The 288,358-nt window shown below is 38.0% G+C and overlaps 1 long non-coding RNA gene across 1 annotated transcript; it reads right to left on the reverse strand.

Annotated features, from left to right (window-relative positions):
* Window positions 1-63,872: 63,872 nt before the first annotated feature.
* LOC115837555 lies at window positions 63,873-185,132 on the reverse strand. The gene is made up of 5 exons (XR_004032566.1): window positions 184,984-185,132; window positions 155,253-155,372; window positions 152,022-152,069; window positions 66,016-66,104; window positions 63,873-64,090 (listed from the first exon to the last, which is right to left on the reverse strand). It is a non-coding gene; the product is annotated as an uncharacterized LOC115837555 (long non-coding RNA).
* Window positions 185,133-288,358: the final 103,226 nt, after the last annotated feature.

Raw genomic sequence — 288,358 nt, forward strand, 5'->3', positions numbered from 1 at the left:
GAAATGGAGATTCAGATACTTATTCCGATGCCTTTCCATGGCCCTCAAATTCAGATTCCTAGAAACAAATTTTTACTTACAGCCATATGTGCTTGTATTTCAAGGATTTATTAGGTCTGATCAGCTGCTATTAATGCCAAAATGCTGCTTGAGCTTGGTTGTTTTATAGTCTCTCTCTATAGCTTTGTAAGGTTAGGAAAAAAATCCCTGAAATATCATTGTGGGGCCATATTTATGAATCGTCACAGGTGTTTCTGGACCACTGTGAGCACTCAGATTTATTTTTATGGTCATGCTCACTTTCATGTAACTTTGGGTCTTTCATTTGGTCAATTAATGACTGTAGTAAAATAATGTGGAAAATCACATAACACCAATATTCCAATAAAATAATGTGTTATTGTTTAACGTAATGGTAACGTTGCTTTAGAAAATATCTAGCAAATGTATTGAACACACATATCCACACCTTCTTCCCAAGAAGGGATTTTGTTGTTCATTGTCATGTTAATGAAACAGTTAAGTTAAAACAGGGGGTCAGATTTATGTTTTCTTTCCTATATATAAAAATAGTCATGTAATTTGCCCCTCTGTCATCAAAAGTAAATGTGTCAAGGGAATCAATGGTAAACATTTTCCAGTGTTATCTTCAGCTTCGTTCTTGCTTGCTGTCTGAAAGGAGCTGTTGCTGGGGGAGGTGCATATCTTCAAGAATGTTCCTACTTTTGACACTTTGGGTAACTTCAAGAACAGGGGCTTTGAAAATCTAAATTACTCATCTCTATTCTGTATGATTATTGCTGTCCCTCAGTTGGATGAAATTAAACTTGCCACTTGCATCATCACACAGAACCAAATTAAAGAACATGTTTTTTAATAATGTTATTTCATTTAATTAAAGAGTAAATAGAATTCTGCTTTGCTTCAATTGTTTGATATAAAATATACAACATTGAATAAAAGGGAAAGCATTAAGTTTCTGTGAGAAATTCAGTAAATAAAATTAAAATTGGAAAGAGGCACTACCCTTAGATGCTATTTATGCAACTATTCTTTTCATTTTATTTACCAAAAAGGCTCACCAAAACCTAAACTTTTCCCACTCCTACTGCCTTGCTAAATTTTGGCCTTGTGTTATGTTTTCATGGTGGTGGGGAATCTTCTTTTGAAATATTTTTGTTTTTGGAGAGAAGGATGAATAATTTCTAACACAGAGAGAACAATCAGGCAGCCTGGGGCAGATCTTCCTCTTGGTTCTCACCCTTTTTTCATGGTACCCATTTTTTAAATGTGTGAATTTCACTTGAAAATTGGGATTAGTGGGTTGTCTTGAAAAGAAATAAAATCTGGTCACACTGAACCCACGTTTCTGCATGATCAACCTCAGCAGAAGCTGGGACGTGTGAACTCCAACTGCCTAAGTCCCCACCAGGCTCTATTGTCTCTCCATGCCTGCCAGACTGCTTTACGCAGTTAAGATGCTGGAATGACTCCTAAAGGCATGTATGTATACATTCGTAAATAAAAAAATACTAATTTTTAAACAGCAGAAGAATGCTTAAAAGGGAGGGAGAGGCAGCCTCCAAGTCTACCTCTGATGACTTTAAAAATGTTCCTAGAATAGGTGTGATGTCGGGCAATTTTCTCATTTGTAAAAGCAGATATAATCTTTGTAATTCCTCTCTTTTGTAGTTTTATGACAATCACTAAGATGCTGCATATAAAACATTTATCATAACGACTGGTACTCATAGGTGTGCAATAAATGTTAGCTACAAGTGTTCTATGACAGCAAAATAGATGTAGTTTTAAAAATTGACTTTGAGTTTCTATGAGTAGCAGATGCCCTGCTTCAGGATCTTTGATTTTCAGTCGCACCGTTCCTATTGAATACACTGGGATAATTGCCAGTGGACATGCTGCCTCTGTCATTCTGGGTGAGATCACTTGGTCTTGGGCTTTGCGCAGGGTAATGAGTGTATTAGGAAAAACTGAAGCAAACATGTGGGTGGATATTTCTTGTCAGAGCTTTGATTTGGATTCCTTGCAAAACCACAGAAATATTCATTATATTTTCCTTTCTCAAATGCAAAGAATAGCAGAGTTTCAAAAACAGGAGAGTGAGGCACTACCCTAAAGGAAGTTGTTTTAACACATTTAAAGCAATCTCTAGGAATCAAGGCATCATAGATATTTTCCTCATTATTTCTCCTGCCCATTATTTGGCACCTTTATTTGTTTTGATCCCTTCCTACAGACTTGCCAATATCAATTTGCTGCAAATGTGATTTTTGGACCAGCAAAGGGTCTGCAGCTCATGCAGAGCATAGTAGATCATTAAATAGATTTCTGATTTACTGCCCTTAATATCTTCTTCAGGAACAGCAATAGAAGCTTGTGGTTGGGGGCGGAGGATCTCTGATTACAATCATGGGTAGAGAAATGGTTTCTTCTGATATTTTTCTTTCAGACAGACTAAGCAAAACTGCCATCCAGTTTAACAGTACCCTTCTTAACTCACTGCAGGTTGCCATGGAAACAGGAATCTCACCTCAACATGAAAGGCATTCAGGAAATCTGTTAGGTTTTAACATTAGCATGATCTAAGCATCCTTGCTCACCACTAACAAGTCTAGCATCTCTTTTAGAATATCATTAATACTCATTAAACTTCTCTGCACATGGTTTTGGAGGTCTTCATATCATATTTGATGTTTTTTTAAATTTTTTTGTGAGTGACCATCTTAACAGAGAATATGCATTTTGAGAACTATACTTAGCTCATCTAGCACATGAAATAAGACTCACTTTTACTTACACTGTTATTTTCACATGATCTAGATTTAGATTTTAATAGAGAATAGCATGATTCCAATGGCAATTAAGAAAATGTGCTAATACTTGGGAAATTTATTTATAAGAAAGAAGAACCAAGTGGGAATTTTTGTTCTGTAAACAAAGTTTAATATTAAATGCCCCTATAGTTACTTGTTTGTGCAGGGTAACTTTTAGGTTAGCTCTCATATATGAGTTTAGTTTTGCCAAGTAACTTAATTTTAGCATTTGTTTTCTAAGACAGTCTACTTAGGAATCTTAAAAGACTTAAAAATCTTTTAAGATTATGTTTCTGGCAAAATCAGTTTGATTTTTTGTTTTGTTGAACTATAAAATGTGATTCAAGAGCCACTAATTTGCTTAAAGCAACTACAGTAATGGCTAAATCACCATTTTCTTCTATTTTACAAAAGAAGGAAAATGTAGGTGTACTTTTAGGGAAGACAATGGGAGAAGATCTATAAATTATGACTCAAAATCTTCCTTTTTTAAAAATGTGAAATGAAAGAAGTCACTTGTTCTGTAGTTCATCTTCTCCAGTTGACCGTGACTTCCCAAATTGGTATATTTCTTCCCCTTATTGAGAGACTTTTAGTGGCTCTCAATGCTTATCCCTGACATAGAGCAAGTGGCAAGTTGTGATGAAAACAGACTTTGGAATGAGAAAGCCCATGTTTAATTCTCAACTCCATTGCTTGCCAATTGGGTGAAATTTCACCAGATACCTTAAGCCCCCTGCACCTCTTTTCATCATACAGTTGTCATAAGATTCAAGTTAGACAATGCATGTGCTGCACTTAGACTTCTGCTATAAGACACACGTACTGGCACATACTACATCCTCAGTGAACTCAATTACAAGTAGTATTATTATATTAATTGTATAGCTTGATAATTTGACAGCACTGGTAAGTCAATATTCCTCTTTTCACTAAAATCAAGTCTTGTAGCACAACAGCCAACCAGGTATAAATTAGGCTGCTTGTAGCTCTCCTTCTTCTTGAGCTTGTTGTTTATCTTTGGAAAAAGTGGATTAGTAATAAAATGTCCAAAACCCAGAGAACAGATGAGAGAATAAAATATTAAGAACAAGCACAAACTGGAAACTTGGTTTTTAGGTGGGACATTGAAAAAAACCAACCAACCAATCACTTCTAGTTGAGAAGAGTCAGAGTATGTCTATAAGCAGCTCGTTCATTGGCTTGTGTAGTTTTGGGACCATAATCAATTAGTGTATAATAAATTATTTATCATGAGCAGATCCAGAGTCCTATAGGATTATTCTAATTTGGTGTTTAATTTCTTTTATGTTGAGGTTTAAAGATAAAATGAAGTACATCCCTTTCCAACCCACCTCGAATCGAAAGGGAATAAAGAAAGTAGTAATCAGATGGAGACAAAAAGTCAGTTTAATTAATGACTTAAATAATTAGCTCTTAAGAATGTTGTTTGGGGTAACAGTGAGATTTTAAAAACTGTACCCCATTATTAGGCAAATATAAACACCCAGTCCTGGGCAGCACTGGAAGAGAGCAGCCTTCTCTCCTCAGGGGAAGAGATTACCGGTATAAAACTCACAGCAGGAATGAGAAGAACAGAAAGCATGCTCACAGCAGGCAGGCGGCTTCCAACGACAAAGAAAGGAGAGAGCAACTGAGATGTCTAAGGCCAACACCTGCTCTGGCCAACAGCAGACAGGAGCATGTATTCTTTGGAGACAAGCAAATACAAAACTAAAGAAGCTATAAGAGAAGGGTCAAGCCATGCATTCTCAGCTTATTTCCCTAAGTACCAATCAGATAAAGAGGTAGTAAGTGAGGCCAGGAAGTCTTACTCCAATGGATGGTAGTCTACCTTAGTGCGAAATAAGTGTGCTGGTTTGCTAGGGTTATCATGACAAAATACCCGACTGGGTGGCGTAAACAAAAGTAATATATTTTGTCACAGTTCTGGAAGCTAGAAGTACAAGATCAAGGTATTGGCAGGTTTTGTTTCTTCTGTGGCTTCTCTCTTTGGCTTGCGGATGGCCACCTTGTCCTTTGTCCTAATGTAGTCCTGGTGTTTCTTCTGTGTGTTTGCACACCCCCAGTCACTCTCTCTCTCTCTCTCTCTTTCTGTGCATGTTCAAATTTTCTCTAATAAGGACACCATTCACATTGCATTAGGGCCCACTCTAATGGCCTCACTTTAATCGCCTCTTAAAGGCCCTATCTTTAAATACAGTCGCATTTTAAGATACCAGAGGTTAGGGCTTCACTATATAATTTTTGAGGGGATACAGTTTAGCTCATAACAATATGTTCACCTTAACAGCACAGTAATACCTATAGATTTTTCATTGCAATTAATACTTCGCTAACTTATTTATTTTCATTTATTCATTTTTTCATTTTAAAAAATCTTGCCTCTTAGCTTTTTCAGGAGTTAAGCTGCCTTCACAAGGAGGATCAGACCTGCAGCTTACAGCTTATAGACTCAATGATGTATGCAAGCAAAATGGGGAATTGCCAAGTCTACCTTAAAATGGCCATTTGCCATACAGTTACTTGACAGACCCATTAAATTCCAGTAAATTCAAAATGTTCCAATGTGGCTAATCATTCCAGAAATGCCAGTAAAAATGAAATGTGATGTTCCCCACCCTGTGTCCAAGTGTTCTCATTGTGCAATTTCCACCTATGAGTGAGAACATGCGGTGTTTGGTTTTCTATCCTTGTGATAGTTTGCCCAGAATGATGGATTCCAGCTTCATTCATGTTAAAAAAAATTATTTTTTGAAATTATAAGAATTATATTTTATCAAAGATTTGTTTTGTTTTGGATCTATGTGATGTGGGGTTCTAAAGTCCCATAAAATTTTTCTTCTGGAGAACAGCTTGTTTTAATAAAGCTGAACACTGTTAGAGAGTAAGAATAAAGCCTGTTACGTTTGGCACAAATAACTATGAATGAAAAGAAATTAAGTGAAGCTATGAAGAAAAATCATTTGTTCTTTCACAGCATCTTTGTATGGAGACATCAAGAACTTTATAAGTGCTCGTTTAGTTATGTGACGCACTGCACCTTGAAAATTCCCTCTTGTCTTAGTGCATTTTGTGCTACTATATCAGAATAGACAGACCGGATAATTTACAAAGAAGAGAGATTTCTTACAGTTCTGGAGCTGGAAGGCCAAGGTGGAGGGACCCACAACTGGCAAAAGTTTTTTATGCTGTGTCATCCCATAGCGGAAGGCAGAAGTACAAGAGAGCTCAAGAGAGCAAGGGGTGGGGGGTTTATCTTGCTTTTACAACAAACCCACTCCAGTGATAATCACATAAATCCATTCATGAGGGCAGATTCCTCATGAATCTAATCAACTTTGAAAGGCCCCGCCCTCAAAACTGTTGCGTTGGGGATTAAGCTTCCAATTGATGAACTTTGGAGGACATATTCAAACCATAGTGCCCAGTATTCAAATCTAAAATCTTCGGATCTTGCAACCAGACTGTGGAACAGAGAGAATGAAATAGAAGCTTTTTCATGGATATTTAGATCCATGTGCAGGCATCTATGTTCTGCTCACCCTTTGAATATGCTACATAAATTGGGAAGAATTAGGACCAGGTCTTCCCCAGACTTCTGGATCATACTTCAATGCATAGTTAGATAACAGGGAAAACTGAATTAAGAAAAAAAATTCAGCCCCTGTGGTTTCGTGTTAAAATTACTGATAGGCCTGGGGCGGTGGCTCACGCCTGTAATCTCAGCACTTTGGGAGGCCGAGGCGGGTGGAACACCTGAGGTCAGGAGTTCGAGACCAGCCTGGCTAACACGATGATGCCCTATCTCTACTAATAACACAAAAAATTATCCAGGTGTGGTAGTGGGTGTGTGTAATCCCAGCTACTCGGTAGGCCGAGGCAGGAGAATTGCTTGAACCAAGGAGGTGGAGGTTGCAGTGAGCCGAGGTTGTGCCATTGCAATCCAGCCTGGACAACAAGAGTGCAACTCTGTCCCCCCCCAAAAAAAAAAAAACTACTGATATTAATATCAAGAACTGAGATTAATTGAATCCTAATTTTATAACAGCACTGCTAAAACATTTGAAATTTCATTATTTTAAGCTGCTCTTGCACATAACTACCATGGCACTCTGCAAAGGGCTGACAAAAAACTAAAACATGGAATGAAACATGGTGTCTGGCCCCGTGGTGCTTATAGTCACTGGAAAAGTAGACATTAACAACTATATACCAGCTATAGTACTTGCTCATGAAGTCAAAGTTAGTTATTGAAGAGAAGCACAGCAAGCAAAGGCTCACTATGTCTGGATAATCAAGGAAAGCTTCACAGAGGAGAAGATAGTTAGCCTGGATGGTGAAGGATGAGAATTTTATAGCAAAATATTTTCTAAAAGATTGAGGCAGAACATAAGAGAAGGACTGCTGAGCAGAAATATATATGATGAAATATAATGAGTGGAATGTTGGAGGTGAAAAAACAGGGTTTTTTTGTTTTGTTTTGTTTTTTGAGACGGAGTCTCGATCTGTCGCCCAGGCTGGAGTGCAGTGGCGCCACCTCGGCTCACTGCAAGCTCCACCCCCTGGGTTCATGCCATTTTCCTGCCTCAGCCTCCCGAGTAACTGGGACTACAGGCGCCCGCCACCACGCCCGGCTAATTTTTTGTATTTTTAGTAGAGACGGGGTTTCACCATGTTAGCCAGGATGGCCTCCATCTCCTGACCTCGTGATCTGCCCGCCTCGGCCTCCCAAAGTGCTGGGATTACAGGCGTGAGCCACTGCGCCCGGCAGGAAAAAACAGTTTGATGTTAGATGATGGAGGGCTTTGATAAAGTTTTTGAAAAATGGGAGAAATAACATGAATTTTGCAACTGGAAGACGTCTGCAAGCATGGGGAGAGTGGCATGTGGATAGGAAAGCAAGTGGTGAACTTTTCCTGTGAAAGCATCTACTCGCCAATCAGAGATCTTTCAAGGGCAGCCCAAACATTATGATCTTTCCTAAGCTAATTTATTTTTATGTACCCAAGAGCTTTGAACATGTGGTCACTTGAATGAAACATCCTCACACATTCCCTCTCCCTTTGAACAGCATAATGTAATCATAACAGGAAAAATTCTAATTTGTTTCACCAACAAAAAAATCTAAATTCTTCCTAGCATGTCCTGTTAATGTTTATACGCACTTACCTTAAGTTTGTGCTATCTGTTAACTTTAGCATCTTGTCTTCTGTCGTCTCGCCAGACTGTGAACAAGATGCCTTCTTGCCTCTACTTTATAAAATCTTCTCTCTTCTACCTTTGTTTGAATACTATTATTGACATCTCTTGTTTCATCATGCTGGTCGTTACATCTTTGACCCATATGCCATTAAAAGTGCAGCTAAGAGTTGGCTCAAAGCCGTTCTCAGATGTTTGAGAGAACTCAACAACGATCTCAGTCAGGTCAAGCTGCATCACGGAGGCTTTTCCTCCACTTACTGGCTAATGAACCTGAGTAGGGATTTTAGCTTCATCCTAGGAATTCTTTCTTTTGAACAAATTCATGACGTTTGTTGATTACTGTTGCTGAGGTAAATTAAAGTACCTGACTTTTCAATTTTTAATTTCAACTTTAATTTTAGATACAAGTGGTATATGTGCAGGTTTGCCACATGGGTGTATCGCACCAAGGTAGTGAGCACAGTACCCAACAGGTAGTCTTTCAACCCATGTCATCCCTGCCTCCCACCTCTAGTAGTCTGTAGTGTCTGTTGTTCCCGTTAATTTCCATGTGTGCTCAATGTTTAGCTCTCACTTATGAGTGAGAACAGGCGGTATTTGGTTTTCTGTTCCTTTTTTAATTCACTTAGGATATGGCCTGCAGCTCCATCTATGTTGCTGCAAAGGACATGATTTCATTCTTTTCTTATGCTTGTGTAGTACTCTATAATATAACTAATATGTGCCACATTTGCTTTATCCAGTTCCCCATTGATGGGTACCTAGTCTTTGCTATTGTGAATAGTGTGACAAGAAACTTAGGGGCAGGCAGCTTTTTGGTGTAATGATCTATTTTCCTCTGGGTATATACCCAGTAATGAGATTGCTGCGTTCAGTTATTTGAGAAATCTCCAAATTGCTTTCCACGGTGACTGAACTAATTTACATTCCCACTAACAATGTATAAGTATTCTCTTTTCCTCACCAGCATCTGTTGTTTTCTACTTTTTAATAATAACCATTCTGACTGGTATGAGATGGTATCTCATTGTGGTTGATTTGCATTTCTCTGCTGATTAGTGATAATAAGCATTAGACCCTTACCTCTCACCATTTACAAAAATTAACTCAAGATGAATTAAAGATTTAAACGTAAGACCTCTAACTATACAAATCCTAAAAGAAAACCTAGAAAACACCCTCCTCTACACTGGCCTTGGCAAAGAATCTTTGGCTAAGTCCTCAAAAGCAACTGCAACAAAAACAAAAATTGACAAGTGGGGCCAACTAAAGATGTTCTGTACAGCAAAAGAAATTATCAACACAATAAACAGATAGCCTACAGAAAAGCCGAAAATATTTACAAACTATGCATCTGACAAATGTCTAATATCCAGAATCTATAAGGAACTTAAATCAACAAGCAAAAAATAAATAATCTTGCCTGTGCGCGTTGGCTCACACTTATAATCTCAGTACTTTGGGAGGCCGAGGCAGGCGGATCAAGATGTCAGGAGATTGAGACCATCCTGGCCAACATAGAGAAACCCCGTCTCTACTAAAAATATAAAAATTAGCTGGGCCTGGTGGCACATGCCTGTAATCCCAGCTACTCAGGAGGGTGAGGCAGGAGAATAGATTGAACTAGGGAGTCAGAGGTTGCAGTGAGCCGAGATTGCACTACTGCACTCCAGCCTGGTGACAGAGCGAGACTCCATGTCAAAATAATAATAATAATAATAATAATACACCTGTAATCCCAGCACTTTGGGAGGCTAAGGCAGGCAGATCACGAGGTCAGGAGATCAAGACCATCCTGGCTAATACGGTGAAACCCCGTTTCTACTAAAAATACAAAAAATTAGCCGGGCGTGATGGCGGGGGCCTGTAGTCCCAGCTACTCGGGAGGCTGAGGTAGGAGAATGGCGTGATCCCGGGAGGCAGAGCTTGCAGTGAGCCAAGATCACACCACTGCACTCCAGCCTGGGCGACAGAGTGAGACTCTGTCTCAAAAAATAATAATAATAATAATAAAACAATTTAAAAATGGGCAAAGGACATGAACCAACGCTTTTCAAAAGACATTCAAACAGCTTACACACATGAGAAAACATTGTGTTTTTTACATGTATTGACAAATCATAATTTTTTATTGGTCTTTACCCAATGATGACATTAAAATGTATGGAATTCTTAGTGTATTGCCTCTGGTATACCAAAATACGTAACTGACATCCCCACTTAAATGTCTCACTGGTATCTGAAACTTAACATGTCCCAACACAACTTCTCTTGTTGCTTCCAACCGCTGTCTTCTCCATTTCATTAAATGGAACCACTGTTCACCTACTTTACCAAAACGTACACTTAGGAATCATTCCATGCTCCTTTTTTCCTCATACTTTAAATGCAACCTGTCACCAAGTCAAGTCAGTTTTATTCTTAAAATATATTTTAAATTTAACCTCTCGCTACCACCTTCATTGCTACTTGCCAAGTAAAAACAGCCTGGATTGCTTTGGAATCCTTCCAGTTAATGTCTCTGCTTTTAATCTTGTTCCCTCCATTTATTCTCAATACAGAAGCAAAGGAATTCAGCTTTTAAACATGTAAATCAGATCATATTCTGATTGCTCAAAATCTCCCGATGCTCCAATACCTTCCTGTTGCAGTCAGAAAAATATATCAGCTTCATTCCATGGTGCACATCTAGGGCCCATCGCCCTCTCCCACGAATCTGGGCAAACTAATTAGGAAGCTCAGCTGCTCTCTCCTTTGATGCAGGTAAAAGATTCAAATCAGGATCTTTGCCCCAGCCCCAAGCCTAACCACAATTTAAAGCTCCAAGCCAGTCTCCTTTTCTTGTTCTGTGAAGCCATCTGTGGGCCAGCTTGGGAAGTCTACCTTGCTCTCTCAAAAAAACCTTATTATATAAGTAATTCATATTCTCTTGGGGTGTGTGTGTGTGTGTGTGTGTTCACCATAGGTCTTGACATCCAAAGCAAATTGGGGTGTAGATTCATCCTGCTTTTGTACAATGACTATCTAACAATGAAGAAATAAATAAGTGATTCTTTCTGTGTGCTTTGTCTTCTAAAACTATTCCAAAATAAACTGTTCCCTAATCCATTATTTTTTAACATGTTCTTTGTATGTTTGTTCTCTTGTGTGCCCTATGAAGGTTCTGTTAGTATCTGTACATCTATCTATGTATGTATGTATCTATCATCTATCTATCTATCTATCTATCTATCTATCTATCTATCTATCTTGTCTCTTTCCTCATCAACTTGCAGTTATCATACTTGCCTTATTTACTTTTGGTGCTGTGTATAACTTTCACTCCAATTTCTTCATAATTAAAATTAATGGGAGGACCCCCATAATTTCTGCTTAAATGTTTAGAGTTTGGGGCTTATTACTTCTTCTGCGAGTTTTTTGTTACATCATTTATCACCAAGTATTACCACTCCTGGATATTTTGAGTGGAGAGAGAACCTTCTTTCCTATTTATCAACCTGCTTGCTATTAAGAACAGTTTATCTGTTCTAATGGGAATTTGATCTCCTTGTATTTATCTCTGTCAAATTTTCCAGCTTTTGAAATAAATTTCAACTACTATCATACCATGGTCAGAAAACACAATGTTTCTTGCTTTATTGCAGTGTCTGTTTACACCAACTCTATCAATTTCCTTGGGGACTACTTCACGTTTTTGACAACACCGACCAACATACGAGCATAGACATTCAAATCCGGATTCTGTAATCCCATTCACGTACAAATCAGACCTAAATGCGTAGTTCCTCTGATCACTTGTTTATTTCTAAACCTAAAGCCCAGAAGTAGGTAGATTTACTCCATGTTTCATGCTCTAAATTGTACACAGAGCAAGTACTATGCTCGCTAGGCAGTCTTCTGTCTCTTGCATTTCTGGTCCAAGCCTAGTGTTCATTCTCTTCTTATAATAGCTGTGGCTTTTCTCCTGATATTTTATGTCTTTCTAAAAGGAACATATGAAAAAACTACTTCTCTCTTTGGTTTGGTGATTAGTGCTTTTCCGTCATTTCAGGACCCACTTGCTATCACAGGCCTTCCCTTTTCCTGTGGTTAATAATCTATAAGAGTATTTCTAACAATCTAGAATATTATGACTAGATGAAATAGTCTGTTTGTCGGGAGCATCGTTCTCATTAGGTCATGTGCACTCAACGCAAGTAACTCCCTTACATTCCGTGGTTAACTCACTTACGTTCTCTGAGTAATACTTCAGAGCTCTTCACAAGAAAGAATGCCTGGTGGCCATTCTAGTACACTGAAATGATCCCAAGAGATGACATATATCATTAACAAGAACCCTAAACATAATCTCTTATGAAAACTGTTTTTCCTCTATTTTGTTGTAGTTAGAGACTGATCAGAGGGGGGCCTGCTGGGCTGATCAGGCAAAGCTTTATCCTGAGGCTGGGTCATGAACGAAGTCCTCTGCTTCATCAGTCTAGAAACTCACTCTGATTGATGCTCTCTGAAGTGAGGAAGCAAAGACTTCTACTCACAAGAGACTAAGAGAAACATGTTTTTCTATTAATAAATAAAATGAGATAAAACTCACCAAAGGAGCAGAATATTTGATTTACACATTCTGTTCTTCTGAGAACAGCCATATGAGAAACTACGGGGTCATTATGTGAACTTGATATGACTGCAAGGGGTATTGTTAAGGCCAGTATAATAGACCTTTAATACTGTGATAAACACCTCCACTGTTGGAGTTTCAGGCCTTCCCTTGGATGGTTTTCTTGTGTTCTGGTGGAAAGCAGACCACTTTCTCTCTGTTAACATATTCTTTCATGAGACAATAGCTTAAAAATAATAGCTACCTTCTGTTAAGTTTCTACAATGTTATTAATGTCTTAATATAGTAACAGTTAACACTTTTAAATGCCTATGTTACAGGCATAAGGAACTCACTTATCTTCACAAACGACCTTATGAAGTAGGTACTTATTACAATCTCCATTTTTAAAGATACACTGAGAAATGAGTACCCGTCACAGAAGAATGTATACAATGTGAATAATGATAACATGAACACCTAAGTATTCACTATCCCTCTTAAGAAATAAAACACACATCACCTTCCTCTCCTGTCCCATCTTACTGAATCATTATTTTGAATGTGTTAATAACTTCTTTCTTCCCTAAGGTTTTTTTTTTTTTTACTTTATCCTGAATATCAATACAGGATTTCATGTTTTCTATGAATTGCTGATATCTTCTCCCATTTGATGGCTTTTTTCTGTTCACTGTATCCTTTGTAATTAATTTTAATGCAGTAAAATTTATCAATTTTTCTCTTTGTGATTTATAGCCTATGTTTCTTGTTGAAAAAAATCCTACTCATTTTTGAGTTTATAATGATGATATTCCATATTGCTTTCAAAAGGCTTTATAGTTTTGATTTTCACCCCCTGGAAATGATTTTTATGAATGATGTGACATATAGGAAATCATTTACATTTTACAGATGAAAAAAATGACACAAGGTGATTAATTGCCTCGCTCAAGTTTCACAGATGGTAAATCATAGAGCTAGAAATTGAACCCAGGCAGTCTGGCTCTGGATGCTGCCTCCTCAGGTGTAACTACAGCAACTAAACAGATGCAGTAATGGATGTTCAGGGAAGTGAAGTGATTTGTCTAAGGTAACACAATCAGTAAGCGCTACCTACAGAGAATATGCAAAATTCAACATGCTTTATACCAGAGTTCATACATTTTCCTTACTGTGGCCTGCCTTCCTAGGACCACATCCTGGCCTTAGGATTCTGTTTCTACAAATTCTCCTTTCTCCTTGCTTTGGGGAACCATTTTATTCTTTAGTTACTTTTGCAGAGAGCTGGTTTTAGCCATATTCTTTCTATGTAACTGGTTTAACCCACAAAGTAAAAATTTCTCTCTTAATTCTGAATTCATCTGATGTCGTGTTTCTCTGAATTTATCACAGTCTTATTTCTTAGTCTGAATTTATATGTAATTTTTACCTCTTAGAGTCCCATCTGCTGACCTTCCAATATTGTGCATTCAAATGCTATTTATAGCAGATCATCTTACTCTCAGCTTCTTCTTACCTCTTTTTCAATGATTGCAATTAACACTTCAAGGATTCCTTTGATCTCGCTCCTTTCCTTCTCCTTGGGCTCATCTTTTACTGCTTCTTCCATTTAATTCACACTCAGCTAGTTCTATACAAGTCAAAGATAATAGCTGACTCTTCCCTGCCATGCCTTGCCAGGACAGACATAAAGGTAAACTTTTTGATAAAAGTTGGCCACTGTTTCTTACTCTTAAAGATGAATTGTAAATGCTCAGTTTTGTGGTTAGTTTGGCTTTCAATAAAGCAAACCAGTCATTTCTGGAGTTTTTGAAGGTCTCTGATTCAGCCTAAATTAGCTCTAAGTACAATTGCCATGCATACAAATCACTCTTTTGGTTTTGCTAATACATCTCTCCCTGCTCAAAATGCCATTTGTCCTATGGTCACCTACTGAAATTCTGCTTATCATTTAAAGTCCAAGTCAGATATCATCTCCCTGTGGGTACTTTTCTGATCAGCCAAGGCAGAATCCAGTGCATAACCAAAGCATTTTACATCACTCTTAGCTTAATATATTCCGTTTTGGAATACTTTAGTATTATACACATGGAGTCTCCCAATATATTGCAAGTTCCTTGAGGAAAACAACCTAGAACTTATTTTAGGTAACTATAACTACAATAATCTTTCTTGTTGGGATTATAGTTTTCTAATGAGGATTTTATAGGCCTATTGTAATATCTTTGAAGGTATGTATTAAGCTTAAATGAATGACATGATTAGGTGAGCTGAATAATACTTTCTTCCTTCGTGAAATTATTTAGAATTTATACTTGGAACTGTATCTTGCAGTAAAGATAATAGCATGAATATTATGCAGGTTCTGTCTCATAGACTGCTGAGGTAGACAGATGAGAAAACAAAAGACAGGCCACGTGGTGTCATGGAAATGCCCATGCTTGAGTGCCAGCACAGCTGCTTGCTGACCAGCTTTGGCATGTGCTAGCGGTAGAGGCTTGGATATGCCTTCTAATCTAATGGTGCCAAGGGAATAAATTTTCACCTTTTGGGAACACTTTTAGATGTAGAGATAATGCACAATTATCAATAGATGAAAACCATTATTATTATTATTATTATAGCATAATATAACATATTAGCTAATGTGAAAGCAGCCAAGATTGTTTTAAACCAATTCAGATTGGAGGATTAATTTAGATGACTAAGTTAATAGAGCGGTATGTCCACCAAAACCAGACTTGTCCTTGGGACACTGTCTGCTTGCAGAGAGAACTACTGTCAAGAGCCCTTCAAATTTCATATGCAAGAGAATAAGGAAGTAGGTAGAAGTTATTTAATGATTGCTATCTGTCGCATTCTTATTAGTAGCCCTGTAAAGGCCATTATAAGGTTTTAATAAGTTCTTCACTGGCACAATAGCTATGTGAATAAATGGGCATTATAATCCCCTTATTACAGACGTAGAAACTGAGAATTCAGAGAAGTTCAGTGTCTTACAGCCACACAACATCTCTGATATTGTAGTCTAAAAAGGCTAATTATACTTCAAGAAAAGCATGTGTGTGTGTTTAGCCATTTTACCAGGGAGCATGTTATTAAATAATGACTTTGAACATCTTCCCTTATTAACTCCATTTCAGGTGTGTTTTGGGAACAGTGTCATCTTTTTGTTGCACGAAATGACACATAATGTACTACCCAGGATAACAACTGAAACCTAAAGGGTTCTTTAAAAAATTCCAATCTGATTTTTTACAATGTAGTGGGCCTGTGACTACTGGCAAATGGAGGTAATCTCTGCCTTTCTAGATAAGCAGGTAGCTGATGTACCTCTTACATAGTGGAACAGAAGACTATTATTTCTAGATGAAATAGTCTGTCTGTTGGGAGCACCATTCTCATTATGTAATCTAGGCTGAGTTGATGCAGAGGGTATAATTAAGCATCTCTACAAATTTTGTCTGTGCCTCCTGTGGTAAAGCAAAGGCTAGTCTTATTGCTTTCTTTTCTTTGAATTACTGGAATATTTTTGGCTGTACTTTGTATTTCGTATATACTGTGATGTAGTCAGGCTTTCAATATTCTAGTCTTTTAATTGAAGAAATAGCCAAAATTTTTATGAATATTACTGTATATTTAACACTGAATTATGTTCTTCTCCTTTACTAAAAATTTGTGAAAATGAAGATTCTTACCTGTATTAGTAATATTATAGTATAAATATATATTTATGTTATATATATTTGTGTACTATATGTCTTAAATATGTATATGTACTTACATATGTATAAATACATACATATGTAGCCTCTTAAAGTAGTCTTTTCAACAAAATAATCAACAAGATAATAAATAATGAGTAGAATTCAAAGTATTTTTGAACACAGTTATAAATATGTTCAAGTCTTCAAATTTGAGGAACACTCTGCTAGTATTTTTAGTACTAAACGTGAAAATGACATATAAAAGCGAATATATGTGTCCATGGAAAAAAACAGATGACTATTCTGAGGTGATACCTCTCATAACTGGAGCGGCCTCACTATATGGCATACTTAAGCCTTGGCAACAAGGACAACGAGTTGAGGAAAGAAATTAGAATTAAAGGAGACAGGACCTGGCTCTGTGACACTGAGTCTAGTCAACATGCAAGCCCCAGCATGGTTTGGGCAGATGTCAGCACCTTTGCTTGGGGAACATGGAGACAAGAAGAATGTCAAATCTGGCCTGTGTGGCAGTGTGAAGGGCTGTTAACTAATATAATCTAGTTGGTGGTGGTGGTGGTCTAAGGACAACGTCATGTATCTTACAGCCTTGGGTAGAAAATCAAGGAGACATCAAAGAGAGGAAAATAATGGCGTGGTAAGAGCTGCACAGGTTTCATGGCCATGTTGGTTTCAGGAAAGATCATTGTCTCATCAGGCAAATGGAGCAGGCCTGCCTTGTCCTCTGGAAGTAAGTGTCAACATGCTATAGGAGTCAGGGAGCAGAGAAAACTGTGACTTGGAATCTACTTGATCTTAACCAAATGCTTATCTATTGGCACACAAGACACTGGGCCTATTTATTACACAATCCAAAGCCTGTCCCATGATAAACACAGGGCTTCTTACACAGCCTCTGACTTTGCCATAATTGGCTCAGAGAAAGGGGCAGGTGAAGAGGGGTTCGGAAAGTCACAGTCAGTTAGAAATTAAGTTCACCTAAAACTGCAGCCTGTTACTGATCTACCAGATAATATCAGAGAATAGAAAGGAGAAATGGGATAATGAACAGCCATTGCTCCACTTGCAGCTGATACAATAATTTGTTAGAGATTTCCCAATCTGAAAAACAAAATCTCCCCGTCTAAATGTCCAGCTCGGGCTTCCTGGGGATCAATAAATACTTGAAAAAAAGATTACCAAATGAAGGTGGAAACAAGCTACCTTAGATTAAAGAACAAAGACAAAAGCAACCTTCATTTTTGTAATTTTTTTCCCGCAACTAAATATTCCCAAATGCTTTACAAAGCTTTTAATTGCATGCTAGCAGCAGAGGAAATGCTGGTACTGCTATGTGCCAGCTTTAGCCTACACAGTGCAGGGAACGTCAAATGAACTCACTAGCTATAAGGGATTTGCAGAAAGCTCATTTGATCTCTTCTCTTGGAAAGCACACCTTCTCATTTCCAAGCACCCACACGTTTAATGGGGAACAAAGTGGCCTATCCACACTGCTTCGATCAAGTAGTCATGAAGACAGGAAAGTAGTCAAGATGGGGTGATAAAAGTGGGTGACACTTGCAACCTCAGATTCCAGTTAGAACCTTGTGATGCAAATATAGGCAGGGCTAGAAAACAGCTAGAGTCATTTGCATCCACAGAAAAAGACCTGAGCACCAAGTAGGGTATGAGAGTAGAGGGCAGGGAAGCTTTGGAGAACGTCAGCTGGAAAGAGACAGAATTGGCAAGACCTAGGGGATATAAAATGGTCCAGAAACATTTTAGGTTTCTCTTGTTAAAGGTTGGCCTACATTTCAGCACACCCACTCTCTTTAGATCTATAGGTAACAAAGAGCTCCCACAAACCCTTTCTCATCTGGCCCTTAGTGCAGGGACAGCATGACTAACCAGACCCTGAAATAATTCAGCTGTGAACTTAGATGAGTCAAGGCCTGGAAGCCTGAAACCCTAAGGCTCATTGGGAGAATTGCTTATATTTTAGTATAATAGGATTTTGAATAACTGTATGGACACAGCAAGAGATGAGACTCTATATTATGCAAGAACCTTGGGAGGGAGGGCCTGGTATAGCTTTGAAATGAGTTCAGACTTTATTTCATATAAAACGGACATCCACTGAAAGATTTTAGGCAGTAACAAGATAATTATTAATTCACCTTTTCAGTAAACATGGACTGAGTGCCTGCTTCTCGCCAAGCATTAGGGATGAATAATAAACAGCGCTGTATCCCAAGGAGAGTACAGTTTGGAGGGTGAGCCCCTTGTGTAAACTAAAAACTGCAGCTAAGTCCTATTTATTGGTAGTGCTATAGTAACATCCTATTTTATGCTTATTTAAGGATAATAAAGAAGGATGAGCGGTTGGTCAATTTAACCTAAGTATTGGAGGTAAGGGATTTGGAAATAAAAGCTAAAAGTGGCTGATGAGATAACTTTTGAAAGATCAGTAAGATCTCATTAGGTGAAGAACCAGAGAAAGGGCATTCTGAGTACAGGCAGACACATGATCAGGGCATGGAGATTTCAATCAATCTGACTTGTTTGGGAAAGTGTCTGAGCGTATCTGGAATGCAGGGGTGAGTAGGTGGGGTTTACAGCAGCCAGAGATACAAATCATCACCTTTGAGCCCACACTAAGGGGTCCTGACTCTGGCAGCAGTGTGGAAAACAGGTGAAGTTTGGGGTCAATAAACAAGTTAAGAGATCATCACGATTGCCCATTCAAAAAGGTCATGACACAAAACAAAACAACAGCAATGGGGATGAGAGCAGTTGTCAGGTGTCAAGCAGTTAAGGCTGCAGACATGATGTGGAGATGAGGAAGGAGAAATTTTCCAAGTTGACACTGCGGCTTCTGGCCTGGGTCATTCTGGCTGAGGAAGGTGTCTATTTCTTTAATCTTTGCCTCCAGGAGCAGGTAATAGCATTTCTGCACTCAACCACAGACTATTCCATCATTACTAGTGAAAAATGGAAATAAACACTTTGAAGTATTTGTTGTTTTATAAAGTACTTTTCCAGATGCATCTCACTTATCTTCATCATATCCAATAATTTAACATAGGTTTTGGCAATCAGCAACCACTTGTTGAATGAATGAATAAATGAATGAATGAAAAAAGTGTACAATGATATTGGATAGAGATTGAATATTGTGCCTGAATTTAAATCTTAAGCATTCTGAATCTTTCTGAATCTTGAGTATTGATAATCCTAAGTATAGTGCCTGTATTTTGGATTGAATTCTGATTCAAAGCCTAGTATTTATTGCAATGAACCATAATGGTAGCTTTCTAGACAGAAGGAAAAATGAAGATATGAAACCATAGCAATAGGTGTAAGATTGAACCCCTTACTACTTTCCACTCTTGGCCTCTAGTTATAAAATGGTAATAATCTCTCTCTTAAGAGACTATTTTATGTTTAAATTAAATGAGATGATGAAATCTCCCAACACATGGGAGGTCTTGGACACAAGTTAAAGGAATCTGCTTTGATCATATGTTGCCCTACTTTACAGCAATTCTTTTCCTTTTTCATTCTTGCCAGTTTGTGAGATGCTGGCTACAGAATATGGTCTTCAAATTATTTCTAAAGATGATACAGAAAGGCTCTCAAGAAGATTCTACGTCTTTGTACTTCCCTTAGCAATTTCCACACATTAACAGGTCACATAAACAAGTTTCAGACTCAATTTTGTAACACAGACAATCATTCACTAGCAGGCAGCTACACTTATGGCCATGTAGGATGAATGTATGGCCGTGTAAGCTGGAGGAAATTCCTGGTCTCTGTCATTTAGGTGCTCTGACAGCGCTTGAATGAAAGATTCACTCCAGAGAGTTATGAAAAATCTTAGTGCTAGGATTTGAACTTTGTTGCTGTTGATTTGTGGGAAAAAGGAAGTCATTCCAAATATGATCCAACAATGGGCTAGCTATCAATTCTAACTGTTAGTCACTATTTGGCATGATACACCGATTGATCGCTACAGACATTTTACAAGTGTATGTAACTATGCTTAACACACTATTATAATCAACATGGCATATCTTCAGTGAAATCACAGACAGTACAAAAGTGAAAGACCAGTGAGATGGGTAGAAAAGGCCCTTTAGGACCAGGACATGTGGGTTCCAAGAAAAGCCCTGCCAAAAATGAGCACAATAACAGGATAAGTCTCTTGACTCTTCTGAGCTTCAATAAATTTTACAGTACATCACAGGGAATTGTAAGGTTTAATATAATGATCTAGGTAAGATTGCTTTGTAAACTCTAGAATGCCATGTAAGTAATAAATTCAAGGGACTATATTTCTTGTTACAGTGATCTTCATCATCGTCATTGTCCTTACTTCAAACAGTCTCAAATTGAGTTTCAAGTTCCGGGTACTGATTGAAAGAAGAGCGCAAGGTAACCATCAGTGGAGATTCTCTTAAGAAGCAAAGTTCAATAAGAATATAAGAAACATATGCAATTTTTAGTTTTCTAGCAGCCACATTTAGAAATGTAAACAAAATGCAAAAAAGAGTTGATGAAATTAATTTTAATATTTTAACCTAATATATTCAAATTAATATCATTTTAACATGCAAAAAAGAGTTGGTGAAATTAATTTTAATAATATATTTTTAACCGAATATATTCAAACTAATATCATTTTAACATGTAATCATTATAAAATTGATTTTACATTATAAAATGTTTAATTACTGTAATTTTTACATTCTTTTTTCATGTTTTCTTTAGATTATAGCATAACTAGGATGCTAAATTTTCATCAGAAATAATTGATCTGCATTTAGTTTTTATAATATGTAGAGAAAAAGTTGATGCCTGTATCTATGATGTTTCAAATACACTTAAAATTTCTCCATAACTGAATGCAGGGCCAGTTTTTAAATTTAAATTAATTAAAGTTAAAAATTTGGTTTCTCAGTTGCACTAGCAGCATTTCGAGGGCTCTGTAGGTACATGCGGTAGTGGTAACAGATTGGGTAGCACAAGCTCTAGAGTGCAATGTTTGCCGGGATTAGGGGTGGTAGAGACAGAATAGTTCAGCAGGTGCTAGGACCCAGCAGGGACATGAGGATATAGGAGCACAAAAAAAAAAAAAAATGTGTAGGAAGAAGAGTAATCATACTAATGTTTTTTCACATTTCACTTTAAGAAGTATTTATATCATATTTAAAATATGCCAGGTACTGGGGATTCAGTGATAATTATCCTTACCCTTGAGCAACTTAGTGGTCAACAGTGGAGTTAGATTAATAAATGTTTATAGCAAGTTACAGTTTAACTATAGTTATGTGGGTGCTATTTCATCTTTTCACCACACTGTAAACTCAGTAGGAATCATCAGAGTGTTTTAGATGAGGGTAGCTGAGCTCAGAAATGCTATTTTACAATGTTGAGATGAAACGCCGGGTTCAAGGATACTACGCCGCACTCAATAGGATCATGACAGAGAGAGGAGAATGTTTGCAGACTGTGCGCTTGGTAGGTGGTCATGTCTTTTTCAAAGTGATTGACATTCCTGTCCTTTGGTATATATATCTACATTAATGGATTCTGGCCACAGGGAAGAGTGAAAACACTCTAGAGTTTAGGCCACATCTTACCCTTCAGTAATTAGTCTTAAGATCCATCAGTAAAACACAGCTACTCCTTTTTAATTCAGAAACAGGCCCCGGGGTTGAAGATATTTGTCTTTTTCTCTTTCTCTCTGTCATAACTACTAGAAACATCTTTTTTCGAGGCAAGAGGGAAAGCCTCACCTATTTTAGAAGAGAAATCAATTTCAAAACTTAGAATCCTCTTGAGCAAGGTAAAAATCCTTCAGACTCTGGCAGAGAATTCTCTCATGAAGATCCACATCCTCTAAGGAGTGTCCCACATAATGAGCCTTCTCAATTCCATTAACTGCAGCAACTTATTTTCCTCAAGAACTTGAAGCCAACCTGCTCTATGCTCCCCCTATCAAGTACATCCATTTGATATCTCTAGGCACGTCTGTTCCACTGCTCCAATTGTCTTAAGTGTCTGATAGAGAGGCAGGTGTGAGTGTCAGGATCCTCTTTCTTTGGTAGGGAAAGTTTCTTCCTGTAGGAGCCACAAGCATCTCCTTCTGATAGCCTGGCTTCGTTCTGCTTCACTGGCTTTGATTCTGAACCCCTACACATAAAGCCAAATTATTATTTCCCTTGACCTGCTGAAGTACCAATGAGTAAACAAATTGCAGACCATTTTTCTAGTTTACTATCTTTCTTGGATTGATTGTGCTCATCCATGTTGCTGTGCTGAAAGTTGCAGTTAAAATATCATATAGTGGAATGTTTTCTACCCATTGAGAAAGTATCAAGAATGTCACTTCTGGAAAATAACTGTCTTTGAGAAAAAAAATTAGATATATAACTTAAAAATGAAGTTAAATGAAAAGGGGTGGTTTAATTTAAACTCAATAATGTGCTTTAAAAAAGAAATGTGTTTTTTATTCCGAATTTCATCACCATGGATTGTATCACATTTTTTTTTTTTGTGCTGTGTGAGAAAAAAGAATAGACTCAGCAAGGGAAGGAGAATAGAAAAAGAAGGAATAAAGGGAAAGCAAATGCCAGACGCAGTGGCTCATGCCTGTAATCCCAGCACTTTGGGAGGCCGAGGCAGGCAGATCACTTGAGGTCAGGAGCTTGAGACCAGCCTGGCCAACATGGCAAAACCGTCTCTACTAAAAATACAAAATCTCGCCGGGCGTGGTGGCATGTGCCTGTAATCACAGCTACTCAGGAGGCTGAGACAGTAGAATTGCTTGAACCGGGGGGGTGGAGGTTGCAGTGAGCCAAGATCATGCCACTGCACAGAGCCAGACTCTGTCTCAAAAAAAAAGGAAAAGGAAAGACAGCATTTGTTCCTCTATGTCTTAATCATATCTTTATCATAGAAAGGTCTTCATTACTTAGTCATGTTTTATTCCGGTACTGCATACTACCTTTTGCTATCAGTCCTGCATCTTTTTCTTAAACTTTCATAACATAAAAGTGGGCTGTTAACACCCCCCACATAAAGACTTCACCCTAAATTCTTTTGCTGAGTCAGGCTGGATGGACAGTCCACCTAAGTTTCTCCAAAGCCTCTTTTTGAATCTGATGCTCAGCACAATGTTTATGGTTTCAACCTAAGGTTCACTCTGGGTTTATGACTAAAATAGTCTTCTGACTACAATGCCTCAGATTTTCTTCATATATTTTCTCTTCTTTGAATAGCTCTGCACCTGCTTACCTCCAGGGCCTGTTCTGTGCAACCTGCTTTGGGAGACTTCTATGAGTCAGGAGAGACTCCCTCTCTATGTCTCCAACAAAAGGACAGAGAATGCTCTGAGATACTAGTATTTCCAATGCGTGATGAATAAGTGAAGGATAGATGGATGGATGAATGGATGGATGGATGGATGAATAGATGGATGAGTCAATGATAGGATCCACGTGACACAGGAAAGGATGAAACAAAAGAAAAGGTGAGACTATATACGCAATAAGCTGTTACTCAGAATTCTATTAACTGACACTTAACCAGCTCTGCAGCACAATGATAACTGATAAGACTAAAAGGGTCCCTGAGCCTCCAAAAAAGTTAAAGTACCTTCTGAATTCTCAAAGGAAAAATAAAGTGCATTCCTTGTCATTCAGTATTCAGAATATTAGGTTGAACTCAAATGCTCTGAATTGGCAACACATGCAAATATTGGCGTACGTAACATCAATGTGATATTTTAAATAATAAAAATTTAAAAGGAAAGGAAATTCAAAAATTAATTAGCCCAACAGCCTTATTATATGAATTGCCTATATTCCTTTGTCTGTTTACTCTCTGGTCACTCATAAACTTGCTTCTAGCAGGTTTGTTCCCACTAGTCCCTCAAGCCGCACTTGTCAGGGTCATCAATAAGCTGCACACTACCAGATTCTGGGGTAATCACAGTCCTAATCTTATCCAGCCTACAGCAGCGTTTGAAACAACTGATAACGTTTTCGTTGAACCTACTTTTTCACTTGCTTTCCAAGACAATATTTTCTCTTGGTTTTGCTGGTAATTGATGTTTCTCTTTCTCAGCATCTTCTGATGGCTTCTCCCGGCCTCTAACCCTGTGCTCCTGCCCTGCATCTTCTGTGCCTCTACTCATTCCCTTGGAGATGCCTTCCACTCCTATGGTTGCAAATCCATTCATATTTAGATGACTCCTGGATTTTAATCTCCAACTTATTTATCTTGCTACTGACTCAAGATCTCCACTTATAGGCTTAGTATCTCTGTCTATAATCTACGTGTAACTGTATCCGTATCAGTATCTATATTTTATCTATACATTTTAACATCTAACTCGGATCCTTTGCTTCTTGTCTACCCATGCTAAGTCCACTCTTCTTACAGTTTTCCTCATCTCAGTACATGAAATTGATTTCATGAATGGAACAAATGATTGTTCTATTTCTCACACATCTCATATCCAATTCTTAAGCAAAAATTTCATGCTATGAAATAGACCTTCAAAATAAATCTAGAACTATTTTTCCCTGCTTTCCCTGCTACCACGTGCCTAACTGACCTCTTTGCATTTACAGTTGCCCACCACCCCCCGCAAGAGTATCCACTCCACAGAAGAGTCAGAGTTTTAAAAAGTGGTCAGACCATGCCACAAATCTACTCAAAATTCCCCAATTAAATTCCCCTCCCAGTAAAAAGCAAATACCTCACCATGAGCTTCGTGCCTTGCATGGCGTGGTTTCTGCCAGCTCTCTGACCTTGTCTTTTACCACCTGACCCTTGTTCACTATGCTACGATCCCAGGCAGCCTTGCTGTTTTGGTGGCTATATTAAGTGTGGGTTTGCCTCAGGCTCTTTGACCTCACTGTTCCCTCTGCCTAGAATGCTGTATCCCTAAAAAAGTGCATGTGCTCATTCCTTTATTTCCTTTAGGTCTCTGCTCAAATATCACCTCAGCAGAAATGCCTCTACTGACCATCTTATTTAAAATTTTACCTACATGCTTCTTTAACCTCTTTAATCCTGTTTCATTTTTTGTAACTCTTAGAACTTGGACATATTTATTTACATGTATCTATTGATTTGTGTGTCTGTCTTTTGTCTCTCCAAATATAATTTGAATTCCAGGAGAAAGAGACTCTGCCTGTTTTGTTCATCACTGCCCTTAGCACCTAGAACAGTACCAGCACCTAGTAGGAACTCAATAAATAAATAGTTTAAAATATGTGAATAAAGTGGAGACTCAGACAGTGGCCTGGAGTAGCCTGAAGAGTCAGTCAAAGAGATGGAATTCTGCCTCTCATTTTGGTGGTATCCCGCTTGACCACTAATAGGCCGATTTCTAAGCAGGTGGGATTACAGGAGGAGTATTGTGCATGTTCATATACAGAGCATAGAATATCAACAGTTCATTCAATTATTATTTGCTGATTATTCACTTTGTGGGAGGCACTGAGGCACAGAATGAATAATGCAGAACACTTGTTCTCAGACTATGAAAAATTATCAGGAAATTGTGCTGTTGGAGCCTAGGCAAAGAATTCTTTCCTAGGTCCATGGTGTTTGTGTAATTAAAGATGACAGTGCTTGCGTAAGTCCTGCAGGATTGGGTGGCCAGGCAGAAGTAAGGGCATCCTAAACAGTAAGACAACATGTGCCAAACTCTAGAGTCACAGGAGAGGCCAGCATGCTTAGGAAATTGCAAGAAATACGGATGACAAAAAGCATGAAAAGAGAGGAGGGTGGCCGAAGACATAACCAGGAGCCACAGGGTGGAGCGCTTGGAGCTGCTTCTACAGCATGTGGATTCTAGTCCTGAAGACTGTTGGGAGACTCTGAGCGAGAGGTTTCAAACAAGAGAAGAGAAAGAGGATTTCCATCTGAGAAAGATGATTCTATTGGCCATTACTGAGAAACACTGCTTGGAAAGACACAAGGAAGCCAGTTAGGAGGCAATTGTCATAATACAGGCAACAAGGTAATTGGGGGTCTGATTTGAGGTGATGATAGTGAAATGTATTCTGTTATGCAAATCCTGTTGGAATTACAGCATCATAGTAAACATAAACATGTTGCCTCTGTGTCCCTTGGAGGAAACAAGAAGAGCAAATATGTGCCATCCTTCAAAGTCAGCATCTAGGCTTTCTCTCATTCAGAAAACAGAGGCATATACATGAATATATATATATATATATATATATATGAAAAAAGATTAAAATCTCAAAAATCAGCCCTGACAACAGGGGTTGGTATCAGTGACAAAAGTTAGAAAAGATAAGAAGAGGAGCTTGTAATGGTATCGCTAAGATCAGCATCTAGGTTTTTTGAAAAGGCAGAGATGAACGGAGACAATTCAGACAGGAGCTGGCAAGATTAGGGAGGGCTGGGGTGTGGGAAAGAGGTGAGACCTTTCCAGGAAAACTGGAAGCATGACACTGAAAATGATACCTTTCCTGGGGCTGGAAGCAGGCCAAGACCCAGTGAGAATGTTCTCACTCTTTGCTCCCTCTGGCTTCTGAAGCCTGCTATCATTTTATAAAGAAGGATGATTGTGAACAAACACTTACAAGGGAGAGGGAGAGAGAAGAATTGGCAAAATAATTTTCTGACTACAGAGGCTGTTTCCACAATGTGAGACCCATTGGCAAGGGGCTATTTTCTTCATAATAAAGACCAGATTTTTGAGGCATTAGTTCTAAAGCCTAAGGATACATGGGAGAGCACAGACAGAAATTTGGAGAATGTCATTGAAATTAGAAGATAAAGAATTTGAAGTTTCAATGTTCTAAATCACTCATCCTCCCTATTTCTTTTTTCCCATTTGTAAAGTACAATAGGTGGTGGTGATAAGCCCTGCCTTGTCAGTCATCAGTGTGGGAAAATTGAAAAAGAGGTCGGCCCCACAGGGTGGCTCACAACTATAATCGCAGTGCTTTGGGAAGCCAAGGCTGGAGGATAGCTTGAGGCCAGAAGTTTGAGACCAGCCGGGGCAACATAGACACTATCTCTACAACGTTTTTGTTTTTTAATTAGCCAGGTGTGGTGGCCCGCACTTGTAGTCCCAGCTATTCAGGACTACAAGTGCGGGCCACCACACCTGGCTAATTAAAAAACAAAAATTATTAAATATTATTAAATTACTAAATAATCTCTTCTTGAGATTTTCCTAAATGATGAAGTATTCAGTGTGTTGAAATGTAAAGGCTAACCTTGAAAGATATGTTTGCATTTTTCTTTTGTTGCTCATGAAATGCTAAAGCCATTCTTAATTGTAAATGTTTAAACACACATACATGCAATGAGGATCTGGCTTCCAGGATACGTTATTGTTCTATCTTTTCTTGTCCTTATTTTCTCAGCTACTTTTAGGCCATTTGTTCAAAGTGTTACTGCTCAGTACGTGCCATCTACATGGTACTTTGTAGCTTCCATGATGACAGACACACAAGATGAACAATGAACAATTGTAAAGAAAATGTGCATGAGCCTTAAATGTTATCATTCTCACAGTCTCCACCTATAGGATCTTCAATATCGACTGTGACAAATGCACACCAGTGATTGTTTAGCCAGGACTTAGATGCTTAAAAACAGACTGATGTCACACCTCAGCGTCTAGGAGCCTGACCCTAGTTTAGTGCTTTTAAATTCAAGAGTTTTTCTACCTTTGCATGCACCAAACACTTTCTGCTCCTGCTTCCTTGACAAATGTGCTATTTCAGAAAGACGTAAAATCCTGGGAAATGGAATTGGCTGGATGTGGGCCCCTAAAGGCAGAGGCAAACACCAAAGCTAGGTTGTCAGAGAGAATCCCTCATCCTCCAGTCAGGCCATTGGCGATCCAGGTCCAGCTTACACTAGCCAGAACCCTGGAATACCGATAAGAGAAAAGGAGAAGACTGTGTTCCGGCCATTGGGAAGGACAGTGCAGAGTCCTGACGGGAGTCAAAGTAGGCTTGTTTGGCCGGGCGCGGTGGCTCACGCCTGTAATCCCAGCACTTTGGGAGGCCGAGGCGGGCAGATCACGAGGTCAGGAGATCGAGACCATCCTGGCTAACACTGTGAAACCCCGTCTCTACTAAAAATACAAAAAATTAGCCGGGCGTGGTGGCGGGCGCCTGTAGTCCCAGCTACTCGGGAGGCTGAGGCAGGAGAATGACGTGAACCCGGGAGGCAGAGCTTGCAGTGAGCAGAGATTGCGCCACTGGACTCCAGCCTGGGCGACAGAGTGAGACTCCGTCTCAAAAAAAAAAAAAAAAAAAGTAGGCTTGTTTTGGGAAATTAAATTAAAGTAATATGTTTGGGGCTTAGACTTGGAGAAAGGGCGTGAGGAGCTAGCGGAGAGAGGTAGGACAAAAATGTAAAGTAGGCGTGAGACTGTGAAAGGCTTCCAGTCAATTTTAAAGGTAGTAGAGGATGGTCTTAATTATTCGTCGAGGGTGAGCAATGCTTTGACCTTAATGCGTAGAGCGGCTTTGGCCTTACAACACATTTGTTCACGTCTTAAACAGCAACTTTCTCTAGGATTTGTTGTTGGCGTTCTCCTCTAACTTAATGGTTAGGGACACTTGCAAAGAAGAAGTACTGTAGATTAAAGGTTAGCAATCTACTTTCTGCAGTTATATGGCCTGAATCCGTATGTCTGTTAGATGTGCAACTGGGAGCAGATATTTAATTTCTTAAGACTCAGCATCTTCATCTGTAAAACTGAAGAAAATAATAGTGCTTATTTTGTATAGTCATGGTGGGGATTAAAAGAGTGTTTAGCCCAGGGCCTGGAATGTGTCTGGAAAAGCAAACACATTTCCTTTTATCATTATGGTTGTTATATTTATAAGGGACTTTCATAGTTTCTCCCGTATGTAATGCAAACTTATTAAACATCTACAATGGGCAAGCACTACAAAAAGAAGAGAGTCCCCAGCTATAGAGATTGAAGAACATCTATGTAGCACAAGTCTTTGGTTTGGCCAGAGCTCAGTGCCCTGTGGACACAGCACTCCAGCCACAGATCTCAGCAGGCATCTGAAATTCTCATTTTCTTTCCACAATCAGTTGACAGGACCTACCTGAGAAGAAAAATTAAGCTGTGGTTCATGGTGACATGACAGTCTAAGGTGGAGGCTGTGTTTAAGTGGGGTCAGATGGTCTTTAGCTCAGTTCCCATCGAGATCATCTTTAGATTATGGCACTGTGCTTCTCCTACACAGTGATCTGAGATTCATCACAAACCTTCATTGTGCCTGTTGAAAGTGTGTGTTCAGAGTCAAAAATTTTCCCGGTAGCCAAAATATTAATAATTTTTTGATGGACCCAAATATGCCATGTAGCAATATTTTTTAAAGTCAGGTTTAACATATCAGAGGCACATTTGAGAGATTTTCTATTTTTATACTTAGCTGTCAAGTTGATATAGTTAACATTTACTTTATGCCAGCTTCTATATTAAATGCTTCCCATGCATTACCTCATTTTATCTTCACAGCAATTTTTTTGTTCTTCCCATTTTATTGATGTTACAACTGAGGTTTCATGGCCTGTAAGAGGTAGACTTTAGATTATAACAAAGATCTGGTCTATACAAAACTTAAAATTAGTAACTGCTACGCTAGAATACTTACTGTGAAAATAATGAATTGTTTCCTTTTAGGATTATAATTCAGATTCTTAAGATCCCCTTTGGCATTCCTCTCTTTGGAGTCAAACACATGTGAAAAATATATTATACTTTATGTGCACATATAAATCTGCATTCGCTGTCTTTTATGAATGGAAACAGCACCACTGAAGACAATCCAGAATACAGGTAGGGTTTTAAAGACCCGTATGTGATAAGCAACCTATGCACATAGAAGTGCTCATTTATACTAATTACTAGTAGTGTCTAGTGTTTATATGTAACCAATTCACATACCAATTCATTCCATGTGCTCCTTAAAAACCTTATTCATTTTATGGGTCTCAAGGATTCCTTACAAATTCACATATAGTTCTGAGGGTGTACAATAGTATCGACAACAGCAACAATAATAATAGAGTACTACTAACATTGCCACTAATACCATTTATTGAAGTAAGATATGCTCAGGCAGTACCTAAGCACTTCATATGTGTTGGAATGTAGTAAAAATTATCCCCATTTTACAGGTAAGAAAACTAAGATTCAAAGAGGTTAAGCAATATATACTAGGCCATATAGAGTAAAAGATGAAGTCAGAGTTCAAATACAAAGAAAACTCAGTCCAAAACCTCTGCATATTATTTGTACTATACTCACTCAGAAATATTTTGTTGTTGTTCAATACCACTTCTCATTGCTACTTAATCATATCTACTTCACTCTTCAACATTCTGGAAATAATTGGAAGTATTACTCTCTCCAGCCTCCCCTCCTCCGTTAGCCTCCCCTCCTCTACTGAGGGTTGGCATCACCTAGGGGCTTTTTGTGGCTAGAGATACAGAAGACTTTGGGTGAGGGGTATCAATGGGGGTATGCTTTCTGAAATCACATTTTAAACCACAGCAAGTCCCAAACTGAACACAAACGTTCATTAACCAAACAGCCAGGCTCAAAATGTGGTGAGTGTTAAAAAAGCTGAGAGGGCCAGAAAAAGGTTTGATAACTATTATATTGTATATATGTATTGTATATAGCTCTGTTATTTAATCTATGAACTTGCAGACAATATGCATGTGTGTGTGTGCTTCAATTCATAATCTAGGAGTAGTTGTTAACTTAGGAATTCATCGGTGTCTTCAGAGGCAGATATGAGTCAGCCATATTTATCACCAATCAATACAAAAGGCTTTGCTAATTAACTTAAATATTAAAATAGGTTCCCAATGATGATAAATGAGTAGTATTCAAGATCCGTGCATTGCTCAAGATATTTGAAGGCATCCCTCTTCCTAGCATGAAGGAAATGTCCAGTGAGAGAATCTGCCCATCACTCCCCAGGACAGTACTGAGGGCTGGATTCTGAAATGGATTTGCATCCAGCTATGACATCTGAGTATTCTCTTTGCCTAATGATGCCTGTAAGCCTAGCTGTATCCTGTTTCTATATTGTTGCATGTTCTGTAGTAAACCTCTTTGGTATGTTATGTTCATAGCACCTAAAGGACAGAGAATTGGTACATCTCTGAATGTATGAAATAGGCTACTGAGCTGTTATTGTGGAACTGCATTTAAAATAAATATCATTTCGTTTTTTCTCTCTTGGGTTTTTTTAATACTTTAAGTTCTGGAATACATGTGCAGAACATGCATGTTTGTTACATAGGTATACATGTGCCATGGTGGTTTGCTGCACCCATCAACCTGTCATCTACATTAGGTATTTCTCCTAATGCTATCCCTCCCCTACCCCACCTCCCAACAGGCCCCAGTGTGTGATGTTCCCCTCTCTGTGTCCATGTGTTCTCATTGTTCAACTCCAAGGATCTAGAACCAGGAATATCATTTGACCCAGCAATCCCATTATTAGGTATATACCCAAAGGATTATAAATCATTCCACTATAAAGACACATGCACACATATGTTTGTTACAGCACTATTCACAATAGCAAAGACTTGGAACCAACCCAAATGCCCATCAATGATAAACTGGATAAAGAAAATGTGGCACATATACACCATGGAATACTATGCAGCCATAAAAAGGATGAGTTCATGTCCTTGTAGGGACATGGATAAAGCTGGAAACCATCATTCTCAGCAAACTAACACAGGAAGAGATAACCAAATACCGCATGTTCTCACTCTAAAATACATATCATTTCTAAGAAATATCTCTAAGTGTGGCTGAATTTGCTGACACTTGCTTTTATGATAATCTGATATCCTATCCAAGTACTGATATTGAAAGAAAGTAGCTAACTCTCATTTCCATCTAATTTTAGGTGCTACCAAAATCTACTACAAATAACCTAATAATTGTACACAGACATCTTGACATAGGCCAGTTCTCAACAACACTAAAATTTTGAGCGTGGAGTATGAGAGCTGTGGAAAGGACAGCAGAAAAGAAGCATTGAAAATAAATAAAAACTGGTCAGGGGAAATTTGACAGAACAGGTATTGAAGTCTGTTTCTTGCATTTATAAATTGAGTTCACTTTGGCATAAGATACCAGCAGACATCTAAGATGCAAGAGCTGGAGTGGAAGTTGACACCTTCCTTATACCCAATACCTCTTTATTAATGATTTTGTCTTCTGAAAATAATTATAAGAAAAATGAACAATCAGGGGCCATTCTACCTATTGTAAGCCAAATACTTGGATATGTCAAAGAATCCAACTGTTTATCTCCATCTTGTCCTACCGTGCAAGTGACCAACATTTTGCTTTACTATCTCCCCAGCTCAGCCTCACTTCATCTCAATAAGTAAGTATTGAGTGCCTAGTTGTGTTACATACATAACAGGTTTTCCTGAAGAAAGTCCTCAATAAAATTGATGTGACTGTACAAATTGTTCAGGCCAAATGATCATCTAAAACAAGTTCCATGTGGAAGTTGGTTCTATATTCAATCTTCCTGTTGCTTTTCCAGTTTCCTAAATAATAGGCAACGTTTTGGGTTCACGCATCTATTTCTCTTTCCATTATTGCCGCCAAAGTTTACAAAATTTCTAGGGAAAATCAAAATCTGTGTGTCAACTCTCACTAATTAATGTAGGGTAATACATGATCGCAGCTTTCTTTAAGAGTGATAGAAATGCATCATCGCAGAGCAGCATAGTCTATCTTTTTCAGGACTTTTTCTTCCTTCCTTCCTTTCTTTCTTTCTTTCTTTTTCTTTCATAAAGCAAAACTAAAGCTAGTGAACAACCAAACAGAAAACAAAAATGAACACACACACACAAACACACACAGCAAACCAAAGAATCTCCTTCTTAATGGACTCTCTAGGATGCTAGAGTCCTTTTTATCAGTTGAGAGAGAGTCAGAAACTGGTCAGCTTCCTAGCCCTTTAATTCACTCTTCAGTAGGCATGAGTCAGACTGAATAAAACACTCTTCTTCTCCAGTATGTCTAGAAAAGAAGCAGTAGAGCACATAAAAGCATTGACATGTTCTAAAGAGAGGTGGCTTTTGGCTATGATTCTACCCTGTTTGGACCTACGCTTACCTCGCATTCAGCCCAGAAAGGTCAATATTTGGAAGAGAACAAGATTATTTATGAAACTGCAGGAACACACATTTCATTTGGATGTGCTAACTGTGCCTTCTGCACTTTTTTTTGCAGTATCTCCATAGGAAGCCAATATAAATGCTACCTATTATTTTTGTGAATTGAGCTCTTAATTTGCATCTGTTTTCTATTGGATAACTCCAGGAAATTGAGATCACAAAGTTTAAAAAGGAGAATACCTGTTTAATGTTCCATGGCCGTCAGATTTTGTGCTTGATGCTTGCTCACAGCAAAAGCCTCCCAGGCAAGAGGCAGAATGAGCAATTTAACCAATCACTGACTGCTTGAGTCCATTGTGGGAATGGAAAATAAGGCCATTGCATTAATGGGGGGAAATAAAGTCTCATCTTGAGCACTGCATTGTTAAAAGAGAGACTTATTTTAATGTCTGTCATATAAAATGGATATTTTAAAGCAATATATAAAAATTCAGAAAAAAAGTCTATTTCAAAGTTATAAACATACAGAAATCCAGCATTAAGGGATCTAAAATAGCATATCCATATTTTTCTTTGTTGGGTCTAATAAAGACTAATCACGAATTTTAAAATGCAATGCTTTGTGAAAATTTTATAGATATTTATTGGAAGTTGACTCTTTTAGTCTCAGAAACTAGACCTTACTAAATGTCTCCTAAGTGTCAGGGACTTTGTGTACTTTTTCTGTTTTAATATTTACAACAAATTACCTTGTAAGGTAGCTGCTACATTTTCTTTTCTTTCTGATGAAGGTTTGATACTACATTTGTCTGTTGATATATCAGTTAGCTGTCCCCTTTGAGTAACAACCAACCACAAATCTCAGTGATATGCAACAAAAAGTTGACAGCTTATGCACATGGAATTAGCTCTCCTGTTCTTAGCTGGGCTTTCTCACAGGTCTGGAGGTTTCCTGGTTGTCAGCTGGGATGACTGGAGCAATTTGACTCTGTTCTACTCATCTCTCAAACTGTCACGGGTTGCTCCAGACACATTATTCTCATGTAATAGCAAAGCTGTAAGAGAGTAGAAATGCGCAGTTGCTTTCGCAAGTCTCTGTTACCTCATTTCTATCAACACCTCATTGGACACAGCAATGCATATAGAAAATACACTCTGCCTCTGACAAAAAGGAGCTTCAAGGTTCCACAACAAAGGGTGAAGAATTGGGCCCAATAAAGCAACCCATGTACCACAGATGACAATCTTGTCTATTTATTTCACCAAATTATTGTCCAATTTCTGTTAATTAAACTTTCAACCTACCAGCAATACTTGCTACCTTTCTATACAATGTAGAAAACTAGAAACCAAACCAGGCACTCAACAGCCTTTACATAGATCAGGTAAGTGTTCCAAAACCCTCTAAACTCATTTATTATTTTTATTCATAATGAAGATAGTGGTCATAATAGTCATCATTACTGACATTTATTATATGTCAGACACTGACTAAACACTTAGAAATCTTATAGTGGTTCTACTGAGTGGGTATTATCCCAGTTTTATAAATGAGGAAACAAACCAAGGCACAGAGTGATAAGGAAAATGAGATGCAGAGAGATTAAGAGATCAGTTCGAATTTGTCTTGCTGGTAAGTATTGAACCTTGAATTTAATTCAAGCTACTGTTGATCAGAAGCTTTATTGACAACAGAAAGTCAATTCAATCAAGTATTGACACCTTGATCCATCAGATGATAACACCTGGGCTCTCAACTGTCAGTCATTCCATAAGTCTAAACCATCCAAACTGTAATAGAGAGAATTTCATGTCATTCCTCCAAGAGGAAATTACCATTGCTTCATCTTGTCTCTTGACTATCAGAAAAATACTACATTACCCTAGTGACATTCAAATTCCAACGTACTCTCGGTACAGTATTATTCTCCACTCTTTCCCAACATATTTGTTCTAATGGTGCCAAGTTCTCTGCCATGTCTTCAAGAGGCTTGCTCCTTCCTACTTCCCTATCTCAATTTAGGTCCTCTCCAACAGTGCCCCTCTTCACCCATCTGCCTTCTAGACGTTTGAACCAAAATGTCCACCCCAGTTAATTATACTTTCAGTTTGTAAAAGCATTTAAGAGCTTACAAAGTGCCTTTGCATTTCTACATACATTAGTCAATTCTGACAACAACTGTAACGACAAATAAAAATTAAAAATCACAGGATTAATACTCCCTATTGCAAACAAAGGAAGAGACCTCCCCCCTTCTTTTGCTTGGAGCATTTACTTTAGAATACTTAAAATTATAAGTACCTTTCTCCTCTCTTTAAAATGTACATAAATTATTTTGAAAACTAGGCTTTTGTCAACTTAATGACAGAGGAATGTCTTTCTCAAACACCTGAAAACTATCTCTTTGAAATGTAACCATCGAGAGAAATAGAACTCCCATCTCCCAGTTTCCATGACAGAGTAACAGCCTAAATTCCCTGAGCACCTTGCTCCAAGTTGCAGAACTAGATCCTCTCAGAAAGTTACGGGAAGTTTGTTTTTGCTGTGGCCAAAGCCAATTACCTAACTCAGATGGTCACCTCAATTATTAGGTAAAGTTAGGATGAACTATGTGTGACAAATGGTACTGTCAAATCCTCTTATTTGAGAACCAGTTCTTTATCATGTGAACATGTATATAATAGGTTGCATCTGCTTGGCTATATAAAATGGTGAGTGCTCTTCTTGTCTTTGCAGCCTCTCAGTGGATTTCATATGATGAATAATCACATTCTGGATTAATGTTTAATTAATAATAAAACTATTTTCTTTCTGTACTACCTTCGTACAGAGGATCTTTGGGTTGAGGGAAGATTTTGTTTTTTATTATTTCTCCAATATACTTTGCAAGGTAAATATTATACTCATTTTTACAGCCTAGGAAACCAAGGCTTAAAGAGATGAACTGATTTGCACATTTAGACAGCTAGTAAGTTGTAAAACTTGTGGGTCTACATGTGCATGAAATCTGGGATCATATGTCTTGCTGATAATTGTATTCCCAATGCCCCACACAAAATATGGCACGTAGTAAAGGAACAGTTAGTATTTTGGGATGAATAAATAAAACCCTGAACCAAACTCCTTCCAATATTATATTTGCTACTAACTTTGTAGCAACTCTACATTGCTACAAATTAAGCAATGGTGAGATGCCCACAACAGCTTGGAACTTAGGGGAAAAGATTATCATCTGACAGTGAATTTGTGAGAGTAAAATAAATTTGACCTTTAAATAACATGAGAGTCAAGGGGGCTGACACCCTATGCAGTTGAAAAGTCATGTATAACTTTTGACTCTTCAAAAATGTTAGCTGCTAATAGCCTGTTGATCAGAAGATTTATTGACAACAGAAAGTCAATCAACACATATTTTGTATGTTATATGTATTATATATTGTATTTTTATAATAAAGTAAGCTACAGTAAAAAAAAAATTATTAAGAAAATCATAAGAAAAAGAAAAAAAAATTCTAGAGACAGGTTTTTCACTCTGGTGCCCAGGCTATAGTGCAGTGGTGTAATCACAGTTCACCGCAACCCCAAATTCTTGGGCTCAAGGGATCCTTCTGCCTCAGCCTCCTAAGCAGCTGGGACACAGACACACATCACCATTTCCAGCTAATTTTTAAAGGATTTTTTTTTTGAGATGTGGTCTCACCATGTTGTCCAGGCTGCTCTTGAACCCCTAGCCTCAAGAGATCCTCCTGACTCAGCCTCCTTAATAGCTGGGATTACAGGTGTGAGTCACTGTGCCCAGCAAAAATATATTTAAGTGAATCATCCTAAAGGTCTTCGTCCTCATCATTTTCATGTTAAGTGGGCTGAGGAAGAGAAAAAAGAGGAGTTGGTTTTGGTGTCTCAGGAGTGGCAGAGGCAGGAGAAAATCTGTGTATAAGTGAACCTGCACTATTTGCACCTGTGTTGTTCAAGGGCTAACTTGTATAATGTAATGGATCAGAGTGGAGATATTCAGTAACTCTGAGACAGAATACTTTATCACCTAGGATTAGATTATAAGTTGATTAAAAATATAAAAAGACATAAAGAAATAGTGCAGTGATGTTTGGGGAATGAGTGTGATCAGCCATGGGATCACTGAAAAAGAAAACCGAAGCAATTTCTGGCAGGAGCCATTCCACTGTTAGGTGCATTTGTAAAGGCAACTTTAACCAACAGTGTCACTGGTAAGACCACACCTAAAGTGAGATGGGAGCATCAGGTCTTGTTTTGATCCAGTTAAAGTGTAGAGTTATTAACTCAAAAAAAAAAAAAAAAAAAAGACTTATCAATGGACTTTCAGCATCTGTTGCTTAACTTTATAGTAAGTCAGTTGGTAGCTTATGGTTCATTTTTGCTTTCTAATAAAAGAATATTTTCTATTCTAGTCATGTAGACATGGCAGTTTTCTGTCTGTCTCAGTGTCATAGAAACTTCAGTTGGGACAAGTTAGTCAGACTCTTAGGACTTCATTTTCTCTGGGCACTGGCACGAGCAAGTCTCTGTGTCTTCAAAAAAGAGGATCAAATTAGATTGGCCTCCTCTTACTCCATCGGGTTTCAATGCATTTTATCTGTGATACACATGATAGAACAATTTCATGGACCTGAAATACTGTCCCCAGGAAGTATGCATGTGCTATAACGTTTTCCCTTGTTGCCCACTCAAGAAAGTGTATAAAAAGCAATACGACATAAGGCAGATGCCTTGCAAAACATTTCCACACTTTGCTAACAGGCAGGCTGTGTAACAAAAGATGGGAGGAGTTTAGGTCACCATATACATGTAGAAAATCCTGATAGAATAAAATGGTGGTTTGCTGTAGTTCGTTCATACCAGCTCAAAAGAGCTAATTCTGTTTGTCTTTTTCCATCTCTGCATTCAGTGATATTACGTAGGTAGTTTGAAATAGGCCAGGGTGAGAGTACTGTCATCACAGATTTTAGTATATCCATACATATCCATGATATCTTTAAAATATTTGGCTATGAAATACTTTTGGCAGTGATGCAATGTTAAGATAAAATTGAAATCCCTGTCAGTTACAAAAAAAGAATGAATTAAAATATTATTTTATCAACTATTTCATGTTCCAGTCACATGTGACACACCACACTACTGGTCATTCCTTTACTTGCAGATTAACTGATTCAATACATGTTCAAAAGCCTACTATGACCAGGCTCTGCTATATTAAGACACTATAGTTTAATATTGTCCCCTGATATCACTCCCAGATGTAAGCATTGTCGGAGTTTTACTCTTTTCAGTCTCCAAATACTCATCCATGTGTCCTCGAAAGCAGTTCCTCTCTGGTTATTAGCAGATAGTGAGATTTTCCAATTCCCTGTGTAGTACCTAATGTTGCTTCATACAGTATCCTATGTGCCATGCTAAGTTTCTTATACAATCCTCATTCTTCAAAGATACTACAGTATTTTATTATCCCAACTATTACAGGTGAGGAAATTTAGGCACACAGAATTTAAATAATCTGTCCTAGATCACATACTAGCAAATGCTAGTCAAAATTCAAACCTAAATAAACCTAAATAAGAAATTCACATGCATATTTAACACTATTCTTTGCTACCTCCCAACAAGACTTTTAAGGCTATGGCGTGACACTTCATGTGCTCAGAAGAGAGTAACACACTGAATAAGTTCATTCATTTGTTCATTAAGCATTTGCCTAGTTCTTACCATGAGCTATGGTAATCGTGTTTCTCAAAACGTATCCTATATACATTCAGATATGCTCAGAAACACTCCAGGCAGTTCCCTGCAGAGTCTCAGAAGAAATATGGCTCATCTTCCAAGAAATTCAAGAGGAAGGGGGTATTATTCTCATGATAAATTAAATATATATTAGAAATAGAATGTAAAATTTATATGAGTTTAAGAATGCTGGAGAGTTCTCAGAGATTTTATGCTTTGGGACAGCTACCTTGGCCTTGCAGTTCATTCCCGAGCTAGGAATACTCTATGGCTGAAAGAGTTCAAAATCTTAGTTATTACATAAGAAGGCAGGCTCCAGAGTGAGAGGACTTGGGTTTACTTGACTGGCCTCTTTTTGTTGTTGTCTCTCATGCACTGTGCTGAAGCACTCTTCACCCTGGCTGGAAGTCTCTTTCCCTACATCTTCTATGCCTAATTTGTCTTAGCAGATTCATTTCCACTTAGCTTCAACTCAACTCTCACTTTGTTCAATATTCCTTGACTCTCCTATCTAAAGCCACACTCTATACCCATATTTACTATATTTATGATTATATTTAATTTGTTTTTCATAGATATATCAGTAGAGGAAGTTATCTTCTTTATTGTTGCTGCTTGTTTTCAGATATTGCCTTTATCACAAACATTTAAGTATTCCAAGATCCAGAAACTTACCTGCTTATTTACATCTTGCTTCCCAATCTCTATCATAATACCTAACAAAAAGGGGTATTCAATAATCTTGTTAAATGAGTGAATAAATGATGGACATGTAAATCATTTGCAACTTAATTAAACCCCCCTCCTTCAGTGTCTATATCTGTTAAAAGAGGAAAGTATAGCATTTTTTCAGTGTCAGCACGAAAATTTACAAAACATATATAGAGAGTACTTAAAAGCATGCCCAACATATAGTAAACACTTAATAAATGTCAGTTGTTATGATTATAACAGAACTACACATAAAATCTATGTATAAGAGCAACAGAAAAGTGCTTTTCTATACTTCTATATTTCACAGAGACTGTATTGAAGAGGCATGCTAAATTAAAAATATATAGATTCTTTAAACCCACCTCTTAAAACCACAGCCAATCATCTGGTAGATTTATGTTGGGCTTATCACTGTAGACATAAGCTGTATTATTCTCCAAGAGCAGTGAAAACCATAAAATCCTTCCCTCATAAGAAGGCTATAAAATGGAATCAATGAAATGTAAGGCAATGGCCATAATGATTAATAGCAAGGGCATGAGCAGAAAGCTGCTTCTTCTGGTTAATAAGTTATAAATGCTTATAAGTTGTGGATGTGTTTATTTATGTTTTTATGTGTTTGATGCTGACCACTTACATATAAAATATGACGATATGATGTTTGCCCTTCTTAATTTGAAATCATAAAACCTTGAATTGAGGCTGCTTCATTGCTATAGAAACTAGTCTGTGTTCAATATCAAAACTTCCATTTTTAGACTCTCTTAGATGTTAACGAATAGACATTTTACCCTAAAATCCTATTTTTCATAGTAATCCAAAAACTGAGGTTTATTTAACTGTTGTAATTTTAAAACTACAAGATTAAGTTTTGATTCATTTTCACAGGTTGATAATCCCACTCACTTTCAAGATCATATCATGCATTTAAAAATATTGTTTGATGGTTGTAATGGATTCTGTTATGGATGCTGGGGAAATGGTAATGTATATAGCATACCCAGTCCTGTTAATGATGTTTACATTCTAGTGTTGGGGAGAGAAATAAAAATGAAGCAGATGTGGTAGATTGCATTGTTTTTCCCTATTCTTCAACCTACCTTTTCTACAGAACCTTTAACAAATGTCTTTGCACTTCTTTCCTTTAGAGACAGAGGACAAATCCTTGCCCCAAGCTTGAATTTGATAACAGTTTCCTATACTCTTGTTTTTTTTTTTTTTTTGAGACAAGGTCTCACATTGTCACCTAGGCTGGAGTGCAGTGGCACAATCTTGGCTCACTGCAACCTCCCGATTCAAGCAATTCTCCTGCCTCAGCCTGCCAAGTAGCTGGGATTACAGGCACACGCCACCAAGCCTGGCAAATTTTTGTATTTTTAGTAGAGGCTGGGTTTCACCATGTTGGCCAGGTTGGTCACGAACTCCTGACCTCAAGTGATCTGCCCACTTCGGCCTCCCAAAATGCTGGGATTATGGGATTGAGCCACCGCTCCCAGCCCTACGAGCCATTTTTGAAGTTTTGGCATCTGAACTAGGGTCCAGCTGGACTGACCACCATGCTGTCAAGGACTCTAATTTGTAAGGATGAGTTAAAGGAGATCACTTCCTAACATAGCCCACCAGTCATTGTAGCTAGTACTGATTAGGTCTGTGTACTTCCCTTTTATTCAGTAGTAACAATGTATTGCCCATCATTATTCCAGCTCATTTCCCAATGACCTGCACCTGATATTCCTGTTGCTTTATTATTTCTTCTCTTCTTCACCTTACTTTGTTCACTCTTACTTCTACTTCACCATCTTTGTGCTCTGGAAACTACTCATTTTGTTGTGAATAAACTTTCCTTAATTTACAAATATTTTCCACATCATAAAAGCAATATAGGCATACCTCATTTTATTGTGCTTTGTTTTATTGCAATTTGCAGGTATCATTTATTTACAAATTGATGGTTTGTGACAACCTTGCATCAAGCAAGTCTATTGGTGCCATTTCTCCCACAGCATATGCTCACTTTGTGTCTCTGTGTTACATTTTAGTAATTCTCACAATTTTTCAAACTTTTTCATTATTATTATCTGTTATGATGACCTGTGATCAGCAATCTTTGATGTTACTATTGTAATTGTTATAGGGTACCATAAACTTCACCCATATAAGGAAGTCAACTTAATCTGTAAATGTCGTGTGTTCTGACTGCTCTACTGACTAGATGTCCCCACCTTGTCTCTCCTTCTCATAGGGACTTTCTATTCCATGAGACACAACAATATTGAAATTTGGCCAATTAAAATTGCCGCTCCATTGAATACATGAATGATAAGAAAGTAAAATAGCCTTTTGGCTGATGAGGATAAATTTTTAGTGGTCTGGATAGAAGATCAAACTAGCTACAACATTCCCTTAAGCCAAAGCATAATTCAGAGCAAGTCTCTACCTCTTCAAATCTATAAAGCCTGAGAGAGACAAGAAAGTTGCAGAAGAAAAGTTGGAATCTAGCAGAGATTGATTCATGTGTTTAAAGGAGAAAAGCCATCTCCATAACATAAAAGTGCAAGGTGAAGTAGCAAGTGCTAATGGAGAAGCTGTAGCAAGTTGTCCAGATGAGCTAACTGACATCATTGATGAAGGTGGCTACAATAAACAGATTTTCAATGTAGATGAAAAAGCCTTCTATTGGAAGAAGATGGCATTTATGACTTTCATAGCTAGAGAGGAGAAGTCAATGACTGGCTTCAAAGCTTCAAAGGACAAGTTAACTTTCTCATTAGGGACTAATGCAGCTGGTGACTTTATGGGGAAGCCAATGCTGATTTGCCACTTCAAAAACCCTAAGACTGTTGAGAATTATGCTGCATTTACTCTGCTGGTGCTTTATCAATGGAACAACAAAGCCTGGATGACAGCACATCTGTTGGCAGTATAGTTTACTAAATATTTCAAGCCCACTGTTGAGACCTACTGCTCAGAATATAAAAGATTCCTTTCAAAATAGTATTACTCATTGACAATGCACTGAGGCACCCAAGTGCCTGATGGATATGTATAAGGAAATTAATGCTATTTTCATGCCTGCTAACACAAAATCCTTTCTGTAGCCCATAAAATCAAGGAGTACTTTTGATCAAGTTTTATTATTTAAAAAAACAATTTTAAAGCTATAACTGCCATAGATAATGATTCCTCTGATGGATCTGGGCAAAGTAATCTGAAAACCCACTGGAAAGGGTTCACCATTCTAGATACCATTAGGAATATTTATGGTTCATGGCATGGGAGGAGATAAAAAATATCAACATCAATAAGAGTTTTGAATAAGTTGATTCCAATCATCATGAATAATTTTGAGGGGTTTGAGACTTTGGTGGAAGAAGTTCCTGCAGATGTAGTAGAAATACCAAGGAAACGATCATTAGATGTGGAGCCTGAAGAAGTGACTGAATTGCTGTCATCTCATGATAAAACTTGAATGCATGAGAAATTACTTCTAATGGATGAACAAGTGGGTCTTTTAGATGGAATATACTCCTATTGAAGATGTCATAATCTTTGCTGAAACAACAATAAAAGATTTAGAATATTAATAAATTTAGTTAATAGAGCAGTAGCAGGGTTTATGAGGATTGACTCCAATCTTAAAAGAAGTTCTAATGTTAAAAAACAAAAAGCTATCAAACAGCATTGCATGCTCTTGAGAAATGTTTCATGACAGGAAGATTTGATTGATGCAGCAAACTTTATTACTATGTTATTTCTAAAAGTTTCCACAACAATCCAAATCTTCAGCAACCACCACCCTGGTCAGTCAGCAGCTATCAGCATCAAGGCAAGACCCTCAGCAAAAAGATGATGACTTACTGAAGGCTCAGATAATTGTTACTTTTTTTTTTTTAAGCAATAATGTATTTTCAGTTAAGGTATATATTGTTTTTAAAGACCCACTGCTATTGCACACTTAATAGACTACAGTATAGTGTAAATATAGCTTTTGCATGTACTGGGAAGCCAAAAAATCTGTGTGACTCACTTTATTACAATATTCATTTTATTGCAGTGGTCTGGAAATAAACCCACTATCTCCAAGGTATGCCTGTTCATGTTCAATATAAGACATTTTTAAAAATTCAGAAAACATGCCGAATAGATTTTCCAACTGGGCAAGATCTCAAATTTGGTCTCTTGTTATTCACTTTGATTATACTTGCAAACCAGCTAATTTTTTCCTGAGCTCATATCTTTCTCCTCAGTCCTTCCTGAATGAAATCATAAGTAACCAGAGCACATTCCTAGCATTTTGTTTTCCATGCTAGCCCTCCAGAGATAAAAATTCAACAGATATAGAGCCTGACTTTGAGTTATCACAGGCGATGGCTTCACTAAATATTTTGTCTCTGACTTATATCACTACCTTTCAGATTCCAAAATCAATTTCATTGCCACCTGCCCCATGACTGCAAAGCCACTGACAAACATGTTGGGTCTTTCTATGCCAGCACCAATTTCCAGAAAGCAATTTATATGTTAGTTAAGGCAATTAACATTAGCTTCTGCAACAGATTAGCCTTGAAATTTCAGTGGTTTATCACACTGAAAGTTTAGTTCTCAATCATATCATTACAAAATCATTGCAAAAGAGGCTGAATATTTTCTGTGGTTTTAGAAAGGCCTGGTCTGTATGCAGCTGATATCAATTGTATCTGCATCTCATCAGGCTGAACCCAATCACAAGTTCCTCGGACATAATTTCAATGAGGGTGAGAAACGTAGAGGAGCATGGATGTATTTGAGATTGCAATGGTCTTCACCACATCCTGGCTTTATCCTTTTCTTCTTTTCCGTCCCTCCCTCCCTCCCTTCCTTCCTCCCTTCCTCCCTCCCTCCCTTCCTCTTTTCCTTCCTTTCTTCCTTCCTTCCTCCTTGTTTTTATTGGTGTGTGTGTATCTATAAACATACACATATATACAATATGTGTAATATATATTGTGTACATATATATGTAATAAATAACTCCAGTATGTTATATGTATTATATAAATGTAATTATATGAATATAATTCCCTAATATATTTAAAACTATATCTGACCCTCAGTCGCCAATTGACCAGAAGTCTAGTAATCCCCATTCCAAATTGCTCAAGTATTCTAGCATTAAATGATACCAACACTTAGAAAGGATAGATACTCAAAGTGATGGATACCCCAAATACCATGATTGACTTGATAATTTCACATGCCACGTATTAACAAACACTCACATGTACCCCATAAATATGTAAAATAGTATGTATCAATAAAGTAAAACATAGTAAATCTAAAAAAAAAAGAGAATTCTAGCATGAGACTCAAACAAAACAAAAACACCAGATTGAAGATCCAGAATCACCAATCTTTCCTTGAAACAAGATTATTACAAATGTAAACTAATGTCAAGTTATGAAAATCTGAAAGGCTGAACAGATTCATCTCTATACTTCAAGTGGAGTAGACCTTCAGAAAAAAATAACTGATGGAAGAGAACTCTAAATTCAGAATACGTTAAGATGACAGCCTACGTTTTAAGGAGATCATCGATGAAAGAGAAGTCAGTTATCACAAAATTCTAAGTGGCTGAAATCATAAACATAAAATAGTTCAGATGACTAACAGAAGGCACTGATATTAAAGTAGGATGTGTATGGTGTGACATTGGGATTTTTTCCTCCCATCTCTGGTCTACATTCTTGACCTCTGTAAATGAGCAAATTATGTAAGATTCAGGAAGACAGATAAAATTTTTGTTATGTACAAACGCCAAATGATTGTGGACACGATTGCCCTGAGTACTCTGTGAAAGATTCTGAGGATCCCTAGGAGCTTAGTAGAAAAGAATAAGGACATGGAATTAGAATCTGGGCTGTATTGGAGATGTGGTGGGGAAAGGAGTAGAGTGGAGGCTCCCTGCATTTTTTAAGCTCTTTCAGCCTGTATTATTCTGTAATTCCACACTTGGGCATTTTGTTCTCATGAGATTGCTAGTGTCTGGGGTCCTTTTTTATATTCTGGAAGTTCAGAGATGTATTATAACCCCTATAAGCCCGAGCATTGGCCCTGAAACTCTACACCATGGCCTGATCCAACCCTAAGCTGGAGCCCACTTCAGCCTGCCACTTAGATCCCACCTCTCAAATCTTGGAGTTCTCTGAGCTTCATTTTTAATTCTTACTTTGATTATCTCTTCCCTTTCTTTGCCCTTCTTTCCTTGCTGACTACCTGCCTTTCTTCCTTTACTAATCAACTGTTTTCCAGTTCTTGCATCTGCCAGGCCCTGTGTAAAATGTTGAACGTAAAATCATAACCAATGTCTCCCTCCTCAGTGGTCTTAAAATTTAGTGGAGACTGTGTTCTGGCTTTGCCCTAGCTGTCTTTGGACCTTAAACAGGTCAATACTATGATCTTAGCTATACTTTCTTTATTCTTTCATATATTCATTCAACAAATATTGTCTTAGCTTGGTCCCCCTAGAAAATAGGACTGAGGCAAAAGCTATGAGTTAACACATTACTGGGGTATGAAATCACATAAAAACTGAAGTGAGGGAGAAGGGAAGTGAGACAGAGGAGAAGGGAATAAAAAAGTGTGCATTACTGAACTGACCACAGCTTTCCACTGAAGGCAGATGAATGCTCACTCATGGAGAGCATCTTCAGAGTGACTGTGAAGTATCACATCTTTGAACAGTTTGTCCAGGGGAGAAAAGAAACAAATGTATCCACTGGATGTCTCCTACCTTGTTCAAAGTCCATCCCAAGTGACATTGATGATTTTTTCATACTTCTAGGTCCTTTTAAGGTTGCTAAGGGGCAATTCAAGGGCTCTGTGGATCTGGTGCAACCATGTACAGTTGCAGTAGACAGTCTTCCAGATCGTTGGGTGCTCTTTCAAACCAGCAGGCAGCTTCCCCAGTGGGTCGGCTGATGACCAAGCAAACTGTGCGAGCCACTGGGAGTGCTGCTTTGAGAGGAAAGCAGGCTACAGCCTTGAGAGAAGGAGAATTAAACAAAGCAAGGAGGTTCTAAAGTGGCCCATAATCGGAATCTGATTTAACTACCAAGGTAATATTGCTTCAGAGGTAAACTTTCTCTGTGCTTGTGGAGTTCACAGTTCAGTAATAAAAATGAAAAAATAAACTCGTGAATTAAAATGCTAGTCTGGAGGCATAAAGTTCTATGTCTTGATGAGACTTGGGAAGACATAAAGCAGGAGACATTTGGGGTATGTTTGGTAGAGTTAACAGGCATTTTTATTTGTAAAAAGATAAACTATAATTGAATCAACATCATTCAAAACGTTTTTCACTAAATTAGGGTCTCATGGTGTGGCAGACATTGCTGATGGGTTCATTAGTTTGTACTTCAAAATCCCTAACATAGTCCTATAGGACAAAGGATGAAAAGGTAAAATGTATACTTCCCAGGATCCCTCTAGGAAGTGATCTAAGTTTTGCCATACCTATGCACCTGTGAGAAAAGTGGACATGATCAGTGTGGGGAAACCATGTCTTCCAGAAATATGATAGTGGAGGTTCTACACTCCACCTCCTAGAAACACAGATTCAGAGTGCCAGGTAGTAGTGGTAGCAGTGTGGCCAACAGTAGCATTTAGTGGTATATTTGGTATCTCCTGGATGCATTATTCTAGGCTCTGTACTATACGCTCTTGGCTTCTGGCCTTCCTGGAAATTTTGTAACCCATCTAACAAATATCTTCCCATTTATTCTATATAAGTGAATTCTGTGGACTGTAACCCAGAATGCTTCTGAAGAATGCCTAAGACATGCTAAAAGTCATTTTGTGATATTATATGATCATATACATCTAGAGAGTTAGAGTTAAAAATATCTTTCTGGAAGTATCTCTTAGAGCTGATAAAGTGGTGGTTTTTAAGCTGAATCATTTTTCCAGGTACCACCCACTTTTGAGACTTTGATTAGAATTAAACATATAGAAATATTTAAGATAGTTTCAAGTAGCCGTTGCTTTAAGCAATAAATATTTCCAGCCAGGTTAATAAGAAGAAGCAACGATATAATTTATTTTTCAACAGCTTCATCATAAAGGGTCAGCAATTAGTATTGACTGTTAGTGTAGGTTCAAGATCTTGCAAATTTTTAATAACTTTTAAAATTTTATTGGCATTTACTGATTGTTTATATAACCATTATTTCATAAGATGTAAATTCATGGCATATGATTTTTTCTTAATCTTTTCAAAATCCATAAAATGTCAATCTGGAATAATTATAGGTAGCGCAAATAACGAATCACTTTAAGTGACAGAAGGTTTATAGCTTCTGGAATTGAGTCGTGTCATAAGATTACCCTGCTGAAGTGTTTTCTGCTCCCAGAGAATCTGCTTTGAGCCTGAAGCTGATCTTCCCTTCCTGTCTGAGAGGGAGGCAATGGAAGAGCTAACCAGTCTAATTATTTGCAAACATAATTGTCCATAATTTGAAGAAAGCAAATATCATACTCTCTGAAGCTTATAGGAAAGAGAGGAAAGGTTCTTATTAACCAGTAGAACTGAAGGAGGTGAGCTTCCTTTGTCACTTCTCTTTCAAGAAAGCTTCAAACACTTCACACCGAGGGAAAACAAAGGTGTTACACTGGTAGAAAAATAATTGCAGCATGATGCTAGGAACTACTGTGAGTGGTGACCAGCTAAGAGAATTGGTCAAGCTCAGGAAGTTTAACAAGGCATACATGTTTGGATCAGCTTATAAACTAGCTGCATTACAATCCAAGTCACTATTGAGGTCCACCAGGCTGTATGCTCTCAGTGTCTGTGAACTATCTCTGGAATCTCATAATAAATACTCCTGCTTTGCTTAAAGTAGTTCAAGTGGGTTTATTTCACTTGAAACCAAAGAGTGCTAACTAATAAAAGACTAGAGTAACCAATTCAGATATAACCTTTGAAGAAAGACATATTCTCTTTTTTAAGCATTAAGTTTCCAGCTTTGAGAGAGAGAAGAAATGGTGAAAGGGTACATTTGCCCTAAGATAAAAAATTCAGCTTCTCCAGAAAATCTGTTTGATTATCTTAGGGCTACATTGCCAATGGGTGCTCTGAGCAGTTAGAGACAAAAGTCTTTTAAGTAGCACAGGGTTCATCTCCACAGTGGTCAATTAGACTACGGAAAATAACATCTCAGAATTAATTAAACTTACGCTAAATACCTTACGTGCATTTCTGCAAAATGCAGAAAAGAAGAATTCAGCAATTTGTCTCTAACAGCCAGTTGCTATTAATTAATTAATTCAGTTTAATTATTTTAAGTGTGACTGTGTACGCAGACTGCTGTGTGATCTGGTTAAGGAACCAAAACCAGACAGGTAACTTACTTTGGGAAATTTATAATTTTTGAGTCTGAATTTCTATCCTAAAATAAATCGATGCATACTTTCTTACTTCATTCCCTCACCTTCCTTGAATAAATCATGTTTTGGAGTCATAACCCTTGAATTCGGGCAATACTACCCAGGCAAGTAAAAAGCACGTGTGTGGTTCAGTGATCCAGGGAAAGCCAATTTCTTTTCTAAATTTGTTTTAAGAGACATCTTAAAACAAAAGCAAAGAAATACACGACTGTAAAGGAACCAGAAACAGACTCTTGAAGCTATTTTTATCTCTAAGAGCTATGACTTCATAACTCAAGAGATAAATGTAAAAAAACAGGAAAGAAAACCTTCATGTGAATGAAGAAGAAAGGTGTCTACTGAAAATTAATATTTATAAAATATTTTTTCTATTGCTGCCTCTAAAATTTTGTCTGCACTAAAAATCTGTTTTGAATGAGAAATTCAAATTGGTAGGTTTTCTTTATATATACTAGTGCTTTTTTTGTTTTGTTTTGTTTTCTCTTTTGAATCTTTGCAAATGGGTCTAATCCAGTTCACTTCTCTAATAGGTAGATTAAATGATAATGAAATGATAGGTGCTCCAGCACTGTAACTAGTGGGTAGTTTTTATAAGTAGAGCTTTGGGGTTGGCCTGATTTCACTTCCAAAAGCTGTGCAATATTTGGCAACTAACTGGTTTCTTATTGATAGTGTAAGAATACTATTAATAATTCATGTAAAAATGCAGAGTTTTAACCATTTTTAATTATGTTAGTTCATTTACTCACTTAGCAAGTATTTTCTGATTGAGCCCTGTGTGCCAGGTAGTATTTTAGGCTTTAAGGATGCTTCAGTGAGCAAGACAAGATCTGTTCCCTCAGAAAGCTTACTTAATATTGAGAGAGACAAATGTTAAATAGGAATAAATAAAGATATGCTGTAATAAAGGAAGTGACCTTTTACATCAAGAAAGACATTCATTTAAGTAGAGCTCCTTACCTAAATGCCATATAATATTAACAGGATATGCTGACCAGGAGGAATTACCAGGCTTAGATGACAGAATAGAAGGATCCTGATAGTCTTAACTCATGATCTTGCCCTATTAACCAACTAGATGCAGAAAAACAAACAAACAAACAAAAACAACCTTGAAGAGAACAGTGGAAGTCAAACTACTTGATGTTTCAAATGTTGTCGATTTTGAAACCTTTGTCAAAACAAGCACTCTGAGCAACAGATATTTTGGACCTATAAAGGGGAAATTGTTAATTTTTGATGTGGTAAATTTTTTGAAGTAGGTTGAGAAAAAAATACAATTCACCAATATTTCTAAAACTGAGCACTCTTTTTTCCTCTAAGGAAATTATCAAAATAGTATTGACTATAGCAATGAAAATTATTATGAATATTTATAATAATACAAGTAATTGTAATAAAAATAGCTAACATTTATTGAAATGTTACTTTGTGTCACATTGTTGCTAAGCATAATCTCAATGAATTCTTAAAACACTATGAGTTATTCATCATTACTATCTTCAATTTAAAGATGGGCAAATCAAGACTTACAGAAGTTCAATATCCTCCCCAGGACACATAGCTGGTAGAGGTGAATGTCAAATGCTGTTCAGTTTGTTTTAGAACTCTAAGGTGCTTTGCCAAAGCCTTCTGATCTTACTGGAGGTTGTTCTTCATTACTTATTCTAGAAAATATCATTTATTTAGAATCTCAGTGTATTAAGTACCTTAAATATAGTGTCTTTCTTAATTATGTAAAAAATATGGTGATATATATTAGTCAAGCTATTGGTAGATAACAAGACATTCCAAAAGTCAGTGGCAAACAACAATAATAACTTATTTTCTTGCCCATAGGTTTGCCAGTCAGGTTGGGAGTCAGCTGATATACTTTGGATTCAGTTCGGGTTGGCTCCAAGGCATGAGTCATCTAGATATGCTTTATATGGCTTTCCTTTTCTTTGTACAATTTGACTACCTTGAGTATGTGTTTCTCACGATCATGACAGAAACACAGGAGAGCTAGCCTTTGTTCTCATCAGGCCTAATAAAATTCCTTTGGCCTAAGTAAGTTACATGGCCAAGTCCAATATCACTGGAGTGAGGAAATGTATCTGCCCTTAGTGAGAGCAATTGTAAAGGCAAAGGACATGGATACAAGAGAGGTAAAGATTTGGTGACAATGATGCAATCTATCACAGCTAGCTATAGTATTACAGATGAGGAATTAGAGACTGATGTGGCTTATGAAACTTGATTTTAGTCAGTTTGCTCTTAACTGAAGCAGCAAGCTTTTTCTGCCTATTCTCAAAGAAGAAGAGCTTTCCAATATTTTAAAAGATGTTAAGAAACAGAAGGAACTTGAAAGAGCTTATGGTATATGCCTCTCAATTTTATCCGTGTCCTTTGCAATAGCTAATCTTGCTCCTATCCACAGTACATGGTCAAAAAATGTATGATGATCATGAAATAGCCATCAAGGGCTCCAATTAAACCAGAAGCAAATGCACAGAAATGATAGTGTTGAACGGGACGTTCTTGTGGGCTTCTGTTATATACTAATGGAGTTTATATTAAAGGAATTTTAATAAGTAACGCAGAAGTAGAGTTGGCCTTTGAGCAAAAAAATCCATAGTTTTAAGGGATTTAAGGATAGATGATTAAAATGAAATGCTAGCATTCCTTAAGTAGAATTGCTATAATAAGCAACTTAAAGCAAACCTGTTATTCTTCTTTGTTTTTACTAAGAAAATACGAAACAAAAAAACCAAAGACAAGATAAATCATGATTATAGACTTGAGATTCTTAAATGAGGGCAAACCTGGCTCTTGATTTCTCACTCTTCTAGAGATGTAAATCTGAGGCTTATTCCAGACGGTGTTAGCTTGATGTGCTCTCAATTCAGTAAGTTTCATTACAATCAATGCCAAGAAAACCAATGTCGCAGGGCAGATACAATTATTCCACAACTAACAGAGATCTTTTGGGTTCATTGCACTTCAAACACATAGAAATTAGTGACAATATACAGGGATGTTAACTCTTTAAAAGTGGGTGAGAAGCCAGAAGAGATGCCATCTGAAGAACGAGTCAATAACCACAACAATAAAAGTTAACGTTTGTCAAGTGCTTACTATGAGACAGTTAATACTGCACTATTTGAATCTGCATGATTACATTTATTTCTAGTAATAACTGTTTATTCTTTCATACATTAAATAAATACATGGCGATCATCTATTCTTTCCCAGAATCTGTGCTAATTGCCGACAATACAATGGTGAACAAATGCAAGCATAATCCTTGTCCTTATAGAGTTTATGGTCTAACCAAATAATCACAGAAATAATTATCAGACTGTAACTGTATTAAGTGCCATACAAATGAAGTTAATGGGTAATGATACCTGGCTGAAGAGGTCAGGAAATGCTTCCCTGAGAATGTAATTGGAATTGAGACCTGAAGTACATGGATAATTTAATTATGGGGAAGAAGAACATTTGGTCAGGGGAAAGCTACATGTGTGCAAAGACTCAACAGAGAAGCTGAGGAGCTGTGACCTCCAGAGTGGAGTTTGAAGAAAGGCAGAGAAGGATGAGGCTGGAGAAGAGATGGGGGTCAGACCATGCAAGTCCTCGTTGGTAGATTAAAAGGTTTTTGTCTTTATTCTAAAAATAATGAGAAGCCACTGAAGAGCTAGAGAAGAAAGAGTCAGTGCAAGTGATATTATCATATTTTCAAACTGTGTAGCTGCTAGGTAAAGATGGGATTGGGTAGAAAATGGGAAGGCTGAATGCAGATAAAAAAAAAAAGACTACTTCAGTAACTACTGTAGTTATCTAAGCAATAAATGAGTAAAGCTTGGACTATTGGGACGGCGGCAGAGGAAAAGATAAACACCATAATTCAAAATTCTAAGATGAATTTAAAACATGTTTAACATCTATGAAATCAGGATGCTTCTTAAGTCTGTGCTGTATTTAGCCTTTCAATCGTCACTGCCTATGCGAGTGCATGAAAATTTGCAAAATGCAAAAGATAATAGAAGAACACTCTTAGAAAAGGTACATAGCCAAAATTCTTGATGGTACAGATGACACTATTTTGTAAAAAGCCTTGGTCATTTAGGACCCTTGAGTCAAGCAGTGTATCAATTGGTGGCATTTCTTCTTTCTTAGAGGGACTGAAAATAATGGGGCATGTTACACTTGATTGGATTTCAGATTCGATGAAATGTGACAAAGATATTGGGAAGTTAAATTGTCAAAGAATATAGTTAGGTATTGACTATGGAAAATAAAAGAGAATGATGACTTTTAAGTTCCTGGCTTGTTCAAATGGTTGAATGTGGAAAAAATGGTTGAATGGGAATGTAAATCATAAAAAAAAAAAGAGAGAGAGAAATATATAGGAGAGTGTAAGGATTAAAAACATGAGCTTAATGTTAGCTATTTTGAACTTGAGAAAACTTTGAGACATAAAAGAGAATACTCTATGAAATAATCGAATATAATCACCTAGAATTCAGATAAGAAATATAAAATTATGAATCAAGAGAAAAATACCATACCAATATTGTTCCAATATTGGTAAACAAATCGAGATAAGAGTAATTAAGAAAATTGTCAAAGATCATACAACTTATAGGGGGCAAGAGATAAATACCATACCAATGGTAAACAAACCAAGATAAGAGTAATTAAGAAAATTGTCAAAGATCATACAATTTATAGGGGGCAGAGATTGGATAGGTCTGATTGCAGTGCCTGATGCACCAAGACACACACAAAATAAAACTCGGAGAAGGACATCATCAAACAGTTAACCACTGATTAAGAAATGTATGGAACTGGGCTGGGCGTGGTGGCTCACGCCCACAATCCTAGCACTTTGGGAGGCCGAGGCAGGCAGATCACGAGGTCAGGGGTTCAAGACCAGCCTGACCAAGATAGTGAAACCCCATCTCTACTAAAAATACAAAATTAGCTGGGCATGGTGGCAGGCACCGCTAGTCCCAGCTACTCGGGAGACTGAGGCAGGAGAATTGCTTGAACCTGGGAGGCAGAGGTTGCATTTGAGCATCTTATGACAGGTACAGAGTAGATCGTGGCTTGCTAACCCTGTAAAAATGATTGGAAAATATAATCAGGGTGTATAGATCTGACAATCCTCAAGTAAAATTGTCCTTGTTCATCAGTTTAATTATGAAGGATCGCGCCACTGCACTCCAGCCTGAGCAATAGAGCAAGACTCCGCCTCAAAAAAAAAGTATGAAACTCTATTGTACCTTATTCAATCTCACAAGTAATTACACAAATGTAAACTAAGATAAGAATGAGATCCTATGTTGTCTGTCACATTATTACCAATAAAACAGGAACAAGAGCAATAAAAACAACAGCAACAAAACCCAATGAGATTACTCATAGTTGCTGGGTGTGATTAGATTCTTCCATTGTCATGTCAGATATCATGGATAATTTGGGAGAAGCAAATGAACAACATATATCTAAACAATTTAAAGTGCCTATATTTTATCTCGAGATTTCTCTTAAGGATTCAGTCAAAGAAAACAATCTGAATGACATAAAGAATTTTACACATACGTGGCCGGGCGCAGTGGCTCACGCCTGTAATCCCAGCACTTTGAAAGCCCGAGGCGGGCAGATCACGAGGTCAGGAGACCACCCTGGCTAGAATGGCGTGAACCCAGGAGGCGGAGCTTGCAGTGAGCGGAGTTTGCGCCCCTGAACTCCAGCCTGGGCCACAGAGCATGACAATTGTACAATTGTTAAAATAATGTCTTTAAAATATTATAAATGTGGAAATACATTAAAAATTAACACAGAAAAAGTAATTATAGTATATATTAAATAGTAGGGTTACAAAGAAGGCTTAGACAACATAAACATGAAATAAAGAAAATTTCATAAATTATCAGAACCTGTCAATATTGAATATAAATTTCTTTATGATGTCAAAGAAAATTAACATTTAAGAACAATAGAAATAAAAGAAATATGTGTGACAGAAAGGAACATATGGAACAAGTATATGTAAATGATTATTCATTGTAAATAGACAGGTGGTAATTTGCCATTTCCGAGCCTCAAATTCCATTGTACATTTTTTCTTTTTTCTGCTTTTTCATCTTTTCCTTTTTTCTTCTTTTCTTTTTCTTATTTTTTTCTTCTTTTCTTTTCAAAGGGGCGTAGGCAGTAATGAGAGGACACTTACTTTGTTTTACTGTAGTTTTTGTTTTTGTTTTTTGTAACTACTACTCTTGGCTCATGTTCATGATCCTAGGACCAATTTCTAATTCAGACATCCTCAACTGCCTCTCATGTCAAGAGCCAATTGAGATGATATCAATCAATGCCCAGCATAAGCACTGTCAACCCAGCAAGCTTCAGCCTGTCTGAACAGATGGGGCTTGAATCTCTGGACTCATTATTTACCTTCCAAGCCCTTCCTCTTCTCTGGCAAAACACTGGGATACTGCTATAGTGAAGCCAAATGGCCTGCATTTTTGTTCACAGATTGTACATTGTTCTTTTCTTTGGCACCATGGCTTTAGCCACTTATCATCTTTATGGAACTGATTCAAAAAGATTTGTATGACTAATCCACATTTCTAAATAATCTGTTATGCTCTAATCCTTGGCAATTCTGAATTTATCCAGAATTCACGAGGAAGATGAATGTCATTGGCTTGAAAGCCATGAGAAGTGAATGCTGACTGTATTCTGCCTGTCTGAAATAAATCAGAATACATACTAATCTCTGTTTTTCCATGACTATCTCTGGTTAAAAAGAGAAAGGATAGTTGAATTAAACTATCGAGCATCTTATGACATGTACAGAGTAGATCGTGGCTTGCTAACACCACAAAAATGATTGGAAAATATAATTAGCGTGTATAGATCTGACAATCATCAAGTAAAATTGTTCTTGTTAGTTATGAAATGACCACTTCTTAAGAATTTTATTTCCCTCACTTCTGAAGTCAGTGCAGTGCTGTTCTCCCTGAAATAAAAATAGAATAACTGAGCTCTGAATACTACTAATAGAGGCATACCAAGAAGAAAAATAACGGACTCGAAAGAGGCCGATTGTTTTTCATAAAAGTGTTTTTCATCGTTTACCTGACATATCTGGAAGACAGCATGCTAAAAATCGGGAATGTCATACCAAGGAATCTTATGTATTACAAGTCACAAACCATTGACAGACAGACTGAATTCAACTTGCAGGTGGCTTTTGCATATCATAAGGTTCATTTTCATTGTTTTTTTTTTTAAGTTATCATAATAAAAACTTAGAAAATTTCAAATAAAATTTAAACCATTCTGTCATGGAAACCACATTTAACCCACACTAAGATTTGTCTACTATAAAGCCTCTAAGATCCTATAATATGTATAAATTAATAAAAATCTTTTTTCACATATCACTTTTTAGATTTAAAAATTATTTTCCACTATTTTTCCATTATATTGTCATTTTTCCTCTTAAGTATACATCCCTCCAAATTATTTTTGTTTATTGTGTATGTCTAATTCCTTAAGATAAATACCAAGTTCTTTTATTTTACATCTTGTTTGGAAATCAAAGGCACTCAAGGCTATCCATTTTCTCAAGTATATTTCTTATATGTTTTGATATGAGATATTCTCCTTTTCTTTCTCGCTCATAATTCTTAATATCAGTTTTGATTTTTCTTTTTAATCTAAGTTATTTATTAGCATCTTTCAAACTGCTAGGATTTTTTAACACCCTTAAATTATTTATTTCTAATTTGATTGGTTCAAAATCAGGAAATACGCCCTGAAAAAAAAAGTCAAAATATTTTTAAAACTATAGTTTTTTAATGAAGACAAACATCAAATAAAATTCTGAATATTCTTTGTTCGATGGCTATAATATAATATATTATACTATATATTCCTTAAATCAAACTTATTGATTTCACCATGAAAGCCTTCTGTTATAAACACCAAAAGCAATGGCAACAAAAGCCAAAATTGACAAATGGGATCTAATTAAACTAAAGAGCTTCTGCACAGCAAAAGAAACTACCATCAGAGTGAACAGGCAACCTACAGAATGGGAGAACATTTTTGCAACCTACTCATCTGACAAAGGGCTAATATCCAGAATCCACAATGAACTCAAACAAATTTACAAGAAAAAAACAAACAACCCCATCAAAAAGTGGGCGAAGGACACGAACAGACACTTCTCCAAAGAAGACATCTATGCAGCCAAAAAACACATGAAAAAATGCTCATCATCACTGGCCATCAGAGAAATGCAAATCAAACCACAATGAGATACCATCTCACACCAGTTAGAATGGCCATCATTAAAAAGTCAGGAAACAACAGGTGCTGGAGAGGATGTGGAGAAACAGGAACACTTTTACATTGTTGGTGGGACTGTAAACTAGTTCAACCATTGTGGAAGTCAGTGTGGCAATTCCTCAGGGATCTAGAACTAGAAATACCATTTGACCCAGCCATCCCATTACTGGGTATATACCCAAAGGACTATAAATCATGCTGCTATAAAGACACATGCACACGTATGTTTATTGTGGCACTGTTCACAACAGCAAAGACTTGGAACCAACCCAAATGTCCAACAACGATAGACTGGATTAAGAAAATGTGGCACATATACACCATGGAATACTATGCAGCCATAAAAAATGATGAGTTCATGTCCTTTGTAGGGACATGGGTGAAACTGGAAAACATCATTCTCAGTAAACTATCGCAAGGACAAAAAACCAAACACCGCATGTTCTCACTCATAGGTGGGAATTGAACAATGAGAACTCATGGACACAGGAAGGGGAACATCACACTTCAGGGACTGTTGTGGGGTGGGGGGAGGGGGGAGGGACAGCATTAGGAGATACACCTAATGCTAAATGACGAGTTAATGGGTGCAGGAAATCAACACGGCACATGGATACATATGTAACAAACCTGCACATTGTGCACATGTACCCTAAAACCCAAAGTATAATAATAAAAAATTAAAAAAAAGTCTTCTGTTATAAATTCACAATTTTTAAAAATTTTACATTTTTAACAGTGTTTCCTTAGGTAGTAGGTACCATATTGTTTGAAATACATGGTTTATGGCTTTTAAGCCATCATATTGAATTTTGCTTCTTATCATTACACAATAATCTATCTTAGCCATTTTTGTCCTTGCAACATTAAATGCCACCATTTCTGGCATTATTATTTCCATTATGGTTATCTATTTATAGCAATTCCTTAGTATCTCTATGCCTAGCTATACTAGTTAGGACACAGTTTGGGCTCCTCTAAAAATAGAGAGTTATTTTCTTTTTTTTTTTTTTTTTTTTTTTTTTTTGAGACGGAGTCTCGCTCTGTCGCCCAGTCTGGAGTGCAGTGGTGCAATCTCGGCTCACTGCAAGCTCTGCCTCCCGGGTTCACGCCATTCTCCTGCCTCAGCCTCTCTGAGTAGCTGGGACTACAGGTGCCCGCCACCACGCCCGGCTAATTTTTTGTATTTTTAGTAGAGACGGGGTTTCACCGTGGTCTCGATCTCCTGACCTCTTGATCTGCCCGCCTCGGCTTCCCAAAGTGCTGGGATTACAAGCGTGAGCCACCGCGCCCAGCCTAAAAATAGTTATTTTCATCTCACAAATATGAAGGTGAGTGGCCTGCAGTTTAGTTGATAGCTCAGTGTTAAAGCCCGGGGCATCTGTCTTCTCAATTCAGAGTCCATCTTGCATTCAGAAACAGTTCATCTTCTTCTATCACATCCACATTTCAGCTCACAGGATGGGAAAAAAAACAAATGGGTAGATAGGACCCTCACTTTCAGGGGAATGACTTGCAAGGTGAAAACACCACTGTCTTTTTTATCCATTAGCCAATAGTTTATATTTTAACATTTCCTTATTTTTGTTGATTTAGCTAAGCAATTTAATTATTTTACACCATGGAATACTATGCAGCCATAAAAATGGATGAGTTCATGTCTTTTGTAGGGACATGGATGAAGCCGCAAACCATCATTCTGAGCAAACTATCACAAGGACAGAAAACCAAACACCGCATGTTCTCACTCATAGGTGGGAATTGAACAATGAGAACACTTGGACACAGGAAGGGGAACATCACACTCCAGGGACTGTTGTGGGGTGGGGGGAGGGGGGAGGGACAGCATTAGGAGATATACCCAATGCTAAATGACAAGTTAATGGGTGCAGCATAACAACATGGCACATGGATACATATGTAACAAACCTGCACATTGTGCACATGTACCCTAGAACCTGAAGTATAATTTTAAAAAATTACTTTCTCCCTGGATAATTTACAAGTTATGCTACATATTTCTACTCCTTTTTAAGGTACATAACCTCTAAAATATAAGCTTAAAAAATTTGCTTAATTCCTACACAAAGATGCTCTTTTGTAATAAAAAAATATGTTTCTGCCCAAAGAGAGACCTGGCCTTTGCACCCAGTTTCTTTGGGGTAACCTGAAAACCCTTGTAATTTCTCAATAATAGAAATGACTTTGTTATTCAGTGTGCTCTTTTGACTACATTTAATCATTTATGCTAATGAGATGACTTCTGTCAGGCCCCTTAGACAGTGTATGCAAATAAGATGGCTCAGGATAGGGGCTGGCCACACTAGAAAGAGCAACCATGTGATGAGAGGTCTGGCACTTGGAGCCACATAACATCAGCCCATTCCCCTCCAGGGAAGGGTGGTAGTAGTGGAGACTCAGTCCAACCACATGAACAGCAACACACTCAGCCTACCTCGCTGATCAAGCCTCAGGCTTGAAACTCTGGACACCAAAGGTGCGGTGAGCTGCTTGGGTTGCCAGTACCCTCTGTGTGTATTTCCATACATCAACTCTGGCAGGATAACACATCCCTGAGAACATGGACTCTTTGTGTTCAGAACACTTGCAGTCTTCATTTCTGCCCTATGTGTCCTTTCCTATGGCTGGTTCTGATTTGTATCCTTTTGCTATAATAAAACTGCAGTCAAGTACAGTGCTTTCCTGAGTTTCATGAGTTTTTCTAGCAAATCATCAAACATGAAGAAGTCCATGGAGACCCTCAAATTTGTAGCAAATTGGTCTGAAGTGAGGATGGCTCTCAGGACACCTGAATTTGTGGCTGGTGTCAGAAGTCTGGGCAGATTGAGAAGATGTATAGGACTGTGCCTTAACTGTGAATTTGCCTAATTCTCTGTAATCTATTTCACTGCTTCTCCTCCACTCTCCTTAATAAACTAAGACCATAAGAACACTTTCACTACTCTCTCTCTTATACTATCTCTCCCTCCAAATGAAGTGATTAAAATGGTTTGCACCCCCTCTTTTTCCTACTCTTACCTCAATTCTTTCTGACAACGTTTATTACTCTTATTTCTGAATTATTATTAGAATTTATCTGGAATGTGTTTCCTGTATTTCAGGAACCTTTATTTAATATTACGTTGTTATTTCCAAATGATCCGTCACTACTCATTTTCATTTAACTCTAAGCTTTATGCTCATCATTTGTTTCCTTCCCAATTCATTTTTATTTTCTGTCTTGAGTTCTTGTTTCTCCTAGTATTTGTTTAATAATTCAAGTTTTTCAACATTTTTCTCAAATGTGGTATAAGTGTAGAGGTCATTCATTCCCATTTTCCTAGGAAGTACTATTGCTTTGGTGTGGATTATTGATAATGGCATCTTTCACATTCAGTTAGAATGATAAATTATATGCCAGTCCAATTTTCCTAGAAAGTCCTAGTTTATGCTTGTTGCTGTGGTACAATCATTAAGAGTGCCATCTTTCACTATCAGTTGGAATGATAAATTATATATTATTGCCCTATGTAAGGGGACACACATTTTAAATTCTCAATTATCTCTGTATGTATGTATGTATGTATGTATCTATGTATGTATGTATCTATCTATCTATCTATCTATCATCTACCTATCTATCCATCTAATATCTGTCTATCTTGCTCTTACATGTTAATACATTGACCAGGTATAGGTTTCTGCGGTTTTAACTCTTACATATTACTCATTTTATTTAATTCCACCATTTTATAGTTTATTTTACTTTTTTAAGTACTTTGATTTTTCTTTTTGAGCCTTTAAGAGCTGCTTCCCTTTATCTTTAAATTTAGAAATTTTTATGCCTAAGTCCATGGTCTTTTTTATCACTCATCCCAGGAAATCAGTACCTCTTTTAAATTTATAAAATTAAATCTTCTGTTATCCCAGGGATATTTTTGTTGAATGAATGTTAAATCAGCGTAACCCCGACATCTGTTCCTCTTTCTTATTCTGGAAATTCTATTATTGGCATGTTATATCCCGGATCTATCTTTAGAGCCTTTTATCTTTTTCATCAGTATCTCCATTTAACAATGTTTGCTCTAAGTTGTCTTTTGATCTTCTAGGATGCGAATTCAGTTCTCAACCAAGGCCATACTTTCTTTGGTTTACTTATCAAATTGTTTAGTTTGGAATCATGTTTTTTTTATTTTTTTTAGTTTAAAAAAGTTATTCCTATGAGTCTTCATTTGAATCTTATTAAGTGTTCATAATATTTTTCTATTCAAGTTGACATTTTTTTCCTCCAACAGCTATTTTTTTCTCTCTGCAGCTGTGAGAACTCCTTTAATATGCTATGACTTTTTTTTTTTTTTGACTGAGCACAGGGGACTTTACTGATGGTACACGAGAAGGTGGGGCTCCCTCAGCCCCTCCCTTTCCAGGAGGTCTGAATGGAAGCTGTGAGGAAGGGAGATTCTCGGTGTGGTGGGGGACTGAGTGTGACAGGGACTCCCCAGCAGTGAGCCTTTTTCCTCCCGTGCTCTTGCTGGGGCTGGTGGTCTGGGGGTCTTACTCCTTGGAGGCCATGTGGGCCATGAGGTCCACCACCCCATTGCTATGACTTTTCTTTATCACCTTTCTAAAGCCAACTTCTGGTCTTTGAAATTTCCCAACTAGTAATAGACTCACAAATAATGGGAGGCCAAACATGTTCTACCCCTGTGAGTGCACAGCACACAGCAGAGGTCCTAGATGATGGAGCTCTGAATAAGTCAAGAAAGGGAATTCTTGCACATCCTCCTAAACTGTAAGTTTAATAAGCCTCTTATCTCTACCTCCAAAGTCCAATCTCACTGTGCTCCAGATTATTGATACTGTGGAAAGGATGACTGGAAATTGAGAGAAGGAAGCAGGCTTACAGTGCAAAGAAGGGCTCTGGTCCACTTACTGCTCCAGTTGCATGACAGGAAAAAGCAGAAAAGAGAACCCATCATGACCATGCCCACTACCAAATGTGGCTTGTCATCATGCTGTATCTGACCAATCAGATAAATGACACTCTTCCCTCAAGAATAATGAGAAAGGAGGCAGGACAATGAAGCCATCCCTGGGACTGGGAGAATAGAGTAAGCTTTCTTTCCCTCTAAAGACCCATCCCAGGTGCTAGAGGTGATGAAAGACATGAAGAGAAATAAAATATAACATTTGTCATCAGAGAGCTCAATGACTAGTAGATAAATCAGGAAGGTAATCCAGACAAATAGAAACATAATGGAAGTTTGTCCAAAATGATATGTGACCCAGAAAAGAGTATCATAAAATCTACTGGATAGGCTTTATAATTATCTCCCTGAGCAGGTAATGTTAAAATAGACATTCAAGGTCATCTTGAAAGATTAGGAGTTTACCAGTTGCAAAAAAGTTTACCTTATGCATAGAAGCAAGCTGTGCTAAAGAATCAAGACATAAAATAGCATAAGAACTCCTTATGTAACTAGAGTTCCAGATCCGAGTTTTACAGCATTGAGAGATTAGGCTGAATAAGCAATAAGAATCAGAAAATGAAAGTCCTAAGAAGTCTTCTATATCATGCTAAGGAGGTCTAGTTTTGTCCTACAGGTGATAAGGCAAGTTCACCACTTTTAATTTATCTTGGCCTGTCTTCCCCAATAGGTTTTAAGAGAGGATAATAATATTAGGAAGTCAGAAAGTCTTGAAAAAGGAAAAATAAGAAAAGTTTATTAGACTCTATTATAAAATGCCAAAAATATGATAGTACCACCTACTTACCGCCTACTCCATCCATACAGCTCCTGGGACTTACTGACACAGTAATTAGCAATCAAGGTTATTAGGCCAAATCAAAGTTTCTAAATTCCTATTACAGACCTGATTTCAAACACACAAAGCAGCATAAAAATAAAAAAAAAAGATTCGGGCTGCACAATTGGATAATTATTTCCTGTTATTAACAAAAACTCAGTATCAAAATAATAGTGCCAGTTTGGAAGGCACAACAAGAAAGATAAAAAATGGTGGTAATTGGAGCATCAAACCATTTAAGGTGAAAAACCACAGGAAAATTACTTTGTGTCTTTAATTTCAATAACAGTGCAACGTGATTTTTTTACTCAAAATTGCATATACAATAACAGTTAAAGAATTCTTTTCCTTTGAGATGATGCCTATGATAACTATAGGCATTCTCAAAGGCATGGTAACAATGACTTTCAAGTCTGTGAGGTTCAGAATGAATTTATCCAGTTTTCTTGAAACAATAATAAAAAGTATTGAAGACTGTGGGGCATGTACCCTATGAGGAGGAAAAATTCAATCTATTAGCATTTGATTTGAGTGTTATTTTCTATGGCTATGTTTTGTTTTCTTATTTCCACCATATGTTTATTATATTATAAATAAATAGTCTTTAGTAAAATTTAATTAGCTGGTATTTGTAAAGCTGTCTAAAGATGGGCTTTGTATAATTGCTAAGCACTTGTTTTATTACCAAGTTTCAATATTTTCTTTGTGTTGGCTGCATAAAAGTAACATTAATTTTTAAAACTGCAGTAGGAATCTCTCATTCTCCATAGCTGTATAGAAAAAAATAAGGGTGCTGCAGAGGTTTCCGAAGCAACACTCTTAAGGAATTAATTTCTAGCTTACACAATTATGTTCAGAATTCAGATACTTATCCAGAGCATCTTAAAGGTCCTGCAAAAACCATGCTCTACTCACTGAGTCAGTGTCATCAATATTAGCACACAGGTAAACTCAGGTTTCAGAGAACAGCATTCAGGAAGAAATGCTGCACAGTGTTGAGAAGATACACAGCGTGATTGAGTACTAGGATAATCTGGTCATAGATAAAAGTAGCCACCAGAAAAATCTATGGGGGCTAGTGTTTGCTAAGCTGCATAACTTAGCTGTCAGTTTATAAATAAAACACACCATATATTGTTCCTCAATTCTGCTCCTCACACAGACGTTTATTAGATTCCTATTTATTAGCAATGCTGGCACGGAATGGATTCGTACCACCTGTTGTCTACATTGGAAAAAATTCCACATCTATGTCCTTTGGGTGTTCCAACCACTTAAGCTCATTTTGAAGAAGATACAGCAAAATTCCTGAGACAAGGACTCCATCTGGCATTATGCAATCCAGAAATCCTCCCCAAATTAATAAGTAGACATGGAACCAGCTGGGGTATCAAGATCACAGATCCCATCCCAGAGGAGTCCACAGAACAAGCAAGCTAGTAGTCAAATTGCATGTCCTGAATATCTTCACTTTTATAAGTGAGATCCCTTTTAAAAATAAATTGTGATATTTAATAAGATTAATTTTATTAATTAAACCTTATTTTTTGCACCTACTGTTCATTTAGTAAAGTATCAGTTATTGATTATGTAATAATAGCAGGAATGGCAGAAGCCAGGCCCTTTATCACATTGCTAGCAGACTACCCTTAGACCCTAAAGTCCTGACAGTATCACCTAATCACATCTAGAGCTAGAATTTAAATAACCATCACACACCTACTATCACAATAACAGTACTGTAGTGTTTTAAAGCAAATTTTAGGCATTATAACAGGTGTGCTGGGAAGCATATAGGATTTTGAAAAAAGGTCCCCTTAGCAAATAGTTGCTAAAGGTATTTGATGTTTCAAAAGTTATTTAACTTTTGTAGTCTCAATATATTCATCCATAAAGAAACGAAAGTAGTAATACATATGGCATAAGATTGTAATGAGAATTAATTGAATTTTTGAAAAGTGCTTTATAAATGGTAAAGCCTTACTTTAGGTTTTATAAAGGTTAAATGATCCTTAAAGGCAGCTGGAAGTACAATTGTAGGCAGAGATGAGGGATTTTCTTAGTCTTATTTTATGCCAGGTATTTCGCTAGTTGCTTCATTGAGAAGATAAAAATATATAATCCCTATAATCTTTCATGTCAAAATAGAAAACCTCTAAGTTCCATATTCCTTAATTCAGTCCTATCTAATAAAAATTATGCTTATACCAGAGATCTTAATAAGAGATCTCATTAGCAAATGTTAATGAAAAATTGGTGGAATACTGTGGACTCAGATACATTGCAGGAAGCAAAATTCTGGACTGCTCACTGATAAAGACAAAATTTAGGAATGTTTAGAAGGCATTTGACCTAGAGTTATTATGAAAATACACTCTGTTTCTTGTTAGATTAAGATTTGTATCAGATTTATACCTGTTCTGTAGCTCATCATAAAATGTCTTGGCTGTTTTTGAAGAATTTCCTTGAAGGCATGTAGACTTCAAAAGCTGAAAAATCTCCTCCTATGGAAATTAACTATTGATTATAAGATTAAACATTGTTTTTTCATGGAAAAAGTCTATTATAATTAACAATTGTTTTCTGCCCTCCCTGGGGGAGGATTATAATTTATAACCTTCTGATGACAGAATAGACCAATGAAATGAGAATTAAAATGACAAATTCCAGTTCAAACAGAAGCTTTTTGAGCAAGTATGCAGTTTCCCTTTGTTATGAATTTGTCAATGTTTTATATATGAATGTTTCACCAGCCTGAGGCCCAGAGAAAAGACAATACAGAGAAGAGCCATAAGTACCCTATGATGTTCCCACAGCGTCAGTGAGAAAAATCCCTGCTTTTGTAGACCACTGAGATTTTAGAGTCATTTGTCACTGTGGCCTATCCTGACCTGTCCTTACCCACAATCTATAATTTCATTTGTATATAAAAGGTTTAAAATTCCATTGTCACTTTGTTAATCAGAAAGTATTATATTCTGTATCTGGCTTTCTTCCTTTAGGCCACAGAGTGACTAAAACATTACACTGGAAAAATAATATGAAGATTTATTTTCTTCAACAGCAGGTCTACCTGGATCCAATTTAATTTGGTAGATTTCTTGTACCCTATGTGAAAATGGAGAAGAAATATCCCTGGCAGTAGGAAAGTACTAATACTTCCCTGGAAAATCCCAGGCATGCAGTAGTCACTCTATATATTTGTGAAGTAAGTGGATAAAATGTGATACCAATGAATTCAAGTAACGGTGACATGAAAACTGTTTTTTTTTCCCTACAATATTAGGCAGCTCTTGTAAAGTTATTGTGTAAGAAACAACTCCCAAAGTTTAATGATTTAAAAAATAATAATGAATTTTCTTATGCATATGTCTGTGGATCAGAGTCTAACAGGGCTCTACTTCAAACTATAGGTCCAGTTTTGGTCTTCTCTGCATACTTCTCATTCTGAAACAGAGACTATTCAGAGCATTCTCTCCTAATATCAAACAAGGGAAGCATAAGAGGGTAAACCAAATCATACAACTGTAGCTTCTGGCTGCAAACCAGTGCACATTCCATCACCCAAAGCAAGGCACATCGCCCAGCTCAAAGTCAATAAGGAGACATATTCTCTATCTACTCTACTGCAAGGCACATGGCAAAGTGTATGGACCTAAAGTTCTGTTACAAGGAAAGTATAAAGAGTTAGGACAAAAATACTATCTAACATATTTATCCCAAATGACATATTTTTTTCATGGAAATTTAAAAGCAACAACAAACAGCAGAAATCTCCTCTACAGTATTAGTTATCTCTGTTGAGAATTCTATAATCCATCCAATTGACTGGTATCATGACAAGCTAAGCCAGAAACCTTGAGACTAGTCCACTAAGAGTTGCCTAAATTCAATAGTTGTAATAGGTTGAAATTTTGAAATTGACTAATACTGACATAGGAGTTTCTGTTGGGAATAAATAATCTTCTTAAAATACTTAATTCAAAACTCAAGAAATATTTGGGAACTTTTAAAATACATTTTGAACAAGACTTTGAAATCATACATATGTATTATAACTATAATTTATATATTAGTGAATATGTATGACTTAATGGTTAATTCTATGTGTCAACTTTGCTAAGCCATGGAACACAGATATCCAATCAAATGCCAGTCTGGACGTTCTTATGGAGGTACTTTTTAGGTAAGATTATCACTTAAGTCAATAGCCTTTGAGTAAAGCAGATTACTTTCCATAATGTAGATGGACCTTATCCAATCTGTTGCAGGCCTCAAGAGAAAAAGACTGAGATCCTCAGAGGAAGAGGGAATTCTGCCTCCAAAGTGTCTTTGAACTCTAGCTGCAACATTGTATCTTTCCTGGGTCTCAGCCTGCGAGCCTGCCCTGCAGATTTTATACTTACCAGGCCCCCACAATCACATGAACCAATTCCTTAAAATGAGGAATTCCTAAAGTAAGGCTTTCTCTTTGTATATTCACATATCTTATTGGTTCTATTCCTCTGGAGAACCCTTAATAACCCAATGGCCAACATTATTTATGAATGACAGAAAAATTATGAAATAGAAGTTAACTACAAATGTAATAAAGTTATAGAATGGTTAATGCTTATAAAAGATTTTTCATTTTAAACATAAAGAAGTAAATTATCCACTTTTAATTAATTGACAATCATAAAAATTAGATGAAAAATGCAGATACAGCATAATCATAAATTCTTCATAAAATTCTTTGAATTATAGAAGAATATTTTTAAATAGATTAAATACAGAATATCAATGGAATAAAATGAAAAATCTTCTGTTCTTTTAACAGAAAATCTGAGGACCACCCGAAAAGTGAATAAAAATATAATAGACTGTGACTAGAAACCAAATAATGTCACAAATATGAGGAAAATTGGAATCTAAGTTCAAATAATTATAAATGATTCTCAAGACTCAGAGTCAGGTTGCTCAAAAAGCCAGAGAGGATCCTAGAGAAATCACCTGAAAACAACTACATGCTTTTTAAAACTTAACATGTCTTCTTTCTTCCTAGTGTGGGCATGGGGCTCATAAAGAAGAGCAGAGCAAAGCTTCAGTCAACTTCAGATTGCGACGAGTTACGGTGAAGGTGCAGGGCGGGCATAGGGTTGGAAAGCAAAGAAAGGTGGCCCTGACAGAAAGAAAATAATCTAAAGTGCTTCAGAGCCAAGGCAAACCTCCTTATTCTTGCAATTGGTAGAAGTGTGGGGTAAGGTTCTCAGTCTTTCCATGACCATTTTCCCCAACACACCTTCAAGTGAAGCTTGCCTGTTGCACTTCCCATGAAAATAGAAATGTCGCAGCCAGCCCAAGCAGTTAGAAGAGAGGAATGTTGGTGATAGACAGACTTACATCTCTGGAAATAAAATGCCTTTCATTGCCTTTACTAATCTCCCTAGTCCTTCATTCCTAAATCAGATTGGCAGACAAGTGCCACTAGACTTTTAAAGAAAAGCAATAGGCTAGGTGCAGTGGCTGGTACCTGTAATCCCAGAACTTTGGGAGGCTGAGGCGGGCGGATCACCTGAGGTCAAGAGTTCGAGATCAACCTGGCCAACATGGCAAAACTCTATCTCTACTAAAAATACAAAAATTAGCTGAGCATGGTGGTGCATGCCGGTAGTCTCAGCTACTTGGGAGGCTGAGGCAGGAGAATCGCTTGAATCCAGGAGGCGGAGGTTGCAGTGAGCCGAGATCACGCCTCTGCACTCCAGCCTGGGTGACAGAGTGAGACTCCATCTCAAACAAACAAACAAAAAGAATAAAAAGAAAAGAAATAAACTAAAATAGAGTGACCAAGATAAATAAGAAGAGTTGATTTTGGAAAAAAATAAAATTCAAGAAAAAACAGAAATTTTCATAATAATTTAATTAACAGCTTCAGAGGAAAACTAAATATGATTAACAATTTTCATTGCAATTGCAATGATAAGTATAAAGTGTCTGTGCTATAGAATAAATGGCTAAAATAAAAACAGCAACTAAAATTAGAAATAAAAATTAGAAGAAAGATTAAATAGAAAAAGGAAATGGCTAAATAACAAATTAATGATCTGAAAAATAAATCCTATTAAGTCGCAATTAATAAAGAGCAACATGACAACAAAATTTAAAGTGTAAATACATGAAGCTTCACAGAGAGCAATCCAAGATACCCATTTTCCATCTAAAGGGAGTTCCAAATGAAAGAAGTCAGATAATCAAAGAAAGGAAATAATAGAAAACCCTTCCACTGAGCTAAAAACAACATCAAATCTTATGTTTAAATTGTCACTGGGTGCCAAATAACATGAATCTTAAAAAAAAATAGACATATTCTGATTTACCTAAGAACTCAAGGAATAAAGAAAAAAAATTCTAAAATCTACCCTTAAAATAATCAAATTACAAAAACTTTTAAAGAGATTTGTGTTAGATTTCTCAGGGGTGCCTATATTCTAGAATGGATGGAGTAATATCTTCAATCTTTTGAAAAAAAAAAAAACATAGAAAATACTTTTGAAACAAGCATTCTATACTTAGCCAACATTTTGGTCAATAGATGAGCAAATTATTACCTATTAAGACATAATTGAAGAATTTCTGTGGCAAAGTGAAATATAATCAAGAAAAATAATATGTGAAATTTAAGAGAGGATGCAAAGTGAAAACTCCAATAAAAACAGTGAAGTTTTAATAAATGTTGATGTGCAGTATCAATGATAACACATGAATCTGAAGTCCAAGACGATTATTACATAGAAAATTGTGCAGAGGCAGATGGAAGAGAAATTTCCCATTAAGTATAACTGCAAAGACTCAGATTGGATTTTGATCAGATAGAGAATACAAATATTAATAAACCCTAAACACTGTTGAATAAAAGATTAAGCTTCAAAATCAAAAGTAATTATTAGAAACCTAGAAATATAATGTATAATTTTAAAAAGTTGGCTCAACAACACTTCAAAAACCTGAATTAAATAATAACCATAAAAATATGAAAAGATATCCTAGGATCTGCCTACACAAATGTTAGGCTCAGAAATTTTATGAGCAATTTGTAGCAAACTTTTAGGATCAGATAATGTTTGTATTATAATTTTTAAGTCCCTGCCCCCAATTTCTTTGTGGTATTTATTTAACAACTTCTATGACAGTAAGAAATGAAACTATAAAGACCTAAGAGTAAATTAATGCAAAATAAAGGGATTTCCAAGAGATTAAATGGTAGAACTCTCGAAATTGAGATCAGTGCAATATGCACATAAGGGAAAGGTAGAAGTTACAAATGATTCCCAGTTCTAATGATAATTGTTGGATGCCATTTACTTAGAAAACACAGGAAAGGAGTGTTTTGGGTAGATAAAGGGGAGATGTTAAATTCTAGTTAAATATGATAAATACTAGAATCAAGGAATATGACACTTGAAGGCTCTGATCATTAACACCAAATCTCATATTACCAAGGCTATTGCTAAGTTACTCCATCTGTAACGCACAGCCCTCCTGAGTAAGAAGTCAGTTAATGTGCCAGCAACAACTTTCATATTTATTTTCACTCCTGTGCCTAGCACAGAAGGAGCTATGGTTCAACAGAGACACACTGATGTGTTACTGACTAACCTTAGATTTTACAACTCACTGTCAGAGTCATTTAATACTTGAATATTTTGTATGTACACAGCCTAACTGGTCATGTCTGTTCTTAGAAAAGTATTTACTTTTGCATACATACATTTTTGCAGACAGATATATGCTACAAATAAATATATTTCAATACTCCACAACTGTTATAATCAAAAGAGAGACAAAATGCCAATATGTCCCAACATCAACTTTTCAGAGTACATAAAAGGTTGGAAAGTTTCTCAAGTAATATCGCAAAACAAGCATGAGTATTAACAACAAAAATGGACAAGAAATAATGTATTCTGATCAAGAAGGACTTCTTTCCAAGGAATACAAAGAGAGTTCTAAATTAAGAAAATTATAATATGTATCACTGCATTCATGAATTAAAAAAACTAACAGATGAAAAAAACATTTGATGTAATATTTGTTTAAAAAATATATTAGCAAATAGCAAAAGAAGAAAACTATTTATTTGATAATATCTGTATATCAGAATCTCCCAGCAAAACTTAAGGGTAAATAGTTTTTAAAATTACATTGAACTCAGGAACAAATTATAGATGTTAACTGTCTTAGTTCAGGCTACTATAACAAGAATACAAAAGACTGGGTGGTTTAAACAAGAAATATTTCTTTTCTCACAATTCTGGAGGCTTGGATATGCAAGATCAGAGTGCTAGCATGATCAGATTTTTGTGACGGCCCACTTCCTGGTTTCTCCAAATGGTGAAAAAGAAACAAGCTCTCCTGTGTCTCTTCTTGTAAGGACACTAATCTCATTCATGAGAGCTTCAATCTCATGACCTAATTACCCCACAAAGGCCCCACTTCCAAATGTCATTTCATGAGGAATCAGGCTTCAACTTAGGAATTTTTGGGGGAACACAAACATTTAGTTTTCTAGCACCAATTGTCACTGTCATTTATCATTATCTTTCTGGATATCCTAGACAATGAAGTAAGTCAGAAAAAATAAATAAAAAGCACATATATTTGAGAAAGCTAAATAAACTTTAAGGATTTACAAATGAGATGTGTCTCTAAAAAAAAGAATCTGGGAGAATTGACTTGAAAATTTCTTAAAATTAATAACTGGCTTTTATTATCATTGCTGGATATAAAAGATCCATACAAAAAAATCAATACAACAGATCAATACAAGAAACCCCCACTACTTTATACAACAGAAATAAACAATAAGAAAAAGTAAAGGGAAAATATCACTTGAATTAGCAACAAAAATTTAAAATGTCTAGTAATGTACCTAGCATACTTAGTACACCAAAGGACATAAAAGAAGACTAAAGTAAATAGACATACAAAATTCACGAATGGAAAAAGTAAATATTATGCCACATCTATAAATGTTCCTGTGTTAAAAAACAAATTCACTGTTGTCCCAAATATGATGCTAACCAAATTCTTAGTCACCTATGACAAGCTAATTCTACAATTTATTAAAAAAGAAAGAAAGGAAAGGGAAAAAGAAAGAAAAGAAACATAAATAGAGATAGTAAATACATTTTTTGGAAAAGAGAAAAAATGAGACTTTTTGTTTTTGTTTTTGTTTTTTGAGATGGAGTCTTGCTCTCTTGCCCAGGCTGGAGTGAAGTGGCCCGATCTCGGCTCACTGCAAGCTCCGCCTCCCGGGTTCACGCCATTCTCCTGCCTCAGCCTCCCAAGTAGCTGGGAGTACAGGTGCCCGCCACCACGCCCGGCTAATTTTTTACATTTTTAGTAGAGACGGGGTTTCACCTGTGTTAGCCAGTATGGTCTCGATCTCCTGACCTCGTGATCCATGCCTTGGCCTCCCAAAGTGCTGGGATTACAGGCGTGAGCCACCTCACTGGGCCAAAAATGAAACTTTTTAAATTCTGTACCTAACCTTTCATGTAACAAGCAGATCCATATTTATGTGTACCTGGAGTTATCTAAGCTATAATGTTTGAGAGCACAGTTCCCACACAAAACCATCCTCACTTGTGATGTCAATTAGAAGTTTACAAATGTTTCCACAACCACCCTTAAGTTCAATAATTAGCTTAATGGACTCATAGAATTTATTGAAAGTAATTGTACACACAATACAATTTATTAGAGAAAAAGGATAGAGATTACAGTCAGCTAAGGGGAAGAGACACATAGGCTAGAATCCAAGAAGGATCCAAAAAGGGAGCTTTCAATTGTCTTCTTTCTGTGGTGTCATGGATGGCATTGCCTCCTCCTGGTCACCTTATATGACAATATGCACAGAGTATTGTCAACCAAGGAACCTCACCCAAGTCTGGGTGTCAAGAGTTTTTATTGGAGCTCAGTCACATACTACCTGCATGACTCACCTTAAATCTCAAGCCCTTCCTGGAAATTTGGCTAATACCTTTGGTCATCAGTTCCTCTGGAGTTTGGAATTTATATGTCACAGCCGAAAGTCCCCATCGTAAATCACATTGTTAGACTGTCCAGTGGCCAAAGCCCCCAAAGGCAAATAAAGACACTCCTATTAGGCATGACGTTCTAGGGCCTAGAGATCTCTTACCAGAAGCCAAGCGTGAAGTTCAGACTCCTCCTTGGTAAGGATAATTTTTCACTACACAATATAAAAATGTAGTGTGTAACAGTTTATCCAAATAAAGAATGATGTACTAATGTTCATATAAAAGCATAGACAAAATTTCTGGGAAAACATACACCAAACAGTAAACTGTAATATAATCAAAGCTATGAAGATGCAGAGGAATATCAGGGGCAAGGAATGCAAGGAGACACTCATTTTCTGCTCTTTGTATTTTTAAAGTATTTGGATATTTTTTAACAGTAAGAATCAGAGAAAATGGCAGAATGGGAAGCACCAGGGTTCTCTCTCCCCACCTAGACAACAATTGCACTGGTAAAATCTTTCAGCTGTAACAATTTGGGAACTCTGGAGAGCACTGAAGGTTTGCAACTTCCAGGGGAAGGACTGGATAGTAAATTGGGGTTAATTGTGGTCATGGTCATTTTTAGCTCTTAACATAGTAGTAGCTATACATCCCCCTCTTGAATATATTAAGAGCCTAATATATTTTAAATATGGCAATTATTAGTATAAAAGCTAGTATTATTGTAACAACAGTTTGCAAATGCACATTTTGCTTTCTACATAATTTAAAAGACTAATGCATTTTGAAAAATTATAAGTTTATGTTTTTGAACACACAATGTATAAGGATGTAATTTTGTGACATCAAAAACTGAAAGGAGTGGGGAGAAAGATGTAGAGGAGCAATTTTTATATGGTATTGTAGTTAAGCTGGTATAAATCCAAATTAGAATGTTATAACTTTAGGATGTTAAATGTAATCCCCATGGTAACCACAAAGAAAATAGCTATAGAATATACACAAATGGAAATGAGAAAGGAGTTTAAATATTTCACTACAAAAAAAATCAACTAAGCACAAAAGAAGACAGTAATACAAGAAATAAAGGGCAAAACAGCCATAAGGCATATAGAAAACAAATAGCAAAATGACAGAAGTAGATTCCTCCTTATCAGTCAGCCTTAAAAAGGAAGGAACTTCTGACATATGCTACATGGATGAACCCTGAGGTTATTATGCTGAGTAAAATAAGCCAGTCAAAAAAAAGGGGTAAATGCTATATGATTTCACTTATATGAGGTCCTTAGAGTAGTCAAAATCGTAGAGACGGAAAGTATAATGCTGGTTGCCAGGGCCTAGGGGAGGGAGGAATGGGGAGTTAGTCTTTAATGGGTGTAGAGTTTCATTATTGCAAGATCTGGAAATGGAAGATGGTGATAGGTGCACAATATGACATACTTAATGCCACTGAAATGCAAACTTAAAGCTGCTTAAAATGGTAAGTTCTATTTAATGTCTATTTTATTGCAATAAAAAATTGGAAAAAATATTAGTTAATATTTATCTTATGCAATTTGTCTTCGTCCATTTGGGCTGCTATAACAAGATACCCTAGACTGGGTAGTATATAAACAACAGAAATTCACTGTTGACAGTTCTAGAGGCTGGGAAGTTCAAGGTCAAGCTCCAGCAGAGTTGATGTCTTGTGAAGGCTTGTTCTCTGCATCACAGATGCTTTCTTGCTGTGTCCTCATATGACAGAAAGGCATCAGGGGGCTCTGTTGAGCCTTTTTTAAAGGGCACTAATTGCTTTCCTGAGGGCTCCACTGTCATTCCTTAGTCATTTTCCAAAAACTCCATCTCATTACCGTGATTTGAGGGGTTAGATTTCAACATATAAATTTTCGGGAGGCACATATGTTCAAACTATAGCATGATTTAAATAACAATTTACTGAAATCGGTTTCTCCCCACTTCCACTAAAAAATGTGAACAATTATCTAAACAATGTTAGGTTTAAAGGGAGACAAATTATTACATTGCTGGAAGTACTCTTGGAGCTCAGAAACCAGTACCTAAAAATATGATATTTTGACATACTGGACTAAAGAAGCCTCGAAGTCCCTCTGACACTCCCCTCTGCCTCTCCAACACACATATCTGTCCCAAAGCATAGGATAAAAAGGATAAAACAGTATAAAAAGGAGAAAGAAAGGACAAAGTTGTTTTCTGAATTTTCTCTATGACCAATGGGAACAACTGTTTTCCTCCCCTCCCTGTTGTCTAATTATCTATTGCAGAAAAGAAGACCAAGAATGTAACCACATCTGAGCACGCATGAGATCATGGCTATCTTTCAGACTCATGCAAATTCCAAAGAGATCTACTTACCAGTTAATCTCTGTTCCCTGTCCATTCATTCTCCCCAGCAATCTTTACTGTCTCTCAACAGAATCCCTCTTCTCCCACTTCCCAGGACCTGTTTTGTCAAGATGGGAAATAAGCTTCCGAATCTCAGTGGGTGATTGGGTCTTCGTTCTGAAGGCTCCCTCATAAACACATAAATTTATATGCTTTTTCTATTAATTTGCCTCATGTCAGTAATTTTTGAACTTCCAGGGGGTCAAAGGCCTGGGCTCTGCATAGTACTATGCATTAATTTGGCCATGATGGGCTCTCCTATTTACTTTTGAGGAAGTGGAAGTTAAAATGAGCTGAGTGCAACTCTCTGACTCTAAGGACATTTTTAGTGTATGTGAGACATTTTCCCCCCATTTCTTTCTCTTAATCATGATCCACAGTCAAATGTCACAGGCTTAAGAAGGGCAGAGATAGGCAGAGGTTGCACACTAGCCCACACTCAAGGTCTTCTTTATGAACTACTCTTCCTAAACACATTCTTTGAAGTCAATGTTTCTCAAACTTTCACCCTTGCTCTGCTTCTTATCAGGCTGCAAAGCCAGGGAGGGTGAGCTCATCTACCTTGAGATCATCTTTTGTAATTCATGGTGACTCAAATTATATTCTTTGGCACCAGCTCCCCAATTTCAACTTTTGTATTCTATCTTTTTAATCTCTGTCTTGTCTCTTTGCTCTGAATTATTTCCACAGTCATTCTTGGTTTAGGTTATTTTATTTCTTAATGTCTTAATCATTAATTGAAGGACTAGGATAGTAACATAAATAAGTGAAACAGACAGCTGTAAGAAAATCAGGAGTAGTGAGAACTACGAGAAACAATAATTCTTGACCCTTTTAAAAGCATTCACAAGCAAAGTTTTGTTTGTTATTTATATGTCTTTCGTTTTGCATCATGGTGGCTAAATACTTCTGTAGCTGTGTTAGTCAAAATTCTCCAGAAAAACAGAATCAATAGAATATATATATGATTTATAATTAGGTATTGGATCACATAATTATGGAGGCTGAGAAGCCCTACAGTCTGCCATCTGCAAGCTGGAGGCCCAGGACACTGGCAGTGTAGATCCCAGTCTAAGTCTGAATGTCCAAGAACAAGGAGAACTGAGGGCAAGTGAAGGTCAAAGTCTTAGTTTAAGCAGCCAGTTAAAAAGCAAATTCAGCCCTTCCTTCATCTTCTTGTTCTATTCAGGCTCTTAATGGATTGGATAGTACCCACCCATGTTTGACTCATCTACTTTACTTAGTCTACTAGTTCAAATGCTAATCTCTCCTAGAAACATCCTCATAGACATACCCAGAAATAATGTTTAGCCAGATATCTCATCATTCTGTGGGCCTGTTGCAGGCGAGCCCCAGATCACCTCTCTATTCGTCTGTTTTTACACTGCTGATAAAGACATACCTAAGACTGGGAAGAAAAAGGGGTTTAATTGGACTTACAGTTTCACACGGCTGGGGGGAGGCCTCAGAATCATGGCAGGAGGTGAAAGACACTTCTTACGTGGTGGTGGTGGTGGTAAGAGAAAATGAGAGGGATGCAAGCACAGAAAGCCCTGATAAAACCATCAGATCTCATGAGACTTATTCACTACCATGAGAACCATGAGAATCATGGGGGAAACCACCCATGATTCAAATTATCTCCCACTGGGTCCCTTCCGCAACACATGGGAATTATGGGAGTACAATTCAAGATGAGATTTAGGTGGGGACACAGAGCCAAACCATACCATTCTGCCCCTGCCCACTCCAAATCTCATGTCCTTACATTTCAAAACCAATCTTGCCTCCCCAACAGTCCCTCAAACCCTTAACTCATTTCATCATTAACTCAAAAGTTCACAGTCCAAAGTCTCATCTGAGACAAGGCAAGTCCCTTCTGCCTATGAGCCTGTAAAATCAAAAGCATGTTAGTTAATTTCTAGATACAATGGGGGTACAGGCATTGGGTAAATACAGCCATTCCAAATGGGAGAAATTGGCCAAAACAAAGGTGCTACAGTCCCCATTCAAGTCCAAAATCCAGGGGGACAGTCAAATCTTAAGCTCCAAAATGATCTCCTCTGACTCCATGTCTCACATCCAGGTCACACTAATGCAAGAAGTGGGCTCCCACCACCTTGGGAAGCTCCGCCTCTGTGGCTTTGCAGGATATAGCCCTTTTTCTGGCTGCTTTCATGGGATGGCATTGAGTGTCTGTGCCTTTTCCAGGCACATGGTGCAAGCTCTCGGTGGATCCACTATTCTGGGGTCTGGAAGATGGTGGTCCTCTTCTCACAGCTCCAGTAGGCAGTGCCCCAGTAGGGATTCTGTGTGGGAGCTTCGGCCCCAGATTTTCCTTCCACGCTGCCCTAGCAGAGGCTCTCCATGAGACCCTAACCCCTGTAGTAAACTTCTTCCTGGACATCCAGGAAATTCCATACATCATTTGAAACCTAGGGGGAGGTTCCCAAACTTCAATTCCTGACTTCTGTGCACTCCCAGTCTCAACACCAGATGAAAGCTGCCAAGGCTTGGGGCTTGCATCCTGTGAAGCCATGGCCCAAGCTCTACCTTGGTCCCTTTCAGCCATGGTTGGAGTGGCTGGAATGCAGGGCACCAAGTCCCTAGGCTGCACACAGCACAGGGACCCTCGGCTCGTCCCATGAAACCACTTTTTCCTCCTGGGCCTCCAAGCCTGTGATGGAGGGGCTGCCATGAAGACCTGTGACATGCCCTGGAGATATTTTCCCCAGTGTCTTGGGGATTAACATTTGGCTCCTCCTTACTTATGCAAGTTTCTCCAGATTGCTTGAATTTCTCCTCAGAAAATGGGATTTTCTTTTCTATTGCATTGTCAGGCTACACATTTTCCAATGATCTGTTTCCCTTTTAGAATTGAATGCCTTTAAAGGCACCCAAGTCACCTCCTCAATGCTTTGCTGCTTAGAAATTTCTTCCACCAGATAACCTAAATCATCTCTCCCAAGTTCAAAGTTCCACAAATTTCTAAAGCAAGAGCAACATGCCACTAGTCTGTTTGCTAAAACATAACAAGAGTCACCTTTACTCCAGTTCCCAACAAGTTCCTCATCTCCATCTGAGACCACTTCAGCCTGGATTTCATTGCCTATATCATTATCAGCATTTTGGTCAAAGCCATTCAACAAGTATCTAGGAGGTTCCAAACTTTCACACATTTTGCTGTCTTCTCAGTCCTCCAAACTGTTCCAACCACTGCCTGTTACCCAGTTTCAAAGTCGCTTCCACATTTTCAGGTATCAGCAATGCCCCACTCTATTGGTACCAATTTACTGTATTAGTTTGTTTTCACATTGCTGATAACGTCATACCAAAAACTGGGAAGAAAGAGAGGTTTAATTGGATTTAAAGTTGTATATGGCTGCAGAAGCCTCAGAATCATGGTGGGAGGCAAAAGGCACTTCATACATGGCAGTGGCAAGAGAAAAGATTTAAAAGCGGAAACCCCTGATAAAACCATCAGCTGTTGTGAGACTTATTTACTACCATGAGAACAGTAGAGGGGAAACTGCCCCCATGATTCAAATTATCTCTCACTGTGTCCCTTCCATAACACAAGGGAACTGTGGGAGTACAATTCAAGATGAGATTTGGGTGGGGACACAGAGCCAAACCATATCAACCTTCAACTCCTCTTTGGCTTTGAGGGGGCTCTTCAGCTGCATCTAGAAATCAAAAGGACACCAGGCAGATTAACAGGAGAAAAAAAATACAAATTTTATTAGTTTTACATGTACATGAGGATCTTCACAAGACAGTGAAGTCTAAAAAAGTAGCCAAAGCAAAATGCTTCTACATTTTTTAGACAAAAAATAATAAATTTAGAAGAAATGACAGGACCAAAAAAAATCTGGCTAAGGGCAGTAAATTTTTAGGGAAGTCACTAGAAGATATAGTAGGTGGGGTGTAAAACTAATGGAAGATAAGGGTTACTTCGGTAAGCATATTTATTCAGGCCCACTGCAGCCCCCAATTCCCAGTCTCTGGTGATAGGGCTATTTTTTCACCCTGATACAGGGAGGCTACCCCTTTTAGATAAATTTTTATGGTTTGCTGCATGCAGGAAGAGACAGATGAGCTAGCCCTTTGTGAAACTATAATTTCTACAATGTTTTCCAAATAATCAGAATACCAATCTGGTATATTTGGGAATGTCAACATCTTTCTCTCCACAGTAAGTTGACACATAAAATTACTCATAACAAATATATCCCTTGGTCTCTGCTGCTGGTAGATAGGGCACTCAGCAGCAGCCATAGCCAGGCTTCCCTTGGTGAGTAGAAGACCATGTTGCTGAGTCCATATATAACCTCTATTCTTGCCACCATGGCCACTTTGTCCATAAGCCTATTAGGCAATGGCAGGAGTGAGTGGAGAAAGAAGTGGACTTGTATCTACTGAATGTGCCTTCCTAACAACTTCATTTTTAAAATCGTCCTCTTCTTAGGTCACACTGTAGTAAGCATTCATTTGACACACAAGTATCTTCATGGTTTTTTTGCCTATTTAGAGAGCTCTATCTACATACCTTTTCCCAAAATTTCCTTGTCACCAATTTGCCAATCATCTTCCAAGTCCCTGACCATCCAGCCATTGGCCTCATTATATACGGAGCGTATGATTCAGTATATAATCACACATCTGGCCATTTCGCCTTCTAAGTAAAGTGAAATCTGATGCACTACTTGGAGTTTTTCCTACTGAAAAGATTAAAATTTACCAACACAGTGTCCAAATTCCCCACTGGTTTGTGAATTCTGTGTACACGGTCTCTGTGACTTAATTCTTGTTCTTTCTTTCTATTTGGCTGCTGAAATTACCTGTCTTAACATGTAAATCTAATGACATAATTCCTCTACTCAAAAATTTTCCAAAGATTTAACTCTAGGTTGAAATCAGAACACTTTACCATGACATCCAATACTTTAATTAGCTGACTTCTGATTGTTTTCAGCTGTATCGTTTACCATTCTCATGTTACACTGTGACCCAGTTATTCTGAATTTTTTTCATCATTTAATGTCCTGTCCTTTATGTTGCATCTATGACTTTCATGACTTTTTAAAAGTTGTCCTTGACTTCTCCACATTGAGTTAAGCCTCTTTATTGTTTCCTCAATGCCACTGGCCTGCCCCCCTTAAAGAAATTCTCACAGATTGCATTGCAATAGTATCTGTTTGCTTTTCTCTTTCACTGAAGTGTGTGCCCTTCATGGGTGGGCTTGATGTGTTTATGTCTGTAGAAATGGTATTTGGAACTTTAGAGAGAGAGATTGATGTATTTTTTTCTGAACAATATTTTCTTCTAACAAGTGAGCTACTAGTTTCAATATCCCCTATCAATTGATAATACAGAGTTTGGCAACAGACCATATTCAATTCCTTCCTCTGCCATATATTATCTGTATGACATTAGATAGTTTACATAACCTCAGGAAGCCTCAGTTTTCCCACAGCGTCTACCCAACCTAATAACTATAATAATTTAAACAATATGATTCATTTGTACCAAGTCTAATACTTTGAAATTGTCTAATAAATGCTGGGTGATGATCATGGTAATAGTAATAGTAGAAATGCAAGTACTGCTAGTAAAACTTGAGAAGAAAAAAAGCTAAACTGTAATTCAGGTGAAACAAAGCATACTATCTTTTACTCTAGTAGCTCTCAGTAAACACACGCAAATCTTTTCTTGCCTCAAACTGAACTCATTGCATCATCCTTCCCTGATTCTCCCTAACCCCATCTTGAACTTTCTGTCTACCAAAGAGCACCACCACCCATACTCACAGCAAATCTAGTAGCTTTGGAGGCCTTCTTTATTCCTTCCCACTCTCAGTTCCTTCAGTCAATTAATCATCAAACTCTGTTGCTTCTATAATGCAATGGCTATCTTACTAGTCTCACTGCATCATGTCCCGCCAACTCTAATTGATTTTCTAAACAGCTGCCAGAATAAGCTGAATGTTTCTATCCCCTTCAGTGCTTCCTATTGAGCAAACGCCTTCCCATTGCCCAAATGAGACTCATAAGATTCACAAAACTCTATTCTGGCCTAATACTCCACCATCATCCCTCACCACTTCCCCCTTATACCCTGTACTCTGTCTGGTAATAATCTGTTCCATTATTTCAATTTATCTTGCTCTTTCTCAGGATTATGTCTTCACCCAAGCCATTTCCTTGTCTAAAACAGGCTCCCCAAGTCTTCTTAACCTGGTCATCTATCATCATTCAGTTTTCACCACATGTGTTACTGACTTCCTCCAAAAAGTCTTACCTGACATACGTTATCCCCATACGCACACTCCAACTAACCATGGGAGTATCTCCTATGGCTCGTTTAATACAGCAGTTAACCTATTTCATTGCATTACAAATACCTCTTTTCTTGTCCTTCTTTCCCACTGCATTATGCTATAAGCTTTGTGAGAGCAGAAAACAGATGTGTCTTACTTATCTCAATCCCTGCTGCACGTAGTAGGAATTGCAGTATTTATACATGATAAAATAAATGAGTGAGTGAGGAAAATTTTAAGCCTATTTTGAAGCCATCTGAGTGAAACTGGTGGGTCTGAAATTCCTTCTTCTATAGCCCAGCTTCTGAGGTGACCCTAGAAAAGCGGCTGCATTCCTGAGTTTTCATAGCTGTCTGCAGCCGCTGTTTGAAGTTTAGCAGTTCCGTGAAGTTCTGTGGTGTGAAGTATAGCAACTCTCTTCTGCTCAGCAATAAGAAACTTTTTCACTTTATTTATGAGACTGGACACACTCATTCTTTCATTGAAAATTTCTTCTTCAACTGATTGATTTTATTTTTCATAAACATTACTTTTAAAAACTCTATTTATTTGATTCTTCCTTTCTGCTCTCTGTGTTTAGAATGCCACTGGGTTTTATTACCATTACAGTTGGTAAAACCAGCCAGCTATGCTGACTGGGTGAAGATCTTATTTTGCTTACTCAAACTTTTCAACTTAATAAACAAACAAAAACTATATTTCTAGACATCAGTGATTTGTTGTATTTGAAATGATGCTGTCTTATTCTATACCACCTTCATTCTTTGAAGAAAACTCTGGACAATCCTTGCCTCTGTCTATTATTATTTCTAATGAGAGGAATGGTTAGGTTTCAGTGGTGCAAATCAAATCCTTCCCAGAAAGTTTTGGCATCATCTACTTGTGAAGATAAATAAAAGAGCAATTTGGCATAATGGATAAAACATGGGCTCTGGGAAGCTGATGGCAGTGAGTGAAGTTGGAGCCATGGCTTCATTAATTCCTAGCTGTGCAAACTTTGGCATTTCAATAAACCCTCTCAGACTCACTTTTCTCATTTGTCTTTTAACAGGTTTACAATAATACAACAAGGTTGAGTGTTAATTGAGTAGTGGACATTAAGTGCTATATACATTATACATTATTATCATAGTTTATATATGTGCGTTACTGTTTACAGTGAAGCAACATCTGCAGCAGAGTATATAAAAACATTATACTATTATATAATCCCAACCTGAATGATGCATGTTGATCTTGGCAATCTTGATAAATAGTCCTTTAAGGAGAGCTAACCTGGGAGCTGCCTTTCCAGTTAGGGAGTCAGTATGATCTGATGCTTTTCCCCATTTTCACGTATGGTGGTTCAATTGTTAGTATAGAAGTTAGAACATTCGAAGGCCCTTGTTACTGTACATACACATCACAACTCTTGACCTACAACTTTCGAGATGATATGATGTCAGGCGATATGGATTATTGCAACTTTTTCTGAACTTTATTCTTGAGCTTTAAAATGGCATATTCACCCAATGTGACCCTATCTCTAAAGGAATGTGCTTGAATGTTGAATATAAAAGCAAACTATGGATAGAATACTGCTCAGTTTGAGCTGAATGTTTGAAATAGGCTAAAGATTTTCTAGAATTGGTACTTCTTCTCACCTACTGACTCAAATGGGAAGCAGTCTCTACCTAAGTACTCTGTCCAAGATTAATACTGAAAAGATGCTTCTTTAATTTTGTAAACATTAATGAAGTGGCTTCTCTGAATAGATTTCTTATTTGAATGACTAAAAATTACAGATTTTACTCCGCCAAAGAGTTGCTGATGGAAGAAAGATGTTTTCTATTTATCTATCGCTGCTTGAGAAACCATCTAAAACTTAGGTGGCTGTGGGAGACTTGCTCTAAGGTGACCACCCATGAGTCATGCTCTTGCATAAGTGGAATCTGTGCAAATGCCCTTAAGTTCAAGTAGAATCTATGGCTTGCTTCTAACCATTAGAAAATGACACAGGTGATGAGATGTCTCTTGAGTGATTAGATTATGCTGTGTGGTGAAGGTGATGGGATGTCATCTTTGATTATGCTGTATTACACAAGACCCTGTCTCAGCTGATTGGAGCAAGGAGCAAACACCACATTGTGAATGGCCTCTGGAGGAGGCCTTGAGGCAGGGTCTGCTAATGGTCTCCAGGACCTCAGAGAGGCCTTCTGCTGACAGCCAAAAAGAAGACGGGCCATGAAGTATATAGCTGCAAGGAAATGGATTCTGCCAACAACCTGAATGAGCCTGGAAGTGGATTCTTCTCTAGACAACACTTAGACGAGATGGTAGTTTTGTGTAACATCTTAATCACGATCTTGTGAGATCCTGAACAGAGGACCCAGTTAAGACCTGACTTTTGACCTAGAGAAACTCTAAGATAATAAATGTGTGTTGTTTTATGCTAGTAAATTTGTGGTAATTTCCTATATATCATCAGAAAAGTACTACAGTGGCTGAAGCAAAAATGATTTATTATTTCTGATGCTTCTTTGGGTTGACTTGGTCTCACGTGGGGTCAGCTGAAATAATCACATGGTTACCTTCAGCTGGGTGCTCAGATGAAATGTCTAAGATAGTCTCACATTCCGCCCACGCCACCCACCATAGCAGGAAAACTGAACTTCTTACATGGTGGCTCAGAACTCCAAAAGAGAGAAAAAGTAGAAGTTGTCAATTCTCCTAAGGCTTAGACTCAGCACTCTCAGACCTTCCTTCTCCCTTATTTAGTTAGTCTAAGCAGAGCACATGGCATCTCAGGTTCAAGAGCAGAGGAAATAGACTCCGCCTCTTAGTGTTGGAGCATCATGGGCATATTTGAATGGAATTAACTGTTGATGGCAATGTTTTCAGGTAATTTACCACAATACACTGTCTGGCTTTAACAATTCACATCTATCCCACATACAAAAGACACTCACTCCCACTCAAGACACAAAAGTCTTATCTAATTATGGAATCGAGTTTGAAGCCCAGTATCATGTGATCTACATTCATATCAGATAAATCTCTTCCCATGTGGATCTTGTCAGTTGGAGATTTATAATCCAAAGAAGACAAAAATATGTATACAATGGCAAGGCATATGTTCCCAGAGCTTGCTACTCTGGGACAGAAAATATTCCAATTCTAGTCTGTTTCCTGGAAATGATTCTCCATGACTCTAAGCTCCATCATTGACCTTTGGCTCTGTCCTCGGAATGATCCTTCCTTTTGATAAGAAATGTCCTATAGTTACAGCTGAGTAACTTTCTCAGCCTTCATCCTGCCCATAGAAAGCTGGGAACTTAAATACCTCTTTTCATTTTAAACTTTCTTTGTTCCTTTTCTTTGTTCCAATATAATTCAACTACCTTAAAAAACACTGAGTTTTCAAGATATCAAATTGTAATCCAATACATTAGAAAAATGCCACAATCACAAATCTCTTTAAGGCAGGCCTCTCTCCACTTTCAGTTGAGATTCAGGATGCCCCGAGATAATATCTTTAAAAGCCCTAGAAGGCTTCTGTCTGGTTGCATTTTTCTACCAAGCACTGTCCTTCAATCTTTCATTTTTTAACGTTCTATACCATCACTTTGTTCTTAATGCTGAGGCCACACATTATTGTCAGAGCCTCAGTTTCATCTTTCCTCTGAAGCTACTTCTTACTTTGGAAGCCTTTTGTTGATTTGAAAAATTAAGAATGAGAAATAGTGTCCTTTTCCATCCCAGCAATACCTGGATTAAAAACATTTCTTCTCAATTCTGCTTGAAAATTGAAAACTTTCTTCTTTAGTTTATGTCTTTTGCATTACTTTCTCATAGGTAGCTTAAAAAGCCATTTTCAAAAATTTGCCTAGAAACTTACCCAGCCAGATCCAGAGTTCTTTAGATACATTTATCTGTCTTCCAAGTAACTTTAGGCAACAGTCTCACAAATGTTTCTGCCAATACATGACATGATCTACCCTTTCTTCACTTTTCCATAGCAATTTCCCCAGCGTTCATTTTCCTCCATTAACAATCACCTCACTTACCATTCAGATCTCTGTCTGCTACCCAGCACATGCCAAGCAAGGCCTTATATTTTATGTTGCAAACTCTACCCAAGTTTATCCTTTAGACCCTGAGTATCTTTATCCATATCTGGGCTTGAGTGAAGTGACAGAATCCTGGACTTGGAGCTGGTTCCATAATGGGACGTCACTTTTGGAGGAGATATGAATGTATTTTCAGGTGAAGGGAGATGTGAATCGTTGTGGCAGAGTACAGAGATAGATGGTCTCTAAATATGGCTGTCAACACTTCTTTCCATCCTTGTCCATGTCTGCCACTCTCTCCATCAAGAAATGGAGTCGATTTCCTCCCTGCTCGAGATTGGCCTGGTCTTCTGACTTCCTTCAAATGCAGCTAGACGGGCATTCTGGATCTAAGTGTTAGGAAGACTGCATGTTCTGCTTTCTACCTTTTGGAACCAAGTCACAAGACTAATGTATGTCAACAAGCTGTTTGTACAGGCACCCTAGAGGATAAGATGACATTTTGGTCATTTCAGCCCCAGCTGACTTTCCAGTCAAATGTGTTCTCACAGTCACCTGGAAAAACTACCCAAATTAGCCCGGTCGATGCATAGAACTATGAGAAACAATAAATAATGTTTTGTATCACTAAGTTTTATAGTATTTTTTAAGGCAGCAGCAGAAACCTGAAATAGAAATCTTGATTATAAAATCACATGCAACACAATTATGTTACATCTCAGTTAAAACTGTGGTTCCCTCATACACAACTCCCACTTATTTGACACTAATCTGACACAAAGACAGTTGCTTGTATCTACCAAAATGTATCTGAATAATATGACATTGAGACTAGTTCTCTAATTATTTAGTGATTTCTTCAAATATACTTGATTACGATGAGTCAGAAATACAAAAGGCTTAAGAAATAAGTTTGTCCTTCACAAATACATAGGAATTGATTATCTGATATTATGTTTGTTATAAGGTAGTTCTGGGTTTCTCACAAATGCATACCAAAGGGCATGGTAACTAATATGGAATACTAGTAGTGTGCCTACTAGTTACCCTTTTATTCATATAGTTTACTCACATATGGAGGCTGGATTAATTTGCTTAGGAGAAATTTAAATTAAATTGCCTTTCTCGATATTTAGTTTTCTTTTTCACATTAGGATTCTAGTCTCATTAGCTGAAAATACAGTGGCTGGTACTTAGTAATAACCTAGCAAAGGTTATGTTTTAGACCTAAAAATCATAGAACGAATCAAGCTCTACATACTTTAGCTTAGGAAAATAAAAACCGCAAGCCAAAGTAAATATAAACATACTCAGATAATCATTGCTTTTACTAGGAAGAAACTGAATTTCAGGGAGATCAAGTATCTTGCCCAGGATTGCAGAGCTTTCAGAGATGGAATTTTGAGCCCAAGTCTGTCTGTGCTAAAAGTTCATGCTTGTCTCTTTTTCTTTACTTCTTTGTCACAGTGCCTTCTAGAAACTGAGGTACCCTGTAAAGTGTGAAACCTGGGAATAGAACATTGAACAAACACCTTTGGAAGGAATGTGTCCTGTGTTTTTTTAGTGACCATGGTAGACTACAACTCTAGAAGGTACTAGTCTCTTACAGAATAGAACATTGTTGCTTATCAATCACTTACTATTGCTGCCTTCATTTTATGTACTATGAAGTTCCATTATACTTTTTAAATTCTTAATTATTCTGTGTCAATGTATTCAACTCTCAAAGAAAAACTCATAAAGGAGAATGAAAAAAGGCATCTAATATAATTGCTATCTTTAATTGAGTGCATACTATGTGCCACCAATAATTATAAACCTAGAAATTTCTATTTAATAATTTCTATATCTAACGTATCACTTATTTTTGTTACTCACAGTCTCATCGGAAGAGAAATTTTCCCTAAAAATCAGGAAAGTAACTAAGGTTGTGTGATTGCAAAAGGCTAATATAATAAAGTCATTGTACCTGGGTAGTTAATATATCTGAATATACCACCAGTAAACAAAGCATGGAAAGAGCCAGAGACCAGTATTTACCAAATCTAGCCTAAGGATCTGTCAAAAAAAAAATCTTTCTAGTTTAAAACTTCAGAGATTCTGATTAATTAGTTGTATCAGCCATGATTTCAGCATGAGTCAAAAGAAGTAATTGAAAAAGATAATGAAGAGAGTATTCTTAAAACCAAATTAATGCAAAAAAAATTATGATCAACCAAATACCACAATTTTAAATAAAGTGTCAGGCACAGCCATATTGGAACCTGAAGGAAAAGAAAAAAATCACTAATAATGATCCTATTTTTGTTCAAAATGTTGATATTGTACTCAGCATAGATTTTTTGCATTAGTTTTAAATTTAATAAATTAGTGCATTAGAATATTACCAATCTTGATTACTGAGATGTATGGCAAATTTTGTTCCCTTAAATTTTGTGCTTGAGGCAAGAGCCTGAGGTTCTTCATTCCACCCTGTCTCATAGAGCATGTGACATCAAACAGGAGCCACCTAACTAACTGCTTGGCTCCAGAATTTATGCCACAGCTTTACTGCTTATCAACCTCATGGCCTTGAATTATTTTATTTATTTAATAACATTGTATAAATCTATTATAAGAATTAAATGAAATAAACCTTGTGAAACAGTATGACGTTCAGCACCAAGTAAGCTCTTAACAAGTATAAGTTAGTATTTATATCTAGAGTTCTAATTGTATTTGATTAATTGAGGAAGTAAAATTCTTCATTTTATAATATTATATATTAATAAAGTGTTTGTTTAGAATTGTAAATAGTAACAGTGGCATCGGGAAAAATATCTGTTTGAAAATCTCTGTTTGAAAACCTCTGCCTTCTAAGAGGTCTAATTCCAAAGTAGTTCTATCCAACAGTAACAGAAATAAAATGATAGGAATATTCTAAAATATATACTGTCCGATATGGTAATCACTAGCCATGCGGTTTAACATGTAGCTAGCATAACCAAGGAACCAACAATTTTAATATAATTTAATTTTAATTCATTTAAATTTAAATAGCCACATGTGGATGGTAGCTGCTTTATTGGATACCACAGATACAGGTCTCTGAGAATATGAATTTACTATTTTTCTTCCACGCAGAAAAGGAGAATCAATGTGAAAGTACTTACTAAAAGACTTGTCACAAAACGGGTGTCCAGTCAAGGCTGTTTCCCCTCACTCAAACTTAAAGAACTCACCTTTACTCATCACTCCAGTTTTTGATAATTTTCCCACATACATTACATTCAAAGGTTGCAGTTTTTACAGTGGTCTACAAAGTGGGAGGTGCATAACCAGGAATGGGCAAGATGATCCACTGAGGGCAGGAAGAAAATATATAGTACCTGATATTTATTTTTAATATAAATATGAGGAGAAAATTAAGGTTTATAATATTCAATAAATGCGCTAACCGTGACATCCTTACTCTTTCTTTATCTCAGAAAATCTTCCCCGCAAAGCAGAAGAACTCCACAAGTTGGAGAAGTAGATAGTTGTGGTCTCACTGGATGGCTTCAATATTGTAGCAGATCATAGTTTGAATTTATGAGATGTTATCATATTGTTAATCACATTAAAAATAAAGAATTTAAAAACATCTCTTTCACATAAAAGTGACGTTTAAGAATAAATTAGAGATTTTTTTCAAGATGGCTGACTAGACAATTGCATGCTGAATACAGTATCCAAAAGGCAACGTGGGAGCTCAACGGACAAGTGATGGGAAACAGCAAAACCTCGGAAGGAGAAGAAAGGCAGCTGTTTTACCAGGATAGACCAGGAACTTTGAGTGACTTCCCAGAACCAGGGAGCAGTAGTGACAGTATTGTGGATCTCCACTTTCCCCCTGGGGAATTTTACAATTCAGGTCTTGGGAGAGCACCTTGACCTCCGAAGCTCTAAATATAACTTAGGTTGTGGCTGAGAGACTCAGAAGAAACTGCTCCAGGAAGAGGACACATCCTGGTTCCCACACACTTTCTGAAGCCTAAGCAGCTACAGCAAGATGTCACTCTTGATCCTAGTTTTGAATAGACTATGCACAGACCTGGGAACCAGTGACAGCAGTCCTAGGAGTTAGGGAAACTTGGGCTGCTGCTTGCTGAACCAGGGCAAAAGTAGGGGGTGGAGTCATGCAACCAAGACTGAGAAGCAAGCATGGTGTGGGATTTAGCTACTGTCACTGGAAGTTGGAACCACCCCCAAAATTGAGCAGGACAAGACACTGTGGAGGCTTAGCCTTGGGTTGGGTGAGGGATCCTATGGCAATCCTATGAGTTGTGGGCCAGGAGTGAATTGCTGGGTCTGAAGGAACAGCTAGGTCAGCTGTGACAGTCAGGAGTGGGAAGCAAGCCCTGCTGGGACTGAGGCATGAGAAGGATGTAAGTCCCCTACCTGCCAGTAAAGACTGTGGCTTCTGGGCCTGACCTCACCCACTATGGGAGAACGTAAGTGCAGTGGTATCTGCCTCTCACCCAAGCATTCTATCAGAAGCCTTAGACCACCAAACCCCTACCTGTCATGGATGGTGCATGCACTTGCCACTGGCGGCCTGAGTGCAAGCTTGCTCAGTCAGATTCTTCCCAGCTTCACCCCCATATGGAACAGAAAACAGAGTGTGAGATCCAGAGTCCTGGAGGATGCACAACCGAATTCACCAGATGAAACTCCTGAACACTCCTTCCAGGGTACTAGGGTTGGGCATAAACATCCTACCACTATGACTTCTGCTGCCTCCTACCTGCAAGCACTACCTGCTGGTCTGGAGGCCAGCCTGCAAAACCCATTGCAACAACTGCCAAGCTCACAGCATTTGAAACCAAGAAAAGCCTCTCAACACCACTAGCATTATTGCCATACTATGCCAGCCACCCAGGGGCTTGAGATCCTGCTCATCCAACTGGTACACTGCTACTACAACTCACATTTGAGAAAGCCACCCAGAGGCACAAGAATTAGCTTGTCTGGCATACCAATCCCCAGCACAACTTCACTACAGCCTCCACAAATAACTGCACTCTAACACACTGAAGAAAATACAGATACCAATAATGCTGTTTATAGCCAAAGAAATCATACAGACACTTCACTACTACATGCACACAGAAGCAAAGCCTACCTAACCAACATTATAGTAGCATCTTCAGGAAAAAGCTTTCACCACAGTGAAAGGATATTTTAAAAGAAGCAGCAGCAATATTTACACCAGATGTGCAGAAATCAAGTTAAAGACATGGAAACATAAAAAAGTGAGGTAATATGGCACCCTCAGAGAACCACAATAATTCTCAAGCAATAAATATTAACCCAAAAGAAAATATCTAAATCCTAAAGTATTGAAAAATTGATTTTGAAAGAAGCTAAATGAGATGCAAGATAAATCTGAAAACCGATATAAAAAGCTCAGAAAAATAATTCAGAATATGAATGAGAAATTCATGAAGGATATAGATATCTTAAAAAATAAAATAAAAATAAAACAAGACAACAAAAAAGTCTGAAATTCTATAACTAAAGATTTTATTGAAGGAAATACAAAACATATTCAAAAGCTTCAACAATAGGCTAGAACAAACAAACAGAAGGAAGAATTTCAGAACTTGAATATGGGTCTTTTGAAATAATTCAATTAGATAAAAACAAAGAAGAAAGAATTAAAAGAATAAATAAAGCATTTGAGATGTTTGGGAGACTATAGAGTGACAAAATTTATGGATTATTTGTATCTCTGAAATTGAAAAAACATTGAAAAGTTTAGAAAACCTATTTAATGAAATAACAGATGAAAACTTCCCAAATCTAGCAAAAGATCTAGGCATCTAGATATAGAAGGCTCAACAATCTCCAGGAAAATACGATGCATAAAAGATTTCGCCATGCCACATTATAATCAGACTGTCTAAAGGCAAAGTGTAAGAGAAAATTCTGAAAACATCACAGGAAAACCATCTAGTTACAAGTACAGGAAATCTCATCAGACTATCAGTAGATTTTTCAGAAGAAGCCTTACAGGCCAGGAGAAAATGGGATACCATATTCAAAGTGCTGAAAGAAAAAAACTGGCAGGCAAGAATTCGATATCCAGCAAAATTAACCTACATGAATGAAGGAGAAATAAAGCCTTTTCCAGACAAGCAAATGCTAAGGAAATTTGTCACCAATAAACCAGTCCTACAAAAATAGTTTAAGGGATTCCTAAACGTGGAAACAAAAGCACAATTTTTACCATCATGAAAACACACAAAAGTATCAAACTCACTGGTGAATCAATTAAACAATAGAGAAAAAGAAAGGAATCAAATGGCATCACCACAGAATCCCACCAACCACAATGAACAAAACAGAAGAAAGAAAAAAAAATATGACACAACTAGAAAACAATTAACAATATGACAGAAACAAAACCTTACATATATACATTTACCTTGAACACAAATGGATTAGATGTTCCAGTTAAAAAGACAGACTGACTGAATGGATTAAAAAACCACCCAACTATATTTTCCTTACAAGAAATTCACCTTACCTGTAAAGACACGTATCAGCTGAAAGTAAGGGAATGACAAAGGATACTCCATGCAAACTGAAACCAAAAGCAAGCAGGAGCTATACTTTAACCAGAAAAAAACAGACTTAAAAACAGTAAAAAAGAAAAAGAAGGAAATTATAGATGGATAAAAGAATAAGTTTGGCAAAAGGAAATCACAGTTCTAAATATATATGTACCCAATTGTGGAGCACCCAGATTCATAAAACAAATATTACTAGACCTAAAAAGAGAGATAGAAATACTGTAATAATGGGAGCCTTCAACACTCCACTCACAGCATTAGACATATCATCTAGACAAAAAAAATCAACCAAAAATATTGAATTTAAGTTGGACTTTAGACAAGATGGACATTATAGACATTTACAGAATATTCTACCCAATAACTGCAGAATATACATTCTTTTCAACAGCATATGGAACATTCTCCAAAATAGACTATAGGTTAGGCCACAAAACAGGTCTCAGGACATTTTCTAAAAATCAAAATTATATCAAGTGTCTTCTCAGGCCATAGTGGAACAAAACTAGAAATCAATACCAAGAAAAACTTTGGATCCTGTAAAACATGTGAATTAAGCATCATTATCTTGAATGATCACTGGGTCAGTGAAGAAATTAAGACAGGAATCAAATTTTTTTGAAACAAGTGAAAATAAAACGACAACATATCAAAATTTGTAGGACACAACAAAAACAGTGTTAAGAAGGAAGTTTATATCATTAAATGCCTACCTCAAAAAAAAGAGACTACAAATTAATCTAATGATGCATCTCAAGAAATGAGAAAAGCAAGAACAAATAAAATCCCAATTCATCAGAACAAGAGAAACAAAGCTCAGAGCAGAACTAAATGAAATATAGACTAAGACAACAATACAAAGAATTGAGGAAACAAAAAGTTGGTCCTATGAAAGAAAAACAAAATTGATAAACTGCTAACTAAACTAACAAAGATAAGAAAAGAGAACATCCAAACAAGTTCAGAATGAAAAAGGAGACATTACAACTGATAACACAGAAATATAAAAGATTATCATAAATTATTATATTTGCATGCTTACAAACTGGAAAATCTAGAGAAAATGAATAAATTCATGAGCACAAAATCTACCAACACTGAGCCATGAAGAGATAAAAAACCTGAACAGCCCAATAATGAGGTGTGGCAAGATTGAACCTGTAATAATAATTTTTAAAAACTCCCAAGGAAAAAAATCCCAGGAGCAATAAAATCACAGATGAGTATTACCAAATATACAAAGAAGAACTAATTTCAATTCTCCAGAAACTGCTCCAAAAAATCAAGAAGGAAATTTTTCTTAACTCTTTCTACAAGGCCAACATTATCCTGATACCAAAACCAGACAAAGACACAACAAAAATCGAAACTACCGACCAATATGCCTGATGAACATTGATGCAAAACTTCATAACAAAATACCAGCAAACTGAATCCAACAGCACATCAAAAAGATAATATCAAATGATATTTATCTCAGGGATGTAAGAATGGTTTACATATGCAAATCAGTAAGTGTGCTACATCACATAAACAGAATCAAAGGCAAAATACCATGTGATCATCTTAACAGACACACAAAAAGCATTTGATAAAATTCATCATTCCTTCATGATAAAAACCCTCAACACAGCAGGCAGAGAAGGAACATATCTCTAAATTACAAAGGCTATATAAGCTGAGGAAGAGTTGAAAGCATTTCTCCTAAGAACTGGAACAAGACAAGGATGCCCACTTTCACCATGACTATTCAACATATTACTGGAAGTCCTAACCAGAACAATCAGGCAAGAAAAAGAAATAAAAGACATACAAATTGGAAAAGAAGATGACAAACTGTTCTTCTTTGCTGATGATGTTTTCTTATATCTATAAAAACTTAGTCTCCTCCAAAAACCTTTTAGATGTGATAAATTAATTCAGTAAAGTTGCCGGATACAAAGGTAAAGCACAAAAATCAGTAGCATTTCTATATACTAATAATGATGTAACTGAGCAAGAAATCAAGAAAGCAATTCTACTTACAAAGCAACAACAACAAAAATAACTGAGAATAAATTTAACCAAGGAGAAGAAAGATCTCTACAATAAAAATTACAACACTGATGAAAGAAATTGTAGATGACATAAACAAATGGAAAAAGGTTTCATACTCATGAAACACAAAAATAAACATTGTTAAAAGGACATACTTCCCAGTGTACAGATTCAGTGCAATCCTTATCAAAATACCAATGTCATTTTTCACATGTAGATCAATAGAACATAACAGAGAGCTTAGAAACAAAGCTATATTAAAGCCAACTGGTCCTTGACAAAGTCAACAAGAAAAGACATTGGGGAAAAGATACTGTTTTCAATAAATGGTGCTGGGAAAATTGAATTGTCATATGCAGAATAATAAAACTGTAGCCCATCTTACCACATACAAAATTCAAATCAAGATGGATTAAAAACTTGAATGTAAGTCTCAAAATTATAGAAATACTAGAAGAAAACCTAGGGAAAACTCTTCTGGACATTGATCCAGACAAAGAATTTATGAGTAAGACCTCAAAAGCACAGGCATGAAAAACAAAAATAGACAAATGAGACTTAATTAAATTACAAAACTCCTGCACAGCAAAAGAAACAATCAACAGAGTAAAGAGACAACCAACAGAATGGGAGAAAATATTTGCAAACTATGTATCTGACAGTGGACTACTAATATCCAGAATATATAAGGAACTCAAACAATTCCACATTAAGAAACCAAATGATTTCATTAAAAAATGGGCAAAGGATATGAACAGACATTTCTCAAAAGAAGACATACAAATGGCCAAAAGGTATGTAAAAATATGCTCAACATCACTAATCACTAGGGAAATGCAAATCAAAACCACAGTGAGACATTATCTTAGGTGAGTCAGAATGGCTATTATAAAAAGGACAAAAAATAACAGATGTCATTGAGGAGGTGGAGAAAAGGAAACCCTTACACATTGTTGGAATATAAATTACTACAGTGTCACGGAAAACAGTATGGATATTTCCCAAAGAAATAAAACTAGAACTACCATTTATTTCTTCCAGCAATCCCACTACTGGATATTTATTCAGAAGAAAAGAAATAAATATATCAAAAAGATATCTTCATTCATATGTTTATCACAGCACTATTCATAATAACAAAGACATAAAATCATCCTAAGTATCCATCACTGGTTGAACGGGTAAATAAAATGTAGACTATACACACAATAGAACACTATTCAGCCATAAAAAAGAATGAAATTATGTCTTTGCAGCAACATAAGTGGAACTGGAAGTTATTGTCTTAAGTGAAACAGATCAGTCACAGAAAGTCAAACATCACATCTTCTCACTTATAATTGGGTGGTAAAAAATGTACACTCATGAATGTAGAGAATGGAAGCATAGACAAGGTAGACTCAGAAGGCAGAGCACATGGGAAGGGGGTAGATGATGAAAAATTAGTTAATGCGTACAATGTTTACACATTATTATTATCATTTGGGTAATGTATACCCTAAGAGCCCTGACTTGACAAGTACAAAGTCTATGCATCTAACAAAATTGCACACGTACCTATAAATTTGAACAAATTTTTAAAAAAGTTAGAAAATAATTGCATTTCGAAAGAAACTCTGTGGAGAGAAAAAAAATAGATGCTTAGAATTGTTCCATTCCTAGGGGTATCACTGCCAAAAATGTGGCATATCACCCCTAAAAACATTCGTATCTGGAGTCTATATCATCTCAGAAACATACGTTTTTTTATCTTCCTAAAACCTTTGAAGTGGTCCGAATCCTATTTTTAAAATATAAAAATGGAATATTTTGCAGTTAGGTTGATAATCAATTGAATCACAGAAGAATACATTTTATGAGATGAAATTTAACATAAACTTTGCATAATTGGTAAATAAACTTAAATTTTTGTGTAATTTTTTTAAGTACAGTCAATAATACCTTTTTACAATTTGGATTAATTTTTTTTTCAGTTATGACAGTCAAAAATCAGGAATTTAAAAAAGAAGCCACAATTAGACCTTTTTATTGCTATGTCACAAAATGCTAAAGCAAGATTAAAAATGGAGGCATATTTAATCACATTGCTTTTCCAAAAGAATAATATACGTATATATTGTTAACACTGTTTTAGCAAGAGTAAAAAAGATTGTACGTTTGTTTGTTCGTTTTGAGAGGGAGTCTCGCTCTGTAACTCAGGCTGGAGTGCAGGGGCGCAATCGCGGCTCACTTCAACCTCCGCCTCCCGGATTCAAGCAATTCGCCTGCCTCCCTAGCTGGGATTACAGGCGTGCGCCACCACGACCGGCTAACTTTTGTATTTCTGGTAGAGAGGGGTTTCACCATGTTGGCCAGGCTGGTGTTGAACTCCTGACCTCATGATCCGTCCACCTCAGCCTCCCAAGGCGCTGGGATTACAGGCGTGAGCCACCGCGCCTGGTCAGATTTTACATTTTTAATAACGTGTTATGTCATTCTTTTAGTCTGTTTGTATATATAATACATTAGTACAATAACACGTGGTAGTTTGTTTTAGATATAAATAAACATTCACATATTGGCAAAGTCCAATTGATTTACTGTGAGCTATAAAAAATTTTAAATGTTTGGATGATTCACATACTCTGTATGTCTTTACTTCCTAATTACATTTAGAAAGAGATTTGGAACATGTATTTTTTAACTTCCCAATATTTGCCTTTAAAATGTTAACGTCGACAAAAATAGGTGATAATAACAATTACTATTGCCTATTGAATGCTATGCCAGAAATTATATGGGTGCTTTGCAGTATAGTTTAAAATTCTCAGGAAGGCTTTGTTTAAACCTCACAGCATATCTATAAGGCAGATAATATTATCCTTTTATGACAGAAATAAATTGAGTCAAAGGAGCTAAACAAGTTTTTCAAGTTTACAAAGCTAGTATGTGACAAAATTGTGATCTAAATACATTTCTTTCTGGATCTGAGTAATAATATTTCAGATAAATAATTATAGTAATAATAATGTCTATGATTGATTGAGTTTTTATTATATGCTGGTATTCTAAGTGCTTTATCTTATATCATAATCCTTATAAGGCTGGGCATGGTGGCTCGTGCCTGTAATCCTAGTACTTTAGGATGACCGAGGTAGGTGGATCGCTTGAGTCCAGGAGTTCAAGAACAGCCTGGGCAACATGGTGAAACCCTGTCTCTACAATAAATATTTAAAAATTAGCCAGGCATAGTGGTGAGTGCCTATAGTCCTAGCTACTCGGGACGCTGAGGTGGGAGGATCGCTTGAGCCCTGGAGGTTGAGGCTGCAGTAAGCCAAGATGGTGCCACTGTACTCAAGCCTGGGTGACAGGGTGAAACCCTGCCTCAAAAAAAAAAAAAAAAAATCCTTATAAGAATTCTGTGAAGTAGATGCTATTATAATTTTCCTATACAGAGTGTAATAAGTACAGTTTAAAATACAGTTGACGTTACAAATGAAAGCCGGTAATTAGTGAAGCCAGTATTTAAATCCTGGTGTCCATGCTCTTCAGTACCCATGCTGCCTCTTTAGAATATGACATCCTTCTAATATTCACCACAATAATAGTATCATTGCTGACTTCATCATCTTAAGACCATTTCTAGGTTTTTATACTTACACATCATGTTTCCAAATAGTTAAGATTAATAAATATCCTAATGTTAAAGGCAAAAGCCAAACAAGATAAATTTGAAAGTTGAAAAATTTATATACATAAGTTCTGGACTCCTTTAGATATTTTAAGCCTAAGTATTTTGTTTACTTATGTCACTTAGCTTTAGAATTGTCTGAGTTCTCCACTTCTCTGAGAATATCTGCCGGGCAGGAATGATGTGAAGGAGAATTTGTCTCATAATTAGATGATAGTGCTTAAGATATTCACTGTAAAATCTGTGACAAATTGATGAGCCCTTGTTGAAAGCAAAATTATTAAAATGTCACTTGTGAATTTTATGTTCCAGGCTTTCTACCTTGTGGCAACCTGGAATTCAAGCCACTATCAGAATATTTTGATTTGAACACTGTAGTTTATCTATTCCTAAGTGCCCTAAAAATCTATCCTATGTAGCTATTATTAGCTATTGATGGAACTGTCTTCTTAGTAAATGGGATATAAGATTCAGTACCAGGCAAATATATATGCGGCTTGCCATGATGAAAATCCTTTTGTTAGGTCCTGAGGAATCCTAAGTTTAAACTGGCTTGTGATTTTCCCCATAGTCTACGGAAGACTCACTGGGACTGTATAGTTTCATTTCTATTGAAAGAAAATTTAGTCTAAATTCACTGATTATGATGCTGTGTTGTATTAAGTCTCCTATTAGGCTAAACCAGCTGGACACACTTGACTAACTCTGGAAGACAGTGGATGAATACGTTAGCTGTCTGGCCCAAATTCTAACTTTCCATCTGTGAGTTGGCTCCATTAGTTAGAAGAGTATTTATAAGGACAGTGGAAAGGGGAGCATAGAAAATAAAGGTAGAGAAAGCATTTGCAAATAAAATTGTTATTACTCACTGGGATTTTCAAACTTAGACCTTTTTTTCTTTCCCTGAGATATAACTCAAGAGCTCTAGATAAAAGAGTTACAGGAAACAGATTTTTAGTGCACTTCAATTCAATTCAACAAATATTGATTCATCACTCTCCACTAGGAGTAAATCACAATGGAATCTTTTTCTTGAGTAAGAGGGTATTTTTTAAGAAAGTCACAGATTTAGTAACCTTGGCTATGACCTTTCAAACAAATCTCTGAAGAGAACCAAACATTAGGCATGTCCAGCGCTTCCCCCACAGGTTCCCTCTCCATCCATTTAGCTACCAATCTATAAACTTATTTATAAAGGGCAATGAAACATAGATCATGAAGATAAATATCCAAGTAGTTTGATATTTTCTTCAAAGACAAAAATGTTTCTTGAGGAGAATTATATCACTGAACAACGGTAAAAATTATAACTTTAATCATATACTGAAATACTTCATGTACTTTACAAACAATATTATTTTTAATTAATATTCTGACATAGTGACAATACTCTGTCATATATTAGATAATGGAAATACCATAAATAAATTAAACTTACTGCGGAGACCACTATGTGAACTTCTGATACAGGCAAAAGAGAATACAAATGTTCTTATTTCCAGAAATTTTCAATGTGAGCAAAGGCTTCATCACCCTTCCTTAAGATAATATTTCATAAAAATTTTAATAAACATCTATTGAGGACTACCTATACATCAGCTGCAGCTTTTAACATTTAGCAAGAGGAAAAAATGCAAAAGCATATGATTACAATATTATGTGGTGAGTGTGATGATAAAGGTAAGACCAGAAAAGGTGTTACCATGGCTGCCTACAGATAGTGTGTAAGGATAGCTGTGAAACTAGTCTTCAAAGAAGAGTGGACTTAATGTACTTTTTAAAGAGTGTACTTGGTTAATTTTTAAATTCAGATAAGAAAGAATACATCTTAGCATAAGTATGTGTCTAACATTCCATGGGATATACTTATGTTAAAAATATTTGTGGCATATCTGAATTTTAAATATAACCAGGCACTCTTTTTTTATTTGCTACTGACCACCCTACTGTTAAGTCAGGCTTAGAACTGGAATATCATTGCTTCTACACAAATTTCATTGGCCAAAAAAAGCTACATGGAAGAGCCCAAAGCGTCAGGTACATTCAAGTCAAGAAAAGGAGGGAATAAGTATTTTGAATAACAATCTAATCTACCACAACTTGTCAAACCTGTAAAAAGGATCAATATAACATAAGTTAGATGTTTTAAATGCTTTTTTCTGAAAAAAATGGTGGCTTTATCTTACTTAATTTTGAAAAATCTGCTTTTGTGAGCAATATAAAATGATATTATAATAAGGTTCATAGGCCATAATGCAAAGTTAGTCTCAGTGGCTTTGTTCATACCTTTTACAGAAAAAGTAACCTACAAATATTTCCAAATAATATGTCAGTTAAATTTAAATACCCATTTCCTAAATAGTGCTTTTTAATTTCTCCATGTATAATTTTGTGCCAATTTGCATTAAAACAATTGTATGTTATCTGAATGTTTCTTTTTATTATTCCTAGCTACAGTGTTTCATCTCTGAGTTAGAAGATTCACTCTAAGTACAGCTCCAAACACCTTTACACGTTGGAAGTTTCTTAATGGCGTATTTATTCTATGGACTATTTTATAAAATCAGATGGCACTCAACCATCTCTGGTAATTCTGACCCGGTAACAGTGTTGTTGCATTCTGGATAAACAGATTAGTTTCTCTTGCCCTAGTTTGGATATGATTTGTGCTTACTCAGCTCCAGATATATCCTCTGGCATTGCATGCTTTTAAAATACAAGGTGAAGCATTATTGATATTACCTCACAGCAAAGATCACTCAGAAGCAAGCAAACAGATAAGCAGGAACACTGATAATGTAGGAGTATGTCTTGACTATTTCAGTGAGGAACTCATATTGGGAGAGGGCTGCAACCTTTGGAGGCACTGTATACATCGTTTACTCATTTATTCATTATTCATTCTACAGGTATTTCTTAAGTGTCTTTAACACAGTAGACAGTACACGAAATGCTGAGATGCAGGGTGAAAAGAAGACCAATCTTCTAAAATAATATAATAAATACTTTTTAACTATAAGACAACATATCGCACGCTTTGCATACACTGCTTCATGTAATCTTCATTGCAAGCTGGATAAATTGAAAGTTTATTAGTCATTATACTGGTGAAGAAACTGAGGCTCAGGACGTCAGACTTGCCAATGATCATAAAATTAATGATTCATGGAACCAGATTTTAAACTCCAATCTCTTTTTTCCTTTATAAACCATGCTTTATATACTAATTTTACTATCTGGGAAGAAAAACTTCTAGGAATATAGAAGACAGCATTATGTAGGGTTTGAGAACACGTACTTTGGAGTCAAATAAATGCAGGTTCAATTTTTTAACTAACACGGGTGAAATCCTGGGCAAGTGACTTAAAGTCCTAATGTTAAATTTATTTACAAAGGGATAAAAGGACAAAATAGCACTGATAGCACAGGTTTCTTTACTAGCATTATGCTTGGAACACAATGCACAGACTCTAAGTACTGTAGTAAAACATATTAAGCATTTGCACACTCCTCCTAGCACACCGTCAGTACTTAACAAATGTTAAATTCCGGAAACGCGCCTGACTGCTAGAGCTCTGATTTCTAGGTAAGTTCCTAACTCTTTTTCAAATGTAGTTTTTTCCTTATGTTACCTATCTCTCTGTTCTCTAATAAAGTCAATTTTCCACCCAGTAGTGGTTAGTACTCTTGAATTAACTTATCTAAATCAATGAAAATAATATGAACCTCTGCTTTATTGTGTTATATGGGAAACACTGTTATCACTGATTTCATTATATCACATTTAATCCACCCAGCAATTCCAAGAGGACACTAGGTTTCATAGAGTTTAATGAGACAAGAAATATGAGCTTGGTTTTGCACTCTCACTCCTTATCATAATAATCAAACCCAGTGATATTTCACAGACCTATGAGTTTTATAAAATACCTGAATCTGGTTGTGTATATACAAGATACATAAACATAATGAAAAGTAGTTGATTGGTCTGGGTCAATTTTTTGTGTCTGTATAATTATTCTGAATTGCCATAGTTGTATTGTGGGCATCTGAACTAATTGTTAAGTATGCCCTGGCCTGAGAGAGTGATCAGTTTTAGAATAATTTTGTCCAGTATTCTGCTTCGTCGAACCACTGCTTTATTCCCCAAGAAATCAGGTTACATTCTGCTTCAGGAAAATCTCCAGACACAGCTTTTGCAAACAGGTTGGTGCGGTTTCCCACTATTGGCTTTTGCAAACAAACAGGTTGGTGCGGTTTCCCACTATTGGCTTTTGCAAACAAACAGGTTGGTGCGGTTTCCCACTATTGGCTTTTGCAAACAAACAGGTTGGTGCGGTTTCCCACTATTGGCTTTTGCAAACAAACAGGTTGGTGCGGTTTCCCACTATTGGCTTTTGCAAACAAACAGGTTGGTGTGGTTTCCCACTATTGGCTTTTGCAAACAAACAGGTTGGTGCGGTTTCCCACTATTGGCTTTTGCAAACAAACAGGTTGGTGTGGTTTCCCACTATTGGCTTGGAGGAAAGCAGAGAATAAACCTGACATTTTTGTTTGACCAAAAGGACGCTGTGCTATCTATCAATATAAAGAGTACAGGACGGTGACGTTATTTTTATTTTTAAAGGTATGATTTTAAACAACATGAATTTGTCTAGGAGCTCAATTTTAAGTCAAATTAATTCCAAGATGTAATATAAGGTACAAGACAGTATAAAATGGCCTAGGACTCAGAGTAACTTGATTTGAATTCTACATCCTCCTTCTACCAGCTGTGTGAAATTGGGAATTTACTTGTAATCTCTTTTTTTCTCATGTGTAAATACAGACGATATTATCTCTTTAAGAGGCTGTAATAAGGTTGACACAATGCACAGGAAGTGCTCAGCAGAGAGCATAGCACAGTGCAGGATACCCAGCTAACGAGGTCTAGTATGCAATTTAATACATGGATCTGGAGCTCAGGGCAAAGCTGGAGCTACGGGAAGAGGTTTGAGAGTCCCCACTGCACAGATAATGGCATATAAAAATGACATCATATTTGAGAAAGGGGTAGTGTGAAGATCAGAGAGTTCAGCTGTCTGAAGAAGCCATTCAAATGAAAGCCTCGTTGCTAGTTACAACCTTAATGATGAGTGTAGTTAATCATGTTTTGAGTGCAGGTCCTATAACCAGAAAGAAAAGGAGAGCTCTGGAGACCCAGAATGACAAGCCAGTGATTGTGACTGTTCAATGGTGTGTCCATGCTGATTTAAAACTAAATAATCATCACTCCATTCGTGAGTCCGATGATGCTTTTATCACAGCAGGATAAATTCCTCTTGTCAAAATTGGCACCCATTATGCAAATGAAATTTGAAGGGTTCATTAGCTAAATGGTAATTGGAATAACTTGCATTAAAGAAATGATATACAAAATTTCTATCAAGCAAAATTACTTTATTTCTACAATAACCTTTAAAATGTTTATCAGTGAATAATACATCAAAATTCTAAAATTATAGATATTTAATGGCTTCATAGCTGACATTCTGTTCATGATGCATTTTTAAATGTTTTTTTTTCCTGGCTATTTCTTTGGTTACTGCCTCCAGTACTAACAGGAAAGATATTGTCCATTATTTCAAGGCACAGCATTGTATTGACAGCTTACAGACATGTACAATCAACAAGGTTTGAAAGAAAATTCAAAGCTTTCCTAATCATCTCAGGTAGATCTACAAATACCTCATATGTGCTGCAATGATAACATCTATCACTGGCCTTGTTCATGCAATAAGTTTTAAAGTATTTCTTCTTCAATTTTTCTGGAAAAACATTTGTATTGGATCAGCATTATTTTCCTAAAATGTTTGCTAGAATTTAACAGTGCAACCATCTGAGCTTTATCTGTGGAACATTTTAATTTGAAGTGAGGCAGCATATGGTTAAGGCTTTTTAAATCGAATATAACAAACTCTATCTTTAAATTGATGCATTTAGATCATTTACATTGATCTTAACTATTGACATAGTTAAATTTAAAGCTATCATCTGGCTATTTATTTTCTATTTATTTTCTGTTTTCTTGTTTCCTTTTTTGTCTTCGGTTGAGTTCACTGAATATTTTTTATGATTCTATTTTATTTCTGTTATTGTCTTATTAGCTATAAATCATTTTAGTGGTTGCATTAGAATTTATAGCATTCATCTTTAACTCATTTAGTAAACCTCTAAGTGATGTTATTTTACTTCATGTATAGTATGAGTCTTAGAATAGTATACTTTTAAAAATAGACTTTATTTTTTAGTGAAGTTTTATGTTCATAGCATAGTTGAGCAGAGGTTACGAAGGTTCCCCATATACCTCCTGTCCCCATGCATGCATAGCCTTCCCCATTATCAACATCCCCCAGTAGAGTGGTTCGTTTGTTAGAATTAATGAAGCTATATTGACACCTCACTGTCACCCAAAGCCCATAGGTAACATTAGGTTTTACTCTTGGTGTTGTAAATTCTGTGGGTCTGGACAAATGTATAATGACATGTATCCACTATTATAGTATCATGCAGAATAGCTTTCCTACACTAAAAGTTCTTGGCTGGGGATGGTGGCTCACGCCTGTAATCCCAGCACTTTGGGAGGCTGAGGCAGGTGGAGCACCTGAGGTCAGGAGTTTGAGACCAGCCTGGCCAACATGACAGAACCTCGTCTCTACTAAGAATACAAAAATTAGCTGGGCATCGTGTTACATGCCTGTAATCCCAGCTGCTTGGGAGGCTGAGGCAGGAGAATCATTTGAACCCAGGAGACAGAGGTTGCAGTGAGCCAAGATCATGCTACTGCACTCCAGCCTGGGCAACAGAGTGAGACTCTGTCTCAAAAAAATAAAAAATAAATAAATTATCTGTACTCCACTTGTTCATCCTTGTTTTCCTCAACCTCTAGACAACCATGAATTGTTTTAATGTCTCCATCATTTCCCTCTCCTCACATGTCATATACTTAGACTCACAGAGTATGTTGCCTTTTCAAATTGTCTTCTTTCACTTAATAATATGCATATAAGTTTTCTCTCTTTTTTCATGGCTTGATAGCCATTTCTTTTGAGTGATGAATAACATTTTATTGTATGTACCGCAATTTATTTCTCTATTCACCTATTGAAGGATATCTTTGTTGCTTCCAAGTTTGGGCAATTATGAATAAAGTTGCTGTAAACAATTATATGTAACTTTTTGTGTGGATATAAGTTTTCAGCTTCTTTGGGTAAATACCAAGGAGGATGATTGGTGGATTATATAGTAAGAGTATGTTTAGTTTTGTTAAAAACTGCCAGCCAAACTGTCTTTCATAGTGGCTATACCATTTTGCATTCCTACCAGCAATGAATGAGAGTTCCTGTTGCTCCACGTCCTTGTCAGCATTTGGTATACTTTTGTTTTTCCCCGCTTGGCCTTAATGCCATACATTTTACCATTATATCTGTAATAAAATCTATAAGGTACTGTTATTTGTTTTTTTATAGCTAATATCTTTTTATTATTATACTTTAAGTTCTGGGATACATGTGCAGAATGTGCAGGTTCGTTACATAGGTATATATGTGCCATGGTGGTTTGCTGCATCCATCAACCCATCATCTACCTTAAGTATTTCTCCTAATGCTATCCCTCCCCTAGCCCTCCACCCTGGACAGGCCCTGGTGTGTGATGTTCCCCTCCCTGTGTCCATGTGTTCTTATTGTTCAGCTCCCACTTATGAGTGAGAACATGTGGTGTTTGGTTTTCTGTTCCTGTGTTAGTTTGCTGAGAATGATGGTTTCCAGCTTCATCCATGTCCCTGCAAAAGACATGATATCATTGTTTTTTATGGCTGCATAGTATTCCATGGTATATATGTGCCACATTTTCTTTATCCAGTCTATCACTGATGGGCATTTGGGTTGGTTCCAAGTCTTTGCTGTTGTGAACAGCGCCACAATAAACATACGTGTGCATGTGTCTTTATAGTAGAAAGACTTGTAATCCTTTGGGTGTATACCCAGTAATGGGATTGCTGGGTCAAATGGTATTTCTGGTTCCAGATCTTTGGGGAATCACCACACTGTCTTCCACAATGGTTGAACTAATCTACACTCCCATCAACAGTGTAAAAGCATTTCTATTTCTCCACATCCTCTCCAGCATCTGTTGTTTCCTGACTTTTTAATGATCGCCATTCTAACCGGCCTGAGATGGTATCTCACTGTGGTTTTGATTTGCATTTCTCTAATGACCAGTGATGATGAGCTTTTTTCACATGTTTGTTGGCTGCATAAATGTCTTCTTTTGAGAAGTGTCTGTTCATAACCTTCTCCCAATTTTTGATGGGGTTGTTTGTTTTATTCTTGTAAATTTGTTTAAGTTCTTTGTAGATTCTGGCTATCAGCCTTTTGTCAGATGTATAGATTGCAAAAATTTTCTCCCATTTTGTAGGTTGCCTGTTCACTCTGATGATAGTTTCTTTTGCTGTGCAAAAGCAGCTCTTAATATCTTTTAAAGAGAACTAATAATAAATAATATTATATTTACCCACATGGTTATCATTTCTAGTGCTCTTATGAGTAAGAACGTGTGGTGTTTGGTTTTCTGTTCCTGTGTTAGTTTGCTGAGAATGATGGTTTCCAACCTTATCCATGTCCCTGCAAAGGACATGAACATTCATTTGTGTAGAGCCATATTTCCATCTCCATTTTATTTTGTTCTGCCTGGAGGACTTTTTAATATTTTTTGTAGTGTGAATTAACTGGTAATAAATTATTTCAGCTTTTGTATGTATGTCTGACAGTGAGTTTATGTTATATAGCCTTCACTTTTGAAATATATTTGTGCTGGGTATAGAATTCTAGGTTGACAGTTTTTTTTCTTTCAATACTTTAAAGACTTAGCTATGTTTTCTTCTCATTTGTATTGCTGTCAAAAAGAAATCTACTGTTACCCTTAAATTTGTTCTTCTGCATGAAATTCATCTTGTTTTCCCTCTGGTTGAAGTTCAAATTTTTTACTTCGTCACAAGCTTTGAGTATTTTAATCCCGACGTGCCTTGGTTTAATTTTCCTCACAGTTTTTATGTTTGGGTTTCATAGAGTTTCGTGGATTCACAGATTTACTTCCCCTCCCTCTACCTCAGGGACTCTGATTATCCATATATTATGTTTCTTAAAGTTATTTCATAGCTCATTGATGTTGTTTTATTGATTTTTGTCTTATCTTTTTGCTTCAGTTTGGATACTTTCTAGTTATGTCTTCAAATTCACAATGTTTTCTTCTACTATATCTAATATGCCTTTAATCTTCTCTTGGTTATCATCTAGTACATTTTTAATCACAGTCATTGTAGTTTTAATCCTCATAATTCAGATTCTGACCTTTTTTATATCTTATGTGTCTTCTCTTAACTTTTTGAACATATAGAATATAGTTATAGTAACTAATTAAACATCTGCCTACTAATTCTAAGATCTATTTCTATTCTGGATCCACCTCAATTTACTAATTATTCTCATTGTGAATCATGTTTTTCTGCTTTTTTTGGTATACCTGAAAATATTTGATTGGATGCCACACGTTTTGAATTTTACCTTGTTGAATGGTGGATATTTTTGTACTCCCAATTTAAGCTTTGTTGTGTTTAATTTAGTAATTTATTTTTAAGTTGTTTAATACTTGAAAACAGTTTGATTCTTTTGGGTATGGATATTATGCTTTGCAAGGTGGGTTTTCAGCAGTGCTCCAACTAGGGCTATTTTTCACTCCTGAGAAAAGATCTTCTTGATTACTCTACCTAATACCCTGTCAATTAGAGTCTCCATTTAAGATGGTGGGAAGAGGCACTGCTCCCAACGCTGTATGAGTATAAAGGTAGTAATCCCTTTTTTCTCTAGCCTCAAGTTGTTTCTTCACATGCACACACTGATTACTCCACAACTGAATAGTTGAGGTATCCTCTGCAAATCTCAAGGTTTCTTTCTTTCTTTTCTTTTTTTGTTCTTCATGCAGCTCTCTGTTATTCTGTCATGTCACTTTGGTTTTCCTGATCTTGCTTCTCGTCTTCTCAACTAAGGAAGTTGGTTGGTTTCTGCCTGAGTCTTCTCTCGGTGAGCTACAGCCTAGAAACTCTCTCAAGCTGCTAAGCTTACCTCATTTGTTTCCTGTCTTTTATGGTTTATCATCTTTTGTAGCTAATTCTAGTGTCTTGAAAACAAGTGTTTCATATATTTGTCTTCTTTTTTTGTGTTTTTCTGCATTATTTTGGCATTGAGTGAAAATCCAAATTCTGAGACTGCATCATATTTTATTTTAGCTATAAATATAGTATGTGAATTCATATTTTCCCCAAAATAGCCTGTGCTCTTAAATATTATGCTATGCCACAATATTGCAGATGCTACTGTGTTACTTTGAGAGAAAAGGAGAGTATCATCTTTTCTTCTACAGGGAATAGTAAATATAAACACGGAGGTACTAAGCAGGAGGATGGAGAATTCACACCTCACTGAAGGAACAGAAAAAGTTGTCATCTGTAAGGAGAGGTGGGTGAAAGAAAAGGAATGGAAGGCCAAAGCCTAGATCTGCCACTGAAGGGAGGGAGCCAGAAATCCAATGAGGGATGAACAAGAGCATTGCCAAGCAAGTGTCCTCAGCCAAGTTGTGGTTGGAGAGCACAAGCATCTAGTAAGCCAAGCTTGATGGCTACAGCTAACACTGTAGCCCAGAAGTAGGAACAGAGTTGAGAAAGCAAAATGTGAGGATAATGCAGGGCTTGCTACTGAAATGCCAAGAGATGGGTGTGTCAAAGCAAGGGAGTATATCAGCAAATGAGGTAACAGAATTCAGGTGTCTGGATTGGAAAAAAAAAATCACATTTAACCATGAGAAGACTCATTTAATAATTTAAGAGAATAATATTTAAAAATGTAAATATGATGGAAAAGAATTTTTTCCCTAAGAAGAAGGAAGGCAAGAGATGACAAGTTAAGTTATTTTGGTTTTGGACAGTACTGAAGGAACTCAGGGACTGTATTTTATTCTGTTATTTGTGGCAGATGGCCAATATGAAGTGGAAATTAAGATTAACAGAAAAAGAGGGTAATTGACCATTAGACCAAGCATCTGAAAGATAGTGAGTGCTTACAAAGCAGTGATATTGTTGAGTCCAATGCTGGAGAACTCCATTCAGGATGACACTAACAGAAGAGGGTTGATGTAGATGCATTCATATAATCTCCAGTGCTGCAGAACTGAGGGATGACAGTCAATCAGTTCATTATGGCTCCAGGCTGATATCGCTACATGTGATATTTCCAGCTCAATTATAGGCAACCATAAAGTCTTGCCTGGCAGGATGCATGGAAGGAAATTGCCCATTCTACACAAGTCTTGGTGCACTATAGTTTCCTGAAAGGAGTTTCAGTCAAGTACTCAAGCCACTCCCACTTCCCCAGGGCAGCCATGCTCATGTACGTATCTGCATTCTAGCCTGAGCGCCTTCATTCAAAATCTCTGTTCTGGTGGCCTTGCCTGAGGTATTTTTCTCCACTTTAACTCAGTACTTTTCCACTCCTCCCCTCCATCCCTGAACCACTGGTCCATAAAAAGGGCAGGAGCCTTTTATTCAGGTCTCTTGGGCAGTAAGACAATTCTCCCCTGACCCCCATCCCCTTACCACCTCCTTGTCTGCACTGATCCACCTGACCCTTACCTACTGCTGTTGCACAGGGAAAAAAAGAAATGCCAGTGAGCCAGTGCCAATGTTTGCCTCTTGATTGCTGTGCCACAGCCAGTGAATAAAGGCTTGATTGTTTTAAGTTTGGCTCATTGTCCCAATTGACCATCTCAACACCTGGTTCTTCAATGGCCAGGGACTAAAAAAATGATCATTTTCAAACTAAAATGAAATCACTTCAAGTTTCATATAAAACTTAAAATTATAAAGGCTTCTCTAGTTTCAGTGAATGACTGCTATATCTTCCTGGCACAAAGTTTAACACATGAAGACTCTTTCCTCTGAGTTTCTGCAAAACGGACGAAAGACCAGAAAACTAATTAGTAAGATTAATCATGGCATTCTTAATATTCAATACATAATGCCACAGTCATGTCAATTAAACAAAATTTGAGGCTGATTACTTAAAAACACCATGACAGAATATGTGGCTGATATTAAAACTGTTCTTTAAGGATCAGACACTTACTAATTTCCTGTAATTTACAGCATTGAATTCAGTGTGTTAACTATAGCAGTCACACAGTAAACATTTGTGATTTTCAACTAAATTAGGTACTCAGGCTGGTGTATTGTTTCATTTTGTTTTGTCTTAAATTTGACCTTTCTCATTTACACAACATTTAATCATCTTTTTTTAATCAAATACTTTATGATGTGTCTACTACATTTCAGCCACTTTACTAAGCATTAACATATAAAGATAAAAAATACTGGTACCTGATCTCAATGAAATATCAGTGTTTATGCAATGCTAGCTCTCTTATGAACAGCATGATTCAGTGTTGGTAAGAATAGTTTTTATAACTGGCTAGCCATACGTAGAAAGCTGAAACTGGATCCCTTCCTTACACCTTATACAAAAATTAATTCAAGATGGATTAAAGACTTACATGTTAGACCTAAAACCATTAAAATCCTACAAGAAAACCTAGGCAATACCATTCAGGACATAGGCATGGGCAAGGACTTCATGTCTAAAACACCAAAAGCAATGGCAACAAAAGCCAAAATTGACAAATGGGATCTAATTAAACTCAAGAGCTTCTGCACAGCAAAAGAAACTACCATCAGAGTGAACAGGCAACCTACAGAATGGGAGAAAATCTTTGCAACCTACTCATCTGACAAAGGGCTAATATCCATAATCTACAATGAACTCAAACAAATTTACAAGAAAAAAACAAACAACCCCATCAAGAAGTGGGCAAAGGACGTGAACAGACACTTCTCAAAAGAAGACATTTATGCAGCCAAAAAACACATGCAAAAATGCTTATCATCACTGGCCATCAGAGAAATGCAAATCAAAACCACAGTGAGATACCATCTCACACCAGTTAGAATGGCCATCATTAAAAAGTCAGGAAACAACAGGTGCTGGAGAGGATGTGGAGAAACAGGAACACTTTTACACTGTTGGTGGGACTGTAAACTAGTTCAACCATTGTGGAAGTCAGTGTGGCGATTCCTCAGGGATCTAGAACTAGAAATACCATTTGACCCAGCCATCCCATTACTGGGTATATACCCAAAGGACTATAAATCATGCTGCTATAAAGACACATGCACACGTATGTTTATTGTGGCACTATTCACAATAGCAAAGACTTGGAACCAACCCAAATGTCCAACAACGATAGACTGGATTAAGAAAATGTGGCACATATACATCATGGAATACTATGCAGCCATAAAAAATGATGAGTTCATATCCTTTGTAGGGACATGGATGAAACTGGAAAACATCATTCTTAGTAAACTATCGCAAGGACAAAAAACCAAACACTGCATGTTCTCACTCATAGGTGGGAATTGTACAATGAGAACTCATGGACACAGAAAGGGGAACATCACACTCCGGGGACTGTTGTGTGGTGGGGGGAGGGGGGAGGGACAGCATTAGGAGATATACCTAATGCTAAATGACGAGTTAATGGGTGCAGCAAAACAACATGGCACATGGATACATATGTAACAAACCTGCACATTGTACACATGTACCCTAAAACCTAAAGTATAATAATAAAAATAAAAATAAAAAAAGAATAGTTTTTATAAAGCTGTACTAAAATATTAAGAGGAAAATAAGAAACTTTTAAACATCAAATGCAATAGAGAGAAATGATGTTCAATGTTGTATAATAAAAAAACATAGACTCATTTCTTAAAGTTTCCCAGAACATGGCAGAAAAGCAAATATCCTCCTCAGTTTTTCTATGTTTGTACAAGATTTTCTCCACTCTTTGATTATTTTTCTCCCAGCTTTGAAGCCTTGCCTTGAAAACATTACCTATTTGCGGCTTTAAGAATCTAACTAAAAGGTCCTTTCCTTCCTTTCCTTTCTCTCTCTCTTCCTTTCTCTACATCTACTTCCTTCCTTTTCACTTTTATAATCATAGAGGATTTAGAAAGCAGCTACCTGGGGAGAAAAAAATCAATGTTACATTTTTATCTCAATAAAAAAGGTGTATCAAGTAATTTGTTAGGTAAACCTTAGATCTAGATCTGCTTTTTTATGTGTGATGTAGTGAATTAACAACAGAAAAAGTGAAGCAAAAATATAAGTGGTTTAAATTCACATAGGATTTCCTCTTAGAAATGCTTAATGATTTGCTTGATTCTAATTGCAGTACAAGAATAAGATGAGTGCCCAGATCTCATATCAAAAGCAAAATCATCTAGATTTTTAAAAAATGCATTATGTTTCTTTTCTCTTGGCATTTGGGAGCTGAAAACAAAAATAATCCCACAGACAAGTAAAAAAAACCTGACTAAAGCATTTTGAGATTGCCATGTATATATGCTTGCCATATCACATAGACAGTACTTACTTCAGAGATAATTCTTCTTTTTCAACCAAAAGAAAAATCTGTAGTTAAAATGGATACTAAGGAAGACACAACTTTTGACCAACAGTTATTGCAGTTATCTTACCATCTAAGAAAAGAATATATTCATGTTAAATATTTTTGGGCTAAAATCTAGGTTAAATTCACAGCTCTACATTCAGGGATAATAAAAGCAAAGCCATCCTTTCTAGATAATAGAATTTGCTCATTCTTTTTTCATTCTTCCCTCCTGCTCTCCCTGCCTCCCTCCTTCCCTTTCTCCTCCCTTCCTCTCTTTCATTCTTTCTTCCTTTTTTCGTCTATATTTTCTCCCAGCACCCCACCCAAATGATGTTTGATGAAAAATGCATTTGAGGCAGACATGGCTCTCAATCATTTCTTTTGGAAAAGGTTTTGTCTTTTTATATAAATCTTATCCCTACCACTTATATCTCATTTTTAAAATAGCACAGGCTTCTAGGATGCTGACAATCTATGTCCTCATATTACCGGTAGTATAAAACAGAGCACTTAAATTTGAAGTCTAATGAAAAAAAACACTCAGGAACAGAAGTTTGCCCCATGCAAAATAACCCAGATGGTGGTTCTCAAGAGCAAAGAATACAACTGTCCAGTGCCTTACCAACTTCATGCATTGTGTAACAATCCACACGTTTGCCATATTGGAGTATCACTTGTATTGTTAATATTCTTTTAACTTAAACTATTGCTTATTGGTTTAAATATATTTATTCTAAAGAAAAATGATATCTTAGCTCTAATTAAAGAGAAATCTTAAAATAAAATGACAAAAATAAAAATCATATTATAAAATTGTAACGATATTGTTGTGTACCTCAAATATTTAGAATGATGCCTCTCCCTTTTGTAAACATACTTGTATTAGAGAGGAGCTTAAGGTATAGGAGCACCAAGCTGAAGTATTCTCCTTGATAATACTTAGGAGGTTTCGAAGAGAAGTGAAAACAGCTTGCCCATTGTATGATGCTCTGCCATTTAATACCATCTCAATCTACTACCTAAAACCATTATCTAAACCACAGTTAGTGCAATGCACTAACTTAGTAATTTTCTTCCTGCGCATACACAATATCTAGCAAATGCTTGATGCATACATGTTAAATATCTGCTGAGTCGAACTTGGACTGATTATTTCTTTAGTTCCTTTATTTGGCCAGATTACCTTTATAATCTTAATTGATGACATTAGACTTTGTGCGTTGTCCCAAGCACAAAATCAATACTTGGTAATAACTTCTCAGTCAATATTTAGACCCATATGGACAGAACAAGCCACACATCTCTACCATCAATCTAAATGATAGGGATGAAGTTCCTATATACTTTTTGCTGTAAAGAGTCAAATGAGTTACATACTATTTATATTTTTCCACCAGTATATTCAGTAAGATATTGAACTACAAGGTTTCACATAGAACTCAAAGAAAAAAATGATTTATGTATATCGGCTATAATATCAATATTATGGAAGAAGCTAGTGCTTCTCTGTTGACTCATCTGCTTAGGAAAGCTAACTTTTTTCTCACTACAATTTCTACTTTAGAATGTGCCCTAAAATGACAATTGCATGTGTTTGGTGTTAAAATTCAATTTTATTCTAGTTGATTTTAAAAATATGTATATTTGGTCCTAATTGCATCCAGAAGCATAAAGTTGCACCATGTTTTAAAAGTAAAGAGGGTTCTGTACAGCAATAAAAATAACATGTTTGCCCCAGCATGGAGGCTCATGCCTGTAATCCCAGCACTTTGGGAGGCCAAGGCGAGTGGATTACCTAAGGTCAGGAGATCAAGACCAGCCTGGTCAACATGGTGAAACCCCATCTCTACTAAAAATACAAAAAATTAGCTGGGCATGGTGGCAGACACCTGTAGTCCCAGTTACTTGGGAGGCTGAGACAGGAGAATCGCTTGAACCTAGGAGACGGAGGTTGCAGTGAGCTAAGATTGCACCACTGCACTCCAGCCTGGGTGACAGAGCAAGACTCCGTGTCAAAAAAAAATAAAAAATAAAAATAACATGCTTATATATTAATACCAAGATTTAGGAAACCCGAAGAGGTTGAATATATGAAAATATATCTTTGAGAATAATAAACATCATTCTAATTCAGAAGCATTGCAAAGCCATTGAAGACTTAATAACGAAAAAAGTATAAAACTTAAAATGTGAATGCACTGTTCATGTAGAATAAGATCATGAAAAAAAAAACACATAGGATAACCAGTAAGAAAAAAGTAAGAAAAATGAAAACAATTTTTAAAAGATACCTACAGGTTAATATTAGGAGATATTGTGCACATATGTTTCAAGTTTTATCTAAAAACAAGCTAGAACCTTTTAAAAAATAATAAAGCTAGATAAGTTAGGAGAAAGGTCTTAGAATAAATCAAATACATGTTCCTGTGTACTTCACACTTCTAAATATAAAACTTATGAATTATGAAAATAATACGCCATGAAATTGTTATGTGACAATTTTTATGACTTCATTAGTCCAAAATGATCTAATTGTTATTCTGCCTGAACCCAGGGAGATGGATTAATCAATGATCTTTCTGGCCACTTTCAGCTCTGTAATTATACATGGATAGCACAATGGTAAAGGAGAAACTGAAATGGAAATAGAACAAAATCTTAAATTTTTAAGGAAACTAACGACGTTCAAAGTAAAGATATCAGTCAAGTGTTAGTTCTGTGCAAATGTCTTATTGGATTTTTAGGTTATGTTTGACTGAGTAGGCTCAAACACATTCAGGTGCACCCTTTTCTCTGAGAAAGGTGATAAGTTAATTTTATGCAGCTATCTCAGGGAAATCTTATCTTCAGATGAGCTCTTATGTTTAATGTTCTCAAAAAATGGACCAGAGAATTACTCAGTATAAAATCTTAGAGTCATAAGACTGGACAGAAATCAATTTTAGGGGGCATTTTAAAGAGCTTCTCATTAAATATTTTATCATTTACAACTCTCAGAAAAGTGATCAGTCTTATTCATTTAACAAATGTTTATTGTGTGCCTCGTGTATGTCAGACATAGCTTTAGTGTCTGGAAATTTGCTTCTGCCTGACCAAATTATCTTATTTGGCACAGTTCAATTTATTAGAAAGTCCTTTCTTATTTAATTGCTCTTGATTATGCCTTTGAAACTATATAGGCTAAGTCTACTTCCTCTTTCAGAAGACATTCTTCAAGATTAAGGAAAAGTTTTCTACTTTACTAGAAAAGAGTTCAGAACAGAATATTTCTTTTTATGTGCTCCAAACTGTTTTATATATGAATATATGTGTATATATGTACATTTTAAAATACATTAAATATATTTAAACATAATTAAATACATTAAGATACATATATATTTTAGTACTATATTTAGTGCTTTAAAATGCCAATAGCAGAGTTGTTATTAATTAATTACATGTGGCATTTCCAAGGTTTAATCTGTAGGTCTCTTTTTACTTGTAGTAGTCTTTCCAGTTATCTCATATCTCCATAACCTGGATACTGTAAGTATCTCTCCCTAGACATCCTGATTGAGCTCCATGTGTGATTTTTCCATTGACTGCTGGTCATCTTAAATTAAATATCCCATAACCACTTCACAGCAAAATTTCCAAATCTCAACATTTTCTCAACAGATTTGTACATCCTCTATCCTGGTAAATTGAGCCACCATCTACCCAAATTTCTAAGGCAGATGCTTTAAGTCTCATATTTACTGTTAATTTCACCTCTTCATTATCCCTCAAATATGGCCCCTTCTTTCGACCATGCAAGTGTATTAGTTTGGACATCCATTATTTCTTACCTACATTTCTGTAAAACCACCAAATTGGCTTTTTGACTCTTGTTTTTTCCCCTCTAATCACTGTCATGCCGTTTTAAGAATATGCAAATTAATTATGTCATTCCCCTTCTTAAATTTCTTAAAATACTGTATCTTGTATAGCATATGTAGTCATATAAAAGATTTTCCCAATTTTCCCTTCCATATTTTGCACAAATTCTACTCTTTCCTAGCTCTATTCTAATTAAGAGTTCCACTTACCAACTCTTGGTAAAAATCTATAAAGTCTTATTTTTTTCTTTGTGTTAAAACCAGAGCTTTACATTATTCTTTACCCACATTCTGGATTGAACAGAAATTCCTGAAAATATTAGTAGAACTTTCAGTTTCCTCGTCACATAGGAATATTCTGAATTACTGGGAAATTTTATCATGTCCATTTCCTTTCAATGTTATATCCAGTGTCTTTCACTTTAGGGATCTTACGTGTAGTCAGGAACCAAGAGTATATTAATGTCAATAGTTAGCACATATATACCAAGACAATATGTAAGTTCAAACCTTAGTATTTTTCCTGAGGCTATTCAACACATCATAGTCATTATATGCATGCAAACCTGTGCTAGAGGTGAATGGGGTTTGGAAAACATAAGAATCAAAGATAATTAGCTATTAAAGGTATTATATTAGGAGGCAAGCTTAGTGGGCAAATAGATACTCATTTTTCCTTTTATTTGTCATATTTTGATTTCATTGTTATTTTAAATGCTTTGGTTTAAAAATTTTCAAACATTCACAAAAGTAGAAGGAAAAACATCATCTACACTGGCAATAGTGGTCTGTATATGTCCTGTGATTAGTCATTTAACCTTTGCACTACCTTTTCACCTGAGCTCTCAAGACAGAATTCTAATAACCTCCCCTCAGTGCTCTTAAACATGCTATAAAAATTAAAGCTTCTGCTGGAGAAGCTAAATACAATTTACATTTAAATACAAACACAATTTAGATTTAATGGGAGAATTGGGGCATGTAAATACAGCAATCAGAGCAAGAGAGCAGGGTGTTGACTGCATTTTAGTGATGAGAACAGGGACCTAGGAATCAGAGTGTGAATTATATTCCCAATTCTGTTACTTTTGCTGTTACCAGGAGAAACACATTTTACCTGTCTCAGTTTATCCAACTGCAAAGAAAAACTGCTTTTATTTTCTGATGTGGTCTTCACTCAGATTTTAGATTATTAAAGCTATCTGAACGCATTTTTTAAATGTAAAAAAAATACACGATTTCAAAATAAATATTACATCATTCAGTAGAGTGTTGTTTATTACAACACTCAGTTTCCACAGCTGAGATAAAAGAAATAAAGGCACCTGTATGAGTTGTCAGGTGGAGTATCATGTCCTAATGGTTAAAGACTTAGGAGTACGAATGTTCACAGTTCATAGGTCAAAGGTAAGAAACACAGGTCATTTCAGAAGAAAAGATGGTGCCGTGACAAGCCTACTGCCTTCCACTGACCGAGACACCGTCCTCTGTGAGATTTTAGACAGGGTCTTCTGAATCCTGTTTTCAACTAAGCCTCATTCTTGGGCCTTGTCTTTGGCTTACTTAGTCCAGTTGTAGCAAGAATCCTGCTAAGTCACTTTAGAGCAATTCCCCTACCTTTTATATCTGATCATCCTCAACATTTGATCAAATTCCTCATCCTCAAGCCTTGGTTTCATTAAGTTAGTTCAGCAAAAATTCTCCATAGCACTGATATCTTCTCTTAGTAATTCTTTATCCACTGTCCCCTGCCCCTTGCTTCTTGGCTATAAATCCCCAGTTCTCCAGCTATCTTTGAAGTATTCAGAATTGAGCCTTTTCTCTCTCTGTATTTAGATAGTTTGGCACCTACTGAAATAGTCCTAAATAAAGTGTTCCTTATTAAAATAAAGGGTTCCTTATGACAGGAACACTGAATAATTTTTTTCTTTAACACGATCAACACACACACACACACACACACACACACGGACAACTCCTAGAGTGTGAGAGGAATCAAGTGTACTGAAAGCCTAGATGCTGGGAAGCCTGTAGAAAAATGAATGAACAGGCTGGGCACGGTGGCTCAAGCCTGTAATCCCAGCACTTTGGGAGGCCGAGGCGGGCGGATCACGAGGTCAGGAGATCGAGACCACGGTGCAACCCCATCTCTACTAAAAATACAAAAAATTAGCCGGGCGTGGTGGCGGGTGCCTGTAGTCCCAGCTACTCGGGAGGCCGAGGCAGGAGAATGGCGTGAACCCGGGAGGCGGAGCTTGCAGTGAGCTGAGATCGCACCACTGCACTCCAGCCTGGGCGACAGAGCGAGACTCCGTCTCAAAAAAAAAAAAACAAAAACGAAAAATGAATGAACAGAAAACTGTGGGAAAATGCCAAGTAGCTATAGAAAGCTTAATAGAGTAACTGGTACTTCTTCTAGACTCCCAACCTGTGTCACTGGTCAAGTCACGATTCTTTGCCCTGGAACTTTTTGATTCATGTTTATTCAAAATGAGGGCCTTAGAAGAGGGGATTTCTGGAAGTGTCAAACTGTCATTTGTCTTTCTTTCCTGTGAGGCTGAATTCCCCTGATTGGCTATTACGTATCAGAGAGTTTTGTTCCACCATTACCAATGATACTGCTCTGGTGTCTGTTAGGTGGTGCTGCCCCTAGACGTGGACAGGGAGCCAAAATTAAATTGGAGAGTGTTCTGAGACTCCTCTGTCTGGTGGAGCTCCCTCTGAACTAAACACTTTGCTCCCACTCCACTCTTGCACCTGCACCTGGCAGTCCCCTCCTTACCCTGTTTCGTTATTTTATCTTCAAATTTCTGCAGCCAGGGAAGACTTACAGTCGGGTCAAGCTTCTCTGCCCTTGCATTAGGATCGAGTTGGTAATCCACAATCTGCTCCTCTCCACCCTGCCCTTATGTAAGCTGAGAAGCCATTCCCTCTGCCTTTCTCTGAGACATCATCAATCACTTTGCTTTGTGTATTCCTCCCAGTGCCCCTCACCCCTCTTTTAATAAAAGCCCAGACCCTTCCCTTCCCTTCAGCAGAACCACATCGTTGTTTGTTTGGTTTTCGATTTAGCTGTGGGATTACAGACCAAAAGAGGATTGGGAAGTCATCATAGAGATTATCTAGTTCCTATTCCCCATCTGGTATCTGATCACTCTGATGTACCAGCGGCCAGTCTCTCTGTCTGCCTCCAAACCACTCACATGAAATGCACCTCTGCGTGGGCAGCTTTTCTTATTTAGGGGCAATTAGACATTCCTTACACCACAGAGCTGCTACTGCTTAGACAAAGAAATAATAGAAAAGATCCAGGTTAAGATAAGTAGAAATGTATCTGATCCCTAATTTAACTAGATAATTATTAATAATTGTTTTAAAAAATGTTTTAAAACAACTACCTTCTATTTTAGTTCCTAATATGTTAAATGGGACAAACAATGACTTTCCCCAACTGTCTCAAAAGGTTGTCAGAAAAACCTCTCGCGTGAGCCTCAACTGGGCCCAGCCCTAGGGTTTTTCTGAGTGTGCCTTGTGAGTTGATGGGGGACCTGCTCAAAAAATCCGTACTTGGTGATAAGTATTCAATTATGTGGAAGAAGAAGGGAGGAAAATGTAGCATAAAATGGGGCAGAGCGAAGCATTCTCTCCACTTCCCTGGGGAACACAGCACCTCTCTGGTACGAGGGTCAGCACGGACATTAGCACTGTCATTTTCGCATTGTTACAGGCCCTGCAAGGCATTTTCAAAGTAGTTTGGAGGACAGAGCACATGAAGAAAACAAACCAGAACAGAAGAGAAAGAAAACAATGGACATCTTGAGATAACAGTACCTGCCACACAATGTTTTGAGACAAGATCAAACATCACCTCCAAGCTTTATAAAACACAAAGATGAGAGGCACTGCCAGTGTATGCACAAATGGGGCAAGATGCCAACATGTTTGGTTTTAATGTTAATATTACCTATTTGTATCCAGAAAAGAAAAGTTGTATTATTTATATTAAAGTGCTTTGCAAGCTACAAAGTTCTATGCAAAATTAATGTAATACTATGCTTTCAAAATGAGTAAAACCTCTAGGCATGCCTTTTCTATTATAGATGCACAATTTAAAAAATGTTATAAACCTATCAGCTTCATGGCACTAATATGCAACTCTGAACCACTATCGAAATAAAGAGAAAACAGGTTGCTTTACTTTTTTCCTGACCAGGCTTCTGTCTATTTTTAGACATTTGCAGGAGTGCTGCTCTTGAATAGCTAATTAAAGAGCTAAGAAGGAAAGTCAATGCGGGGGAAATTCTTTTGATTAACTTATATGCTGCATTTATTACCTCTGGAATAATATGCATCATTTAAAAGCACCCAGTTGGCCAAATTTTTTTTTTTTTATCAAGCACTGTTTCTGAGAAAGGAGGGGGAGGGACAGGCATAAAAAACATGAAGGAATCCTTCCGCTCCTCTTAAGCAAACCTCTTTTGTCACCTGTGCTCAGTTTTAGACCCTCACATACCACCTGTCTGAAAGATGAATTTCCCTTCAACTCCAGTGTGCTGAACTTTGCCCAAAGTTAAAGCAAACATGTTTTATGCATGATCCTGAAGGCAAATGAATACAGGGAGCAAAACTACACAGACAGCACCTTTCCTACTTCTGCAGACTAATTACTGTCAGCTTTGCTTGTCTCCCAGAATACCAGTTCAGCTCTTCAACAAAATCTGTGGTGGGGTGTCTCTGGTACACAAACCCTTGCTTCCAGGATGGGCATGACACTAGGCCCTGGCTTCTATATATACCAGACATTTTATCGATACTCTAAACAACAAACAAACTGCTCAAGGAACTCTGATACATGAAAGGCACTAAACAAATATTGATGGTTGTTATTTATTCAACCCAAACCTGTACCAAGTTGGGAGTAAAGCGGTGAAGGCAAAATCCCTCCCATCATGGAAATTACATGCAAAATAAATGCATAAACAAGTAAAGTTAGTATTTTTAAATAGGGTCAAATTCTATTAAAAAATAATACAGATTAATTAAGGTAGTCCGTGAGTATGAGAAGGTGCCTTACTGAGTATGAGAAAGTATGAATCATGTAAAAATCTGGGGGTAGAGCAGCCCAGGCAGACAGAAAATAGCAAATGTGAAGGCCTTGAAGAGAGAAATGAGTAATGGCAAGACAGAATAGTTGGAGAAAAGGAGGGCAGAGACAATGAAGTCTGAGGGACAACTGGAGTTGGCTTTGTAGGTGCTCATCAAAATTTGGGTTGTATCATCAGGGTGGGAGCAGAAACCACCGCAGAGAGAGATTTTAGTAGGAAAATGATACAAACTGATTTGTGTTTGGAGCTCACTCTGACAGCAATGTGAAGAGTGAACAATACCAGGCAGGTCAACATTATCAAAGGGCTGTTGAATAACCAAATGAGAGGGAAGTCAGTATAAGTTGTTATGAGAGGTTTTTCTTCCCCAATTTTTAGTACGATTGCAAGGAATATGGTCCTGTGCAACTTTTTTGAGATTCTTTTCTAAAGAAATCTGTTGCTAAGGAGGTTGCTAAGGAGACTGAGCAAAGCCTGGAAGATAAGTGACTTAAGTATTTTATGCAGACTAATTTAAATACCAGAGAGGTGGAGCCAAGGGTAGTTTAATCCCCCAAAGGAGAAAAATGCATGTGTTAGAAAAGGTCAGTGAAGGAGCTTGCAAGTCTATGTGTGAGTGTGTATGTCTACGTGTATGTACATGTTTCAACCAGGAAAATGATTAGTGGCATGCCTCAGGGGACTAACCAAAGAATTTATTTAAAAAAACATGTAATTCTTGATTCAAGAAAGTTAGAACTAGCTAAGCTACCACTGGCTGATCTAAAAAAGCCAGTAAAAATAGGAAGATTGACCTCATTTGGGGAAAAGAGCACAAAGAAAGAACAGAAAGGACTGTTGCTCACTGAAGATGGTTTAGTGTAGTGTAGCATACCTACGCTTTAAAATTAGATAAAAATTGAGCAGCCACTTAAAGGTCATGAATCCTAAAGTTCTTTGAATCTTCATGAACTTTGGTATTCCTAATTGTAAAATAATGAAAGAGAAATGCATCTTGCTTTTTGTGGCTGAGAAGTTTAGTGATATGGTTTGGCTCTGTGTCCCCACCCAAATCTCATCTTGAATTGTAATCCCCATAATTCCCATGTGTTGAGGGCAGGACCTGGTAGGAGGTCATTGGATAATGGGAGCCATTTCCCCCATGCCATTCTTGTGATAGTGAATGAGTTCTCATGAGATCTGATGGTTTTAAAAGGGGCTCTTCCCCCTTCTGCTTCTTTCACATTCTCTCTCTCTCTCTCTCACCTGCCACCATGTACGACGTGCCTCCTCCACTTCCACCATGACTATAAGTTTCCTGAGGCCTCCCCAGCCCTGCCAACCTGTGAATTCATTAAACCTCTTTTTTAAATATATTAACCAGTCTTGGGTATGTCTTTATAGCAGTGTGAAAATGGACTAATACAGTTAGTCATCCACTCCCAAATTTATTCTCTCTTTCCTAGCCAGGACTCTCTGGGAAACAGCCACCCATTTGGGGCCTATATCTCCCAGGGCCTTTCTGACTCGTTCTCTAGTATCTCCCCATCATCCCCCTTGCTTTGAAGTTTGGTCTTGTGAGTTATTCTGGCTAATGGAAGAAGAACTCATTTTCTAGGCAGCTGTTGAGAAGCAGTTGTGCTACTATACACACTTCAGGTGATAAAAGACCCACAAGATGCAGGAAGCCTAGGTTCTAGAATCATCGCATGAAATAAAGCATATCATTTAACAGGATCAAAGACAGGGTAGTTAAATATATGGAAGAAACTTTTATTGTGTTAAGCTACTAAAATTTGGGGGTTAATTTATAGCAGTTTATATTACTACAACCAATGCGTGTGCTGATTGTGAACATTGCAAATGATGTATAGTCTCACTCTGGCAATGACTATTCCATAAATTACATGACAATCAGTATTAGTTTTGATACCTTGGACAAGTTATTCAACCTCTCTGAGTCTCAATTCACTCACATATATACTATGTCTTCCCTAAATATTTTCTTCTCCACTCAACATCCCCAATTCTGTCCTCCATTTTTCAAGTTAGATCTTTATCATCCTTGTATTTTGTAAAAGTCCTCAGGTTGATAAAAGCATGCCATAAGTCACAATCTCATGAAATTTAACTTGTAAGTATAACACTTCCTGTTATTCTGCCTATTATTGTATTCACACTGAGTCTATTTATATATACATGAGTCTATGTATTAGCCCATATTTCACTAACAAAGATTTTTTAAATGGCAACAATATTCAGATGAATGTTTTCTGTTGTCTCTTAAAACTAAATACATTTTTATAAGTAGGTGCAAGGACTTTATCTTATTATGCCTTCTAGTGTACTCATGCCTGATCTTTTATGTGATGAAATTCATTTTATTATATATTAGCTGCTTATTATTCCTTCTTTTTATTAGAATTAAGACATACCCACATTAATCATGTGCGTAAGTAGGCTGCCATAACAAAATACCACAGTCTGTGTGGTATAACAACAGAAGCTTGTTTTCTAGCAGTTCCGGAGGCCATCTGAGATCAAAGTGCCAGTATAGTCCAGTTCTGGTGAGGGCTCTCTTCCTGACTGCCAGCTTCTCGTTGTGTTCTTACACGGCAGAGAGAGAGAGAGGAGAAAAACGAAAGAGGAGAAGGAGATCTCTTCTTCTTATAAGGCCAAAGTTCTATCACATTAGGGCCACACCTTATAAGCTCATTTAACCTTAATTACTTCCTGAAGGCCCTGTCTCCCGATACAGTCACATTGGCAGTTAGGGTTGCACCATACGAATATTGGGAGAACAATTTAGCCCATCGCAGTAGGTTATATTATATCTTAATTTCAGGGTGGTAAATAGAATATATCAAATTATTGTTAATAAAAAGGGAAGAACTTGGGTCTGATAGAGTTAATAAATATCTATTTAATATCTTACATTTATTAAGGATTTCTGTGGCCTATTAATGGGGGTTAGATAAAGAATAGGAAATAGTTTCTGCCTTAAGGAGTAAAAGTTTGCATTAGAAACAGATAGGTAATAAACGTAGTGATAGACATATAAAGAAGGTGCTAAAGACACACGGAAGAGAAGCACCTAATTCAGTCTTGTGAATACAGCAGGTACTGCCATAGCCCCTTGTCACTCACCGTTCCTGCACATGCTGACAGGATCTTACTGCAAGCACTTGTGATTCTCTGCCTGTGGACTTTCTGTGACTGTAGGAACATGTTAACCCCAAGCCCAAGGCAGGCTGGAAGTGCCATCCAGGTACTGGCCCATCTCCTCCCAAGGGCAGTTTTCAACCAAAGATGGAGGAGAGTTGGTGCATATATATGTTGACTTCCTCACCCCTCAGGTAGAATATCTGAGGCATTTTCTATGTAATCTCTCTAGTGCCCCCAGCATGACTGAGCTCTACCCAGTTGCCCAGAGTGGCAATCTGCTTATTAATGCATTGACTTCCTTATTTTCCGTGTATCATTTTTCTACTTCTGTTCCTAGGTACCTTGGATTCACCTCCCATGAAGCTACTTGAACTCAAGTCCTGGTTTCAGAGCGCTTTTGAGTAGGCCAAATCTAAGACAGGTTGTGGAATTCATGTGCACATTTGCTGTAAGATTCACTTCCCTCTCCTTGCTGCTCTGCTTTGTATCTTAGGAAATGACATTCCCTGAGCTCCCCTGCCAACTGACCTGTAACTAGTTTAGGCAACGGAAGTCACTGGTGGAAGAATGAAGGGCAGGAGGAGAAGATAGAATATTTACATGTCTCTCACTCTGTATGGTGGAATTTCTAGCAGTTGCTATGTTTTTTTGATTTACCTCCCAAGGGAAAACCCATTTCTTTGTAGTCTCAGGTCCCACCAGACAGCTCATACCATGGTTCTAGCTCTTTCAGGACACTCCCAGCTTCCAGACTTAGATAAACCACCTGCTCCTTGTTTCCCTACAGCATGGTATATATAAAAAATTTTAACACTTCTGTGTTGTTGAAATATTCAGTGTCAGCTGATGAGTGACAGGAAGGGGACAAAAGGTAGGAAGTATGTAAATGAAAGAGGACCTCAGACATATGTTGAGGAGCATGGAATTTATCCTGTTAAGTAAAATTTATTGAATTCAAATACGATCTTTTATGTTTCCTTTTTAAGATAACCTATGATAGTGTTAAATTATTCAACACAATCTGAATCCTTATTTCTAAATTACAAGAAAGTTTCTCCATTTATTTTAGAAGCACTTCCTTTTTGGGCAACAAAATTTTTCTCTCCCTTGGGATTTAAAGATATCACAGAAGGCATGATTCATATCTATGGAATCTAAGCCCAAAACAGGCAAAGAAATATGCAAGAGGATAACACTAAAGTGAAATGTGATGACCATCAGACTGAGTATTAGATGTGAATTGTATACTCTATCCTATTTTGGGATGGTGATGACAAAAACAAACAAATCCATTAAGTTAGAACAAAAGCCACTGGAGATCACACCAACATCCAGATAACCATCAGCCCTCAAAATGCTTCTTGACTCTTGCTACTTTAGAGAAATTATAGACCAAAATTCAGATATATGTGGAGCCAGACACTGTACACTAAATGTGTTACTACATCTTACTCTTTCAATAAATACAAAATCTAAAGTTGTGACCCAACACTGTACAAAAATAAATTGCATCAGAATAATTGAGGAAATTATAAAGTAATTGTTTTTCCTCCTGGTTTCTTCTCCCCAACACCGAAAAAAGGATACTTCAGGAAATGGTGGCCAAAAATCTAAACTGATAAAGCATAGAATACTAAAGACCAGAAGCTGAATACATGCACATGGCAGCAATTTTATATTCCCTCATGTTTTCAGAGGTCTGATGAATTTATTGCAAGAGATGTTAAACTGACTGAAGCTTAATTCATTTTAATCAAGATATATTTAAAACAAAACAAAAGTCTTTAAAACCACAGTTGTTCTTTTATTTCTAAGCCCTGTCCACGTGATCAAATTTCAGCAGAAGTCATGATTAGAAAGAGGCTAAATCAAAGCAATTTTGACAAAAACTGCATTTGATTGATGTGGACGTGGTGGTGGTAAGCATGGTTCAGGCATTTCCATAGAAGATTCAAGTGCTTTCAAGTCTTCGCATCCCAGTGCACCTTAAACCTCCTTAGTTACCAAAAAAAAGTGCTTTTCTTTGTAGGAGATTGGCAATTTCCCTGGTATTGCAGCATGACATTTTCCCAGATAGGCTGTCAAAAACTAGGGCATTGAGCTGTATGCTTTGCCAAGTAGTTTCCCTTCTGATTTATAAAAACAAGTGATATTTTATCCTTCTTTACTGGATTCATTCAAATGTAACATCAACTCATATCTACAGGCTTTCATCAAAATGATACAAAATCGAGAAACCCAAAGGATGCTTATTATTTTGCCTCTACCCTAAACAAAGACTTTACTAATTAAGGCAGTTTTTTGTTTTACTCTCCAGTCTGTCCTCAAAGAATCTCTGGTTGGAAATCTCTCTGTCAATAATTTTTAAAATTCAATATGCATAAGTATCATCTAGGAAACATGTTAAATACAGAAACCCCATAAATTACTGAGACTGCGTAAACAAGGATTGTAATCTGGGGTTAGGCCTAGAAAGCTGCACTTGCAACAAGAACACCAGGTATTACTGATACAGGTAGTTTAGAGATAGTGCTTTAAGAAACACAGCTACAGATATTTAGGAAATGGTATAGTATAGTTGACTTCTGGGAACTCAACCTTTTCACATTTTCAAGAGTGAGTCATTCTAGAACATGTGGCCAAAGTATGGTAATTCTCAACCTGGCATGTGCAGCAGAATCCCCTGTGTGGCTTGTAAAAAGCACATATTACTGGGCTCCTCCTCTGATCCCTAGCCCAGAAGGCCTATGAGTCAGGTCAGGTCTGAGTCAGCTTGAGGCATGCAAGTTTTTAGAAAGTTCATCAACTGTTCCTATGCACAGCAATGGCTGAGAATCACTGGAAAGAAATGAAGACAACAAGCTGTTTTAAGCATTAAATAACAACAGAATATTGAATAACGCTCCTCTAGGATGGTGATCCAAGATGAAGTACATTGGCTGGAACGTATTAAATGATTAGTCTTTTTCTAATGATTACTTGATTTCTATTCCTTTGCCAAAGTTAACCACAGAAGGAAGATGGACATGGTGGATTGAAATACAGCTGTGTAAGGTACTTTACTTACACTTTTAAAGTATTAGAACAATCTTATGAAAAGTCATTATCCCCATCTTAAGAATGAGAAAAAAATGGAGGTCCATAGTGGTTAGATAACCTTCCAAGATCATACATATTCGCCCACTTTCTACTCTCTCTCAATATGTATTACCACTCAATAGTTAGGCTAGAAAGTATACGCAATGCCAGGAAAAAGGATGAAGTCCCAGTCTAGCAGAAAAATTCAAAGAAAAGTATTGAGAACTAATTTCTTTAACTTAAAAACAAGTAAGCTGAAAATCTCCCCAGTCATCAAGGTGTAGATTTGGAGAGTTTTAGAAAACATCTGTGTGGCGATCACTTCTGATAGCCGAGAGGCTTGCAAACACACGTGGTCTAGTTGACTCTGATCTGGATTTGCAAATCTAAAGACTTAGATTTCCGACGTTGAATTAATTTTGGCAAATCTCTTAAATTTCCAAAGATTTGTTTATCTCTGTGAAACAGAAATCTATCTCAAAGAGATGTTCAAGTGATGAAGATGAATAATGTCTCTAAGAAAGAGATTAGTTTAATATATGCCCTTGATAAATGTGAGTTCCTTCTCTCCACTCTGCTAATAAGAAAAATGTGAAAAGAGACTCTACCCAGGGTGAGCTCTAAGAGCTAGGAGCAGAGCCTGGCTCCTCTCCCACTATTGTTTTTTCCTAATCAAAAGAGAATACACAATCCTGGGAATGTAAATATTTGGTCTCACAAGCCTCAGACGTATCTCTCTGCTCATATAATCTACAGCATTTCCGAAATAGGAAAAAATATTCAAAGTTTATCAGTCACTGCTTCTCCTAATTCTACTCCTTGCATCATTGCATCCCTCAGGTAAACTGAAAGGGTCCACTCAAGCCTTTCAGGGACCAATCCCTTATAGTGACCTTTCTCCCTCAGGGAGTAATAATTCAGCAGCTAATGCCAGGCAGCCATTTTCTGTCCTGGGTTTTGTGCTGTATTTTCTGGTTGAGCAAATGGCACCGTCTTTTGCATTGGAGTTTGGCAGACTTTGGCCCCCCTCTGGCTTTCCTCCTCTTCTAAAAAGAAAAAAAGTTAAAAACTAGTTTGATTTTTTTAAATCATAATCATGAAGTTATTTCTATTTCTAGTTCTTTTCTTTCAGTGAGTAATTATAATATTTGTATTAATTCCAGTAACTATTTTCTGTGATATTTCATTATATGACTTCCTAGCTTCATAAGAAATTACCAGTTTTTAGCCATATAGAACTACTTGAGGGACATGATATTACATAGATCCCATGCATGTTGTAATTTGGAGATATTTAAGATTCTAAAACTAAAGTATGGTGGCTCAAACTCAAACAGTCAAAGATATAGGTCAAGACTTCTAAACACCACATTATTAAACAGTCTCATTGATTTCTGGGTGATAGCAGTTTTGCCATCATATTTATAACTTTCATTAAATTAAAATCCAATAAGCTTTCCAATCAATCAAAATGAATGTATTGATCTCCTGTGTCATGTAGCTTGTGTCTGACAGGCCTGGCTATATATCCTGGCTTTAGTTATGCTCTTTAAAATGTTGAAAAAAAGCACTAAATTATCCTGAGTCTCAGTGTCCCTCAGATATAAAAAACTGAAGTACTGACCCCTTCCTTAAAATGATATTGTGAGGACAACATTAGATAATATGGTGGAGCCATATCCTAGGCATATTTATTTTTCTTATGTGATTTCAAAAGTATATATACTTGGCAGAGAGACAGAGAGAGAATTTTAAATAATGTCTGTGGTATTACTTGACAATCTCTCAATGAGCAAATGTCCTAGAGCAAGAACAAGAATCTGTAATATTTATTGAAATAAACTCAGTTCTCATTTGCCTTACACATTTTGTGCATCTCACTACACAGGGTATTATTAGAGAGATTTGAAAGTATATTTTTCCTAACACGGCCCTTAATAAAAACCAAGCATGGCCGGCGTGGTGGCTCATGCCTGTAATCCCAGCACTTTGGGAGGCTGAGGCAGGCAGATCATGAGGTCAGGAGATCGAGACCATCCTGACCAACATGGTGAAACCCTGTCTCTAGTGAAATACAAAAAATTAGCCCGGTGTGGTGGTGCATGCCTGTAGTCCCAGCTACTTGGGAGGCTGAAGCAAGGGAATCACCTGAACCCAGGAGGCGGAGATTGTAGTGAGCCGAGATTGCACCACTGCACTCTAGCCTGGCGACAGAGAGAGACTCCATTTCAAAAAACAAAACGAAACAAACAAACAAAAAACAAGATCCTGCTCACTTCAAAAAGCAATAATCTGTTTCAATAATAAAGAAAAAGCACTTGTTGTGTTGGTCTTACTATGAGATTTTGTGACTATCTCTAACATAATGACATGAGACTTTTTACTTTCCCTGGATAATCAGGTAGGATTTGTAGTTGTGAGGAATAGAAAAACAACTCAAATTGTCCTAAATAATAAAAAAATCTATTAGTTCCTAGTCTTGGGTCAGGAGTGACTTGAGACTCAAACAATATTCTTGAGACCCAGGTCTTGTTCACCATTTTATAGCTCAGGATTTTCTTCTTGGTCCTCACAAAGGACTTGACTTGAAGCTGTGGAAAAAGGAAATGAACTTTTCTTATACCTCAAGCCAAAACCCAGAAATTATGTCTCAATTGGTTTTGCTGGAGCCATGTGACATCCTTGAATCAATAACTGTAGCCAAGTATGAACGACATGGAATTCATTGACTGATATGAGTCAATTAGGGCCCATCCTAAAGCTGTGATGGACCAGTCTCATTCAAATTCCACGTGGCTAGGAAGTGAGCATATGCCTTTCCAGGCAACTTGATGCTGGGGAAAGTAATCACCATATGTGCTGATTTTAGAATCTAATCCTCAGATAAAATGTGATTCCATAGGAACCTGTGTTGAGCACACACACGATAATATCTTGTCTGCTCCCTTGTCTTTGCTGTAGCTGGATTTCTTATCTCATGTGAGGCCCAGAGGAGGATACAAAGAATACTTTAAAAAAAATAAAAAAATAAGCCAAACTGCCCTCAAGGATTCATCTTCATAAAAGAAACAGAACAATTTGTGAGAATATAAAACTATGTGCTAAATTAAGTGATGCAGATATTGAAACATCTTCAATTTCTGGCTCTGTCATACATTATGAATAAAATATTCAATTTCACTGTCTTACATTTCATAGGAATGTTTTTAAACGTTGATGGGTTTCACAGTGCAATTCCAAAATCAGATTAGAAAGGCTATAAAATAGCACAAATTTTAGAGATAAACAGATCCAAGGTTAAGCTGACTCATTTAAACTCCCTGAGATTATTATAATAGACATTATAAATATCTGCTTCTATGGAATATGGGGTAGGATTAAAAAAGGAGATACATCCAGCATACTGCCAAGCTCAAAACAAATAATAAATAACCATTATTGTTATTACCACGATTTGTCCCTGGCATTTTGATTTGGCATTCAAATAGTCTCTTCCACAAAGTCAATAAAGATCACATAAATAATAGTTTGACAATCATGATGAACCAGAGTTCTGGTACACACATACAAATGCACACACATACACACATACACACACACACACACACACATTCTACTTCTCTGCAGAGTTGGCTGCAGACCTCACAGCTTGTGGATCAAGATGCTGGGAGTTGCAGCCTGCAAAGTCAACATTCAAGCAGAGGAAGGAGCATTGTTACCCCATGGCATTCTGCTTCATCTTTCCTTGGCCACACACATAATTTGTATGAGTAGGTGTTATCAACCCCTTAATCAAGTATGACTCATTTCCTCCCCAATATATGAACCGAAAGAGAACAGAACATGACCAGACCCCCCAAGAACTGGTTGGGCTATGCCATTCTTCCAAAATTTAAGGAAATACGTGTTCCATTTTCAAGTGAATTGTAGGGAAGAAATTCTGCTTGAAGGAGCCACTCTCTCATTCTTTCAGAAACTGTTATGGAAGCTGCTAATGGCCAAAATTCAGAAAAATTTTAAATACTGAAGCAAAACAAGCCAATCAAAAGGGAAAAACCAAATGTCACCTGCCGGTCTCTTTCCTTATTAAGGGTCCTCCTCTCAACTCAGTTGTTCACAGATGTGATCTGCTTTCTCAGCAGTGTCTTCTCCTAGCATTTTTATGTCTGAATGTGATTTCTTTCTCTGCAAGCATTCCCAAAATAGCCTCTTCTCTTCAGTGTGTGCATGTACTTGTGGGGTAGAGAGAGAAAGAGGTGGAGAGAGTGAAAAGTAAATGGAGGCAGATGAGGGAAGGTCGCCCCCACAATTCTTCAGGCACACAAGGGTACACCAGGCACACTAAATCCTGAGATGCCCATGCTTGTCTATCCACTTCTTCTGGCCATCCCTCTATGAGTCATGGCCAGAATCTCCACCCTTCTCTGCAGGCAAGTAGGAGACTGTTTTGGCTAGAATCAAATAGACACAGTTACTGCTGCAAAGTACAACACCTACTGTAAGTTCTTTTGTGCTTGCTACCTCCAGAACAGCTCTTGATATTTTATCAATTTGTTCACAGAGGGAGGAGATGTATCATCAAGAAAACACATGGGATCTTGACAAATATCTTTCTCGGCTGCATGTTAGTGCTGAAAGAGGCATCTTTTTAAAGTGTTTGCTTTTCTTTCTTTCCTATTTTTAAATATTTAAAGGTGCTCATCTGTACCTTCTCCTGGGCATTTTCCTTCTCACTTCCCTTCTATTTTAAGTAAATGTATTCTTCTAGAGCTTGGTATTACTCATGGAACAGTATTTGCAAAGGTGAGTTTCATTCGAGTTAACCATACCCTGCTTAGCCCAGGGCCAGTCTGAACACGGGTCAAAGAGTCTGTGGGTGCCTCTGGATAGGAAACAAGGACATATCAAATGACTTATGAAGAGATTTCCTTGAGACAACTTACTCCCCATCACTAATGTCTGTATCAGCTGTTGATTTTAAATTAGATTTCACTCAAAATGTTCAACCTAATGGGAGTAGAGAAAGGGATTGGGCAGCCAAGAGTATTTGAATGATTCTGCTACAGCCACCAAACTATGCTAGGCGTTTACCAAGAAACTATCTCAAAAGCTTCCTGGCAGTTCTCCTTAGGCTCTCGCTCTCCTTTCCCGCCAACAATTCTTTGCTCAGTCTGTGCTTTCTCCCTGCAATAACTTTCCCTTTCTGTTCTTTCTGAATTCCTATTCATTCTTCATGCCTTTTTTTCTTTGAGACAGAATCTCGCTCTGTCACCCAGGCTGGAGCGCAGTGGCGCGATCTCGGCTCGCTGCAAGCCCTGCCTCCTGGGTTCACGCAATTCTCCTGCCTCAGCCTCCCGAGTACCTGAGACTACAGGCGCCTGCCACCATGCCCAGATAATTTTTTGTATTTTTTTTTTTAGTAGAGATGAGGTTTCACCGTGTTAGCCAGGATGGTCTCCATCTTTATGCCCTTCTTAGTACCATCTCCTCTCTGAAACCTTTCCCTACCCTGCCACATTCCACAGCAGAATGAGTTGTTTCTTCCTATGAATTCTCACAGTTTTGCGCACATAGGTCCATCACAAAAACTTATCATACTATACCATAATCAATGGTTTATTTGCCTGTCAATCTCCCTGGAATCATTATTGGGATTTTCAAGGGTATTTATTTACTTATTCTCTTGATACATCACTTAAAACCTGTATAATCTCTGGCACACAAGTGCTAAATACATATTAAGTTTGAACTGCCTTTAGAGGCTTTGCTTTATTACTTACCATGTGGCCACATTGTATCTGAAATAAAAGAGGCTGCAACAAGAAATTCAGTGCTCTGCAACCTGCCTTCTCATACCATCAGTTGAATCTCTGCTGTCGCCATCCATCCCACCACCATTAAGACATTTCCTGGAATTTCCTACCTGATCATCCTTCCAATCCATCACTCCTTTGAGCAAAACACCAACAAATGCATTGTGTCTAACCATTTTATTTTCCAAATTATAAAATGCACACCATATCACTAAACAATGCATCAACTTGCATTGGGAGGAAAGAATTTTTTTTTTCCTAATGAGCAACAATCATAGAATAACTATGGTAGGGTCTATATATGGCTTTCTTCAGGAACTCTTGCTGGCAATCAGTTAGTCCTCGGTATGTAGTTGTGTTTACTAAGGCTTTGGATTTATGCCTTGAAGCAAATATTTAGAACAAATCTTAAAAGTGAATGTTTCTCTTTTTTTTCTTCCTATCCCTGCATGTGAAGTAGCAAGGGTATGAAATAGTTCAAATGTCTGTCCCACTGACAATGCCTCTGTGAAATCACTATTTCAGCCAGAGTTCTTTAGTTTGCATAGAACAAAGGCCCACAAAGTTAGATCAATTAACCTGGAACCTGTGGTATTATAAGGCTGCTCAGTAGGTTCTCATACAGATCCAGGAATAGGCATTGAGTACAGCTGACCTGATGGGGACTGAACCGGGAATTGTACTCCTCCTCTCTGCCCATCTAAATCATTCCATTTCTCTTGACTGATTATCTTCCTATTTACCGATAGCTCATAGAGCTCATATTGCCATCCTCTGTGCCCTAATTCTACTTAAACTTTGTGCGCCATTGTAAACTGGCAACTTTTTCTGAGTCCCTAAGTAAAAACTCCCAAGACAGAGAGAGAGAGAGATAAAGAGAGAATGGTAGGAATGGATCTGATTGTCCCAGATCACCGTTTTGAGCCACACAAGCACACAAGTCATATATCTACGGCCTCTCTTTCACTTTGGCTTATGTGTCTACCATTTTCTTAACTCAGCTGGGGCCAAGACGATGGGATCAATGTTAAATAAAACATAGGTATTTAGGGCAATTGATTGTGTTTCATAAAGGATGAAACATGTCTAGTAGAAAAAGCAATACAGAATATCTTCCCTCTAACAGTTCTTAAGCCTGTGCTCTATTCCCAGAGCCAAGCTGTCTCTTGGTAGGCCATGAAAAAAAATAAAAGTTTCAATTCAAGGTATTTTACAGAGAAATATATGACTAAAAATTAATTAATTAATTAACAAATGAAATGAATGATAAGTCAGAATTTGTCTATGTACAATCACTTCTAACGAAAAATGTTTCTGCCAGGCATGGTGGCTCATAATCCCAGCACTTTGGGAGGCCAAAGCAGGTGGATCACTTGAGGCTGGGAGTTCGAGACCAACCTGGCCAACATGGCAAAATCCCATCTCTGCTAAAAATGCAATAATTAGCCAGGTGTGGTGGTGGGCGCCTGTCATCCCAGCTACTTGGGAGGCTGAGACACGAGAATTGCTTGAACCAGGAGGCAGAGGTTGCAGTGAGCCCAGATTGCACCACTGCACTGCAGCCGGGGCAACAGAGTGAGAGTCTTATCTCAAAAACAAAAAAATCTATTTGAGTTTCACTTTGTACCTGTTCAGGGAGTTTTAACACACATTTGTTAGTTTTAGTGGGCACAGAATGACCTCTGGAATCCAGAGGACTAGGTTTCACTTCATTGTTACTATTATTCACTGTAAAGCTTTGGCAGAACTTATTGATCATTTAAAACTTTCCTTATTTATAAAATGGGAATATGAATAATAATTGTTCATTAAAAATTATTATGTATTAACTATTGTACTGTGAGATTGACATATGCTACCTTACTTAATATTCATAAATATCATAGGAGCTTAACCCCAGTTTATACGAAGAGAAGATAATAATAATAATAATTGCATTTATCTCAAGCATCTATTGAAGGGCTCTTTATGCTTGAGGCAGATACACTACCTTCATCTAACAGATTAGGTGGCTGAGGAACTAAGAGGGTAATTGTCTGCCCAAGCACACACAGCTCATAAGTGACAGAATTAAATTCCTCTTCCAATCTCTTTCCAAAGCTTCTGTTCTTAACCAGAATACATCACTATCCTAAAATAACCTGCTGCTGCACTTCCTCACATTTGTTGAGCAGAACCAGTGAGACTGTAAAAGTGAAAATGTTTGGATGCAGTAAGTGTCTATATTAGGGATGAGACATGTATGGCATCTGTGTCACCAATCCCTCTCTGTCCACTGACAGCACTGCTAGTTGCAGGGGTCAACAAACTCTGGCCCAGCAGTGGGCCAAAGCCTGTAAACTGTTTTTGTAAAGGAAGGTTTTTTGGGACACGGCCACATCATTTCATTTATGTATTGTCTTGGCTGCTTTTGGACCAAAAACAGCAAAATCGAGCAGTTGCAACAGAGATCATATGGCTTGCAGAGCCTAAAATATTTACTATCTGGCCCTATACAGAAAAAGTTTGCCAACCTCTGGATTAGAGCATAATGATTTGGTAACTAAGACACAGCTTCGGATTTGTTATCAACAAATCTGGAGCCATTTTCCCCCTGGTACCCACTACCGGTTGACTGAAATTTGACAAGGAAATAAACCTATTGAATATTCCTGTGATCTAAAACTGTTTATTATTATTACTACTGAATCAAATAGAGAAATGACTGGAATCATTGATAAATCAATGGACTCAAGTAAGGTAACAGGAATACCTAGCCGTATTTGGAAATTCAGATTTCCTTTTGCCTGGATTTCTCCTTTTAAACCTTGGGGTGAAAAGACAGTGGGAATCACTCAATTAAAGTGTTTCTGACTCAGGGGCAGAAAGGGGGCAGAATGGGAAGAATACTGGGCAAACCACATTGTTATCCCATTGTTTCTGAAGATCCTATCCCATGTGGCCTTAGCAGGCTTCCATATCACAGTATGACTAACTGCCACCCAAATGAACGAAATCTGATTCACCACATACTTGAATACAGGAGGAAAAATGTGGATGAAAAAGAGCTATCTGAAAACCTTCAGGAGAAAGTAGAGTATAGAGAGTGAAGGGGGTGGAGTGGGCTGTGTTGCCTATTCTGGTACATTCAGAAATTCTATTTCAAGTCAACTTTAGATTTCAGTATCTCGTTCTTAAATGCCAGGCACAAAATGGCCACAGCACAGCTATCTTAACCTTGAGAGGTACAATTTTTTTAAACATATGCCTTCAGCCATGTACAGAGTGAGCTGAAGAGCCACAGTGCAGCATATGTAGAACAATGGTCTAGTAGCTTATCCAAAAGGAATATTGTGCATGCAGTTTTCCAAGACACCCACTCCTCAGAGACAATGCCAGTGAGTTAATCAACTACTTTTCTGCCTGCACAACTGTGATACCTAAAGCTGCTAGGAACATCATTTTTAGACATTCGTAGGAGGGATTCTTTTTTGTAATTCTACATCTCTTTAACTCCTACCACATGTCTAGGCTTGCCTTCCAGAGACACACATTGCTACCTTTTCAGAGCACTTTTTTCTTTTTTTTGATCATGGACTAAGGAGCCCTCCTACAGCTGATTGCAGTAAATGCTAAAACAGCAAACAATTTCACTGGAAGGACATAAAATGACCTGCATGCAGGTTCTGTTAGGCGCCCTAGAATGAAGCCTATCATTCTCCTCTCCTTCTAACCTCCTTTTGCTCTTGCCTCCCCAGGAACCATGACTCCCCTCCAGCACCCAAACTAAAACAAAAGGGGTAGTCAACTCTTGACACCTTTTGATTGAAAGTATACTATATGCCAAAGCCTAGAACATTGGTAGTAAACAAGGAAGGAATTCAGGTGATTCAGTGATCAAGAATACAATATTCCAATGGCTCAGTGACAGGTAAATAAAACATGCAAAAGAATGGATCATGTGCTGATAGAGGCAATGAATCATACAGAGAAGAAGGGATGGGAGGGAAGGCTTCCAAGAAGAAGATATATTTAAATTGAAGTATAAAAACATGAACAAGACTTAGCCAAGAAACGAGTGGGGAAAAAAACTGTTCCAGGCACAAGGAACAGCATATACAAAGACCTGGAAAAGACAGAAAGCATTTTGCAACCGCAGGAAGACAGATAGAATTAGTTACAAAATTAGGCACATAATCTTGGTGGTCAGAAAGATGTGGATCTGGATCTCAATTCTGTGACTTTGAGCAAGTTACGTAACCTTTCTATGTCTCATACTTTTCATCTGTAAAGTAGAGATTATAACAGTGCTTTTTCTGTGGAGTTACTGTAAGGATTAAACACATATAATTCAAGTGGCATAAAATTAGGCAATCAAAAACTGTCAGGTTATTATATTACTATTTTATTTTATTATTTATATTATTGTGACTATTATTTTTAATATCAAAAAGCTTACTTTTAAACTTTTTTATACCAACCTTTAAAAATCTCAACTGAGAAAAAAAAAAACTACCTACTCGCCTGGAATTTTATAAAAATTAAATAAAGTAATGCTTGTCTCAAAGTAAAAATAAAAAATAGATAAGTATTAGGAATGCTTTTAGCTACAAATAACAGAAGACCTTCTGGCAGAGTCAATATAAAAACAAAAAAATGGGGCAGTTCCAAGATGGCCAAATAGGAACAGCTCCAGTCTATAGCTCCCAGCGTGAGCCATGCAGAAGACGGGTGATTTCTGCATTTCCAACTGAGGTACCGAGTTCATCTCACTGGGGCTTGTTGGACAGTGGGTGCAGGACAGTGGGTGCAGCACACCGAGCATGAGCCAAAGCAGGGCAAGGCATTGCCTCACCCAGGAAGCACAAGGGGTCAGGGAATTCCCTTTCCTAGCCAGGGAAAGCTGTGACAGACGGCACCTGGAAAATCAGGTCACTCCCACCCTAATACTGCATTTTTCCAGTGGTCTTAGCAAGTGGCACACCAGGAGATTATATCCAGCGCCGGGCTCGGAAGGTCCCACATGCATGGAGCCTCGCTCATTGCTAGCACAGCAGTCTGAGATCAAACTGCAAGGCAGCAGCGAGGCTGGGGGAGGGGTACCCACCATTGCTGAGGCTTCAGTAAGTAAACAAAGCAGCCGGGAAGCTGGAACTGGGTGGAGGCCACCACAGCTCAAGGAGGCCTGCCTGCCTTTGTAGACTCCACCTCTAGAGGCAGGGCATAGCCCAACAAAAGGCACCAGAAACCTCTGCAGACTTAAATGTCCCTGTCTGACAGCTTTGAAGAGAGCAGTGGTTCTCCCAGCACGGAGTCTGAGATCTGAGAACGGACAGACTGCCTCCTCAAGTGGGTCCCTGACCCCTGAGTAGCCTAACTGGGAGGCACCCCCCAGTAGGGGCAGACTGACACCTGACACGGCCAGGTACCCCTCTGAGATAAAGCTTCCAGACGAACGATCAGGCAACAACATTTGCTCTTCAGCAATAATCGCTGTTCTGCAGCCTCTGCTGGTGATACCCAGGCAAAAAGCATCTGGAGTGGACCTCCAGCAAACTCCAACAGACCTGCAGCTGAGGGTCCTGACTGTTAGAAGGAAAACTAACAAACAGAAAGGACATCCATCCCAAAACCCCATGTGTACATCACCATCATCAAAGATCAAAGGCAGATAAAACCATAAAGACGGGGGAAAAGCAGAGCAGAAAGGCTGAAAATTCTAAAAATCAGAGCACCTCTCCCCGTCCAAAGGAACGCAGCTCCTCGCCAGCAATGGAAGAAAGCTGGACAGAGAAAGACTTTGACAAGTTGCGAGAAGGCTTCAGATGATCAAACTTCTCTGAACTAGAGGAAGTTCGAACCCATCACAAACAAGCTAAAAACCTTGAAAAAAGATTAGACGAATGGCTAACTAGAATAACCAGTGTAGAGAAGTCCTTAAATGACCTGATGAAGCTGAAAACCATGGCACGAGAACTACGTGACGAATGCACAAGCCTCAGTAGCTGATTCAATCAACTGGAAGAAAGGGTTTCAGTGACTGAAGATCAAATGAATGAAATGAAGCGAGAAGAGAAGTTTAGAGAAAAAAGAGTAAAAAGAAACAAACAAAGCCTCCAAGAATTATGGGACTATGTGAAAAGACCAAATCTACATCTGATTGGTGTACCTGAAAGTGACGGGGAGAATGGAACCAAGTTGGAAACACTCTCCAGGAGAACTTCCCCAACCTAGTAAGGCAGGCCAACACTCAAATTCAGGAAATACAGAGAATGCCACAAAGATATTCCTTGAGAAGAACAACTCCAAGACACATAATTGTCAGATTCACCAAAGCTGAAATGAAGGAAAAAATATTAAGGGCAGCCAGAGAGAAAGGTCGGGTTACCCACAAAGGGAAGCCCATCAGACTAACAGCTGATCTCTCGGCAGAAACTCTACAAGCCAGAAGACAATGGGGGCCAATATTCACCATTCTTAAAGAAAAGAATTTTCAACCCAGAATTTCATATCCAGCCAAACTAAGCTTCATAAGTGAAGGAGAAATAAAATCCTTTACAGACAAGCAAACGCTGAGAGTATTTGTCACCACCAGCCCTGCCCTACAAGAGCTCCTGAAGGAAGCACTAAACATGGAAAGGAACAACCGATACCAGCCACTGCAAAAACATGCCAAATTGTAAAGACCGTCGATGCTAGGAAGAAACTGCATCAACTAACAAGCAAAATAACTAGGTAACATCATAATGACAGGATCAAATTTACACATAACAATATTAACCTTAAATGTAGATGGGCTAAATGCTCCAATTAAAAGACACAGAATGGCAAAGTGGCTAAAGAGTCAAGACCCATCAGTGTGCTGTATTAAGGAGACCCATCTCATGTGCAGAGACACACATAGGCTCAAAATAAAGAGATAGAGGAAGATCTACCAAGCAAACGGAAAACAAAAAAAGGCATGGGTTGCAATCCTAGTCTCTGATAAGACAGACTTTAAACCAACAAAAATCAAAAGAGACAAAGAAGGCCGTTATGTAATGGTAAAGGGATCAATTCAACAAGAAGAGCTATACTGTCCTAAATATATATTCACCCAATACAGGAGCACCCAGATTCATAAAGCAAGTCCTTAGGGACCTACAGAGAGTCTTAGACTCCCACACAATAATAATGGGAGACTTTAACACCCCACTGTCAACATTAGATCAACGAGACAGAAAGTTAAAAAGGATATCCAAGACTTGAACTCAGCTCTGCACCAAGCGGACCTAATAGACATCTACAGAACTCTCCACCCCAAATCAACAGAATATACATTCTTCTTAGCACCACATCACACTTATTCCAAAATTGACCACATAGTTGGAATAAAGCACTCCTCAGAAAATGTAAAAGAACAGACTGTCTCTCAGACCACAGTGCAATCAAACTAGGACTCAGGATTAAGAAACTCACTCAAAACCACTCAACTACATGGAAACTGAACAACCTGCTCCTGAATGACTACTGGGTACATAACGAAATGAAGGCAGAAATAAAGATGTTCTTTGAAACCTCTACACATGTAGAGGGAAATTTATAGCACTAATTGCCCACAAGAGAAAGCAGGAAAGATCTAAAATTGACACCCTAACTTCACAATTAAAAGAAGTAGAGAAGCAAGAGAAAACACATTCAAAAGCTAGCAGAAGGCAAGAAATAACTAAGATCAGAGCAGAACTGAAGGAGATAGAGACACAAAAAACCCTTCAAAAAATCAATGAATCCAGGAGCTGGTTTTTTGAAAAGGTCAACAAAATTGATAGACAGCTAGCAAGACTAATAAAGAAGAAAGGAGAGAAGAATCGAATAGACATGATAAAAAATGATAAAGGGGATATCACCACCAATCCCATAGAAATACAAACTACCATCAGAGAATACTATAAACACCTTTACGAAAATAAACTAGAAAATCTAGAAGAAATGAATAAATTCCTGGACATATACACCCTCCCAAGACTAAACCAGGAAGAAGTTGAATCCTTCAATAGACCAATAACAGGCTCTGAAATTGAGGCGATAATTAATAGCTTACCAACCAAAAAAAGTCCAGGACCAAATGGCTTCACAGCCAAATTCTACCAGAGGTACTAGGAGGAGCTGGTACCATTCCTTCTGAAACTATTCCAATCAATAGAAAAAGAGAGAATCCTCCCTAACTCATTTTATGAGGCCAGCATTATCCTGATACCAAAGCCTGGCAGAGACACAACAAAAAAAGAGAACTTTAGACCAATATCCCTGATGAACATCGATGCAAAAATCCTCAATAAAATACTGGCAAACGGAATCCAGCAGCACATCAAAAAGCTTATCCACCATGATGAAGCGGGCTTCATTCCTGGGATGCAAGGCTAGTTCAACACATGCAAATCAACAAATGTAATCTAGCATATAAACAGAACCAAAGAGAAAAACCACATGATTATCTCAATAGATGCAGAAAAAGGCCTTTGACAAAATTCAACAGCTCTTCATGCTAAAAACTCTCAATAAATTAGGTATTGATGGGACGTATCCCAAAATAATAAGAGCTATCTATGACAAACCCACAGCCAATATCATACTGAATGGGAAAAACTGGAAGCATTCCCTTTGAAAACTGGCACAAGACAGGGATGCCCTCTCTCACCACTCCTATTCAACATAGTGTTGGAAGTTCCGGCCAGGGTAATCAGGCAGGAGAAAGAAATGAAGTGTGTTCAATTAGGAAAAGAGGAAGTAAAATTGTCCCTGTTTGCAGATGACGTGATTGTGTATTTAGAAAACCCGATCGTCTCAACCCAAAATATCCTTAAGCTGATAAGCAACTTCAGCAGTCTCAGGATACAAAATCAATGTGCAAAAATCAGAAGCATTCCTATACACTAATAACAGACAAACAGAGAGCCAAATCATGAGTGAACTCCCATTCACAATTGCTTCAAAGGGAATAAAATACCTAGGAATCCAACTTACAAGGGATGTGAAGGACCTCTTCAAGGAGAACTACTAACCACTGCTCAATGAGATAAAAGAGGACATAAACAAATGGAAGAACATCCCATGCTCATGGATAGGAAGAATCAATATCGTGAAAATGGCAAAGGTAATTGATAGATTCAATGCCATCCCCATCAAGCTACCAATGACTTTCTTCACAGAATGGGAAAAACTACTTTAAAGTTCATATGGGACCAAAAAAGAGCCCACATTGCCAAGACAATGCTAAACCAAATGAACAAAGCTGGAGGCATCACACTACCCAACTTCAAACTATACTACAAGGCCACAGTAACCAAAACAGCATGGTACTGGTACCAAAACAGAGATATAGACCAATGGAATAGAACAGAGCCCTCGGAAATAACACCACACATCCACAACCATCTGATCTTTGACAAACCTGACAAAAACAAGAAATGGGGAAAGGATTCCCTATTTAATAAATGGTGCTGGGAAAACTGGCTAGCCTTGTGTAGAAAACTGAAACTGGATCCCTTCCTTACACCTTATACAAAAATTAAGTCAAGATGGATTAAAGACTTAAATGTTAGACCTAAAACCAGAAAAACCCTAGAAGAAAACCTAGGCAATCCTATTCAGGACATAGGCGTGGGCAAGGACTTCATGTCTAAGACACCAAAAGCAATGGCAACAAAAGCCAAAACTGACAAATGGGATCTAATTAAACTAAAGAGCTTCTGCACAGCAAAAAGAAACTACCATCAGAGTGAACAGGCAACCTACAGAATGAGAGAAAATTTTTGCAATCTACTCATCTGACAAAGGGCTAATATCCAGAATCTACAATGAACTCAAACAAATTTACAAGAAAAAAACAAACAACCCCATCAAAAAGTGGGCAAAGGACGTGAACAGACACTTCTCAAAAGAAGACATTTATGCAGCCAAAAGACACGTGAAAAAATGCTCATCATCACTGGCCATCAGAGAAATGCAAATCAAAACCACAATGAGATACCCTCTCACACCAGTTAGAATGGTGATCATTAAAAAGTCAGGAAACAACAGGTTCTGGAGAGGATGTGGAGAAATAGGAACACTTTTACACTGTTGGTGGGACTGTAAACTAGTTTAACCATTGTGGAAGACAGTGTGGCGATTCCTCAAGGATCTAGAGATAGAAATACTATTTGACCCAGCTATCCCATTACTGCGTATATACCCAAAGGATTATAAATCATGCTGCTATAAAGACACATGCACACGTATGTTTATTGTGGCACTATTCACAATAGCAAAGACTTGGAACCAACCCAAATGTCCATCAGTGATAGACCGGATTAAGAAAATGTAGCATATATACACCATGGAATACTATGCAGCCATAAAAAGGATGAGTTCATGTCCTTTGTGGGGACATGGATGAAGCTGGAAACCATCATTCTCAGCAAACTGTCGCAAGGACAAAAAAACCAAACACCGCATGTCCTCACTCATAGGTGGGAACTGAACAATGAGAACACTTGGACACCAGAAGGGGAACATCACACACCAGGGCCTGTCATGGGGTTGGGGGAGAGGGGAGGGATAGCATTAGGAGATATACCTAATGTTAAATGATGAGTTAATGGCTGCAGCACACCAACATGGCACATGTATACATATGTAACAAACCTGCACATTGTGCACATGTACCCTAGAACTTAAATTATAATAATAAAAAATAAAAATAAAAAAGGGGGTATTTTTCTTACATAAAAAGAAACTTGGCAATAGGTGCTTGCTGGTATTGATTTAGAAGGTTGATGCTGTTTGGGCTGACATTCTGAAATTTTCTTGAAATTTCCACTCTTCTTCCTTCTCTAAGGGCAGAAAGGGATGATGTATTTTCTCGCCCATTATAAGGGTCATGGCCTACATGCCTTCTACATGAAAGATGGGTTAACGAGAGAAAAGCATAACAAACTTAGTCAAAGCTTTATGTGACATGGGAGCCTTTAGAAATGAAGAACCAAAGAGCCAGGGAAAGCTATCTATTTTTATGCTTAGGCACAATGGAGAATAAATGGCTGCGTAGAAATCTGATTGGACAAAAGGTATAATATAACGGTAATAGACTAGCAAGGGACAGGAGACCCTGTAAGGCTTGCCTGTTCAGATTGTTCTTGGTTTCTGTGTAGCATTCTTTCCTCCCAGGTATGGGGCAAGAGCCCTCTGAAATGAGAGTCTTCAAGAGAAAAATTAAAGGAGTGACTTTCTACGTTTTATGGCTTGCTTTGGAGGAGAAATTTGGTTGGTGTGTTGTCTCATCTGCCATTAAACCAGACTGCCAATCTCAAGAATAGGTCAGTCCAGTTAAACAGTTAACAACTGTATCTCATCTCAGGAGGCAATGTTGTAGGTGAGCTTTCACCAAAGTTAGGCTTTTATGTAGTGTAAGCAATCAAGTATTTAATAAGATGTATTTTTAAGAAACAAAGTAAAAACAAAGGTTAGTAGAACAAACTAAACTCAATTTTTGAGTCCAGAGGGCACCCGATCAAGATTTTCTAGATGTTAGTCTCCAAGTAGCTTCAGCTGAAACAAGGGCAGGCAGTGGTAATTTGAACACATTTTCTTGGTTTACTGTTTGCATGGGGTGCCCCAGTGAACTTCCTGAATAGTCTATGCAGCAACAGGCATGAAGGTTGTTCATACACAAGTTGTCGTGGTCATTTATCTGAAGTCTATATAAAGTGATCCAGCTTCAGCTTGCTTGGCTTCAGGAAAAGAGCAGTTTTTTTGTTTTTGTATTTTTTTCAATGATTCCGAGCCAGAAAGTGGGAGAAAAATTAGTATTAATTATTTGAAGACTTGCAGCCAGAAATGGGAGGAAACTAGAAAATTCAAGAATGCAGTCCAGATTTTAGGTAACTAACAAACTTTCAAAAACAATAAGCTAGAATCTAATAACAGGTACACTATAATTTTCTTCTGAAACAGAATTTTTATGTACAGTCACCCCCATTTCTACCAAAAATAAATCAGAGTAAGACCGATTTATTTGCAAAATTGGTTTAGTTTCATTCAACTTGACCTGCTTATTTTAAAAAGTGCAGCAAGAATAGTGACTGACCGATAAGCTCTCTTTACATTTGCTTTGCTGGTACTTCTTATAAGAAATCTCAGTGAGGAATTCAAGACAAGAACTCACCATCAAAATTAACCTGTAGGACCTATAAACTTGGATAAATTTATTTCTGCTTGAGGTCCCCAAAATATCCCGAGGTTTCTTGGTCTGTTAGGAAGTGAGAGTCTGTACCTACTTGAAGGGTAACTGTGTGGAACACATATTTCAGGTAGCAAGCCAGTTTTTTCAAGGAGTTCTTTATTGGCTCCATAAAGTCAACCCCAGTTTCTTAAAGTTGTCTGACCACAAATGAAAATAAGGCATTCCAAAAAAGTTTTGGTAATAAAACCAATATTTCTATTTGTATCCTGTTATAAGGATAACAGATTTATATTGACCTTATGCAAATAACTATACTGCCATAAGAATAAAAATACTCAGGCCAGGTGTGGTGGCTCACACCTGTAATCTCAGCACTTTGACAGGCCAAGGCGGGCAGATCACTTGGAGCCAGGCGAAATCCTGTCTCTACTAAAAGTACAAAAATTAGCCAGGTGTGGTGGCAGGTGCCTGTAATCCCAGCTACTTGGGAGGTTGAGGCACGAGAATCATTTGAACCCGGGAGGCAGAGGTTGTAGTGAGCCAAGATGATGCACTGAACTCCAGCCTGGGCAACAGAGAGTGAGACTCTATCTCAAAAAAAAAAAAAAAAAAGAAAAGAAAAAAGAATAAGAATACTTATAAATAATATTTTTTAATTCTGAAGGAATCAGATAATCAGACAGGTGAAAAAAAGTAAATTTTTATATTTTTGTTCATAAAATTATAGTTTACCAAATGACTGTAAGCTATAGCTAGCTTAAACAAAAATAAGTTTCTTAAATCTGAATAACAAAACTTTTATTAAAACAAAAAATTTCAAAGAAAATGTCATAAAAACATTTTTTTTTCTTTTTTGAGACAGGGTCTTACCTTGTCACCCAGGCTGCAGTGGCGTGATCCCAGCTCACTGCAACTTCCACCTCCTGGGTTCAAGTGATTCTCGTGCCTCAGCCACCCAAGTAGCTGTGATTACAGGTGCATGCCACCACCACCACACCCGACTAATTTTTGTATTTGTCATAGAGATAGGCTTTCACCATGTTGGCCAGGCTGGTCTTGAACTCCTGGCCTCAAGTGACCCTTCTGCAGCAGCCTCCAAAAGTACTAGGATTACAGGCATGAGCCACCGCACCCTGACAAAAATATTCTTATCAGTTAATTTAGTTCCATGTAATTAATTATTGTTCTGTTTGATTTTGGTTAGCAGTTTCATGAAGCCATCCGTTTCTTCATTAGAGTACTGAAAATTCTTACCCAGTCCAGTGATGTATTCTTTAAGTTATCAGAAACCTATACTCAAGAGTACTTTAGATTCTTTTTCATGAATCTTCCTGAAGAAGCAAGTTTGGACTACAGCTGATTAAAAGTGCTTTTAGAGAAGAAGGAAAACAATAACCAAATATGAATGACAAAGAATGGCCATGTATGACAAAGAATGGCCATGTATGACAAAGAATGGCCATCTATGAATGACAAAGAATGGCCATGTATAAAATCAGGTGAAAGACTTCATTATAAAAATGACGCAACTTACAAAAAATTTTGGTTATTTCTGTGGTATACAAGATTTTAATATAATAATCAAAATTATGAAAGATTTCTAGGAATTCTATATAATTTTTGGAACACTATCAAAAACATACTTAGATGTTGTTGATATTAACTATATATAAGTTTAAAAGGTTTAGCAACACTTATAATATTATTTGATAATGCATCCCATGTAATTTAACATATCAAATAAGACTTATTAGTTTAATATCTCTCTTTTATAAAGTGAGAGACACATCCTTTAAGCTTTCCAGGTACCCAACTGAAAAATTCCAAAGTTAATTCAAAGTCAAACAGAGTTAATTTAGAATTTGACTTTGGGAAGTTTGTCAAAAATGTCAAATGGTTTAAAACACATGATTAAATATGAGCTTGGCTATCTATTCAAAATGACAATAACATATTTTAAAGGCAAATGCAGGAGGTTACATATTGTGAACAATGACCTAGCTCTTTTAATACTGAGAAGACTCACTTTTTATTAATAAAAATAAAAATAATCAAGGCTGGGTGTGGTGGCTCAGGCCTGTAATTCCAACATTTTGGGAGGCTGAGGTGTACAAATCACTTGATCCCAGGAGTTCAAGACTAGCCTGGGCAACATAGTACAACTCCATTTCTACAAAAACTACAAAAAATTAGTCAGGCATTGTGGCATGCACTTGTGGTCCCAGCTTGGGACTTGGAGGCCGAAATGAAAGGTTTAGTTAAGCCCAGAAGGCAGAGGTTGCAGTGAGCTGAGATCACACAACTGCACCCCAGGCTGAGCGACAAAGTGAAATCCTGTCTCAAAAAAAAAAAAAAAAAAAAAAAAAGTAATCAAACACCTAATAACATAAAGCACAAGAAATTATTATTATTTTTTGAGACAAAGTTTTGCGCTTGTTGCACAGGCTGGAGTGCAATGGTGCGATCTCGGCTCACCACAACCTCCGCCTCAAGGGTTCAAGTGATTCTCCTGCCTCAGCCTCCTGAGTAGCTGGGATTACAGGCATGTGCCACCACGCCCGGCTAATTTTGTATTTTTGGTAGAGACGGTTTCTCCGTGTTGGTCAGGCTGGTCTCGAACTCCTGACCTCAGGTGATCCGCCTACCTCAGCATCCCAAAGTGCTGGGATTATAGGTGTGAGCCAATGTGAGCCACCACGCCCGGCCTAGAAATTATCTTGACAAAACACAAAATATTTGTTTCCTAACAAATTATTTAAAAGGAGAAAAAAAAAATCTTCACATTCTCAGACAAATATTCCAAGAAAACTTCATGATTTTAAACTAAGAAAAAGAAATTCTAGTTAGATCCGTGTAATATAGCTAATTTTAATAAAACCTTATGAATAAGTTTATCCAATCTCAGTCATCTTTGACTGATAACACAAGGTAAAATTTTTACAAACATTTTATAACTTTTTGTTATATCCATAAGCTTTTTTTAAAAAAAACATATTTTTGTAACTTTCCTTATCAAAAACATCTTATTTTCTTCACAGAGTTGTTTCTCTATACAGTCATATCTCATTTTGTTGCTCTTCATTTTATTGTGCTTTGCAGATATTGCATTTTTAAATAAATTGACAATTTGTGGCAACTCTAAGTTGGGTGAGTCTATTTGCATCATTTTTTCAACAGCATGTGCTCACTTTGTTTTTGTCAGCATTTTTTTAGCAATGAAGTATTTTTAAATTAAGGCAAGTACAATTTTTTTTCAACATGATGCTATTGAACACTTAATGGACTACAATATCGTATAAACATGACTTTTATATGCCCTAGTGATATGACTCCGATGACTGGAGGAATACCAGGGTCCTTAGTCTCATGCCTATTTTGATAAAATGACATGGACACACGTGGAGTGGTTTTAAGGAGCGGGAAGTTTAATAGACAAGAAAGAAGGAAGAAACTCCCCGACACAGAGACAGAGGGAGGGAGGGCTCCAAAGCCAAGACAGGAAATCCCTTGTGCAGCAGAAAAGTGGCTGCTTATATGAGGTGGCTGGAGGAGGTGGTGTCTGATTTGCATAGGGCTCAGGGGCTGCTTTGACCAGACAGGTCATTTACGGAGCCGTGAAAAACCTAGCCCTTCCACCCTAGCCTTTTAATATGCAAATGCAGGGCACCATGATGTTCTACACACGTGGGGATATGTGGGGGCAGCCATGTTGTCAGGCACATGTGGGGGCAAGGAAGAAGATGCTGGGAATTGACATGTTTTGGTGGACCCAGATTCTAAGGGGCCCATTTGCATATCAAAGTTCGCTAACCAAGCTTTAAGAACCAAGGCTTTCCTGCTAGCCAAAAAGTGTTTCTGGAGCTGCTTAAAAGAAACAAAAACTTCCCAAGGACCCCTTTTCCTCTTTATTTGCCTAAAATAATTTCTTAATAACTCCTATTACACTGGGAAATCAAAAGTATGTATGACTCACTTTATTGCAGTATTCACTTTATTGCAAAGATCTGGAACCAAACCTGCAACATCTCCAAGGTATGCTTGTAATTTCTAGTAGCTGAGTTTTTATCGTGAAGGGTAACTATCAAGTTCTAGAGAAGAGTGTAGAAAATTTACAAATCAAAGGCACAGAGAAAGCCTACTATCAGAGAGCAATCTTACGGAGGCTATGAACTAGATTGTAAGCCGGTGACTGAGGAGACATCTTACAGCTGTTTAAATGTCTCCAAAGACCCACCTGAGTGGACGAGTTATCCATTTCTGTTACAACTGAATTGTTGCATTTTTCTCGATTTTTGTCTGAAGTTCTCACTAGAGAGTGTTTATAGACACTAGTGAGAGAGATGGGCTTATCAAGATAGCTACTCTATGGTAGAGCCCCGATTGGGAGGATAATTAGGCTCAAGTATGTGAATTAAGTGAGACACAGAGGAATATTCAAAATGAATCCTGAGGTAACATAAAATTATGGGAATTTACTACAGGATTTTACAAGGACATACACAGATGGACCTAGGAGAAGGTTTAGAAGCCTAACTAAAGTCTGGCCACAGAAACCAGAGTCCTTCTAAGAAGGGGTCGTAGAGGAGCCAGTTTAAGAAGATTTTGAGTCCCCTTCCCCACCACCCTAAAAAGCCAATGATATTCTACATTCTCCTCAGCAAAAAAATCTTGCCAGCAAGAAAGAAAAAAGAAGGGCTGAGCATATAGTTAGCAGGGATTTAACAAGCAGAGTTCCAGTCAACTAAGTTCCCATGGAAGAAGCCATATCCAATAGCGAGAACACAGAGGCCTTAAAAAAAGTAAAGCCTCAATATCCGCTTTCAATTAAACAGACTTCTGACCACAGAGTTCTTTGGAGAAAAAAACAAAACAAAAAAACTTTTCAAATCTTTTATTTTCAGATTTCAGCCAGAACAAACAGCGACTGCTTGAACTACTTGTGGCTTTTTTTTTTTTTTTTCTGCTTTTAAACTGAGGCCCCTACCAAGTGACTCAAAACCAAAATCAGTAAGTCTTTTATGACTTAACCAAGGATGAAAGAGATGTCCTGAAAAGAGGGTGCAAAAAGATATAGTCCTCCCAAGATCCAGAATCATCCGCAAAAGACAGTCAAAAGAAAGAAAGACCTTTGTTGCCACAGAACTAAGCAATGAAGGCTGAGACCAAAAACAAACAAACAAAAACAACAAAACAGGCCTCTTACGAATTGGAACCTCTAATAAGACAAATTCCCCTGAGAGCTGACACTACATGACAAACAAAAACATTCAGGCTCTCAGCCTATTTGGATTGGCTGCCTGATGTAAGCTGATACTTGCACCCCCCAGCTGGCAGAGACCAGAGAGAATATTCTCACTGATCATAAAACCAAACCTTCAGGACACAGAACAAGACAAATAGGAAAGAAATAGCTGTCTCTGGAAAGGAAAAGATCAATAACAAATATGTACTTCCAAACCAAATTCACACAAAAGACACAATCCAAACAAATGATTTCTTCCTGCTAATCTGAATTTGGGAAGGAAGGGATAAAAAGAAATGCTTACCTTCCATTCTTAACCGGGCACTACAGGCAGAGATCCAGGAGAGGTGACCTTGGTTAAAAAAAAAAAAAAAAAAAATGTGTTTTGTTGTTGTTGCTGTTGTTGATTTTTTGTCAGTTGTCCCAAGCTCTGGTGTGAGTCAGGTGTTTCAATGACCCCACAATGGGCACCAGAAACTGTAGGGGCAGGAAAGGGGTGTGATAACTTGATATTATAGGAGGATCAAACGTAGCACTTACTCACCCATCGTAAGTGCTGTGTTTGATCCTCCTATAATAAAAGATAGGTTAACAAGAGAAAAGCATGACAGGTTTGTTTAATCAAACTTTGATGAGACACAGGAGCCTTCAGAAATGAAGAGCAAAAGACCCAGGGAAAACTGTTTTTATGCTTAGGTTTGACGAAGAGTGGACGTCCATGCTGAAATGTGATTAGTCAAAAAGGGTGATTGAGTGGTAAAAGACAGAGAAAACCTAGTCAGGCCTGTCTGTTCAGATTCTTCTGGGTTTCTGTGGAAATCCTTCCTCCTAGATATGGGCCAGGACCCCTCTGAAATGAGGTTCTTTAAGGGAGAAGAGAAAAGAGTGACCTTTCTACGTTTTATGGCTTACTTTGGGGAAAGGGTTCTAGTTTCTATGACCCACCTTAGGCAAGAGGAATTCTATGATTCACTTCAGGAGAGAGCAGGACAAGGTCAGAGAGAGATTTTGCTTTTGAGGCTCTCCCATCTCCTTTAGTTCAAAGTACTCAGCATGCCAAAGTGCCATACTTTGTGGTATCATTTTCTGAGCCCCAACGCTTGGGTCACATATGGTAGCTTCAGCTCCTGACATTAGATCCACATCCAAGGAAAGAAAAATGAGAAAGGGATGATGCCAGGCAGATACGTCCCCTTTTAATAGGAAAGCAAAACCTCCCCCAAAACATTCAGGAGACTTCCATCTACCACGTGTTAAGCACAGCTGCACACAGAACCAAGCAATGAAGCTGTGTGGCTACCGTTGGCTCAAGGGAAACTGAAATATGAGCATCTATCTGGGCACATTGCTCCCCGATCTGGAGTTTTGTCAGCAAAGAAGGAGTGAATGAATATTAAGTAAGCAATCAACAATATCTGCCACAGTATTATTTACTGAACCTTCCATGTGCCAAGCTCTACACTGAGATCTTTATATAAATTATTTCATTTACTCCTCACATTTAATACAATAAGGCTTTTTCAAATTAGGAATGTTTTTTTAAAACAGATAAGGAGATAGTGGCACAAAAAAATGTAGACAACACAATTCAGCTACAAGGTGGTGAAAGTGCGTTTCAAAACCAGATATTTTAACCCTAGAGCTTAGAGCTTAGCATTGTTGGGTTGATGGGAAAAAGTTACACACACACACACACACACACACACACACACACTTATAGGACCTCTGAAAAATTCTCTTATACCTATGAGCTATTATTGTTGCTAGAATATAGCGTGTGAGATCACATGCTTTACCCTTCCTCTGAAATTTCATCCCACAACTCTGGCACTCAACATTTTACAAGCGCTTCTGTTAAATACGTATCTAAAACATTCCCCCATTCCCCACCTTGACTGGGCTTCTTGGGTTAGAGATTATATTTTATATTTCTTAATGTTCTCCTCTCCATCAGTGCCTTGCTCTTACTCAACTAAAAGGTGAATGCTGCTAGTAAAAGCAACCAGAGTGAGTTTTTAAATTCAAAAGGCCTGAAGTCCTGCTTCCCTAGGCGTAGGGTCTACTCCTTAGCAGCTTCAAAGGGGCTGTACTAGAGCAAGAAGGAAACGTAGGCAGGGGATTCATGGCTGGAGACAGACTTCACAGATACTCTCTATTCTCAGCTAATTAGCGTCTTCAACTCATCTCTTGCTCATCTTCTTAGATTCCTCTCACTGTTGCTTTGAGAGTTTAAAATCGGAAAAATACTGTATTTCCTATTATAAACAGTATAATAGGAACACATGACATCAATGTCCTGGCCTAAGGACTATGAGGCTTGGAATGTGTATCGTCACCAAACGTCAATAATTTAAGATCTATTCCAGTATAGAATACTGCAAGTATATCATGCTACGCTGTAAATATAACACGTTTATAACTACAGCTCTCAGAGCTCGAAGCACGTGCCTAGACCCAAAACAGATCCAGCAGTGGGTCCACTTAAAAAAAATCAGATAGTATCTCTGTGTCTCTGTTTTTCATTAAACATTATGCTTGAGAATAATTTAAGCTCAGTCAGTGTCACAGATTTATTTGCCCAAAGTTACTTTAAAAAAATCCATTTCTACAGAGGTCCATTGGCATTGCCACTTTGCATTGGAACCTGTGGTCAAGCAATTAGTAACAGTTCTCAGCTGGCGTCCTTGTCTTAATGATCCACAGGTACAGAGAACTTCTTTAGTGAGGAGGCTCCAGAAAGAATTCTGCTCTTGCATAGTAACTTGACAATCAAACCTGAGAATTATTAGGAAAGAGAATAGCCAAAGCAGAAAGGAAATGGGACAGCTTTGTATTGTAATTAAAATACAGGAATCATATACATGTGGATTTGAATCCTAATACATATGCACTAGCTGTGTGAACTGGGGAAAGTTACTTAATCTCTTCAGTCTCATAGTTTTCATCTGTAAAACAAGAAGGATATGATACAAATATCTGACAGAAGGGACTTTAATGTATGCAGTGCCTGTTAGGCACCATGGTTAGGCATTCTATAAATGACACTATTATTTACATGAGACACACAGGGCAAAAGAATTAACAGCACATTGTTTATCATAGGAATCTGATCCCAGAGGGGCCAGTAGAACCAAGGAAAGGCTTTTCTTACTAAAGAAAAGCTTTCCTCCAAGCTCACTTTATCTTATGCCTTGCTATTCTGCCTCCTCGGCTAGAGTGGCTATTCTGAAATATCCATGTGCTGGCTCCATACTATCCTGCCGATAGCTATCTGTCACAGCCGTCATGCCCACTAGCACTGTGAAACTTTTGTTTCCAAGGTAAAAGATAACAATTCCAGCCATGATTTTTTTTTCCACTGTTGGTTAAATGGGTCAGAAGGATCAGCTGCATACCTCTCCCACAAATAAGACCAGCACATTGCCTACTGGAAGGAGATCAGCATATTTGAAGGAGTCAGAGCCTCTCAGGTCTGCTTTTAAGAAAACAAAGTGTTTTCTACTATGGTAGGTAGCCCTGGAACAAACAGTCTCACCTGCCAACAATGCAGGTTGAATAGATTGGCTATAAGTTGGTGTAGGGGTGTTTTCTGTGATCCTCATAAGTTTGTGGGTGTTTTCCATGACCCTCTTAAGTTTGTAGTTGGGACAGACTCCTGCAACAAAAGACAGATTAACAGGAGAAAAACAAGTAGGTTTACAAATACATGCAGTGCACTTCACATAGGAGAAACTTCAGTGAAAGATGACTCAAAGCACTGGCTTAAAAACCTGGCTTATAGAAGAACTTCAACAAAGAACAATAAAGTTTAGGGAAGTAACAGGACAAAGGAAAACAGTTTAAGGCTTCCAGAGGTGGGAAACTGTGGGAAGGTAAATTTATGAAAATAAACTAATAGAGCAAGGCTTGTTTGCATATTCCTCTGGTGCCATCTCTGGGCTGATAAGAACTGTCTCCAGTAAAAGAGAATTTCTATCCTGTCTTCAGGCAGAAAAGGAGGATAGAGAGAGCTTCTCTCCCTTTGCTGCTTATTAACTGCCTTTAGTTTAAAAATTAGAGGTTACCTTCTCTATGTTAAAGAGGTATATTTTGGGGTGACATATTCTAATTTCCTTCACTGGGACTGAAGTCCCTAAGCCTAGCACAATGGGAGTGAATAGAGCAAGGTGAAACTGTCCGATGAAATAAGATCATGCTGTATTCTGTTTCATTGGTTGATGTATCTGTTTTTGTACCAATACAATGCTGTTTTGGTTACTGTAGCTCTGTGGTATAGTTTGAAGTCAGGTAGTGTGATGCCTCCAGCTTTGTTCTTTTTGCTTAGGACTGCCTTGGCTATTCAGCCTCTTTATTGGTTCTATATGAATTTTAAAATAGTTTCCTCTAGTTCTTTGAAGAATGTCAATAGTAGTTTAATAGAAATAGCATTGAATCTATAAATTGTTTGGGGCAGTATGGCCATTTTCATGATACTGATTCTTCCTATCCATGAGCAGGGAATGTTTTTCCATTTGTTTTTGTCATCTCTGATTTCTTTGAGCAGTGATTTGTAGTTCTCCTTGTAGGAATCTTTCACCTCCCTAGTTATCTGTATTCCTAGGTATTTTATTCTTTGGTGGGAATTGTGAATGGGAGTTCATTCCAGATTTGGTTCTCAGCTTGACTGTTGTTTCTGTTCTATTATAAAGATACATGCATGTGTGTGTTCACTGCAGCACTACTCATAATAGCAAAGACATGGAGTCAACCTTAGTGTCCATCAATCATAGACCTGGTAAAGATAATGTGTTACACATACACCATGGCATACTATGCAGCCATAAAGAAGAATGAGATCATGTCCTTTACAGGCACACGGGTGGAGCTGGAGGCCATTATCCTTAGCAAACCAACACAGGAACAGAAAACCAAATATCACATGTTCTCACTTATAAGTGGGAGCTAAATGATGAAAACACATGGACACATAGACAGAAACAACACACACTGGGGCCTTTTAGAGGGGGGAGGGTGGGAAAAGGGAGAGGATCAGGAAAAATAACTAATGGGTACTAGGGCTAATACCTGGGTGATGGAATAATCTGCACAACAAACCACCGTGACACAAGTTTACCTATGTAACAAACCTGAACTTGTACCCCTGAACTTAAAAGTTTTCTTAAAAAAAAAGAAAAAGATCCTTCATGGACATAAAACAACAACTCAAATTTTACTGTCAAGCGGAATGCTGTTCAGCCTAATGATTTTTGTCTCAAACTCTCCTCCTTGGCTGTTTGAAATAGACTATAAATTTTCTCTGTGGTGATCTCAGCCTACACTAATTCAAATACAATACGATATGGTTTGTCCTCGTTTTCCTTGTTAGAGGATACATCTGCATGCTGACTTCTTTCACCAAATAGCTGTTGCACGAGACAAGTGTGGAAGATCAGTGCATTTCATTAGGAGTAAAAGCTCACAGATGGGATTCAGCAAAGTGATTTTAAATCTAAAGTGTTTACTTCTCAAACTCTCCTGGCTATTGCACCGTGGAGAAGATGAGGGAGGGAGGAGGCAGAGTTTCCATTTCTGTAGAAGAATGGTAAACAGGCAGCTAGGAAGTCATAACCCTGACAAGTATTGAAGCACAGTGGATATTTATGTTTGAAAGAAAAACCAATTTCATTTGTTTTACATAATAATGGATTCAGAGAAGTTTCCAAAACAGAAAAATTAGTTAACTGATCAAGGCTTAGTTCTGAATATTTTGATAGGCTGAGTATACACAGAATGGAAGCTGACTCTAGATGTCCTATACGCTTTCCAAAGAATGTCTCAATATGTCAATTTTCTTTCATTGTGGAAGAAAACAAAACAGCCACAATTTTCTCAGAGCAAATGGAAAGTATTATCTCTTTTCTGCAAACTAATAGGCCAGCATTCCTCTTACATAATAAAGTCATAATTTAAAAAAGACCTTTATTTCCCTGCGTTATAAGGAAAATTGTATTTTTCCTCACAATTGTGCAGCACTCCAACAACAACCAAAAAAGCCATCTACTAAGATTAAAGATCGTTCCAGACATCTAATTTCTCAAGACATAGATTTTCTGCAGCCAAAAATTAGGTGAACTCCCAGATCAGGAATAAAGCTTTCCAAAGCCCCATCTTTAGTTGAGTTGACTTGCACAGCATGACATATTAGGATGATCCAATCATTTTAAAGTAACAAATCCTCTCTTAAAGAGAAGGTAACCTCTGATATCATTAGAGACCCCAGTGTTCCTTTGGTTGTTACACTCTTTTATTCTGATCTGTAATCTGTTAACCAGTGGGAAGTCAGGAGAACAAAGACATCGCAGACACTGTATATCAATCAAGGAATCAGCTGTACTACAATGACAACTCAGCTGGCGGCTTTGAAAGTTTATGAGCCAGCATAAAATGTAATCATCTCAGAAGTCAGAGCATATTATGGGATAGAAAGCTTTTCTTTAGAGCCTGAGAAGATCAGCAGGAAAATATTTTATCCACATAGTATTGATGATGGTAACACAGATAAAAATCTTCAACCATTTCAAAAATTGTTTTAATAGACAATTCAGGAAAAATGATGGCCTTATATAACATTTCCATGGGGGGCATAGTCTTAAAGGGTGATGGTGAAATTTAGAACAAAAAGCAGCAGGAATTTTCCTATGACAGCATTTGTACCTCCTTTCTAGTATAAGACCTGACTAGCACTACAGAACTGAAATATCACTGCAAAAGAAACACATTTTTTTAAGGCCAAAAGGACTTTTAAAAATAAACATTTTCTTTTTTCATTCTTGACAATCCATTGAGACTATTTCTCTCTCTGTTATTGGCCTCACCCAGTAAGCGAGTATTGTGGCATTCTGAAGTTCTAGAATCAAGCGTGTTGGAGTTCACTGAGATTAGCACTGATCTTTTGACACTAGCTGACCATCTGATGAGAGAAAAGCATTCTTAAGTGAGCTACATGCCAAGTACAAAGGCAGAAAGTTGATTACATTGTCTTACTCTCCCAAGCTCCAGTTCCCTTCTATTATGCAAGAAGTTCCAGTATTCCAGCACGTTCTTGCTTGTGAAGCTTTGAGGTTCTTATTGCTCAGCATAATGTAGAAACTAAGATGGTTTATTTAAATTTTTGCCTGTTTTGTCTGTTCTCTGAAGCAGCAAGCTTTTTTCCCAATATCTCCCTTCTAGGTCTATTTCAATCATTGCTGTGGTCAACATGAATGTCATCATTTACCCTTACCAAACATTAATTACATGGCATGTGCTCTGCTAAATACTTTCCATACATAATTTTATTTAGTCCTAACAACCATCTTGTGAGGAAGGCAATATCTCTACATTATTATTTAGTCTTGCCTAAGATCATCCTGTTAACCAGTTACAGAGCTGAAATATGAACCTAGTTTTCCTGAACTTGAAGCCCAACTGTCAGGTTTTATACTATACCATTTACCAAAGCTGAGCTTAAACCCTTCTTGCAACTTTAATCCATTTCCTTATTAGAGTTTTGCACTGTAGTGTCCAAAATCTCTCATGCAATACCAGGAAAAGGAAAACTCTGGTCCACTTTTGGCTGACAAGACTGGGGAGGGCTAGTAATTGCAATAATCTAAAAATTATCTTATAAACAAAAGCATATTGAAAACCTCACCCCCACACTATGTTCCAACTGTACTAAACCACTTGTTATGCTAACTGGGTCCTGCTTTCCACTTGCTTGCCTATTTGCCTGTAATTTCCTTTTTAAAATTTGCAAAATGTCCAGCCTTTCCTTATTTTAATACCTAATGTGCATTTTCAACAGCATATTTATTATCAGTGTCACAGAGATTTGCTCCCTCCAAAGCCCTCTGAAAAATGTAGGCTGCCTGCACACGTTAACAACCTGTGTTGGGGTTTCTTTGTCTCTGTGTTTAATGCTGAAGCCTCTTTCTTTGGGACACTTCAAACTCTGATCCACAGCCATGTGAACAACTCTGCTTTCCGCTGCAAACAGGAGAAAGTGATGCAAATAAAAAATTCTTTAAACTCCGTCTTATAGTGTGAGCTTAAAACACCTTTCTTCCTCCTTACACTATCTTCCTCCTCAAATGAATAAATATATAAACACCATCACAATTTCTATGTTATATGCTCTCATTATTTAACTATGTTATACTGCACTTCAGGCTGGGCATGGTGGCTCAAGCCTGGAATCCCAACACTTTGGGAGGCCAAGGCGGGACCCAGGAGCTTGAGACCAGCCTGAACAACGTAGGGAGATCCCGTCTCTAAAAATAACAATAAAAAACTTAGCCAGGAATGATGGTGCACACCTGTGGTCCCAGCTACTCAGGAGGCAGAGTTAGGAGGATCACCTGACCCTTGGGGGAAGGGCCGAGGCTACAGAGAGCCATGATTGGGCCACTGCACTGCAGCCTAGGTGACAGAGTGAGACTCTCTCTCTCTATCTCTGTGTGTATGTGATACAAAAACATACACACATATATAATACATATATACACACACACACATATATACTGCACTTCCAAATCAAAAAATAATTTTATTGACTCATAACTCTTAAATTTGAAGAGGATCCCAGACTGTCTTCCATCTTTTTGCACAGAATTACAAGAGATATTTTGGACATCATGTGAAGCTTTGAATAGAGAAATGAAAAAGTGCTGGCACTCTTCTACACAGATGTCTGTACCTTTGGGGCTCTGACGTCTCCTTACTCCTAGGTAGTTAAGGGGTTGCTTATAGGTTATTGGGGAGAATTTCTGAGTGGCTTCGTTATGCAGATTACAATAATAGCAACTGGTGGGGGAAAAAAAAAGACAGAAAAGCCAAGATTCCTCTATTCAAGAAACTGATGTATTTTTGCTACAGATATTCTAATCATATCAGTGATGGAAGATAACGCTGAGGGCTTTCAAGGCAAGAGGCTCTGTGTTACATATTCATTCTCTCACTTAACCTTCACCATAACCCTGTGGAGAGAAATAATTACGAGCTTTTGTTCCAATTTGAGTTGACAGGCACAGAAAGGTTAAAGAGTGTGCTCATAGTATCACAACCAGCGAAAGTACAACATCCAGGTCTGGAGCCCATGCTGTTGACACTAGACTCTCCTGGAACTTCAGAAATGTTACTGAAATAAACCTCTCCTGCTTCCAAACAAAGAAACACAAGAAAAATTCATCAGAAGAGAACTCAATGAGAAAAGCAGGACCCTAGACTAGACAAAATACCATTTTCTTAAGTGTATCGATTGACGTCATCTAATTTATTCATTCAAAAAGCATTTGTTGTGCTTACTTAATATGTGCCAGGAACTGCTCTAGGTGGTAATCTATCAGTGGATAAAACAGACAAAAAATCCTCACCTTCCTGTGTTGAAACCAGACAATAATAATCAGTATGCAAGCTAGATAATAATGGGCAGAGAGAGCAGAAGAAGAAAAGTGGAGTACAGAACCCCAGGGTGGGAGGGTTGTTCAAGAGATTAGGTGGCCAAGGAAAAATCTGAATGAAGACTGAGAAGGTATGGTCAGGGAAGTAGGAGGAAAACCAGAAGAGTTTGTTGTCCTAGAAGCCAAGTGAAGAGTGGTTTTTAAGGAAGAAAGAGTAATCAACTGTATCACATGCTGTGTGGTGTCCTTGCTGTGTGTCATTTTGGAAGAGCTGTGTGGGTAAAAACCCGAGTGGAGTAGGCTCAAGAGAAAATGGAAGAGACAAATTGGAGGCAGCTAGGGTGACTATAACAAAATATCGCAGACTGCTGGGTTAAAACAGCAGAAATATATTTCCTCTCCATTGTGGAGGCTTAAAGTCCAAAGATCAAGGTGTTGACAGGTCCGGTTTCTCCTGAGGCCTTTCTCCTTGGCTTGCAGGGGGCTGCCTTCTCATGGTATCTTCATGTGGTCTTTCCTCTGTGCCCGTCCCCCTAGTGTCTCTCTGCGGGTTCAAATTTCCTCTTCTTTAAGGACACTAGTCACATTGGATTAGGGCCCCCCCCAATGGCCTCTCTTTAACTTAAGGCGCTATCTCCAAATGTAGTCATGTTCTGTGGTACTAGGGAGTCAGGGATTCCATATATGAATTTAGAGGGGATACAGAATTCAGCACAAAACACAGCACATACAGACAACTTTTTAAATGAGATGAGCAGAACAGGGGGTCAGAAAACTGAGATGGTGATTGAATGCAGTCAATAAAGAGATTTCTATTTTATTTATTATTATATATATTTTTTGAGACAGAGTCTTGCTCTGTCACCCAGGCTGGAGTGCAGTGGCACAATGTCGGCTCACTGCAACCTCTGCCTCCAGGTAAGCAATTCTCCTACCTCAGCCTGCCTCCCGAGTAGCTGGGGTTACAAGCGCCTGCCACCACACCCAGCTAATTTTTGTATTTTTAGTAGAGACGGGGTTTCACCATGTTGGCCAGGCTGGTCTTGACCTGCTGACCTCGTGATCTGCCTGCCTCAGCCTCCCAAAGTGCTAGGATTACAGGCATGAGCCACCACACCTGCCCTATTGCTTTTTTAAATGAAAGAAATGACTGCATTATGTTGTGTGCTGCTGCAGCTGATCTGGTAAGGTGGAATAATTAGTGTCACAAAAGAGGATGTTATATGTAACACAATTATATATTCTGCTTAGTTTGCTTCATACATTCCTGTATAAGTTATGCTTTTAGGAACTTTCTTCATAATATATTCTTCCAAATTCTACTTTCAAAGAATGTCAATGGGATAGAGTTCTGGTTTCACAAATATTTGGAAAACAGAACTATTCACTGTGTTAGAAGTGGCTAATGACAGTTGTTGGCAATAAGTGATTATCACCACAGGGGGCTACTTGTCTCTTTGTGTATTTGGATAAGGAAAGGCTGACTTGGAGACCCTTAGAGGCCATGGAAACACTCCCCCCCTGAGGGATAAGACTCATGGGGAATGAGGTGATTACAGAGTGGGCTGACTAACGGTGTGTGGGTTGCCCACCAGCCTCTGCGGAATGGGAATGTGCTTGCAGCGAGATACTCCGTGGAGGCGTTGCACTCTCTAGCCCCATGGTGTTTCCCTATTTTTGGGACCCAGAGTTTAATGTAAAAATGGGATCCCTGATTTTGAGGGACTTGTGTTCTGCCTTCCACCTGTGCCTGCTTTTCACATTTAAATTTTTAGCGCTATAAACTGCATACTTTCTTTCTTCTCATTAAAGGGCTCCACCTGGAAGCCAATAGTGTAATTAAGATACAAGCTAAGTTAAAAAGCCAAACTACAACTTTCCGACATTTATCTGGCTATTACGAACCTCTTTTGTAAAATAAATTTACATCTATAAACAAAAATCTCCATTTGTGAGAGCATCTCCCTCTGTGCACCTAAACCTCTACAAACTTTTAGGATGGAGAAGAAAATGACTTAAAGTTTACACAACACATCTTACCTCTGTTTATATCTAAGTTCTGTGCCTTTGTCCTGGCTTCTGCATCTTTAAAAGTATTTACCTTCTAAGTTTTTCACTAAAAACAAGGGTTACTAACAGTTAACACTGTAACTAATGTATATAATTAAAAGCACTAGACATGAGATAAACAAGTCTACATACAAAGTGTGTAAGAAAAGCAGGGTGTGTTTTTGATTTAAAAAGATTATAAGAAGACATGATAATGATGTGATTTTTGTTAAAGGAAAAGTATTTTTGCCTAAGTTAGAGGTTTTAAGGATTGTTTTAAATGAAATAAAAAGAATGATAAATAAAACAATGTATAGAAAGCTGAAAAAAGAGAATGGAAAATATTGTAAAGTGTTATGAAAGGTTTATAGTAATCTTACCTTGTGTATTAGTTCATTTTTATACTGCTATAAAGAACTACCTGAAACTGGGTAATTTATAAAGGAAAGAAGTTTAATTGACTCACGGTTCAGCATGGTTAGGGAGGCCTCAGGAAACTGACAATCATGGCAGACGGTGAAAGGGAAGCGAGGCATCTTGCTCACAGGCAGCAGGAAGAAGGGCTGAGCGAAGCAGGAAGCGCCCCTTATAAAACAACCATATCACCTCGTATTCAAACTGATTAAGAGTGTATTTGTTTATTAGGTTTTATTACAATTAAATTTAGAATTATAATACATGAATGTAAAAGTGAAATTTGGGTTTCTCTTTGGAAAGAGATTTCCATGTAATATAATAAGAAATAAAATATTTTTGTTTACTTTTTGAGTAAGCTACAAACAAAAAGAGGGAAAGAGGAAGAGATAGATTCAGTTTGCCTTCTGATGTATTTTGATTGTTTGGGAAACTAAGTCTTCTCTCTATAAAAGAGTAAAGGATTTTGCGTTTTGAAATCTTTGAATTATCACATTGGGTAAATGAATGACTTATTTTACAGTGACCTGTGAAACTATTTTGTGATATTAAGTTTTTAGACCTTTGATATTTGACAAATTTTCCAAAATTGTATTTCAAATTATAAATTTAATCTTTTTTTCCTCAAATTAATAGTTTGGATATTAGGGCCCCTGAAAATCCAAGAGAGATATAATCAGCCTATTAAAATTATACAAGAAGCATTGCCAAATATAAAGTGATGTTTAACTTTCTGTGGGTTATGTTTATAAAAACATGTTTTTAACATGTATTCCACAGTTGCATGAAATTCCTAAAATTCTGATGTCTTACTATATGTTAGGATTAATAATTATGATTATTATGGTAAATTGTTGTGTGTCACAGAAGTAACCAAATTTCCTTGTCAATTTTGTCTTTAATTATGATTGTTCTAAGACTAATACCATTCAAAGCAATTATTGTTTTACTTTGATTCTTCTAAAAAAAATAGATTATAATCAGCCACAGTCAAAACTTTGCTTTTTTAAAGAAAATTGTAGAAAGGACTCTGACAAGTTCTGTTGAGTCCAGTTTTCTGATAATTTTGGAGATTATACCTTTGGGCTTGGAAAAAATCTTCCAAGACTTTAATTAAAAAGCTGATCTATTCATGGGGATTCCTAACCCAATATCAAGCGGAAAAACAGTTAATGAAATTGAAATAATAGAGAACTAAACTTTTCTTTTACTTTTAAAATGTGAAACATACTGATTCTTTTATGTTTTATTTTCCAGAGTCATGAACTTTTTTCTGTTGGGCTACTTATAACTTACAACAAATTGGGCAAAGTATACTCACACTTGTAAGGAAAATTTAAAGCATATCTTTTTCTCTCCATCTGATTTCTCCAAAATAAAATATTTTTGAGTATTTTTTTCAACTTTGACTTTAGATTCAGGGGTTACATGTGCATGTTTCTTACCTGAGCAACCCTGAGGTTTGGGGTACACATGATCCCATCACCCAGGTGTGAATATTCTTCATTTATGGCATTAGAGTTATTTGAATAAGTTCAATAAGTATTTGTTCTCTTTTACAACAGGATACAGTAGAAAACACTGGCTATTTTAACAAGGCTTTGACTGAAATGTCATATTTTCAGATCTGACCAGACTACTTTTAAGAATTAAGGTTAACTTTATAGAGGTGAGAAAAGGATCCTTGAAAAGACTCCTCTGACACTTCCTTTATATAATATGATTTCTTTACAAAATTCCTGTAGTAAGTAAAGAATGCCACTTTCTGACATGCCCAGGAACACCAAGTTATTTTAGAACCTCAAAAAGAGAGGAATTTACCCATTTCATATAGGTATCTGCAGGCATAGATAAATTTTTGGCTTGGCTCAAGAGGCTTTTAAAAGTCTAACTTAAAATTCCTTATGAAAAAAAGTCCAGCAAAGCCAATTTTAAAAGAGTCTATATAGCCAATAACTATTATTTGTGCACACTACTATAAAAATAATCACACCAAGTAAAATGAGACTAAAATAAATTTTGCAAATAAGTTGTTCCTATTGTGACTTGTCTTTGGTAGAAATGGGAAGCAGGAGAGGGAAAATTATGTTTCTAAAGAAAACAGTAGAGGGGTGGGGTTAAGATGGCCAACTAGAAGGAGCAGCAGTTGGAGGCTCCCACCAAGAAGAACAAAAACAGCATGTGAATCCTGCACTCACAACCAAGGTGATATGGTTTGGCTGTGTCCCCACCCAAATCTCATCCTGAATTGTAACTCCCACAATTCCCATGTGTTGTAGGAGGGACCTGGTGGGAGATAATTGACTTATGGGGATGGGTCTTCCCTGCGTTGTTCTCATGATAGTGAATAAGTCTCACAAGATATGATGGTTTTAACGATGGGAATTTCCTGCACAAGCTCTCTTCTCCTGTCTGCCACCATGTGAGACGTGCCTTTCATCTTCCACCATGATTGTGAGGCCTCCCCAGCCAGGTGGAACTGTGAGTCCAATAAACCTCTTTGTTTTGTAAATTGCCCAGTCTCAGATATGTCTTATTAGTAGCATGAAAACGGACTAATACAGTAAATTGGTACCAGTAGAATGGGGCACCGCTGGAAAGATAACTGAAAATGTGGCAGCACCTTTGGAACAGGGTAACAGCCAGGAGTTGGAACAGTTTGCAGAGTTCAGAAGAAGACAGGAAAATGTAGGAAACTGGAAATTCCTACATACTTGTTGAATGGCTTTGCACAAAATGCTGATAGCAATATGGACAATAAAATTCAGGCTGAGGTGGTCTCAGATAGAAAGGAGAAACTCACTGAAACCTGGAACAAAGGTGATTCCTGTTATGTTTTAGCAAAGAGACTGTCAGCATTTTGCCCCTGCCTTAGAGATTTGTGGAACTTTGAACTTGAGAGAGATGATTTAGGGTATCTGACAGAAGAAGTTTCTAAGCAGCAAAGTATTTAAGAAGTGACAGGTGCTGTTAAAGACATTCAGTTTTATAAGGGAAGCAGAGCATAAAAATTCAGAACATTTGCAGCATGACAATGCAATAGAAAAGAAAATCCCATTTTCTGAGAAAAAATCCAAGCTGGCTGCAGAAATTTGCATAAGTAATGAGGAGCTGAATATTAATCCCCAAGACAATTGGGATAATGTCTCCAGGGAATGTCAGAGGCATTCCTGGCAGCCCCTCCCAGAGGCTAGGAGGAAACAGTGGTTTTATGTGCCAGGCCCAGGGTCCCCATGTTGTGTGCAGCCTAGGGACTAGGTGTCCTGCATCCCAGTCACTCCAGCCATGGCTAAAAGGGGCCAAAGGAGAGCTTGGGCCATGGCTTCAGAGGGTGCAAGCCCCAAGCCTTGGCAGTTTCCATGTGGTGTTGAGCATGCAAGTACATAGAAGTCAAGAATTGAGGTTTGGGAACCTCCACCTAGATTTCAGAAGACTTACAGAAACTCCTGGATGCCCAGGCAGAAGTTTGCTGCAGCAGCGGGGCTCTCATGGAGAACCTCTGCTAGGGCAGTGCGGCAGGGAAATTTGGGGTTGAAACCACCACACAGAGTCCCTATTGGGGCACCACCTAGTGGAGGCATGAAAAGAGGGCCACTATCCTCCAGACCCCAGAATGGTAGATTCACCAACAATTTGTACCATGCACCTGGAAAAGCCACAGACACTGACACTCAATGACAGCCCATGAAAGCAGCCAGGAGGGAAGCTGTACCCTGCAAAGCCAAAGGGTCAGAGCTGCCCAAGGCCATGGGAACCCACCTGTTACATCAGCGTGACCTAGATGCAAGACATGGAGTCAAAGGAGATCATTTTGGAGCCTTAAGATTTTACTGTCCTGCTGGATTTCAGACTTGTGTGGGACCTGTAGCCCCTGTGTTTTGGCCAATTTCTCCCATTTGGAATGCCTGTATTTACCCAATGCCTGTACCCCCATTGTATCAAGGAAGTAACTAACTTGCTTTTGATTTTACAGGCTCATAGATGGGAGTAACTTGCCTTGTCTTGGATGAGACTTTGGACTGCAGACTTTTGAGTTAATGCTGAAATGAATTAAGACTTTGGGAGACTGTTGGGAAGGCATTACTGGTTTTGAAATGTGAGGACATGAGGAGTCAGGGGTGGAATAATATAGTTGGGCTGTGTCACCACCCAAATCTCATTCCCATAATTCCCACATGTTGTGAAAAAACCTGTTGGGAGGTAAATTGAATCATGGAGGTGGGTATTTCCCTTGCTGTTCTTGTGATAGTGAATAAGTCTCGTATGATCTGATGGTTTTAAAAATGGGAGTTTCCCTGCACAAACTCTCTTCTCTCATCTGCTTCCATGTGAGATGTACATTTCACCTTCCACCATGATTGTGAGGCCTCTCCAGGCATGTAAAACTGTGAGTCCAATAAACCTCTCTCTCTTTCTTTTTTTTTTTTTTGGTGTGTGTGTGTATGTGTGTGTGTGTGTGTGTGTGTAAATTGCCCAGTCATGGGTATGTCTTCATCAACAGCATGAAAATGGACTAATACACAAGGTATCCAGGTTCTATCATCAGAACTGACTAGGCAGTTAGCATGACCCTCAGAGAGCAAGGAAAAGCAGGGTGGTGCATTGGCCCACCTCAAAGCCACATGGGGCAGGGGAACCCCCACCCCCAGCCAAGGAAGGGGGTGAATAAGCATGCTACCCAGCCTGGGAAAGGGTGCTTTTTCCATGGAACCATGCTACCTACATATCAGAAGATCCCACTCGAGAACCCATACCACCAGGTCCTTGGGCCGCAACCACAGAGCCACACAGGTTCTCATCAGCCACTTAGCTGGAGTTTGCCTAAGACCATCAAGTTCCTAAAGGGAGGGGCAGCTGTCATTACTGCTGCTGCCTGCTGTCTAAGCCATCTGAGCTCCCTAGAGAAAGGGTAGCAGTCATCTTCATGGCTGCCTAAGACAACTGAACTCCCCGAGGGAGGGGCGGCCAGCATCACTGCAGCTGCCGACTGCCTAAGAAAACTGAGTTCCCCAGAAGAGAGATGGCAGCCATCATGGCGGCTGCTAACTGCCTAAAACACTGAACTCCTGGGGGGGAAGGGCAGCAGCAATCACTACAGCTCCAGGCCACATTTTTCCCCTGCTGGAACTGGGAAAATTAGATGGCTTGGCCCCAGTAGGTATTCCCCACAGCACAGCACACCAGCTGTAGCAGACCATGGCCAGACTGCCTCTTTCGGCAGGACCCTGACCCATCCTTCCTCGCTGGGCTGGGCCTCCCTGCAGCAACTCCAGCAACTCCAGCCAGGTGCTTAGGGACAGAACTCTGATGTCCCTGGGTCTGAACCACTAAGGGGTGGGGTGGTCATAGTCTCCATGGATCAGCAGGCTTAGCCTTTTGCCTTGCTAGCTCTGACGAATCCAAGCAGCCCAGATGAGTGGCTTTCCCCCCAGCACAACACACCCCCTCCACCAACAGGTAGGCAAAGTGCTTTGTTAAATGGGTCTTGATTCCCATGCCCCTCAACTGGGTGAGACCCCCCACAACAGGGGTGACCAGACACCCTATACAGGAGCGTTCCTAGTCGCATCAGGTCAGTGCCCCTTGAGGTCAGAGATCACAGAGGAAGGAGCAGGCACCCATCTTTGCTTTTCTCCAGCCTCCTCGTGTGACATCCCCAGGTGCAGTGGTACCCCAGATGAACAGGACCTGAAGTGAATCCCCAGCAAACTTCAACAGCCCTACAGAAGAGGAACCTGACTATTGAAAGCAAAGCAAACAAACGGAAAGCCTCAACAGCAATCAACAAAAAGTCCCCACAAAAACCTCATCAAAGCAGCCTTAAAGATCAAAACTAGACAAACTCATGAAGATAAAAAGAATCAATGAAAAAACACTGAAAACTCACAAGGCTAGAGTGCCTCTTCTCCTCCAAATGATCACGACATCTCTCCAGCAAAGGAACAAACCTGGACAGAGAAGGAAATGGACGAATTGACAGAAGTAGGCTTCAGAAGGTAAGTAATAACAAACTTTGCTGAGGTAAAGGAGCATGTTCTAACCCAATGCAAAGAAGCTAAGAACCATGATGAAAGGTTACTGGAACTCCTTACTAGCAGAACCAGTTTAGAAAGGAACATAAATGACCTGAAAAACACAGCATGAGAACTTCATGATGCATACACAAGTATCAATAGCTGAATCAATCAAGCGGAAGAAAGAACATCAGAGCTTGAAGACTATCTCATTGAAATAAGCTAGGGAGACAAGAATAGAGAAAAAAGAATGAAACGGAATGAACAAAACATCCAAGAACTATGGGACTCTGTAAAATGACCAAACCCACGACTGATTGGAGTACCTGAAAGAGATGAGGAGAATGAAACCAAGGTGGAAAACACACTTCAGCATACCATCCAGGAGAAATTCCCCAGCCTAGCAATACAGACCAACATTCAATTTCAGGAAATACAGAGAACCCCAGTAAGATACTCCATAAGAAGATCAACCCCAGAACACATAATCATCAGAATCTCTAAGGTTGAAATGAAGGAAAAATGTTAAGAACATCCAGAGAGAAAGGCCAGGTCACCTACAAAGGGAAGTGTAGGTGAACCCTACAAGCCAAAGAGATTGGGGGCCAATATTCAACATTCTTAAAGAAAAGAATTTTCAACCCAGAATTTCATATCCAGCCAAACTGAGCTTCATAAACAAAGGAGAAATAAAATCCTTTTCAGACAAGCAAATGCTGAGGGATTTCATCACCACCAGGCCTGCCTTGCAAGAGCTCCTGAAGAAAGCACTAAACATAGAAAGGAAAAACTAGTACCAACCACTGCAAAAACACACTGAAATACAAATACCAATGACACTATGAAGAAACCGTATCAACTAGTGTGCTAAATAACCAGATAGAATCATGATGACAGAATCAAAATCACACATAACAATATTAAACTCAAATGTAAATGGGCTAAGTGCCCCAATGAAAAGACAGAGACTGGCCGAATAAGTAAAAAGTCAAGGCTCATGAGTGTGCTGTATTCAAGAGACCCATCTCAAAGACACACATAGGCTCAAATTAAAGGGATGGAGGAAAAGGTACTAAGCAAATGGAAAGCAGAAAAAAGCAGGGGTTGCAATCCTCATCTCTGACAAAACAGACTTAAAACCAACAAAGATCAAAAAAGACAAAAAAGGGCATTACATACTGGTAAAAGGTCCAAATAAACAACAAGAGCTAACTATACTAAATATATATGCACCCATTACAAGAACACCCAGATCCATGAAACAAGTTCATAGAGACCTACAAAGATACTTAGACTGACATACAATAATAGTGGAAGACTTTAACACCCCACTGTCAATATTAAACAGATTATTGAGAAAGAAAATTAACAAGGATATTTAGGACTTGAACTCAGCTCTGGATTAAGTGGACCTGATAGATATCTAGAGAACTCTCCACCCCAAAACAACAGAATATACATTCTTCTCACACTTACTCTAAAATCAGTCACATAATTGGAAGTAAAACACTCCTCAGCAAATACAAAAATTACTGAAATCATAACAGTTTTTCAGACCACAGTACAATTGAATTAGAACTCAAGATTAAGAAATTCATTCAAAACCACACAATTACATGGACATTGAACAACCTGCTCCTGAATAAATCCTGGGTAAATAATGAAATTAAGGCAGAAATCAAGAAGTTCTATGAAAGGAATAAGAACAAAGTGGCAATGTACCAGAATCTCTGGGACGCAGCTAAAACAGTGTTAAGAAGGAAATTTATAGTACTAAAGGCCCACATCAGAAGGCTCGAAAGATCTCAAATCAACATTCTAATATTGAAACTAAAAGATCTAGAGGAGCAAGAGCAAACAAATCTAAAAGCTAGCAGAAGACAAAAAATAACTAAGATAAGATTGGAACTGAAGGAGATAGAGACATAAAGAATCCTTCAAAAAATCAATGAATCCGGGAGCTGGTTTTTGAAAAAAAAAAACAAGGAAGTAGATAGACTGCTGGATAGACTAAGAAGAGAGAAAAATCAAATAGACACAATAAAAAATGATAAAAGGGGTATCACCACTGACCCCACAGAAATACAAAATACTGTCAGAGAATACTATAAACACCTCTATGCAAATGAACTAGAAAATTCAGAATAAATGGATAAATTCCTGGATAAACGGATAAATTTCTGTTGTTTAGTCTATTCCTTGAATAGATCAATAACAAGTTCTGAAATTGAGGCAGTAATAAATAGCTGACCAGCCAATAAAGGCCCAGGACCAGACAGATTCACAGCCAAATTCTACCAAAGAATAAAGAGGAGCAGGTACTATTTTTTTCTGAAACAATGCCAAATGGTTGAAAAGGAAGGACTTCTCCCTAGCTCATTTTCTGAGGCCACCATCATCCTGATACCAAAACCTGGCAGAGACACACACAAAAAAGAAAACTTCAGGCCAATATCCCTGATAAACATTGATGTGAAAATCCTCAATAAAATACTGGCAAACTGAATCCAGCAGCACATCAAAAAGCTTATCCACCGTGATCAATGTGGCTTTATTGCCAGAATGCAAGGCTGGTTCAACACACACAAATCAATAAGCATAATTCATCACAGAAGCAGAACCAATGACAAAAACCACATGATTATCTCAGCAGATGCAGACAACACCTTCAATAAAATTCAACATCCCTTCATGTTAAAAACTCTCAATAAACTAGTTACTGATGGAACATATCTCAAAATAATAAGAACCATTTATGACAAACCCACAGCCAATATCATACTGAATGGGCAAAAACTGGAAGCATTCCCTTTGAAAACCAGGACAAGACAAGGATGCCCTCTCTCAACACTCCTATGAAACATAGTATTGGATGTTCTGGCCAGGGCAATCAGGTAAGAGAAAGAAATAAAGGGTATTCAAATAGGAAGAGAGGAAGTCAAATTGTCTCTATTTGCAAACAACATTATCCTATAACTAGGAAACCCCATCACCTCAGCCCAAAAGCTCCTGTAGCTGATAAGCAACTTCAGCAAAGTCTCAGAATACAAAATCAATGTGACAAAATCACAAGCATTTCTATACACCAATAATAGACAAGCAGAGAGACAAGTCATGAATGAACTCCCATTCACAATTGCTACAAAGAGAATAAAATGCCTAGCAATACAGCTAACAAGGGATATGAAGGACCTCTTCAAGGAGAAATATAAACCACTGCTCAAGGAAATAAGAGAGGACACAAACAAATGGAAAAACATTCCATGCTCATGGATAGGAAGAATCAATATAAAAATGGCCATCCTGCCCAAAGTAATTTATAGATTCAATGTTATTCCCATTGAACTACCATTGACATTCTTCACAGATTTTTTTTTTTAAACTATTTTAAAATTTACATGAAACTGGCCAGGCATGGTGGTTCATGCCTGTAATCCCAACAGTTTGGGAGGCTGAGGTGCATGGATCATCTGAGGTCGGAAGTTTGAGACCAGCCTGGCCAACATAGTGAACCCCATCTCTACTGAAAGCAAAAAAAATCAGCTGGGTGTGGTGGCATGCACCTGTAATCCCAGCTACTCGGGAGGGTGAGGCAGGAGGGTCACTTGAACCCAGGAGGCAGAGGTTGCAGTGAGCCAAGATTGTCCCACTGCACTCCAGCCTAGGTGACAAAGTGAGACTCCATCTCAAAATAAATAAATAAAATAAAATTTACATGAAAACAAAAAACCCATATAGCCAAGACAATCCTAAGCAAAAAGAATGCAGCTCAGCTGGAGGTATCACGCTATCCAACTTCAAACTATACTACAATGCTACAGTATCCAAAACAGCATGGTACTGGTACCAAAACAGACAAATAAACCAATGGAACAGAATAGAGATCTCAGAAATAAGTCCACATGTCTACAACCATCTGATGCTTGACAAACCTGACAGAAAAAATCAATGGGGAAAGTATTCCCTATTTAATAAATGGTGCTGGAAAAACTGGCTAGTCATATGCAGAAAACTGAAACTGGACTCCTTCATTAGATTTTATACAAAAACTAACTTAGGATGAATTAAAGACTTAAATGTACAACACAAAACCATAAAAACCCTAGAAGAAAATCTAGGCAATACAATTCAAGACATAGGCATGGGCAAAGATTTTATGATGAAATTTCCAAAAGCAATTGCAACAAAAGCAAAATTGATAAATGGGATCCAATTAAACTAAAGAGCTTTCTGTACAGCAAAAAAAAAACTAACATCCGTGTGAACCAGCAGCCTACAGAATGGGAGAGAATTTTTGCAATCTACCCATCTGACAAATGACTAATGTCCAGAAATTACAGGAAATTTAAAAAAATTTACAAGAAAAAAACAAACAGCTCCATCAAAAATTGGGCAAAGGACATGAACAGACCACTTCTCAAAAGAAGACATTTATGGGGCCAACAAACATGAAAAAAAGCTCAACATCGCTGATCATTAGAGAAATGCAAGTCAAAACCACAATGACATACCATCTCATGCCAGTAAGAATGGAAATTATTAAAAAGTCAGGAAACAACAGATGCTGGCAAGGCTTTGGAGAAATAGGATTGCTTTTACATTGATGGTGGGAAAGTAAATTAGTTAAACCACTGTGGAAGACAGTGTGGCAATTCCTCAAGGATCTAGAACCAGGAATCCCATTTGACCCAGAAATCCCATTACTGGGTATGTACCCAAAGGAATATAAATCATTCTGTTATAAAGATACATTCACACATTGACTTCCTCTCTTCCTATTTGAATACCCTTTATTTCTTTCTCTTACCTGATTGCCCTGGCCAGAACATCCAATACTATGTTTCATAGGAGTGTTGAGAGAGGACATCCTTGTCTTGTCCTGGTTTTCAAAGGGAATGCTTCCAGTTTTTGCCCATTCAGTATGATATTGGCTGTGGGTTTGTCATAAATGGTTCTTATTATTTTGAGATATGTTCCATCAGTAACTAGTTTATTGAGAGTTTTTAACATGAAGGGATGTTGAATTTTATTGAAGGTGTTGTCTGCATCTGCTGAGATAATCATGTGGTTTTTGTCATTGGTTCTGCTTCTGTGATGAATTATGCTTATTGATTTGTGTGTGTTGAACCAGCCTTGCATTCTGGCTGCACATTTATTGCAGCACTATTCACAATAGCAAAGACTTGGAATCAACCAAAATGCCCATCAATAATAGACTGGATAAAGAAAATGTGGTACTTATACACCATGGAATTCTATGCAGCCATAAAAAGGAATGAGATCATGTTTTTGCAGGGACATGGATGAAGCTGGAAGCCATCATCCTCAGCAAACTAACATAGGAACAGAAAACCAAACACTGCATGTTCTCACTTATAAGTGGGAGCTGAACAATGAGAACACATGGGCACAGGGAGGGGAACACCACACACCAGGGCGTGTTGGGGGGAAGGAGGGAGGGAGAGCATCAGGATAAATGGCTAAGTCATGTGGGCCTTAATACCTAGGTGATGGGTTGATAGGTCCAACAAACCACCATGGCATACATTTACATAAGTAACAAACCTGCACATTCTGCATATGTACCCTGGAACTTAATAAAATAAACATAAAATAAAATAAAAAACTATAGTATACTTGTTATTAAATTCTAGCCTCTTCCATTGTTTTTCAGTTTTTATTATTTACTTACAATTCAGAATGAATGCTGAATTCTTTCCTGACCACAAGTCTCTAAACTAAGATTTTTACATTTTTATTCTGTTTTTCTCACTTGGACTTAAAGAAATTGCCACTACCTTTTTCCTAAGGCCCTGCAAGCTTAAGCTCATACCTTGAAATACAGGTGGGAAAAACTTGTCAGATTGCCGCTGCCTTCTTTCACTTTAACTGAAGATGCTTTGAGTCTTAACATCTGGACACTTCAACTGGCTGCCCTCCAGACTCTAAGGACATGGGTTCTTAGACTGCTCTCAACATTAATCTTCGTTTTCTTCTTTTGAAAGCCTATCTTCAATGTCATGTCCTAAAATTAGACACAGCTGTTTAATGAGACTGGCCTATTCCCAGAAATGGGAGAATGGTCGAATCGGATCATTTTCCTCTCAGCAATTAACTCAGTTTTTCCCTCTACAGCTACCAACTCAGTTTTTAGTGGGTAAAACTTTTCTGAAGATTCCTTTGTCTGCCTAAATTCCAGACCCACCAAAGAGAACATTTTTTTTCTCCCCTCCATGTAACAGCAGAAAAGAGGACCAAGAATGTAACCACATCTGAACAGACCCTTTGCAAAATAATGGCTATCTCTAAGAATCATTTAACTCCAAAGAAAACTATTAAGAATTTGTTTCCTGATCCATTCACTCCCCCGAGTAATCATTTATTGCCCCTCAATAGAATTCCTTTTCTCCCTCCTCCCACAGCCAGTTTTACTAGAATCTAAACCCACCTTTTTTCTGTAATCTCAAGATGGTGTATAACCTTAGGTACCTTATTGTGGGGAGGTCTTCATTCTGAAGGTTCTCATGTACAAATGTTAAATAAATTTGTATGCCCTTTTCCCAATTAATTAATGTGCCCCATGTCAGTAATTTTTCAGTGAGTCTTTAAGGGAGCAAAGAACTTGGCCCTCAGAACATCAAGATTCTGTTTCCCAGAAGGAACAAAACCAGTAAGCAGCCATCATACTGGAATTTTGTTACTTTAATAAGGTATTTTTTTCTCCAAGTTTATTTTTCACAACTAGTCTAGTAAAGATAAGTTATTTACTCTGAGGACTAAACTCTGATTATTTAATCTTGCCCAGATTCTTATCTAAAGGGTCTGGTGAGTCATGCCCTACAAATCAGAAATTCTCATTAGATGGGTTATATTTAACCATGTATATTGTGACTTACTTCCCAGCCTGACTCTGGCATAACATTAGAAGACAAGCAAGAAAATCAAAATATTTAACCCTAAAACACGGTTTTTGTTTTGTTTTGTTTCTGCCATATTCTGAAATGACTCTGCAAAGCTATTCTTTGTGGGGGAAAATTTGCATCTGTAAAGAATCTCTATTAATACAGCTAGATCTTCTTCTTCTAGACCCTCTCAATCCTAAAGAGATTAACTAAGATCTGAATAGGAAACATTTGTCATCTATTGTCTCTAAGGGAAGCCACTATAAGACTTCAAAAGACCTTTGGTTTCCACAGGCTTTATCTTAACCTGAACATTCCCTTTCTATCAATCCCAGGTCTTTGGACAAACTCAACCAATTTGTCAATCAGAAAATGTTTAAATTTACCTATAGCCTGGGAGCCCTCACTTTGAGTTGTCCCACCTTTTTGGACCAAATCGATGTATTTCTTAAATGTTTGATTGACGTCTCACGCTTCTCTGAAATGTACAAAACCAAGCTGCGCCCCAACCACCTTGGGCACATGTTCTCAGGACCTCCCGAAGGCTGCGTCACAGGCCATGGCCACTCACATTTGGCTCAGGATACATCTCTAAATATTTTACAGAGTTCATCTATTTTCGTCAACAACTCCTAAAACCTAGCTAAAATCACCTTACAGAGAAAAGACTTTTGAAAAACATGAAGAAAAAGGGGGTGTATGGGATGAAGAAAAAGGGGGCATATGGGATGTTAAGTGCCAGATGAAATTCAAACAGCTAAAATATAGGTGAGGCCAAAAGAGCACCAGGGTAAACGAGAATAGTAAAAGACAGAAAAAAATGAGGAGACAAAGACACATTTGCAAGTTTTGAAAACTTGCTAAGGATTCAAATAACTTTAACCCTGTAATTGGGTTGGATTGCTTTAAAATATGCTTTAAAAATATTACCACTGTCAGAGACCAGAATATGCCACTTCAAAATATGACTGTAAGAGACCAGAATATGCCACCCCAAAATACGACTGTAGGAGGCCAGAATATGCCACCTCAAATATGCCTCTTTGGCATAAGGATTACTTTGAGCTGATTATTTTGAGAAACAGCAGACACAGGAAAAGCTCTAAAACAGAGTAGAAGTTACCCTTTTATAATGGAAATTTACATTTATAAAGAAAGTCTCTATTTGTAATGGTGTCTCCTTCTCTGGACCAGGAAAATCAGGATGACTGTAAATCACAGGAGAGACTCATCTATGGAGAAGGGACTGACTTTAATCTACATAGCAAAACTTATGCTTGTCTAATGTGCTTTTCTTGGTCTCCTCTCTGTAACTGACTTTGCCAACACCCTTCTTTCTTTGATTTAGCTAAAGGTGATATTTAGGCCTGAATCTAAGCCACCACTTGGAATTACACATTGCTCTGAGTATCTTCCATGTATATATGAAATAAAAATGTTAATAAACTTGTTTGTTTTGCTCCTGTTAATTTGTCTTTTGTTACAAGGACCGCAGCCAAGAACTTACCAGGGTAGACACAAAATTATTTTTTCCTTACTCACATAACTTATATCTTAATATGTACCACTAGCTGGCTGCAGGATCAATTTCTTCCAGTATAGATGCAAAGTTCAGTATTAATTTTCTCATTGTGTTGTTGTAGGAGTTATTAAGAAATTATTTTAGGCAGATAGAGAGGAAAAGGACTACTTGGAAAGTTTTTATTTCCTTGAAAGCAGCTCCAGAAATGTTTCTTGTCTAGCAGGAAAGCCCCGGGTCTTAGAGCTGGGCAGGCAACCTATGATATGTAAATATTAGCCATTAGAAACTGGGTCCACCCAGACATGGAAATGCCTGCTGTCTTCTTCCTTGCCCCCACCTATCCCCACACGTGTAGAACATCATGGTGCCCTGCATTTGCATATTAAAAGCCTAGTGTGGGAGGGCCAGGTTTTTTTTTTTTTTTTTTTTTTTCGGGCTATGTGAGTGACATGCCTGGTCAAATCAATCCCCTGAGCCCTATGCAAATCAGACACCACCTCCTCCCACCTCCTCATATAAGCAGCCACTTTGCTGTTGCACAAGGGATTTCCTCTCTTGGGTTTAGAGCCCGCCTCCCTCTGTCTCTGTATGAGGGAGCTTCTTCCTCCTTACTTGCCTATTAAACTCTCCACTCCTTAAAACCACTCCACATGTGTCCCTGTCATTTTATCGAATTCGACTCGAGGCAAAGAACCCTGGTGATTCTCCACTCACTGGAGCCGTATCAGCGTGTACTCTATTTTGAACTCAAATTACAAACACACTGCTTCTTTTTTAAAAGCAAATTACATGAGACATTAGAAGTCAGTTCATGGGTTTACCAGTCTTTCAACCTTTGTAAGACTTCTCACCTTTGGAGCATGAACGCCCCTCGCCATGTAACTGCCCAATGGGTTCAGCTTGCCCACTGGCCGGCTGAGTAATAGAGAAAGAGTAATTCATGCAGAGCCAGCTGTGTGGGAGACTGGAGTTTTATTATTACTCAAATCAGTCTCCTTGAGCATTTGGGGATCAGAGTTTTTAAGGACAACTGGGTGAGTTGGGGAAGCCAGTGAGACGGGAGTGCTGATTGGTCGGGTAGGAGATGAAATCATAGGGAACTGAAGCTGTCCTCTTGCACTGAGTCAGTTCCTGGGTGGGGGCTGCAAGATCAGATGTGCCAGTTTATCCATCTGGGTGGTGCCAGCTGATCCATCAAATGCAGGAAAATATCTGCCAAATATCTCAAGCACTAACTTTAGGAACAGTTTAGGGAGGGTAAGAATCTTCTATCTTCCAGGTGCATGAATTCTAAACCATAATTTCTAATCTTGTGGCTAATTTGTTAGTCCTACAAAGGCATTCTAGTCCCTGGGCAAGAAGGAGGTTTGTTTTGGGAAAGGGCTGTTACTGCCTTTGTTTTAAACTATAAACTAAGTTCCTCCCAAAGTTAGCCACTCTATGCCCAGGAAATAACAGGGACAGCTTAAAGGTTAGAAGCAAGATAGAGTCAGTGAGCTTAGATCTCTTTCACTGTCTCAGTCCCAATTTTGCAAAGGCGGTTTCACCCAGATGAACATTAAATGTCTTCTACTTCAAAGTACTTGAGTCTCTTTTCTGAACTTCTCACTTCGATTGACATTTTGTGCTTGACAATCCCAAATAGCCAGTAGAAGTAAATTATCTATAAACAAATGAATGACTGATCTTGGATCAAGCAATAGATGAAAGAGATAAGCTGTAAAATGAGAATGGCTTACAAAGAGAAGGCAAGCATTTAAGATCAGAGAACGCTGTGACACTGTAAGAAGTTAATGAGAACTCCTAAAAGATGTAAAAATAAATGTCCCTACAAACCAAGGAAGATAAAGACGCCTAAGCAGGTGGCAAAGATTCTTTATTCTTACTTAATTCTCTACTTAGGTAATATGCTGAGTAGAGCGTTTTGCCACATGTCCATCTGTACTAGGGTTATTAAAGGGATATATCAGTTAATAGAAAGAACAAAGGCTGTACTCTAGCTCTCTAGCTCACATTGCAAAAATCAAAACTTTATAAAATTTAATCTTTTACAAAGGGAGCCAACCTGTGAGAGGAATGGAAAGCATAGCCACCTTTTCCTTTTATTTTAGCTAATCTTATTTTTATTTTATTTTATTTTATTTTATTGTAATTTAACAGCAAGATGGGCAGCTGGACTTAACGAGCAAATGTAGCTCATCTCTAGCAACAAAAATTCTCTCTTCCTCCCAGATTAAAATGGAGAGAACTGAAGCTTTTGCTATTTAATCGAATTGTTGGTTTCATGGAGATAATCAATGTTGTCAACAAAAAGTATCTAATACATGGCCATGACAAAGTAAACAATACATAAGGGAGTAAATTACATTTTACTCGAAATGTTTGGGTTCTGCTATTGCACTTTTTTTTTTAATCTTGTAAAACTGTGTACATTGCTGGCAGAGTACAAATCATGATAAATCTTTCTCCATTAAATACACTTAGGGTTCCGGGACTTTGCATTTTCCTACCTGGAAATAGATTCCCTGGTTCCCCCTCCTTTCTCTTACCCCCTCCCCCATCTTTAATGCAACATCTTACACCCTACCATTTAACACTTCTGAAAGATGAATTATACCAGTATCTCCTTCAGTCAGCAAAAATACCCAGGCTATGTAACTAGAGAAAGACGCAGCTTTTACAAATGCCTGTCATCATATTTAGCACAAAGAGATAACAGTCTTCTTAAATAATACCCTTACATTTCTCTTTTCTGTGACCTGTGCACTTGAGGTGTAAGTAGTTTGCAGCTGAAGACTGTTAATTATCATCTTTGGCAATCATTTGCATTTATATAGCACCTTTTATAGGAGCAAATCAAATCATTAAAGCTATTATACTAATGAATGCAAGGCGGTAAGTGTCATTACTTCCATGTATGTGGTGATTCAGTGAGGGTCTCAGAGGAGCCAAGAGAGGAGCCAATTAAGTTCAGGTCACCCAGGTACCTTCCCAGACTCAAATGGTTCCCATGGACCTCAAGGACCTTGAGAGAAATTCCCCAAAACTTTGATGAGGTCATTTCTGAGCCTAATATAATAAAAAAATTATTTTCTAAAATTGTTTGGAGGCTCTGATTTTACATTTGTGACAGATAAACCCTGTGTATCAGCCTGTATCTGGAGGAGTCCAGCAGTCTTTTCTTGTAAATATATATCTTCATCAAAAAATTCACAAATTCCATCAGAGGTGTGTTGTTCCTGACACTGAGGGACTAGACATTTTGCTTAATCAGGCCCATCAGATTGAGTCTTTGAAAGGTTTTAGAATTGTAGCCTCTCAAGATTAAAACTGACATTGAGGTTATCTGCTTTGATCCCCTCTGAATTTCCTCTATGGCAGTCTACCAAGAGGTCCACTAGCTTATATTTAACTCCAGATATACAGCCAAACAATCACTAATGAAAATTCTGGGCGATAAGACAAAGTCTCTTATTTATCTAGCAGCTTTTAGTAGATACTTATAAAACTCTACATAATGACTTGCAGTGCCACAGCCTGAGGATACAGCAAAAAACAAGAGAAATACAGTTCCTATCCTCAGGAACCTTTGCCAAATCCCTCTTTACCATGCTGTTAGGATTCCAAAACAGGTTGAGGAAGAATGATATCTGCCTTCCCTGAGCACTGCACCTGAGAGGCTGGAGAAGTCTGCTGGACTATCTTTTTACTCCTGGTAATCACATTCCAAACACTTCAACAAAACATTTCATTAAAAGAAAAAGTCATTTTCTCTGCCACTTGAACTTTTAAATCCTAAAACTTTCTCTGCTCAGCCTTGTGCCTGCCTATGATAAACTGTTTCTGAATTCGGTAACTACTTTGGGGGCTGTTTATAAATACTATGTATAACAGCATTTTCTCCTGGCTTATAGGAAGAATACTGGTTCACATATTTTTCCCATTGCCTCAAGCATGGTGCCACCAGCAGACAGACTTTCTCCAAGCCAAAAATTGAAGCCTTGAAGTAACTAATAGCAAAGAAACATAACAACATTTACATTCTCAGTCTAGTAACTTTTTTTTTCCTGTTCTTTTCTTTCCTTCCTTTTATTGGGTTGTGGGGGTGGTGGGAGTGGGTCAGACTACTGGCTCTCCGACTAACTTTGGGAATTGGAATGAGATAAGGCACACTCCCACACCGACACTTTTATTACACCCTCCCCCAGGCATTTGTTTGAGGCTCAGTGGCATTTCCCAAGCAATCGAAAACAATTAAATGATTATTGTTCTGGTCCTGTGCTACTTTACTAACTGTCACATTAAGATGACAGATGCTTTCTTATTTATCCCAGGGCAATTTCTTTCTAACAACTCAATAGAATTGTCTGAAAGAGGAGATGGCAAGGTCATAAACACAGGGGGAGAGGATGGCTATTCAGGTAGGGTCTAATGGAGTCTCTAGGATTCAGCGTTTGGTCTTGCCAGACCTCAGATCACAATATCACAATACCACAAATATGGCATCTTGGCATGCTGAGCATCTTAAGCAGAAGGAAATCAAGAAATCCACAGTAGCAGCAAGGTTGTCACCCTGAGCTTCTGCCTTTATGTCCTGAAGCAGGTCGTAAAAGAAGCCTCTGACTATTTCTGCTGAAAGTAAGTCAGAAGAGCCTCATTCCACAGGGTCTTTACTCTTCATCTAGAAACCAAGAAGAATCTGAAAAAACAGGCCTTGGTAAGTTCCTTCCAGCTTATTAGAATTAGATCATACTCTTTGTCTTCCAGTCACACTTCTGCATGACTATCCATAAAAGTAGGGTTTTCCATAGATCTTTGGGTCTTTATTTCTGGACACTTCTATGTCATGTAAAACTACTAAATAAATTTATATATTTTTTCTTATTAATCTGCCTTTTGTTTTAGAGGTGTCAGCCATGAACCTTGCAATGGGTGAGGAGAAAAATATATTGTTTTTTTCTCTCCTACAGTCTTCAACTTTAAATAATTTTTTTTCATACCAAGAGTTCACTGGGGCCTTGGGACTAACCTTGTTAGCCATTTCATAAGATATCAAAATATAAGTTGAATTTCTAAGCAGTAATTTTCAAAGGGAAATATAGCTTTAGCTGATTAGAATACTTATGTCTAAGATTTTAAGGGACCTATTTGCTAGTGTCAGTGTTCATAGAAAGATAAATATTAGTCAAAAGGCTTGACTGTAAAAACACATGTAATATACTAAGAATAAAATAGAACAGAGCTAATGTAATGGACTCTAGAGTTAGAAATCAGCAGTTTAAATCTCAACATCACCAGTTGCTAACAGTGAAACTAATTACTTTGCATTTCAATTGGTTTATCAGCAAAATTACTATAAGAATATTTCCTAATTCATGTGTTCTGAGAAACAAATGAACACAGAACACAGCTCTGAGTAAGCATTCAATATATATTAGATATGTTTCTGAAATCACAGTAAAAAGATTTGCACAATCTAAAACCATATTTCACCCAAAGTCTGATGAACTCTGAGATCACAGTGGAATTTACTGCACTGGTGCTTCATAACTGCAGTTTACCAGATTCACATTCTTCTCCTTTGGGTAGCTTTATCTAAGTTTTCCCAGAGTCTTACCATTTCTCACCACACCCCAGGCAAACTTTTAATTATTCTAAGACTCAGCATTTTTCTTAAGCCTCCTCCTGGTGACTACTCTTGTCTTCATTATTGGTTTGAGATGTTGTCAAGTTTTCTCCACTATGTATTTCCAAACTACCACTTAGAGTAAGACTTTTTTTTAGAGATGGACAGTCTATTGATTAATGAGTGATTTGTACTAGGTTCAATTTAAAGCTAGATTTAAATTATTATCCAGAAACCAGTCTCTGAGAGCACTTGGGTATGTAAAACCCCCTATGTGTTTACTAGAACTAGAATATTCTAGAGCTGTGCTCTCCAATTAGATAGTCACTTATTCCACTTGGCTGCTGAACATCAATCCATATTGAGCATACTGTAAGTGTAAAATGCACCCCAGGTTTCAGACTTTAGTAAAAGAACAAAATGTAAACAATACCATAAATAAATGTTAGTATTAATTACACGTTAAAATAGACTATTGTTGATTTTTGGGTTAAACAAATACATAAATGATTAACTTCACTTGTTTCTTTTTACTTTTTTTTTTTTTTTTTGGTGGGGGAAGGAGTCTTGCTCTGTCACCAGGCTGGAGTGCAGTGGCACGATCTTGGCTCACTGCATCCTCAGACTCCCTGGTTCAAGCGATTCTCCCGCCTCAGCCTTCCGAGTAGCTGGGATTACAGGCATGTGCCACCACGCCCAGCTAATTTTTGTATTTTTATTAGAGACAGGGTTTCTCCATGTTGGCCAGGCTGGTCTCAAACTCCTGACTTTGTGATCTGCCTGCCTTGGCCTCCAGAAGTGCTGGAATTACAGGTGTGAGCCACTGCGCCCGGTCCCTTTTTACTTTTTAAATGTGATTATTAGAAAATGTACAACTACATACGTGGCTCACATGATATTCCTATGGGACAAGACTACTTTAGCAGAGAAATGAATTTCTATAAGGTGTTTAATATAACTTTCCTTAATTGAACATTTAATATGCACACTAGAACCTAGCATTTTTACTTTGAGGAATAATTTTTATATAATCAAAATAAATGAACAATGATGTTTATCATAACACTATTTTGCAAACAACCTAAAATATTCATCCATAGGGAAACGATAGGCCACATCAGTATACATCCACCCTAAGGAATGCCTTGCAGCCCTTTAAACTGAACATATCAATGACTGCTTCTTTTAGTTAGCAACTGCTGCTTTCACTGCCCACTTCCCATTCCCCAAAACCCCAATTTTTTCAGAAAAATTACCCTAATTTTCTCTGGAAAATCATTTGTTCATATTCTCAGTCTTTACTCTCTGAGCTGGTCCTACCTTTAAGATGCAGAAGGCAGGTAATCCGAGTTGGCCAATTTGTGACTTTATCCTCCAGCCGCAGTAATTGGTTCAAGAGTGGGCACTTGCTTGAAGTCAGTTCAGAGCAAATTTGGACTTTCAAAGAACTGGACTTGAAGGTAAGAAGACCGTTAAAGCCTGTTGATATTTGCAGCCAGTTGTCCTCTTCTCAGTGACTACCCATATGTGAAGTCCGTACAATTGTTACAGTGTTACCAATGTGCCACAATGTAGCAGTCTTTCATTGTGATGTGTCACCTGGAGTTCTTTGTCTCACAACAAAGAGAATTAAGGAATGTGGACACAAAGGGTGAGGTTGGAGCAAAAATTTAATAAGTGAAAGAAGAAAGCTCTCTGCAGCAGAGAAGGGGACCAAACGGGTTGCTGTTTTTACAGTTGAATGCAAAGGCTTTTATAAGAAACTGATGAGGCCTGGATGTCTAATTTTCATAAGGCACAAATTTCTGGTAGCTCCATCCCCATCCTCCTAGTGTGTATGTGGGCCCTCAGCTTGAGTTACTCTATATTGCTTTGCTCCCCTTACTGCACATGTGTTAGGGGATGGAATTTCCATTGTGGGCATGTCTGGGCAAGGCACCTGTGTAGCCTTCTTGTCTGTGCTGCAGTAGGCATGCCTTAGGCAAGCTCCACTGTGCAAGTTCCCTTATCTGTGCCTACAGCTTGATTTTTCAGGCTGTTCTTTTGTTCAAAAGAATTCAACCAAGGGCCCACCCTAACTGTCTGCTTGACCATTTTCTTCTGTTCTCCTCTCTCACAATCAAAGCTAATCTTTGGGCTTTCAAAGAACTGAATCTGAAGGTGGCAGGATCACATATGACACTGTTGATACTTGTAGCCAAGTTGTCTCCTTTATAGTGACCAAACAAAGCTCATTCCCTCATGGAATCAACAGGTTAAGGTAATGTAGACTACTTTAGAGTAAGTAAAACAGACTAATACAATAGAGGCAGGGTGAGGACGGGCCTACTTTGTCTAAGATTGTCAGAATAAACATTTCTAAGAAGATGACATGTGAGCTGAGAACTGAATGAAAAAAAGAAAACAAACAAACAAAAAATCCAGATACATGAAGACCAGGGAAAATGTGGACAATCATAGGCAAAATTTCTAAGGAAGGAAGAGCCTAGACATGACTGAGTATTAAAAGGAAATCTGCTGGGAATAGGGAACCAGGCAAAAATATTAAGAAATAAATTATAAAGACAGGCGACATCCAGATTATGTAAGGCCTTGCAGACATTACATCTGAAATTTATTCGATTTGCAGTGCAAAGCCATTGGAAAATTTTAAGCAGAAAGGTGATGTCCGCAAAGCTTAGAGAAAAATTTTTTTTTTTTTTGCTCTTATAATAGGTTTTCCATAGTCAAGTATCTTAAGCTCACTATAAGGAAAAAATAAAGGTATATTTATAAATATCATTCAGAGTAATCTTATTTGTGAAATTTCTAACGTGTCATAATTCTCATTATTATTTTTTTTGAGACAGAATCTCACTCTGTCACCCAGGCTGGAGTGCAGTGGTGTGATTCAGCTCACTGCAACCTCTGCCTCCTGGGTTCAAGCGATTCTTATGCCTCATCCTCCTGAGTAGCTGGGATTACAGGCCAGTGCTACCATGCCCTGCTAATTTTTGTATTTTTAATAGAGACGAGGTTTCACCATGTTGCCCAGGCTGGTCTTGAACTCCTGACCTCAGGTGATCCACCTATCTCAGCCTCCCAAGTGCTGGGATTACAGGCGTGAGCCACCGCACCAGGCCTAGTATTAATTTTTAAAACATGATAGTTACGCCAATTGCTGTGTAAGTGTGATAATGCATAAAGCAGAGCTATAGTGTTTCTCCAGCCTAGTTCCCATTCAGTCTGAACAGTACTCTGGAGGTGAGGACAACGGAAACAAGGGAGTTGGGAATCAAGAGGCTGATGAGTGTTCTAGAGGAGAACAACTAAGAGAACCACACAAATGAATAGTCTTAGAGTCTCTGTTCCAGAAATCAAGCGAGGTCTAAAAGAAAAACTGGCAAGATAAAGCTTTAAGTGACACCTCACATTTGATATTGATTTTTTTTTGCTCCTAGGTATAACTAACACCCTATTCTTGACCACATCTGTAGGAAACCAACAAAAAAATTTTTTTTTTTCATTAAGCAGATACGTGAATGCCATTTGCTTTTATTAATGGCTAAAAACACTTAGTTTACCAAACCAGTCCACTTAGGCTTAGGTAATAGATATTGAAAACGAACTAAAATTGAAATCCCAGAGAGCTTTGTGAAAAATTGTGAGTTACTTTTCAGCAAGTAACTTAGTCTCAGGTTTCCCATGGTAAGCACATTCCATGATCTTTAGGGGTGGCCAGTTGTTTGGTTGTTTTTGTTGTTGTTGTTTGTTTTCTGTTTTTTGTGTTTTTTTGAGACAAAGTCTCGCTCTGTTGTCCAGGCTGAGTGCTCGGCTCACTACGACCTCCGCCTCCTGGGTTCAAGCAACTCTTCTGCTTCAGTTGGGATTACAGGTGCCCATCATCACTCCTGGCTAATTTTTTGTATTTTTAGTAGAGACGGGGTTTCACTATGTTGGCCAGGCTGTTCTCAAGTTACTGACCTCGTGATGGGGTGGCCATTTTTTTAAACCTTCTTCAATATGCAGTGCCCCATCACTAGTACCTAGAACTGCATCCTGCCCCCTACATCAAGCAAAACCTATTACTGCCTTCATCACAATCAGTGAATATGACTAAACAGAAGTGCTAAACATACCTATGGTTATATATATTTTCTCATGAAACTTAAGCTTTTTTATTGAACAAACATTTATTGAGCACTTATTTACAAAGTACTACTTACAAGAAATACTATGAAAAACACAAGCAAGGTCTCTGTTCAGGGAGCTCAAACAATCATTAAAGCACAGTGGGATAAGTGATATAATGAATATATCCATAAGATATTACAGAAACATAGAAAAGTTATATGGGGGTACTTCCTGAAGATGTACCCCTAGTTCAAGATGATGCTTGAACTGATCCTTGAAAGAGACATAAGAAATAACCACAGTAAGAAGCAGTGAGGGGCATTCCAGGGAGAGGCAGGAGAAAACATGAAGTATGAGACAATATATTGTTAATCTGATTGTGTAATTCAAGCATCTGGCAATAGGTGGAAAGAAGAAAACACATTTAGGCCTTTTAAATCCCTAAAATCAGTACATAAAATCTACAGGTAATATGCTGATGAAGAAAACACAAAACAAAAATAGAAACCAATATAATCAAAAGCTTAAGGGATTCAATAAACTATCCAGATAAGTAAAATGACACCCATTCTATTTCTAGTGTGTTCCAATATTTATTTTTATATATTTATTTTTTAGGTTAATCCACAAGTTTAAAAATATTATAGTCTGCTTTATTCCAGTGCTATTTGGAAGCAGTCTTATAAATATACAAATCAATCACTAAATAACAAGTAAGAAAAAGTAAAGGGGATGGGGGATAAATCATACATAATATTTATGCAGTACATTTATGTTATAAGGCCTGTGGTTCCACAGGTCACTAGCTATTCCTTCAAGGAAACTTGGTATGAGCGCAGTAGCTGGAAAAGATCTTCCAGATACCACATCTTTGGATCTTCTACAGTTCAGTGTTTTCCCCAAGGCCATGCTCACTCGGAGTTGCTCAAAGCTAATGACTGAACTTGGTGGGGGTATTATGGCTGGGCCATTTCTGCTAACACGAGACTTCTTTGATAGTTAGTCTTCACTTTGTAGCTCCCCCTTGTCTGGGCTGAGACTTCCCCAGAAGTACATTGTAGTGTAAAGCTTTTACTAACCAATTATTCTTCCTTCCCTCTCCTCTTTCCCGGGTTTCAGACCTGCATCATCATCTGAAGAATCTCTCTGCCTCCTCTTTCACTTTCTCACTTTTATGTTTACAGACATTCCTTCCAATACATCTCTCCCATGGCTAATTCTATTTTGTCCTCTGTTTCTTGGAGAACGTTGATATAAAATTCTCATACTTCCTAGGAACGTTGGGCAAAGCAGGCTTTAAAATATCTAAAGGCATTGAAAAGTTATCAGACAACAAAATTTTGAGGGCTAGGATTTGGGGTGTGGGAGGCAAGAGGAAAACCAAAGAGATGAGCTTGGAAATTAATACTACGTTTCCTGTTGAGGAATTTCCTAACTCCCAAAGTATTTTTGGAAAGTTTGAGAATGTAGGCAGAGATTTTGGCAGACAGAAAGGGCTGAGAGAACCAAAACTGGAGTTCAGGACCCATCAAGCAGGAAGGGTTCTGGCACATGCATAGGTTTCTGTTGGGACTTTAAAGGGCTAAGCATAGGAATAAGGGTGAAAGCTAAGAGAAGGATTAAGTTTCAGCTTCAAATTATCTCAGACCTTTATTGTCTTTATTGTATTAAGATGACCTGGTATTGCTATTGTCCCTGCTAGATACATGCCAGAAACAAAATTAAAATCTTTTTTTGGAGAGTGAAAACATCTAGAGTCTCAAATTATGTTTATAATTTTTACATTTAATGTAAAAAGTACATTTAATGTAAAAAAGTAATAAAAGCCCCAAACATACAAAAAGATTTCACCAAAAAAAAAAAAAACAAGAAAAAGAGCAAATATAATCCCCACCAGAGCTATACATAAGTGAATTTTCAAATCCACTCTAAAACCGTGATTAATATGTTCAAGTAATTAAAATACAAGGTGGACAATTTAGGCAGAGGACTGGAAACTGTATCAATTAGAAATCCTAGCACTGAAAAATATAATAACAAGGTAATATATATAATAAATATATCTCTCTTCATTATTATATAAATAACAAAATATAATATAATGTAATGTAAAATATAAAAATAAAGTAAAATCCAATCAATGGCATTAACAAATTAGACACATATAAAGTAAGAATTGTCAAACTGGAAGGTGGTTCAAAAAATAAATCTAGACTAAATCATTGAGAGGCAAGATGACAGAAAATTTAAAAAGGAGTAGAGAAATATCTATTATTTTAATAAGGATTATTAAATAAGTAATTGGAGTACTAGAAGCAAAAGGGAAACAGACTGGGTCAGGAACAATATTTGAAGCTAATCGTCATTCACCAATATATACGGATATTTATCTTAAGTGTAGATAAGTCTGAATACCCAATCATCTTCACAACATTCTCGTTTTTTGCTGATACTCAGAATTTAGCACCCATAGGAGTTACTGTACAAGGTGACCACACAAGTATACACTGAGAGATTTTTCAGCACTTATTTTGATAATACAAGATATTTGCCTCTTAAAGTTGCCGTCAGAATCTAACTGTAACTTAAATATGATTTCAATGTATACTTGGACAAAAATCCTCAGGTTATTTTTATGCAGCTGGAACAAAACCAGCATTTAAAAATAGGTGGCCTAAAAAAATAAGTTCTCAGCTCCTTGCCATGATGTTTAAGACCCCACATTACAAACACCGCGTGTTCTCACTCATAGGTGGGAATTGAACAATGAGAACTCATGGACACAGGAAGGGGAACATCACACACCGGGGCCTGTTGTGGAGTGGAGGGAGGGGGGAGGGAGAGCATTAGGAGATATACCTAATGCTAAATGACGAGTTAATGGGTGAGCACACCAACATGGCACATGTATACATATGTAACAAACCTGCACATTGTGCACATGTACCCTAAAACTTAAAGCATAATAAAAAAAGAAAAGGCAAAAAATAAAAATAAAAACCCACATTACCAAGTCTTAATTGCTAAGCTTCATCTACTCATGTTCTTTCTATTACTTTATGATTGAATTTACTTAGATTTTTATAAAACTTCAAAACTACTTTGTTTCTTCAAAAGAAAATATCCTAGCTTGTCTTCATATTTTCAAGTTTAAAATGTTATTTAACCAGAAGAACCTGATGTAATTTCTCAGTATGTGCAATTGTTATGGGACAACTGCAACCAAAATAAAGAATATAGAGTATTTGAAAAATCTGAATGATAATGTTTATTTAATTTTTAGATATACATTATTTTTAGATATGCATTGCATAGTGAATACATTCAATGCATATCTAAAAATTAAATAAAGATTGCCAACCCCTCATAGAATGTTTTAAAACATATAAGAAAAATAACCTCAATCAATTTTCAGAAGTAAAACTCATAAGGCGACAGTGCAATAATACTAAAAAATCAACAGTATTCACACTCACTGTAACAAACCATTGTTTTAAAAATTGCCAAAGTATTAGAAAATAATTAAGTTATATTATTAGCTTTCACCATAGACCACAATTAATTTTTGATGCCTTAGAGAATAAAATGTTAAATTATAGAATTGTAAAAATTAGCATAGCAAAGACGATTTGGGTAACCTTAGCTTGTCGAATGACTTTCTTACAATGAAAGCAATGAGATGAACTACACTGAAAAGATTTTAGGGGAGAGGTGAATATGGCTGATTAGAAGCAGCTAGTGTGCATCACTCTCATGGAAAGAAAGAGTAGCAAGTAATTACTAGCTCTTCAACTGCAACATTCAACTGGAACACATTAGGATTCATCAAGGAAACAACTTGACCTGTGGAGAACAGAGAGGAGTGAGACAGGACAGCCTCCCACTCAGGTGTGGCATGGAGCCAGGGGAGACTTTTCCACCTTGGGGAAGTGATGAGTAATTGAGTCCCCAGGGACAGACACTTCTGCCATGGACCTTTGCAACCCTAGGCTCAGGCGATCCCCTTGTAAGCTCACCCCTCTGGAACCTCCAGACTGACACAGAGAGCTATGTGGAGTCTGGACAGAGTCTCTGCTCAGGCACACATGGCGTCCCAGGAGCCTTGAATCCCCAGGCATCCTAGCATTAGCAGCTGCAGCTCCAGGAGTGGGAAAGTCAGGCTTTCTTGCACACCTTCAGGAAAGGGGCCAAATCCGGGGGGCTGAGCAGCAACAGACTGCAGTCCTCACCTCACCTGCATCTCACAGGGTAAGGCCTTCTGGCCTGAGTCTCCAGCCAACCCCATCTGGGCTCTTGGGCTGGTAGCAGTTCTCTATTTCCTTGGGATGGAGCTCCTAGAAAGAGAGACTGGTTACCATTTTTGCTATCTCGCGGCCCTCCCCACTATAGGCTCCAGTGGTGATTAAGGAGTGGCACAGATCCCCAGCACAGCACAACCATCACACAAGAAAGTGGCCAGACTACTTTTTACATGGGTTCCTAATCCCACTTCTCATGGAATGAGACCCCCTCGACCTGGGACTCCAGCCACCACCCACTGGGCATCTTGGGCTGGTAGCAGCTCTGTACTTGCGTAGGAGAGAGCTTCCAGAGGGAGAGACTGACCTCTGCTTTTGCTGTCTTGCAGCCTCCACTAATATAGCCTTCAACCTCTGGAGATAAAGCAGTGATTAGGGAGTTACATGGATCTCCAGCACAGCATAGCCATTCCAGGGAAAAGTGTCTGGACTATCCTTCACATGGGTTGACACCTCTGCTTCTGCCAACTAGGCAGGGCCTCCCAACCTGGGCTCCAGCACAGCTACCCTGCTCTCACATGAACACTTTAGTCAGAGGTAGCTCTGCAGTTCTCTGAGGAGGAAATCCCTGTGACAATCCACAGCCACTCTGCCATTGCAGTTGCAGTGGTACCACCCTAATGCCCTTGGGCAAGGGAAAGAACAAAGGGTCCAGTTGCTGTGCTGCCACTTGCAGCACACTGCAGCCACTGTAAGATAGGAGTGCAGTCTCTCTTTCCTGTGAGCCCCCACTCTCCACTCTTCACCAAGCAGGTCCCCCAGCTTGGGACTGGAGAATAGCCATCCCACACACCCCTGAGCCTACTATTAGTGGCTCTGTACTTCCTTGGGGAGGGGCTCCCAGAGGCAACTGATAGCCCATCTGCCACTGCCACACAGTTTAGCCTCTGCTGCCTTCAGTCTAGGGAAGAAACAAAGAGCCTGAGCATTTCACCGGAGCTTCCAGCATGCCACAGTCACTATATGGAGAGGAGCCAGTCTCCCATCTTTGTGAGCCTTCAATCCTCCTGCTCTTTACCAAGCAGAGCCCTCAGCATGGGCTGGCAGAGAATCTGCACCACTCCCTGGGCATTCCCAGTAGGAGCAGCTCTGCATTTCCCTGAGGTGGAGCTCTCAGAGGCAACCGAAAGCACCATTGCCACTGCCACTCAGTGCTACTCTCCTTGCTGCCCCCAGATTGGGGAAGGAGCAAAGGCCCTGAGTGCTTTAACCAAATTTCTAGAAAGCTGCAGTTGCTCTAAGGAGAAGGCCAGTCAGCTTCAACCAGGTTCCACCCACCCCCCAATTCATCACCAGGCAGGAACTTCCTGTCTTGGCCCACATCACAGCTGCCCCATCCCGGGCCAATCACACTGATTGATAGTGGTTCCACATCTCTTCGGGATGTAACCTCAAGAGACAAGTGAAAGACCCTCTGCCACAACCATGGCTAAGGTCCTTTCCCCTGCTGCCTCCAAGCTGGGAAGAGAACATAAAGCCTGCTTCTGAATGACCTTATGGTAAATAATGAAATTAAGGCAGAAATCAAGATATTCTTTGAAACTAATGAGATTAAAGATACAATATACCAGAGTATGTGGGATACAGCTAAGGCGGTATTAAGAGGGAAGTTTATAGCACTAAACACCCACATCAAAAAGTTAGAAAGCTCTAAAATTAAAATCTAACATCGCTACTAGAAGAACTAGAAAAGCAAGAGCAAACCAACCAACACCAAAGCTAGCAGAGGAAAAGAAATAACCAAAATCAGAGATGAACTGCAGGAGATTGAGACGCAAAAACAAATTCAGGAGTTTCTTATTTGAAAACATTAATCAAATGCATAAACTGCTAGCTAGACTAATAGAAGAAAAAAGAGAAGATACAGATCAATACAATTAAAAATGACAAAGGGGATATTGCCACTGACCTCACAGAAAATAAACAAAACAAAACAAAACAAAAACAAAAACAGAGACCATTTTGAATACCTCTCTGCATGTCAACTAGAAAATCTAGAAGAAATGGATGAATTCTACACATACAGTCTCCCAAGTTTGAACCAGGAAGAAATTGAATCTCTGAATAGACTAATAAAGAGTTCTAAAGTTGAATCAATAATAGAAAGCTTACAAACCAGAAAGCCCAGGACCAGATGAATTTACAGCTGAATTCTACCACAAGTATAGAGAAGAGCTGGTACTATTTCTACTGAAACTATTCCAAAAAATCGAAAAGGAGGGGCTCCTCTCTAACTCATTATACGAGGCCAGAATCATCCTGATACTAAAACCTGGCAGAGACACAACACACACACACACAAAAATTCAGGCCAATATTCCTGATGAACATAGATGCAAAAAGCCTCAAAAAATACTAGAAAACCAAATCCAGCAGCACATCAAAAAGCGAATCCACCGTGACCAAGTAGGCTTCATCCCCAAGATGCAAGGTTGGTTCAACATATGCAAACAAGTAAATGTGATTCATCACATAAACAGAACTAAAAACAAAAACCACAAGATTATATCAATAGATGCAGAAAAGTCTTTGGATAAAATTCAACATTCCTTCATGGTAACAGCCCTCCATAAACTAGGCATTGAAAGAACATACTTCAAAATAATAAGAGCCATCCATAACAAAACCACTGCCAACATTATACTGAATGGAAAAAAGCTGGAAGCATTCCTCTCCAAAACTCTAACAAGAGAAAGATGCTCTCTCCTTCACCACTCCTAGTCAACATAGTAGTGGAAGTCCTGACCAGGGCAATCAGGCAAGAGAAACAAATACAAAGCATCTACATAGCAAGAGAGGAAGCCGAACTATCCCTGTTAGAAGACAGCATGATTCTATATCTAGAAAACCTCATAATCTCTTCCCGAAGGCTCTTTAATCTGATAAACAACTTCAGCAAAGTTTCAGTTTACAAAATCAATCTACAAAAAATCAGTAGCATTTCTATACAACAACAACATCCAAGCTGAAAGCTAAATCAAGAATGCAATCTCATTCACAATTGCCACAAAAAGAACAAAATACCTACAGACACAGCTAACCAGGGAGGTGAAAGATCACTACAACGAGAATTAGAAAACACTGCTCAAAGAAATCAGGGATGACACAGGAAATGAAAAAATATTCCATGCTCATGGATAGAAAGCACGAATATTGTTAAAATGTACGTACTTTTCAAAGCAATTTACAGATTCAATGCTATTCCTATCAAACTGCTGAAACAGGAAGATTCCCTTGTCCCCCTCGCAGGGCATGTGATGGGGTTGTGGCTCACTTCTTCAGTGTCCTGTTGCTCAAAACCCCTAAGGTGAGCAGGCAGATGGGCAGGTCTTGGGAAGCGTGGACTCCGACCCCATGGCAGCATCTAGGGTTAAGTGTTTACAGCTCCTGAAGCCCCAGTGTGTGTTTTACAGTGTGCTCTTTCAGCTTAGCCATCCACAGGTGACTTGTATTGAATCAGCTCAATTAGACCTTTTGCCTTACTGCAAGGACAGAGGGCTTTCTGTATCCCAGGTTCTTGCCTTAGTATACTGAAAATATTGAATCACACGTGGGTTTGGAGAATGAGTGCAAGGTTTTATTGAGTGAAGGTAGCTCTCAGCGAGGTGAATGGGGAAGCTTGAAGGGGATGGAGTGGGAAGGTGGTTTTCCCCAGGAGTCGGGCTGCCCAGTGGCCGGACCCTCCTGAGACCACTCTTAGCTGAATTCCACTTCATCCGCATAGTTCTGCAGCGGATGGCCTGCTGGGGTCCGTCAGTGTGTATTCTGCTGGTGTGTTCTCCCACCCCTCTGCTTCTCTCAACGTCCAGCCACTTGTGTCTGCCCACTAGGGTCTCGGGGTTTTTATAGGAATAGGATGGGAGTGTGGTGGGCCAGAGTGGTCTTGGAAAATGCAACATTTGAGCATGAAAACGGGAGTGCCTGTCATCACCTAGGCCAGTGGGCATAAGCCCGAAGGTGGTGCCCTTGCCAGGACCCTGCCTTTCTTCTATCTAGCACTTCTCTGCCTCACTCCGATGTCACTACCAATGACATTCTTCACAGAACTAGAAAAAAAATTTAAAACTCATATGGAACCAAAAAACAGCCTGAAGAGTCAAAGAAGTTCTAAGCAAAAAGTACAAAGCTGGAGGCATCAGGCTACCTGACTTCAAACTATATTAAGGGGCTACGGGGCTACAGTAACCAATGCAGCATAGTACCGGTACAAAACCAGACACATAGGCCAATGGAACAGAATAGGGAACCCAGAAATAAGTCCACACACTGATGACCATCTGATCTTTGACAAAGCTGACAAAAACCAGCAATGGGAAAAGGACTCTCTATTCAATAAATGATGCCAGAATAACTTGCTATTCATACGCACAAGATAGAAACTAGATCCCTACCTTAAACCACATACAAAAATCAACTCAAGATGAACTAAACACTCAAATGTAAAATGAAAAGCTATAAAAACCCTGAAAGATAACCTAGGAAATACCATTCTAGACACAGGACTTGGCAAGGCTTTAATGGCAAAGTTGCCAAAACCAATTGCAACAAAACAAAAAATTGACAAACGGGATACAATTAAACTAAAGAGCCTCTGCAGAGCAAAAGAAACTATCAACAGAGTGAAAAAACTACAGAATAGGAGAAAATATTTGCAAACTATGCATTCAACAAAGATCTAATATCCAGAATCTATAAGGAACTCAAACAAATTTATAAGCAAAATCAAACAACCCTATTAAAAAGTGGGCAAAGGACGTGAACAGACAGTTTTCAAAAGAAGATATACATGCAGTGTACACAAGCCTATGAAAAACGCTTAACATCACTAATTATTAGAGGATTGCAAATCAAAACCACAATCAGATACCATCTCACATTAGTCAGAGTGGCTACTAGTAAAAAGTAAAAACAAACCAGATGCTGCTGAGGTTACAGAGAAAAAGGGAGCTCTCGTACCTGCCGGTGGGGTTGTAAATTGGTTCAGCCATTGTGAAAAGTAATGTGGCAATTCCTCAAATAACTTAAAACTGAGCTGCCACTTGATCCAGTAATCCTTTTATTAGGTATATACCCAAAAGAATATACATTTTTCTACCATAAAGACACATGAACACAGATGTTCATTGTGGCACTATTTGCAGTAGCAAAGACATGAAATCAACTTTAGCGTCTATCAGTGGTAGACTGGATAAAATAAAATGTCGTACTGTGGTACATTGACACCATGGAATACTCTCCAGCCATAAAAGAGAGTGAGATCGTGTCCTTTGCAGGGACATGGATGGAGTAGGAGGCCGTTATCTAAAACAGGAACAGAAAACTAAATGCCACACTCTCACTTATAAGGGGGCGCTAAATGATGAGATCACATCGACGCCACATAGAGGGGAACCACACACACTGTGGCCTGTTAGAGGGTGGAGGGTGGCAGGAAGGGGAGGATCAGAAAAATTACCTATTGGGTACTATGCTTATTACATGTGTAATGAAATAATCTGTATACCAAACCCCAGTGACAAGCAGTTTACCTATATAACAAATCTGCACATATACCTCTGAACCTAAAAGTTAAAAAAAGTTTTTAAAAAATAGGTAATCTAATATTTTTGAATATCAAACATATCATAAAATTTAAAGGAAAACTGAGAGACACATTCGCACCAAATTTTACAGAATAATAGATTAATGTTATCTTTCATATATCTCTAGACAACTGTTAAGGGACCCTAATGTTTTTGTTTCTCTAATAGTGCGTATCTGTTTCTTTTACCACTGTGTTTTTATTGCCTTTAATCATACTTAAGACTGTTTTCTCAACTATCAAAGTTCTGCTTGTTCTAAAGGTAAAATGCACAGAATTAAATATGTCTCTTCAGTAAAATAGCTTCATTATAAGATGACTCAGATGGGAAAATGAACTAGCTTCTGACCTGTATGTGCTATTTTTAATCTAGATGGTCTTATTTTATGCAGTCTAAATCAATATAAATCACATAAAAGGTCTCGTCTCTTGCAAGAGCATCATTTTCTGATCAAAATATATTTTCTGTCTCTATGAGAAGTAGCATTTCATCTTGAGAATAAAATTTTGATACAGTCTAGTATAGTCATAAAAATAACAGGTACAAATATGAACACACTTAGAAATGAATATCATTAGAAAGTGAATAACGTATAGTTGTTAAAAGGGGAAAATTCCAGGACTATTCACCTAGGTTTATATACATTTAATATAATAAACACATTTGTTAAATTAAACCCATACATCTCCATACATATATCTCCATATCTATATGAACCCATATATATGGATATTTATTTATTTACATATTTACATAATAAATATAGGTTGGTGTAATAATTATTGTGTTTTTTGCCATTACTTTCCATGACAAAAATTGCAATTACTTTTGTACCAATATAGATGTATATATACACACACACACATACATACACACACATATACATATGTGTGTGTATGTATGTATAAAATTTGTAATTGTACCTACTTAGAGGTATTATTATTATTTGGGTAAAATTAGCTAATTAGCTTTGCTCAGAGAAATTCAAAAGCATATGTATTTTATTTTCACAGACACCCAATAATTATATAAAGAAATATGTCAAATTTATCAATAAAGACATTAAACAAAAATATAATGAATTACCTTAATTTACTCATAAATTATCAAATCTAAAACTAATGCTCACTGTTACAAAGGATGTTAAGATAGACATGCTAATATATTGTTGATGTCAGTACAAAGGAGAAAAGTTTTTCAGAGAGCGATTTTTCAAGAAGTCTTAAAAATATCCATACCTTTTGGTCTGTGTATGCTACTTCTCAGAATGTACACTGTAGAAATGATCAAAAATTCTGACTAAAATGTACAAGCATGTCAATCAAATTATAATTTGTAATATTAAGAATAGAAATAATCCTACATTTCCAATAGTGCTATAAAATGATAAAATAAATTACAGTCTATCTGTATGTTAGACAACTATATAGCATTAAAAATTACATTCTCAAAAAGTCTTAATGTCATGGGAAGCTAAAACTATAAAGTTAATTGAAACTAATTATAAAAATGTTAACTGCATAATTTTGACTAACAAATTTAATATCAGCAATGTTTTTAGACTAAGTTTTATTTGTATTTGAATTTTTTTCTCAAAATTTTCATATTTCTCATTTGGGATAGCCTACTTTTATTAATTGTTTCTCTTTTTCCTTTCTCTTTAGTCTTTAGGTACAGAGAGTTAAATTAATCTTATTTCTTAGTTCATTGCTATTATTATCATCAATGTATTTTATTTTATTTTTCCCTCAACTTCATTTCACATATGTACATGCATACATGCAGATATTTACATATGCATGTACATGCGTAAAATCTTAGGAACACATGTATTGTTATACTTTTTTTCTCTTTTTTTTTTGAGATGGAGTCTCACCCTGTCACCCAGGCTGGAGTCTCACCCTGTCACCCAGGCTGGAGTGCACTGCCATGATCCACCCACCTTGGCCTCCCAAAGTGCTGGGATTACAGGCGTGAACCACCGCGCCTGGCCTATTTTGCTTTTGTAATGCAACAAAATACAAATTTGTAAGTAAAAACGTAGTCTATTTTTTTATATATTTTATTTATTTTATTCTTTAATTTCTGTGGGTCCAAGCAGGTGTATATATATTTATGGGGTACATGAGAGATCTTGAAACAGGCATGCAATGCGAAGTAAGCACACCATGGAGAATGGGGTGTCCATCGCCTCAAGCATATTACACTCTTCAAGTTATTTAAAAATATACAATTTAGTTATTAATGACTATAGCCACTGTATTGTGCTATCCAATAGTAGGCCTTATTTATTCTTTCTGTGTTTTTTTTATACCTATTAACCAACTTCACCTCCCCCATATTCCCCACTAACCTTCCCAGTCTCTGGTAACCATCCTTTTACTCTCTGTGTCCATGAATTCAAATGTTTTGGTGTTTAGATCCCACACATAAGTGAGAACATGTGATGTTTGTCTTTCTGTACCTGGCTTATTTCACAACATAACCATCTTCAGTTCCATCCACGTTGCTGAAAATGACTGGATCTCATTCTTCATTATGGCTGAATAATGCTCCTTTTTGTTTACATACCACATTTTTCTTATCCATTCATCTGTTGATGGACACTTAGTTTGAACCATCTTTGCATCCCCAGGATAAATCCCACTTGGTCATGATAAATGACCTTTCTAATGTATTGTTGAATTGAGTTTGCTAGTATTTTGTTGAGAATTTTTGCATCAATATTCATCAGAGATAGTGGCTTGGAGTTTTCTTTTTTTTTAATGTATCTTTGTCTGGTTTCCATGTCAGGGTAATATTGGTCCGGTAGAACGAGTTTGGAAGTATTTCCTCCTCTATTTTTTGGAATAGTTTGAGAAGGATTGGTATTAGTGCTTTTTTAAATGTTTGGTAGAATTCTACAGCAAAGCAATCAGATAACAGGCTTTTCTTTACTGGAACTCTTTATCATGACTTTCATCTTGTTACTTGCTATTTGTTCTGTTCAGGTTTTGGGCTTAATGGTTCAGTCTTGGTAGGTTGTATGTAGCTAGGAATTTGTCCATTTATTCTAGATTTTCCAATTTTTGGCATATAGTTGCTCATAGTGGCCACTAATGAACCTTTGAATTTCTTTGGTATGAGTTGTAATGTCTCCTTTTTCATTTCTGATTTTGTTTATTTGGATCATCTCTTTTTTTTTCTTAGTCTGGCTAATGGTTTGTCAATTTTGTTTAACTTTTCAACAAACAGCTTTTTGTTTTTTTGATCTTTTGTATTGCTTTTTCATTTCAGTTTTATTTATTTCTACTCTGATCTTTATTATTTCTTTTCTTCTACGAATTTTGGGTTTGGCTTACTCTTGCTTTTCTTTTTTTTTTTTTTTTGAGACGGAGTCTCGCTCTGTCACCGAGGCTAGAGTTCAGTGGGATGATCTCGGCTCACTGCAACCTCTGCCTCCTGGGTTCAAGCGATTCTTCTGCCTCAGCCTCCTGAGTAGCTGGGATTACAGATGAATGCCACCACGCCCAGCTAATTTTTGTATTTTTAGTAGAGATGGAGTTTCACCATGTTGGTCAGGCTGGTCTCAAACTCTTGATCTCGTGATCTGCCCACCTCTCCCTCCCAAGGTACTAGGATTACAGGTGTGAGCCGCTGTGCCTGGCTGGTTTTCTAGTTCATTAAGATGCATCATTAGATTGTTCATTTGAAGTATTTTTTCTTTCTTGAGGTAGGCAGTTATAGCTATAAATTTTTTTCTTAGTACTGCTTTTTCTCTATCCCATAGGTTTTTGTATGTTGTGTTTCCATTACTACGTATTTCTAGAATTTTTTCAATTTCATTCTTAATTTATTCCTTGACCCACTGGTCATTCAGGAGCATATTGTTTAGTCTCCCGTATTTGTATAGTTTCCAACATTCCTCTTGTTATTAATTTCTAGTTTTATTCCATTGTAGTCAGAGAAGATGCTTGATATTATTTCATTTTTTTTGAATATTTTCAGACTTGTTTTCTCACCTAACACATGGTCTATCCTCGAGAATAATTCATGTGCTGTGGAAAAGAATGTGTTTTTTGCAGCATGGATGAAATGTTATGTAAACATCTATTAGATCCATTTGGTCTACACTACAGATTAAGTCTGATGTTTCTTTGTTGATTTTCTGTCTGGAAGATTTGTCCAATGCTGAAAGTGGGGTGTTAAAATCTCCAGCTATTATTGTGTGGGGACCTATTTTTCTCTTTAGCTCTAATAACATTTCCTTTATATATCTGTGTATGTTGACTGTGTATATATTTAAATTGTTATATCCTCTTGGTGAATTGACCCCTTTATCATTATATAGTGACCTTCTTTGTCTCTTCTCATAGTTTTTGTCTTGAAATCTATTTTGTCTGATGTAAGTATAGTGACTCCTGCTCTTTTGTTTGGTTTCCATTAACATGGAATATCTTTTTCCATCCCTTTATTTTCAGTCTGTGTATCTTTATAGGTGAAGTATGTTTCTTACAGGAAACAGATCAATGGGTTTTGTTTTTTCATCCATTCAGCTAGTCTCTGTCTCTTGACTTGAGAGTTTAGTCCATTTACATTCAATGTTATTATTGGTAAGTATGGACTTACTCCTGCCATTTTGTTATTTGTTTTCTGGTCTTCTCTTCCTTTTTTTTCTTTCCTTCCTGTCTTCCTCTAGTGAAGATGATTTTATCTGGTGATATGATTTAGTTTTTTGCTTTTTATTTTTTGTGTATTCATTGTATGAATTTTCATCTGAGATTATAATAAGGCTTGCAAATACTATCTTATAATCCATTATTTTAACCAGATAACAACTTAACACTATTTGCATAAACAAAAAGAAAACTAATAAAAACTCTATGCCTTAACTTTGTCCCCCAACTTTTTAACTTTTCATTGTTTCTACTCATATCTTATTGTAGTGACAATGTTTTAAAAAGTTGTTGTAGTTATTGTTGATTGATTCATCATTTAGCCTTTCTCGTTAGTATAAGAGTAGTTTACACATCGCAGTTACAGAGTGTTATAATATTCTGTGTTTTCCTTTGTACTTACTATTACCAGTGATTTTTATACCTTCAGATGATGATTTATTGCTCTTAAATGTCCTTTTCTTTATGATTGAAGTACTCCCTTCAGCATTTCTTGTAGGGCAGGTCTGGTATTAATGAAACCCATCAGCTTTTATTTGTCTGGGAAAGTCTATTTCACCTTCATGTTTGAATGATATTTTCAATGGATATACTATTCCAGGGTAAAAGATTTTTTTTTTTTCCTTCAGCACTTTAAATATATCATGCCACTTTCTCCTGGCCTGTAAGGTTTTCACTGACAAATCTGCTGCCAGATATATTGGAGTTTTATTGTATGTTATTATTATTTTTTTCTCTTGCTGCTTTTAGGATTCTTTCTTTATCCTTGACCTTCGGGAGTTTTATTACAAAATGTCTCCAGATAGTCTTCTTTTGGTTAAATCTGCTTGGTGTTCTATAGTCTTCTTGTACTTGGATATTGATATCTTTCTCTAGGTTTTGGGAAGTTCTCTGTTTTTATCCCTTTGAATAAACTTTGTCCACTATCTCTTTCTCTACCTCCTCTTTAAAGCCAGTGACTCTTAGATTTGCCCCTTTGAGACTATTTTCCAGATCTTCTAGGCATCCCTCATTGTTTTTTATTCTTTTTTTTTCTTTTTGTCTCCTCTGTGTATTTTCAAATAGCTATCTTCAAACTCACTAGTTCTTTATTCTGCTTGATCAATTATGCTATTAAAGGACTCTGATGCATTCTTCAATATGCCAATTGCATTTTTCTGCTTCAGGATTTCTGCTTAATTCTTTTAAATTATTTCAATTTCTTTGTCAGATACATCTCATAGGATTCTGAATTCCTTCTTTGTGTTATCTTGAATTTTTTTGAGTTTCCTCAACACAGCTATTTTGAATTATCTGTCTGAAAGGTCATATATCTGTGTTTCTTCAGGACTAGTCCCTGGTGCCTTATTTAGTTTATTTGGTGAGGTCATGTTTTCCTAGATGGTGTGAATGCTAGTAGATGTTCTTTAGTGTCTGGGCATTGAAGAGTTAGGTATTTATTGTAGTCTTCACTGTCTGGGCTTATTTGTAGCCATCTTTCTTGGGAAAACTTTCCAGATATTTGAAAGGACTTAGGTGTTGCTACGTAAGCAGTATCTGCTTTACAGGTCACCTCAAGCCAGTAACCCTGTAGTTCTTGCAGACTTGTAGGGGTACCGCCTTGATAGTCCTAGGCAACGTCCAGGAGAATTATCTGGATTACCATGCAAAGACTCTTGTTCTCTTCCCTTACGTCCTCCCAAACAGACAGCATCTCTCTTTCTGTCCACAGGCACCCCTGTGGCCACCACTACTATGACTGCACTGGGTCAGACCTGAAGCCAGCATGGCACTGGGCCTCACCCAAGGCTGGCTGTAACCACTTTCTGGCTACTGCCTATATTCATTCAAGGCCCTGGGGCTCTATAATCAGCCAGTGGCAAAGCCAGCCAGGCCTGTGTACTTCCCTTGAGGGTAGCAAAGTTCCCCAGACTCTGGGTGGATCCAGAAGTTTCATCTGGGAGTCAAGGACTTCTAAGGTTTTTAAAGTCTACCTGGTGTTCTATGTTACTGCAGCTAAGCTGACACTCAAGCCACAAGATGCAGTTCTTCCCACTCTTCCCTCCCCTTATCAAAAGCAGAGGAGCCTCACCCCATAGCCACTGCCACCCTAGGCCACGAGGAGTACTGCCAGACTACCACAAACGTTTCCTTAAGGCCCAAGGTCTCTTAAGTCATCTTGTGGTGAATGTTTCCTGGCCTAGCACTCACCCTTCAAGGCAGTGGGCTCCCTTCTCGTCCAGAAAGCGTCCAGAAATGCCACCCAAGAGTCAAATCCTGGAATCAGAGACCTCAAGAGCCCACTTGCCGTTCTCTCCTTCTGTGGCAGTCTTAGTATTTAAGGTGCAAGACAAAGTCCCCTTTACTTTTCCATCCACTTTTCTCAAGCAGAAGGATTTTTGCCCTGTAGCCACCACAGCTGGTAATGTGTTGAGTCTCAACTGAAGCCAACAAGGCTCACCCACGGCTCCTGATGTTGTACCTGGGTATTGTTGCTGGTTATTCAGGGTCCAGGGCCTCTTTAGTTAGCAGGTAATGAATACTGCCAGGACTGGGTCCTTTCATTCAAGGCAGTGGGTTCCCTTCTGGCCCACAGTGTGTCTAGAAGTGTCATCTGGGAGCTAGGGCCTGAAACACAGGCCTCATGACTCTCACCAGTGCCCTATCCTGCTATAAATTAGCTGGTATCCTAGAAGCAAGATAAAGTCCTCCCCACTTTTCCCTCACCTCTCCTGAAGAGGAAGTAAGAGGTCTCTTTTGGAACTGCATGCTGTGCAGCCTGGGGTTAGGGGAGGGGTAATGCCAGCACTCTCTTTTCTGCCCCAACTGGTATCTTAGTATGTTCCACTCCTCCACTCCCCCAGGCCACCATCTCTGGGCCTAGTTCAGCACTGACTCACCTAAGCATTGCAGTCCTTATAGCCTAGACTGCCTTTAAAGTTTACTTGGAGACAAAGAGTGCTGTAGCCCTCAGTGGTAAGGTTTGTAGGCACTCAAGTTTGTACAACTGGGACTGGCAATTCCCCTTGGCTGGAGCTGGTTTAAATGCTACCTCCATGGGCAGACATCAGCTCAGTTTGGTCCAGTTTTCCTTCCTGCTCTAACAGGACAGCACTGAGTTCAGTGCCTTAAAATTGCTGTGTTCTCCCGGTTCCAGAGTTGCTCTCCATATCCTGTCACCACAGCTAGGGGGTTGGGGAGAGGTAGTGTTGGTGACTAAGGACTGTTTTTTCTATCTCTTCAGTGCCTCCTTCAATGACATAAAGTTAAAACCAGGCACTTGAGTGCTCAACTGATTTTTTGTTCTTATGATGGTATCTTTTTTATGTAGATAATTTTTACTAGATGTCCTTACAAGGGTATGATTGGTGGAGCTTTCTATTACACCATCTTGCTTTGCCTCCTCAGTTTATTTTTCTTTATCTTAAACTATAGTGGAAAGATTTTAATAAAGTAAATTGAAAAGTACATTATTCAGACTCAAGGATCAGGGTTTATGTCATTCTTCTTCTTTCCAGTTGTACTACTCTATTAGTCAGGGTTCTTGAGAGGGACAGAACTAATCCATATATATATATATATGAGTATATTAAGTATGTTAAGTAGTATTAGCTCACACTATCACGTGGTCCCACAATAGACCATCTGCAAGCTGAGGAGCAAGGAATCCAGTCCAAGTCCCAAAGCTGAAGAATTTGGAGTCTGATATTCAAGAGCAGGAAGCATCCAGCATGGGAGAAAAATGTAGGCTGGGAAGCTAAGCCAGTCTAACCTTTTCATGTTCTTCTGCCTGCTTTATATCCTGGCTGTGCTAGCAGCTGATTAGATGGTGCCCACGCAGATTAAGGGTGGGTCTACCTTTTCCAGCCCTGTGACTCAAATGTTAATCTCCTTTGGCAACACCCTCACAGAAACACCCAGGATCAATACTCGCATTCTTCAATCCAATTGAGTTGACACTTAGTAGTATTAGCCATCATAACTAACTTGGCCAAATCACTCAACTTCTCTGAACCTGGGTTTCCATATTGGTTAATCATGCCTGTAATCTTGAGGCCTGAGGTAGAAGATTGCTTGAGGCCAGAAGTTTGAGACCAGCCTGGGAAACACAGTAAGACACCATTTGTAAAAACAAAATTCAAAAATTAGCTGGGTATGGTGGTGCATACCTGTAGTCCCAGCTACTTGGGAGGCTGAGGTGAGAGGATTATTTCAGCCAAGGAGTTCAAGGCTGAAGTGAGCTATAATCACACCACAGTACTCCAGCTTGAGTCACAGAGTCAGTCTGCCTCTAAAATGTAAACAAAGAAACAAACAAATAAAGAAATAGGAATCATAACACTTATATCACAGAATGCTTGTATTGATCAAATGAAGTGCGGATGTTAAGCATCTGCTACAATGATTGTCAGTCACATTATGAGTACTCAGTAGGGATTTTGAAGAATGAAATTTAATTCCAAATTTACAATACAGAACTTGATGAAATAACCTGGGTTTCTTAGGTTTCTTTGAAGATGAATGTTCTTTCTTTACATCCCACAATCTTAATAAAATGCTTTATAGAGAATAAAGATTTATTACCAGTCAACAAAAATAAAAACAGAAGCAGTTTGCTTCAAACAACAACTACATTTTATTTCTTTGAGCTAATGGCATTCATATACACCTGAATGTTTTCTTTATGAGCTGGAATCAAAGAACTGCATTCTCCTGAATCAGCTGTCAATTTAGTGCACTAGATATTAATAAATATTTTCATTATGTCATGCCTATCTTGAAACAAACATATTTCACCCCCATTCTATTCTTCTGCCTTTTTTATTAGAGATAGATTTTCATTCATTGAGGAGTCAAATATTTCTCAAGAAATATTATGTATTTAATATTTAATTGCATTCTCTTCTGAGTATGCAAAAATTTTGCATGGTATATAACATTTTTTGAATGAGCATCTTGATTACTAGTATCAGTGGGTCCCTTCTATGTATATGGGGACACTAATTCCTCACTCACATATCGTTAAGTGAAAGAGAAGAAAGCCTTCAGCTATTCCAAATTATTATACAGTGTGAGTCATGACGTTCTTCCATTAATAATTTATTTTATATGATAATTGCTATTCTTTTTAAAAAGTGAACTTTCCTGAAAAGAATATCACATTGAATTTTTAACAGTTGTGCTTATACTTTTCAGCTTGTTACCCAAAATTCATAAGCAGCCTGAGATAAATAAATGTCCTGGATGCCTCATAGTTAGGGAAGCAGACAAGATAAAGGATGGTCAACAGGCAGATAATGAGAGAAGGCAGGCATGAGATGTCAAGGAAATATTTGCGTGTGTCAGTTTTGTGGGGCTAGATAGGATCTTCATCCTTGCCATGACTGAACCTTATGATTTAGAATATATTATGTTTATCTAGAGTTACCTCCTTTACAAGAAAGTCTGGTTTATAAAAAAAAGTATAAGAGAGTCATCAGTTTTTGTCCTGCAGTGTGGTTTCAGGATTCTACAGCCACCAACAATATTTCTTTTTTCCATTTTTTCCATTTTTCTCAGTGTGTTCTAATCTTTTTTATCCATTAAGAATGAGGGTGGTGGCATGTGCCTGTAGTCCCAGTTACTCCAGAGGCTGAGGTGGGAGGATTGCTTGAGCATGGGAGATTTAGGTTGCAGTGAGCCAAGATCACAACACTGCACTCCAGCCTGGGTGACACAGAGAGACCCTGTCTCAAAACAACACCAACAACAAAAACTTGGAAGGCATCTAATTCTTGTAATATTAGTGTATAGTTCACAGTAATGTTACAGAAATAAGGTCAGGTGCCTTTCAAGTTTTTTTCTTTACTACATTCAACATACGCATCATATGCATCTTAAATGTATGTTCTGTTTTTTTCTCCTCTGACACTCTGACACCTAGAATAGTTCCTGAGATAAATGTCCACAATTGTTTCGATATTATATAAATGAAAATGTCAGCTTATGTCAGAAGTTTTCAACTTTTTGGTCTCATTATCCCTTTATACTATAAAAAATTGACAGCCCCAAAGAGCTTATATTTATTTTGTCTGTATAGCTATATTACTTACATTAGCAATATAAAACAAATATTAATTCATAAAAAGTACTACTTGTTAAAATAAATGTATACTTTCCAAAAATAGTGAGAAAAATGGCATTATTTTATATTTTTGCAAACCTCTTTGAAGTCTGGCTTGCTAGATGTTAACTAGACTCTCATATCTGCTTCATCATCCAATGAGTTCTAGTATGTAGTTTTAGCTGAAGTAAATGAAGAAAATCAGTTTGACACAGATGTGAATTGGAAGGAGAAGTACATATTTCAGCAGCATTTTCAAATAATTATATAGGCTGTTCTTTGATACCACACAAAAATGACATAAGTAGTAGTTTTGTCTAGGTTATTTGCAATGTAGAATCTGAAACCATGTCAATGAATTGTTACATTAAATTTCATTAGTCTAACTGTAGTCTCAAGGAATGTTTGACTCATGTCTGATGTTGTAACATCATGCATGGATCACTCGAAAAATATTAGTCGATATTTAATATTTAATGATTTATGTGGATCTTCCATAGACACATTTTATTAGATAATATCATCACTAAATCACATTTGTTAACATCATTACTGAACTCCATAGTAAAGTTTTTAAGTATTGCAAAGTTTAAAAGTTAATACTGATGGACACAAGTTTGCCAAAATCTTAATTTTTGCTAGAAAGCCTTAATTTTATCATTGACTACACATATTGGCCACTATTTTCCTCAAAATGACAGGCTCACTTTGTCCATTTTTCAGAAAATGTCTGCCAAATACATCAGTCTGAATAACCATAGTTGCCCTATTTCTGTCCTATGAGAAAAGCAGTTAGATCAAAACAAAATCACACAGTGCTTTTCCTTGATACAACTGTTGTACTTGGGTGTGCAGAACAACTTTACGCATATTTCCCATTTTGTCACACAAAATGTAAATAAGAAAGTACTCAAGGGTCAATACCTGATAAAGTTAGACATTGCTACAACTTTATCAAAGATGCTTTTATGTAAAACTGGCATTTACTAGTGTGATAGAGATAAGTTACCAGTACACCTTGTTGCCACGCTTGTACTAGTAATTTTACTTCCCATATAAACTCATGATTACCTAATAAAGTTATTATGTTGAAATTCCAAAATGTACCCTTTGTCTTTTTTATAAAATTGTAGGGTTTATCTAGGAATTTCAAAATGACTTTTTTGATGACAAACTTAGAGAGACTGGGAGGTATAATTGCAGATAGCCAGAGATAGTAAAAGAAACGCACTGAGAACAAACTGAGTTAATCCCTGAGAAAGTATATATTTCTACTACCTTAGAAAATTCCAGAATACGTAAATTTACATTCCATTAGCTATCAGATTGATAATGATAATGCCATCACACTACAGGTAGCCTCTGGAAAATTCCATGGTTACACTTGTAAGAAAATAAGAGTGAAAAGGGCAAATAACATCTTAGTGTTATGTAAATAGTTCTGACTGCACAAACTCCTTTAAAGAGTTTCAGGAACAGTTAGAGACTCCTACATCAAACTTTGAAAACTGCTGGTTAATATTCTTTCTAGAAAATTCTATAGGCTAGAAAATGCTACATTATGATGTGCTAAAATAAGCTTCCTGGTCCTAGTTTTTCCCTTTTTTCATGGTTAGAAATCCAGGGCTCTTCAAACCTGCATTGAAACCGAAAGAACCTTTTTAGTCCACCAAAAAGAACTGTGTATTACCACCTTCACTCAATGCAAGAGCCAGCTGAGGTGAAGTCGCCAGAGGCCAAGGACAGAAGCCGGGAGTAAAGCATCACCACATAGCCTTCAATCACCAACGGTTTGGAATTGTTTGATCAGGCCATTTCTTATGGCCTTTTCATCTATCATTTTTATGCCTCTCTGTTTCTTTTTTCAAGATTTTGTTTTTGTGTAATATTGCTGGGTGTTCTGTCCTCGATTTCCTTGTCACCCAAGTGAAGGAAGTGTTCCATCTGATGTGAAGCCACATGTCAGCACCTGTTTTCTGGACTGATTTGTTCATCATTTTCATTTCTGTTTGCCAACACTGCAGGGTCTTTTCTGTCAACAGCAACAACACATCTGTGCTCTCTGTGCCTGGTATTCACTTTCATGGATGTCAAAATCCAGGGTCTGATGAGTGCCCTTGAGGTTCAGCCCATCACTTAAGGAGTGCTTCTGTTTCAATGCCCAGTTTTTTGGCTAACTGAATTTGTGGTTAAGCCTTGTTGAAATATCAAATTTGACTGTCTATTTGGGTGGATAATCTAATGGGAAAATGGAGGTAATTTTTCTCCAACACCGGGAGAAAATTATACTCTTACCACATTTGCAAAAGGACATCTTGTTTTAGGCTCAAACATCAGTGTAATCCATCGCAATCCCATCTGACACAGCAATCATGTATTAAGACCCCGCCAGTCATAGGCATTGTGTCTACATTGTGCTGAGATCTTTGAAACATAAGCAAAGGATTAAATTTGGAGACAGAGGTAACACAGAGAGATTGGAACTCCTCACTTGTCTAGTGCAGGTGACTTTAGGCTTTTGTGGCACTTTAGTAAGCATAGTCCATAGGTATTTTCTTTAACTATGGTGGTTTACAGCAATTTATGTTGAGTTAGGCAGAATATCTTTTGGAATCATGCAGATAGTTTTTAACTGATGTGGCCTAAGTAGATTTAAGCCTCAGGTTCCAGTAAGACTTTAACCTCAGCAGATCACTGTAAGGTTTGGTACATTATTTGAGTAAGGGTTGTTTTTATACAGGGAAGGGTGCAGGTGCAAATTGTAACAAATGTCAGCTGTAAGGGCTCAGTGTACTGGCCAAATGGAGCTGACCTTGAACTACATAGTACTCCTTAGTTTGTTATTGTAGGCAAGGTTAGAATAAAGTCACGCACATACAAGGTATCTTAAATCATAAAAAGATCAGACAAACCAAAATTGAGGGACATTCTAAAAAATATTGGGCCCTTGTCTTCAAAAATGTTAATGTTACTGTTATGAAAGAGAAAATGAGCCTAAGTATCTTTGCCAGAGTAAAGGAGAATAAAGAGAAACAAAAACTAACACGGTGGTTAATTTGGGATTGGATCTTGTGTTGAGAAAAAAAAAATTTCTATAAAGGAAAACATTGCTTTAATTTAGAAAAAGTTGAGTATGGATTGTATATTAGACAATAGTATTGAATTCTAAATTTCCTGAAATTGATAATTTAACTGTAGTTATGTAAGAGAATCCCCTTGTTAGGAGATACATTATCTATTCTACAGTTTTTAGAAATAAAATGTATCAATTTTTACACTTTATTCTCAAATGTTTTCTCAAAATTAATGAATATATTATATATTTACATATAGATGTGTGTGTGTGTGTGTGTGTGAAGAAACAGGAAGAGAAAGAAGAGAGCAAATGTGGCTAAATATTAACAATAGGCAAACCTAGATGAAGAATGTGAGAGAGTGTGTGTGTGTGTGTGTGTGTGTGTGTGTTCCCTGTAATATTCTTACAATTTTCCTTCTAGGTCTGAGTTTTTTAAAAAATAAATTGAACAATTGAAAAACAATCTCTTTCTCTTCCCCTAGAAAGGCTTACTTGCCAGCCAGCATTGTAGAAAATTAATTGCTGTTTTTACCCTGTTTTTAAATCAAATATTTGGCAGGGATATGGGCCTAAAACTGGATTAGCAGTTGAGATGCCTCTGCTTCAGAGCCCTTTTGAGGTTCTAGCTTTAAATCTTTAGTGCCAAGGCTTGTTAGCTACAGTTACAACATCTTTGCCAAATTCAAGAATCACCCATCATCGCATGATTATAACTTGTAATGGATTTTTCCTTTTATACAAGTTCTGAACTTGATTTCAGTCAACTGAAGTGGTGCATCCCCAATAATGTGAAGGATTTTGTTCATAAACAAATAAAAAATGAATGTGCTCCCTAACTTTAAAGATAATATATTTTACTTGGTAAACGTATAGCATGAAATCAAAGAAATTCTGGCAAATCCAAAGGTACCCAAGATATTTAAACATATTGTGTTTCTAACAATCACATTTGCCTAAAAAATAAGGGAAGAACTGGCATATTTAAAAATACTCTTCAGTATTCTCATTAGAACAGATGCACAGGGAAGTATCTGAGTAAATGAAGGGGAGTAAATGAACCTAAGCTAACTAGCTTGAAGAAGAAATAAATTTCTTTAGTGTTTGGAAATGATAAAGATCTTAGAGGACACGTTATTCATAGAAGGAAAGGAAAATGAGATCTTAAATACTAAGGGAGATATAGGAAAAAGGATAATCGTAGCCATATCTAGTTCTTCTTATAGAGGGTGTTAGAAGAGAGAGAGATGCTGTTATAAGCAGAAAAAGGAATTGGAAAGTAAACAGCAAAAGAAAACATGCAAATTCTCAGTCTATCAGCTCCCCCGAAGGAATCAGGTTCTGGGGGACTACTAAGAAATACACTCACAAAGCTGCAATTCGAGAATGCAGAGTAAGAACAGTTACAGATACTACCTATACTCCCAAGAGATAAACTAGAAAGTTACAAATTGCACAGGATTGGGACGGAGATATCAGAAAGTCCTGTTAGAATACAGACTTTAAGAACGCCTGGGTGATCTTCAAGTTGTCAACAATATTGTGGTTAGCTTGCAGCTGCTGAGTGTGTCCTGAGAAAATTATGCCCCCAAATGTTGAAAATATAACTCTAGGGTAGACATAGCTAAGATAAGGCAGATTAAGAGGAGACAAGAAAGTCAAAAATAAATTGACATCAGACCTAGGCAAAATACTTGTCCAGTGAGATAATAATCTCTGGGCGATATTATCCAGCTCAGAGAAATAAGACTGAGAAGGTATATTTCTTCACCGGTTGCTTCGGTCTGCTCAGAATTCATTGACTTTATATATCTCACTATAGGACAATAGAAAAGATAAATAAGAGGAATATGTAGAAAATCAAATTTTTCTCTCTTTGGGAATGAGGAGAAGGTAAAACAAAAGACAGCTTTTGGTTCCATCTCACATTACACGTATTAGGGAAACTAAAAGACCAATCCAAGAAGCAGGTAAAGCTATTATGAACACAATTCAGCCCTTCCTAAAAGGCGTGTATAAAAGGCACATAGGGGAACAATGGAGAAAAAATAAAACACTGGAAGCAAATCTCATTCCAGAAGCAGATGTAGCAAAAGAAAGTTCCAAAACATTAAAAAATAAGAAAACAAATGATTTGATGATTGCAGAAGAGAGGTCTTTGGTCATCACCGGGTCCTTAGAGTAACAAGATTTCTTCCAGAATCCACCAAGCATAATTATCTATATGGAACAAATGTGATCAATAGGAGTGTCATTCCAAGAAAGCAGGTTTCTGAGGTGTAAGAAATCCCGTAGCAAGACTGTCAATAGCTACCATAAAACTTAAAATGCCTTTTCAAAGGTACCAAGAAAGCTGTCACTAAACTGACCCTATAATCATTTTAGTACTGGTACCAGAAACATGGGAGCCAGTGGTAAAATGAGAATTAGCAAGTTTTGAATATGCTAGATGGAAAATAAAGATGACTGTGACGATTGCAATTACAAAATCTGCAAAATAATGTAGCAATGTCTCAGATATCATTCTTCACCAGCAGAGGACAGAATGCATAGATATGGTTTATTCTACCTGTGGTAATTCACATAATCTTAAAATGACTCTCCTTATAGATTTCTCCCTATTGAAGTTTTATTCACAACTTATGCTATTAGGACAACTGGCCTAAACTGCTTATCATTCAGAAGTGGCCAAACTAACAGAGAAGACAGATTCTCTGTCTTCACCTAATCTCAGATCACTTTGAGTCTATGCTTTAGGTTCTAAAATACTATTGTGACTCTAGAGGTTAGGAATACACTTTCGTTACTTGTCTGAAAAACTGAGACAGCTGTGGTCAAATTTTATTTTGTTTCTGCTTCTGGGCATGATTGAATGACTACTGGTCTAGCCATCCCACTATAAACAGCTATGGAACGGGACAAAATATATGAAATGGCAGTTCAGACATTCAACAAAAAGCAGCATCAGATCACGACCCCCAAATAAGAGAAACATCAGATAAGACCCTTAGTCACTCTGGCTTTTTGTCTGCAGTCCCTGTCTGTACTGTAGCATAGGAAGACATGCCAGGCAAAGCATGATATTCTCACTAAGCTGGTAAGACAGATACCAGAGTTTGGTGATGATGAGGCAGATAGAATGCATGGGACATGATACTGAAGAGAAAAGTACTGTGCAGAATAGACGCACCACAAACTCACAGTGGTGCTCTAAAGTCTTTGATCAAATATTTGCATATGAGCTGAGGAAGTCTCCTTAAGGGCTATTATAGAATGATTTGTAAGGAAATGTCAGCTGAATGGAAATTCTTGAGATCACACCAAAAGTAGAAGTTCCAGGCAGACAGAATAGAGCCCTCAGCAAACACCCTGAATATTCAGATGATACTGCAGAATAGCAGTAGGGCCACTCTGGCCTGAGTGTAAAAGATACTCATGACCCACCTTAGAGAACTTTAAAACATGTTTGAAAAGCACCTAGTTGGTTCAGAAAATTAACTGGATGCCAGATCAAAGCACAGCACTCTTTAAAAAAATATAACACAAGCCAAGGTTACTTATAACATACTATCAACAGGAGCAAGAAAGCAAAACAAAACAAAATACTACAAATGCAAAGGAACGGGAATATATTACCTATAACTAGAAAAAAATTAGCAGTTGGAAACAGACTCGGAGATAACAGAAATGTCAGAATTAGCAGGCAATGACCTTAAAAGAGCTATTACAAACAGTTTAAGGAATTAAAAGAAAAAAATGAACAAAACAAGAGGTAGGAAATTTCAGAAAAGAAATTGACGGCATGAAAAATGAAAATTCTAGAATTGAAGATTTCAATATTTAAAATAAATTAAATAGATTAGCTTTATAGCAGATTGTGTAATGCTAAAAAAGTCAGTAAACTTAAAGATAATAAAATATAAATTATCTAAAATTAAGCACAGAGAGAAAAAATGCTGAGAAAAGATTAACAAAATAAGCTCAAGCAGTTTAACAAGCGGGAACTGTACTTCCAGAAGAGACAGATTGTGGCATAAAAATTTCGAAAAAATCATGTCCAGCAGCACATTTTAATGAGGGATATCAAGCTACAGATACAAGCAGGTTACTGAATTCTAAGTACAATAAATAGAAAGCACACCATACCTAAGTAAATCATAGTAGCATTGCTAAAAAAAGATGATGAAGATTTAATTTTTAAACATTTAGCAGAAAATATATATTACATCAAGAAAAACAAAGATAACATTGACTGCTGAATTCAAGCCAGAAACAATTTAAGGAAGAGAAAAATGGAATGACACCTTTAAATGGCTAAGAGAGGAAAAAAAATAACTGCCAAGCAAGAATAAAATACCCTCTGCATGTGTTTTTAAAAAATGAAGGCCAATAAGTAGTTTCTCAGAGAAAAGGAAGCTGATGAATTTTTTTGTTGTTGTTGCAGCAGCAGACCTGTACTACAAGACATGCTAAAAGCTCTTTAGTCAGAGGAAAAATGACATTAGAAGAAAACTTGGATATACACAAATTATTTTTAAAAATTTTAAATAGCAAATATATGGATGAATATGAAACATTTTTTACTTTATATTTTGATTTACTTAAATGCTAATTATCTGTATAAAGAAAAATAATACTAATTTAATGTGGGGATTATAACACATGTCGAATAAACTATATGACAACAATAACACAAAGATGGGAGGAATGTAAACAAAAGTATACTGTTGTGGCCGAGTGCAGTGGCTCACACCGGTAATCCCAGAACTTTGGGAGGCTGAGGTGGGTGGATCACTTGAGGTCAGGAGTTCGTGACCAGCCTGGCTAACATGGTGAAACCCTGTCTCTACTAAATATACAAAAATTAACTGGGCGTGGCTGCTCACTCCTGTAGTTGCAGCTACTGGGGAGGCTGAGGTACAAGCATCGCTTGAACCTGGGAGGCAGAGGTTGCAGTCAGCCGAGAACATGCCACTAACGCTCCAGCCTGGGCGACAGAATGAGACTCACTCTCAAAAAAAAAAAAAAAGAGTATACTGTTGCAACGTCTTGCATAATATATGAGGAAATATAATATTAATTTATGGTGGACTGTGATAAATTGAGGATCCATATAATATCACTAAAACAACCAATAAAATATAAGAAATAAAAATATAGAGATATATTTGATAAGCCAGTAGATGAAATAAAATTGAATACTGAAAAAATTCAATGAACAATAAAGGTATTGAAAAAAAGAAACAAAAGCCATATCAGATCATAAGAAAACAAAGAGAAAATGGTACTTATAAATCTAATCAGATAAATTTTTATACTAAATGTAAATAAACTAAACACTCCAATTAAAATGCAGAGATTGTCAGGCTGTATTTTGAAAAGCAATACTTAACTAGATACTATTTTAAAGAGACACACTACACACTTTAAATTTAAGCTCATGTTTTAGCTCAAGGTTCTCCAGAGAACCAGAACCTATAAAAATATATGTATATATAGATAGTTAGATAGAGATATAGATAAGAGATTTGCTATGAGGAATTCACTTGCCCATTTATGGGGGCCGAGAAGTTCAATGATCTGCCATCTGCAAATTAGAGACTCGGGAAAGCCAACGGAGTAATTCCAGTTCAAGTCTGACAGCCTGGGAATCAGGGGAGCTGAGGTGTCAATCCTAGTGCAAGCGCAGAAGACCGATAGCTCAGTTAAAGCAAGCAGACAGGAAGCAAAAAGGGGCAAATTCTTCCTTCTTTCTTCCTTCCTTTGGCCTTTTTGTTACATCGAGGCCTTCAGTAATGGATTGGATGATGCCCATCCACATTATAGAAGGCAATCTACTTTATTGAATCCCTGATTTAAATTACTCTCGTCTAGAAACATCCTCACAGACACCCAGAAATAATGTACAGTCTGAACATCTTATGGTGCAGGAAAGTTGATACAAAATGTAATCTTCATAGCACACTTAAAGTATGAGCTTATATTTAAAGATACAGTTTAACCATAAGTACTTTAAATGTAAGTATGAAAGTAAAAGAATAATAAAAGTATATAGCATGCTAAAAGTCAGAATAAAAAAGGTAAAGTGATTCTATTATTATCAGCAAAAAAATAGGCTCCATGATATCACCAGAATTTATGGGAGATATTTAATAACGATAACAGGGTTAATTCATTAAGAAGACAAAAATCCAGCCTGAGCAACATAGCATTCGTGTAGTCCCAGCTACTCAGGAGGCTGAGGCAGGAGTATTTCTTGAATCCATGAGTTCAAGGCTGCAAGGAACTTTGATAGCGCCATTGCATTCCATTTGGGGTGACAGAGCGAAACTGTTTCTGAAAAAAAGGATTCTAAATGTGTACACATCTGATAAGAGAACAAAATACAGGCAGCAAATACTGACAGAACTAAAGAAACAAAATGTCAAATTCAAAATTACAGTTGGAAATTTTTTGCTGTTTTCTCAATTGTTAAGAGAAAAGTTGTCATAATTCAGTAAAAACGTAGAAAAACTGATAAACACCACTGACCAACTCACGATAACTAACATTTTCAGAGCATTTCACAACTGTAGAGTACACATTTTTTCAATTATACATGACACATCCTTCAACGATATTGTCTAATATAATGCATCTTAAACTAAGCTTCAATAATTTTTAAATTAAACGGTACAAAGTATTTTTCTAACCATAAAAAATTAAATTAGAAATCAATAAAAAAAAGACATGTTAAAATTTATTGTGGGTCAAAGAATAAACCTGAAAGGAAATTAGAAAACATTTTGGATTAAATAAAAATAAAAATAAATCCTATCAAGATTTCTGGGAATAAGCTAAAGCTGATTATTTAGAGAGAAATTTACACCATCAAATGACTATGACATAAAATAATAAAGGTGTCAAATCAGTAATTTAATATCCACCTTTAAAAACTTTTAGAAAAAGAAGAGAAAATTAAATCCAAAGTAACTAGAAGGAAGAACATAATAAAGACAAAAGTGAAAATCAATCAAAAAAAAAATCATCATGAGGAAAATGTTTGGTTTATTGGTTCCTTGAAAAAAATCAATAAAATTAATTTAAAAACTTGCTACATTGACTTTTAAAAAACCACAAATTACCAATACCAGGATTGAAAGACAGAAACTATCTCTAGTGCCTAGGGTTGTTATTAAATATATAATAAGAAAATATTAAAGTTGGGCAAGGTGGCACATGTCTGTAGTCCCATCTGCTTGGGAGGCTGAGGCAGGAGGATTGCTCAAGCCCAGGATTTGAGACCAGCCTGGGCAAGAAGGGAAGACCTCATTTAAAAAGAAAAAAAGACAAAATATAGAGAAAATATTAAGAAAAATATATACCAATATAGTCAACAATTTAGTTAACATATAAAAATTATTCGAAAGAATGAAATTTACCAAACCTAATTGAAAGAAAAACTGAAAATATGAATGGCTTAATATGTGATCAACTATACTTCTTATCAGAAATTTTCTCACAAAGAAAATTTGAAATCCAGATGACTTCACAGGTGAATTGTATTACACATTTTAGGGAGAAATAATACCAATATTACTAAATGTTTTCAGAAAATAGAGGAGGAAATTATACGTTCCATTGCTTTTCATGAGGCTGAATGACCCTCATTTCAAAACCAGAAAATACTCTTACAAGGAAAGTAAATTAGTGATTAATATTCCTTTTGAACATGCATGCACAAATATTTAATAAAATATTAGCACATTAAATACAACAACATATAAAAAAAGGATAATATATTGTGTCCAAGGAAATCCAGGTTGGTTTACCATTGAAAAATCAATGTAATTCAGCATATTAAATAAGAATAGAAGGGAAAATCCATATAATTATGCAATGGAGGCAGAAAAACATAATAAATCCTCTCTCACCACTTCTATTCAAGATTGAACTGATGATTATTGCTGCCGCAACAAAGCAAAAAAAAAAAGAGTCAAAAGTCCTATAGATTGTAAAGAAAGAAACACAACTATTGAATAGAAGAGCATGAGGGTGTCCATAACACCATGGAATACGATGCAGCCATAAAAAAGGATGAGTTCATGTCCTTCATAGGGACACGGATGAAGCTGGAAACCATCATTCTCAGCAAACTATTGCAAGGACAAAAAACCAAACATAGCATGTTCTCACTCACAGGTGGGAATTGAACTATGGGAACACTTGGACATAGAAAGGGGAACATCACACACTGGGGCCTGTCATGGGATTGGGGTTGGGGGGAGGGATAGCATTGGGAGATATACCTAATGTAAATGAAGAGTTAATGGGTGCAGCACACCAACATGGCACATGTATACATACACGTTGTGCACATGTACCCTAGAGCTTAAAGTATAATAATAATAAAAAAAAAAACTCAATGCATCTACAGAAAATACTAAATCTAATAAGTGAATTTAGCAATGTGATAAGATTCAATATTAATAAAATTAGAAATTTATAAATTTCTAATTTATAAAAGCTTTATTAGCAGCATACAAATGGAAAATAAAATTTTAGAAAATATTATTTATAATAACAAAAACAAAAGTATGCTTTGAAATAAATTTACTAAAAGAATGCAAAACTTCTATATTGACAACTGCTAAACATTGTGAGGCAAATTTTTAAAAACCTATATAAATATACATGTTTGTAGATCAAAAGATTCAATAATGTTAAAATGTAATTTTTAAATATTGATCCATTGATTCAATACAATCTCAATAAAATTCCCAGCAGACTTCTAAAAATATAAATCAGCAAGCTAAATCTAAAGTCTAATTGGAAATTCAAAGGGCTTAGAATACCAACACAATTTTTGAGAAAAGAAAAAAGAGAACTAAGAATCGTTCTATTTAATTTCAAGATATTTTGCAAAGTCATAGTAATCTAGACAGTTTGATATTAGCAAAAAGATAAAAAATAGATCAATAAAACAGAATAGAGAGTCTAGAGATATACACATTTTTGTGTGGTCAATTCACTAAAAAAAGTAGTCAAAGCAATTTAATGTGGAAAGGAAAGTGTTTCAGCAAATTGTAAAAACACTACTAAGAAGATATAAATGAAACCTTTATAGATCTAAGTATAGACCCCAAAACTATAAATCTTTTAGGTGAAAATATAAGAATATTTTCATGACCTTGGGGTAAGTAAATAACTTTTAGATAAGGCACAGAAAGCAACAGCCATAAAAACCAATAACTTACATTTACATAAAAATTAAAATGTCTGCTCATCAAAAGGCAGTATCAAGAAAATGTGTAGGCAAATCATAGAGTGGCATACAACAGTAAGTACATATTTGGGCATACACACACACACACACACACACACACACATAGACGTGTATATAAATACACATACTTGCATCCAGAGTATATAAAGAATCCCTACAAGTCACTAAAAAATAAAGTAACCCAATTTTTTAAAAAATGGTTTAAATCTGTAAACTTCTATCACAAAAAAGATATGTGAACGGCCAATAAGTATATGAAAAGGAATTCATCATTATTCACACATTAGAAAAATTAAAATATAGGAGACTGAAAACATTGTGAGAATCTGGAGCATCCAGGTGTCTCACACATTTCTGTTATAAATAGAAAATAATATAATCATTTTGGGAAAATTACATACTACCCTATATCCCAGTAGTTCTATTCCTAAGTATTTATTTGAGAGAAAGGAATATATGTGTCAACAAAAACACTTGTATAAGAATGCTCATAGCAGTTTTATTCATGACAGCCAAACCTGGAACCAGCCCAGATGCCTATCTACTTGAGAATGAATACATAAAATGATAATATATTTATAATCTACTAGTCACCAACTTAAAAAGTATGAACTATTTAAAATATGCACCACATGTTGTCCTGAGAGATGTTGTGCTAAAAGAAAACAACCATACACAAAAACATGCACATTATTTCTTTGATACCTTTTATGTGAAGTTCTAGAGCAGGAAAAACTAACTTATGGTGACATAAATCAGAAGATTGCTTGCTTTTGGAGAGAGGAAAGTGTGAGTGGACTTGGATGATAAACAAGGGAACTTTTTGGGGTGACGATAATATCTATATCTTTTTAGGGGATGTGGATTACCTTGATGATAGCATTTGTCAAAACTCACAAAATGGTAATGCAAGATCTGTGTGTTTCACTTTATGTCAATTGTATTTCAGTAAAATATTTTTAAAGAATGAACTTCAGCAAGATATTTGATAATGATGTGTCTTTTGGCCAAAATTGAGATGGTTACACTGTATTGCTATTGTCAGGTAGATTTGTAGCTAATTAAACTTCAACCATTGAATGATACATTAGGGTCTAACTGAAGTGAGAATAGGAGAGATTTGCCCCGTAGTTGTGTCATAATTTTATTTTTCTCTCCTTATTTTAAGAGTGTGTTGAGTTAATATATGGAATGCTACTTCTTATTTGAGATACGTACAGCTGAGAAATTTGACTCGTGTATTGGATGTTGCAATTGAAACAGAAAATGTTATTATGCAACTGCAACAGGCACTGTGAAATTTTAGAGACATAAAGCCTTACATTTACGAGGGAAAATATTTACCCAAGTAAAAGTTAGTAGCATCATGTCTTCATGCTATTCATTTGATAAAAAATATTTAATTGTCTATGCATTACTAGAAAACAAATCCTCCATATGAAATGAGTAAATATCTGATCTGTGAGAAAAACAAAACAAAACAGAAAGGACTCCTCACCATAAAGTGAGAACTTGGTAGTTGGAAGAGTTTTTCAGATGTTATGATTTTTGTACATTGAATGAGAGATTGGACCAGGTGATGACTGGGTTTCTTCAAATAGTGCTTTTATTATTCTGTGGTCCTGACATCTGGCTCAACTTTTTTTGTTTTTTGAGACAGAGTTTCACTGTTGTTGCCCAGGCTGGAGTGCAATAGTGCAATCTCGGCTCACTGCAACCTCTGCCTCCAGGTTGAAGCAATTCTCCTGCCTCAGCCTCCTGAGTAGCTGGGACTACAAGCGCCCACCACCATGCCCCGCTAATTTGTATAGTTTTAGTGGAGATGGGGTTTCACCATGTTGGCCAGGCTGGTCTTGAACTCCTGATCTTGTGATCCCCCCACTTCGGCCCCGCAAAGTGCTGGGATTACAGGGATTGCTGCCTTTCCCCTTCCACCATGTGAGGACACAGGCATGCTCGGCCCTGGCTCAACTTTTGATGAGTATACTCTGTGAATAACATAATCAGAGCCAAGAAAGCAATCATACCTTTTCTCTTTAAGAGTATAATCTGTGGCTGGGCATGGGGGCTCACACCTGTAATCCCAGCACTTTGGGAGGCTGAGGCGGGTGGATCATGAGGTCAGGATATCGAGACCATCTTGGCCAACATGGTGCAACCCAGTCTCTACTAAAAATACAAAAATTAGCTGGGCATTGTGGCACGTGCCTGTAATCCTAGCTACTCGGGAGGCTGAGGCAGGAGAATCACTTGCACCAGGGAATCGGAGGTTGCAGTGAGCCGAGACACGCCATGTACTCCAGCCTGGGCAACAGAGCGAGACTCCGTCTCAAAAAAAAAAAAAAAAAAAAAAAAACAGAGTAAAATCTGTGACAATAATAACAACACTAAATGGAATTACACTAGACGTTATTATACACAGTTGAATTAAATGGAAAGAATCAATCTATTAACAGATGATATCAAATATTTATATTGAACAAAAGTACAAGAAAATGTGCATTTGTGAGGCAAGAGAAGAGAAAAGAAAAGTGGTCCCTAAATTTTGCATGTTGGAGGGAAGAGAAGGCAAAAACACTTGTGAAAGAGTTGCCTTCTACCTTTTTTGAAAGGCCCTAAGAATAAAATATGCATTATATCTACCAGATATCATTTGATGTTGATGCTACACCCACCTTTCAAAGTTCTCCCTTTTACTACAGTGGCTAAAAAATGACAGTTAAAACGGCATTTAAAAAATAATGTTGGGGAACATATTTAATATTTGGGAGGTGGAGAAAAAAGAGAAAAGCCATAATTTTTCTGTAGTAGCAATGGGCAGACATGGAATTGAGAAATGGCAGATGTGAGATTTTGCTAGCAGGTTCCAGCTGTCCTCCTGAGAATGCCGCACCTAGACTTTTCAGGAAATTGAGATTATTGACAGCCCTTTTCTGCAATCCATTCTCTTATGGATCTCCTGAAAAGATAGCAGTGTTTCTCATGCCTTCACACCTCCAAAGTTTCCAAAGGTTATGTAAGCCTCTAATTCCCTGTATTAAAAGGGATTTCATGCCTTTCTTCACACCTTTCTTGCAGCGGTGGCAGATCTCCTATATGCCTGTACCAATAAAGGAAGCTTTCTCCAGACTCTAATTCCCTGCATTAGATCCCTTATCACTTGACATGTTTAGTGCAGTTTCCTTACCAAACCCTGACTACTTCAACCTAAGAGAAGTAATGTAAGTTTTAGAGTTTTTGATAATTCAGGAATTTTATTTATTTTAAAAGCACCTATTATGCCAAACACTAAGCTGTTGGGTATAACTGTGCACTCAGAGATGATGTGACTCATGTTCTCATTATATTTTCATTTAGTGGGAAAATCAGGCAGTTTAAAACTGGCTCTAAGAGCATCTCAGGTGCTTCTAATGCACAGTGTTGAGAGCCACAACTGAATTTTTATGTTTCTTCTAAAACTGCTTTGCATCCTGAATTACTTATTTCTTTTGATGGCGTATAATGTGGTCTGAATGACTGTGTTCCCCCCAAATTCCTATGTTGAAAACCTGATCACCAAAGTGATGATATTAAGAGGTGAAGCCTTGGGGAGACGACTAGGTCATGAGGGCAGAGTGTCCAGAGTGGGATGAGTGCCCTTATCAAAGAGACCCCAGAGAGCTGCCATGTGAGGACATGGCATGTGAGGACCATGTGAGGACACAGTGAGAAAGCAAATTTGTTGGTTGGCTGAACACTCTGTGTTTTGGTCTTAAGTAAAATCTATTACTTATTTGCTCAATTGCTGGACAATTTGAAGAGTAGGAAAGATATAGAGAGGATGTTTGGATGTTAGTAAATATGATGAGTTCAGAAGAACGCCAGACACATTGTGTAGAACAGTAGAGATGGAGGCAATACTATTCGTGCTTGAAAGTAAATATGCCTCTTCTTCAGCCAGGCCATTATTATTGGAAAATTGAGTTGATCTAGTCAAGAGTTAAGCTGGATTTGGATTTTGTTTTTGCTATGGCTACCCTCAGGGTACTATAAAATTCAAATTCCTCTGAGGCTCTGCCATAATGTGTGTGCTCCACGCTGAACTTTCTGCCTTCCTGATTCGCCTATACTCTAGAGGGGGTCTCTTGTCACACTTTTGTCCTTTCTTGGTATCAGACTGCTATTTCTTGGTACTTGGTGCTTACTGGGCTGATGAGAGGGAGGTTCTATGCTGTCTAGTTCAACTAAATGGAAGTAGGCTTTGTGTGCCTGGGCTTTGTGGTGGGATTTCCAGTGTTCTTGTCCCTCTTTCACATGGCAGCTGAACTCTGCCTATTTCTGTATGGGTCATGGGCAGGTTTTTTGCTCCTCCTCCAGTGGTAGGAGATCTCTAATAGTTTTATAGGATTTTAGATAGAGGACTCGCCTACTGCTTCCCCATGAGTAGAGGGTGCTTTCCACACTTCCTCCAGGAGCAATGAATCTTCACTCCTGTTGACAGGGTTTGTTGCCCTTTCTTTATTTAAGGCTTTTTCCCATTGAGAGAGGAATCTAAGCAGGGAATGGGGCTTCATGCCTTTCCTGCTGTGGCAGCAGATCCCCTTCTAAACATCTGCACCCTGAAGATAGCTCTCTCTGGACTACTTACCTGCTCCAAATCTACAGTGAATACAAACTTCTTTTGCCTCTAGGCTTCCCAGTGGTCTATACTATAGTGCTAGCCCACATTTTACTTACCAATCCATTCAAATTTTAGCTGATCCAAGCCAAAAGAACAAAGCTGAGGCATTCCATTACTCAACTTGAAACTATACTACAGAGCTACAATAACCGAAACAGCATGGTACTGGTACAAAAACAGATACATAGAAGAAAGGAACAGAATGGAGAGCCAGAAATCAGACTGCACACCTACAACCATCTGATCTTCAAAAAAACTGACAAAAATGAGCAACGCAGAAAGGACTCACTATTCAATAAATGGTGCTGGGATAACTGGCTAGCTATATGGGGAAGATTGAAACTGAACCCCTTTCTTACACCATATACAAAAATCAACTCAAGATGGAGTAAAGAGTTAAATGTAAAAATCAAAACTATAAAAACCCTGGAAGACAACCTAGGCAATACCATTCTGGACATAAGAATGAGCAAAGATTTCATGACAAAGATACCAAAAGCAATCCCAACAAAAACAAAAATTGACAAATGGGATCTAATTAAGTTTAAGAGCTTCTGCACAGCAAAAGAAACTATCAACAGAGTAAATAGACAACCTAGAGAATGGGAGAAGATTTTTGAAAACTCTGCATTTGACAAAGATTTAATATCCAGCATCTATAAGGAACTTAAACAAATTTACCAGAAAAAAACAAACAAACAACCCTATTTAAAAGTGGGCAAAGTACATGACAGACACTTTTCAAAAGAAAACATACAAGTGGCCCACAAGCATATGAAAACATCACTGATCATTAGAGAAATGCAAATCAAAACAATGAAATACCATTTCATACCAGTCAGAATGGCTATTATTAAAAAGTTAAAAAATAACAGATGCTGGAGAGGTTATGTAGAAAAGGGAACATGTATACACTGTTGGTGGGAGTGTAAATAAGTTCAATCATTGTGGAAAGCAGTGTGGCGATTCCTCAAAGAGCTAAAAACAGAACTTCCATTTGACCCAGCAATCTCATTACTAGGTATGTACCCAGAGGAATATATATCACTCTACCATAAAGACACATGCATGCATATGTTCATTCACAATAGCAAAGACATGGAATCAACCTGAACACCCATCACTGACAGATTAGATAAAGAAAATATGGTATATATGCACAATGGAATACTATGCAGGCATAAAAAAAGAATGAGAGAATGTCATTTGTGGGAACATTGAGGCCATTATCCTTAGCAAACTAATGCAGGAACAGAAAACCAATTACTACATGTTCTCACTTATAAGTGGGAGCTAAATGATGAGAACTCAGGGACACAAAGAAGGGAACAATAAGCCCTGGGGTCTACTTGAGGGTGGAGGGGGGGATGAAGGAGAGGAGCAGAAAAAAAATGACTATTGAGTAGTACCTGGATGATGAAATAATCTGTACAACAACCCCCAGTGACATGAGTTTACCTGTATAGCACACCTGCGTATATACCCCTGAACCTAAAATAAAGGCTTAAATAAGTTTCCATGGATTAACTATTTTAAATTTCCCACTCTAAGTAAAACAATTTAAGTCAACTATAAATAAAATTATGGAGATTGCTAAAACAATTTCTGGCTGATTTCCTCCTACCTACTTGTGTAGCTGCTATATAAGTCTCCTATTGTCTTCCACTGATGATCTAGGCCCAGGGTCCCATCTGTCCTTGGATTTCAGGCTACTTGGTTTTCTTACAATTCAGCTACCTGATGGGTTCAAGAAAAGGTGTGACTTTTAATTTTTTCTCTTGCTTTTTCTTGTTTTTAGCATGGAAGCAATGCTTTTTCCAGCTTTCTGCATTCTAGGGTAAAGCCTATTCTGGCTTTAAAAAATAACTTATCCAGAGTTAGAAATAATTTGTAGTGATAAAAATAAAAATAATAATCTGTATGGTGGAAACCAGAGGCCTTAAGACTTAATATAGAGGAAATTGATGAAGGTCTCCCAGAATAATCACAATTAGTGAGCAAACAATGAAGAAAGGATTTGAGTTCATGTGGGAAAGAACATGTTAGTGGCAACCTTATGATATCCACGAAATATTTTCTTCCTTTACCAGGGACATCTAGGAAAGAACAAGATGTTCTGCTCAAAGTCCTTTTTAAATTACTAGCAGAAAGATAATACAGAAAGTCCTTACATATGAAAAACTTTAAGCAGAGTACATCTGGTATGTCTAGGTTGCAGTTGTACATACCCCAAGAATTCATAGATATATGGGTCATAGATCACGGGAAGACATCACATAAACTAGATAATAAGTGAAGTATAAAAAGGGGCCGTTCAATAACCAAAATGGCTCCTTCTATAACAAGCAGTATTATGGCTGTATTGCCTAGAACATAACGTTTAATAAAAAACGCAACAGTTCCTAATGGAACTGTACTATTGTTTCAAATCTTTCCAAAGGCAATGAAACACATTGCCAATGAATTGCTATCACCCATGTCTTTTTAATTACTAGCAAAGTTCAGTAGTGAATAAAATATCTGATTCTGGCAAGTCAGATTTTACAGGTCAAACCATTCTTTTTAATCTCAATAGGTATTTCTGATTTCAAAGTGCATACATGTTCTACTGTCCAGTAATGCCTGGCATGTAATCATTGAGTCAAAATTCAGAATTTATGTCATTTTATCACACAAATTCTTCAGTCATATTTAGGCAGCTTTCATTTGCTCCTCATTTTGAAATAGTACCACATACTTGATGGTATGATCTGTGGCCAAAATTCCAGGAAACCAGAAATATCTGTGTAACACATACAAATAAAAAAGAAATATAATGTCAAATAAACAACAGTATATTTTTCTTGCATATAAAGTATTCATGTTGGCTATTTTATGATAGATCCTTGATTTGCTTTCAGTAACAGCAGCCACAGAAAATGAAGCATTCTCCTAGGCACTTCTTCATTTATGGTTTTATTATGTTAAAGGTAATAGACACTAGAAACAATAATCTCTTTTGAATCTTGGTCAGTGCTCAACCTAGGCAAAGTCAACGCCAGGCTTCACAGCCAGACCCTACCATCAGTGTGACCAGAATTCTGATATTATGCAGTAAAGCTTTTCATTGCAATTGGCTCGGGACTGAGCCTGAAAATTAAAGTTATCAATTTTATGAAGCAGAAGGAGGGGCTACTCAGAGCAAGTCCCGATGACAAAACTAAAGCTGAATGAAAACTTGATTAATTAAGGTACAACTAAAATTAAGATCTCCGTATGTATTTTACATTACTTATACTTTTAAATAGGACCATTTGTTTCACACATCCATTGGTCTTGATTTCTTCAATTGCTCATTGTATTTAATATAATACTTTGTCTTTAATAAATATTTGGCTTTAATATTGGATACATATTGTTAAAGAAATATCATTTTTGTTATTCTTTTTTTGGGGGGAAATAGTATTGCTCTGTTGCCCAGTTTGGAGTGCAGTGGTGAGATCTTGTTTCACTGCAAACTTTGCCTCCCAGGTTCAAGTAACTCTCGTGCCTCAGCCCCCTGTGTCACTGGAATTACAGGCGTGCACCACCACGCCTGGCTAATTTTTGTATTTTTAGTAGAGATGGGGTTTCCCCATGTTGGCCAGGCTGGTCTCGAACTCCTAGCCTCAAGTAATCTGCCCACCTTGTCCTCCCGAAATGCTGGGATTACAGGCATGAGTCACAGTGCCCAGTCTGTTATTCTTGAAGGATTTTATTTTTACCTTTTTCAAACCAACTACTTGAATTGACTACATATAAATTTGGAAAGCTCTCTAAATTAAGCAAACTTCATGCCTTGTCTTAAGGCCATTTATTTCCAACCAATCACACACAGATACAGATACAGACATATGCCTTTAATTTAGAAACCCTCATAACTTGACCCATACTTTGCAGCCCCTGGCATCACATACAATTATTTTTTATATGATAAAATAAATCAGGCCATCCAAAACAAATCAAAACTGATAGATCCATTGGTATTGAACCTGTCTAGAAGAGCTTGAGAGTGCTGAGAGGGAAGAGATTTGGGAAAACAGAAGTGCAGCCAGGATCGTGAGTTTCAGTGTTGTCTTCCTTCCTGGAGTGACTGTGCCTAGCTAAGCAAGCATAGTAATATTTCTTGCTTTCTTGCTCAGTGATAGGGCTTACCATGAGCACCCCAGGATGACTTTTGAGCAGTTTGTTTACCCAAAAGATAATAATCAGCCAATATTTTGACAATAGCTCTGGAAAGCAACCAGTTTTTCTCTGAATCAGAAGACCTTTTCAGTTGTCTTGAATAAAGTTCATATGAGGATCGTGTTTTATCCCTGATGCCTTTAACTGGTTTCTTATCAGATAATAGAAAGCTTGACACATTATATTTTTTAACTTCAGAAAGTTTTACTCAGAGTCTTTAGATAAAAATTAATTAGGTCATTAGAAAGAAATTACTAAAAACCACTGTGTTTCTATAGAAAATATAAATAATTTGGAACCAGAAGACCAATTGTTTTCTATTTGTTAGCTTTATGATCCCAAGTAAGTCTGCAAGCCCCTTAACTTCTCTGTCTTGATTTTTTAAGTCTGTAAGATGGGAAGAAAATACCTGATTTGCCTATTCCATAGGGATGTTGTGAATATCAAATGAAAGAATGTGCACTGATATGGTTTGGCTGTGTCACACCCAAATCTCATCTTGAACTGTAGCTCCCATAATCCTCATGTGTCTTTGGAGGAACCTGGTGAGAGCTAATTGAATCGTGGGAGTGGTTACCTCCATGCTGTTCTCATGGCAGTGAGTGAGTTCTCACAAGATCTCATGACGCATGAGGGGCTTTTCACCCCCTTGGCTCTGCACTTCTCCTTCCTGCCACCCTGTGAAGAAGGACGTGTTTGCTTCCCCTTCCACCACGATTGTAAGTTTCCTCAGGCCTCCCCAGCATGCTGAACTGTGAGTCAATTAAACCTCTTTATCAATTACTCAGTCTTGGATATGTCTTTATTAGCACGTGAGAACAGACTAATACATGCACAGAATTCCTGGTAGTGGGAACATGTATAAACATGTTTGATTCATCCACTTGAGTATTTACACTATCCCTTGATCCATCACTCAATTTTTGATGCGTTCCTAAATTAGAGTTTTGCCCAATTAAATCATGTCTTCTCTTAGAGTAAGGATGGAAAAGAGATTTCCTCTCATATATCAACATGGTGATAGTGGCTGCCTAACATACTACATTGAGAAGGATTTTGAAGAAGTTTTAGGTCTAATAGAAATAAGTATTGTTAATAACTAGTGGTATCTCCCATGAGGATCAATATAGAAATACAAGTAGCCACAGCACAAATTTGCAAGGGCTTCTTTAAAGGTTGAGGCAGTTATTCCAATAAATCTAGATATGATTTGCCAGCTAAGGACCAACATTAACACAGAAACATAAAAGATTTACATGACTTAGTATCAATCTCTACCACCTGGCCAAGACAAACCTGACAGTCTTTTTGAGGATAATTAATAATACAACCTCTTTGTATGAACTTAATAAGCCGATTTTAAAATTTTGAAATAGAAAAGGGAAGTTGAACACTAGAGTGATCTACTGTGATGCTTCAAAACGCAAGGTGAACTTGGGTCCTCTGACCAGCAAGGTAAGCATCCTCCATTTTGCTTCACTCAAAGACAGAAACTTTCCATGATAAGGGACTGTCCTTTAGTAAAGGGATATGAATAGATATGTGCATCTCCTGGTGAGAACCCCCTAATGTGTTGTCAGGGACCATGAAGAACAAATTCATATCATTGCTTTTTTTTTTTTACAATTTCAAATTATTGTTAATCTATGTCAAGAAAATCAATCCCAAGATATTGTCTGCCAATGTAATCATCTGAGGAAAAAGTATGTACAGTTTTGACAATTAGCTCTTAAAATGAGCTATTAAAACGTGGTACATGTTAATATAGAGACACATACACTGTGGACTCTACCTCATAGATACAGACTGACTCCAAAGGTATGGTTGATACATTTTCCTTGCAAACATTTATTCATTCATCCATTTATTTATTCAACAGATAATATTTCAGCATTGACTGTGTTCCAAGCATTGTGCTGGATACTGGTAATACAAGAGTCTATAGGACAAGCATGTTTCCTTATCTTAATGGGACTTACCTCCTAATAGAGAAACAGTCTGGTAATCACATATGTGGGACCTGCTACCAAGAACACAGTACTGTATTCTAAGAAGACCATAAGAGAAAACCTTAATTCTGTGAGATTAGGAGAAGCTAAAGCTTAAAAGTTTCTAGTGACTACAAGGGTGGAAATACATAAATAATTTCTAGATGAGAGATCAGAAAGTGAAATGGTTAACATAGCTAATTGAGCCAGTCAGCCTTGATTTAAAAAACATAGACAGGTAAATACGTTACTTAGAAATTGAATCACTTAAAGTGATAACTACATATTTCTGATGCTGGTATTTTCTTAATTTTCACCCACAACTAGGAAATTTTGAGTGTCTGCTTTCTAGATAGACTTCAGAAGCATAATCCTTTTGTCTGGATTCTCCCTCCCCATTGTGCCCCCACCCCTTTCGAACATGAGTCATCAAAACCATCATCTATAACAAGAATCTGAAACAGGCTTTTCACATTCCTATAGAATAATGTCAACTGCCCAGAAATCTAGCCACATATCCTTAAAATGCATACACATCATCAAAGAGAATTTAAAAACTTTAACTAGGGCAGCCTACATCCAAGGACTGGTTGACATGGTAATGAAAAGACTACAAGTCGAGACAACTCTAAATGGGTTTTAGAGTTCCTTACAGGGTTAACTGAGATCTTCAGTGAGTTTGCCTCATAGCCCAACTTCTCCTTCTGTTCAATCCTGTTTTCTTCTCTTCCCTTCCAGAAGTGGCGAATCTAAGCACTGCTAAATCAAGCTCTTGCAAGGTAATCTCTGTGCTATAGACTGAAATATGTCTTCCCTAGATTCATATGTTGAAGGCCTAACCCTAAACATGGCTGTATTTGGAGATAGATTAAAGTAAATGAGATTATAAAGGTGAAATCCTAAACTGATAGGACTAGTGGGCTTATAAAAAGAGGAAGAAAAAGATTCTCTCTCTCTCTCTCTCTCTCCATGTGCAAAGACAGATGAAAGGCAACAAGAGCAAGCCAGAAAAAGAGTTATCGGAACTTGGCCATGCTGGCATCCTGATCTGAGACTTCCAGACTCCAGAATTGTGAGAAAATAAATTAGCTGTTGAAGCCACCCAGTCAATGGTATTTAACTATGGCAGCCCAAGCTGACCAACACACTTCACCTCAGCATCTGCTTCCCAGGAAACTCAACATGTGGTAGTCACTCTCTCACCACTGACTATAAGAATAGCATACAGTCACATACAGTCATCATTGCCTATAGGACTAGGGTTATTTTTTGGACTCCAGTGAGTCCAAGAAACAAATGGATTATATATAGAGAGATTCCAATATGCTTAAGTACTTTCTGAGTTAAAACTTGAGCTTTCTATTTAGAAAGCATCTTCTCAACCTGAATTACTCCAACAAGATAATTGCCTGGTGAGCACAAGGCTATTCATCATATTCATGACATGGAGAGACGGTGCTGCTGGTCCCTGAGTTTCTGGCAGGTGGAAATGGAGAGATTGTTATTTCCAGTACGTCATGTCCGCAGTGGTGCTGAATCACTTGAAATTCCAAACAGCTGCATTGTCTCCTCTAAGGTTTCTCACCATCAGAATGCAAGAAACTGCAGAGCTCTGATACAGGCAATAAGGAGAGCCCACTGAGCCAAGAAAACAACAAAGAGCTTTGTAGAAGCCTCTGGAAATTTAGCATTTCCAATGAGAGCCTTGCCTGCTCTGAGAACTGTCCTTCACTCCAAAATATTAGGGATGGGTAAGGTATCTATGGGAAAATAAGAAAACCGGAACCTTGCCTTGTAATCACCACTTCCTCACTGAGATTTCTGAAGCAGATTTACACAGGAACCAATACCACAAAGATAAATAAAGTACCACTTCATCATTAAAGCTGGGCTAGCACCTGACACCATAATAAGGACTCTCTGGTGTTGGCAGATTAAATTGACTCAGATGACACTGGAAACTGAAGCAGTATCTCTTTCTCTATTCCAAACCCAAACACAGATTTTTACGTTGTATTTCCTTTAGTTAGAAGCAAGAGAAAAAAAAATAAGAGAGATCTGATGGAGCCTGAGCACACTTCCGATCATATTGCTGGCTTTATCTGGAAAGCCTTCTTCAAACAACGCTCCCTCCTACAGCCTCCAGAAACCTCCACTTGCCATTTAAGACTCTCCTGAGTGAAGAGTTTCTGATTTCCATGGGCAGAAGAAGTTACTTCTTACTTTGTGCCTTCCACCTTACTGCATGTTTCAGCCTCTTTATAATTACTTATTGGATTATTTGAATCACCGAATAGTGAGTTTCTCAGAGGCAGGGACCATGTCTTATTATGTCAGATTAATCTAACATAGGACCTGACAAAGTGCTGTATATCCAAGTACCTGAAATCACATGTCATCTAGCCCAAACCTTTCTTTCCAGCCTCAAATCTTACCAAACCCATCAGTTCTTCACTTACCCACATTACCCTGCTTTATCCACAACACAAAATTTTGACCTGCAAACATGATGTATATAGCCATACCCTCAAGCTTCCACTTATAGTTTCCTATGCCCAAAATGTTCTCCTATCATGTCAAACTATAAAAAAGTCATCATCTGCCTCCAAAATCTTTATTAAATATATATATATTTTTTTAGATGGAGTCTGGCCCTGTCACTCATGCTGGAGTACAATGGCACGATCTCGGCTCACTGCAACCTCCACCTCCCCAGTTCAAGAAATTCTCCTGCCTCAGCCTCCCAAGTAGCTGGGATTACAAGCGTGCACCACCACGCCCGGCTAATTTTTTGTATCTTTAGTAGAGACGGAGTTTCACCATGTTGGCCAGGCTGGTCTGGAACTCCTGACCTCATGATCCACCACCTCAGCCTCCCAAAGTGCTGGGATTGCAGGCGTGAGCCACCGCTCCTGGCCTTAAATACCAATTTCTTCACCCAGTCTCCTCGTTGCTTTCACATTATCACAATTATTTCACATTGACCCCTTTTTTCCACAGGCATCATACTTTGTTATGTTCATATAATACAATGGAATGCCTCTCAGGAATAAAAAAAAAATGACTTGTCAATACTTGCAACAACATAGATTAACTTGAAAATTATACCGAATAAAAGAAGCCAAGCACAAATGAGTGCCTCCCGTATAAATCCATTTATATAAAATTCTAAATAATGGAAACTAATATATAGAGACAGAAGACAAATCAGTGGTTACCTGTGGCTGTGGGTTACAAAAGGGCATAAGAAAACTTTTGGAGTGATAGAAAATACTTGTTTTCTTGATTGTGGTGAAAGTTTCATGGGTCTATAAATGTGTAAAAATGCATCAACCTGTACATTTTACATATGTACAATTGACTGTACTTTATGTCTCAGTAAGGTAGGGGGAGAAACCCTCAGTGTTTCCCTATCACCAAAGAGTAAGATAAAATCTGTCACAGGATATCTGACCTCACTTTGGCTTCCTTGCCAGCCACTTTCTACATATATTTCGCTAGTAGGACTGAACTGCAGCTAATCCCTTAAACACTTCTCTTCTTTGTCACATGTTGGTCACATGCTTTGTCATATAGAATGACTCCGCTCCAGAAAGCTCATCCTTTCTCCTGTCCACCCAGAAAATAACTCTCTCTCAAAATTCAGCTCAGTGGCTGGTATATACAGTAGTTACTTAATAAGTAATTGTCCTGTGCATGATTGTGCTAAGGTGTCAACTCCTTTAGGAAGCCTACTTTGACCCTTTACACATATCTCCTGGAGTTAGTCTTTCAGTAATTCATTAGTACCACTACTTTTTTAAGTGTCTTTATTTTATTTTATTTTACTTTAAGTTCTGGTATACATGTGCAGAACGTGCAGGTTTGTTACATAGGTATATATGTGTCATGGTGGTTTGCTGCACCTATCAATCCATCATCTAGGTTTTAAGCCCCACATGCATTAGGTATTTGTCCTAATGCTTTCCCTCCCCTTGCCCCCAACACCCTGACAGGCCCCAGTATGTGATGTTCCCCTCTCTGTGTCCATGTGTTCTCCTTGTGCAACTTCCACTTATGAGTGAGAACATGCAGTGTTTGGTTTTCTGTTCCTGTGTTACTTTGCTGAGAATGATGGCTTCCACCTTCATCCATGTCCCTGGAAAGGACATGAACTTATTCTTTTTTATGGCTGCATAGTATTACATGGTGTATATGTGCCACATTTTCTTTATTCAGTCTATCGTTGATGGGCATTTGGGATGGTTCCAAGTCTTTGCTATTGTAAATAGTGCTGCAATAAACATACTTGTGCATGAATCTTTATAGTAGAATGATTTCTAATCTTTTGGGTACATACCCAGTAATGGGATTGCTGGGTCAAATAGTATTTCTGGTTCTAGATCCTCGGAGAATCACCCACTGTCTTCCACAATGGTTGAACTAATTTGCACTCCCACCAACAGTGTAAAAGTGTTCTATTTCTCCACAGCCTCGCCAGCATCTGTTGTTTCCTGACTTTTTAACAATCACCATTCTAACTGGTGTGAGATGATATCTCATTGTGATTTTGATTTGTATTTCTCTAATGACCAGTGATGATGAGCTTTTTTTCCTATGTTTATTGGCCACATAAATGTCTTCTTTTGAGAAGTGTCTGTTCATATCCTTCACCCACTTTTTGATGGGGTTGTCTGTTTTTGTCTTGTAAATTTGTTTAAGTTCCTTGTAGATTCTGGATATTAGACCTTTGTCAGATGTATAGATTGTAAAAATTTTCTCCCATTCCATAGGTTGCCTGTTCACTCTAATGATAGTTTGTTTTTTTGCTGTGAAGAAGCTCTTTAGTTTAATTAGATCCCATTTGTCAATTCTGGCTTTTGTTGCAATTGCTTTTGGTGTTTTCGTCATGAAGTCTTTACCCATGCCTATGTCCTGAATGCTATTGCCTAGGTTTTCTTCTGGGGTTTTTATGGTTTTAGGTTTTATGTTTAAGTCTTTAATACATTTTGAGTTAATTTTTGTGTAAGGTGTAAGGAATGGGTCCAGTTTCAGTTTTCGGCATATGGGTAGCCAGTTTTCAAGCACCATTTATTAAATAGGGATTCCTTTCCCCATTGCTTGTTTTTGTCCTATTTGTCGAAGATCAGATGGTTCTAAGTGTCTGATGTTATTTCTGAGGTCTCTGTTCTGTTCCATTGGTCTATATATCTGTTTTGGTACCAACACCATGCTGTTTTGGTTACTGTAGCCTTGTAGTATAATTTGAAGTCAGGTAGTGTGATGTCTCCAGCTTTGTTCTTTTTTTCTTAGGATTGTCTTGGCTATATGGGCTCTTTTTCGGTTCCATATGAAATTTAAAGTAGTATTGTCTAATTCTGCGAAGAAAGTCAGTGGTAGCTTGATGGGGATAGCACTGAATCTATAACTTACTTTAGGCAGTATGGCCATTTTCACGATATTGATTCATCCTATCCATGAGCATGGAAGGTTTTTTTTCCATTTGTTTGTGTCCTGTCATATTTATTAAGCAGTGGTTTGTAGTTCCTGAAGAGGTCCTTCATGTCCTTTGTAAGTTGTATTCCTAAGTATTTTATTCTCTTTGTAGCAATTGTAAATGGGAGTTCACTCATGATTTGGCGCTCTGCTTGTCTATTATTGTTATATAGGAATGCTTGTGATTTTTGCACATTGATTCTGTATCCTGATACTTTACTGAAGTTGTTTATTGGCTTAAGGAGTTTTTGGGCTGAGATAATGGAGTTTTCTAAATACACAATCATGTCATCTGCAAATGGAGCAATTTGACTTCCTCTCTTCCTATTTGAATACCTTTATTTCTTTCTCTTGCCTAATTGCCCTGGCCAGACCTTCCAATACTATGTTGATTGGGAGTGGTGAGAGAGGTCATCCTTGTTTTGTGCCGGTTTTCAAAGGGAATGTTTCCAACTTTTTCCTATTCAATATAATGTTGGCTATGGGTTTTTCATAAGTAGCTCTTATTATTTTGAGATAGGTTCCATCAATACCTAGTTTATTGAGTTTTTAGTAAGAAGGGATATTTAATTTTATCGAAGGCCTTTTCTGCATCTATTGAGATAATCATGTGATTTTTGTTATTGGTTCTGTTTATGTGATGGATTACATTTATTGATCTGTGTATGTTGAACCAGCCATGCATACCAGAGGTGAAGCCGACTTGATCATGGTGGATAAGTTTTTTGATGTGCTGCTGGATTTGGTTTGCCAGTATTTTATTGAAGATTTTCACATCGATGTTTATCGGCGATATTGGCCTGAAATTTTTCTTTGTTGTTGTGTTTCTGCCAGGTTTTGGTATCAGGATGATGCTGGCTTCATAAAATGAATTATGGAGGAGTCCCTCTTTTTCTATTGTTTGGGATAGTTTCAGAAGGAATGGTATCAGCTCCTCTTTGTACCTCTGGTAGAATTTGCCTGTGAATCTGTCAGGTCCTGGGCTTTTTTTGGTTGGTAGGCTATTAATTTCAGAACTTGTTATTGGTCTATTTAGGGATTCGACTTCCTCATGGTTTAGTCTTGGGAGGGTGTATGTGCCCAGGAGTTTATCCATTTCTTCTAGATTTTCTAGTTTATTTGTGTAGAGGTGTCTATAGAATTCTCTGATGGTAGTTTGTATTTCTGTGGGATCAGTGGTGATATCCCCTTTATCATTTTTTATTGTGTCTATTTGATTCTTCTCTGTTTTCTTCTTTATTAGTCTAGCTAGCAATCTATCTATTTTGTTAATCTTTTCAAAAAACCAGCTCCTGGATTCATTGATTTTTTGAAGGGTTTTTCATGTCTCTATCTCCTTCAGTTCTGCTCTGATCTTAGTTATTTCTTGTCTTCTAGCTTTTGAATTTGTTTGCTCTTGCTTCTCTAGTTCTTTTAATTGTTATGTTAGGGTGTCAATTTCAGATCTTTCCAGCTTTCTGATGTGGGCATTTACTGCTATATAATTCTCTCTTAATACTGCGTTAGCTGTGTCCCAGAGATTCTGGTACGTTGTCTCTTCTTGTTGGTTTCAAAGAACTTCTTGATTTCTGCCCTAATTTCGTTATTTACCTAGTAGTCATTCTGGAGCAGGTTGTTCAATTTCCATGTAGTTGTGCACTTTTGAGTGAGTTTCTTAATCCTGAGTTCTAATTTGGTTGCCCTGTGGTCTGAGAGACTGTTTGTTATGATTTCCGTTCTTTTTCATTTGCCAAGGAGTGTTTTACTTCCAATTATGTGGTTGATTTTAGAATTAGTGCTATGTGGTGCTGAGAAGAATAATATTCTGTTGATTTGGGGTGGAGAGGTCTGTAGATGTCTATTATGTCTGCTTGGTCCAGAGCTGAGTTCAAGTTTTGAATATCCTTGTTAGTTTTCTGTCTTGTTGGTCTGTCTAATATTGATAGTGGGATGTTAAAGTCTCCCACTATTATTGTGTGGGAGTCTAAGTCTCTTTGTAGGTCTCTAAGAACTTGTTTTATGAATCTGGGTGCTCCTATATTGGGTGCATATATATTTAGGATAATTAGCTCTTCTTTTTGAATTGTTCTTTTTATCACCATGTAATGCCCTTCTTTGTCTTTTCTTATCTTTGCTGGTTTAAAGTCTGTTTTGTCAGACACTAGGATTGCAACCCCTGCTTTTTTCTTTTTTATTTTGCTTTCCATTTGCTTGGTACATTTTCCTCCAGCCCTTTATTTTGAGCCTATGTGTGTCTTTGCAAAAGAGATGGGTCTCCTGAATACAGCATTCTGATGGGTCTTGACTCTTTATCTTTGCCAGTCTGTGTCTTTTAATTGGGGCATTTAACCCATTTACATTTAAGGTTAATATTGTTATGTGTGAATTTGATTCTGTCATCATGATCCTAGCTGGTTATTTTGCATGTTAGTTGATGCAGTTTCTTCATAGTGTCATTAATCTTTATATTTGGTGTGTTTTTGCAGTGGCTGTAACCAGTTTTTCCTTTCTATATTTAGTGCTTCCTTCAGGAGCTCTTATAAGGCAGGCCTGGTGGTGACAAAATCCCTCAGCATTTGCTTGTCTGGAAAGGATTTTATTTCTCCTTCACTTATGCAGCTTAGTTTGACTTGATATAAAATTCTGGGTTGAAAAGCCTTCTCTATAAGAATGTTATGCTGAGCTTGGTGGCTCATGCCTGTAATCCCAGCACTTCAGGAGGCGGAGGCAGGCAGATCACGAGGTCAGGAGATCGACACCATCCTGGCTAAAGTAGTGAAACCCCATCTCTACTAAAAATACAAAAAAATTAGCCGGACGTAGTGGCGAGTGCCTGTAGTCCCAGCTACTCAGGAGGCTGAGGCAGGAGAATGGCATGAACCTGGGAGACAGAGGTTGCAGTGAGCCGAGATGGCACCACTGCACTCCAACCTGGGCAACAGAGTGAGACTCAGTCTCAAAAAAAAAAAGAAAAAAAAAAAGAATGTTGAATATTAGCCCCCACTCTCTTCTGGTTTGTAGGGTTTCTGCAGAGAGATCCACTGCTAGTCTTACGGGCTTCTCTTTGTAGGTAACCTGACCTTTCTCTCTGGCTGCCCTTAACATTTTTTCCTTTGTTTCAACCTTGGAGAATCTGACGATTATGTGTCCTAGGGTTGCTCTTCTTGAGGAGTCTCTTAGTGGTGTTCTTTGTATGTCCTGAATTTGAATGTTGGCCCATCTTGCTAGGTTGGGGAAGTTCTCCTGGATAATATCCCAAAGTGTGTTTTCCAACTTGGTTCCATTCTCCCCATCACTTTCAAGTACACAATCATTCGTAAGTTTGGTCTTTTCACATGGTCCCATATTTCTTGGAGGCTTTGTTCATTCCTTTTCATTATTTTTTCTCAAATCTTGTCTTCATGCTTTATTTCAGTAAGCTGATCTTCAATCTTGATATCCTTTCTTCCGCTTGATTGATTCAGCTATTGATACTTGTGTATGCTTCCTTAAGTTCTTGTGCTGTGCTTTTCAGCTCCATCAAGTCATTTGTGTTTCTGTATAAACTGGTTATTCTAGTTAGTAGTTCCCGTAACTTTTATCAAGGTTCTTAGCTTCCCTGCATTGAGTTAGAACATGCTCTCTTACCTCAGAGGAGTTTATTATTACCCACCTTCTGAAGCCTGCTTCTGTCAATTCGTCAATCTTATTCTCTGTTCAGTTTTCATTTGCCAAGGAGTGTTTTACTTCCAATTATGTGGTTGATTTTAGAATTAGTACTATGTGGTGCTGAGAAGAATAATATTCTGTTGACGTGGGGTGGGATTCCCTTGCTGGAGAGGAATTGAGATCATTTGGAGGAGAAGAGGCATTCTGGTTTTTGTAATTTTCAGCGTTTTTGCACTGGTTTTTCCTCATCTTCAAGGATTTATCTACCTTTGATCTTTGAGGCTGATGACCTATGGATGGGGTTTTTGTGTGGGTTTTTTGTTGTTGTTGTTGTTGTTGTTGATGTTGATGCTGTTGCTTGCTGTTTGTCAGTTTTTCTTCTAGCAGTCAGGCCTCTCTTTGGCAGGTCTGCTGCAGTTTGCTGGAGGTCCACTCAAGATCCTGTTCACCTGGATATCATCAGCAGAGGCTGCAGTACAGCAAAGATTGCTGCCTGCTCCTTCTTCTGGAAGCTTCGTCCCAAAGGGGTGCCTGCCAGATACCAGCTGGAGTTCTCATGTATAACGTGTCTGTCAACCCCTGTTGGGAGGTCTCTCCCAGTCAGGAGCCACGGACATCAGGGACCCACTTGACGAGGTAGTCTGTCCCTTAGCAGAGCTGGTGCACTGTGCCGGGAGAATTCCTCTTGTCAGAATAAGGTGCTCTCTTCAGAGCCAGCAGGCAGGAGAGATTAAATCTGCTGAAGCTGTGCCTATAGCCACCCCTTCCCCCAGAGGCTCTGTCCCAGGGAGATGGTAGTTTTTCTGTAAGCCCCTGACTGGGGCTGTTACCTTTCCTTCAAAGATGCCCTGCCCAGTGAGGAGGAACCTAGAGAAGCAGCCTGGCCACAACCACTTTGCCATGCTGTGGTATATTCCACCCAGTCCACACCTTCTAGCCTCCTTAACAGTGTCAGGGGAAAACCACCTACTAAAGCCTCAGTAATGGTGGACACCTCTCCCCATCCAAGCTTGATTATCCCAGGTCAACTTCAGACTGCTGTGCTGGCAGTGAGAATTTCAAGTCAGTGGTTCTTAGCTTGCTGGGCTCCACAGGAGTGGAACCTACTGAGCGAGACAACTTGGCTCCCTGGCTTCAGCCCTCTTTCTGAGGGACTGAATGGTTTCTGTCTCACTGATGCCACTGGGGTATGAAAAAAAACTCCTGCAGCTAGCTCAGTGTCTGCCCAAACAGCTGCCCAGTTTTGGGCTGGAAACCCAGGGCCCTGGTGGTGTAGGCACACGAGGGAATCTCCTGATCTGCAGATTGCAAAAAAACGTGGGAAAAACGTAGTATCTGGGCCAGGTAGCACAGTCCCTCATGGCTTCCCTTGGCTGTGGGAAGGAAGTCCCCCAGGCTCCTTGCACTTACCCCCCTGCTTCTGCTCCCCCACCATAGGCTGCACCCACTGCCTAACCAGTCCCAATGAGATGAATTGGGTACCTCAGTTGGAAATTCAAAAATCACTCACCTTCTGTGTTGGCCTCCCTGGGAGCTGCAGACCACAGCTGTTCCTATTCGGCCACCTTGGCCCCTCCTCCAAGAACAAGATTATCACATGGCACCACTTCTATTTCTTGTACCTGTGACTGTCCTTTATTGCTTTATACTGAGTCCCAAGCCTATTTCCCTACTGGTGAACTCCTTGGAGGCTGTGGTAGCAGAATTTTAAGATGGCCCCCAAGATTCTTGTCCTGTATGTGCACAAACCTTCTCCCAGTTCTTTAAATCCTAATCTAGGTGTTGCTGTGAAGGCAGTTTTGAAGATGTAATTAAGTCCCAAATCAACTGATCTTTAGATAGGGAGATTATCTAAATGGATTTGACCTAATCATTTCAACTCTTTAAAAGCAAAGACCTTTGTCCAGCTGGTCACAGAAGTTGAAATCATAGATTTGAAGCATGAAGGATTCATTGCACCATTGCTGGCTAGGAGATGGAGGATGTCAAACAGCAAGAAACGTGGGTGGCATTTAGGTGCTGAGGGAAGCCCCTTCCTGACAGACAGCAAAAAAACTGAGATCAAAAAGATCAATACTTCAACCTGAGGAACTGAATCCAGCCAACAGCCTGAATGAGCCTGGAAGTGGATTTTTTTCCTAGCACCTCAAGATGAGAACTGAGCCTGGCTGACACTTTCATTTCAGCCTTCCGATACCCTGAGCAGGGAGCCCACTCATGCTCTGAACAGACTTCTGAACTATAGAACTATTAGTTAATATATATAGGTGCAATTTAAATCTCTAAATTTGCATAGATTTGCTACAAAGCTACATAAAAATAAAAGAGGGACAGAAATCACATCTTACATATTTTTATAGTCATGGCTTCTGTGTAATAAATTCTCACACCTGTTTTTAAGAAAGAATGGAAAGAAGGATGGGAAGGAAGGAGAAAGAGAGGAAGAAAGGAAGGCAAAAAATACAAAGGAACAAAAGAAAAAAAAAGAGAAAAACATTTTAGCCTCCAGAAGAGTGGCTCTCTACTTGAGCTATGCACTATCATCACATAAGGAGCTTTAAAAAATATTAATGACTGGGTCCCACCTTTAGCAATCCAGATTTAATTAGTCTAGGTATGGCCTGGGCATCAGAATTTTAAAAATCTCCCCAGACGATCCTAACATGCAGCCAAGGTTGAGAACTACTACTGCTCTGGTCACTCTTATGTGAGTTAATGCCTAGGAAACTGCAGCCCAGCCAGGACTTCTGTAGATCAAGACCCCTGTGGAGACTGGTTGGGTTTTCAAGGTCAACCTCTAGAAAGCTCTTAGTTCCTAACTGTGTCCTATTCCACAGTTAGCGCTTCATAGGATGTTAATGGGCCTCACTCCAGGAGATATTCATTCTTCTCTCCTTTCACAGGCTCCTTAGGTTAGGTTTAAGTCATAATCCCTTGGTATTTTAATAACTTTCCAGCTTCTTTCACATTACAGGATTCTTGGGCCCTGCTGATCACAAAATTTTTCTCTGCAAGATTCCCAACATCTATCCAAAGAGAATCAGAGCATCTTCAGTAATGCTCTGATTAGAAAAGGTGAATGTCATTATCTGGGTACTGTCCTTATCTATCATCAACACCTACATATTTTTCTCAGTTTAAAAAAATTTAATTTAAGAGCTAATCAGAATTCTTTGAGGTACGGATGTATAATGGAAAGAAAACTCTACTGGGATTCTGAGCTCCAATTCTGGTTCTGCCCTTTGTTAGCTGCATAATATTGGGAAGATAGTTAAACCACTATCAATGGTGGTTTGTCATCACTAAAATGGAAGAGTCTATATTTAACTCATATAATTGATATTGGACTTTTTAGGGCTCAAAAAGTACCATCCTAAAGTATGATGCTTTGGCATGCTGAGTACTTTGAACTAAAGGAGGCTGGAAAGCATCAGAAGCAGCCTCAGAAGCAAAGTGTCTCTGATCTTTTCCTGCCTTCCTGTCTCCTGCCCCCTTTTCTCCCCAGAAGCAAGTCATAGAAACCAGAATTTCTCCTTTCCGAGGTGGATCATAGAAACTAGAACCCCTTTCTCCTAAAGCAAGGCATAAAACATAGAAATATAATTTTAACCTTTCCCCATCTCTCTGTGTAGATGGCCACAAAGAAATTCTCTGACCTAACTTGTCTGACCATAGGTCATAAGACCTTCATTCCAGAGGGCTCCTACCCTATACCCAGGAGGAAGGAATGTGGCAGAAAGAGGCCAAGGAGAACATAAACGAAGAGGTCTTCTGGGTTCCCCACCCAAGTCTGTTATCATTAGGTCATACCCTTTTGGTCCAGTAACCTTTCTACATGGCTATCCATTCTTCACTGAGTCAAAGCATAAAAATAGACATTTTCCCCTGGGTCTTTGGCTTTTCATTTATGCCATATGGAAATTTGATGAAATGAATTTGTCATGCTTTTCTCTTGTTAACATGTCTTTTGTTATAGGAGTGTTAGTTGTGACCCTTATGATAGATGAGGAAAAGTATCATACCTTTCTGTTTCTACAGACTCATAACATGATTATATGAAGGTTTTTTACAACAGCTTAAATGTGTATGTGTGTGTGTGTGTGTGTGTGTGTATACACACATATATTCAGATTGAACAAATCCACTTGAGTATGTTTCTGGCATTTTACTGGGACTTTCTTTAGAAAAAATGTAAAATATTTTAATAAATGCTTTTCTTGGTGAGGTTAAGAAGGACAAATGAGTAGAATGCTGTACTTAGAATTAACATATCATATATTTAAATGGTGCTAATTCTTAAGTCCAGTTGGCTTTTCAAAGATAGCAGGAAGAGGGAAAGGGGCTTCCATGTAAGTTTTAAACAAGTCTCTCATAGGGCATATTTTATGTACTAGAAACTAGGGGAATATAGAAATTAATGATCTAATTAAATATGCAGAGTAGCCCTCTGAGGCAGGCATTTTTACTCCCAGTTTTGCAGATAAAAACATTGAAACAGGCTGGATGCGGTGGCTCACACCTGTAATCCCAGCACTTTGGGAGGCCAAGGCGGGTGGATCACGAGGTCAGGAGATCAAGACCAGGGTGAAACCCCATTTCTACTAACAATAAATACAAAAAAAAAAAAAAAGTTAGCCAGGGGCAGTGGCAGGCGCCTGTAGTCCCAGCTACTCGGGAGGCTGAGGCTGGAGAATGGCGTGAACCCAGGAGGCGGAGTTTGCAGTGAGCCGAGATCGCGCTACTGCACTCTGGCCTGGGGCGACAGAGAGAGACTCTGTCTCAAAAAAAAAAAAAAAAATTGAAACAAAGATCAATTTGAGATTGGTCAAGGACATACTTTTAGTTAGTCATGGGCCTGAGATTTCAACTCGGGGCTCTTTGGCCTGCCAACAAAACCAACATACATGGTTTGGGTTCCACTCTTGCCTTGGGGAAACATCAAATTATAAATAAAAGAACTAACGGAACACCATCCTTGAGGCTAAGAGGGAGTGATGGCAACATGATGGAATAAAGAGTTGTCCATTTGTAATGTGAAATCCAGCAGGGGAAGATTTCAGCAGCTGGAACCATTGGCCAGGAAGGATCAGAGTTCCATGGGAGAGGTAAGGGAGAGGGTAGCTGAAAAGAAGATTGAATAGAAAGACCCTTAGAATGTGCTAGGTTATTTTTGCTGTTGTTGTCCCTATATATTATTGTAGTGTTTCTCAAGGTTGAGGGTGCAGCAGACTCCCTTAGAGGACCCCTCAAAACATAGATTGTGAGTCTTGCTCCGAAAGCATCTGATTCTGGGTCTGGGTAAGGCCAGAAGATGTGCATTTTTAACAAATTTCCACTGATGCTGACGATGCTAACCTGGGGATCAAAGTTTGAGAACCACTGTACTAGAAACACACAGCTATGTCTGACAGGACCAGCAGATCTCTTTAAACATCCAGGTCACTGCGAGATGGAGTAGAGCAGAGTTTAAAAGTAGGAGCACTGCAGCTAGATTGTGTTGCTTTAAAGGCCACACTATCATTTACCAGATGGTTGATGTGTGCTCAGGATGGATAGATGATAGATGATAGATAGATAGATAGATAGTTAGATAGATAGATAGATGTATCCCAATTTATGACACATTGCTTGGAACACAGGAAGCCAAAAGCTAGTTATCAGTAAGCATCATGTGTCAGGGGCATGGTGTGGGGGACACAGGGATGACCCACCCAAAACTCTCTTCAAGGAGCACTTGTTGCTCAATTATAGGGGGTGCTGCCACCAGGTACTTTCCAGTTGCCAGTTGCCTCAGCTGCAGAGAGCCACTTCATCTAAGGTACTGGGCTCCTCAGGCAGCAACATCCAATGACTGTTGAGGCACAGGTAAAAAGGCAGAGTCATTTCGGCCCAACACAGGACAATTCTGACAGTCACTTCAGGTCAGATCTTCCTGTGGGATCAGCTAAGACCGCTCAGCCTTCTCCTTTGCTCGGTCCTACTTCCTTCCTTTTCTTTCATGGGACTTGGTCCCAAGAACTCTCCCATCTGAACATACTACACACTAAACTACATCTCAGGGTTGGCTTCCCGGAGAACACAACCTGCATCATTTTAATCCCTTTGAGGCCAAAGATGTGAGACTTGGGGGAAAGAACACAATATAAAATAAAGACTTAAAGACCAATGCAAGAGTGTTGCATTTAATCATAACAAAATACCTATATGGTCATTGTTATTATCCATGATATAGAGATAAGGAAATAGATTTACAGAAAATCCAAATTCATATTGAGTAATTTCATGAATGAAACCTGGGTGTGCCTGACTCTGAAGGTTGTGCTCTCATACAATGCACTTTTCTGCTCTGTTTTTTTTTTTTTTAATTAAAGAAAAATAGAAGCAGCATTTTTCACAATGCAAGAGACTTGGGGCTTGGAAAATTTTCCCAATTCAAGCAGGTGAAGCCCTGCCTGGAAACCTGCTACAACCCTTACAAGAGAAATTGTTCTTTAGCGACAGGAGACTTTGGTATTGACTGGTGTTAGGACCTGCTAAGTTAAGTAGCACCCTCTTCCCTGTGGGCTCTGAGAAAGGAGGGCTCTGTTACTCATGAAGAGGTGACATTTGACCAGGACCCAGGATCCATGAAGTTTTTGAATAGCCATATGTCGCTCACTCAGATCCCAGTATAAGACACATAGAAAGTACACTCCAACCAAATGCATGCATTTTATTACCCTGTGGGACATGGGCCTCTGACCCTGTATCGAAACTGCAGCACTGCTGAGCTAAACAGGACCAACTTTGGCTTACAGTGGGCAGGTATGAGAGGCCCAGATCAAAGGAAGACTGTGGCCCCTCGCTACCTTACCCCAGAACCACAGCCTCATCTTGGGCCTCTAAGCATTATCACTGCACTGATGAGAAGAGACGATAGAAGATAAAACCGGAGAAAGAAAACTCAGAGTAAAACCCAAAATCTGGGGCATGTGGCTGAATCCTTTTCCCATTCCCCCCACACCTTATCATAATAGTATAATCTATTTTTTCGATTTTCTATTTATTTTTCTGTTTATTTTTTCTATTAGTTATATAGTAGGAAGGCAATATTTCATACTTCCATGTAAAAACTCTGGGAAGAGAAAATAAAGAAATAATTCTTGGGGATGAGACCTTCCCTCCCCAGCAAAGAAAGTCCCTGCATAAAACTGACCTTTTTAATCCCTTTGTTCAGTACACCAAAAATTCTACCCCCCAAACACCATAACCTAATAATGTACTTGAACATCACTGTCCCATATTGGCACTTTTCCTTTGGGAGAAAAGAGATGGCCATTTCAATAACTCCTGGAAGACAGGAGCCCCACAGGTGACAGACATAAGACATATTGCTGGCAAGTGACAACACAGTCTCATTTTCTGAAGAAAAGCAGGTGTGAGTTGACTTCAGGGTTGACTTGTATTTCTGTTTTCATAGCACAAATACTCTTCTTACCTCCATCTTCCCTCCCTTTACCCTCCATTATGGTTCACCTCCCTCTCTCACTTCCTCTCTTTCTTCCTTGCATTCATCTGTTATTTCTTCTTTCTTTCCTTATTGCCAGTTCCTTCCTTCCAAAACCATTAGATAAATATCTTTGAGAAGAAATACTGTGTAGAGGTTAAGACTAGAGTTAAAATAAGAAGAACATCTGCTTTACACGTTTAATATGGGACCCAGTACAAATAAGTTAGACTGGGTGACCCTCAATTGCCTTATCTGAAAAATGCACAAGATAATTTTGGTACCTACCTCCATAGGTTGTTTGCAAGATTAAACAAGATAATATGCATAATTTTGTACAATGCCTAATCCAGAGAAATCAGTTTAACTCAGTATTTACTATCATTATTTTGAATATTAATTGTTAATATGAATAGAAGCAATAGTAGTGTTATCTTTTTTTTTTTTTTGAGATGGAGTTTTGCTCTGTTGCCCAGGCTGGAGTGCAATGGCGCCATCTCGGCTCACTGCAACCTCTGACTCCTGGGCTCAAGAGATTATCCCTGCTCAGCCTCCCGCATAGCTGGGATTACAGGCACCTGCCATCATGCCCTGTTAATTTGTGTATTTTTGTAGAGACAGGGTTTCACCATGTTGGTCAGGCTGGTCTCAAACTCCTGAACTCAGGTGATCCACCTGCCTTGGCCTCCCAAAGTGCTGGGATTACAGGCATGAGCCACCACACCTGGCGAGTAGTGCTATTATTGACCTGACACTGGACTAGGCACTGATGATAAAAAGACAAATAAAACATGGAAGTGACTTTATGAAACTTCTTTCTTAGTCCTGTCCTAACAGCACTAAACATCACAAATGTCTCATGTGCAAAACAGGCTATTTTATAATTCAACAGTCATTCTCAACCCTTGTGCATCAGAATAACCTAGAATGCCTTAAGACTACCTTTGCTTGAGCTCTGTATCTCCTCAGGACTCACCCCTGGAAATCTGATTCCATGGGTCTGGGGTAGAGCCAGGGACTGTTATTTTTAATAATTTCCATGAGTGATTATGATGCAGACTCACAAATGTGCCACCAGGAGTTGGCCAAACCAGAGTGGGTAATGAATCTAAATGTGTGGGTAGCAAATCTCCTTTAACAAGTTTAACACTCGGTTTCACTGTTGCTGTTTAAATCTGTAAGATCTTTGGTCATGAGGCAGTCTTATAGGCTTTGGCATGCAAAAGGCTAGGCTTGCTTTCTAGCTCTTATTCCACTAAGTTTTCTGTTTATCTATGAAACAGGAAAAAATAAGAATAGGATCTATATCATAGGGTTATGATAAGGATAAAACAAGTGGCTGTACAAGGCGACATCAGAGAGGTAGGTAAGCTTCCATTTGTCTAGCGTCTTGCAGGATATAGAATGCACTTGGATTTTACATTTTTGGTAATTATTATTATTACTACTACACCCAGAAGTGTGTGTATTAAAAGAATCAGAGATTCTAGCTGAAGGAAGAAATAACCATGTTTTCACCAAAAGAAAAAGTTTGCATTTATAGCAATTAAATCATTCCCTCTAACAGTTTGACAAGGTAAAGAGGTGGAAGATCATAATTCAGAAAGTCCAGCTGCATTTCTTTAAAATCCGTTGACTGTATAAGTAATTTAAATATAAAAACAGGCATAGCAGTTCTAATCTACAATACATCCCCCCTCCAAAACCCCCTACACACATTGCCAGCCCACCTGTGTTTGGCACATTTCCATGGTAACTGTCATGCTATTTAACTGCTAGATTGTGTTGTTAATATGGTGATTTAACATTTTCCATGTGGGTTAAACGGAGTACAAAAAGCTGCCACTGCTTAGTCATGTAGGATAAATTTTATGGAATTCTCAATAGTTTCACTAAACCATGTTTTTTCATCATTTTAAAACAGCTTATTATTATTATTATTATTATTATTATTATTATTATTTTGGTGAAATCAAGAATCAGCTTAGAATGGTGCTTGAAATGTGCTTGTCTCCTAGGGGAATATTTTTTCAAAATGGCAGTATGGCTTTAAGCATATTCTAACCCCTTAGAAAGAGGAGCAGGGGAGAGGGGAAAGAGGTGGTACAGTCAAAGGCCTGGAAGGAGGTGTCAGGATTGCAGATACAGAACCAAGAGTCTGACGCTAATGATATATGGATGGGAAAGTAGTTGAAAACATTTACCAAATGATAGTGATAAGACTGGTTATTTCAAAATCACCTGGGGAACTTTAAAAAAGTATAGAATCTCAGGGTCCATCTTTGCCTGTTGCAAAGATTCTAATTCCATTGGTGCAGAGTGAGGCTTGGAAATCTATATTATTTTAATGCTTCCCAGGCTATTTCAATCTTCTCCACTTTGATAACACTGCCTTCCAGCAGTGCATACTAAAGTATGGTCCCCAGAACACTTGCATAGGATCACCCAGGGAAACTGCTAAAAATTCAGATTCGTGGGCTCCATTTCTGTTCTAATAAATCATAAAGACAGGCTACAGGATCAAGAATCTGAATTTTTAATTAGCATTCTCTGAGTACGTCTTACAAAATTAAAATGATTTGCTGCAGAGTTGAATTACACACTCTGCTTTTAGATACAAGCAGTCGATTCCTACAGGATCCCCTCAGCCACCTCAGATAATTGTTCTTTTTAGATTTTACTATTAATTTCCTGACCAATAAGGAGATCCTGAGATCTACAAATTAGTAGCAAGTCAGCTACTTGGAGAGCCTTAGGGGTACCTGCAGCCAACGGATCACTTTAGACCTGAAAGTCCTGGATATGATGAAAAGTGCAGCGGCTCTGATGTCAGAGAGAACTTGACTTGAAACCTGGCTCTGCAAAACTTCCAGGCAGTGTAATCCTACCACAGCACTAAAACACTCAACTGCCCAAAGCTTCAGGTGCAATATGTGTTAAGAAGGGAAAAATAATACCTGGTAACAGGGTTGTGTTACGAGGAAGCTGTCCCCTGTTGCACAGTACTGTACGTGGTCCTCAATATATAAGTGTAAAAGACAGAGAGAAAGAAAGAGAGGAGGGAAAGAGGGGAGAAACAGAGAAGAGAGAAACAGAAAGGTAGGCACAAAGGCACTTTGGGGACCTTCGGAAATGTAAAGACAGCAAAGATCATTAAGGAGACTTAATGATCTTTTTAGAAGATCATTATAAGAACTTTTTAGAAGAACTTAAGCAAAGATCATTTTAGAACACTCCATTGATGACATAGATATTGCATCCATCAGATCACAGAAGTTAGATGAAGACTCCAGCTAAGTCTAAGGCTGACTGAGAGAGAAGATATTTCACAAAGCTTTTCTCTGAGCCACAGTACTGCAATGCTTTATCTAGGCCACCGCCTTCCAACACCATGGCAACGCATATAACAAAACAGATTGGAGAAGAGGTTGCTGATTCTTATCCAGAGGGGTGGGAGTGCTTTGTCTCCTTAGCTACTCCATGATCCACAGCACTAACAAGAATATCCAGGCTTGAGATTTGAAGATAACAAGTTACCTTAATTTTATACATCAATAGGAAATGGCAGTAAGAAAATATACCCTCCCCTGGCTACAATCTGAGTCACAAAAGGCTCAACTGACCACAAATAAAAGTGCTTTAGCTAAGGTATTCTAAGTGATAAGGGGAACAGAGGGACAAAGTAAAGGGGAGAATAGGACCAACAAGAAATCTGTCTATGGCCATTCACAGCTATTCTGTTTCAGGAGATGATGTTAGTTTATGTGGGTGGGATCAGGGCACGCGTTCAAATATTTCCTGTCTCATTATGTTTCAGCTCAGAATATTATGAATAATATTTAAGAAGCATCATTTTGCCTCTGCAACTTAAACTCATGAATATTTTTCAAGGCAAGAATGAAGACAAATAAAATGTGTTGTTCCAGAAACAAATAATCTACATTCATTTTCTTCCTTTTCCAAGAACCCAGACTGAAAACTTAGGGCTTAGAAAGCACAAATCATTCCCTAGTTATTTGAATCTTACTTTGTAAAATAGCCTTCTGTTGTTTCATTCAGCAGGCATGTATAAAACATTAAAGACCTTAATAAATAAGTTTTAATAACTTATTTAAACTTATTTAATAAATTAATTAAATAACTTATTTTAGAAGAATAAATAAGTTTTAATAAATTATGGAGGATGTCTTTATTGAACTTAATTATAAGCAATTAGTTTTATCTTACTCAAAAATTATTTTCTTTTTTGAATTCCCTCTGAAAATAGCCTGGCCTAGCAATCTAGAAGAAACTAAACAAACATTTCCCTGTCAGAGGCCGTGAAAGAACATGCCCACGGAACTAAATAGCTGATCACTATGGCATTTCTGAGCTGCTACTCCAAACAAAAATGGATTATTTTTATATCACTGTCTCTTTCCAGGTTAGCAGGGCAGCATCACCTGGGAACGTTACAGATGCAGACTCTTAAAGGATCTATTTATAAGGCACAGATGCGCAGCCCAGGGAGCTCAGCAATGTGGTCCAGCAGGGAGCGTCAAGTGCTCACATAATGCAGTGCAAATGGCTTCTTCCACCACTGCCCTCCAAGCTCCTCACATCCTATGTGGCATCTTCAGAGGGGAGATATATGGTAGGAGGGAAGAGTGCACATTTCCACTTAGAACAGCCCCCTCAGTCGACGAATTTGTATCTTGAACAATGAGCGCTGCCCTCCTCTGTTGTTCAGAGCCATGAGCAGTGCACAAGAGCTGGGAAGCTGGGGAAAAGCTCTGGATGGTGTGGGCTGCACTGTAGACAAGCCTGCTCACGCCCTGACTGCTGAGCATGAAAATTTATGTATTTATTACCTTTAACAATACCAACTTCTAATCTGCCCAAGAGAATTTTCTTTTGAAGCATACAAAGAGAGTTAGTAGACTCAGGGATACGATCTGTTCTTCAAGCACTGGGCTCCCTTTTATCCTGAGGATACAAAAGTTTCCTCTTTTTGAAAAATCTACATTGAAGTGGTGGAGTCTCAGGTAACTCCTTGGGTTGAAGTTACTGCTAAAGCTACTCAGGTAATCTGACTAATGATCACAAACATTGCCTTCTTGTCATGAGAGGGAAAAGGAAAGAAAAGAGCAGTTACAAAGCATCTTACCTCTCATTGGATAACTCTCGGCTCTGTCAGCTTGCTTGGTCACTCACGGTGAGTCACTTAACTTCCCTGGGCTTCTGACTCAGGGTTTATAAAATGAAAAACATAGAAGAGCTTACTTATTTGTAAGGTTTGTTTCTGCTTTGAGATTCCATACATCTGTGTTCTACTCACTTATATTTCCTTACCCCTACTATTGTTCTATCATCTTGCAGTAGTGATAACAATGCCTTATTCGGTGTCATTGTGTATTATTTTATTTACACAGACACACACACACATATATGTGAATATGAACTAGATGGGATAAGGGTGTCCTCATAATAGATGAGAAAGCTCAAGGTTTAGAGACGCTAAGCAATTTGTTCAAGGTCACGTGGCCAGTAAGTGACCGAGCTTGAATCGAAACCTGTCTGTTTATCTTCAAGACCTATATTCACAGTTTCCATGCTAGGTCACCTCTCTTTTTATAGAGTAGTTGGCACATGAAGTCTTTCTCTGCATAATGTCTTTAATGGACCAGGCCAACTGTGCAGACATGTTTCTATGGGCTGAGCAAAAAGAAATGGTATCAAACGTAGGCACAACTTCAACTGTTCTGATTAAGCCTTCACAGGGTCCACCAGGAGGATAATGATTTCCAATAGCAAATACAGTATGAGTATCAAAAGTGCTATATCTCTATCAATATATTTCTGTATCTCTATCTATATATCATAGATCAATCCTCTCCCATATCCCTCTGTTGTAGAGGCATTTGCAGCATTCTGGGGTAAAAGTTTGTTTTGAAAATTGATTTAGTAAATATTATTTTGTGAGTATATTAGCTAGCATGTAGATTATTTAGAAAATATATTAATGTTTGAACCCCAGAGTAGAAATTCAAAGCCAGTCATCTGAGAAGCAACAGCTTGACTATTACAAAAGAAACCACATTTTTTAAAAGTCAAAGCTTCTCCTGTATAAAAGCAACTCAAGAAATATTTGAGTATTAATTTAAAAAAATACTTTAAAAGCTAAATAGACTTTTTCTCCCAATAGACAGAAGAAGCAACTGATTGAAATCTGTATTAACAATATTATACTTTGCCAGAGGAAAAACATAGACTGCCCAGGACTAATGAGAATGAAATCAAGCTCTTAGCATTCATACAATAGATGAATTACAGTGCTCTGAATTCTGCTCTATTATCTATTATCCCCTGACCTCACCAGTTCTATCTCAATGCAGAGGGCAGCTCAGCATTTCTCCAGCCAGAAATATACACTCAATCTTGCAAGAGAATAAGTGAGTGAATTATTTCACAGAAACATTTAGTATATCAACATCACTGGATCCTTTTTAATATCTTTGTTGTCGCTCTTTTTCATTTTCTACTGCACTTGTACATTCTACAATGTTTAAGGACTAGATAACATTATTGGCCATTGGGTTTCTCAATAAGAAAGTATCTATTCTAGAAAATACCAATTTTAGAAAATATCTCTTTCTAAACAGACCAAGAGAATTAAAAATGACATCTATGCTTTTATTTTTTTCATTTTCTTTATAACGAGGGAAGAATGTGCTAACCTGTAAGCTCTGTAAGAACAGGAACTTTTGTCAGTTTGGTTTGTTGATGTTTTTTAAATGCCTAGAATGATGCCTGGCACACAATAAGCACTCAAAGAATAATCAGTGGAAAGCTGAATAAATATATTATCAGAAAGATAAGCTTATTCCTCCTGAGTCATTTTATGCCCAGTAAGCAAGTCAGAGATTTACTACATTTGGAAACATCTTGCTGTATAAAAATAAAGAAGAATCTGCCTGACAGTTTCAGGTCCTGCTGTCAACAAATTCAAATGACCATACCACCCAGGTACTAATTCTTAAAAGTTCCAGGAATAGTAGACAGTTAGTTTCAGTGTTATAGTCTCTCTGCCAATAAAGAAAGTAATTGGCAGTTTCTCTCAATAGAATACTATATCCAGACTCATTTAGATACAAGTAATAGAAGCCATTTCTACCAGCTTAAGGAAAATAAGAGTTTTTATTATTCAGTTCCAGAGGCAATTGGGAGCAAACAAGGGAAGGATAAATAAGCAGACGTCATCAGGTTCTGGAACCAGAGCCTCCGTCTCTTTGGAAATGTATGGAGTTTAGTCTTATCCCTGTGCATATGCTTTTATTATTCTTTCTCAGTTGAGTGAGCCAAGTGCCTATTACAGTGACAAGCACATAATGGATATGGCTAAATATTTTTCAGTGAACAAATGGATTGGATATCTTTTGGAGAAAAAATGGCTGCATCTAATGGCTTTTGATTTCAGTACTACTGATTCACTAACTTATTTCTTTGCTTCAGAATTTAAAATTCTTAGGAAATAATCTGGTTGAATCAATTCTGGCAATGCATTGACCCCTTCTGGGGTAGGGGTCTATCTCTTGTCTAATTAGCTCTTACTAGGGGACTAGGGTTAGTCCTATCGCATTAACAAGGAGGTAGACTCCCAGAAAATGGAAGATAGATTCCCAGAAAATGGGACATTGACTAAACGGATGTTCTACAAGGTGTCAGCTAAAATGGTGGTCAAGTGTTTGCAAAGATTACAGCAATAATTCCTGTCTGTAGGCCCTCTGCAGTATGACTTTGTTGTTCCCACCATCAAGAATGAGAATCTATTTCCTGCCCCTTATAGCTGAACTGGATTAGTGACTTGCTTTTAGTAAGAGAATTTAGGGGAAGTGATGGCGTAAGAGTCTATAAGTCTAAGTGTCAAGAAGCCACAGCATGTTGTCATCATCATGTGAAGAATCCCACAGTTGTCTGTTGGGTACTGGGGTCTAGGGATGGGGGGAGGTTCCTGTTGTGAGCCAGCAACCATCATCAGTTATGATAGCAAGGCTGTGCTAGGCCTCCTGGCTGCAACTGAGCCATCAGGTGACTGCTGCCATGTGAACGACCCCAAGTGAGATTATTAGAAGTACTATGGAAAAATAAATCACTTCAAGCCTTCAGGTGGTTTATTATGCAGAAATAGATAATTAATCAAAATTATCATATACTTCAGCAACCTTCATTTTTCGAGTGGCCAAGATACTAAAAGTTGAATTCTGAATTTGTACTAACGTTCACATTTGTAAATTACTACTTATTGAGGTCAGCCTGATTTTAAAAACTAAAAAATTAACTGGAAAAGAATTAAAATTATCCTTGGCACTTCAATAGAAAGAGACTTAGGTTTATATACCAGTTCCTATGCTGATTACCTTTCCTGATACTTAAGCTCCCTAGACCTCAGTTTACCATTTCAATAGGAACAATAGTGTGTATATTTCAGGCAAGAATGTGAATGTCATCTACTACACAATATGCACAACCATTGTGGGAGTCCCGTGAAAATGAAATGAGATAATTTATATAAAATTTATGTAAAACGTGTGGTGCGATGTGTGTTCAGTGTAGGCATAAGCTCTATTTCTCAAAGCACAATGTAAAGTCAATTTGTCTCTCACAGGATTTTAGGTACTAACAAGTAAGTGGAGAAGTTTTGGGGACACAGATGTGCAAAGAACTTTTAACCAAAAAAGCACATCTGTGTGTGTCCTTCTCTATACCCCCCAATAAGATGAATCAGCTTTGCCACTCCATCCCAAGATCTCTTTACAAAAAGAAGTGGCAGCCAAGCTGTCCTTCAGACAAATCACACCCAGACAGCAAATAGTGTAGCATTCTCCTGAGCTCTCTCTTGGGAAACTGTATCCCATAATAGACTCTTTGAAAAGAGTTGGGAAATGCTTTCAAGTTTATCATCTCTGGGAGATTAATAATTATATTAGCCTTTAAAGGCCCTGAAAAAATCCTGCAGTAAAAAACACACAAAAACAAAAACAGCAAACCTTGTCTAAACAGACATTTCCCCACTTGTTTTAAAAAGGAAGTTATTTTTACCCTTTAATGCCTTTTAAACATACCACAGAATTAGTGTGTATCAGAAAACACTGTGGACACCCCAAGACCATTTTACAGAGGAGGACACTGATATCTCAGGGGTACAAAGACTTGCAGGCAGATCGCACACTTGACTCTGCACCAGCCAGTCCCTCATCTGCCTTCTTTGGTAATGGCTTTCCCAAAAAATTCCTTTGGAGGCTTATCCTACACCCCATTTCTCCTCCCCTGTGTGGTCATTCTCTTGAAGCACATAATGGCCGTGGAATCCCTTCACAACCCTACTCCACAAATGGAGCATCCTCATGAACAGAACAGCAATTTCATTTGGGCAAGTGCAGAGTGATGGTTTGGTTGGCTTCATCTATCTCTGTTAACGACCTAAGCATATTGCTGTGGCTTATTTATTACAAACAGGGCACAAAAGAAAACCACAGGCCTTCCTCGCAGTCTGGATATTTGCATAAGCCCTGAATCTCTCAGCAGAGATGTTTTCTTTGGCCCTGTTGAGTTTTCCTGAGCAGCCAGACGTGACAAGTGTGCTTAACCCGCTAGGGAAAGACTAGGAGGTATAGCTCAGGGAAGATGATGACAATCTTAGGGGACATCTGAGAGGCAGGACTGCCTAGTGGTTAAGACTGTGGACTCTACAGTCAGCCTCACCTGGGTTTGAATGTAAACGCTAGCCTGAACACTAGCTTGGGCAAGTTACCCACCATTTCTAACCTCTGTTTCCTCATTTCTGAAATGGTGGTAATAAAAATTTTTACCTTAGGTAGTCACCGAGAGTATTAAGCCATGCATATAAAATACTTAACACAGCTTCTGGTTCAGTAAATAATAATTATTAGTACTAATGTTATTATGGGGGGTTCTAATTTTCTTAACAATATTTATTCATTCATGTAATTTTCTGAATCCTTTCCACATGCCTGGTGCAGTGTTAGTTTGTGAAGGTACAGACAAAGGTGATACGCTACCTTTCTATTCAAAGATCTCACTTTGTAGTAAAGACAGAAAAGTCAACTGACAATGCCCTCAGCTGGTTGCAGTTAGTCTAGTAAAGGAAAGCTAACAGGAGGAGTCCACAAGGTCACAGACAGGGAAGGGTAGGCTTCAAGAAGCTGTGACTCTGAATCCTGGAGGATTAAGTGATTTCAGTATCTTGTAGAGAGCTGGCCACATAGACGATGTTTTATACCTAGTGGTCATGTAGAAAAGACAGCCGGAGTTAGGCAACTGTGAGGAGAGGCTAAAGCCACATCAGGGGTACAACCAGCTTAAGGGGCAGCATGAGGTCAAGGAGTGCATGACTGAAGCTGCAGGACGTTTTTTCACAGCCAGGACAGAGTGGAGATGAGGCTGGGCAGTTCATATGGTCTCTATTAGATAGATAATTTTACCTCATGCAGAAGGGCTTGGTGTTTAAATTAAAAGATGGTAAGACCATTACAGGGTTTTAAGCAAGGGCAGGGATGTACACAGAGTTGCTTTTTTAAAAAAATTTTACTTTAAGTTCTGGGATACATGTGCAGAACGTGCAGGTTTGTTACATAGGTATAAATGTACCATGGTGGTTTGCTGCACCTACCAACCCATCATCTAGGTTTTAAGTCTCGCTTGCATTAGGTATTTGTCTTAATGCTCTCCCTCCCCTTGCTCCCCACCCCCAACAGGCCCCAGTGTGTGATGTTCCCCTCTCTGTGTCCATGTGTTCTCCTTGTGCAAAGTCCACATATGAGTGAGAACATGCAGTGTTTGGTTCTCTGTTCCTGTGTTACTTTGCTCAGAATGATGGTTTCCAGCTTCGTCCATGTCCCTGGAAAGGACATGAACTCATTCTTTTTTATGGCTGCATAGTATTACATGGTGTATATGTGGCACATTTTCTTTATCCAGTCTATCATTTGTGTTGGTTCCAAGTCTTTGCTATTGTGAATAGTGTTGCAATAAATATACGTGTGCATGTGTCTTTATAGTAGAATGATTTATAATCCTTTAGGCATATATCCCAGTAATGGGATTGCTGGGTCAAATGGTATTTCTGGTTCTAGATCCTTGAGGAATTGTCACACTGTCTTCCATGACGATGAACTAATTTATAGTCCCACCAACAGTGTAAAAGCATTCCTGTTTCTCCACAGCCTCACCAGCATCTGTCATTTCTTGACTTTTTAATGATTGCTACTGTAACTGGTGTGAGATGGTATCTCATTGTGGTTTTTATTTGCTTTTCTCTAATGACCAGTGATGATGAACTTTCTTTCATATGTTTGTTGGCTGCATAAATATCTTCTTTTGAGAAGTGTCTGTTCATATCCTTCACCCACTTTTTGATGGGACTGTTTGTTTTTTTCCTGTAAATTTAAGTTCTTTGTAGATTCAGATATTAGACCTTTGTCAGATGGACAGATTGCAAAAATTTTCTCCTATTCTGTAGGTTGCTTGTTCACTCTGATGATAGTTTCTTTTGCTGTGCAGAAGCTCCTTAGTTTGATTAGATCCCATTTGTCAATTTTGGCTTTTGTTGCAATTGCTTTTGGTGTTTTCATCATGAAGTCTTTATCCATGCCTATGTCCTGAATGGTATGGCCTAGGTTTTCCTCTAGGGTTTTTATGGTTTGGGGTTTTATATTTAAGACTTTAATCCATCTTGAGTTAATTTTTGTATAAGGTGTAAGGAAGGGGTCCAGTTTCTGTTTTCTGCATATGGCTAGCTAGGTTTCCCTGCACCATTTATTAAATAGGAAATCCTTTCTCCATTGCTTGTTTTTGTCAGGCTTGTTGAAGATCAGATGGCTGTAGATGTGTGGTGTTATTTCTGAGATCTCTGTTCAGTTCTGGTACCAGTACCATGCTGTTTTGGTTACTGTAGTCTTCTAATATAGTTTGAAGTCAGGTAGCATGATGCCTCCAGCTTTATTCTTTTTGCTTAGGATTATCTTGGCTATATGGGCTCTTTCTTGGTTCCGTATGCAATTTAAAGTAGTTTTTTTCTAATTTTGAAAATAAAGTCAATGGTAGCTTCATGGAAATAACATTGAATCTGTAAATTACTTTGGGCAGTATGGCCATTTTCATGATATTGATTCTTCCTATCCATGAGCATGGAACTTTTTTCCATTTGTTTGTGTCCTCTCTTATTTCCTTGAGTAGTGGTTTGTTGTTCTTCTTGAAGAGGTCCTTCACGTCCCTTGTAAGTTTTATTCCTAGATATTTTATTCTCTTTTTAGCATTTGTGAATGGGAGTTCACTCATGATTTGGCTCTATGTTTGTCTTTTATTGGTGTGTAGGAATGCTTGTGATTTTTGCACATTGATTTTGTATCCTGAGACTTTGCCGAAATTGCATATCAGCTGAAGGAGTTTTGGGGCTGAGAAAACGGGGTTTTCTAAATACACAATCATGTCATCTGCAAACAGAGACAATTTGATTTCCTCTCTTCCTATTTGAATACCTTTTATTTCTTTCTCTTGCCCGATAGCCCTGGTGAGAACTTTCACTGGTATGTTAAATAGGAGTGGAGAAAGAGGGCAACATTGTCTTGTGCCGGTTCTCAAAGGGAATGCTTCCAGCTTTTGCCCATTCAGTAAGATATTGGCTATGCATTTTGAAAGATCATTTTGGCAGGAGTGTGGCGCTTAGATTGTGAAGTGGGAGCAAGGAAATGGGACTTGGGTAATGCCTAGCTGGGGTAAATGCTTCCCTAAGGAGCTTTTCCTGTGTCTAGGCAATATTAAATCTCTGCCAGTGATGTGTCACATACTTCTCATAGCCTATTATCACAGTAAGTAATATACTTTGCTCTTCTATTGGGCTCCAAGTACCAAAAGAGGATTAACTGGGACCAAGACACTTCTCTCTCCTTGGAATGCCTTGCAAGGAACAATTGCCCAAAAACGTTTGTTGAGTGACTGAAAGAATACACATTAGACAAATTTTATTCCACCTCTAGATGACTTTTTCAGCCAGAACTCCATCCCCATCAATGTTAACGAATTTCTTAATACCAAGGTATTGTCTCATATCTTAAACCAAAATAGAGATGCCAGATAAAATAAAAATGCTCAGTTACATTTTAATTTTAGATAAATGTTCAGTAATTTTTAGTATGTCTCATGCAATGTTCAAGATATACTAAAAAATCATTATCTGAAATTAGAATGTACCTGGAGTCCTGTATTTTTATTTGCTAAAGCTGGCAGTACTAAATCAGGCAAAAGCAGTAATGTTAATTATGTCATTCTGGAAACAGCAGATTTTTATTCCTTCCCTCTATGACATTTTATTTTACCCACTTAACCCCAGGATTCCTGAGAGTCTCCCTCCTACTTTAGAGCTAGTAATGAATAACCGTGTTTCCAAAACTCAAATCTGGAAACATTATAATATGAGAACTAGAGTAAAGGCTATTTCCAAACTCTATCACTTACAAATTTTGTATGAACTTTCTGTGAATGTAACTTTTGTTGTTTATTAAATTAGGTTGATGTTTTTTCTTAGGGTTGTGACTGAGATTAGAAATAACACAGTGAAAACCTCACATGGGCCTAAAATATAGATGACTCATTCAATTAATATTTCCCAGGTGCATACTCTGTGCTAGACAGACACTGACAATCCTCCCTGTTCTCATGGAGTTTAAAGTTTGGGGTAGCGATGCTTATATTATTAATATGGGAAGAAAGATTAGAATCATGGGAGCTTTGAAATATTTAGGCAACTTGATCACTATACCCTTGATTTTCCAGTACTCACTCTTGTCTTGTTTTTACATAACTGTGTAAGTGCACACACACATACACGCATTCATACATATACATATATATATCATGGCCGTTAAAGAAGCTCAGGGGGCCAGATGTAGAGAAATTAGCCAAGAACCAGCAAAAGCAACAGAAAAGGCCACTGAGGACTTGTCAGTGGACACATTTTGGCACCTGACTTCTGATCTGCTTCTCCCCTTAGAGGGTGACGTTACGCTGTTCCGAGATGTTTTGTGAACACCAATTAGCCCTGCCCTACTCAGGTCCTCCAGCCCAAGTGCCAAGTACAGAGCTATTGCAGCCTGAGTCTGGGGCTTCCAGGACTGGCTTCCAGGTGGCTCCAGCTCCTGGCAGAGGTGGAGGCAGGCAGGACTGCTGGCAGTGCCTTTTGCATTACTTCTCAAGCAGCTGCTTTCATTACTGACCTGAGAGGCCAGCCTGCTCTTCTATGCCCTCTGAGGGCTCCCTGCACAATTTGGACCAAACCTGACCAAGGCAGGGAGCAAGCACCTTAACAGCTTCTGACCTACCAGCTGGTGAGGTCTCAAATATGTCTTGTCTTAGCCAGGTGGATCAGGGAGCCCTGACATTGTCTTGCCCTGGATCGGGTTCACAGTGTTCCATCTGTATTTCTGGTCTTCAGATCTTGTTTCCCGACATACACTTCATTTCCACTGCTGAGACCCTGAACACGAGCCACTATTTACTATCTGCCTGTATCCCCTCATCTTTCTGGGCTCTCAACCCCACCATCCATGCGAATAACTGTCTTTTATTCTTAGCTCTTGCATGAATTATTTGTTATTTCCATTTTCAAATCTCACCACAAGCCTTATGAGATAATTATTTTTTTCCCTATTTGTAGATGAGAAGACTAAGGTTCACAGAGATGAATTAACTTGCCAAAATCACAGTGCTAGTTAGAGATAATGAGGAATTAGGAACCGAGTCTTTTTAACTCCAAAGCCTAAATCCCTTTCCATTATGCCTAACTCACCTTTGGCTAGGATAAACTTCTCCAAATTATGCAAACCACTCACATTAACAAAGCTACCACCAGTCTGATGTTGCATGTTGCCAGTAACTAGGATTCTAATTTCTATGCACTGTGCACCAGAGAGAACTATCTTAGGCTTGAGACTGGTTCTCTTCTCCAGGCCACTGTAGAAGTGAAATTTTACTTGATGACCTCCTGTGTTAGTCCATTTTCACACTGCTGATAAAGACATACCTGAGACTAGGTAACTTATAAAGAAAAAGGTTTAATGGACTCACAGTTCCACAAGGCTGGGGAGGAGGACTCACAATCATGGTGGAAGGTGAAAGGTACACCTTACATGGAGGTAGGCAAGAGAGAAATGAGAGCCAAGCAAAAGGGGTTTTCCCTTATAAAACCATCAAATTTCATGAGACTTACCCACTACCATGAGAAGACAGTATGGGGAAAACCACCCCCATGATTCAGTTATCTCCCACCAGGTCCCTCCCACAACACGTGGACATTATGGGAGCTATAAATCAAGATGGGATTTGGGTGGGAACACAGCCAAACCAAAATCACCTTTTTTTCTAGTAGTCCTGTAGCTGAGCCAGTACCTCCAGCTCCAGTCTTTCCCCTTCCCATTCTTAGCTCTGTCCATCCTGCCTGCTACTAAGATCCCAGCATATCTGACAGCAGGGCTTGCTAAGAAAGGTACATGCATGACTCTAAACTGGGGCTGGAGTCTAGGAACTGAGACTTGGCCTTGGCTGTGGGACCCAAAGCCAGAGCAAAGAGCAGCAGAAGTCAGCTTCCTGAATGACAGTGGGCTGGGGAAATGAAGAGTCAGACTGAAGTAAAACTCTGACTCCAACATGAGGAGCAGAGATGAAAAAATGAGTTAAAGGCCTGAGAACTGCTGTGGGAAAATGAAGGTTGAGACTGCAAATGTAAAGAGGTAGACGAGACAGAGAGAAATTTCTTGTGGCACGGGCACAGTTTCACAGAAGGTTTGTGGTTTTTCCTGTTGCTTGTAAAATATGGCTCCATTTGCTTTTTCAAGTACCAAGAAATACAAAGCGGCAAAGGCCACAGAGGAGGTTTTCTTCGAGTCTAAGACAAATTTACCTCTGGAGGGGCAGAGGTGAAGGAATGTGCACAGCTTTTAGCTCTCATGTAGCCCAGGTCTTCCGTGGCTGCTGATGCTGTGATCAAATCCCTGAGTAACACAGCACTTTGCTCAGCAGCCTGCAGCACCAGCCTGCTGCCATCTCCCCGCAAAACAGGTGGGTTCTTGGAAGGGACAGACACAATGTACTATTAGTACTGTTCAGAGGAACATAGAAATTATGCCATGAAAACTTAATTGCCACTTTATTCAGTAATCAGCATTAACGTGGAGAATATTTAAAGCTACAACACGTTCTGCGGCAGCCCGGAGTTAGGCAGCAGTGACTTCTGGAAAGCTAGAAAATTAAAACCTGTGTAGAACGAGGCTGACTGAGTTATTTCAGGCTGTCTTGTAATAGGTCTGGGGAAGGTCCATACTATGGGATTGGCCAATCTAAAGGCATATTGAGACCACCCCTTTGACTTCCCTTCTGCAAATTCCTTCAGGTACAATTCGATTGAATTGAACCCAGTTAATTCAGTCATGTATTCAAGGACATTGTGATGTATTATTGGGTATGAAAAAGTACAATGATGATTATAATCAGTATATCATGTAATCAGGAAAGAAAATAAGTTTGGTGTGATTCCTAACCGTTGAACCTTAGTGGTTTGGCCTTGAGCAAGTAACTTAATTTTTCTGAGCTTCATTTTCTAATCTTTAAAATGGGAATAAGCTTATGGGTCTAGCAAAGATATTGAAAGTATTAAATATAATCTCACATGGCATATTATAATGCTTAGCACAAACTAGACATTTCTTAAATGGTTTTTTACCAAAATGTAAGACATAACAAACAAACAAACACACAAACAGGAAGCAGTAGGTAAGAAAAGCAAAATTAAGATGCTGAAGAAGTTTAGAAGACATAGAAATAGCATTGCTTTGCAAAGGCAAGAAAGACTTAATGGAAGAGGTTATAGGAGGAAAAGTAGACCCTTTATAGGTGAGAAATTTTGAAAATTATAGCAGATGCTTAGGAATTAGCAGTCGAATAAATAGATTTAAAGCATGAAGGTTGGGGATTGTATTTCAGGCAGAAGAAACTAGTAACAAAGGCACAAGGTGACAATGTAAGATTTGATAAAGGAATAGAAAAAGGACTCGTTTGTCTAGAAAATAAAAAATAATTGAGAGAGAAGTGCAGGAAGTCAGAATAAACAGATTGGTCACATGTAATATGAACGTGAATGTCAATCCAACTTGCTGATTACTTAGTGCCATAGGGAGTGGAGGAGCCATTGAAAACTTCCAAGCAAAGTGAAGTATATTTGGAGGTGTCAGTGGCATGGAGGAGAGATTTGTGTGAAGGAAGATGAGAGGTGGAGATATTGGTAGGGGGCTGTTATCCCAATTGAGGCAAGAGACAATGAGACCTGAATCAGGATGATAACAGTGAGGATAGAGAAAAGTAGACAACGTAAGAGGCATTGTGGAGTGGAACCCACAGGAATTGGTAAGGAGGCGGATACAGGGAGCCAGGCATGCTCTGTTTGAGAGTCCTATGAATGTCTGGTATGGTAATAGCAAGTAACCTAATTGCCTGAAAGTGGTGAGAGAATCACACGGCGAGGGGGGGCGGTGGGGTGGGGAGGAGGGGAGAGAGTGAAAGAGAGCACAGACTGTTACGAGGAGACTGGTAACAAAACCAGAAAGAGAGCCCCACTGACCTTTAGAATTTAGCACTTTTGTGGCTAGGTCAGGCTATTCCCTTGGCTGGCTTGTTCATAGCCATTCTGGCTATACCTTCCTGGGCAATTTGCATTGCCAATTGGCAAATGCAGATTTGAAGAAGTTGAATTTGACTGTGTGCAACCCACGTCTCCTAGAAGCCAGGTTTGGACCACTGAGCATTTGCCCTGTTACACATAACCTCTCCAAGGCCTCCCAATCAACACAGACCATTCAGTCAATCCAAATGTGTAGACCACTCCCTCTCGAAAGGACAGAAGGGCCCACCCACCAAGTCTCACTCACAGCCTCCTAAGTGGAATGTTCGAGATAAGCAACTAGAAAATGAGAAATAAATATTAAAACTTTTAACTTTTAATGTAAAAAGAATTAACGAGAAAAAAATGCTAACATCTAATAACTAGAATGAGACCAGCCTCCGACTCGAGTCCATATGTTGTTAAAAGTAGTACATACTGGAGGTTAGGACTCCATAAGTGGAAAGATTGGCCATGGTGCCTGCACTTGGGGATTGCTTTTGGGATATTGCCACAAATTATCCTTTACACACGGTACGTGTACAGAATAGAATATCTGGTATTAAACAAATGAATCCTCACAAAAATACCTGTTTGGCTTATATGATACTCACTGAGGAATTGCACAGGTGAAGATCGTACAAATAATTTATGTAGTATTCAACTACAAGAAAATGGTACAACTAAGACTTCTCCCTCCTATCCCGTGTATGAAGCCTTCATTAACCACATCAAAATTTAAAAATTGACACTCAAATCAGATTTGACAACCATTTGGTCAAAATTATTAAAATTTTTAAGAAAACTATTTGCATTCACTGTAATTAGCTATTATGATTTTCCTGGATGTACATTGTGCATGTGTTACCTATATTGTATGTGCCTGCTCATTTTATGTATGTGAGGATATGGATCTAAATATATGTATATATATATGTATATGTGTATTTATTTTATGGAAAGAGATGTAGATCATAGCTGTCAATAATTTGACAACTCTGAGGCACTATAACTATTTCAAAATACTAAGATTGAATGTTCTGGAGAGAAGACATTTTTGGGTGAAAAATGGAGGTATGGGAATGACCTGGGTGGAGTGGACAAATGGAAAGAGGATATTTTTATTATTAATAGGAGGAGGAAAATATACAGAGAGGGAGGCTGGGAGCATTGAAACCAACTAAATCTCCTTTCTTGATTTTACCAAGAACCCTAAGTGGCAAGGGTGGGATGACTCATTCGCTGGAGCTGAATCGTCTTAGCAAAGCTGCCCCTTGGCTAAAGAGCCACCAGCATTTCTCATGATGTAATGGTATCAAGGGCTTGGAAGGGAGCCCTTTAGTGGATGCCATTTCACACAGCATCTTATGCTTTTCTCTTCTCCTCCCACCACCCAGAAGCTGTTGCGATGGGCACATTTTTAGAATATTTAAAAATAAATTACAGTTAGTGGTAAAACACATAAGCCAGAGAAATGCTGGGCAAGTGTGTGCTTCAAGCTACACAGCCCAAGGCTGCTGAGTATAAAAATACTCTATGCCTCCCATTTGGCTAAGTGGGGCTTTAGCAACTGGTAATTTTTGCATGTCATAGTCACTGCTAATTGTTGAATTAGAACATCTGTCAAAAATGGGAATATTTTCTTTAGAACACAGAGCAGGGGAAATTAATGCTTCTCTAGTACAAGGCACATCACAACTGTGCCCACTGCTGAATGCAAATACTTCCTTATCCTGGTGATTTCTTACAAAAGGGAAGCTTCCTAGCTGCCTTCTGAACCACCCTCAGTTAGAAGCCAGGCAGGGCATTTGCAGACTCTGCATATCCCAAGGACAAGGGCAACTTGCAAGTGTCTGAAAAGGTCAAAAACTGGACAGTGTATGATTTAATAAGATGCCTCTCTCCAACCAAGGATGTAGAAACTGTTCTGGTTTAGACTTGTTCCAGGAAACATGAGTTCTATTTCTAGCTTAACTCCACTGAGTGAAAGGATATTTGTGTATGTGGCTTTGAGCAAGTCTCATAACCTCTCTGTGTCCCTGTTTTACTATGTATAAAATGAAAGAACTGGACTAAACCAATGGTTTCCAAACTGTGTGGTCTTTAGAAGGCTAAAATTTCCTCATAACTATCTTGGGTGAGGTGCCTTATCTCTGAGGTGGTGGGATGAACAGGGGCTAGCTCCTCCCCTCCATTGTGATAAGTTCAGTTCTCCTTTTATTTATTTTATATGTTGGAATTCAGTGTTCAACTAGGACAGGGAAATAATTTGACAGCTAAAACATTTAAAAGGTCACAAGGGTCCCTGAAGAGATCCGCTATGATAAATCAAAGAGGTCCATGCAAAAGTTGGATCACTTAGCATGTTCCATATGGAACCAGACAAGAGCGACAGCACTTCCAGACACACTAGCCTGCTTACAGTTCTCAATCCCAGCTCTGCCAACGCCCTCAGCTCAATACCTTCCATTCTCCCTGCCACAAATTCCTTCCATACCCCTTCAATCTGTGTTTCCTTTTCCCAACTAAAATTGCAAATCCCACAGGAAGCCATCCAGGCTACCCTATGCCATCTCTCACATCTGAGGACTTAAACCACTAATATGGATCTATCATTTACTCCCAGACCACCTTAGACGACTACCTTTAAGTCATGTGTCCCTACCAAGAGTGAAAACTTCTTAAAGGACGGGGTCAGCATTACACACTTTTGAATAATATCCCAGCATAGCCTAGTACTATAACTGGTACATGGCAAGATTCATGAGATTTTGGTATTTGAGTGACTGAGTAATTTCACTGAGTAATCAGACTTATAGGAGTAAAAACCAAATGAAATGTCTGATACCTTATGCGATCCTGAACCTAACCTAATTCTTTCAGCATTTACATACATAAAATATTCATCTATCCATCCATCCATTCATCCAGCCATTCAACATCCATCCATCCATCCTTCCATCCAACCATGTATCTATCCATCATCCATCCAGAAAAGTATTTATCGATCTTTGATCCACCTTAGACTTGCTTTTTTTTCTTTTTTATTGCTGTATTTAATGAGTAACCAGATCATGCCCATATGAACCTCTCCTTCCATATACATATATTTAAGAAATCCATTCCTGCCTTTTCATCCCTCCTACCATTATCCTAGTTGAGGTCTGGTCATCAGGCTGCAATTACCATATTAGTCTCTTAACTTTCCTTCTCCAGTCTGGCTCTTCCCAAATTTATCCTTCATGCTGCCTCCAGATTGATCTTAATATAATATAAATATGAACATGTCATCTCCCTGTTTAAAACAGCTCATTTGTTTTCCATCACCTATAAATACAGATCAACAACATGCTGCCTGTAGTAGGGCATGTGTCTAAGTCTTTTGGGCGGCTATAACAAAAGTACCATAAACTGGGTAGTTTATAAACAACAGAAATTTGTATCTCACAATCCTAGAAGCTGAGAAGTCCAAAATTAAGGTGCCAACAGGCTCAGTGTCTGATGACAGCCTACTTCCTGGTTCATAGACAGTGCCTTTTCACTATGTCCTCACATGGCAGAAGGGGCGAGAGGTCTCATTCAGGACTCTGGTGTGAGGGCACGAATCTCATTTATGAAGGTTCTGCCCTCATGACCCAATCTCCTCTCAAAGGCTCTCTACCTTCTAATACCACCACTTTGGAGTTAAGATTTTAACATGTGAATTTTGCAGGGAAATAAAGATTCAGACCGTAGCAGCACAGAACACTCAACATAACCTGGCCTTTCTCTAATTTTCTAGCCTCATTATTTGACCCTACCTGACATGTCCTATATTTACCAATACTGAACTGCTTTTTGCTTCCCAGTAAAAACCATACTGTTGGATGCTGTTACAGTTTTGCTCATTCTCTTGCCTCTACCTGCTGTAACTTGACTCCCTCATTCCACTTTGCTTAGGCAACTAACTCCTCCCCATCTTTCAAAAAGCAACTTTGGACTTTCTTTATCCAATTCATCTTTTCATAACCTCATGCCTTGGTGACACAGATGAGACAGATGAGACAGATGGCTCCTCAACTACTGTTATATACTGAGCATAAATCTAACTTAATGTTCGCTGAAACAAAATAAATACAAATATACATATGAAATACATAAATATAACATACATACATAAAACTATATATGTAAAACATAAGTAAATTTAAAGCTCTGTTAAATATAATATTTCTGTAGTGTTTTACAGGTGAGAAAGAACATTCATATCCATCATCTCCTTTGAACCTCAAAATATTCTGTGATGTAATAATGAGTGAGACCATTTGTTGAGATGTTCCTTAATGGTAAGTGATCAAATGACTTTTCAAAAATTATGAAGGGAGTAAGTGGCACATAGGAGTTCAAAGTTGAAAAGGAATGATCCTAGTACTGTGCATATCACTATGTGTGGCAGACACAAGTGCTCAGGCAGTGTTAGCTGCTATTATCATCATTAGCAGGTCTTAGTATCCCACAATTCTCTCCCCTTCAACACACACACACACTGATACTAACGTGGTCAGTCAGCACCCCACCGGGCTTGTTTAAGAGAGGAACGACTATTCCAGTCCTACACAGAACAGACTCATGGCCCAGAATTGCCTCAAAATCAAACCCGCAATTAGAAGCAAGGGTGGGAGGTGATTATTTTAAGACCACACACTCCTATCCTAATTTCCTTAGGAGACGTTGGAGCTTTCTTACGGATATGCTGTTCTGTGGATCTTTGTTCTGGTATTCTAGAACAGGCTTGGTTTTTCACCCCTCTTTTCATTTCTTTATAATTGGCTTGGAATTACACCTGGAAAGGAAAAATTTAGAGTGTGTATTTATAGCATATGGCTTTGAACTAGGTGTGTGTGTCTGTGTTCTTGAAAAGCAATGTGCATCAAATTCTGGTAAATAAAATCCTATTTTAAATGCCTAAAGAAGGTCCGTGTTTAAAAAACTCCTCTGGAAACTTATTTTGTGAAGTGAAAATTCACTCCCTCCTTCCCAATCTGTCAGTATATTTGGATTTTCAGATAAATTTCTTAATTGGTGTGTTCTAAATATACATTTTTAAAAATAAACGTTTATAGATTGCTTAACATGTATCAAGCATTTGTTAGTGCCGAGCATACGGCACCTCAAGGAGCTTATGTTCTACTGGGGAAGAGACAGTAAACTGTAATTGTACAAGTAATCAGTCAATTAATTACAAGTGGGTATGTGCAACAGAAGAAAGTACCAGGTGCTCAGGCAGTTTGTAAGAGGGAAATGTATCCTAGGTAAGGGTTTCAGGGAAGGCAAGAAGCTGTAGTGCACATGGAGAGGCGCTAGGGTAGCTTTGAGGCTGGAAGTGTGCATAAGTCAGTCAGATCGTGGCTTGGGCAAGACCTGTAATGAAATGATGTCCTGATTTTATAATCCAAACCTTCCCACATGAGAAGAGGCAGTCCTTGATACTTAGCTGTGTCTCCAGCTCTTTTGTCCTCCACTTACAGTGCCTGATTAATGCAGTCCTGGGAAAAGGTCCAAGGCAAATCTCACCGTCCCAGACAGTTCTATTATTTAAGCCTTTAGCCAACACCAGCATTCTTTGAAAGTGGCCTATGGGTTGTTATTAATCTTTTCCAATATTTAAATTAAAATCCATTCTTTTGAATCCAGGCAAAAAACATGATCAAAATTAATAAGTTGATTTCTTAGGCTCAGTATCTGATGACAGCCTACTTCCTGCTTTGTGTCTCCCTAAATTTGTACATTGAAATCCTACCCCTCAATGTAATGGCATTAGGAGGTGGGGTCTTCTGGGAGATGATTATGACATGGGCAGAGAGCCCTCATCAATAGGATTAGTCCCTTATCAAAAGAGGCCCCGGAGAGTTGCCTCGCTTCTTCTACCATGTAAAGGCACAGGAGTAGGTGCCACCTGTGAGCCAAGAAATGGGTTCTCACCAGACACTGAATCTGCCAGTGACTTAGTCTTAGGCTTTCCAGGCTTTAGAACTGTAAGAAATAAATTTCTGTTGTTTATAAGCTAAAAATTACCCAGTCTACGGTGTTTTGTTATTGTAGCCTGAACAAACTAAGACACCATTTGTTTAAGCCACCTGGTTTCCTGTTATTTGCTGCTGAAAACATTTTTAAATGGCACTTCTACTAATTGCCAGCTATTTTACATGTTATTAGATCCTTTCAACATTTAATCCTCACAATAACCATTATCTTTATTTTACAGATTGAAAATGAGTTTTGAAGAAACTGCCCAAGTTTAAACAACTAGAGAATGATGGTAGAGACATTTCGACCTCTTCTTTCATTGTATGAATTCAAAATCCAAGCCCTTTCCACTCTAAGATTCTCTTTTATGACAGTCAAGTCAAACTATTTTCAATTATATAGTTATAAATTGCACATGTCATGAATCCTTAAATTTTATGGAACCAGAATTATCCTGAAAAATATATGATTTCATTAATATGATAAAGAAAAGCTCTTGCTTCACAGAAAAATAATTTAATAAAAAGAATCCAGAATATGACTCCCAACTATGTGCTGGACTTGGGTGATTTGGACCTACATGACTAGTTGGGGATAATAATGACTCCAACTTGATCAATATATTGTATAATTTTAATTCTATCAGCCCTGTGCTGAGTACACCCTTTATAGAAGGCAATTTTTTTTAACAACCCTCTAAGTAGGTATTATAATTACATCCATTTTGCTGATAAGAAAACTGAGACTTAGTGGTCCTAAAATATTTGCTCAAGGTCACACAAATTTATTGGGTGTATTGAATTTTAAGCCTGAATCCACAGTGCCTGCTCCCATCCTCTGTGTTCTGTACGGTTCCACACACACAGTCACCCTCCTTCTGAGGAGCCTTAGTTAAGCAATCCCAGATACACTGCTATTTCCTTAGAATGCATCTTGGCATTCATCAGTGCTAATGTTGTCAGGAAACATGATAAGCTGCATAGACATTACATGACAGTGAAAAAGCATAGCCTTTGGAATCAGAAAGATTTGGGTTTGAGCCCTGATGCTGCCATTAGCTATATGACAATGAGGTAGTCATTTATGCTGGACCTCAGTTCCCCCATCTAGACACAAGGGATAATGATGTTACAATGCAGAATTATTTTGAGGGTCTAAAAAGGTGATAGAATTAAAGTATTCTCTCTTCCCATGTTCTCTGCAAGTGCTATAGCAACTGCATTATTTCGGCAGCACCAAAATACGGAAACCATTTGCCTTTGTGTGTTCAAGCTGTTACATACCATAGACTGGATGACTTACAAACAACAGAAATTTATTTTTTACAGTTCTGGAAACCCAGAAATCCAAGAGTCGGGTGCCAGCAGGGTCAGGCTGTGCTGAGGGTTGTCCTTACGTAATGAAACAGTCAAATTAACTCCCTTGGGACTATTTTATAAGGTCACTGATTCCATTCACAAGTGCTCTACCATCATGACCTAATCACCTCCCAAAAGACTCCACCTCCTAATACTATCAATCACATTAAAAATTAGGTTTCAACATAGGAGGTTTGGGGGGACACAAATATTCAGACTAAAACAGTCTACCCTGGCCCAAATTTTATATCCTTCTCACATGAAAAATATGTTCATTCTATCTCATTAGACCTGAAAGTCTTAACTCTGTCCAGGATTGACTCAAAATTCTGAAGTCAAGAGACTTATCTAAATATCTTCTATATCAGTTATGGGTGAGATTCAAGGTACAATTCATTCTGAGGCAAATTTATCTCCATTGTGAGCCTGTGAAATCATACAAGTTATGCACTTCAAAAATACAATAGTGAGACAGGCATAGGATAGACATTTCTATTCTGGAACAGAGAGATTATAAAGAAGAAAGAAGTAACAGGTCACAGCTAAGTCCAAAACCCAACACAGCAAACACAATTAAATCTTAAGTCTCAAAAATAATGTTTTTTGACTCAATATCTCATCTTCTGGACACATTGGGGTGGGGGGTGGGCCCCCAAGACTCTGAGCCCACTGCTGAGGATTGATGAGCTGAAATACAGGGACAGAAGCCTTGAAATTGCTCTCAAGATCTTTTTACTCTGGGTTTGTGATGGGAGGGGTAGCTCGAACTATCTCCAAAAAGTCTTTGGAACCATTCTTCCATGGTCCTGAGGAAAAGCAACCGCGTTCCTCTGAATCATACAAATCTCCTTGTCAAACAGTTGCTTGGACACCTTTTGTCTTCTCTTCTAAGCACACTTTCTTATTTCCTTCAATATTAATAGGCTAAGAATTTTCCAAATTTTTCTAAGTTGCATTTCTCTTTTGATTAAAAATACCATCTCTAAATCATTTCTCTCTTACTGTATTTTACCATAAACATTCAATAGAGGCTGAATGGCACCTTCAACACTTTTCTTAGAAATTTCTTCTACCGAATGTCATGTTTTATTGCTCACAAGTTCCATCTTTATAAAACACTAGGATACAAACTGAATTCACCCAAATTCTTTGCTTCCTTATAAGAAGGATCACTTTCTTCCAGTCTCCAGTAATGTTTCTAATTTCCATCTGAGATTTCATCAGAATGGCCTTTATCATCCATGTTTCTATCAACATTCTGTTCATGACCACATAGGTAATCCCTAAGCAGGTTGATGCTTTTTCTCTACAGCTCTCCTTTTCTTCTAAACCTCACCAGATTGACTCCTTTTGGTCTATTGACAACAAGGTAGACTTTTTCTAGAAAGCACTTAAAAACTCTTTCAGCCTCTACCCATTACACAATTCCAAAGCCATTTCCACATTTTATAGGAACACCCTGCTTCTTGATATCAATTTCTATTTTAGTCCTCTCAGGCTGATATCACAAAATACCACAAACTTTGTAGCTTATAAACAATAAAAATTTGTTTTCACAGTTCTAGAGGCTGGGAAACCCAACGTCAGTGTGCAAACATGGCCACGTTCTCGTGAAGGCCGTTTTCTAGGTTGCAGACTACTGACTTCTCACTGTATCCTCACATTGTGGAAGAGGCAAATGAGCCCCCTTGAACCTATTTTATAAGGGCACTAACTGTAGCTCCAGTAGCACAATCGGTTAGTGCATAGTTCTTATAAGGGCGCTAATCCCATTCACGAGGGCTCCAACTTTATGACCTAATCATCTGCTGTGAAACCTCACTTCTTAATACTATAACACTGGAGTCCAGGTTTCAGTGTAGAAATGTAGGGGGGACACAAACATCCAGACCATAGCGCTTTTCTTAGACATTTAAGGATCAAATAGCTTTTTCAATCCTGGAATTAGTTTGCATTTCTCCCTGAGGGTAGTTCAGTCAACTAAATTTTTTACAGTTTTTGCCTCCAGTTTGTTAGAGGATCATTAGTGTTTATTTTGAACATATTTTTTGTGGGGTACATATGTTTATTTTGAACAATCAGACAAATAAAAATGGTGATGACGAATGAGTAGTGGGTGCTAAGGATAGGCTACCCCCCTGGTTGTCCATAGCTTTGTGCATTGTCAACTGACCCTGGTTGAATACATCAAATAGGGGCATATGTAGGTGTCTTGTGGCCTAAATCCATATTTTTTAAATGCCTGACAATGAGTTGACTGCAAAGAATCACCTAGGAACTTGTGAAGGTACAAATTCTAGGTATTCCACTGAAATTTTGATTTAGTAGTTCTATATTTAGACATCTCACTATTGAGAAGCATTTTGTATGATTTATTATCCAAACATACTTTGGAAATAATGGCTTAAATTATGACATTGCTTTTATTTTGCCCCCACTTCATCCTTGTTCTGGTGGGTGCATTTATGTGTATATATTACGTGTATATCTTTCTATATAATTATCTTATTTTTCTCCAACACTTTCTCTAGAAACACACTAGAAAGGCTGTATAAGGAGAGCAAATAGCATTACATGAATGAAAGCATTTACAAAATATCAGGGGATCAATAAGAAAAATGCCAACTGGACCAGCAAATCTGCTAATTATCCAATGTTTCCAATAAACAAATGACCCCTGGACACAGTATCGAGCTAAAAGGGCTACACATTGCTTGTCTTCCCCAAAGCCCTTAGGAGTAATTGTATATAACCTTTTCACTAGCAGACAGCTGTTTATCTCTCGCTTGGGTTTTCTCCATGAAAGCATTATTCCAGAGTCACTGCTACACAAAGGATTTTTCACCTTGGCAACCAGAAGGAGTACGAGCTATGATGGAACTACAAAGAACCCCCATTTCAGCAAATCCCATAAATCCCTCAAATCCTTAACCTCTTCTTTTACACTAATTTCATTGTGGTCAAATTCCATTCTGCTGCAGAACCTTTTCTGAAATGAATTATCACAAGGTTTCCTAGCAGATACAAAATAAAAGCATAGCTGCTCTACTTGCAGCTATGAGTCGGGGGCAAAAAGTCTGCCTTTTCCCCTCAAGGCACCTCCGCAGATATACAGCCATGATCATGTTTTCCGTTATTTCACAGTATAGAAACAACTGTGGTGGGCCCATCCATCTCAACCTGTCTTTACTTCCTTCCTGCAAAAATAAAACCACATGTCTAACAACATTGTCACCAGCATCCGTTATTTTCCGCTTCTGGGACAGTCTTATGAGCCTTAATTAATACCCTTTTCTTGTCCTTTAATGATGAATCTGACTTTTGTCACACTTCCAAAGCCCTGCACTAACAAGTCCCCCAAGTCAGTGGCTCTTGAAGTGTGATCCCCAGATCAGCAGCACCAACATGATGTCTTCAAAAGCATCCTCAGGCTTTACCCCAGACCTAGGGAGTCAGAAGTCTGGTGAAGGGGCTTCACCATTCCCCACTCTGTGGTGATTCTGGTGTGCACTGAAGTTTGAGTACCACTGCCCCAAATCACTCTCGGCACATGTCTGTCATATCTCACTAAGAAAGAGATGTTCCCTCAGCACTGTGACTGACCTTGTCATGTGCTTATCAACACAGATTTGAGTTTTCCATTTACATTTGATCTTTCTTCCTGGATTCTGACAGTTTCTTATTTACCTTCATCTCCATATTCCCAGGTCCTAGTACAGTGCTTAGCATATATTACTACTTAATAGATATGTTTGAATAAATCAAATAGATTTGTGGCCATTAATAGTTGCTATCCTCTCAGATCTCAGTTTTCTCTTCTATAATATGGAGATCATTCAATAATTGACCTTTTTGCCTTAGAGTATTGTAGTAACAATCAAGGTTAGTAATAAAATGGATATTAAAAATATTCTGAGTAGCTAAAAGTACCACACAAATGGAGCTATCACTGTTCTTCTCTACCACACTCTAAGAAGAAAACACAAACACTGTTTTTTAAAAACTGAAGAGGCAATTGAATAAAATTTGAAGTCATGTGGGTCAGACTTCTTCCCTTTTTATTTTCAAAATCATATTTTCCGTCTACCTGAAAATTCAAGAAAGTATGTGGACTCGTTTCTGGAGTTTCATAGCTCAGATAAAGATCACAATGCTGCAATTATTTCTCAGTGAGCACAAAGTACAGTATTTTTTCATCAAAATGAACCACCATATAAATGTTTGATGAAAAGAGAACTGCAAACTAGTCTCCCTTTGAAACATTAAGAACGCACAAACATTAAAAACACACACCCTAGGACTTTAGGTCACACTTCGAGGCTGGGGATAAAGACAGAAGCAGATCCTGAGTGGGAGGAGAAACTCCGGAATTTCCTATTGGCTTGTGCCGAGAGGGAGGACCCCCACAAAATGACCTCCTGCTGCCTCCAGAGCAGCCGTATCAAAGCATTGCCAGAGCAGCCCCCACACAGCTACTCTCTCTAAATAGTTCTGCTGTTGGTAACAACTCTGGTGAAATGGGAAGGTATGCTGCATTCCCTAATTCAGTTCAATTCTCTAAGTATTGATTGAGCTCCTAAGATGTGCTCAGCCAAGGCTGACCTATCTTGAAGCTAGGGAAGCTGATTGCTATGCTTCAACTAGAAATAGGAAAGTTTCTGTGTCCTAAATAGTCACCACCCCATTCTCCTCTTGACCAATATCACCTACCACTCTGCTCTGTCTTTCTGGCTATAATGCAGCATTTTCCAAAATGTATTTGATAAACAGATCTCAGAGATGCTCTAAAAAATTCACTTTCATGGTCCAGTTTGGGAAATAATGCAGCCTATACCTACTCTTGAAGATTCTTAATGTTTACTAACAGGAAGACTCCCAGAATGCCTGAAATAAAAGGATCTGTTTAACTTTAGTGTAGTTTTCCATTTTGTTTTCCTGTAGAACTCTTCCTTCCCCCTTATTTTTTCCCTTTTTCTTATTTCTAGGTAATGTACCATAGTATACACTTCAAAACAGCTAGGCAGGGGGAAGTCCAGTTGTGTACCCAGGCAGAATCGAATCGAATCTTCCTTCCAGCTCAGCCATCTATTAACTTAGAATGTAGGTAAGTTCCTTAACTTCTAAGTCGCAATATCCTGTTCTATAAATGCAGATAATAATGGTCAGTCCATTGAGCTGTGAACTTAAATGCAGTAAAATAGGCAAAGCGACTAGCATAGGACAGGGTGCCGAATAAGAACCCCATTAGTGACAGTTATCTTTCCATTCCCTTTTCCCACAGGCAACAGTTTCACTCATTAGAGATTCATTTGACTTGACATTCATTTTAAAAATTCAAATAATTCTTGGAGGGATAAAGGGCTCCCTTATTGGAGTGTCCTCTGCTGCCTCCTGAAAATAAACATTTTTTCTTATCTATGTCAACACTGCAAGGACCAGCTCAAATGCCACTTTCATGAGGCATTGGCATCTCAAGTCCAAAGCGATTTCTCCCTTTTCCAAATTCTCCTGTCTTACCACAAATTGGATATTTAATTCATTTCACCTAATTTTATAGCTCTTACTGCAAACACTGCATCTCCTGGAGTACATTATTCATCTTAAGTGCTTGGAACAATAAAGACATTCAATAAATGATTACTGAATGACTTCAGGCTTACTTGAGTTATCCTAATTGAACTGCTTTCCTCGATTCACCTGGCCAAGATCTGTTATATTAAAGTAAAGGAGTCTCCTACTGAAAGAAGAAGGAGCAAGTTATAATGTGAGACAATTATGACCAGGCTAGGTGGAAGACTACCCAGGACAGGTAGTTTGGAAAAGTACTTAGCAATGTAACCTGCCAGATATCTGAGATGCATGGATGGGTGTAAATGGGGGGTGAAGAAGGAACACGGCAGGTAGAACACTGGGCTAATAGAGTACAGGTCACCTCTTGGAAGCCTTGTCTACAGGGAGGCCCCATGCCCAGGATTCTGTCACATACCTGTGGAGTTGCTTTAAATAGACAGAAGACAGAGTCTCACCCTCGAAAAGCTTATATCTAATTAGAAGGCAAAGTTTCATTGACATGATAATCAGAGAAGTGGTGGATCTCTAACTGTGTGACCTTGGGCAAGTAATTTAATCTCATTGATTAAAGTGAGATTTCCTCATGTGTAAATTAAATATAATTGTACTGTCTTAGTCTATCCCTGCTGCTGTAACATAATACCTCCAGCTGGGTAATGTGTAAGTAATAGAAATATATTTCTCACAGTTCTGGAGGTTGGAAACACCAAGATCAAGGCACCAGACAATTCTCTGTCTGGTAAGGGCTCACTTTCTGCTTTCAGGATGGCGTCTTCTTGCTGTGTTCTCACATGATAGAAGGGGAAAAAAAGCGATGAATGCTCCCTCAAACCCTTTTATAAGGGCATTAATCTCATCCGTTATCGAGCTCTCACGGTCGAATTACCTCCCACAGGCCCCACTTCTTAATACCATCACCTTGAAGTTTAAGTTTCAACAATAAAATTTGGGAGGACTCATACATTCAAACCATAGCAAGTTCTTATTTCATATGTTTGTTATGAGTATTAAATGAGATAATCCACATGCCATGCTTAGAATGTTACCACATGGTAAGCATTCAGCAGATATTAGGTATTACTACATTAACATTGTATTGCAATTATGTGTTTAATACTGTAACCCATATATCCCCATGTCTCACCTGCCAGTAAGTATAACTATGTGAAAATTACAAAAATATCCCAAAATGCAATGGTCCAAGATTTTATACTCTTGACTAATAGGAAATATTGTCTTTCTCCCTAATTCTACTCACTGAGAGTCCTTGGGCATGGGGAGAAATATGACCCTCACAAAGAACCTCCTCTGCTGCTTGCAGTTCTGTGGCCCTTCTGCTCCGATGACTGCTCCTTCGGAGGTTCCTCTGCTCACTGAAGAAAAGAGGCCACTGCTGGTTCCCTTGAAGACCTTGTCTGGACTGCTGACCTTGGTGCCCTTCTCCCTCTCCAGAAAGCAGCAAGTCTTCTGCTTCTGGAGAGGAGCAGATTATTTGGGTAAGAATCTAATCTAACCTAATGATGACATTTGTCTTGTACCACTGTCCTCTCCTTCATAGGACACTTGGACACTGAGTAAATTGGATATAATTTTACTGTCTTAGTCTATCCCTGAGTTTCAGAGGACCATCAGCTTCACACAGCTGCATCAAGGCTTTGAGTTTCATGGATTCTGGCAGGGAGAGATTGCAAGGGGACAGGGAAACTCTAACAGTTATTTTCCTTCATATGATTTTCCTTCATCATTATCTCTTTCTCTATATGCCTGAACCCCATTGCTGGCCAGAGTCACATTCTGTCAGGTCTTTGGAGTCCCGTGTGAACTCCAAAGATGGGCATCTTTCTCAGCATCTGCAAATTTTCTCTGACTGTTGGAAGGCTGGTGGCCAGAGCACACTCAAGACCCTAGTGAGTGTGATAGTTTACTCACAGGTCTGTCTATCAAAGTCCAATCTGACCCACATGTGGAAAATTGCCTGAGTCCCTCACTATAAAGTGAGCTCTGCAGAGGCAGGCATTATTATGTCTATTGAGTTTATGACTTAATATTTAACACCTGCCATAATACCTGGGATGCTGTGTGTAATGGCACAATAAACATATGAGAAAGGAAGAACATAGACAGGGAAGGGAAGGAGGAAAGAAAATCTGGTTGGGTCTGCTTTGCCCAGAAAGTCATTTTGGGAGAGGTGGGGCTTCAGTTAGGTCTAAAAGAATGATTTTTCTTTAATACAAAGGGTTATTCTGGTGCTTCATTTACATCTTTCTATATTCAAAGAATAGAAATAAATTATGTCCTTGAGTTGAACAAATTTCGTAGTGAGATTTGTGCTTGTAGGCGATTGTGCTTCAGAGTTATCTCCCTTGTGGCTTATGGCGTATTCAGCTGCTGAAAGCTATTTATATCAACAATGCCTCTCCAGCCTCAGATGCAAGTGTGGATGCAGATACAGAGCAAAAATCGACTAAGAACAAATTTCACTTCACAAAATGTAAAATTCATTTGAGGATTCATTCAAAAATCATTTACTGAGCATTAGTGCGATGCCGACACTGTATTAGGCATTGAAATATGTGAATGAAAAGGCAGAAGGCCTTCCTTCAAGGAGCTTAGAGTATGAAACTAGAAGACAAAAAGGGTTATATAAGGGAAGCATGAACTAGTGAAGTAGAAACAGAGAGAAACAGAAACTAAATACGTAATAAAGACAGTCAAGGAGAGCTTTGTGAAGTTATTTCTCCAGCTGACTCTAAAGAAGGGCTGCAACACCAACAACAGCAAGAGACACATTTATGGTTCACTTACCCTGCAATATATTAAGAACTCGATAGGAATTATATTGATTCAACCTAACACTAGCCAGTTGAAGTCACTGGTCTCATTTTCTTTTCTTTTTTTTTGAGATAGAGTCTCGCTCTGTCACCCAGGCTAGAGTGCAAAGGCATCATCTCAGCTCACTGCAACCTTCGCCTGCCAGGTTCAAGCAATTCTCCTGCGTCAGCCTCCCAAGTAGCTGAGATTACAGGTGCAAGCCACCACACCCTGCTAAATTTTTTGTGTCGTTGGTAGGGATGGGGTTTCACCAGGTTGGCCAGGCTGGTCTCGAACTCCTGACCTCGTGATCTGCCCACCTTGGCCTCCAAAATCACTAGTCTCATTTTATGGATAAGGAAACTGGAACATTAGGGAATTTAAAGAATTTGCCCAAGATGCCATAGCTATTAAGTTGCAATACCAGGACCCAAGCCCAGATCTCATTGACTCCAAATTCCATGTCTACAGTCACCAGGAATTTTATCCTTGGTGACCTGGAAGAAGGTGTGTTATGATCAAATGAGGTCAAAAATAATAAAGCATGTGAGAACTTTATAGTTCTGAGGAGTAGTGCTGTGATAGGCCATCTTTTAATTTGCATTGCTCAAGCACAAACCCCACTGGACCAGTCATTATTTCATTGCCTGGCGAGCCAGGCATAACACCTAGAATAAAATGAAAACAAAAAATAAAAAGAATGCTTGGAAATTAAAGGCATGACAACAGAAATAAGACATTTCACAAATGAGTTGGCAGATAAAGTTAAGAAAAGATCCAAGAAAATAAAAAGATTAAAACTTTGGAAAATAGTAGAGAAAAAATACAAAAATCTGAAGATTGATTCAGGAAGGTGGTTAATAGGATATCTAGAAACAGAAAATTAGGGGAAAAAAGGATGAAATTAGCATTTAAAAAAAAGAAATTTCTCAGAACTGATGGACATCTGTTTCTAAATTGGCAGAGGCCACCCAAATGACCTGCATCAATGAACATTATCTTTTTAAACATTTGGCATCAAGCAAAAATCCTACAAGCTTATAATAGGAAAAAAAAGAGAGACCAGATACAAGGGTTCAAAAATTATAGTGTATCAGATTTCTAAATGTCAACATTATGGGTTAGAAGACACTATTATTTTTCAAAATTTTGAGTAAAAATTGTATATTTTAAGTATGCAATTTTATACAGAACAAACATCAATCAAGGATAAGGTACTGAAAGATAATAAATTAGTTAACTTTTGCTGCATAATAATATTACTGCAGATTTATTGGCTTAAAATAACACGCATTTATTATCCCACAGTTTCAGTGAGTCAGAAGTCCAGGCACAGCTTAGCTGAGTCTTCTCCAAGGTTAATATCAAGGTTTTGGCCAAGACTGGGTTCTTTTCTGGAGGCTTGATTGGGGATGGATCCACTTCCTCTTGTATTTTTGTCAGCAGCATTCAGTTTCTTGAGGAATGTGGACTGAGGGCCTCAGATTCTTGCTGGATGTTGGCCAGTGGCTTTCCTCAGTTCATTGTAACATGGCTTCTTCATGGGGCAGCTGTTCACAATTTGTAACTTTTTTCTTTAAAGCCAGGAAAGGGGAGGTCTTCCAGCAAGACAGGTACTACAAGTGTATGTAATGTAATAACAGAAGTGAAATCCTGTCCTTCTTATGTACTCTATTGAACAAGGGGAAGGGATTGTAGAAGGTATGGATACCAGGAGGTGGAGATCATGGGGCCATTTTTAGAGTCTGTCTGCTATTGTCCATCATCTGGGCCGCAGTGATTCATGTCCCTTCTCCAAGCAAAATACATTCATTCCCTCCCAAGATCTCCAAAACTCTCATCCTATTACAGTATCTATTGGAAGTTCAGAATTTCATTATATAAATTAAGTCCAGGCATGGATGAGTTTCCTTGGGTGTAGCTCCTCTTGATGCATGGATCTGCAAAACCAAACAGACAAGTTACCTTCCCCCCACACACTCCAATTATGGTGATGGGACAGGCATAGGATAACAGCTATAGACATTTTCATTTTAAAAAAGAGGACAAATAGTATGCAAGAATCACTGAATCACAGCAATTCTAAAAGCCAGCTTCACAAATGTTGGGAGTTTCTTGATTAGCTTTCAAGATCTAGGAATTAGTTTCCCTGGTTTTGGACTTTTAGTTCTACCCTCTGAGTCAAGAAAAGTATAATAAGTATTTGTTACTCAGCAGTTATATTAGCCTGCCTCTTGCCAATATAATTTAAGTGGTTAATAGCCTCTTTGTGTTTGACACTGTCCCTCTACCTTTCAGTTCAAGCTGGCAGTGGTTTTGCTGAAATAACATTTTCAAAAATGTTTAAATCTTCTATGGTCCACTCCATCAGGCAAAAGCCACATTTTTTTCAAGTTCTTCTGCACTTTGGATTCCTTCTGAGATAGGTGAGGGACAATACCCTTAATATTTCTAAATGCCATATAGTTTGATTGAGAGATTCCAAGAAGCATACTCTTAGTCTCCTTCGAGGGCTCCTTGTGTGGTTGAGTACTACTATGATCCTTTGATCTGAAGTTTTAATAAAAAATTGTATAGGCATACACTTGGATTTTTGTCGAGACTATACTTTTCTAACAGTGCTTGGAAGCCATCTCTTAATTTTAGTGTGTTTTGACATATGGAGAGGCTAAGATTTTTCAGAATAATCAATTTCTGTTTCTTTTTTGTTTGCTATCTTCCCTCACAGTATGTCTCTCCTCACACATTTTACCATAAGCAGCGTGAAGATACTAGGTTGAAACTTCAAGCCTTTGTTTGGAAATCTTAGCTAAATAAGTCTATTACTTACATGCTCTCCTTCCCAGATGACTGCAGGTCACAATTTCACTAAGCTTTCTGCCACTACATAAGAGGGATGCTCCTTTATCCAGTTTCCAATAATGCGTTACTCGCTGCCTCTGAATCTTCACTGGCAGGATCCTTAAAGTCCAGATTTATAACAGTCTATCAATATTTCTCTGTTATTCTTCTCAAAATTCTTCCAGCCTCCATCCACTGCCAAGTTCCAAAGTCGTTTCCACAATTTTTAATATTCATTATAACAATACCCCATTTCCATGTTCTGAAATCTATATTCACTTCTTTTGCTGTGTAATAATATTACCACAAACTTAGTGACGTAAAACTGTATATTTTAACTATTCAATACATTCTTTGGAGCTGAAGCTTGGGCATGACTTAGCTGGGTTCTCTGCAAGGCTATAGCCAAGATGATAGCTGGGACTTTGTTCTCATCTGAAGGTCTGACTGGGAAGGATTTGCTCCCACATTCTCATGTTTGTTGGCAGCATTCAGTTCCTGCAGGATGTCAAAATGAGGACCTCAGTTTCTTGCTGAGTGTCAGCCAGAGGCTGCCCTCACCACTTCACTACGTGACCCTCTCCATAGTACATCTCACAGTATGGAAGCTTTTTTTTTTTTTAAGCCAGTAAGAAAGAGAGCCTTCTAGTAAGACAAGCATTATGCATTACAATCTTATGTAATATAATCATGGAACTGACAATCCGTCATCTTTGCCATACTGTATTGGATAAAAGCAAGCTTCTACGTCCCCACCAATGCAAGGGCATGAATATCAAGATGTAGGAATAATGGCAGTAACTTAGAATCTCTCTACCACGGATATGTTCTACCAAAATGAATGCAGTAAACCAAGAAAGATGAAGATACAGGATCCAGGAAACAGTGTATAAGTTAGAGGAATCCTAGAAGGAAGGTGAAAGGAAATCCCAGGGTGGCAGCTGTGCCATAAAACCAGAATACAGATTGTCCAGATTAGAAAAGAAAAAGAGAGGGCTCCGGGAGGGATAGTAATATTAAAAGAAATAGGGCAATAGATTACCTTACCACTTTGACATAATTGAGAGGCATTTCATTGTTGTATTGGAGAGTTTGGTGATGAATTCATGGTACATAAAAAGAAAACTGAACAAAGAAAAGAAACAATTAGCCACTTCAGGAAAAATTAAAAGTTGAAGAAAGAAAACATAATGCTAGTACACCCCTTAGTTGAGGTATGAACAGAGTTGAGAGTCAGAATAGTAAACATACTACATTTTTGTTCGATCTAAATGGTGATAGAAATATACTCAGAAGAGGGGTGGAATAAAACTTGGGTGAGACTGTGGTGACTGGAGGGAAGTGAGAACCCTAAGCCTCATCTTCCATGAGTTCAAAATGCATAAATAACCTCAAAACTGGAAAAAGCAAGAAACAATAGATAGTTAATTTTAGAAATATGGTATTAAATACCAGAAGAAACAGTGAAATGTGCATAAAGAGACTGTCCTCATGGAGTGAGAATCAGATGAAAGGATATTTAGAGACAGAAACTCCTGCTTTTCCATGATCAGCCTCGAAGTGCTAACTAACATTTTGGACAATATACATGTATTACTGAAATAAAAATTTAAATTAAGTTAAAAATTTCAACAAACAAAAAGAAAAAGAAATCGTGATTTAATATACCTCTACAGAAAAATTTTAAGAAGCCTTTACAGAATGTAACTAAATTACCCTTCCCTCTTCCCCCAGTCCTATAGCATTGGTGGTGTTATCAGTAATGAATTATACTGAGAGGAAGTTTGGGTATGAAGTGTTCTAGAACCTTAGCACAACTCACCAATGGGGAGCAGAGCATTCTAGGATTAGACGTAGCCTCAGTCACTCCAGATTATTGCATGGGCTGGAAAAATCAGGCTGTGAGGCTGGTGAGAGGAATGGCAGTTTTACAAAGCCAGGTGTTGGGGGCCCTCATCAATGGGAGAAGAGAGTTAGAAGAACTTAATTTTATAAGAGAATATTGTGGGGAGAAATTCCAGACTGTTTGTGGAAAGATTCCAACTAATTACAGAGTAACTTAGAATGGAATACAGATCCTTAAGAGAGGAATTATGTGGGAGCGACCCAGTGGTCAGAGTTCCCATGAGAAGATGTGAGATTTCAGAAAGAGTTCCAGTTCATGTGGAGTGCTGGTGGAGTGCTGGGCAAAGAACCCAGTTTAAAAATACACTCCTATGAAATGGACCAGAATAGAGGAAATGCAAGTAGAATTCTATAACTCAAGAGATTACACAGAGCCATAGGCCTTATCTTTAACTTATCAGATAGTTAAACAAAAATCTTCAATCTAATACTAACCATATTGGAGAACCATGTTCTCTGTCCCTGCCTCAGTTAGCTCAGAAATCTGGGTAGACACTGGGCCCTGACTTACTGATTGAGTTCATCGTTCAGTGCAATTCTAGAGGACTGAACAGTCATGGCAGAAGGAAAAAATGTCAATTACATTTTCATTACATTCACTTACAGCAAAGTAGTAACACCAAGTGTCAGCAAAAATAGCCTGTATATAGTGAGGGTGAAATATTTAAACAGCACAATCTTGGGCTTCTAGATTTAGAGTAAAGAAATGATCTTTGAAAATATGACATAAGGAGAAATAACAATTTATTTCTATTCAGCGGGTAGTTATTATTGTTGTGGTATTCAGTTTGGAAATAGATATTTCTCAACAGAAATATCAAGAATATTTGTAAAGCAACTCTTTCAGCAATAGCTAAAGGTAGACACTGGAATGGATAAGTCACAATGACAATTACAGTTAAAATTCCAAATCCCAGAGTGGGCAGGTCACGTAAGTAGAATTCACAAAAGAAGGCAGCTTATAAAGCCAATTTCTACCCTGTCGTTTGTCCCCCATCCTGTTTAAATCCCAGGACATATGTAATACAGGAGTTGAGAACACCATAGATCAACCTTGTAATGATGTCTTGAGACCCACTTCTCACAATGTATCTAGGCATCCCAGCCCATAACCATCACTACTTGTCAGTTTGAGAAATCATGCAAGACCCTGATCTCTGACACACCAATTGAACATGAACCTGGAGAGATTATAATGGCCTTGAACAAAGTGAGATCAAACCTACCCAGCCAAGCAACAGCGACAGCAGTTCTAATTAAAGGCCATTTGGAGAGATGAGTTATGGCTGTCTGAGAAATGTAGGAGTATGCAGTGACAGGTCCATGTGCTACAAGGATCAGCAGAGATATTACCTTTACAGGGCTGCATGAGCTCCTGCTTCCGACCCAAATCCCCATTGGCAGGCCATGTTCTACAATAACCTGCTGCCTTTAATAATGCTCTTTCTTCTGTTGCTTTTAACTCACCGGGTACAGTGTCATCACAGAAAGGCAGAGAGAACAAGAAGCTGAAAATATCCTTTTAGAACATCAGCACTGATCAGGACAGATATTTTTAGTAAGCGATTGTCTGTCAAATCTGAGTCACATGGCATGCCACTTTAATGATCTGAGAGTTTGCAATTCCCTAAAAAGTGACAGCTGCAAATGAGAATTTAGGTGGTACCACCAGGCAAGCAGAACATTGATCAAACCTATTGACAGGCCCTCTAATCAAAGTAAAGTGTTGGTGGGGATGCCGAGATTAAAATCCTCCTTTCAGTGATGAAGGACTTTCTGGCCAGGCATTTTCAGTGTTAACATGGAAGATCCATTGCTATGTGACTCTGGCTAATGTCTTCAAGAGCCTGTCAGGCTTTTACTGTTTACCATATTTAAGATATATTTCCTTCTTATAAATATGTGATGGCACAACATTTCAAAAATAAATAAAATGTGAATCGCTGCACATTATGTTATGTGAATTTTTTAAAAATTAAAATTGATATATAA

The sequence above is a fragment of the Nomascus leucogenys genome, chromosome 12 (assembly GCF_006542625.1).
Source record: "Nomascus leucogenys isolate Asia chromosome 12, Asia_NLE_v1, whole genome shotgun sequence".
Classification (NCBI taxonomy): domain Eukaryota; kingdom Metazoa; phylum Chordata; class Mammalia; order Primates; family Hylobatidae; genus Nomascus; species Nomascus leucogenys.